A 206,869-nucleotide genomic window follows, 5' to 3' on the forward strand; every position below is an offset into this window, starting at 1 on the left:
TTAATACATGTTTGACACTGATAGAAAGGTAGGAGAGAAAATCAGTTGGGAAGTCAGATCTGTTTGCAAAGATATACTTTCTTAAATAATCTGTCAAATTCAAAGATGAAATGCATTTGTTCAAAGTGGGTTCTGAAGTGTCTGCTGATGATTGAATCAATTCTCCAGTGTAGATTAGACCGCATTGTGAACACACTGCAGGAGAAGCAATAATTGTTCTTTCACCTCTTCCCTTCTCTTCTCACTTTCCAGGTAAAGCAGTGATTCACTTGAACTTCTTCCTATGTACATTCAGTGGACACTTTATTAGGTACACTGGCACACCTGCTCATTAATTGAAATATCTAATCAGCCAATCATGTGGTAGCAATTCAATGCATAGAAGCATGCAGACATGGTCAAGAGGATCAGTTGTTCAGACCAAACATCAGAATGGGGAAGAAATGTGATCTAAGTGAGTTTGACCATGGAATGTTTGTTGGTTCTAGACAGGCTGGTTTGACCATCTCAGATTGCTGATCTCTTGGGATTTTCACACAACAGTCTCTAGAGTTTACAGAGAATGGTGCGAAAAACAAAGAAAAAATCCAATGAGTGGCAGTTCTATGGGTGAAAATACCTTGTTAATGAGGAAGGTCAGAGGAGAATGGCCAGACTGATTCAAGCTGACAGGAAGGTAACGGTAACTCAAATAATCACACATTACATCAGTGGTGACAGGACGGTATCTCTTAATGCATAAAGTATCAAACCTTGAAGTAGATGGGCTACAGCAGAAAACTACAACATTCCTCATAGGTACCTAACAAAGTGGCGACTGAGTGCAGTGTACTTCTTTAGTATTCACAGTGAGATCTCCCCTATATTGGAGAAACCAAACACAGTAGAGTGACCATTTTACAGGTCACCTGCATTCAGACTGCAGGCGTGACTTTGAGCCCATTGCCAGCCCTCAACCACTCTGATTGCAGAGTTACAGTCCAGCCGTACGTGAGCTTGAGGAAAGGCAATTCAACGTCTGTATGACATGTTACAGCCTTCCAAACTCAATATTCATCTGACTCAGTAACTGAATGATAAAAAGTTTTCAAATGAAGCGCAACTAAGTGAAATGTAAAGTCTGCACTTCGGTACATACGTAGATGTTTCTTTCATAGGAGACAAAGTTTGTATCTACATTAGTTATTAGGGCAATAAACAGAACGTTGGTCCTTATTTCAAGGGAATAGAATACAAAAGTAAATCTTGCTACAACTATAGCGAGCTTAGCCAAGATTTAAATGAGACTAACTGGATGAGTACATGCAGTTTTACTCTCATGGGTTTGCTTATTTTAGTAGATTCACCTGATTATTTCCTTGACTGGTGCAGAATGGGCCTTTACTCTGATGGGTTGTTCTCTCTGGAGTGGGGGAGGCAGAGGGGAGACCTGATGAAGGTTAAAGACTACCACAGACATAGATGAGAGTAGACAACTAGCATCCTTTTACCAGGGTTGAAGTGTTTATACTAGAGAGCCTACATTTAAGGTAAGAGGGGACAACTACTTTTTGTAAGTGAACAGAGTGGAGGTTGTCTGGATGTGCTGCCAATGGTGACTGCAAAGGCAAATATGATAGAATGTTTAACAGGTTCTTAGATAGGCATATCAATCTTATTTAGTTAGGTATTTAATCACTATCTGAATTAGTTTGGCACAACATTGTAGGCTGAAGGATTTATTCCTGTGCTATACTGTTCAGTTTCATTTGTAAAATGCAGGATAAATTTAACATAACAATTACTACCACTTCAGTCTCCTTTAAATTGTTAATAAAGTAATAGCAAAAGCAGGTAATTGCCACATCAAGCAACACCAATTCAATAATCTGCTTACCTCCTTGACTTCCCCACTGGCAGACCAGAGTCAATGCAGATTGGAAATATCATCTCGTCCTTGCTGAAAATCAATACTGGTGCACCTCAACGATGTGTGCTTAGCCCATTGTTCTACTCTCTCTACACCCATGACTGAGTAGAACATATGCCTATGAGGCATTATGCAGTTAAACCATTTTTCCCAGTATGAATCAAATTGTTCCAGTTTATGATTAACAGATGCTGTTATCTTCTCCATTTAGCATATGTCCATTGTACAAACGTTTGTAATTTCCATCCATGCATTTAAAGTTGGGCTCTCCTGTGATAACCATTTCCTAGTAAGAGTCTTTTTACCAGCCACCAACAGTATATTCATTAAATATTTATCTCTTTTCAACCATTCTTGAGGTATATATCCAAGATATATGGTCTTACTCTCCAAGGGTATTTTACATTTAAAGATGTCTTGTAGGGCATTGTGTATCCCCCTCCAATAGTCTTTGATAACAGGGCAGTCCCAAAAGATATGATAATGATTTGTATTTTGATTTCCACAATTTCTCCAGCAAACAGGGAGGTTACTATCATAATGGGATTTCTGAGAGGGTGTAATAAAATATCTTATCAATTTTTTCCATCCAAACTCCCTCCATTTCTGTGAACTGGCACATTTCCATTGGTACCTCCATATTATTGTTCATTCCTCCTCAGATATAATTATTCCTCCTTCCTTCTCCCATTTTGTTTTAATGTATGAAGTCGAATGTGTTTTATGATTTGACAACCCCTTATACATGCTTGAAATGATTCTACTACCATTATCTGAGTTATATGCTTTTCTAAATAGCTCTATCAAGCATGTACTTGCCTTGGTTACACTTTTAAGCGTCTTATTAACATATTGTCGCATCTGTAAATACTGATAAAAATCTTGTTTTTCTAATAAGTGTTTCTGTTTAAGCATTTCAAAACTAAACAGTGTTCCTTCTTTCATTATGTTGCAAAGAACTGTTATTCCTTTAGCTGTCCAGTCCTTAAATCTAGCATCCAATTTATTTGGTGTAAAATCCAAGTCATATGCACACCATTTAAGAATTGCAATATATTCTTATATATATTCCCTAGATTATATTCTTTTATAGTAGTTTTCCATATTTTAAGAGTCAATTTCACCCATGGGTTATCAATAGTATTTATGTACCTTTGCAGGTTGTTATCAGCCAAATTGCTTGTATGGGGACAGGAAGTACCCGCTCCTCAATGTTTTTCCATTGAGCGTCTTATGATGGGTTGCACCAACATATCAGTTCTCTCAATATGCTTTGAATTCTATCAGAAAAAACACTGTCAAGCTGAGCTCTGCATGAGAATAACTGTCCTAAATATTAAGATAACAGCTGACCAAATATGTTAGATAAAAGTATAGCATAAGATCAAAAGGGAAAATGTTCAGTAGCTATTAGAGGCCAAACATTAATCTCTTTTGAAATTACTCTTGTGCCCCAGTACAAAACTAGCAGCTGCAGTGATCTCTTGTGAAAAGTTAGATCCAACAATTACTCTTATATTAGCTATTCTGCACTTCTTACAATAATTGACTCCATGACAGTCAATGGGAAAACTGAAAAAAAAATCAAGGTTTGGGCAGAGAACATAATGAACTGCACTTTTCCTACTTGCATCATTTGACCATAAATATTTACAAATTCTCCCTCTCTGCTGTTGGGGTGCAACTGCACTCACCTAGCTCCTTTCGTAACTATAGCTGATGAATCACAAACAATGGCATCTCTTTTCAATCCTGTACTTTCATATCTGGAATCACCCACAGAACCAGCCTTGGACCTCTCCTATGTCTTATTTATACATGTACATTGACAATACTCTGCTTTATATCACCAATTCTCAAACCATCCAAGCGATTTCATACAAATACTAGCCATATATGTCAAACTCAAGGCCCGTGGTGGAATTATCTTTGGCCCGCGAGATATCTAATTACTATTAAAGCTGGTCCCAGTAATCGAAGCACCTATGGCGTATGATATGGCTAATGCTGAGTTTATTCAGGTACCAGGTTTTCAGGGTTTTTAGTGTTTATTCGGCAGTCTTCTTCATAAGAAATGGAATTTGTAAAGTGAAACACTTTGTAGTTATAGCAGAGACTGAGACACATGAGAGCAGGCTGAAAAAACGGAGGCAACGAAAGCTGCGTTCGCACGTGTCCGACTGATCCGGCCCGAATGAAGCTGCATTTTGCTCAATCCGGCCTGTGACCTAAAATGAGTTTGACACCCCTGTGTAACTAGACCAACACCCAAAGCTATCATCTTTGCACAGTCTGACAACTCAGTTCTTCAAGTAACTACACCATACTTCTGTAAATAGATGAAACTGAATCAAACTGTTAATAAACTTCATATGCTTGACTATGATGTTCTTTGACCACATTTTTATGCTAAAGTCTATCGATTTCCAAGCCTATTTTCTGTCCCTGCCCCAGTTCATCTGATGTTCCAATCTTGATCTTTATCTGTTATTCCTAAACTTTTGACCATCATACTCCTGTCTGGCCTTACTGATCCTGCTCTGTAAACTTCAACTCGTTGAAAAATTCAGCTGTCTGCAAATATCTATCCTTTTGCCCAACACCTTAAACTCACTAAGCTACAATGACTCTAATCTTCATTTCTGTTCATACAACCAGCCCAGACACCTGCATTACTACAATTCCAGCTCTTTTTCACCTGAATGTTACTCTCTGTAACACTGGAAGCCATTGCTTAAAGCTGTTGTGCTCCAAAATATTTTCTAATTTTGATAGCCATCCATTTTACCACGCATTGTACCTGTTATTTGATAACAATGAAATGTCTTGGATTTATTAAGTAGGAAAACAACAGCCCGAGCTTGTTATCACCTTTCAATTCATCAAATAGCAAAATATAACATTTTTCCCACTTAATGACTAACCTCTTCTAAATAGGGAGGGGTGCAAGGATTAGAGAAACTGCAGTGTGGATTTAAATACCAACTAGCAATTGTTATAACTAGTCCATTCCAGCATGTGTATGACAGCAGCTGTGTACTTTGCAATAATGACTCTCCACAGGAATATTCCGTGTGACCCCTTCAACCAATAAAGTCATGTATGAAGTAAGATGGAACATTTAGCAAAGCCAAATAGGTCCAGTCACAATAATAGACGTAGTTAACTCTTTATTCATAATATCGCTTAATAACACAAAATTTTCATTTAAGGAACAACAGCTGAATCTACAAAAGGTGAGAAAATACAGCTGGGTATATTTTTTGCAATGTAAATTTTAGAGAAATTGTGAAAAATAGTCATGAGCTGGTCCTCTAACTCAACATTTTAATCTCTAATGTAAAAAGTATTATCTTCATAAATTGATATGTGTTATGTAAAAATACAAACTTAAAATGTATTGCCACTTGGATTCAGCTTAATGATATAAATTATTCAGATTGCAGCAAATGAATTTATACTAGAGTATTTCAGTAAATATGACAACCAAGAACACACTGATTAATACATTATTTCTAAGAGGTTAATACAAGTAATTTAAATATATGTGGCCACTTCATGAGATATACCTGTATGCCTGCTCATTAATGCAAATATCTAATCATGTGGCAGCAACTCAATGCATAAAAGCATGCAGATTTGGTCAGGAGTTTCAGTTAATGTTCAGACCAAACATCAGAATAGGGAACACAAAGTGTACTGCAGATGCTGTGGTCAAATCAAGACGTACAAAAAAGCTGGATGAACTCAGCAGGTCGGGCAGCATCCGACAGAATAGGGAAATAGTGTAATCTTAGTGAGTTTGACCATGGAACGATTGTTAGTGCCAGATGGGCTGGTTTGAGCATCTTAGAAACTGATCTCCTGGGATTTTCACGCACAACTCTTCTAGAGTTTACAGAGAATGGTGTGAAAAATTAAAAAAAACATCCAGTGAGCAGCAGTTCTATGGGTGAAAATGGCTTGTTAACGAGATGTCAGAGGAGAATGGCCAGATTTGTTCAAGCAGACAGGAAGGCGACAGTAACTCAAATAACCATCTTACAATGGCAGTGTACAGAGGAACATTTCTGAACACACAACACATCAAACCTTGAAGTGATAGGCTACAGTAGCAGAAGACCACTCCTGTATCTAAATAAAGTGACCACTGAGTATTTAAGCATAGGCAAAAATTTAATAAAGTATTAAATGAGCAAGCAATCAAGTATTAACATGTCATTTTATATAAATGCAACTCATATTGCTCTGCATTATAATCTGTAAAACAAGATAACAATCTTGAGAGAATCTTTAGGAATACATTTCACTTGCAATCCGATTTCAATTTTGCTAGAGCCATCAGATGACAGTCTCTCTGCACTCTTCGCGCATTAAGGCTTTCTGGATCCGGTGGAGTTTTTTCAGACATTGCCTAGAGAGTTGAAAAAGTATTCATATCTTAAACCTCCATTTAAAATGTTAATTTTAATGCAACAAAAACATTCAAATAAATGACCTCTTACTTCTGAATTACATTTTTGATTATTGGAGGTGTTGATTTTAACAACTGTACCAAGCCATTTCTTTGAAAAAATTTTTTTTGCCATACTCAAAGTTTAACTTTAAAAAAAGTATAATCTCCCTCACACATGCATCAACATTCAACATAGCAGGAAAGTAAGTTACCTGCTCTTAATTTAATACTATTCCCGTTCAGAAGAACATCTACAAGGAATACCAAAGTGACTTGAAAACAGAATTATGTCATTACTTCCTCAGAGTATTGTTTTCTAGATTGAAAAGATTGATAGGAGGAAAATTCCATGTTACACGAATGCTAATTTTGATTTTAACTGGACCCACTGCAAAATACTTCTGAATTTTTATACAGATGCTTATAGAAAAAAATAACATTAAATGCACCAACACCCACTTAGTAATTTTGGATAAATCCCATGTCCAAGTATGGAGCAGATCTTATTTCCCAGTATTAGTTTGTGTCCTGGGTTGCAACATCATTCACGTAAAAACGGTTTAGTTTCCATTTACAAAAGGGCTTTAATAAAGAAATCATCAAAAGGAGGCATTAACAACAAAAATAAGTTACTACAACAATGTAGTCAAGGCAGCAGATATAGAAATAATGTATACAAATTGAGTTCTCCACACAGCTGATATTTTAAACTAGCAATACTAATATACTCTGGATGCACTGTGACTTGAGTGAAGCTTATGCCCTGGCATAACTTCAAATGTTAAAACCTAATATGGCCCTGTAGAACCAAATTCTACCAGTTAGTAGTATGATCTTTCAGAAACAATATTCCTTAATCACAAAATCCAAAGGACTTTCCACCTACCTTATTAATTTTCTCCATAACTTCGCCAGAAAATTCAGGAACAGGTCCAAAAGACGATAAGACACTTTTCATACCTGCCTCATACCGCTCACAGTAACACTTGAACCCTAGAAAATGAATAAACATTTATTTGTATATTTATCATTTTTATCATATGCTTCCAAGTGGAAAATAGTCACAAATGTCAAGACAAGGAATGGTACATCTGGCCTCCTTTGGAACAAGCTCCAACATGCACTGGTAACTGAACTTCTTTTAAGTGGGACAAGGGAAGGACAGAAAATAAATACTTGTGCAACTCGATTACTATTTTGCTCCAGACACAAACTAATTCTTAATAAACATATTGTCTTAAATTTTATGCAATTTTTTTCTTCTCTCCTTCTGACTGGCGATCTGCTTCTAGACATCTAAAAATAATTTTTATTTTACCCGAAGATTGACTAAGGGCAATTTCCTCTTGCCAAGCTAGTAATCTAATTTGCATGATCACCAATGTGAGCGTATCCATCCTTGGGAACAAATAAAACTGTGCTTAGTGCTACAAGTGTGGTATTGCAGCAAGTTTGGGGTCAATGTGCCTGTTCCATTTTCCTTTTTTTTTGTGCAGGGAGGAGGGATTTGGGGGTTGATGATCATGCTGCCTTGCTTTTCTTCCTTGGTTTCAAGGCTATCTGGAGAAGAAGAATTTCAAAGTTGTGTGCTTTCATAATAAATGAGCCTTTGAACTTCCAAGGCCTGGTATAAATTGCTGCAATAAATACCAATGTAGCATTTTCTTCCTGATTACATTATGCACTTAAGATATAAAGTTCAAAGTAAATTTTATTATCAAAGTACATATACATTATGTAATCATACGAGATTCATTTTCCCGTGGGCATACTCAACAAATCTACAGAATAGTGACGATAACAGGGTCAATGAAAGGTCAACCAGAGTGCAGAAGACAACAAACTGTGCAAATGCAAATATAAATAAATAGCAACAAATAACAAGAACGTGAGATAAAGAGTCCTTCAAATGAAATCATTGGTGGTGGGAAACATCTCAGTGATGGGGTGAGTGAGTGTAGTTATCCCCTTTTATTCAAGAGCCTGATGGTGGAGGGGTGTTAACTGTTCTTGGACCTGGTGATGCAAGTGCTGTGGGTGGTGGAGAACACTGATGATGGATACTGCTTTCCTATGACAGGACTTCATCTAGATGTGCTCAATGATTTGGAGGGCTGTACCCGTGATGTACTGGGCTGAATCCACTGCCTTTTGTAGGATTTTCCATTCAAAGGCATTGGTGTTTCCATACCAGGCTGTGATGCAGCCAGTCAATACACTCTCCACTACACATCTATAGAAGTTTGTCTAAAAGTTCAGCATGACATCTAAGGAAGAGAGGTAGTGACACTGCCATGCTTTCTTTGCAATTGCACTTACATGCTGGGTCCAGGACAGATCCTCTGAACCAGTAATGCCAATGAATTTAAATTTGCTAACCCTCTCCACCTCTGATGTGGACTGGCTTGTGGACCTCTGGTTTCCCTCTCTTGAAATCTACAATCAGTTCCTTGGTCTTGCTGACAGTGAGTGAGGGGATGATGTTACAGGTAGTCCCCGAGTTACGAACGTCCGACTTACAGACAACTTGCTCTTACGAACCAAGGAAGGAGAACGCCGCCCTCCATTTTAAGTCAGATCGCGATGCTGTCCGCCATTTTAAGTCATTGCCGTTGACATTGTGTTGAGTGTTTAACTTTGTATTTGGCTTAAATTTTTCTTAGTAAGATGCACCTGGTCGGCCGGTGGCGTAGTGAGATCAGCGCCGGGCTGGAGAATGGAGGTTCCTGAGTTCGATCCACTGACGGACCACTCTCGTTCTGGGTTGATGTCGATCCAGTGACTCCCGTACCATCTGTGCCGGGTTGATGTTGAGCTCGCAACTCGACCTCATTTTTAAAAAAAACCCACTGCCACCTCCAGTTTAAATTCCCACGCGGAATATTGTGGAGGATCAAATACTCAAACCCAGCATAGCCCCCACTTGTCCCATTTAGCCTGTCTCAGTGCGGTGGCCCTTATGACCCAGCGGACCTCGGGACCCGCCGCCCACAGTATTTCTGTTCCATTGATGGGAAGTGATCACGATTGAAAATAAAGTGGAAATAATAAAGCGTTTGGAAAGAGGTGAAACGCCATCGGTCACTGGAAAAGCGTTTGGCTACAGTCGGTCAACGATCCGAACAATTTTAAAGGCTAAAGGATAAAGTGAGAATAATGGAGCATGTGAAAAGCCCTGCCCCGATGAAAGCTACAATTATTACTAAGCAACGCAGTGGTTTAATTATTGGAATACGTACGTTTCTTAAGTGTTTTATATGCATAGAAAGGTAAAATATATACTATATACTAGCGTTTGACTGACTGACGCTAAATAATACTGGATGTACTTGTTCCGACTTACGTACAAATCCAACTTAAAGACAGACTCAGGAACGGAACTCGTACATAACCCGGGGACTGCCTGTATAACACTACTCAGACAAATTTTCAATCTCCCTCCTGTATGCTGATTCATCACCACCTTTGATTTGGCTCACAACAGCGTCATCAGCAAATTTGAATATGATGTTGGAACTGTGTTTGGCCTCACAGTCAAAATGTAAAGCGAGTAGAGCTGGGGGCTAAGCACACAGCCCTGTGGTACACCTCTGCTGATGGAGATCACAGAGGAGATGTTTTTCCCCAATCTGAACTGACTGGGGTCTGCAAGTGAGGAAATCCAGGATCCCATTGCACAAGAGGGCATTGAGGCCCAGGGCTTGGAGCATATTGACTAATTTTGAGAGGATGTGGTATTGAATGCTGAGCTGTAGTCAATAAAGAGCATCCTGATGTATGCACCTTTGCTGTCTAGGTGTTCTGGGATTGAGTGAAGAGTCAATGCGATTGCATCTGCAGGGAACCTGTTGTTCTGGTAGGCAAATTGGAGTGGATCCAAGTCACCTTTCAGCCTGGAGCAGATGTTTCATCACTGGCCTCTCAAAATACTTCAGCACTGTGGATTTACGTACAGCTGGGTTGTACTTACTGAGGCAGGTCACCACACTCTTCTTGGGCTCTGCTACAATTGAAGCCTGCCGAACCAAGAGGTTAGGGAACACACCAGCCAGTTGACCAGCACAGATCTTTAGTATGTGTCCAGGTACCCCATCGGTCTGGCTGCTTTCCATGGATTCACCCTCCTGAAGTCAGCTTCAGATACCGAGATAAACGGATCATTGGGAGATGTGGGGGTTTGTTATGGTTCCTCCACATTCTAATAGTCAATGCAAGCATAGGAGGCAGTGAGCTCATTTGGAAGTGAAGCCCCGCTGTTTCCCATGTTGCTTGATTTAACCTTGTAGGAGGTGAAAGCATTCAAACCCTGCCACAATGCTGAGCATCCCTTGTTGATTGCAGTTTGTTCCAGAATCTCCACTTCGTCCGTGAGATTGCTTTCCACAGATCATACCTGCAACTCTTGTAGCTTTCTTGGTCTCCAGGTTTGAATGTCTCTGATCTGGCCCCTAATAAATTTCGGATATCTTGGTTCATCCAGGGCTTCTGATTGGGGAAGATACTGAATTACTTAGTGGGGACACACTCATCCACAGCTATTTTAATAAAGTCCATTACAACTATGGTGTATTCATTCAGATCTCTAGGTGAGTGCTTGAACACGGCCCAGTCCACTGACTCAGAGCAATTCTGTAATTACTCGTCTGCCTCCTGCAACCACCTCTTAGTTGTCCTAATCTCTGGAGCCTTGCTCTTTAGGCTCTGCCTGTATGCAGGTAGGAGGAGGACAGCCAAGTGATTTGATTTACCAAAATGCAGTCTTGGCAAGGAATGGTAGGCATTCCTTATCTTGGTATACCAGTGGTCTAGTATGTTGGGACGTCTGGTGCTACAGGTTATATGCTGATGGTAATTGAGCAGGGTTTTCTTCAAACAAGCCTGGCTGAAGTCTCTGACTACATTTTGAAATGCATTGGGATGGGCTGTTTCATGTCTACGGACGTCATCATGCAGTGTTGTGAGTGCTTGCTTATAGTCAGCCGCTGGTGGTATACAAGCTGTGGTCAGGATCACAGATGAGAACAGCCAAAGTAAATAAAATAGTCTGCATTTAGGTGTTCTGGGTCGGGGGAACACGAGTTTGACAGAACTGCCACGCTGGAGCACCAAAGAGAATGGACCATAAACACACAGCTCCTCTCTTTGTGAGTCCGCTCTTCAGTCATTCTGTGAATCATGAATTCTTCTGATCTGTCCACTGCATCCAGCGTATCCGGAGAAAATCTAATTTTGATACAGCATACAATTGAGCAGAATTTCATCTGCCTCTGATACAGCAGTCTTGCCATCAGATCCTCCATTTTATTCTCCAGCGACTGCACATTCACCAACAAGATGCTGGGTAGAGGAGGCCTCATCTTTCTGTGTTTCAGTCTGGCTTGGATTCCCCCTCTCCTGCCTCACTTCTGAACATGGAGATGAGCCTTAATGGCACCCGACCGGTCCGCGTTCTTCAGTTGATGGTGAGAGTTAAAGATCATTGAGGTGATCTAAAAGTCCACTATTTACAGAGAAAAGTTACATGCTGTAGATTGCAGCAAAAGTAAATATCTTTAAGAGGAATTTTGGAACAATTTTTTGTAGTGCACAGAATGTCACCAATGATCGCTGGCGCCATCTTGTTCACTTTCATGTACTATGACTCCCAAGTAGCTATGAAAATAAACATCTTACATAAAATATTCTTAAAATGAATAATCCTATTTCTTTACATAATGCACCATCTTTGCCAACTCACATGGCCCATCTTGGCTTTCCATATCACAGCTTTTTTCCAGATGACAAGGAATGATAAAAAAAACTTCATATTTTGCTTTCTTCTCTTTCATCCGTCTTTAATAGACTTTAAACGGCTAAGGCCGTAATGAGGCTTGTTACCCTCATGAGTAACTACCACTGTAAGGTGGACTTCATCAGTTCTTACCTGGTGCATTGAGATGAGCAGTTTCAAAAGGTCCCATAAAAGTATAACGCATTCCTAAGCCAGCAGACATCACAAGGTCTACGTCTTCAGGTGAGAGCACACCATCCTAAGTTTAACAGAAGTATTGCTATTCCATTTTAGAAACTCAGAAGTCATCTACCAACTAGTCAGTCAAACTGTCAGCTGAAAGCATACATTAAAAATTTCACCATCAAAATTGAAAAAAAAAATTAACAGGGCTCATGTCCATTTTTAAACACAGTTACCTGGTAAGCCTGGCTCCTCAATGTCAAATAGCTACAAAGCAATTCTAAAGCAAAATTCATTATATTTCAGGTTGTGTGCATATCAAAAAGATTAATTATCACGGCAAATAGACCTTGACCATCAACAGAAAAAAAGATGGAATAGTACAGTGGGATAGGTGCATCTGTTCCAGAGGCCTTTTTTCAACAGATTGGCGGCCAACCTTCCCAACCTTTTGCTTGGGCAATTTACTGCCAGAGTAGTGGTAGATAGTGAACTCCTGAGTGTAATCAAGGAGAGTCTCATTAAGGAGGCTTCCTTGAAATTATGTTCAAAATGCTCCTACCAGTGGGCATGAGCCATCACACTGTCCCTAACCTTTCCTCCATTCTTGGCTTTGAGCAGGAGGGGCCTTGGGTGTTTGGGTCATAAATGCTTTTGAGCATTGAAGAATCCAAGTTTTTTGTTGTTGCTGAATCTCTGATGCTTTTCTCTCCTGCTATTTCTTCTTTGAGTTTCAAGATTATTTTTTAGGACATCCAATCCCTTTTCTTCCCAGCTTTTAGCTTGCAGCCTGAGAGCTCCTTACATTAAACATTTATTGGTTTAACAAGACTGCCAGAAGATTTGGGAACCGCTCTGAGGTTTCTGGCATGGGAATTGTAAATCTATTCGTAGATACTATTTATGAGTATCAGGGCACTTGGACATTTGGTGGTGCTTGCTGGCTGAGAGTCAAAAGATTAGCCATGGGACTTTGGCTGAGCTTTGCAGGGTCTTTCAAGTCCTATTGCTGATTCTTTTTGTGTCAACAGGACACAAGTGCTGAACAAAACAAAGACACTGGGTGTCCACCTTTCAGAAAAACAAAGTTTAGATTAAATGTCGTGCATCAGCAAGATAAAAGAAACCATTACAATCTTAAATGTTAGGAAATTTATCATATCTATACACACAATTTTCAAGGATCATTAAAGATCCTTACATTAGTAGTTTGTACCAACAACTTTCTTGCTCTAATTACAGTGAATTCCAGTTAATTGGACCATCAATTATTTGGAGCAGCTGCTTATAAGGGACAACTCTTAGAGAAAAACTAATCGAACAAAATTGCTGGTAATTCCCTTGTTTATTTGGGACACCATGTCCTTAATTTGGGCAGGAGACTGTTGCCAAACAGGATCTAACTAGAGTCAATCACATGCACTGTATGGCTGTTAGACGATACATTGTGCTTAGAGCAAACTGTTTTTACATAGCATTAGTTGTGCATGTCTCTGTTCAAAAAGCAGTGATTTTTGTCCCTGAGAGTTGCTGTGAAATAAACAGTAAGACAACTCCAAGGTGTTTTGTTTAATGTGGTTTCAAACGTACATGCTGGAGATGACAGAAACAGCCGGTAGTGAAAAAGAAATGATTTCACTACTTCAACAAATTAGAGACTATGAAGAATTTGATATTATCGACAATCATCTTGAATGTTATAATGAAAGTAAAGATTTGGAGGATGCAAATGAAGGTACCCATTAACTGCACTAGGCATTTGCACTAATTTTGTTCCTTGCATTCACATTGTATTGAAAGGACAGGCAGGTAGGCAAAGGAGGTGGCATGATTCTGTTGTTAAAAAGTAAAATCAAATCATTAGGAAGAGGTAACATAGGGTCAGAAGGTATTAAACTGTTGTGGGTCAAGCAAAGGAGCTGCAGGGGTAAAAAGAGCTTGATGGGAGTTATACACAGACCTCCAAACAGTAGTGAACATGTGGTCTACAAATTACAACAGCAGATACAAAATGCATGCCAAAAGGGCAATGTTACAATAGACACGGGGGATTTCAATAAGCAGGGGGATTGGGAAAATCAGGTTGGTGCTGGATTTCAAGAGGGGGAGTTTGTAGAATGCCTATGAGATGGCTTTTTTTTTTAAAAAAGAGCAGCTAGTGGTTGACCCCACTAGGGAATGAGCTATTCTGGACTGGCTGTTGTGCAATGAACCAGAGTTGATTAGAGAGGTCAAGGAAAGAGGTCAAGGTCAAGGTCAAGGAATCCTTAGGGGCCAATTATCATAATTCACCCTGAAATTTGAGAAGGAGAAGCTGAAGTCAGATGTATCAGTATCACAGTGGAGTAAAGGGAATTACAGAGGCATGAGAGAGGAGTTGGCCAAAATTGATTGGAAAAGAACACTGGTAGGGATGACAGCAGAGCATCAATGGTTGGAATTTCTGGGAGCAATTTGGAAGGCACAGATACATACACACGCACATTCTGAGCCTATAAAAAGCTTTCATGTTTTACTGTTTTACAACATTGAAACACAGTGGATTTAATTTGGCTTTTTTTTTTACACTGATCAACAGAGAAAGACTCTTACGTGTCAAAGTGAAAACAGATCTCTGTAAAGTAATCTAAATTAATTACAAATATATAAAATATAAAAATAATTGACCCCCTTCAAATCAGTATTTAGTAGATGCACCTCTGGCAGCAATTCCAGCCTCGAGTCTGTGTGGATAGGTCTCTATCAGCTTTGCACATCTGGACACTACAATGTTTCCTCTTTCTTTATAAAACTGCTCAAGCTGTGTCAAAGCTGCATGTGGATTGTGAGTGAACAACCGTTCTCAATCCAGCCACAAATTCTCTATTGGATTGAGGTCTGGACTCTGACTTGGGCCACTCCAGGACATTAGCCTTGTTATTTTTAAGCCACTCTGTGTAGCTTTGGCTTTATGTTTGGGGTCATTGTCTTGCTGGACAACAATTCTTCTCCCAAGTCACAGTTCTCTTGCAGACTGCAGCAGGTTTTCCTCCAGGATTTCGATGTATTTTGCTTCATTCATTTTACCCTCTACCTTCACAAGCCTTCCAGGGTCTGCTGCAGTAAGTGTCCCCACAGCATGATGCAGCCACCACCATGCTTCTCAGTAGGGATGGTGTGTTTTTGATGATGTGTGGTGTTAGGCTTACACCAAACAGCATTTAGTCTGATGACCAAAAAGCTCAATTTTGGTTTCATCAGACCACAGAACCTACTTCCAGCTGACTTCAGAGTCTCCCACATGCCTTCTGGCAAACTATAGCTGAGATTTCACGTGAATTTTTTTCATCAGTGGCTCTCCCTTTGCCACTCTCCCATAAAGCTGCGACTGGTGAAGTACCTGGGCAACAGTTGTATACACAGTCTCTCCCATCTCAGCCACTGAAGCTTGCAACTTCTCCAAAGTTGTCATAGGTCTCATGGTGGGCTCCCTCACTAATTCCCTTCTTGCATGGTCACTCAGTTTTTGAGGATGACCTGCTCTATCCAGATTTATAGCTGTGCCTTAATCTTTCCATTTCTTGATTATTGACTTAACTGTACTCTAAGGGATATTCAGTGACCTGGAAATTTTCTTGTATCCATCTCTTGATTTGTGTTTTTCAATAACCTTTTTTGCAGCAGTTCACACAACCAACATAAGTACCAAAGAGATGGCATACAATAGAGCGAAAATTAGTGGGAAGTTAGAGGATTGGGAAGATTTTAAAAACCAACAGAAGGCAACTAAAAAAGTTAAAGGAGGTAAAGATTGAATACGATGGTAAACAACCAATAATATTAAGGAGGATACCAAAAGTTTCTTCAGATAAATAAAGTGTAAAAGAGAGGTGAGAGAAGATATCAAACTGCTGGAGAGGTAGTTATGGGAGACAAGAAATGGCAGATGAACTGAATAAATATTTTGCATCAGTCTAGGGAGAAAGTTCTTGGGAAACTGAAAGGTCTGAAGATAGACAAGTCATGAAATTCAGAAGAATAAAGGGTGACCTCACTGAAACCTACTAAATGTTGAAAGGCCTCAATAGAGTCAATGTGGAGAGGATGGTTTGTACGGTGGGGAGTCTAAGACCAGTGTGCACAGCCTCAGAATAGAGGGGCATTCTTTTAGAATGAAGCCAAGGAGGAATTTCTTTAGCCAGAAAGTAGTGGATCTGTGGAATTTGTTGCCACAGGCGACTGTAGAGACCGGGTCACTGGGTGTATTTAGGGCAGAGGTTGATAGATTCTTGATTAGTCAAGGCATGAAAGGATACAGGGAGAATGTCGGACATTAGGGCTGAGAGGGAAAATGGATCAGCCATGATGAAATGATGGAACAGATTTGTTGGGCCAAATGGCTGACTTCTGCTCCTATATCTTTTGGTCTTGTGGATGAATTCCTCCATTGAGAACTATTGGGAACGAATACATAGTTTTATTGTCCTGTAGTACTATTGCTAGTATTCTAATTTGTTCTGTATTTAATTTAAATACGTAATTTGTTACTGTTTGTTTTTTTTAAAATATATACATTTTTAACTATTAACTATTTCGATAAAACTTCAGCTAATTGGGGCAGCCACTTAATTGGGCTAAAATGTACTGGTCCCAATGAGTCCTAATTAAGCAGAATCCACTTAGTCCCTTTCTAGCCATTACCATGGCTTTGCTTTAAAACTGGTAGCATTCCACTTCCAACAACCAGTTTCAGCAAGCTTTGGTAAAATTCCACACATCTGTTGTCTTCTTCATTTCAGACATAATAACACACAGAACTTAAGTTTAAGAACTTACGCAATACAATATTAACCATCAACAATTCAAGGCTTGCACAACACCCGTTTAGGTAATTTTTTAACTATAACCAATCAGTTGAATTAAGAACATAACCTAACATTATTAGAAAAACATTCCTGGATTAAGTTACTAGTGCAAGATTGTGAGCAACAAATAATTAACTAATGATATTAGAACAAGTGAGATCATCATGCCTCTGTGGCAAAGTAGATATAAAGCTACAATACCCCCATTTTCAACAATCATTTACCCTGAATTTAAAGAAGGGAAAAACATTTTCCACAGGTCTTGCTGGTCTTATTTGCTCAAGTAAATTTGAATTTCCCCATGGGGATGAATAAAGTATCTATCTATCTATCTATCTAAGTACCACATTTTTAATTGATCTTTGAAATGCAGTGTTTTTAATACCAAAGGATACTGATATTTAAAAAATGATTACATGTTAATAGATAATTTAACGGCAAACTCTCAAGTGAGTTAACTGCTGAAAATAAAAAAAAACAAAAAATGCTGGAAATACTCAATGTATGAGGCAGTATTTGTGCAAAGAGAAAAGCAAGGCCACAGCAATCATGGGAATAAGTTGCAGAAATCCTCGTGTCAAATGGGATAATCGGGACCTTTGAGATGATAATTCAAAGAAACAGAGAAAAGTCTGGTTTTTCTAACAGAAGAGAAAACCTGAGCCAGTGATGGGGAGTTAGAGTAGAGGTGTCCAGTTTTGCCAAGACAGAAATGAGCTGCCTGAGGTTAAAAGATTACCTTGAAATAAACAGTGCTAAATCAAATCGGTGAGGATTGTGCTGGGCAGTCCACAGTGCCACTACACTACCGGCGCCAACATTGCATGGCCACAGCTCGCTAAGCTTAACTGCATGTCTTTGGAACATGGGGAGGGCAGGAAAACCTCCTTACAGGCAGCGGTGGGAATTGAATCCTGGTTGGTAAAAGCTGGCGCTATAAAGCAATATGCTAACTGCAACTCCACCCTGCCACCCTGGTGTGGTTAGATAATTCAGTTCAAGTTTAAAAGATTGATGTGCCCAGGCAAAAGACGAAGAGCTTGGCTGCATTACAATGGTGCAGGAGGCCACAGACAGACAGGTCAGTGTGGGAGTGGGATGAGGAATTAAACAGCCCCTGTGGAATTAATACAGGTATTTCACAAATTAGTCAGCCAATTTGTGCTCAATTTCTCCAAAACAGAGCTAAATCACATCGTGGAGATTAATCCATCTCCTGCAGGACATGCAAAACCTGGTCCTTCATCTCCTCCTTTCCCACCATCCAGGGATCCAAACAGTTGCCCGAGGTTAGGGCAAGATCTAGATCAATTGGGAAAGTAATCTAAGGAATATCAGATGGAATTTAACTAGGACAATTATAAAGTGATACATTTTGGGGAAGTAATCTAGTGCAGGACATTCAGGAAATAACAAGGTCCTGAAAGCGTTGTAGAACAGAGTCACCTTGAGATACAAATGCCTAATTTCCCAAAAGTGCTGGCATGGGTAAACTAGGTGAAGGTGGTTTATGGCTCACTTGCCTTCATTGGATGGGGGCACTGAGTACAAGAGCTGAGATGTCATGTTACAGTGGTACAAGATGCCCGTGAGATTGCACTTGGATTATGGTGGGTGAGGGATAACTTTAGAAAGGCCTATAAAGTCATGAGGAGATAGACAAGATGCTTTGTCAATCTTTTTCCAAAGTCAGGAAGCAAATCTAAACCCAGAAGCCATAGGCTTAATGTGATGGAATAGATGTTTAAAGGGGCCCAAATGGTGGGTGTATGGAAATCCATTTTCTGAGAAACCTTTTCTCTACTTTTTACAAAGTCTTCACATCCTTCCTGTAATGGAGCAATGAGGCAGCAAGAATTGCACACAATACTCAGCCTCACCAAAGTTTTATATATTTGCAACATGATCTCCTTATTCCTATATGCAATACCCCAACCACTGAAAGTAAGCCACATGCCTTCTTTACCACGTTTACTTTCATATCACTTTCAGTGAGCTATGGACTTTGATCCTAAGATCCCTCTGCACATCAACAATGCCAAGGGTCCTGCCATTAACTATATACTTTCCCCTTGCGTTTGAACTCACAAAGTACAGCACCTCATAGCTGCTTTGATTAAGTTCCATCTGCTATTTCTACGCCCTTATGGTATATGTAACTAATCTGCATCCTTCTGAATCTTTTGAAAGCCCTCTACATTGTCCGCAGCACCACCAATCTTTGCATCATCTGCAAACTTAGTTACGCACTTAATTACATTTTCATCTAAGTCATTTATACATACGGTATCACAAGTTACAGGGATCCGTGCACCATCTCTGCAGAACACCACTGGTCAGAGATCTCCAGCCAGCATAACATCCTTCCACCACTACAACTGGCTCCACGGGGCAAGCTACCAAAACAGCATGGATGCCATGCATCTTAATCTTCTGGATGAGTCTACCACAAGAGAGCGTGTCAAATGCCTCACTAAAATTTACATAGACAACATCCACAGCTCTAACACGAGGAAATCTGCAGATGCTGGAAATTCAAGCAACACACACAAAATGCTGGTGGAACGCAGCAGGCCAGGCAGCATCTATAGGGAGAAGTACTGTCGACTTTTCGGGCCGAGACCCTTCAACAGGACTAACTGAAAGAAAAGATAGTAAGAGGTTTGAAAGTAGGAGGGGGAGGGTGAAATCTGAAATGACACACCTCTACCTTTGTCATCGCTCTTCATCAGCTCCTTGAAAAACTCAAACTAAGTTAGTAACACAATTTGCCCCATGTAAACAAGAGAAAATCTGCAGATACTGGAAATCTGAGCAACACACACAAAATGCTGGAGGAACTCAGCAGGCCAGGCAGCATCTATGGGAAAAAAGTACAGTTAACGTTTTGGGCCAAAACCCTCCAACAGGATTTGGCCCAAAACATTTTCTCCAGTTGCCTGTTGCCCCACATAAAGCTATGCTGACCGTCTCTGGTCAGGTCAAGTTTTTTTTCCAAATGCATACAAATCCTGTCCTTGCAAGTGTTCTCCAATAGATTTCCTACCACTGATGTAAGGTTCACCAGCCTACAATTTTCTGGATTATGCCCATTTCCCTTCTTGAAAATAATACTGGCTACTCTCAAAGATTGAGAGTGTGTAGAAGTATACATGCGGAGCTGTGCCTTTATTTTAATTGATGTCATTTGTGATGTGCTGTGACAAAATAGGAATACAAATTACAGTTGAATTTTGTGTGCACCAGTGATGAGCCCACTGTTGCTTGTGATAATATATAAATGATTTAGCTGAAAAAATAGGCAGGCTGAGCAGTAAATTTGTAGAAAACACAGAAATAGCAGAGTTGTGCACAGTGAGGAAAGTTGTTAAACAATTCAGAATATAGACAAGCTGTAAATATGAACAGAAAAATGACAGGTTGAGTTTATTCCACTTAAGTAAGAAGTGTTGCACTTTTGTACAGCAAATGCAAGAGGAAAGTATACAGTAAATGGCTGGATGCTTAGGAGTGCTGACAGAGAAGTGAAAATCTGTAGCTCCTGAAAGTGCCAACACAAGTAGATAAGCTGGTAAATACTTGCCTTGATTAGTTGGGGCAATTCATGTAAAAGTCAGAAGTCATGTTGCAGCTGTATGAAAATTTAGTTAGGCCTCATCTGGAGTATTGCATGCAGTTCCGGTCACCACATTAAAGGAATGATGTGGAGGCTTTGGAGAGGAGGCAGAAAATGTTCACCAGGTTATGTACACAACGCTGGAAGAATTCAGCAGGCCAGGCAGCATCCGTGAGAAAAGAGTAGCCAACGTTTCGGGCCGAGACCCTTGATGAAGGGTGGGGCAAATGTGGATGGGCAAGGGAAGACCTGACAACAGTATATATGAAATCATGAGAGGTACAGATAGAAGAGACTCAGAGCTTTACCCCCTGCACCCCGCCCCCCCCCCTATACCCAGAGTGCAAATGTCAAATACTAGAGGGCACAGCTTTAAGACAAAAGGAACAATGTTTTAAGGAGAGATGTACTTGACACATTTTTGTTTCATAAACACAGAGCGGTAGGTCTCTGGAACATACTGCCAGGGGAAGTGGTGGATGCAGATACAAGGGCAATGTTTAATAGTTATGTAGACAGAGATGAACAGGGAAGGAATGGAAGAATGTAATTCATGACTAAGCAGGTGCGCAGTTTAAATTGGCATCGTGGTCAGAACAGACATTGTAGATTAAAAATCCTGTTCCTGCGTTCAGTGCTCCCTTATCCTGGAATCCGAGGAGAGCAAAATCTTAAATTTATCTTTAACCAGTTCAGAAGGATTTTGAGACAATGATTAATTTGAAAAAAAAAGACAGCAAACAACTCAGCTAGATGTAGACTTTGGTCAGTACTAAATCTCTAATTTAGAGACTGTTTTGATGACCTTTAGCATTCCCCTCTTCAGTTGGCATTGCAAACTTATCCCTGCATAAATGTACAAAAATGTGCATGTTAAAATCCAAACATTTTGGCACATATTAACAGCACAGACCAAATCAAAATTCCAACTCAACTTCAGGGTGCATTAAGCCTGCCTTAGTTTGAAGTGGCTGCAAGTTTGGATTGATTTTTTTTAAGACCGAGGCTTAGAAACCAATTCCACAGGAAAGTGAGCACATTTTGTTATTTGCAGAGGGTCAGCATCACCTAATCAATTGCCAATCTGTAATGTAAGCCACAAAATGCTGGAGGAACTCAGCAGGATGCAAGCATTGGATTTCTGTTGGATTCAGTGGCCCCCATTACAATTGTATCAACCCTCCCCACCCTCTCCTTAATAGTTACTTTTGTATCCTTTCAATCCCTTCCAAGGAAATTTAGTTGGCTGCACCAAGCTGTTTGCAATGTCAACATCAACCCAATACATCTCAAAAGCCAACTATTTTTTCCACAGTTAACTGCTACTTGAACCTGAACCTCGACCTCAAACAATCTTAAACACTCATCCTCAATGTTTCCAAAAATTGTTTTTGCACTTTTGAAAAATTTAACTATTTAATATACATATATACTTACTGTAATTTATCTATTTTTTCTATATTTATCATGTATTGCATTGTAATGCTGCCACTATGTTAACAAATTTCACTGCATATGCTGGTGATATCAAACCCAATTCTGATTCATCAGGCAAGTTTTCCAACCTATTCACCTAATTTCTGTTACATATAATTTAAAACTACAGTATTCCCAACATGGTATATTCATACTGGTGTTTAAATTCCTTTGTGGATTTGCCCCAATTTTTGTAACAATCACCACAATCCTTTGCACTGAAAATCAAGTTATGAAAGTGCCACAGTGATATTTAATTCAAGAGCACGAATTCCACTTGTGTTTCAGGATCAAAATCCCAAAGGTGTACTTCATGAGATGTCACCTTAATACTAAGTTCTTGAATGCAAGTGGCTTACATTAAAGATTCCAAAAACACACAGATAATTATCTACCTTTAAGAAAAATAATTTATTGGGGTCAAATGTGGCAGACAATTTAAGCATGTACAGTAAATGGAATAAATGGTTTGTTTTAAATATATTAGTTGAATGATGAATATTAACCAGCAGATTAGTAAAACTTTGATAGTTCACCTGATTGTAGAAGAGCGAAGTTCTTTTTGTGAGTAATTTACTTCAGGTTGTCTGATCAGAAAATTGAATAATTATAGGCTGTCAAATACTTAGAGCACCTTGTTCTGTATGTCACCCCAAACACTGAAATGGTAAAATGTGCATTGCACTTGTGAATTTCTCAGATTAATTCACTATGTGTGGCATGTTGTCAATGACACTAAATCTCTAAATATTACAATTGACCCAGGGATTTAACAAGATTACACTCTACCATTGATGGCACTTGGTTTTCTAGGCCGCATCGAGAGCATCGGACACAATAGGTGACCCCAGCAGATTTGCAGGTGAAGTGTTGCCTCACCTGGAAGGATTGTTTGAGACCCTGAATGGAGATTAGGGAGGGGGGGTCAGGTTTAGCACTTTGGCCACTTGCAGGGATGTGCCGGGAAGGAGATTAGTGGGGAGTAACGAATGAACAAGGGAATCACGGAGGGTGTAATCCCTGTGAAAAGCGGGGGGGGGGGGGGGGGGGAGGGGGGGGAGGGGTAGGTAAAGACAGGTTTGGAGATGGCGGAAGCTGCAGAGAACGCTGTGTCAGATGTAGAAGGTCATGGGTTGGTAGACAAGGACAAGAGAAACTTTATCACTGTTAAGGCCGGTGGGGTGGGGGGTAGATCAGGTGAGAGCAGACGTCGGGGAAATGGAGGAGATGTGGGTGAGATAAGTATGAATACTCAAGGAAGGGATACCCTGTTCTTTGAAAAAGGGAGGACATCTCTTATGTCTCAAAAAGGAAAGCATCCTGGGATCAGATGTGGTGCAGCCGAAGGAACTGAGAAAAGGGAAGATAATTTTTACAGGAGACGGGGAGAGGTAAACATGGGAATCAAAAGGTTTCTAAAACATGTTTGTCTCCAGAGATTGAGAAAGAGGGTGGGGTCAGAAATGGACCAAGTGAATTTAAATTTGTATGCGTCTGTTAGAATAAAAGGTAAAGATAACAAGAGTAGTGAATCTTGGTTTTCAAAAAGGTATTGAAGCCCTTTTTAAGAAATAGAGATAGGCAATTAGGTGCTTATGGAGCACAAGAAAAGCAAGAGAACACTTAAAGAAATCAAGAAGCTAAAAGAAGGCATGAAGTTGCCCCAGCAGACAAGGTGAAGGAGAATCCCAAGGGTTTCTACAGATATGTTAAGAGCAAAAGGATTGTAAGGGGCAAAATTGGTCCCCTGGAAGACCAGAATGGTAATTCACGTGTGGAGCTGAAACAGCTGAGGGAGATTTGAAGTGCATTTGTGGCATCTGTATTTAATCGGGACAGTCTATAGAAGGAGGCAAAGTGGCATCAACATGGACCCTTGTACAGATTACAGAGGAGGTGTTTGCTACCATGAGGCAAATCAGTGTGGATAAATCTTGAATTAATGACTATTTTATACTATGTAGTGACAATACAGGTTTACAAACGCATTAAACTTAAATAGAATCAGAACAGTATAGCATGGAAACGGGCCATTTCACCTCACCTTCTCCATAGCAACCCTGATGCATATCAACACTAATCCAATTTACCCACATTTTGTCTGTATCTCTTGTGCCTTTCTGTCCAAGTACCTATCCAACGTACATCAGCCTCCTCAACTTCGTCTAGCAGCTCATTTCAAACATTCACACCTTATGTCAAACATTCATGCTGCAGAGCTCCTTTGAATTTTTCCCTCTTTGTTAACAGGCTACACAAGATAAAATACTGAAGGAGTTGCAGATCCTCACTTCAAGATGAAGTGCTTCTATAGAAGCAAGAATCAATTCAACAACCTCATGTTCTTACTTGGAATCTACAACCGCTTTCAGGACAGAAAAGCAGCATCTTTTCCCCTTATTGGCCCTGATTTTTCAGTGCAGTTTTCTACCTGCACCCCACTTCCATGAAACTTTGGCTAGTTAGATGGAGCAGCCACTTAATGGGGTCAAAATGTACTGGTCCTGATGTGTCCCAATTAACCAGAATCCACTGTACAGGATTTATGGCTAATTAATGAAATCCAAAATTAGAGAAATACCTGTTAAAAACTGAAAACACTTGAAAAGTTCAGCATGTCCAACATCTGGCAATCAGTTTTCACATTCATGGTGGGAAAGGGGAGAAAAAGTGCATCAAGCTATTGACAAGTGTTTTTTTTAAAAAAAGAGGCAAAGGTAGTTATGAGACCAGCAAATCTGGAATGACATGGTATGAAAATGGAAGAGTTTAAAAAGGAATGCAACCAAAGGAATTTCTCCTTCATATTTAGGAACTAAATAAAAAAATCAATATTTGTGTTTGAGAAATACGGTGCTCAACAAATACGGAGGCATCTCATCAAACCACAGCTAGAAACAACGCAGAGGAGTATTCCTCTAAATTCCGTAATCTGTGCCCTTTTGCCAAGTTTGTACTGTGTTCACGAAAGAAGCTTTAGAATTTTCAATGCAGTTGAAAAGTGCCATTATGAATAGTTGTAAACAATGGACAGACATTAGTTGAAACTCAAGGTAGACATGATTCCTGGCACCATCAGGGTTCTGGATTGGTTTAAGTGATTGCAAGGGACATTTGTTTCAATTTTCTGGAGGCTTCATCCATGACTGGTGAACACCGAATGTGACCACCAGCACTCCCTCCCAAAAAAAACTCCAAAGGTAATTGCCAAACAATCTATTTACAGACTTGTTTTACTTGCATTTTTGGGAACACATTTGAAGGTATTATTAAGCCATTATAAGGGGACTAGCATATCTAAAACAGCGTGATTTTAAAAGGGTGATATTTTCACTAAATTTAGATTTCTGAAGCAATGGCAAAAAAATTGTAGATGAGTGCGTTGAACAACTGGATTCGTGATTCTTAGAAATATTGGGGTACAACATGTAGGTAGGTTAAAGGATTGGTTAGTATTACATCATTACAATGTCTTTGGGATCCTGTCTATATGCCACAGATTTTTGGAAGTTCTCTTACTGTCACTCTTACTTAGAAGTCCTTGTGCAGAACACCCTGAAGGTTAAGTTGCAGGTAGAGCCGGTGGTGAGGAAGGCAAATGCAATGTTAGCATTCATTTCAAGAGGTCTAGAATACAAGAACAAGGATGTGATGCTGAGGGTTAATAAGGCACTGGTGAGGCCCCACCTTGAGTATTTGGGCTCCTCATCTAAGAAAAGATGTGCTGGCATTGGAGAAGATTCAGTGGAGGTTCACAAGGATGATTTTGGGAATAAAAGGGTTATCATATGAGGAACATTTGATGGCTCTGGGTCTGTACTTACTGGAATTTAGAAGGATGGTGGGGGGGGGGGGGATCTCATTGAAGCCTCTCGAATGTTGAAAAGCCTAGACAGAGTAGGTGTGAAAAAGATGTTTCCCATGGTGGGAGAGTCTAGGACAAGAAGGCACAGCCTCAGGATAGAGGGGCACCCTTTCAAAACAGAGATGTAGAAAAATTTATTTAACCTATGGGTGGTGAATTTGTGGAATTTGTTGCCACAGGCAGCTGTAGAGGCCAGGTCATTGGGTGGTATCTAAGGCAGAGATTGATAGGGTCTTGACTGGACACGGCACCAAAGGTTATGGGGAGAAGGCCGGGAACTGGGGTTTAGGAGGAGATTAAAAAAAGGATCAGCCATGATTGAATGGTGGAGCAGACTCGATGGGCCAGTTGGCCTAATTCTGCTCCTATGTCTTATGGTATAAAACTGCAGAGACATTGGGATAATTGCACTCTATGTTCAGTGGTCAGTTTATAAGGCATGTTCTGTCCCTAATAAAGTGGCCACTGAGTGCATGTTCATGGTCTTCTGCTCTGTAGCCCATACACTTCAGGATTCGATGTGTTGGGCATTCAGAGATTCTCTTCTGCACACTACTGTTGAAACACGTGGTAATTTGAGTTACCTTCTTGTCGGCTTGAACCAGTCTGGCCAATCTCCTCTGTTCTCTCATGAACAAGGTATTTTCACCCACAGAACTGCCGTGCAACAAAGTTTTTATTTGTTTCTCACACCATTCTCTGTAAACTCCAGAGACTGTTGTGTATGAAAATCCAGAGATCTGCTTTTTCTGAGATATTCAAACCACACTGTCTGGCACCAACAATCATTCCATTGTCAAGGTCACTTAGATCACATCTCTTCTGCATGTTGATTTTTGATCTGAACAACAACTGAATCTCTTGACCATGGCTGCAAGCTTTAATGTATTAAGTTGCTGCCACATGACTGGCTGATTAGATATTGGATTAACGAGCAGATGTATGGATGTACCTAATATAAAGTGGTCATTGAGTGTATGTTGCAATGAGATGTCATATGTTCCTGCTAATATGTTATCCTCCAGTATTTGAATCTACACTTTGCTTTGATCCTGGCATACTTTGAGCTTTAACACAGAGTTCTTCTGAATTCATTGATGAGAGGCATTGATTGTGTGGATAGTCAGAGGCCTTTTTCCCAGGGCTGAAATGGCAAACACGAGAGGGCACAGTTTTAAGGTGCTTGGAAGTAGGTACAGGGGAGATGTCAGGGGTAGTGTTTTTTTTTAAAAAAAAAAGCAGAAAGTGGTGAGTGCATGGAATGGGCTGCCAGCGACGGTGGTGCAGGTGGATACAATAAAGTCTATTAAGAGGCTCCTGGATAGGTACATTGAGCTTAGGAAGATAGAGGGCTATGGGTAACCCTAGGTAATTTCTAAAGTACATACATGTTCAGCACAGCTTTGTGAGTCAAAGAGCCTGAATTGCTCTGTAGGTTTTTCTGTGTTCTAAGAGAGATGATGTTAAGAGTCAAGGGGAACATTCTGCTTCATTCCATATTCTATACATGTTCAGTGATCTGTACTAACATATCCCAGACGTGCTCAGTTCTCTGCTCATTCTGTTTTATGGCAAAGGGCTAAACTTCATGGGTCCTTTTTTCCAATATCCTGTCAAGTCGGAGGACTTAGTACATTTAAGTTGCGGCTAAGAAATAAACTTTTTTAAAAAAAAATCTTGACTCAATATTTTTTAGAAGAGCAATAATCCACTTTTACAGTTCTACAAAACCAGAGGGTTTTACTCATTACAAAGCTTCATAAATACAGGGAGGGGAAATCTGAACTTTTTCAGGGAGCACAAGAGGGATGACTTCTACAAAAGTAGAAAAGCAACATCCGTGATTCAGAACCATCTCCAAAAACTGAAGTAAACTGTGTGTATGATAGTCAGTTTCCTATAACTCTGAGGTGACAGGTAATGATGTAGTACATCAATCATGCACATGTTCACATTACTGCAATAGCTACCTTACACGAATTTCTATGGTACAAGGCAAAGACCAGAGGACAAGCAAAGGCAACTTGAAGGATTGGAATGAATCAGAATAATTTAAGGAAAACAGCATCAAAATGAAGATTGTTTCAAAACTTTAAATTAAACAAGAGCAAAGCATTAATTTGCTTTTGTTGTTTTTGAAATCCATCACAAGTACTTTTTGATTCCTGGCAATGTTCAATACCACACAACTCTCAGAGAATACACGTTCTGAGAAACAGTCTCTGGTACATTAATGCCATATCACTAAATGATGAATGCACAAGATCCTATGGCTCTGGTTTTCCTTTATTAATTGATAAGATTCTCCTTTATCCACTTTAGGACAAACGTTGGTTTTCAGGAAATTGTAAGAGATGGAGGGTTATGGGCTGAGTGCGGGTCAGTGGGACTAGGTGAGAGTAAGCGTTCGGCACAGACTAGGAGGGCCGAGGTGGCCTGTTTCCGTGCTGTAATTGTTATATGGTTATGTGGAAATCACCCTTCTTGTACTCAATGTGGCATCAAGGCATTTCAGAATCAGGTTTAATACCACTGGCATATGTCATGAAATCTGTTGTTTTCTACGTAAATTGCAATATATTGTGATCTATGGTTTTTATTAATAAAAGTATATATAAAAAATAAGCAGTGCAAAAGAGGAAGTGTTCATGGGTTCATTGTCCATTCAGAAACCTGATGACAGAGGAGGAAGAAGCCGTTTCTGAAATGTTCAGTGTGTATCTTCATGCCCCTGTACCACCTCAATGGTAGCAATGAGAAGTGAGCATGTCCATGTTCTTTTTGTAAACATCAATACTTAAATCCTAATATGTTTATAGTTTTATAGTTCCAAATCACATACAGAGTAGGATTTTCACCTATATTTCTAACAGTTTACCAAATACCCAATTAACTCATTACAACTACCAAAAATACAAACGTCGTCAAATACATAGATATACATACCTTAACAAGTCTCCATGACTCTCCCATAATAGCATATTGAATTCGATTTAAAGCAAATCCACCAATTTCTTTGGTCAACTTGACTGGCAACTGGCCAATATCTTTCATGAGGACGTACGTTTGTTCCAGAACAGAAGGATGTGTTTCAGGATGAGGAACTAGTTCAACCAGAGGTACATAGTAGGCTGGATTCACCTAAAAACAGTAAGTTTCTTCTCTCAATTTCCTTAAAGCAATTTTGTAACATTGCGAACTACTATGGTAACAAGTAAAACTTAAGTTAGTATCATAAAACAGTCATTATGCAGTGACAATACAGGTTTACAAACACATTAAACTTAAATAGAATCAGAACAGTATAGCATGGAAATGGGCCATTTCACCTCACCTTCTCCATAGCAACCCTGATGCATATCAACACTAATCCAATTTACCTTACATTCTGTCAGTATCTCTTGTGCCTTTCTGTCCAATCACCTATCCAACTTACATCAGCCTCCTCAATCTCGTCTAGCGGCTCATTTCAAATACTGTTGGCCCTCCTTATCCGTGGGGGATTGGTTCTGAGACCCCCTGCGAAAACCAAAAACCGCGGATGCTCAAGCCCCTTATTTAACCCGAATCAGTCCAGTGGTCTTTAGGACCCAGCGGAACCCCGGACTTTATTTAACATGTTTAGAGCGGTGGACATTAGGACCCGGCGTAGTTCTGAATCTGTGGTGTTTCTGTTCACGAACATAATCACGATTGCGATTGAAAATAAGGTGGAAGTAATAAAGCGATTGGAAAGAGGTGAAACGCCATCGGTCACTGGAAAAGCGTTAGGCTACAGTCGGTCAACGATTGGAACAATTTTAATGGAGCATGCGAAAGGCCCTGCCCCGATGAAAGCTACAATTATCATTAAGCAAAGCAGTGGTTTAATTATTGAAACGGGTATGTTTGTTAAGTGTTTTATATGCATAGAAAGGTAAAATATGTACTATATACTAAGAAAAACGTTTGACTAACTGACGCTAAATAATACCGGATGTACCTGTTTTGACTTCAAATCCGACTTAAAGACGGACTCAGGAACGGAACTCATTCATAATCCGGGGACTGCATGTACTTTTAAGTTATTTCTAGATTACTTATAATACCTAATACAATGTAAATGCTATGTAAATAGTTGTTATACTGTATTGTTTAGGGAATAATAGCAAGAAAAAAGTCTGTACATGCTCAAACAACGAGTGCTGGAGAGAGAACTTCTGGGTTTTCCCGATCTGCGGTTGGTTGAATCCGCGCATGCGGAATCTGCGGATAAGGAGGGCCTGTGGCGACCCACTTTCTGCGCAGGCGAACTGGCTCACAAATAGCTAGCACGCGGGGAGAGACTTTGGTAATGCACCTCTGACGTCATTTCTGCCTGGAGAGGGCGGGCACTAGGGATTAAATGCCAGCGCCGCGAAGTTTGAATAAACTAGTCTCGAAACGACTTACCGACTGCGTGTCGTTATTTCAGCGCTGTGTGTAGCACATCGCTACATTAATGACCCCGATGGTCCAAACGGATTTGAACCAAAGATGACCAACTCTTCATCTGTTCACGCAGTTTCACTAAAACTGCCGACTTTCTGGATGCTGCGACCACGCGTGTGGTTTAGCCAAGCAGAAGCCCAGTTCCAGATTCGGCAGATATCTTCTGATTCCACACGTTACTATCATGTGGTGAGCGCCCTTGACCAGGAGACGGCCACCCAGGTTGCGGATTTCATACAGTCGCCCCCGGAAGAAGGCAAATATGAAGCATTCAAAGCGCTGCTCATTGGGACCTTTGGCCTCTCACGGCGTGAGCAGAGTGCCCGCCTGCTTCACCTGGACGGTTTGGGAGACAGGCTGCCGTCAGCATTGATGAACGAGATGCTGGCCCTGGCTGACGGACACAAGCCCTGCCTCATGTTCGAGCAAGCGTACCTAGAGCGACTGCCCGAGGACATACATCTGCTGCTGGCCGACGCAGATTTCAGCGACCCCCAGAAGGTGGCGACCCGGGCAGACGTGCTGTGGAAAGCCAAGAGGGAGGGAGAGTGTGGCGTCTGTCGGTCAGATTGCCAGGTCCAACAGCAGACCAGACCAGGCCCGGCAGGGGGGCGCACACAACACAGAGGCAGGAGTGAGGAGGACAGTGAGTGAACAGTAGAGTTTCTACCACCAGCAGTGGTGCACAGAAGCCCGCTGTTGTCACCCGCCCTGCAAGGGCCAGGGCCAGCTGCCGCTAATGGCTATGGTGGCTGGCACAGCCTCTTGTACGTCTGGGACAAACAGTCGGGACGCCACTTCTTGGTCGACACCGGAGCGGAAATCAGCGTCTTGCCCCCAACGGGGTACGACACCCGCAACAGGAAGCCAGGACCCACCGAGGGCTGCAAACGGCAGCACGATACGGACCTACGGCACCTGCACAGTGCAGCTGCAGATTGGCGCCAGCCGGTTCACGTGGGACTTCACACTGGCCGCCGTGGCCCAACCACTCCTGGGGGTGGACTTCTTGCGAGCTCACAGCCTGCTGGTCAACTTGCAAGGGAAAAGACTGGTACATGCCGAGACTTACCAGACGTTCTTCCTGGGTGAATAGACAATAGGTGCAGAAGTAGACCATTCGGCCCTTCGAGCCTGCACTGCCATTCTGAGATCATGGCTGATCATCTACTATCAATACCCGGTTCCTGCCTTGTCCCCATATCCCTTGATTCCCCTATCCATAAGATACCTATCTAGCTCCTTCTTGAAAGCATCCAGAGAATTGGCCTCCACTGCCTTCCGAGGCAGTACATTCCACACCCCCACAACTCTCTGGGAGAAGTTTTTCCTTAACTCTGTCCTAAATGACCTACCCCTTATTCTCAAACCATGCCCTCTGGTACTGGACTCTCCCAGCATCTGCAACATATTTCCTGCCTCTATCTTGTCCAATTCCTTAATAATCTTATATGTTGCAATCAGATCCCCTCTCAATCTCCTTAATTCCAGCGTGTACAAGCCCAGTCTCTCTAACCTCTCTGCGTAAGACAGTCCGGACATCCCAGGAATTAACCTTGTGAATCTATGCTGCACTTCCTCTACAGCCAGGATGTCCTTCCTTAACCCTGGAGACCAAAACTGTACACAATACTCCAGGTGTGGTCTCACCAGGGCCCTGTACAAATGCAAAAGGATTTCCTTGCTCTTGTACTCAATTCCCTTTGTAATAAAGGCCAACATTCCATTAGCCTTCTTCACTGCCTGCTGCACTTGCTCATTCACCTTCAATGACTGATGAACAAGGACTCCTAGATCTCTTTGTATTTCTCCCTTACCTAACTCTACATCGTTCAGATAATAATCTGCCTTCCTGTTCTTAATCCCAAAGTGGATAACCTCACACTTATTCATATTAAACATCATCTGCCAAGTATCTGCCCACTCACCCAGCCTATCCAAGTCACCTTGAATTCTCCTAACATCCTCATCACACAGCCACCCAGCTTAGTATCATCAGCAAACTTGCTGATGTTATTCTCAATGCCTTCATCTAAATTGTTGATGTAAATCGTAAACAGCTGTGGTCCCAATACCGAGCCCTGTGGGACCCCACTAGTCACCACCTGCCATTCCGAGAAACACCCATTCACCGCTACCCTTTGCTTTCTATCTGCCAACCAGTTTTCTATCCATGTCAATATTTTCCCCCCAATGCCATGAGCTCTGATTTTACCCACCAATCTCCTATGTGGGACCTTATCAAATGCCTTCTGAAAATCGAGGTACACTACATCCACTGGATCTCCCTTGTCTAACTTCCTGGTTACATCCTCGAAAAACTCCAATAGATTAGTCAAGCATGATTTGCCCTTGGTAAATCCATGCTGGCTCGTCCCAATCCTATCACTGCTATCTAGATATGCCACTATTTCATCTTTAATAATGGACTCTAGCCTAATCTTCCCCACTACAGATGTTAGGCTGACAGGACAATAGTTCTGTGAAGCCAAGTTGCTGGCCCCACACCTGGACTCCGTCACGCTGTCGGACAACGAATTCACAAGAATCCTGGCGGACTTTCCATCGATTCTGGCACTGCAGTTCACGGCAGCCATGCCCAGACACAGGGTACAGCACCACATCCCGACCTAGGGACCACCCCTCCACGCCCACGCACGAAGGCTCCCCCCGGAAAAGCTCCACCTGGCGAAGGAGGAGTTCAAGAGGATGGAGGAATTGGGGATCGTATGGAGGTCCGACAGCCCATGGGCCTCCCCCCTGCACATGGTGCCCAAAGCAGCCAGGGGTTGGAGACCATGCGGTGACTACCGCAGACTGAACGAGGCTACAACTCCAGACCGCTACCCCCTGCCGCACATACAGGACTTTGCAGCAAACCTGCACGGGGCAAGAATCTTTTCCCAAGTAGACCTCGTCCGGGGATACCATCAAATCCCGGTGCACCCTGAAGACATCCCCAAAACAGCACTCATCACCCCGTTCGGCCTGTTCGAGTTCCTCCGAATGCCGTTCAGCCTGAAGAATGCCGCACAGACATTCCAGCGGCTAATGGATGTGGTGGGATGCGACCTGGACTTCGCGTTCATCTATTTGGACGACATCCTTACAGCCAGCAGTAGTCGTCAGGAGCATCTGTCCCACCTCCGCCAGCTCTACTCCCGCCTGAGTGATTTCGGCCTCACCATCAACCCAGCCAAATGCCAGTTCGGACTCGACACCATTGACTTCCTGGGCCACAGGATTACCAAAGACGGGACAACACCTCTGCCCGCCAAGGTAGAAGCGATCCGCCACTTTGCCCGGCCCAACACGGTCAAAGGCCTGCAGGAGTTCGTTGGTATGGTGAACTTCTACCACCGTTTCCTCCCCTCAGTAGCCCGTATCATGCGCCCTTTGTACACCCTGATGTCGGGTAAAGGCAAGGACATTACTTGGGACGAGGAGGCTGCGGCCGCTTTTGTTAAAGCCAAGGAAGCCTTGGCAGATGCCACGATGCTGGTGCACCCCAGAACGGATGTTCCGACCGCCCTCACAGTGGACGCATCCAACACAGCAGTTGGTGGGGTGCTGGAGCAGCTCATCGAGGGGCGGTGGCAACCCCTGGCGTTCTTCAGCAAGCACCTACGACCACCCGAACTCAAGTACAGTGCTTTCGACCGGGGGCTGTTGGCACTGTATCTGGCAATCCGGCATTTCAGGTACTTCTTAGAAGGCAGGTCCTTCACTGCGTTCACGGACCACAAACCGTTGACCTTCGCGTTCACGAAAGTGTCCTATCCCTGGTCGGCTCGCCAGCAGCGACATCTGTCCTACATCTCTGAGTACACGACGGACATCCAGCATGTCTCGGGGAAGGACAACGTCGTGGCGGACGCACTCTCCAGACCAGCTGTCCAGGCCCTGTCCCTGGGGGTGGACTATGCAGCACTGGTGGAGGCGCAGCAGGCAGACGACGAGATGCCCAGCTACAGGACCGCAGTCTCGGGTTTGCAGCTGCAGGACTTTCTCGTAGGCCCAGGTGAGAGGACCCTCCTGTGCGATGTGGCTACCGGCCAACCTCGCCCCATTGTCCCGGCAGCCTGGAGGCGGCGAGTTTTCGACTCCATACAAGGTTTGGCACACCCATCTATCAGGACAACTGTCCAGCTGGTCTCCAGCAAGTTTGCGTGGCACGGACTTCGCAAGCAGGTCAGTGAATGGGCCAGAACGTGCGCGCAGTGCCAAACAGCCAAGGTGCAGCGGCACACTAAAGCCCCGCCGCAGCAGTTCGAACCCACCCACCGGAGGTTCGACCACATTCATGTGGATATTTTGTGGGCCCCCTACCAGTGTCCCGAGGAGCGCGGTACCTCCTAACTATGGTAGACCAGTTCACGAGGTGGCCAGAGGCGGTCCCGCTTACCGACACATCTGCCGATTCCTGCGCCCGAGCACTGATTGCAACCTGGGTAGCACACTTCGGGGTACCGGCCCACATTACCTCCGACAGAGGTGCCCAGTTCACCTCCAGCCTGTGGTCGGCTGTGGCCAGCCTGCTGGGAACGCAGCTACACCACACTACTGCCTACCACCCACAGTCGAACGGACTAGTGGAATGCTTCCACCGTCACTCGAAGTCGGCTCTCATGGCCTGCTTGAGAGGACCTAACTGGGTGGACGAGCTTCCCTGGGTCCTGCTTGGAATTTGCACAGCGCCCAAAGAGGATCTGCACGCCTCGTTGGCCAAGTTGGTGTACGGCGCACCCCTGGCCGTCCCGGGAGAGTTCATGCCAGCCCCAAGGGGGCAAGAGGAAGAACCCGTAGCAGTCCTGGACAGGCTACGCGAAAGGCTCGGCAACCTGGCTCCCCTACCGACTTTACAGCACGGACGGACCCCGACCCACGTACCCAAAGACCTGTAGAACTGTAAGTTTGTGTTTGTACAAAGGGGTGGACACCAGGTACCGCTACAGTGGCCGTACGAGGGGCCGTTCAAGGTGATCAACAACAACGGGTCCACGTACATTCTGGACATTGGGGGGACAGAGGAGGTTTTCACGGTGGACCGACTCAGACCAGCCCATATGGACTTGGCGCAGCCGGTCGAGGTTCAGGCACCGCGGCGCAGAGGCAGACCTCCCAAACTGAGGCTGATACAGACTGTGGACATTGGGGGATGTATCGCCGGTTCTGGGGGGGGGTTATGTGGCGACCCACTTTCTGCGCAGGCGAACCGGCTCACAAATAGCCAGCGTGCGGGGAGAGACTTTGGTAATGCACCTCTGACGTCATTTCCGCCCAGAGAGGGCGGGCACTAGGGATTAAATGCCAGCGCCGCGAAGTTTGAATAAACTAGTCTCGAAACGACTTACCGACTGCGTGTCTTGTCTCTAGCTCTGTATGTGGAGCCAGTGATCATTAATGGAGAATGTGTGGAGCAGGTTAAGACCTACAAGTATCTGGGAGTACAGTTAGACGAGAAGCTAGACTGGACTGCCAACACAGATGCCTTGTGCAGGAAGGCACAGAGTCGACTGTACTTCCTAAGAAGGTTGGCGTCATTCAATGTCTGTAGTGAGATGCTGAAGATGTTCTATAGGTCAGTTGTGGAGAGCGCCCTCTTCTTTGTGGTGGCGTGTTGGGGAGAAAGCATTAAGAAGAGGGACGCCTCACGTCTTAATAAGCTGGTAAGGAAGGCGGGCTCTGTCGTGGGCAAAGTACTGGAGAGTTTAACATCGGTAGCTGAGCGAAGGGCGCTGAGTAGGCTACGGTCAATTATGGATAACTCTGAACATCCTCTACATAGCACCATCCAGAGACAGAGAAGCAGTTTCAGCTACAGGTTACTATCGATGCAATGCTCCTCAGACAGGATGAAGAGGTCAATACTCCCCAATGCCATTAGGCTTTACAATTCAACCACCAGGACTTAGAACTTTTTAAAAGCTATTATTAATGCTTTTTGAGATAGTGATTTAGATGCATATCATATTTTTTTTTTACTGAGTTAAGTATTGTATGTAATTAGTTTTGCTACAACAAGTGTATGGGACATTGGAAAAAAAGTTGAATTTCCCCATGGGGATGAATAAAGTATCTATCTACAGGCCGACTGTATTCACACCTTATGTCAAACATTCATGCTGCAGAGCTCCTTTGAATTTTTCCCTCTTTGTTAACAGGCTACACAAGATAAAATACTGAAGGAATTGCAGATCCTCACTTCAAGATGAAGTGCTTCTATAGAAGCAAGAATCAATTCAACAACCTCATGTTCTTACTTGGAATCTACAACCGCTTTCAGGACAGAAAAGCAGCATCTTTTCCTTTTATTTGCCCTGATTTTTCAGTACATTTTTAAAGACAGGACCCTACATGGCTGCCAGAAAAAGCCATTACCCTGTTCAGTGATGAGAAGCTCTGGAAAAAAAATCATGCCCCAGCTTTGTTACCTGTCAATTTTTTTTTATGCTTCTGAATGTTTGGCATTCTTTTATCTCATACTTAGTGACATAAGAAGTAATTTGATGCATTGAGCCAATACTGGCTCTCAGAACAAGCACATTCCCCTATTAAGGAGAAGATATTTACTGACAAATTACTCAATTTCAGACTTCTGCATCAGTTAAATGAACGAAATTCTGAAATTATTGGCATTACTTAAGTGGAGCAGTTCCACATCTCTGCCTGTAGAATCTAGACCAATATATTACAATTCCTGGATCCTGTAATGTAATAAATATTGCCTCAAGATGAAAATTTGTAAAATTTAGGAGAAACCTTTCAGATGTGCTGTACTTTCACCATTAACCTGCTCAATGTCCAATACCAAAATCAACTCTATACAATCTTTAGCTGTTAAAGAAATGCACAATTATAAAATATCATGAAGCCCTCCTGTAAATATCATGAAACTTTTAAATACTGGCTCATAATCTGGTCATAGGAAGGAATGTAATGAATTAAACATAGCATATACAAGAGTACAGCACAGGAACAGCCCCTACAGCCCACAATGTTGTGCTGAACCAGCTAAAAAGTAAATTAAAAGAACTAATCCCTCCTAACTACACAACACCCATATCCCACTATCTTCCTCACATTCAGGTGCCTATATACTTAAAAGCCTGTAATGTATTAGCCTCTACTGCCATACCAGGCAGTACATTCCAGGCATCCACCACCAAGTAAAAAACTTGCTCCTCACATCCCCTTTGAACCTACCTCCTCTCACCTCCAATTCATGCCCTCTGGTTTCTATCCTGGGAAATAGACTCTCCCTTATAATCTTATAAACCTCTATCAGATCAGATCTCCCCTCAGCATCCGCTTCTCTAAAGAAAACAACCCAAGTTTGTCCAGCCTCTCATGACTGCACGTGCCCTCTAAACCAGGAAGAAGCAGCCTGGTTTAGACATTTCTGCACCCTCTCCAAAGCTCAACATCTTTCCTATAGTGGGGCGACCAGAACTGTATGCAATACTCCAGATGTGGCCTAACCAGAGATTTTATGAAGTTGCAACATAACCTCTCGACTTCTGAAAATTCTAACATTTTTGGTAAAGACCAAAGCAACCAACTATGTCAAGATTTTTAAGTGATAAGTTTATCAAGTCACATCGGGAAACTGGAGATCAACAATAAACTGGACTCCTGAATCTGTGTTAACACAATGAAATATTTTTATTGCATCATGCTTCTGTGAAGCTGGTCAAGCCATACTTCTTAAGTCATTAGAGTAAAAACCAAAGGCAACACGAGTGAATCTGCAGATGCTGGAAATAAATAAAGACACAAAATGCTGGCAGAACTCAGCAGGCCAGACAGCATCTATGGGAGGAGGTAGTGACGATGTTTTGGGCCGAAACCCTTCATCACCCTCCTGATGAAGGGTTTCGGCCTGAAACGTCGTCACTATCTCCTCCCATAGATGCTGTCTGGCCTGCTGAGTTCTGCCAGCATTTTGTGTTTTTAGAGTAAAAACCAAATTTGTCATTATTCAACTTCCTGAGAAAAGAATTCCATCTTAAACAACCTTCCTGTGTTTGCTGCTGGTAACCTCGTCCAATTGCTTCAGCTGCTCTGCTTCCTTCATTATGGAACATCACAAGTCTGTCAAGAATTTTGATTCAACACAATCCCATTAACATTTCTTCTTACCAGCACTTGACTTATTTTTATTTATCCTCTGTGACATTTTAAAATGGCCTTAGAAAAAAAAAGTAGAAAAGGATTTAGTACTCACCAATTCACTGATCTGCCTCACTAACCAAAACATTTTTTAATTAAAGAGAAGGCAGAGAGAGTAAATTGCTACCAAAAGTTAAGTAGAAAACGGGCTTAAAAATGGTAGGTAGGAAGGTAGTGGTACAAGTGACTTTTTAGTTATTGCAGTTTGGACAACAGAAATTTGCCCTTATAGAATTCAAAACCACTAAAAATTTGAAATTCATTAAAATTATGAAATTTGTTAAAAATTATAAAATTCACATTTTAAAACTTGCATTTACTGAAACATGTGCAAAAGACATATTAATATTACAGAACTCTGTGATACATAATGTGGAAGTCACACATAAATGGATTAAAATTGCCAGGCAGCACCTGTGGAGAACATTAATAGTCATTGATCTTCCAAGAGAACTGGAAAAGTTATAAATGAAAGACGTAAACACAAGAGCTTCTGCAGATGCTGGAAATCTGGAGCAACACACACAAAATGCTGGAGGACCTCAACAGGACAAGCAGCATTCATAGAAATGAATAAAACAGTCAAAGTTTCAGACCGAGACCTGTCATCGGGACTGGGAGGGGGGAAGATGCCAGAATAAAAAGTTGGGGGAAGGGGAAGGAGGGCTAGTTAGAAGGTGATGGATAAAGCCAGGTGGGTGGGAAAGATAAAGGGCTGGAGAATATGAGATACTGCTCTTCCACCCTGAGGGTGGCCTCATCATGGCAAAAGAGGAGGCCATGGACCAACATGTCGGAATGGGAACAGGAAGTAGGAATTAAAATGATTGGCTACTGGGAAATTCTGCTTTTGGCAGATGGAGTGAACGTGTTCGACAAAGTTGTCCCCCAATTTATGTCAGATCTCACCACTGTGGAGGCCGCATCGGGAGCATCGGACTCAATAGTTGACCCCTATCAGATTTAGAAATAGGTGCAGGAGTAGGCCATTTGGCCCTTCGAGCCTGCACCGCCATTCAGTATGATCGTGGCTGATCATCCAATTCAGAACCCTGTACCTGCTTTCTCTCCATACCCCCTGATCCCTTTAGCCACAAGGGCCATATCCAACTCCCTCTTAAATATAGCCAATGAACCGGCCTCAACTGTTTCCTGTGGCAGAGAATTCCACAGATTCACCACTCTCTGTGTGAAGAAGTTTTTCCTCATCTCGGTCCTTAAAGGCTTCCCCTTTATCCTTAAACTGTGACCCCTTGTTCTGGACTTCCCCAACATCGGGAACAATCTTCCTGCATCTAGCCTGTCCAATCCCTTTAGAATTTTATACATTTCAATAAGATTCCCCCTCAATCTTCTAAATTCCAGTGAGTATAAGCCTAGTCGATCCAGTCTTTCTTCATATGCAAGTCCTGCCATCCCGGGAATCAATTTGCAGGTAGAGTGTTGACTCAGCTGGAAGGACTGTCTGGGGTCCTGAATGGAGGAGGTGAATGGACAGCTGTAGCACTTCTGTCACTTTCAGGAATATATGCTAGATGGGAGATTAGTGGGGAGGGGCGAATGGACAAGGGAATCCCTGTGGAAAGTGGAGAGTGGGGGGGTGGGAAGGTAAAGATGTTTGATGGTGGGATCCCGTTAAAGATGGCATAAGTTACAGAGAATGAGGCGTTGGATGCAGACTCTCATGTGGTGGTAGGTGAGGACAAGAGGAACTCTATAACTGTTAAGGTGGTGGGAGTATGGGGCGAAGGCGGCGTCAATGGTCGAGGAAGGGAAACCCCATTCTTAGGAGGGGGAGGACATCTCTGATGTCCTGGAAAGCCTCATCGTGGGAACAGATACAGCAGAGACAAAGGAACGGAGAAAAGGGAATAGTATTTTTTTTTAAAACAGGAGACAGGATGGGTAGAGGTATCGCCAAGATAGCGATGAGAGTCAGAAGGTTTGTAAAAGATGTTGGTGGACAGCTTGTCTCCAGAGATGGAGACAGAGAGATCAAGGAGGAAGAGAGAAGTGTCAGAAATGGGCCAAGTGAATTTAAGGGCAGGGTGCAAGTTGGAGGCAAAGTTGGTGAAATTGACACAATTTCATCGGTGCAGAAAGCAAGGAAAATATACCAATGCAGTCATCAGTGTAGTGCAAGAAAAGTTTGGGAGCATTACCAGGAAAGGCTTGGAACATAGACTGTTGTACGTAGCCAATGAAATGTTGGGCATAGCTGAGGAACATGCAGGTAGACATGGTTTCACCTTGAGTTTGGAAAAAGGTGGGAGGAGTCGAAAGAGAAAATTGTTGAGGGCGAGGACCATTTCTGCTAGATGGAAGAGGGTGGTGGTGGAGGGGAACCTGTTGGGTCTTTTCTTGAGAAAGATGAATATTGGAAAGGAGGAAGAATAGTTTCCTGTCAAAGATGATACAACCTGGGTCACCGAATTAAAATATTTAATTTTTTTTTCTGCTTCATAACTTAATAATTTCTGGTGTTTCTTCATGATAAATGATTCATAAATGTTTCCCGCTTTGCTGAGAGTATACAGGAAAAACAATATAAAAGGTTTTACAACATAAAATCTGGAAACAGTGAACAGTGGTTGCAAACTTCAGGCAGACAAAGATAAGTGCACCACTGATAAACACTGTAACTTATATTTGCAATTAATTTATAGGAGGAAAATATGCAAAGAGAGGAATGACAAGGAGACTGTAAAATTAAAGGGGAGAGAGTGCATGAGTAGTGTATGCTCGTAATCCTTGGAAGAGGCAGAAAAGTTGACTCTAATGGGACCATCCTTATCTTTGCAAAGGTGTGTTACTGTGTATATTCATTGCATTATGAAATATTTGTGGGTGAAGAGACAGGAACATTGGAACGGAGTTATATATGACAAGTTGCTGGAAATCCCCAGATCAGGCAGCATCCGCAAAAGCAGAAAAAAAACAACTAAATTCATGGTACAAGCTTTCACTGTTCTCCAAGAACACCATAACCTCGCAGTGGTTTGGAGGCCTGTGTGCTGTAGGTTGTGTGCTGTATAAAACATAGGTTTTATGTTGTAAAACCTTTTATATTGTTTTTCCTGTATACTCTCAGCAAAGCGGGAAACATTTATGAATCATTTATCATGAAGAAATACCAGAAATTATGAAGTTATGAAGCAGAAGAAAAATGTGACCTATGTTGGCTGGAGTCAGGGCGTTATGCTTTTGCTCTTGGTATGGTTCCCAGTGCCAAACAGGTCAAAGGGTAGAGGATGGACAAAGGTGGCCCTGCAGTCCTCCAGGTTCGGGGGATCAGCTCATGGCTAACAACACCAACTGGGATTCAGCAATGAAGTATCTTACATTTGAGTGCAATGATATTGCTGAGTATCCAACTGGAACGTGCGAAACTGACAGTGGTGAAAACCTGAACACTGCCAGCAGCAGAGTTCATTCATTGCTGCCCAAAATGGCAGCCAGGTAGCAAGTAACCTTTCATCAAAACTGGTCAGTTCCAAACTTGAGATGCCAATTTTATGAAATTATTAAATCTTAATCCAAATGACTAGAACATACCTACCTAGAGAGAAGGTTAGATGCAGTTCCTTATGCTTGAGTTAGGCTTCATTGGAATATTGCAAACATCCAAAGGCAGATCAGATGGAAGTGGTATGGAATATAGGGGGAGAGAAAGTTCAAAACTCATACAGACGTGTTCTGCCAAGCAGTCATCTAATCTGTGTTTACTGCAAGTTCTCTATTGTAGAGGTGATCACATTACGAAAACAGTGCAATTCACGAAACTGAAGAGCACATAAACTGGTGCTTCACTTAGAAATCCTTGATCAAAAGGGGTGCTAGCTGGGAAAGAAGCAAGAACGTGTTTTGCACTTCCAGCTGTTTCATGGAAGGTGCAGGGAAGTGTCAAAGCGAGAAGATCTTTCGAATTCTAAAAGAGGGGATGATGTTGATGGTGACAGCATACTGAAGCTGACAGAAATGGAATGATCTATTTACCAGGATGCTGTCTGGACTGGAGTGCATGTCTTATGAAGATAAGTTGAGCGAGTTGGGGCTTCCCTTTGGAGTGAAGGAGAATGAGGTGTGACTCGATAGCGATGTACAAGATGAGAAGAGACTTAGATTGACTGGCCAGCTGGAGAGTTTTTCTCAGAGCAGAACTGGCTAACAATTGGGCATAATTTTAAAGTGATTGGAGGAGTATATTGGGGGGTATATCAGAGGCAAGTTTTTTTTTTAAAAAAAGAAGAGTAGTGGGTGTGTGCAACACGCTGCCAGGGATGGTGGTAGAGCAGATAAATTAGGGACATTTAAGAGACTCTTAGATAGGCCAAATGGATGAAGAAATGGTGGGCTATTTGGAGGGAAGGGCTAGACTGATCTTGGAGCAGGTCAATCTTACCTGTCCTTGCTAATATTGTGGGCCGAAGGGCCTGTACTGTGGAAGGAAGGAATGAAACACTGGGGTGGAACATGTAAATGAGTTCAATCAACAGTGGGGGGGGGGGTAAGGGGGGCATTAAGAAAAGGAAAGATTCAACTGGAGTCCATGTGGAACAAAAGAGCTATAGATATTCATTAAAGAAAAACACATGGCTGGTTTTGACCGACACTTTGAGAAACAGAGGAGTAAACAGAAACAAGATGAATAGGTAAGAGAAACAAATGGGCATCCCAGGAGGAGGAACTGCCATCAAGGTTAAAGGAAGGTGTAGTGGGTCATGAAAAGCTTTGATAGAAAGAACAAGGAAAATCTGCTTTTTTGGGGGCGGGGGGGAAATGAGATGGAAAACAGAAGCTTAGTAAAACAATTGGCAAAAAGAAAACAAATTTTTCAGGGGATTTTTAAAACCTGGAAGACACTAACTGGATGGTCAGAGTAAGAACTTCCAGAAAGGCAAACAGACACTTCTCAAAAACAGGAGAAAATCTGCAGATGCCGATTTACAAGATTGCTAAAATGTTAGCCAGTCCCCAAATACCAGAAAGGTGTTAATATCAAGAATGAATATCAACAGCACTTGAAGGACGAGTTTAAGTGGGCTCTTAGTGTTTGGAGCAATCAACAATGGAGCTGAAAAACCTGCCTATGATTGTGGCAGTTAGTGAGCACAGTAGGAGTTGCGTGACAATAGAGGCGGAATTAGTCACTGCGTGGATACGCGTGCTATTCTACTTTCAGATTACCTAGAAAACATTTGCAGTATTTTTTCTTGAGATACTCTGCTTTCCTTCCCCCCCCCCCCCCCCCGGATCTATCTCAACACTTTTTAGATGGCGACAATGGTGTGGCAAAGGGGATACGACCAGAGCAAAGGTGACTAATAACTCAAGCACCAGTACAATTCCATCAAACCCTCTGCTGTGCCCTACTGATGACAGTGGCAATATCTGGCAACACACATGAAATGCTGAAGGAACTCAGCAGGTCAGTATCAATGGAAAAGAGTGAACAGTTGACATTTCAGGACTTAACTCTTTTCTGTAGATGCTGCCTGGCCTGCTGAGTTCCTCTAGCATTTTGCGTGTGTTGCTTTGGATTTCCACCATCTGCAGATTTCCTCCTACACTATAAACTGGAAACCTGTAGCTACAAGATGACCAGCCGTAACCCAATGTAAACAGGAAACCTTGCTACTTAGTACATCTTGGTTGCTGATCACCAAAGTAAATGAGTGCAAGATTTTGCAATTCTCTCAGGCAATTAATAATTTGCATCCAGCAGCACTCATTCCCCAGTATTTTTCCCTTCCAAAGAATGTCAAAGTACGGCTGCTGTTGGATACGATTACTCCTCCATAAATAGTTCACCATTGCCCCTCTGGAAGCCAGGTCATATTAGAATACATAATCAAAAGCACTACTGTGCTTCTCCAACAAAGGTGGAGACATTCCTGCAACTTTTCCCCAAAATGGTCTACCACATTGTGTGTAAGCTTGTCAGCTAGAGACACTGCAGATGGAGAATCACGAGGAGTCAACAGTTCCTGGATTAGGGGACCTCAAGAGTGAAGGAAAAACTACAGCAGCTAACTACAGCACAAAATGGAGGAGAGTTGCTGCACATAACTGGCCAGTTTACTCCTTTGTCCCAAAGTCTTACCTCAGCTTCTCCGAACAAACATTCTTCACTAGCAATTCATCAGTTTACTGAATACCAAAACAAATCGCCTTCAGTATTAGTCATGAACTAACATTGGCAAACAATAATTCCTCTGAGATTATTGCATGCAACTAATATTTTTTGCACTTGAGAAATTTATGAACTCTTCTGCCCATACAAGACACTAACTTCACAATACATCAAGATTTAGTGTCCTTCTGATTGTTCCAGACCTCAAAGTTGTAACAGACTGCTTTATCTCATCTGCACCATTACAGATTATAAATTTTTTTGATTCAGCAGCAATCATGTCAGTTGAAATTTGGAATTTTTGGAACATCAGACATAAAGGTTTTCTTTGTCACTAGTTTACCAGTGTAAATCAAATGTTGATAAAGTAGAGCATTTTCTGTTCAAATATTAACTTGGAGAGTGATAATAACAACAGCAAGGATTAAGTGCACTGGGACAAAAACAGTTTTGGAAGTTTCACTGTATCATCTAGCATGCTTTGTATGTGAATCTTAAACAGGAGACATTTTGTAGATGCTGGAAATCCAAATCAACAACACACAAAATGCTGGAGGAACTCAGTAAGTTAGGCAACAACTATGGAAATCAATAAACAGTCCACATTTCATGCTGAGACCCTTCATTGGCACTGGAAAAGAAGGGGAAGATGCCAGAATAAAAAGGTGGGGGGGTGGAGGAAGGAGGATAACTAGAATGTGATAAATGAAGCCAGGTGGAGAGGAAGGAATCTGATAGGAGAGGAGAGGACCATAGGAGAAAGGGGAGGAGGTGACCCAGGAGAAGGCGATAGGCAGAGTGGGGAATAGAAGGGGGGAGGGGGGAAAGAATGTTCTTTAAACCAGAAGGAGAAATCAATATTCATGCCATCAGATTGGAGGCTACCAAGACAGAATACAAGGTGTTGCTCCTCCAACTTGAGGGTGGCCTCACTCAAAGAGACCAAAGACCAACATGGAATGGGAATCAGAATTGGAATGTTTGGCCACCAGGAAGTTCCACTTTTGACGGATGGTGCGGTGCTGCTCAAAGAAGTGGTCCCCCAATTTATGATAGATCTCACCAAAGTAGAGGAGGCCACATCTGGAGCACCAAACACAGCAGACGACCCCAGCAGATTCACAGGTAAAGTGTTACCTCCCTTGGAAGGACTATTTGGGGACCTGAATGGAGGTGAGGAAGAATGTGAACGGGCAGGTGTAGCATATTGGCCGCTTGCAGAGTTAAGTGCCAGGAGGGAGAATAGTGGAGAATGACGAGGGAATCATGGAGGGAATGATCCCTGAAGAAAGCTGAGTGGGGGGGGGTAAAGCTGTTTGGTGATAGGATCACTGGGGATGGCGGAAGTTGTGGAGAATGATTTGTTGGATGTAGAGGTTTCTGGGGTGGTACGTAAAGTCAAGAGGAACTCTATCCCTGTTAAGGCAGCGAGAAGATGGAGTGAGTGCAGGTGTTCAGGAAATGGAAGAAATGCGGGTGAGGACAGCATCAGTGATGGAGGAAGGAAAAACCCCTTGCTTGAAGGACGACAACATATGAATATTGCTGAATGATACTTGCACAACAGAACAAAACTCTTCGTTTTTGATGATCATGAGCCAATGTTGCTAATCTGAAAATCTAATATCTTTTGTCTTGTGGCCTTTTGCTCATTTTTATGAACTTGTTGATTCACCTCCTTTATTTTATAATGGGAAAGATTTTTCGTTTGTAGTTTTGCATCAACAGCATTAACACAAAGATTTTCAAATAAGTTTGTTTTGCAGTAGACGCTTCTATATTGCAACTTTGCAACCAATTATATACAAGACGAATGTCTGGTAATTATGCACTGTAGATAATCAGTCAATTTGAATCAAGTTAATACTTGGACAGCAGGTTTCAAATTTAAGTATCACCAGTGTTCATTACATTAGTACTTACAGGATGAGAGACAATGCACTGTTTAACGTGCTTGAGACCCGTGAATAGCTTTGAAGGTAAAAGACAAGAGGTGGAACTGCTGAGAATCACGTCATCATTCATAAGATCATCCAACTCTTGAAAAACCTTCCTCTTTAGTTCCAAGTTTTCAGGAACACATTCCTGCATAAAAATACAAAACATGATCATCTTGCATGCCAAACGTGTTTACTAGAAGAATGTTTACAAAGAAAGCCTCAAACATTTAACAACTAAAAGCATTAACAGCAAACTGGAATCTGTGCCCATGAGAAGAACTTCCTTTCTAGGGGATAAAAGGAATTAAGATATTAATTCACTAACAAAAAAAAGGTTTTATCACATGCCTGATAGTAAGTTCCAAGGAAAGAATATAGTTTGTGGAAGGTCTTGCCCAACTAAACACATTGATGGTAAAGCAGTAGATGTAGTGTATATGTATTTTAGCAAGGCATTTGATAAGCTATCCCATGCAAGGCTTACTGAGAAAGTGAGGCATGGGATCCAAGGGGACATTGCTTTGTGGATCCAGAACTGGCTTGCCCACAGAAGGCAAAGAGTGGTTGTAGACAGGTCATATTCTGCATGGAGGCCGGTGATCAGTGGTGTGCCTCAGGGATCTGTTCTGGGATCCCTACTCTTTGTGATTTTTATAAATGACCTGGATGAGGAAGTGGAGGGATGGGTTAGTAAATTTACTGATGACACAAAGGTTGGGGGTGTTGTGGATAGTATAGAGGGCTGTCAGAGGTTACAACGGGACATTGATGGGATGCAAAATTGGGCTGAGAAGTGGGAGATGGAGTTTAACCCAGATAAGTGTAAGGTGGTTCATTTTGGTAGGTCAAGTATGACGGCAGGATATAGTATTAATGGTAAGACTCTTGGCAGTGTGCAGGATCAGAGGGATCTTGGGGTTCAGGTCCATAGGACACTCAGAGCTGCTATGCAGGTTGACTCTGGTTAAGGCAACATACAGTGCATTGGCCTTCATCAATTGTGGGATTGAGTTTAAGAGCTGAGAGGTAATGTTGCAGCTATATAGCGCCCTGGTCAGACCCCAATTGGAGTACTGTGCTCAATTCTGGTTGCCTCACTACAGGAAGGACGTGGAAACCATAGAAAGGGTGCAGTGGAGATTTACAAGAATGTTGACTGAATTGGGGAGCATGCCTTATAGAGAATAGGTTGAGTGAACTTGGCCTTTTCTTCTTGGAGCAACGGAGGTGATCTGATAGAAGTGTACAAGATAATGAGAGGCACTGATTGTGTGAATAGTCAAGAGGTTTTTCCCAGGGCTGAAATGGCTAGCACAAGAGGGCATAGTTTTAAGGTGCTTGGAAGTAGGTACAGAGGAGATGTCAGAGGTAAGTTTTTTTTTAATGCAGAGAGTGGTGAGTGCGTGGAATGGGCTGCCAGCGGCGGGGGTGGAGGTGGAAATGATAGGGTCTTTTAAGAGACTCCTGGATGGCTACATGGAGCTTAGGAAAATAGAGGGCTATGGGTAAAGCCTAGGTAGTTCTAAGGTAAGGACATGTTTGGCACAGCTTTGTGGGCCGAAGGGCCTGTATTGTGCTGTATGTTTTCTATGTTTCTATGCAACTCCTTGGGTCTAAAAGGCCAAGAACTACCTCTTGTATAACTGTGATGGAACACAGGAAACAGCTATGATTCACTGGTTATATCATAAGAACACATTTTGTCAGTGTTGATTTTTAATTTTATATCGTAAACCATAAATCCCCATCTATAAGAGATGCATTACTGTTAACCCTGAGAAAATAAATACACCATCTCTCTCTCTCTCTCTCTCAGGACCAATGAGCATACTTTAGTAGTTCCAGCCACAGTCATGTTATCTGTGAATCAGGAGCAGCAGCCACAAATGCCTGTCAACATTTCATTTATAATCAATTGATATATGAAATGACATAGAAGAACTGCACAGATTTGCAGAAAGCAACAATGCTCTCATCCCAATCTGTAACGTCACCTTGCAGTTCTTAATGCAATCCGTCCTTGCATTAAGAACTGATTACTACAGAGGACAGCAATACATTTTAAAATATTCAACGGATTATAATTGTCACATATACCAAGGTAGTGTGAGAAACCGATTTGCATGCCATTCATACAGATCACTTTGTATGAAAGTCACTAATGTAGCACAAGGGAAAACAATGCAGAAAAAAATGTTATAGTTACAGAGAAAGTGCAGTGCAGGCAGATAATAACGTGCAAGGTTATAACAAGGTGGAGTGTGAGGTCAAGAGTCCATCTCATCTAAATAGAGGATAATGCAATAGTCTTAACAGCAGAATAGAAGCTGTTCTTGAGCTTCATGGTAAGTGTTCTCAATCTTCTATCTCTTAGGTGGTGGGGGGTGCGGAAAAGAGGGAAAAGAATATTTATTGTCCACCTACAGAAGTACTGTAGATGGTATTACAGGCAAGAGTCCAGCATAGATAGAGCATTGGCTGATTGGCAGGAAGCAGAGTGGGAACAAAGGGAGCTTTTTCTGATTGACTGCCAGCGAGTAGTGGTGCACTGCAAAGCTCGGTGTTGGGACTGCTTCTTTTTACATTGTATGCCAGTGATTTGGATGACAGAACTGATGGTTTTGTGGCCAAGTTTGTGAATGATATAAACACAGGTGGAGGGGCAGGTAGGTTTGAGGAAGTAGCAAGTCTGCAGAAGGACACAGACAGATTAGGAGAAAGGGCAAAGAAGTGAAAGATGGAATACAGTATTTTTCAGCCCATTTTTCCAGCTCAGATGCCTTTGCAAACCATGATAGCTTGCCTCACTTTCTACTACACCTCCAATCTTGCTGTCCATCTCTGTAAATTTGCTGATCAAGTTAACCATATTACCATTCAGATCATTGACACAGATGACAAACAACAAAGTCAGCACCAATCCCTGCAGCACAACTTCAGCCACAGGTCATCTGTTAGAGAGGCAAACATCTCCCACAAAGCCAATGTCTAATCCAATTTAATACTTCATCTTGAATGCCGAGTGACTGAACCTTCTTGACAAATTTCTCGTGTGGGACCTTGTCAAATGCCTTGCTAAACTCCATGTAGACAACATCCACTGCCTTGCCTTCATCCATTTTCTTGGTATCTTCCTCAGAAAACTTTATAGGATTGGTTAGACATGACTACCACGCATGAAGCCATGCTGACCATCTTTAATCAGTCCATGTCTATCAAAATACTTGACATCTGGTCCCTTAGAATACCTTCCAATAACTTTGCCACAATTGATTTCAGCCTTTCTTAAACAATGGAACAACACTGGCTATCCCCCAATCCTTTAGGTACCTCTCCTGTCACCAAGGATGATTTAAATATCTCTGCTAGTGATGCACCAGCAATAACTCTAGGAGACTGGAAGTGAACGATAGGCTTTTATTAACAGCAAAAAGGGAGCACGACATGTCGAAGACTGAGGGAGGAGCAGTGTCCCAATCGCCTTTATACCGGGGTCTGTGGGAGGAGCCACAGGAGCAGTCAGCAGAGGGGCGCGTCCAGACAGGTATACATAGTTTACCACAGCTAGGGCACCAAAATTTTTTTGATCAGCCTCCCCAAAGGAACATCTCTTATTCAAGTTTCTGCCCCTTCCCTTCAGGTCTTTATGAAGGGTCTCAGCCTGAAATGGCAATGATTTATTTCTCTCCATAGACTCTACCTGACTTGCTGAGTTCCTCTAACATTTTCAAGGTTTCCAGCATCTGCAGATTCTCTTCATTGATGATTACTTAGTTTGCTAAGCATCAGAAATTTAGTTTAATAAAATATACTTTAACAGCAATATAATTCAAGGCATTGGTCTGCAATTGAATAGCAGCTCTGTTTAATGGGTAAACTTCTTGCACCATATATTAAGTTTGACACTGGTACTCTACGAAAAGAGTTACTTAATATGTGTTGCAACATTCAGCTCCTAGAACAGGGTCACATGCATTGTATTTATGATTCCCTGGTCACTACTTTGAATTGCTTAAAAAAAAGACAAAAATCAAAATTGTTAGGTATACTTGACTCTTACAAATCCATGCTAGATCTCTAATATATATTCACCATTTTTTGAAGCATTAGCTCCTGCTGTTTTAATGGGAGGCTAGTTAAAATGCCCGTTTCCCCAATAAGAGGACAAGTACTGGCAATGCCTAACATACTGTAACTATATAGCCCAAGATGTTGGAATTAGTGGCTGATATGGCAGAAGAAAGCAAATGTGGATGAGCAGAAGAATGATCAACACAAAAAGAAAATAATCAAAAACAGTGGTACAGCCTGATACTCCACTTTATTTTGCAAGTGTATTCAACATATTAGGCTTTTTTCTGTTTTGAACTTTCTATTTCACTGAAACTTCCCTACTAATTATGTTGCCATATAGCAAAATGCAAAAACATAAGTATAAATTGTGCAATCAGGACTTGAGGAAAGGCACAGAACTCAAAACAAGGCATGCATTAAATAATCTTACAATTATTTAGTCCAATTTGGCACATTTAAAAATGAATTGTGAAAGCCATTCAATATTTTTAACCATATAACCATATAACAATTACAGCACGGAAACAGGCCATCTCGGCCCTTCTAGTTCGTGCCGAACGCTTACTCTCACCTAGTCCCACTGACCCGCACTCAGCCCATAACCCTCCATTCCTTTCCTGTCCATATACCTATCCAATTTTACTTTAAATGACAATATCGAACCTGCCTCTACCACTTCTACTGGAAGCTTGTTCCACATAGCTACCACTCCGAGTAAAGAAATTCCCCCTCGTGTTACCCTTAAATTTTTGCCCCCCAACTCTCAACTCATGTCCTCTTGTTTGAATCTCCCCTACTCGCAATGGAAAAAGCCTATGCACATCAACTCTATCTATCCCAATCATAATTTTAAATACTTCTATCAAGTCCCGCCTCAACCCTCTACGCTCCAAAGAATAAAGACCTAACTTGTTCAACCTTTCCCTGTAACTTAGGTGCTGAAACCCAGGTAACATTCTAGTAAATCTTCTCTGTACTCTCTCTATTTTGTTGACATCTTTCCTATAATTCGGTGACCAGAACTGTACACAATACTCCAAATTCGGCCTTACCAATGCCTTGTACAATTTTAACATTACATCCCAACTCCTATACTCAATGTTCTGATTTATAAAGGCCAGCATACCAAAAGCTTTCTTCATCACCCTATCAACATGAGATTCCACCTTCAGGGAACTATGCACCATTATTCTTAGATCACTCTATTCTACTGCATTCCTCAATGCCCTACCATTTACAATGTATGTCCTATTTTGATTAGTCCTACCAAAATGAAGCACCTCACACTTATCAGCATTAAACTCCATCTGCCATCTTTCAGCCCGCTCTTCTAACTGGCCTAAATCTCTCTGCAAGCTTTGAAAATCTACTTCATTATCCACAACATCACCTATCTCAGTATCATCTGCATACTTACTAATCCAATTTACCACCCCATCATCCAGATCATTAATGTACAGTCAACCCTCCTTATCCGCGGATTCCGCATGCGCAAATTCAACCAACCGCGACTCACGAAAACCCGGAAGTCCTCCTCCAGCACTTGTTGTTGGAACATGTACAGACTTTTTTTCTCATGTCATTAGTCAGTCCCTAAACAATGCAGTATAACAACCATTTACATTGTATTAGGTATTATAAGTAATCTAGTGATAATTTAAAGTATACGGGAGGATGTGCGTGGGTTATTGTGGATCGGGATCGAAAAAAAATCAGAAGTTCTCTTACTAAGTAAGTCGGAAAAGGTACATCTGGTATTATTTAGAGTCAGTTAGTCAAATGTTTGTCTTAGTATATAGTATATATTTTACCATTCTATGCACATAAAACACTTAAGAACGTAAGTTTCAGCGCCGGGCTCGGGAATGGAAGTTCTCGGGACTTGGGACAGACCGCTATCGAGTGCGCTCTCCACCACGCTGGGTTGATGTGGAGGATCAAAAACCCAAAACCCCAACAATTAAACCACTGTGTTGCTTAGTAATAATTGTAGCTTTCATTGGGGCAGGGCCTTTCTCACTTTATCTTTTAAAATTGTTCCGATCGTTGACCAACATAGCCTAACGCTTTTCCAATGGCTTTTCACTTCTTTCTGATCGCTTTATTATTCCCACTTTATTTTCAATTGTGATTATTTTCGTGAACAGAAACACTACGCATTCAGAGCTCTGGCGCTGGGTCTTAATGTCCACCGCATTGAGACAGGTTGAATAAGGGACTTGAGCATCTGCGAATTTTGGTATCTGCGAGAGGTCCCGGAACCAATCCCCCGCGGATAAGGAGGGCTGACTGTATATGACAAACAACATTGGACCCAGTACAGATCCCTGAGGCACACCACTAGTCACCGGCCTCCAACCTGACAAACAGTTATGCACCACTACTCTCTGGCATCTCCCATCCAGCCACTGTTGAATCCATTTTACTACTTCAATATTAATACTTAACGATTGAACCTTCCTAACTAACCTTCCGTGTGGAACCTTGTCAAAGGCCTTACTGAAGCCCATATAGACAACATCCACTGCTTTACCCTCGTCAATTTTCCTAGTAACCTCTTCAAAAAATTCAGTAAGATTTGTCAAACATGACCTTCCACGCACAAATCCATGTTGACTGTTCCTAATGACCCCAATGCCATTAGGCTTTACAATTCTACCGCCAGGACTTAAGAACTTTTTAAAAGCTATTATTAATGCTTTTTGAGATAGTGATTTAGATGCATATCATATTTTTTTACTGAGTTAAGTATTGTATGTAATTAGTTTTGCTACAACAAGTGTATGGGACATTGGAAAAAAAGTTGAATTTCCCCATGGGGATGAATAAAGTATCTATCTATCTATCTATCTATCTAATCAGACCCTGTCTATCCAGATAGTCATATATACCATCTCTAAGAATACTTTCCATTAATTTACCCACCACTGACATCAAACTTACAGGCCGATAATTGCTAGGTTTACTCTTAGAACCCTTTTTAAACAATGGAACCACATGAGCAATACTTGATTTTTGTGGGTTTTTTTTCCTAATGCTTTAAACCCCACTAAATATAAAAAAGCAATTAATGTGTAGGCCTGAGAAATGCAAAAAAAATTATGTTGGCTTACGTTGCACAAGACTTTGGTAGTAGCTTCCAAGAATCCATGACAAATTGGTACATTGCAAGAAAAGGGGTAATTCATTAAGACCACAAGATATGGGTGTAGAATTAGTCCATTCAGCCTACAGAGTCTGGTAATGACTAAAAAGTTACTCTATGTTCTGCATTTATAAATACTGCTAAGCCATTTAAAATCTTCAGACTTGAGATAAATAAAGCCTGGAGAACATGAGAACATGTTGTTTTAATAAGCACAACTATCTGAATAAATGTAGGATGTCCCCAGTTGGTACAGTATATGGCAAATCACTGCCGAATGATCCTTTCTATCAAGGAAGCCACACAAACTGCTGCATATTTTGAACAGATAACACATACTGAGGCATTGTTGATAGTTACATTTGTGAAATCCAGAACCAATTGGTTTTTCTGCTTGGATGGCCAGTCTTTGGGTAAAATACAGGCCTCACCTCAAATGTTAATGACCAACATTTCATATTCCTATCCCATAGGCCCCGAGGTCCAGTAATGACAACTTGCCAACTTTATATAATACTACAGTATAGGAACAGGAAAACAACACCAGGGACATTTCAGAATGCTTATCACTGATAATTACCTATGAACACATCTTCCCTTGTTACAATATTCAGCATAGTTACTTCTTTTGTTTGGGCACATTATAACCTGTAGAACTGCATATCAAATTCCATAACTGTAGATAATTCACTCTTTGGTGGTGAAAAGAGTCATTTTTGCCTTCCACCGCTTGTTTTACATTTGTATAGGATGGCCAGCTAAGCATGTTCCAGAGGCCAAAATGTACAATTTTCAGCACATTTTGCAACGAGGTGAAAATGTTCCTCTCACATCACTCCCAGGCTCTGCAGATCCTTCAGCTGATTTGCTCCTTTATTAATCATTCTGCTCTACAATGCTAACTCCTCCATTTGCAGAGTTCAGCAGTTTGTTGGCACTTTGTTCAAATCTCCACTTTTCAATGGATTTTCCTCTTGGCCATTTAAACTTAAAGATTAGCAGTGTCCTCAATAGAAATCTTAACTTTGCCCCCATTCTTCCTGACTTCTCTATCTTCATAATTCTTGCCCCACTCCAAATCTCCGTGCCTATAAAACCATACAGCGTTAATTTTTTGCAAATCTCTTAAACAGAATTAATATTAGCAGTAACAAAGTCTACTGCATTACAAAGGACTATACTGCTGATTCTGACATGGATTAAGTAGGCCAGCAGCAGGTAGGGTTATAACAAAACCAATTTGTGTGAGGTCCATCACACAGGAACATCAATATAGTAATCATAAACACATTTAAAACATATCCACTGCACAGTAATCAAATATTAATTCCAGAGCATGTGATAGTAGGTGAGCTGGGGACAAAGCCTGGCACTCATTAACTGAAAGCCATCCACGTGGAAGATTGAGGAAGAAGCCATGCTAGAGGAAAGGTGACTAGTGTTCTCCAATAGCTTGTTGGCTGGCAGACAAATGGAAACAAAACAGGAACATCAGAATTTGCTTAATTACTATAAGAGTGAATTATCTACATTGTAGAATTTGATATGAAGTTCTGCAGGCTACAATGTGCCCAAACAAATGGAACTACATCTGCTGAAAATTCAAACGTATTCTCATCACCGAGTACCCTGACAATGTAAAAACAGAAACTGCGGAGAAAACTCAAGTCAGGCAGTACTGATACTAAAGAAGCAGTTCATATTTCCATTATTGGACCCTTCATCAGAATTTTAAAAAAAGGTTAACTTGGGAAAGCAATGAGTGAACTAAAGGAATTTATCTGAAAGTGAAAAGAAAATTGGCTGTAAAGTTCCTTTGTCCATATAACATTGCACATTGTTGAAAAGCTGGCCATCCTATACAAATGTAAAGGAACAAGTGGTGGCAAGCAAAAATGGCTCATTTCACCGCCAAGGAGTGAATTATCTACAGTTGTGGAATTTGATATGCAGTTCTAAAGGCCCAAAGAAAACATGAGGTACTGACAAGTAACCTGAAGCCCAGGGTCCCTCCTGCCTACTGAATGAAGGTGCTCACGGAAGCAATTAGCCAGTCTGCTACTGGCTTCTACCAGCAGTGGAGACTATATTGTGAACAGCAAATGCAGAACACTAGACTGAAACAAGTGCAAGTGATTCACAGCCTTACATGAAAAGACCGTTTGGCTCTGTGGATGGTGACAAGAGAAGATGTGAAAAGACAGGTAATGCAACTCTTGTCATTGCAGAAAAAAAAGTGCCATACAAATAGCAGTTTGTGATAATAGGGCAGACAAGGAAGGTGTGAAGAGGGCAATCCCATCAAAATGCTGAAAGAGAAGAGGGGAAAGCATACCTGGTGATGGAATCTTGCTGTAGCTAGTGAGTAGGAAGGCAAGGACCCAGGTGGTGAGTGGGAAGGGAAATCTATTCTTGCTCTGCTCTGGATGTAAACAGGTGAGTGAGGAAGTGGGGGAAATTAGCAAGATGTAGTCAGTGCTTCTGTCTTCTGTGGTAGAGGACAGCCTCATCGTCAGAGCAAATGTTATGGGGACGGAGGAACTAAGAGGAACAAAATTCTTATAGCTTCCTGGAATGGGAGGGGCAGAAGGATTTGTGTGCTGGTGTCAGGCGGTGAAGTATAATCAAGGTAGCTGTAGGAGGAAGTGGCCTTGTAGTACTTGGTGGCTAGATCAACTGGTTTTTCTTTCTGGGATGAAGAAGCCCAGACCCAAAACATCAATTGTTTCTCTTTTCACAGATGCTGCCTATCCTAACAACACACACAAAATGCTGGTGAAACACAGCAGGCCAGGCAGCATCTATAGGGAGAAGCACTGTTGACGTTTCATGATCCATTCTTCTGAAATCTTCAGGTCTCCGGCAGCAAAATATCCATCAAAGGATTCTGACAGCATTTCCAAATGAGCCACAATTTCTTGACGCACAGTAGGAGTTATGGATCCAGCATCATCAACCATCTCTTCTAGTGAAGGAAAATTTCAGAGACTGCCTCTTTCCATCCTTCGACACCAAAGACGTACCTTTTCTTTGAAGGCATTCAACTTTTCACAAGCCTTCACTATGCTTATCCCTTTTCCTTGAAGAGAAACTCTCAGGTCATTCATACGAGTGAAAATGTCAGCTAAGTAAGCCAGCATTTGGGTGAATTCCTGTGATTCCATTGCCCCAACCAAATCACATTCATGCTCCTCCAAAAAACTTTGATTTCTTCTCGCAGTTCAAAGAAGCGGGTTAAAGCTTGTCCTCGTGACAACCAACGGACTTCTGTGTGGAAAAGCAAAACTGAATACTCACTTCCCAGATCCTTACAAAATGATTTGAAGATGCAATGGTTCAAAGCATGCCCCCTGATCCAGTTGATGATCTTCACACAAGTATCAAGGACTTTCTTCAAATTTGGAGGCAATGTTTTTGATGACAAAGCATGCCGATGAAGAAAACAATGGGTAACTTGCAAGTCTGGAATCTCCTTTTTCATCAATGCAGAAAAGCCAGATTTATTTCCAAGCATTGCAGGTGCCCCGCCAATGCACACAGAACTAATGACTTTGATATCTAAATCATGTTTGGCAAAGAAGTCTTTCACCAGCTGCATCACATCCTTTGCAGTTGTGTTTGTTTTCAGATCTTTACAAAACAGGAAATCTTCCTTCACAGCACCATCATTGACATACCTCACTAATGTGATGAGTTGACTACAACTGGAGACATCAGTTGACTCATCTAACTGAATAGAGATTTTAAGAGGACTAGCTCTGACATCTGAGATGACTTGGTCCAAAATATCTTCACTCAAATCACTGATTCGGTGGTGAATGACATTATTTGATAGGCGCACCTGTTCAAATTTTTTTCTTGCTTCTTTGCCCAGGATAATTGTCACCATTTCCAGTGCACATGGCTTGATGAGATCTTCTGCAATTGTATGGGGCTTCTTGGATTTGGCCACTTTATATGCCACTTGGTATGAAGCAAGAAGTAGTGGTTTTTCAACAGAAACAAAAACTAATTTTGGAAGAGTTCCTTGTGAATCAAAACGAGCTCTTTTGATTTTCAATGACCCAACATCATGTCCTTCAACGTCAGCTCCGTCATGCTTGTTCTTGAAGTGCTCTTGAAGCTTGGATGGCTTCAGATTTGAGTTGGAAAACACAACGCTACAAAGAATGCACTGGGGTTTTTGCAAGCCATCATTTCCTGTTGTGCAAGTGAAACCAAAGCACACATAGTCATCATTCCATTTCCTTCTTTTTGACATGATGAAGGGTTAATGAAGGGTAAAGAGAAAAATTTGAGCTAATATGAGAAAAACTATCTAAGTCACGGTTGACCGCTTTACTCAACCAGACACGCCTATAGCAAAGTATCGCGAGAAATATGCTTTCAAATATTATATTATGATATTATCTGCGGTTATGCCAAGATAAATCGTCAGGTGGAAATGCTACGGGGACGCGACATGACTTATTAGGCTATTCTCTACTGAATTTACACACCTATTTCCGATGATTACCAGAGATATGAACTCCCATCACACGATTCAAAGTCCTCGGTGCTATCCATGATACCTCCTCAACTAACACAATCCAAAATTATCAATGATTCAACAAAAGAACCTTTTAAGAGAAAAAAAATTTTGAAATTCAAAACTTCTTTAATGCATTGAGACAAATACAAATGAATGACCTCAGCTGCTTTTTATCAAAATGTGGCTTTTTAAAATTTTATAATTGAATAATTTACCTACTGTCTGCGGGTTTGGTTTTAATGTGAAGTCGTTACTCGATGGTTGATTCAGGATATATTAAGATTTTGGACAATATGGGATGATTTTTAACTCTGAGATGTAACTTTCTAGCTAAAACTGATGAGAATCCTCAACGCTGACTCGGGCAGCGGGAGACTGGAGTGAGTTTACGTCTCACTCGACTCAGGCAGCAGGAGACTGGAGCGTGCTTGGGACAAACGTTACTACCACTTCTCAAGGCACACTGGCAGCTGGCTGAGTGATGACTCGTGACTCGTCACTCAAGGACACAAGCCACTCTTTGTCGCACCCCCTGAAATTCCATCTCGCACCCCAGGTTGGGAAAACCCCTGATATAAACAATCCAATAGAAAGAAACACTTGACCTGGATGAGAATGGCACCCTCTACTGCCTGGGCAAGGTTAATGCAGGTACTGATCAGGAGCATTTGTTCACTTGATTTCAATGTTCCTCGAAGATTGCCATTTTTCTCAAGTTCATTCATCTGCTGCCTAAAATTAAGAAAGGGAATGGATGTTACTACTTACACACCTTTTAAATTCAAATATCTATCACAAGTATCTATAAGAGCTAACCAAGTCAGGAAAGTTTCATTAGTTTTAATTTGATAACAGCTTGGTTCTTTATTTGCAATCAATAACCAGTCAGTTAGTCGAAAAAGATTTTGAAATTGCATAGCATTGCATCTGTTAATAATACAGGATAGTGCTGTGGGGAGCCAGTTACTTCAGTTTATTATCAAACACACCAGGCACAATGAAACATCTTCCTTGTATTAAGTTCACAGAGTTAACAACATACATTGTCATAGAAAGTACCATATAGTCAAAAAGCAGAAAATGACAGAATGAGGCAAAGGTTGTAGTTCAGTCTGAAGTACACCAAAAAGAAATGCTGAAGTGATAGTAATGGAATAATATAGAGAGGTAAGAATAACGAGCCCAATAATGTGGCAGCACCACTAGGAAGGGGATATGAAAGAGGTGCAGGTCTGATAGCAATGTGGAAAAGAAAACAAATAGTTCAGAGTCATCCAGGCTTTGAAGCTCCTGCATCTTCTCCCTGAAGGCAAAGAGAAATAGTGAGAGACAAGCTTTCTTGATGATACCATTCACCTTCCTGAAGCAACACACCATGAAAATGGAGCGGATAGAAGGAAGTGCTGTGACTGGTGAACTGGGCAGAGTTTACTACTCTTGCAACTTCTGTCAGTTCAGAACAGAACAAATGTCGTACCAGGCCAAGATGCACCTCAACAGGATACTTTCTATAGCGTATCTGCAAATGTTTATGAGAATCCTTGCAAACAAACCAAATATTGTCAGATGCCCAAGATGGTATACAAGACAACATATTCTCTTGATCACAGCACGGAAGCACCAAATGAGCTTGCTGGTGATATGGACGCTTATGAACTGAAGTAGTCGACCATCTCTACAGTAGCTATGTTGGTGAGGATGCAGTTACACTCAGCAATCCCTGCCCTCTTAAGTAAATAACCAGCTCTTTTGCTTGCTTATGTTAAAGATTAGGTTTAAATCATGCTCCCAAGCAGTTCTAATTTTAGAACGCCTCAAGGTCACTAACAGCACAAATTGAAGATATTAAGCCTTTACCCAATGGATTAATACAAAGAAATAGATCCACAACATTTTTCCTCAGGCATCGCAGGAAAGTTGGGTAATAAAGGGTTAACGAAATGTCTGATTTGAAGGTATCTAAAGAAATGAGTATTAGGTAGGTTAAACTTTACAGGCAGTTGTTGCAAAACGACTATCTATGAAAAAATCTTCAAAGCGCCGCCTAATGCCCTTTTCTATACCAATCATGAAACGTTGAGTCTTGCATAGAAGGTAGGAAAAGATGATTGTGTAAGATAGGACTAGAGAGAGAGAGAAACCATGAAGGCCATTATATTGTCTAAACTGAGCCCATATTCTCAGTATGTCTAATGTAGAGTATGTCTAATAAAAGGATTAACAATTAGTCTAGGCAAGTGACAGGGAAGTGCTTCTTTATCTGATGCGGTTTGGGATTCAATTCTTAAGTCAGTTAATTCAACCTCTATGTGCTCACCACTGTCTTTTACAGTTTAAGGTTGTACATAGGGCTCACATGTCTAAAACTAAATTGTCGTGGTTTTATCCTGACATTAGTCCTGTTTGTGACAAGAGTAAAAGGGGCGAGGCTTCTTTTATTCATATGTACTGGGCTTGTCCTAGTCTAGAGAAATTCTGAAGAGAAGTCTTCTTATCTTTATCCCATATTCTTAATTGCCACTTAGAACCTAACCCTGATTGCCCTTTTTGGTACCTTGGGTGAAGCAGACATGCATTTGAGTCTGACTAAACATCAAACACTATCTTTTGCCTTTCTTTTGGCTAGACGCTTAGTTCTCCTCGGGTGGAGAGATGTTGCCCCACCCACTCATGCTCAATGGCTTAATGATATTGTCCTGTTTAGACCTTGAAAAAATTAATTATTCACTTCTCAATTCAGACATAAAATTTCATAAGGTGTGGGGACTTTTTCCTCGAATACTTTCATAACTCCTCTTTAGATTAAGTTTATTCTTTTTTTCTGTACCATATTTCCTTACTTTCAGCTTTTTTCCCCCTGTAAGTTTTATGGTTTCTTTTTGATGAGAATTACATTATAGTTTTGGTAGTAGGCAATATTTTTTTAATATATGTATGTTTACAGCTCTGTGGGACCGAATGCTCCAATTAATATTTCTTTTACATGTTGTAATGGTTGGCCTGGAGTTTTGTAGTGGGAGGGTGGGGAGGATACTAACTTTATATGATTTTAGTTTGGGTGCTATTTCCTTATTGTTATGAATTATATATTTGATATGTTTATTTTGCACTGTATTAATCTTCATTTTGTTGTTGGGTTTTTTTGTTTGTAGTTGTTTTGTAGAAATGCATAAAAGATAAATAAAAAATGATTAGGTTGGCAAGTTACAATTTCATTCTAGTGGTAATGTAAAATAGATGATCTTAAATCAGTAAACTATTCCACATCGCTCCCAATTTCACTGAGCTCCAAACAGGAAGCATAAGTGTTAATATATTGGGGGGGGGGGGGGCCAAGACAGTCCTAAGAAAAAACAATTATAGTCTTACAATACAGAAACCGGCCCTTTGGCCCAAATGGCCCATGCTGACAAGATTTCCCATCTAAGCTAATCCCATTGACCCGAGTATGGCCCATATCCCAGTCTAAACTTTCCTAGCCATGCTGCCAATGCACCTGCCTCAACAACTATTTCTTCCACAGTCTGAATAACTGTAAAAAACAAACAATAAATCACCAACTGGGATTCACAAGCAATTTTCTCTGCACGATGCAGCAGGTTCTCACTTTGGGAAACGCATTTCACTTTTCTTGTTTTCTTGAAATCAGTGCTCCACCAGCACTAGAATGGTACAATCCCCTGGAACTGCTGCTCTGGTATGCAGGTAGACACCAGGATGTGACAGGTTTCAATTCCTAATAACTGTTCACAAGTCAGAAATTAATGACAACAGTGTGGTAGGGCATCAGAGAAAAAAAACCTCCAGTGGAAGAGTAAACAGGCACAGGGAGAATGGCTGTCAGCTGGCCTTACTGATTCATTAAATGAGCAAGGGAGTCTGCTCCTCACTTCCAGTTCTGCTCAGCCTGACCCAGCCCCCAAATGTTACAGCTCCGGAGGGGGTGGGGTGGGATGAGAAGCCATGCAGCAATATTCTGTCCCATTCCTAATCGACACAAGATTCCTGCAGCTGGCAAATCCATCCCACTGGTCTCCTAAATATCCATTTGTCTGTATGGCCTGGCAGACGCTTGTAACCTGGGAAGGTCCAGCATTAATTGCAATTAGAACCTGCTTGGTAATGAAATAGCATTAAATTGTTCTAAATGTTTTCATGTGTACAGGGCAATTCCTCCATAGGCTAGAATACAAATATACTTACTTTCCACTGCAGAAGGCCATTCTAGAGTAACATCAATCCATACAGCTGCATATTTTACACTGTAAGGTCACTACCATTAATTGATTTTAATCTGTTACTACAAATGCATTGTACATGAAATGGTTGCTAAAGCTGTGATGGATATTTGTATCTTCGAGGTTTTGTTAATCTTGCTTTCTAAACAACAACTTGTAAGATCAAACAGATGTATTAAAACTTCTAACCTATATTGCTTTGTTTAGTTTCTGGTCGTCAATGGGAGTCAGTCTTCAAATCTTAAAATGTAAAAGGAAGGCAGTAATCAACTTGAAGTTAAAAACACAGCTTTGCAAACAAGCTCTGCTTACAGCAGATGGTCTGTCTGTGTGAAGTAAGAAGTAGCTCACTACACCTGTTTTATTGCTGCTTAAGAGGTCAGTATAATAAATAGGTTGTTTAATTTTGCTTTTTCAAACAGACAAGCTGACTTTAAATTGCCTAGTTCAAGGAAGCTTGCAGACTAGATGGATAATAAAATTTAGCATAATAACAGTCATGGTGGACATGCTGCAGGACAGGGTGCGAGCCAATGCAAGCTCCATTTTGCCGAGTAAAGCTCCCATTGTTTGCTGATTAAAGCGATGAAGGAGATTGAAGCATCGAAGTGAGTATGGAGGGGTGAGTGCCAGCTGTCTGTCTTTTGATCACTCTGTACTGGAGGGGAAAGTGGTCTGCCGCTAGGCCTGGAGATCATCCCCAGATATTTCTGTGTTTCAGATGTGGACTTTGGACTATAGACATTTTCCCCTCCAGTCTTATGCTTTTTATATTGTTTTTATTTCATCAAATCTTCTCAGTCTTTTTTTGTGCAGGAAGAGGGATTTGGAGGTCGATGTGCCTAATCTGTTTTGTTCTTTTTTTTTGTGCGGGAGAAGGATTTTGGGGGTTGATAATTGTGCTACCTTTCTTTGTTTCTTGGCTACCCAGAGAATTGAATAATTTCAGTTATACACTTTGCTAATAAACGAAACTTTTGTGTTAAACGGGTATCTGAGGAAATGTATACATGTGAATTCAACCAAGAGGTAATGAAACAGTACAAATGTAGAGAACAGTTCAGGCTTATTGGGAATGGAGTAAGGAACATCAAAGAAACATTGGAAAAACAGTGTGAACCAGGATCCATTCCTCTGCCTGTTTTAGAGAGCAAAGGCAATCTATTCATCTGCAACTTGGTGTCTTTTTAGTTTAAAGGAATTGTACTTGTGTTTTAGAAATGTTTAAGATATAAATTGTCTGAGTTTTAAATGTGGTTTAAGAGAGTTGTTTTGGATTTAAACATCTATCACTGAAAATAAATGACTGTTTTAAAGTATGTTGCAGGTTGGAAGTCTCTTCTCCTTGGAAGGGAGAGGGGACCCACTGCTCAAATAGTGGGTATTGGCAGCTAAACTCACTGTGAAAAAATAAACAGGGAAGTGAACCAATCTTTGAAGGTGGGGTTGTTACAGTACTTTACAGTCTTTAGAGAAAGTATTCGTGGCAATTTATATCCAAAAGGGTTTAAGGTCTTTGTTTGAGTTTAGAGTTCTGTGGTCAGCAATTCGGAACCATCACTTAACATGCTCATAATATGCTAAAAGTATTATTTAGCAGTTGTCCAAATAGGAGAGCACTCCACATCGTACTACAAAATGGTCAACATCCTGGTATCCAGTAGTTGTGCAGGCAAATGCGGGTCGATACTACAAATGTGTTAATAGTGTAGCAGAAAGATGGGACCTGCTGGACTCAGATAAATTTGTACTAGGTCCTAACAATAATTCATGCCTAAAGATAACAAAATGGCCCCTTTGTAAATGGAAACCAAACACTCAGGTGGGAACCACATGCTTATGGGATGGAATCTGGTGACCCACATCTTAATCCTGATGTATGGAGATACTGTATATTCATCCCAGGCAGCACCCACAACAGAAATACTAATGAAGTCTGGAGAACAGATGCTTGGGAGCATGCTCTAGAATTACTGGAAAGATTCTATAACCAGTAAAAGAATACAGAGACAGGTTCTTGTACAGGGAGACACTATGCTGTCTCAGTACAAACTTCTCAACAAGTTTTTGGACCTTTGAATAGTCGAAGTTTGCATGCAGCAGGTGCCACACCTCCAACTGATGCTGAAGGAATTCTGAAGTGACTGCTTTAGAATGCTGGGAGGTTACAGGCCTCTGGGCCAGTCATACTCCCCGGCATATTCAGCAATTCTTACCAACGTTATTTCCCACAGCCTCCATTCTGAGTGTGGAAATCCACATCAGATATGTGCATGGATTTATAAACAAATAAATGGGGGAGATGTATGCCAAAGACAGGGTACTATATAGAGTAAAATGCTCAAAGGCCAGGGCTTACCAACAGCTTATGAGATAAGAGAACAAATGGCAAAGGTAGACTGAGACTTAGTTCATTCAATAATACTACCCCTTTATCCTCATGGAAACCTCAGTACCATGTACAGAATAGTCCTTAATTAACACCCCATACATGAACGATTTCAGGTTGTTTAAGAGATTCTATACATCCACATGGGGATAGCAAGACTACCACTCGTTCCCACACAAAGGGTAACAAGGTGTTCAGAACAGGGTCCTCCCCTTTTCCCTCTAAAGGGAACGTAGGGTCAGTAACAAAGTCATCAAACCAACCTTGTTCCTTGGGTCAATCGCATACACGGTGTTCTCGTACACCAACCCCTCAGCAGGGAAGTCAATCAACAAACTAAACAAGCTCCCTGGAGACTGCTGCCTTAGAAAGAGGTACCCACTCACAACCTAGATGGCTAGAAACTAGGCTTAATTCAGTGACCTTTAGCTCCACCCTTCTCTTTGCTGTACGAAGTCTTAGACCAAGATGCTCCTTCTGGGACAGAGGGAACATTCAGAAGTCCCAGTGATATTATGGAAAAAAAAGAGTATGCAACTGAGCATGTCATGAGGCCCACCCCATCCTTCAGCCTCTATACAGAGAGGGCTGTATAAATCTCCACTCCCTCCTCTGCAGCTCAGGGAAAACAAAATGTAAAGAATGAGAAGGCCAACACTAATAATAGGCATCCGTTAGTCTCAAGAGACCATGGATTTGTGCCTTGGAAAGTTTCCAGGGCACAGGCCTGGGCAGTGTTGTATGGAAGACCTGCAGTTGCCCATGCTGCAAGTCTCCCCTCTCCACGCCACCGATGTTGTCCAAGGGAAGGACAAGGGCCGATACAGCTTGGCACCGGTGTCGTCCCAGAGCAATGTGTGTTAAGTGCCTTGCTCAAGGACACAACACGCTGCCTTAGCCAAGGCTTGAACTAGCGACCTTCAGATCTCTAGACCAATGCCTTAACCACTTGGCCACACACCAACACTAATGTAATGGAAACTGCACAGGAAAACTTTTGCAACAATTCTACTCAATATGCTCCATCTAACGAACAAGATACAGGCTTTCAAAGTCACACCTTTCCATGTGCCAAAGCTCATACTTTTGGTAAAATTCAACCTTGCCATTGAGATACAGCAACAGTCATTTCAAATAAATGCTGCAAGGATTGACTCGTAATGGCTTAAATCTTGTATAGATCTGACTAATGGTTTCTGGTCGCACCCAACCCTTGAAAGTGACACACAGAGGCTATGTAATTAACATTTAAAAAATTTAACTTTATTGAACAAAAGTAGATATCCAATGACCCTAAAGCTCTTACAATCAACTCTGGACCTACCAAATTATGCTAGAGCTTTCATACCTGACTATGCTCAATTGTCAAAATCAGTGTATGACACATATAAAATAAAAATTCTAAAGCCTTTTGTTTTTACCCGAAAAGATTATAAGGCACTAGAGAAACTGATGATTGCAGTTCAGCAAGCAATAGACTCTGGACAAGGAAGTGGTTATTTGCCCAGCACCAGGCCTTGACCTCTTCCACCTCCTCTCGTAGGCTACATCATCAGGATCTGCAAGCAATGATGATTCTAATTTAAATACCACTAACTGGCCCTCATTTCTTGGCCATATGTGAACTAATACACTGGAAATCTTAAATCCTTGCCTTTGCCAAAGTGATTGTTCCTGTCCACTCCTGACCACATTGCAGATGAAATAAACAGACACATGGAAAGGCAAAGAACCACTTGCAGAAATAATTAATAACACCCCAACAAAACTGAAAGATTCCAGCACAGATATTGAAGGTAAACTAATTGAGGAAATTATTGACATGGATCCCTTTACACTTGAAAAAAAGTATACACAGTTATGTCATTGAATGTTCCACTCATGGGAACATGACATTGAAATCATTGGACGACAACACTGTGGAAAACCATTTATTTTTGTTAAATGAAAGCCCGTTGGTTTCCTTGGCTGTGCAAGTCTAGGGAATACACACTCCAGTCCCACCAAACCCATAAGATTGAGATGGCTCTCCCACCCCAAACCCTGGTTTGTGTGGATGCTGTGTAATTTGCTACCCTGTTACAACTCAGTGCCAAGAAACAACAGACAGCGCACTACATATGAATTATATTTATGAATCTTAACTAAAAGGGTTAATAAAGAAAATAAAGGAAAAAAAAACAAGAAGGGCCCATTATAATTAAAGTCAAATGTGCACAAGTTGGAGCTTAGCTCTTCCCAAAATTCATATTCACCAATCCTCAGTCGATCTCAGCGCCTGGCTCCATTCAATCACAGTCCCCACCGAGTCGAATCTTACAAATGGTTCTCTCCAGTGTCTTTTCTCTTCATCTTCCGCCAAACAAAAAACCCAAGACCAACCTTCCTTTGTGTTCCTCACAAAGCCTCTCCCCCAGTGTTCTCTCGAACCTTCTCCCAGTTTCACCATCCTAATTGATGACACATTCCTCATCATTCCTTATCTTCAACAATAACCCAAAAGGCTGAAAGCAGGACAGACTGCTCTTACATTACTGCTAAAATGAAATACCTATAGCACAGCAGCAAAAATGTGAACCAGGGTGTTACATTTAAAATGACAGTGATAATGCAAGTTGCTGTAAGCTTGTTACTGTTGTCCGGTGGTGTGACAGATGACATGGGAGCTGCGTAGCCATGGTTGTAGCAAGGACTAGGCCTGCCTGCTGCTGTAGACCATGTGAGAGACGTGGAGGTGTTTACAGCATGGCATCTGAGCTCGTCTGGGGCTTGGCCTCTCCCATTGGTGCTGCCCTTCCGTGTTCAAGCGATGGAATGACAGGCTGGATTGTGTGCGTCTGCACACTGTCACAGGTTTGTACCATCGACTGCCAGACATTATCACTCAGGGTCAGGGTCCTGTTCATTTTCTTTCAGTGAATATGCTTCTTTGCTTACTATTTTGATTATGTTACTCTCCATTTTTTAATGTTTCCTTGCTACTTTGAACGCCTTGCACCTTCACTCCAGAGGAACGTCATCTCATTCTGCTGTACCCATGTATGGCTTGAATGATAATTAAACTCAATTTGATTTGATGTGATCCTTTGGTTCACTTGGAAGGCAGTAATTTCTGATGCCAAGTTGTTCAGACACACTGCTATCAGAGAATCACCCACATTTTAAGGTTTATAGAGGCAATGACTCAGAGAAATCTGATGCTTTAATCTACATTATGTTGCGCATCTCAAAACAGAAATGCAAGTCGGGTTTTAAGGAACAACTTATGATAGTTAGAACAAAGAATATTCTGGAAGAGCTTGACACTCATTAAGAATGGCTGGAAGAAATTCAGTCAAATTAAAATAATATTTCATTATGCATCAGAAGAGTATCTGAACTGACAATCAGATACAATATGAAACAATAGTTAAGACCTTTTCAGTTGCAGCAAATTTAGCTTCTGCAGTTGCAAATATTATTTCTGTGTGGATTGGCTCTACTTGGACACTGTGCCACAGTTTTTTTTTGCAGTTTTCCCAATGGATAATTCCCCCAGCCACTGGAACTGTTTTTGTAGTGTTCTTTCTTGTAGTGCAGAACTGTTGAAGTTTGCAAGGATGAAGTTTTAAGCAACACACACAAAATGCTAGAGGAACTCAGCAGGCCAGGCAGCCTCTATAAAAAAGTACAGTCGACGTTTTGGGCTGAGACCCTTCAGCAGGACTGGAGAAAAAAAGGAGTAGATTTAAAAGGTGGGGGAAGGGAGAGAGAACCACAAGGTGATAGGTCACGGGGGTGGGGGGAGGGATGAAGTAATGAGCTGGGAAATTGACTGGTGAAAGATAGAGGTGGGGGGGGGGGGGAAAGAGTCTGATAGGAGAGGACAGAAGGCCATGGAAGAAAGAAAAGGGGGAGGAGCACCGGAGGGAGGCGATGGGCAGGCAAGGGGATAAGATGAGAGAGGGAAATGACAATGGGGAATGGTGAGGGGAGGGGGCAGAAGTTCGAAAAATTGATGTTCACGTCATCAGGCTGGAGGCTACCCAGATTGGAGGTTCCCCCAACCAGAGTGTGGCCTCATCGCAACAGTAGAGGCGACCGTGGATTGCCACATCGGAATGGGAATGGAAAGTGGAATTAAAATTCGTGGCCACTGGGAGAGCCCACTTGTTCTGGTGGACCGAGTGTAGGTGCTCAATGAAGTGGTCTCCAAATCTACGTCAGCTCTCATCGCTATACAGGAGGCGACACTGGGAGCACCAGATACAGTTTATGACCCCAATAGACTCACAGGTAAAGTGTCTTCTCAGTTGGAAGACTCCAGGCAAGAGTGGAGTTTTGGAGACTGTTGCTTTTTATATAACTAATGCAGTATCATGGGTCATTTCTTGTATGTTTGCTTTGCTATATTTTGCTCATACTCATATCTTTATCTATTCCTCTGTTTTATCCTTAACCCCAGAAGAGTAAAGAACAGGGTCTGCCCTGATCAGGTTATCATTACTCCTCTCATTTTCCTATTCCAGATCACTAATGCTGTGATGGGGTGTGCCTGTTTCTTGCCTCATCTTTAGGCAGCTGGGGGGGGGGGGGGGGGGGGGAGGATGTGGGATGTATCCATCGTGAATAATTGATTAGAGAGCTCCCGTAAGGGAAAGTGATCATAATATGATCAAATTCACCCTGAACTTTGAGGAGAAGCTAAAGTCAGATGTATCAGTATTACAGTATTAAAGGGAATTACAGAGTCATGGGCGAGAGGAGTTGGCCAGAGTTGATTGGGTAATGGCAGAGGAGCAATGGCTGAAATTTCTGTAAGCAATTTGGAAGGCATATCATATATACACCCCAAAGGGGAAGAAGTATTCTAAAGGAAAGGTGACACAACCATGACTAACAAGAGAAGTCAAAGCCAACATGAAAGCCAAAGAGAGGTGATATAACAGAGCAAAAATTAGTGGGAAGTTAGAAGTTTGGGCAACTTTTAAATACCAGAAGGCAACTAAAAAAGTCATTAAGGTAAAGATGGAATATGAAAGTACGTAATCAAATATTAAAGAGGATACCAAAAGTTTCTTCAGATACAGAAACTAAAAAACTTGCGAGAGTGGAGATCAGACTACTGGAAAACGACACTAGGGGACAAGGAAATGGTGGACAAACTGAATAAGTATTTGTTTCAACTTCACTGTGGAAGACACTAGCAGTATGATGGAAGTGCCAGGTGTCAGGGGTCATGAAGTGCGTGAAGATACCATAACTAAAGAGAAGGTTCTTGGGAAACTGAAAGGTCTAAAGGTAGGCAAGTCACCTGGATCAGATGGTGTATACCCCAGGGTTCTGAAAGAGGTGGCTGAAGAGATTGTGGAGGCATTAGTACTGTAATAATCTTTCAAGAATCACTGGAGGCTGGAATACTGGAAAATTGCAAGTGTCACTCCACTCTTCAAGAAGGGACAGAGACAGAAGAAAGGAAACTATAGGCCAGTAAGTCTGACATGAGTGGTTGAGAAAATGTTGGAATCAATTATTAAGAATGAGGTCTCAGGATACTCGAAGGCACATGATAAAATAGGCCTTAGTCAGCATGGTTTCCTCAAGGGAAAATCTCGCCTGACCTATCTGTCAGAATTCTTTGACGAAATAACAAGCAGAGTGAACAAAGGAGAATCAGCTGCTGGTGTGTACTTGGATTTTCAAAAGGCCTTTGACGAGGTGCCACATGTGAGACTGCTTAACAAGCTACCAGTCCATGGTATTACGGGGAAAATTCTAGCATGGATAAAGCAGTGGCTGATTGGCAGGAAGCAAAGAGTGGGAATAAAGGGAGCCTTTTGTGGTTGGCTACTAGAGATTAGTGCTGTACCACAGGGGTGTGTGTTGGAACTGATTCTTTTTACGTTATATGTCAATGATTTGGATGACGGCATTGATGACTTTGTTGAAAAGTTTGCAGATGATATAAAGATAGGTGGAGGGGCAAATAGTTGTGAGGAAGTAGAGAGGCTGCAGAAGGACTTAGATTAGGGAGATGGGCATCAAAATGGTGGATGGAATACAGTATCAGAAGTGTACGGTCATGCACTTTGGTAGAAGAAATGGAGAGGTAAACTATTTTCTAAATGGAGAGAAAATACAAAAAAAAAGGTGCAAAGGGATTTGGGATTCCTTGTACAAATGGACAACACACACAAAATGCTGGAGGAACTCAGCAGGCCAGGTAGCATCCCTAAAGGTTAATTTGTAGGTTGAATCTGTGGTGAGGAAGGCAAGTGCAATATTAGCATTAATTTCAAGTGGACTCGAGAAAAACAAAAAACAAAGATACAATGTTGAGACTTGATAAAGTACTAGTGATGCCTTATTTGGAGTATTGTGAGCAGTTTTGGACCCCTCATCTTGGAAGGAATGTGCTGAAACTCTTCTTCTTCGGCTGTCCATCAATTTCGATGTTGACGGAGGCCTGGGCAGGGTTGTATGGAAGACCGGCAGTTGCCCAGGCTGCAAGTCCATCCTCTCAACGCCACCGATGTTGTCCAAGGGAAGGGCACTAGGCCGATACAGCTTGGCACCGGTGTCGCTGCAGAGCAACGTGTGGTTAAGTGCCTCGCTCGAGGACACAACACGCTGCCTCAGCTGAGGCTTGAACTAGTGACCTTCAGATCACTAGACCAACGCCTTAACCACTTGGCCATGCTGAACCTGGAGAGGGTTCAAAGGAGGTTCCAGGATTCCAGGATTGAATGGCTTGTCATATGAGGAGCATTTGATGGCTCTGGGCCTGGATTCAATCGAATTCAAAAGCATGAGGGGTGACCTCATTGAAATCTATCGAATGGTGAAAGGCCTTGATAGAGTGGATGTGGAGATGATATTCCCTATGGTGGGAGAGTCTATGACTAGAGGACACAGCCTCAGAATAGAGGGGCATCCTTTTAGAATTGAGATGAGGAGGAATTTCTTTAGCCAGAGAGTGGTGAACCTGTTGAATTCCTTGCCACTGGCAGCGATAGAGGCCAAGTCTTTATATACATCTAAGGCAGAGGCTGACAGATTCTTGGTTGGTCATGGCATGAAGGGATGGAGAAGACAGCAGGAGATTGGGGCTGAGAGGAAAATTGTATCAGTCATGATGAACTGGTGGAGCAGTCTTGATGGGCCAAATGGCCTAATTCTGCTCCTATATCTTATGGTTAAATAAAAACAGGCAATGCTGGAAGAGCCCAATAGGTGAGACACTGTCCCTCAGGTCAAAGACCATTTATCAGAACTTAGAAAGAGAGAAATCAAGTTAGTCTAAATAGCAGCGAAGGTGGCAATGGGTGGAACAAGGAAATGTCAATAATCAAGTGAAATAACCCAGCCATGAAATGTGCAGCTAACCTACTGCGTGTAATAGGTCATGCTAATGTTACGAAGTCTGAGTGATGTTGTATACTTTGCATATTGCACAGATGAAAGATGTTGTTCCTTGACCCTACATTGGGTCTATTGTACCGTGTAGGCCACAGATACAGAAGTCAGAGTGGAAGTGGATGGATTGTGAATTAGAAATATAGACAACCAGAAGCTCGGGGTCAGTCCAATGAACTGAATACAGTCACTCTGCAAAGCAATCAGTCACCCAACCTATGTTTAGTTTGTCCAATGTAGAGGCCACATTGAGAATAACAAATGCAGGACACCAGATTGGAAGGACTGCAAGTGGGAGTAACAGGCAGGGACTGAAGAGTGGATCGGGGATCGTGAAGAGCAATCCTTTTTTAACATTGAAAGTGGACGGGAGGGGAAAACACGTTTGTGGTGGAGTCTTGAAATGGCATGATCCATAATCCCTCTTGATAAACACCGATTCAGTTGCTATGTTAAAAACGAGCTACAAAGGCATTTGAAAGCAAAAGATCTCTAGGTTTGAGCAAGTGAGTCCAGATGAATTCTTTTGAAACAGGTGTAATTACATTGGTCAAATGGTTACCTTCTCTACTGTATGCGTGGTGGGGGCAAAGTTGATGGCTGCACTAACCCATCAAAGTGAGGTTTAATTTATTTCGTTAAATTTAAACTCTTATTTTGAAAAGACATTCAATAATAAAATGCAAATAATAACACACAAAAAGACAAAGTAATTAAAACATGAAAGTAAAAAGTGTGAAAAAGCAAGTCTCTAAGCTGATGGCAAAGAAAGGGTGAGGCAGATTACCCATCAGTGTACCTACATACAGCTCAGATAACGGAATTTCCCTCATCTCGGGAATCAACCTGGTGAACATCCTCTCCACCGCCTCCAAAGCCAGTATAGACTTCTAGTAAGGAGACCAGAACTGCACGTGGTACTCCAGGTGCAGCCTCAACATTAACCCTGTACAGATGCAGCATAACCTCCCTGCTCTTAAATTCAATCCCTCCAGCAATAAAAGCTAACATTCCATTTGCCTTGATAGCCTGCTGCACCTGCAAACTAACCCTTGCGATTCATGCATTAGCACTCCCAAGTCCTTCTGCACAGCAGCATGCTACTATCTTTTACTATTTAAATAATCTGACCTTCCATTTTTCATTCCAAAGTGGATGACCTCACATTTACCAATATTGTACTCCATCTGCCAGACCCTTGCCCACTCACTTAACCTGTCTATCTCTCTCTCTGCAGACTCCCCATATCCTCTGCACAATTTGTTTTTCCACTCAATGTAACGTCATTAGCAAACTGAGATACACTACACTCAGTGCCCTCTTCCAGATCGTTAATGTATATCGTGAACAGTTGCAGGCCCAGCACCGACCCCTGCAGCACACCACTCACCACTAATTGTGATAGAGAAACACCAATGTATTCCAACTCACTGCTTTCTATTGGTTAACCATTTCTCTATCCATGCTAATACATCACCCCAACTCTATGCATCCTAATCTTATGGATACGTCTTTTATGTGGCACATTATCAAATGCCTTCTGGAAAACCAAGTAAATAACATCCATCTGTTCCCGTCTATTCACTGCATTCGTTGTAGCCTCAAAGAACTCTAGTAAGTTTGTCAAACAGGACCTATCTTTGCTGAATCCATGCTGCGTCTGCCTGATGAATCCAATTCTTCCTAGATGTCTCGCTATTTCTTATTTTATGATAGCTTCAAGCATTTTCCCAACTACGGATGTCAAACTAAATGACCTATAATTACCTGACTTTTGTCTACATCCTTTTTTTGAATGGTGGCATGACATTCGGCTTCTTCCAGAGTCCAGAGAATTTTGGTAAAGCCTCAACTATAACCTCTGCTATTTTCTTCAGTGAACTGGGATGCATTCCATCAGGACCGGGGGCTTGTCCATTTTTAGGCCTGCACGTTTGCTCAGCACTACCTCTTTAGTGATAGTTATTGTATCAGGGTCCTTAACTCCCATTGCATCCATATCATCTCTCTTCGGCATGTTAGACACGTCCTTCATCTTGAAAACCAACACAAAATAGTCATTCAAAACCTCAGCCATTTTCTCATTACCCAATATCAAATCCCCCTCTTGTCCTCCAAGGGACCTACGTTCACTTTGGCTACCCTTTTCCTCTTTATACAATTTTTTAAAAAAGTTTTACTATCTGTTTTTATATTTTGTGCTAGTTTATTTTCATAACCCATCTTCCTTTTCTTTATTGCTCCCTTAGCGGTTCTTTGCTGCTTTTTAAAGTTTTCTCAATCTTCCAGTTTCCCACTACTCTTGGTGACTTTGTACGCAAGAGCTTTTAGTTTGATGCCTTCCTTCATTTCCTTAGTTATCTATGGCCGGCTCTCCCCACCCTAACTGTCCTTGCTTTTAACTGGAATATACTTACATTGAGCACCACGAAAAATCGCTTTGAAAGTCTTCCACTATTTCTCAACTGTCCCACCATATAGCCTGTGTTGCCAGTCTACCCTATCCAACCCTATCCTCTCTCGTCTTGTTGCAGTATCCCTTATTTAGACATAATACACTGGTTGTAGATCAAACTATTGCAACCTCCATTTGTATTTATACTGTGATCACTCTTTCCCAGAGGATCGCTAACTATAAGACAATAAGACATAGGAGCAGAATTAGGCCATCTGACCCATTAAGTCTGCTTCGCCATTCAATTATGGCTGATCCTTTTTTTTCCTCCTCCTCAATCAATTCCTGGTCTTCTCCCTGTAACCTTTGATGCCATGTCTAATCAACCTCTGCCTTAAATACAACCACCTGGCCTCCACAGTTGAATGTGGCAACAAATTCCACAAATTCACCACCCTTTGGCTAAAGAAATTTCCCAGCACCTCTGTTTTGAAAGAGTGCTAATTTTAAATTGAAAGTAGATATCCCTGGGCATGGCACACGGAGTCTTTCAAATATTTGGGCATCATTATGCCAAAAGATTTGGCAAAATTATCAGAATGTAATTATCAGCCTTTATATAAAAAAAATTAAGAAAGATATGGCAAGATGGAATCCAATTCCTTTCTTCAGTCTCAGTTCAAGGATTGAGTCTTTTAAAATAAATATACTGCCCAGACTGTTAAATCTCTTTCAGACCAATCTTTCAGTATCAATAGAGATTAATCAAAATCAATTCAATGAATGGTACAAGATGTTATCAAGGTATATTTGGCAGGGTAAAAGGCCTAGAATTCGTCTCAAAACTTTGCAATTAGCAAAGGAAAAGGGGTGATGGGGCCTACCTTCTCTTAGAGATTATTATTTTGCAGCACAGTTGAGAGCTGTGATATGTTGGTGCAACCCATCATATGACGCTCAATGGAAAAACATTGAGGAGCGGGTACTTCCTGTCCCCATACAAGCAATTTTGGCTGATAACAACCTGCAAAGGTACATAAATACTATTGATAACCCATGGGTGAAATTGACTCTTAAAATATGGAAAACCACTATAAAAGAATATAATCTAGAGGGAGACATTGCAATTCTTAAATGGTGTGCACATGACTTGGATTTTACACCAAATAAATTGGATGCTGGATTTAAGGACTGGACAGTTAAAGGAATAACAGTTCTTTGCAACATAATGAAAGAAGGAACACTGTTTAGTTTTGAAATGCTTAAAGAGAAACACTTATTAGAAAAACAAGATTTTTTTACAAATCGGTATTTACAGATGCGACAATATGTTAATAAGACGCTTAAAGTGCAAAATCTTATCAGGCAAGTACATGCTTGATAGAGCTATTTAGAAAAGCATATAATTCAGATAACGGTAGTAGAATCATTTCAAGCATGTATAAGGGATTGTCAAATCTTAAAACACATTCGACTTCATACATTAACAAAATGGGAAAAGGAAAGAGGGATAATTATATCTGAGGAAGAATGGACAATAATATGGAGGTACCAATGGAAGTGTGCCAGTTGTTCACAGAAATGGAGGGAGTTTGGATGGAAAAACTTGATAAGATATTTTATTACACCCTCTCAGAAATCCCATTATGATAGTAACCTCCCTGTTTGCTGGAGAAATTGTGGAAATCAAAATGCAAATCATTATCATATCTTTTGGGACTGCCCTGTTATCAAAGACTATTGGAGGGGGATACACAATGCCCTACAAGACATCTTTAAAAGTGAAATACCCTTGGAGAGTAAGACCATATATTTTGGATATATACCTCAAAAATGGTTGAAAAGAGATAAATATTTAATGAATATACTGTTGGTGGCTGGTAAAAAGACTCTTACTAGGAAATGGGGTATCACAGGAGAGCCCAACTTTAAATACAGGGATGGAAATTACAATGGACATTTACAAAATGGAGAAGATAACAGCATCTGTTAATCATAAACTGGAACAATTAATCATACTGGGAAAAATGGTTTAACTACATAATGCCTCATAGGCCTGATTTTATTCTTACAAATCAATGAATCTGTTGTAAAAAAGATCCCTCCCTACTTGTACATAGTTTTTTCCTTTTGCTTGTTTTTTCTGTCCACTCTTTTCTATAAGTGCATACCTCAGATAAATATTATGTGGAGATTAGTGACATATATGATTATATGATGTATATGTACAATATCTGAAATACATCTTACGGAAATGTTTGTTTGATGATGAACTTCAATAAAAAAAACTACCAAAAAAAATTGCTAATTTTACATGTCTCACTGCACAGGACCAGATCCAAGACAGCAGATTCCCTTGTAGGTTCATTAACATGCTGTTCAAGAAAGCTATTATGTATGCATTCTATGAAGTCCTCCTCAAGACTGCCTCGACCAATATGATTCATTCAATCTATATGCAAGTTAAAGTCTCCCATGATAACTGCTGTTCCATTCTTACATGCCTCAGATATTTCTGTTTATTGCATGTGCCACTGTAATGTTATTATTTGCCGATAGACAACTCCCACCAGTGATTTTTCCCTTTACTGTTCCCAATCTCTACCCAGATGTATTCAATATTCTGCTCCTTAAATCTTATACTGTCTCTATCTCCCTGATCTTATTCTTATTTAAGAGTGCTGCCCCACCTCCTTTACCTTTCTGCCTATCCTTCCATATTACCTGATATCCATGACAAATGAATCTTTCCCCTCCCACTGCAAATTTCTCTCAGTAAAGATAAAATATCCCGAACCTGGACAAGAGGCAGGCAACACAACCTTCGGGACACTCTATCCCTGCGGAGAACTCTATCTATTCCCCTGACTGTACCATCCCCAATTACCACTACATTTCTCTTCTCTCCCCCTCTTGAATGGCTCCCTGAACCACGGTGCCACAGTTAAGTTGTTCATCCTTCCTACAGCCCCCACTCTCATCCACACAGGGAGCAAAAATCTCAGGCCTGTTGGACAAGCTCAAGGGCTGAGGCTCCTCCAGCACCGTCTCTTGGATCCCACTTCCTGCCTGACTTGCAGTCACACCCTCTTTTCCCTGACTACAGACCGAATTTGAGGCAGCTAATCTAATGAGTTGCCTACCTCCTGAAACAGAGAATCCAGGTAACTCTCCCCCCCCCCCCCCCCTGATGTGCTGCAGCATTGGAAGCTCAGACTCCCAGCTATCAACTTTGAGCCCGAGTTCCTTGAGCAGCCAGCACTTGTCACCAGGAACCACAGTGAGATCCACCAGTTCCTACATCATGTAGCAACAGCTTATCACCTGATCCTGCATCTTCCTTCCTTCATTTAATTAGTTTAGTTTGGTGACTCTTTATTCAACCACCACAAAAGCTGTACCCGCTACACAAATGTGCCTCCTCACTGAAGTCTCTTCAGCCAAAGTCGGTAAACTCCACCCTCTCCGCTGGTAAACTATACCGCAAAGTGACTTTTAGTCCCACCTTGTTAGGCCTACAACAACTTCACCACTATTCTAATTATTGGTTCGCTTTTTTCTTTGAAAAACATGCCAAGTACCTCTATTACTACCAGTGAACTGCTCATGCAAAGATGAAAAACCAACTGCCCAGAACAAGGGGTAGGCCGGAAAAAAAAATCCCTTTTCAGACCTTGTAAGGCGATCAAACGCAAGTTATATAAACTGCCGCTTGTATAAAAATTCACTCTTAGGGAATATGCGTAACTATAAAATGTATACAGAGAACTAAACTAGTTTAACAAGGAGAAGAATATATTCTAGGTGGGGTACTTCAGTTTGTACATCGGGGGGTGGGGAAGAGGGTTAGTACAACAGCATTGACTGAGCATTGACCAATTCCTGAAAGATGGCTGTCATTCTGGATTTGCAACTTTTAGAGCATGAACCAACCCCTGACATTATCCTGACCGATTTTCCTGGAGTAGATGATAGTATCAGAAGTAACCTCTGTACCAGTCTTTGCAAAGACAGTTGTGTTCAAACCAAGAAGACTCCAACATGTTGTGCTAAAGGGATAGGCTCAGAACAAACCTGGCAGTGTAAAATTGGACATTCCTGAAAAGCAGAAACTCACACAAATGGAATCTGAATCTGCATGCCCCGGCATATCTACAAGGAGCACTGCCTCAAGAAAGCAACAACCACATCAAGGTGTCCCACACATCCAGGCCATGCTCTCTTCTCCATCAGGGTGGTGGTACAGGAGCCTTGAGTCCCACACTACCAGGTTCAGGAACAGGTATTACATTACAGCCATCAGGCTCGTCACACACCTCAAATCTGAACCGATTCCATAACCGACAGGCTCAGTTTCAAGGACTCTACCCATGATCTCAGTATTATTTATTTATATATAAATATGAACAGCTTTGTCTTCTCTAGCACATTGGTTCTTTGTCAGTCTTTGTGTGTAGATTTTCACTGATTGTATTGTATTTCTCCATTCTACTGTGAATACCAAGAAATCACAACTCAAAGTAGCATATATGACATACGCATACTTCTAATAATAAACTTACTTTGAACTTGAACTTTGAACCACTCCAGTACAACTACAGCACTAGCATTTATCTGACAATCTGGAAAGTTGCCCAAGTTTGACCTGTTTACAGAACACAGCACAAATCCAATCCAGTTAATTACTGTCCAATCTATTCTCAATCATCAGCATTCTGATGGGAAGCCATCAAGAACAGCATTCAAAGTTCAATCTAAAAAACACACACACGATACCCCCACCAAACAGCATCTCTGAACCCAGTCTCTTCCAAAGAGGGGAGTGTTGAGCATAAGCAAGTACAATTAACAGCAGGTTGCACACCATCTTGATTTGGAAAAAGAAATCACAGGTCCCAAATGCTGGAACTTGCTGCCCAACAGAAGTTGGGAGCACTTTCATCAGAAGGACCCTTGTACTTTCAGGCAGTGGGTCATCAGCAGACGCTGATGATGATCCAGGATCTCAGAAAAGGCTGAAATATCCTGCAGCACTGGCAAATATGCCTCTTCCTGTACAGTATCAGTAATTCAACAAAAACCGCAGCAAGCTCAAAAACACATGACCTCTATCCTTCCAGTCTACGCAAAAACAGGAACAGAGCAGCACAATTTGTATGAAAACGACAGAAATACTCTGAAGACAGGGACAGAAACAAGGAGAATATTTCTTTTTTGTAATTTATTTTTTTATTGAAGTTCATCAGACAAACATTTCCATAAGATGTATTTCAGACATTGTACATATATAATCATATATATCACAAATCTCCACAAAGTATTTATCTGAGGTATATACTTACAGAAAAGAGTGGGAAGAAAAAAACAAGCAAAAGGAAAGAACTATGTACAAGTAGGGAGGAATCTTTTTTTACAACAGATTCATTGATTTGTGAGAATAAAATCAGGCCTATGAGGCATTATGTAGTTAAACCATTTTTCCCAGTATGAATCAAATTGTTCCAGCCTATGATTAACAGATGCTGTTATCTTCTCCATTTTGTAAATGTCCATTGTAATTTCCATCCATGTATTTAAAGTTGGGCTCTCCTGTGATAACCATTTCCTAGTAAGAGTCTTTTTACCAGCCACCAGCAGTATATTCATTAAATATTTATCTCTTTTCAACCATTCTTGAGGTATATATCCAAAATATATGCTCTTACTCTCTAAGGGTATTTTACATTTAAAGATGTCTTGTAGGGCATTGTGTATCCCCTTCCAATAGTTTTTGATAACAGTGCAGTCCCAAAAAATATGATAATGATTTGCATTTTGATTTCCACAATTTCTCCAGCAAACAGGGAGGTTACTATCATAATGGGATTTCTGAGAGGGTGTAATAAAATATCTTATCAAGTTTTTCCATCCAAACTCCCTCCATTTCTGTGAATTGGTACACTTCCATTGATATCTCCATATTGTTGTCCATTCTTCCTCAGATATAATTATTCCTCCTTCCATTTTGTTTTAATGTATGAAGTTAAATATGTTTTAAGATTTGACAACCCCTTATACATGATTGAAATGATTCTACTACCGTTATCTGAATTATATGCTTTTCTAAATAGCTCTATCAAGCATGTACTTGCCTTGGTTACATTTTTAAGTGTCTTATTAACATGTCGCATCTGTAAAAACCGATAAAAATCTTGTTTTTCTAATAAGTGTTTTTCTTTAAGCAGTTCAAAACTGACCAGTGTACCTTCTTTCATTATGTTGCAAAGAACTATTATTCCTTTAGCTGTCCAGTCCTTAAATCTAGCATCCAATTTATTTGGTGTAAAATCAGAATCATATGCACACCATTTAAGAATTGCAATATCTCCCTCTAGATTATATTCTTTTATAGTGGTTTTCCATATTTTAAGAGTCAATTTCACACATGGGTTATCAATAGTATTTATGTACCTTTGCAGGTTGTTATCAGCCAAAATTGCTTGTATGGGGATGGGAAGTACCTGCTCCTCAATGTTTTTCCATTGAGCGTCATATGACGGGTTGCACCAACATATCACAGCTCTCAACTGTGCTGCAAAATAATAATCTCTAAGAGAAGGCAAGCCCCATCCCACAAGGGGAATACCTCATGTCAGAAATCAAAGTTTCTACCAAAGAATATTCATCTCCCTAACATTCTCACACTTTACTAGCACATTTAGTTTAAATGTGACTGTTCCAACAAAGTCTTGGTTAACTTCATAATTGCACCCACCTTAAAACACACCACCAGTAAAAATTAAACATGAGGAAATATGCAGATGCTAGAAATTCAAGTAACACACACGAAATGCTGGTGGAAAGCAGCAGGCCAGGCAGCATCTATAGGGAGGCCCGAAACGTTGACAGTGCTTCTCCCTATAGATGCTGCCTGGCCTGCTGTGTTCCACCAGCATTTTGTATGTGTTACCAGTAAAAACTATTGCTTTGCCTTATTTCACAGGGAGTCCCAATTATTTTTCAAATGCTCTCACGGACCCATAACCGACATCTTAACTGGCAGTTTATGTGGATATTTCAGAATCGGGTTTATTATCACTGGCATGTGACATGAAATTTGTTAACTTAGCAGCAGCAGTTTAATGCAATACATAATATAGATGAAAAAAACCAATAATAAGTAAATAAATTATGAAATATTGAATAGATTTTAAATTGTGCAAAAAACAAATAATATATATTTAAAAAGTGAGGTAGTGTCCAAGGGTTCAATGTCCATTGAGGAATTGGATGGCAGAGGGGAAGAAGCTGTTCCTGAATTGCTGAGTGTGATCCTTCAGGATTCTGTACCTCCTACCTGATGGTAACAGTGAGAAAAGGGCATGCCCTGGGAGCTGGGGATCATTAATAATGGATGTTGCCTTTCAAAATCCCACCAGAGCTTTGCCCCTTTCCCATTTCAAACTTCCATCATATAACTGCAATCCTCCATTTCTGATCTTCTGAGCATTCTTGATTTTAATTCTTCCTTTTAGTTGCTCTTTAGGTCTAATCCCCATATTCCTTAGGAATAGAATTTGATAAAGCTTTGACTCAATTGCTTTAAAATCTTATATCACAATCATTTTTATTTCCTGAGCCATATTGTTTCTTATTGTCCCAACAGCAATATTCTCAGATATAATACCTGTATCTGAAAATTATACTCCATTTCATATAACACTTTTTAGGAAAGTTAAATAAACCTTGGAGTTGGTACATTACAATTCACCAAAATTATAACAGATATTGAACTAGTCAGTTTTTCCCCTTTCACCATCAATTTGGTTTTAGTCTTGTCAGGAGGGGAATAGGCTCAGAGTAGATATTTCACATGGGTTGGTATAGTCACTTAGAGGAAAAAAAGTTAGTAATTTCATTAAATATAGCAGGCAGATAAATGCACAAGGTGAATATAGAGCAAAATTACATATTTTTTAATTCACTTTGTTTAATTAAAAAGCAAATAAACTCAAACTTTAACTTGTGGAGTTAAATACTGTTGTAAACTAGAGCAACTTTCCTTTTCCTTATATTTGACCCTATTTATAGAGTTTTACTACAATAAGCAACATATTTAGTGCTCCTCAAACTTCTAAAAGAGATACAAGACCAGCACGGAGCATTAAACCTACTAGTTCAAGATCTGTTATATTTTGGTGAATTATAATGTACCAACCCCAAAGCTTATTTCTCTTTCTCAAGAAGCATTAGATGAATCTAAGTACAATTTCCAATACAGATACTGATATTCTAGATACCAAGACTATATATAACTGAATGCAAATCTTTCAATTTTGGATTCTAAATTTATGGAAATAAATGCTATATTTTACTCAGTGTTTCATGTTAGTTCAGGTAGTTCAATGTAAATTCAAGGTATTTCCAATAAGATAAATTCTTTAGATAAATTAACTCTTGATTAAGAGAACTTCTTTGATAGCAAATGGATTGTCAGAAAGGAAACAAAGGATTAAAGTATGTTAGCTTGGGTTTTGTCTGTTGACAAGATTAGATTTCTAAAGCAAACCCAAACACAGATTATTGATTACCCCTAGAACAAATAACACTACAAAAGAGGTATATTAGGTAATCAATTAGATTCAATAGCCACTCGACAAAGCATAAAAGACATCATTGAAGACTAACACTCTCTTCATTCACCCCCTCTACCCGAGAGAAGTCAAATATAACGGATATCATCATTTTTTGAAAAATTGCTTACTACAAGAAATACTTGGGCACTTAGTTAATTTATCAGCTCTTAAGGTAATCTGATCCAAAATTAATTGCAGTCATAAACACAGAAAAGCTTGTGACTGTAAAATTATAATTAACTAAGTTGATGCTTAATCACTTTGGCATAAATTGTAACTTACCTTTGTAACGGGTTGTCAATGATTTCTTTCCACTAATTGTGACATTACTCACATAATCAAGTGTTATTAATTTTGTTTCTAAAGTTGGCATACAGTTATTCAATCATAGCTCATTTTTCTGACTTTGACAATTGGCCAGGGGACTAAATAGATTATGAAGAAGCAGGTTCAGATCCAAGATTAAAAATACATACTTAGCCAAGGCTCATACAACCAATTTAAGCATTATTAACTCCTAAGTGTTAACAACATGAAAATCTCAGGCAACAGTTCTATGTGAAAAGTGAACAGTAATGGATTTGCCTGTTTCTTTGAGTGACACTGCCTGTTAGGACACTATTCCTAGTGCCCTTCTCAGGTAGACTACATTCCTCAACTCTTTGATGCTTTGTCTAGCAAACGAGCTTTCATTAAACAATTGAAAAGCTAAATTAGCAATCATGTTTATTAAAATGCAAACCAGGGGTGTCAAACTCATTTTAGGTCACGGGCCGGATTGAGCAAAATGCAGCTTCATGCGGGCCGGATCAGTCGGACGCGTGCGAACGCAGCTTTCGTTGCCTCCGTTTTTTCAGCCTGCTCTCATGTGTCTCAGTCTCCGCTATAACTACAAAGTGTTTCACTTTACAAATTCCGTTTCTTATGAAGAAGACTGCCGAGCAAAACTGCCGAATAAACACTAAAAACCCTGAAAACCTGGTACCTGAATAAACTCAGCATTAGCCATATCATACGCCATAGGCGCTTCGATTACTGGGGCCAGCTTTAATAGTAATTAGATATTATCTCGCGGGCCAACGATAATTCCACCGCGGGCCGGATTTGGCCCGCGGGCCTTGAGTTTGACATATATGAGTTAGACTAAACAAGAGAAAATCTGTAGATGCTGGAAATCCAAACAACACACACAAAATACTGGAGGAACTCAGCAGGCCAGGCAGCATCTATGGAAAAAAGTACAGTGGACATTTTGGCTGAAACCCTTCAGCAGGACAGATGACCAAGCCTGCACTGTTCCCTTACTATTGATGGTGAGGACCTACAAATACCTGGGGATGCACCCGGATGACAGACTTGAGTGCAGCACCAATACAGAGGCTGTGTACAAGAAGGGCCAGAGTCACCTTTCTGAGGAGATTGGGGTCCTTTGGAGTATGCAGGCCTCTCCTTCATATGTTCTACCAGTCTGTTTTCACCAATCTCCTATGTGGCGGTGTGCTGCAACAATGGTATCAACACGGGTTATGCCAACAGGCTCAATAAACTGATTAGAAGGCTGTCTCTGTTATAGGAGTCAAATTGGACACACTGGAGGCTGTGGTCGAACACGGGACCCTACTTCCCTGCAATTCTGGGCCATGTTTCTCACCCTCTGCACGCCACCTTGGCTGAACAGAGGAACACTTTTAGTAATAGACTAAGACAATTGTGCTGTTCCAAACAGCGCAATATGAAGTCATTCTCACCCTCGGCCATTAGGCTGTATAATAAGTCAAGTTATATCCAGGGAAGTGATGACCCCCTCCTGTTAGACTGTTTGAGGTAACTTAGTTTTTATTCTTTCTCCTCTTCCAATATTTTGTATATCTGTGCCCCTGTAAGGGTACTGTGACCCTGCAATTTCCTTAGGGATCAACATAGTACCCATTTATCTATCTGGAATGCAAACTGCAAGCGCTAGTGACTTCCGTATGTCGCAACACACCATACCTTATACTTTCGATTGCACAGGTCACCTGCTGATGAACCGTGTCATGCAAAATTACTCGGTACCCAGCACTCGCAAACAACATGGCCCAGTTCCGTCCAACGATTCCACTGGTGAATAAAATTGCATAAAAGAAATGTATTACAAGTATTGCAACATATAACATTAAAAATATAGATCCCTGAATCTTAATGAATAGTGCATTTTCCCACAGGAGCCTCAAACAATACAATTACCTTCCTACGATTAAAATGTTACCCTTTTCACACCGGTTCATGATCACTTTTTAACGATAAGATTTTTCGACAGACCAGCAGTACGCAACTCCTGGGGCGCCCTCAAATAGCGTCAAAACCAACGTGAAAGCCCGTTGGCCAACAGCTCTTGATTGGCAGATCAAAATCGGGGCTCGCCAGTCGAGCAGGAGGTGTTACTGGGAAAGAAAAAAAATTAAAACTTGCAGTCATTGGAAACAAACCAAAATAGAAAATATTGGAGGTATTCAATATTGGCTGGATGGTAGGAAGTAGACGGTGATGATGGAAGATCGAGAGGTCCGTGATTGTGCACCAGGGTCGATGCTGGGCTCATTGCTATTTATCATCTATAATTAATGATTTGTATGAGAATATATGAGTAATAGTTGTTAAGTTTGCGATGTCACTAAAACAGGTGGTACGCAGACAGTGAAGAGGAATATCAAGAAATGATTGGCTGCGTAGGTGGGCAGATGGTAAATGGAATTTAATGGATAAGTGCGAACTGTTAAATTTTAGAAGGACAAATCAAGGTAGAATTTTTACAATGAACGGAAGGGCTCCGGATACTGCTGTAGGACAGAGTGACCTTAGAGGACAAGTGTATAGTTCTCTCAAAGTGGAGTCACAGTTAGAGAGGACAACGAGGAAGGCTTTTGGCATGTTTGCCTTTATCAGTCAGGGTATTGCATATAAAAGTTGGGAGATATGTTGCGATTGTACATGACTTCGTGAGGCCACACTTAGAATATTGTGTTTAGTTCTGATCACCTTCTAAAAGGAAAGATGTAATTAAACTGCAACAAAGTTTTATGAGGATGTTGCCAGGATTCAAGGGAAGAGGCTGGGTCTTTGCTTATTGGGTGCAGGAGACTGAAAGGTGGTCTCAAAGGGGTATGTGATATCATGAGAGACACATATAGGGTGAGTGGTCTTTCCCCCCACCCCATCGTTGGGGCATTAAAAACTAAAGGTAATTGTTTTAAGGTTAGAGGTGAAAGGTTTAATAACGACATGAGGAGCAACCCTTTTTTACATAGTGCATGGTAAATGTATGGAATCAGCTGCCAGAGAAAATGGTTGAGGCAGATTCTTCAGAATTACAGTATGCAGGATGACAGGACAATTTGCCATTAATCTACAGTCCATGCCACCCAGGGACTTGGGCTATATATTTTTTCTTTGTTGCTATGTTTCTCTGCTATCATAACCATATGTACAATGTGCATTATGTTTTGTGATGCTGGTTTATATGTTTTGCACTTTGGCCCCAGAGGTATGCTGTTTTGTTTGGCTATATGCATGGATGGTTAAATGGTAATTGAACTTCAACTTAATGAAAATAAAAATTATCAATAGGTTGAATAACTATTTGCAGTAGAAAATGAGATTGTTGGACATCCTTAGAAACAAAAATTTAACCTTATTTCAAAGTGAGCACGATTTCAATGTTTAAGAGAAATTTGGATGGGTACATGGATGGTAGGGGTATGGTGAGCAGGTCAATGAGAGTAGGCAGATTAGATAGTTTTGGCCTGGACTAGATAAGCCAAAGGGCCTGTTTCTATACTGTACTTTTCTTTGACTAAAGTAAGTTTATTATTGCACTACATACATTTGAGGATTAATTAACATTAAAACACAATGAAGATTATGGTCATAAGGAAACTAACAACACTAAGGAAGGAATTCCAAGTGTCTGAGACTAGTTTCCATCAAATTCATAGAAACTTATGGCAATTTGGAGTCCATTTCATCCATCACTTCTACAATGGACAGGACAGACTTGCTCTGAAAGTGATGTAATATAGATTCATTATACTGATTCCTGTGTTGCTTGATGAGAATTTTAGTAAGTTTGAGCTAATTTGGTCAATGCTCACTGGAGTTTAGAAGAATGGGCAATGGAGTTTAGAAGATTATTAAAAGAATTAAACTGATTAGATGTTCAAAACTGATTACTCAAATTAGAGAAGTTTGAACTAAATGCATAATCTCAGGATACGGTGTTTGGCGATTTGGATCTAAAATGAAACGACAGTCTTGATTTAAAGGGCTGAGAATTTTGAAATTCTCGATGCCGGAGGATTTTGTTTGTTCATTCGTGGAACATATTCAAGTTTGATGCTGATAGGGTATGGCGAACTAATTAAAAGGAGGGCAGGCTCAAAGAGCCGTATCCTATTACTTGTTCTTGTTTCAAAATGCTTGGTCAATTGTTAACTTAAAATCTGATACTTTATAGTTGTGTTGAGACATATGTGACGTGCCCGGTACAATGTATAACTTGGGAATCATCTTAACGTGATGTATAGATATATTCACATAAACGGATCGATTTTCTTCCTTTCTCCATCTCTTCTCCTGAAGTATCCATACGGATTCATGGTAACTCCCGTAACCATGAGATTGGATGATGTGAATGTGATCTTTCTTCCGGCTCTCAGTTCGTTTACTCGCCGGTCTCACAGCAACAGGACGTGGCCTACACCTTCTACACCCGCAGCCAATCACAGCTGTCCTTTCATCCAGAACCCCGCACCTCGTCCAATCGACTTGCTCAATTTGTCAGTTGACCTAATGGCGCTTAGCATTGTGGGAAGAGCGCCCTGATTGTCGGATCGCGACCGTTCCGCTTTGGTTTGATTTATTTTTAAAAAATCTGTTGGCGGTACGAGTGACTACAAAGGTATTTACGACGAATAGATTTATTATTTCCTATTCTTGATTGCGCAGTTTTTAAGGGGGAAGGTTTTCAAAAGTGGCACGGAGTTTGTCTGGAAGTTAGCCCATTTCATAACATTATATAATGGAAGAAATGCGTTTATTGAGTGTTATACACAACCTGGTTCGCTCTATGGCAAATAGAGTCCTATTGAACAATGAGAACATAAAGTTAAACTGAGCATCGCATGCTTCCACAAATAGTATTGTGAAAATGGAGACAGGAGAGACAGCGGGTGCCTGAAGTAGTCCAGAGGAAAGTACTCGACTATCCATTTCCGTCCGTAGATGCTGCTCGAATCGCTGAGTTCATCCAGTGGAAATGATCATTTTTATCTCTTGTGCTATATATGTTGGTTAGCATATCAGAAATAACTTACTGGTCTTCAAAACGGAATCTTTTGCACACTGTTGAATGCCATGATTTAAATGATTTCTGATGTTGCAGTTCTTACTGCGCAGGCAAGTCGACTTGAAATTTTGTACCTAGTGTTCTTGAGTGGAGGCTATGATCTTTGATACCAGCCCAGGCGAGACACAGATAATGTTTAATAAATAAAATGTGTCTTGGCCCCAATTAACGCCTATGCCCTTAATACCATACTCTTAAGAGTGGCATCAGTTTTTATATAAAACTGACCATAAGTAACATCATGGAAAATCTACTAATAAAATTTAAAAGCCTTACTTGTAACAAGTGTTCTCAGTCAGTGCACTAGCTAGTTTGTGGAACCCCAAAAACAGTTTGCAAATGACATTTTTGGGGCAATGAAATTAATTAGAATCAGTATTGGTAAAGATATTCCTGTATATATCACTGACAAAAATTAATGTAAATTATAAACTCCTTTGGTTCCAACATTGGATTTAACTCTGTTTCTGTTAGTTTCACAGGGTGAAATAATGGAACATGTGCATTTGGCAGCACTAGATGAAGATGATTTGTATTCAGGATACAATGACTACAACCCAACTTATGACACAGAGGTAAAGTCTTTTTTTGGTGCTATGATCAGTTTTCTGCATTGGATATTCCTGTGCTTTGTTGGGATGATAATATGTCAATGTGAGTAACTGAACTTGAATGGCAACCTTGATATTGACCAAAATGCAATGCAATATTTTCAATAACCATTGGCTGACAATTTGCTAATTGTGACACCACTAAGACAAGTGCTTGTGCTGCACTTATCTTAAGGATCAGTCTGATGATATCTTCCGATTTGTCTTGTTCCCTGAAGCCTAGCATGTTGCAGGGCTTGTGCTCACATGAGTAGGCCAGAACTGCATTCATGAAATGCTAAGAAAGCCTTTGTAAAGATTTTATTTTGAAAATGCTTCCAAATGTACCTAATATTCAGAAGCATTTAAAGGTTCAATAAACAATTAAAATGTTGCACCTTAAATAAAAATGTTTAAAGCAAGTTAAAACACTCTTAAGTTTTAAAACATTGCAACAAATGCAGTTAATGAGGAAAATTATTTCCTAATTCTCACTTTTCTTTCTTCTGGTTTGAAAAACTCTGTTGAAGTGGATGGGCTTGTGAATTCTGCAAAAAGTTCAACATGAAACAGGCTCCATAAGTAGATTTCTCTGTATAAATTCTGTAAAATTCCTTCAAATTTGTTTTCCACGGAATTCTTTCATGCTGAAGGCATGGGTAACTTCAATCACACTTTTCTGAACTCATTCCATGACCTACATGCATACTTTTAAGGACTCTTTGCAAATCGTGTTCTCAGGATTATTTTTTATTTGCACATTTTGTTTTCTTTCACACATAAGCAGTCTTTATTTATGCATAGTTTCTTTGTAAAGTCTATTTTATTTTTTTCTTGTAAATGTCTGCATGAAAATGAATCTCAAGGTTGCTTATGGTAATAAATTTACTTTGACTCTGAGTCCAGCTTCAGAACAGCCTACAGATTCATCAGCAAAACTCAGCTGGCAAGTTCAGGACTTTGGCATTCATGCAAGAGAATCCTTAATTTGGTGGCAGTCACAATGCTCCTATTTCCATGCAGAGCTGCCAAGATTTCTCAGTATGACTGCACCCTAAATAACATCACATTTACTATGTTTAATGGTTTTATAATTAGTTTTGGGAGACCGTTGTTGTGAATGTTTGGTTGACAGAATTAAAGATTGTTCAAATGTAAATAAATGTCATCATTTTGAAATCTTGAATTTTGTCAACAGGAGGCAAGCAGATTGAGAATTGGTTTATTATTATCATTGGTTTTAAGGTGTGGTTCAAAACTTTGTTTAGCATGCTTTCCAGACAGATCATTCCAAATATAAGTTGCAATTAGCATTTCATCTTTTTTCTAGAGTAAAATGAATGATTTAAATACAAGATTATTGCATATGCAATCTGATTTGTATTAGAAATACTTGAGTAATATTGCAATTATTTTCCATGGTACAATGCTTTTGTGTACAAGGCAAATGAATGTATTGAAAAATATGATTGTCATTTTAATGGTCTAGAACATTAAAAAGAATCTCTTTATGTTGCATATAGGAACTGGAGAATGATGCAGCTTTTCAGCAAGCTTTGAGGACTAGTCATGGAAGAAGACCACCTGTGAGTGAATTTTGGGAATAACTGTGGTTGTGTGAACAGATAAAGTTCTTTAAGTTGAGTACTAATCTCTGTCTTACTTCTCCTATCGTTTGACCAGGTTTACCAGTGAATTCTTTAAAGATTTTGTTTTTGGAGTATTAGACTAGTTCATGTGAAAATCAAAAAAACCTATATGCTAGAAACTGAAAATGTTGGAAGTAATCAGAAATGACAAAGGGACTTTGACTTGACATGTTTGCTGTTTCTCTTCCCACAAATGCAGCATAATTTGTTGAGTATCTCCAGTATTTTTGTTTTATTTTAAATGTTTACAGCTTATCAATGTTTAACTCTTCTGTACTGCAGTGATAAGCTTCAGAATTTTCTCATATAACCAAGGGTGGCACAGCTAGTAAAGCTTCAACCCACAGAGTTCTAGTCACTTGTGTTCAGTTGTGAACGTTGGTACTGTCCTTGTAGAGTTAACACATTGTACCTATAACTGAGTGGGCTTATTCCCAATGCTCAGTTTTCCTCCCAAAGACATGGTAGTAGATTAATTACCCTCTAAATTTGGTTGATGTAAGTGAGTGGTAGTATTGATGGGAATGTTGAAAGGAAAGATTTTATCTCACTCAGTGTTTTTTGTTTGGCTTATTGACAAAAGATACTTACAAGAAGTTAATGGTAACTCCATCTGTTTAGGAGCAGTGTGTTTATTTTGTTTTGGTAATTCTTATATGCTTTTCATATTGTTGAAACAACTTGTACTTGATGTATTCTATGTTCACTTTGCTGCTAACTAGCATTTATTTATTCTTCAGAGTTTAATGAAATGAACTCATCGATATGCAACTTTTGAGTCACCTTTGCAATGTTAAATGTGTTTTAAAAATTGGTTTCTAGATGACTGCAAAAGGACCAAATACTGCGGCAGGTGCACGTTCTTTTGGGAATATGGTGGTATGTGCAACATATTAAACTATCTCTGGAATAGTTTGTTATTATTGAAAATGATTTCATCAGTGGTCATTTATTGTTACTTTAAACTGCTTTCAGCTTTTATCTATATATTATAACAAAACTTTTAGAGAGACCATCTTGGGTATCATTGTCTACTTTCCCTTTGTCCATCATCACTCAACTTTGCCACACTCCAAGTGCTATATTTAACCTAAGGACATGAATAATTTCTATGCAAATCTCTACTAATACCACTGATGGATCTGAAAATGGGCTAGTGTAACTTCCCTTCTAAATCAAAGCTGGACTGTACTTGACATCTGTCTGTGAAGCATTTCTGAATTAGGGCTTGAGTGTATGAGTGAACTTGGATCCTACGTTGAGTGGACCTTGCCAGTTTATTTTTTTGGAACATTTAAGGAATGCCGTTTGGGACTTAATCTTCAAAATAGAGTGATCTGAAATATGACACCAGATTATCAGGTTGAAGTACTGATTATTTCAATTCAAATTGTATATTTATAATATAATTTTCAATATAACAAATTGAATTATTTTAAAATGGGACAAAATCATGAAATAAAATTCTCTTTTTTAGAAAACAGTAACAACATATCTTACATATAGTATTATGTACCATAAATGTCTAAGAAAATAATCCCTTTAATAGGAAGGATAGGTTGTAGGGCAGCTTACAATATACTGTATTCTCAAATCCTAAAACCATGGGCAAAAGTCATTAGGTTGATAGGTGTTGTGATGGAAATAACTGGTTCTTTGAGTCCCAACAGTAGAGGCCTGGACACACACAGTTTTAATAATAAGGAATTTATTTACAAGGGGAAGTCGGGTCAACACAAGCAACTACAATACACAGGAAGCGGTGTGGGGACAGGGTACAGTTACACATACAAAGAACAAGGGAAAAGCACTACGACAGCTATCCCCCTTGACCTTGGATAGCTGCGGCTCCCTTACCAGGACAAACGATAGACCTTTCCAAACATAAATCAATGCACTTACCTTCAATGAGGTGGTCTGTAAGAGAGACCGAGCCAGGCACATGTCTCACCTTTTATAGCATGGGGCTGGGTGCGATAATCCAATTAAGGTGACCAATAATTTAGGTGTGCGTTGATTAGTTGGGAGGGACCAAATGTTGATTGGCGTGTGGTGTGTCCTCCGACCAGCCAGGTGGCAGTGCATCTGTCATGTGGCTGGTATCTCTGGATACACTAGGTAAAATCTTGATTTGGATTTTATTCTTAAATGTGCCTTCAATGTAGGGACTTAAGAAAACATAGGATTCTTTGAATCATGTGAAGTTTCATTTAACACAGCCAGTGCGTTCATGTAGCAATTCCAGATTTCTTGAACAATTCCTCAAGCTACTGTTTGTTTATTACAGCTCAACATTCACACCATCATACCCTCAGTACTAATCAACATGCTCAAAAACCTGGGCCTCTGTACCTCCCTCTGCAACCGGATCTTTGACTTACTCACTGAGAGACCACTATCAGTGTGGATCAGAAATAATATCTCCTCCTCGCTGACAATCAACACTGATGCAGCTCAAATGCCATCTATAAATTTGCCAATGACACAACTATTCTTGGCAACTTAAGATGGTGTTGCAGAGGTGTATAGGAGTGAGACAGATCAGCTAGTTGAGTAGTGTCACAATAACAACCTTTCAGTCAATGGCAGTTAAGACCAAGGAATTGACTCTGGACTTCAGGAAGGGGAAGTCGAGGGAACACACACCAGTCCTTATTGAAGGATCAGCAGTGGAAAGAGTGAACAGTTTCAAATTACTGGATGTCAATATCGCTGAAGGTCAATGCTGGGCCCAATATTTAAATATTTAGATAACATTGCAAAGAAGGCATGATAGTAGTTATATTTCACTAGTGTTTGAGGAGATTTGATACAGAATTGTGCAAAAGCCTTAGACACATATATATAGCTAGGGTTCCTAAAAAAAATTTTAATAGCACTATAGTAATTTTATGTTTTGCACTGTACTGCTGCAAAAAAAAATAACATATCTCATGACATATGTGAGTGATGATAAACTCAATTCCAGTTTGGGAATCTGTATTAGACTGAGAGTGGGAAGGGGGCAGGGAGAAGGAAATCATGGTTGGGAAAAGGAGGGAGCAGGAAGCATGAGTGACGTTCTGTAATATTAATCAACCAATTATTTGGAATCAAATGACCTTCCCCAATGACTCAGGGCTGGGTGTGCCTGTACCTGTGCCATCCCCTGTCCCCAGCACTCCTCCTTTGTCACCTGCCCCACACCCCTCCCGCAGAGCTCTACATTGACAAATATAGTACTGTGCAAAAGTCTTAGGCACTTTTGTGAAGCTATACTATGGAGAGCCTTCTAACTGGTTGTATCATTGTCTGGTATAGAGGGGACACAGCACAGGAGCTGCAGAAAGTTGCAAGCTCAGCCAGCTCCATCATGGGTACTAGCCTCCCCAGCACTGAAGACATCTTTAAAAGGCGATGCCTCATCAAGGTGGCTTCCATCATTAATGACTCCCGTTACCCAGGACTTGTCTGCTTCTCATTGCTACCATCAAAGGGGAGGTACAGAAGCCTGAAGATACACACTCATAATTTTAGGAACTGCTTCTGCTCCTTCGTCACCAGATTTCTGAATGGGTAATGAGCCCATATACACTACACCTCTATTCTTCTTTGCTCTCTTTTTACATCACTTAATTAAAATTTTATAGATATACTTACTGTAATTTATAGATTTTTAAAATGTATTACGTATTGCAATGTACTACTGGCGCAAACAACAAATTTCACAACATATGCCAGTGATGTTAAATATGATTCTGATCAATTATTGTTAGTGGATGTGATATATACTTCACTTCTTAAATGCTTATTCATAGTAATTCAAAGTTTTTTTGAGTTTGGGTGACAAAAGAAAAAAAGAGTATTGGAAACTAGGCAGAGATTGTTCAGAACCTTCAATAGCCTCAACCAAGTAGAGGAAATTAAGAGCCATGGTATTTCTTTTTCCATTTGTCACCGTGTTTTATGCACCTTTCCTTTATCTTAATCATCCTTCTCCAAGCATCACGCTACACTTCAGGAGAGTACACGCTATAACTTGTAAACCATGTGTCCTGCTCTGCACTTCCTATTTTACTGCATGTCCTATATTTTCTTTCTTCCTCATGCATGAAAATGAAAGGATGATTCTCCCTCTAAACCAGGGGTTCCCAACCTTTTTCATGCCACAGACCCCTACCATTAACTGACAGATTTGTGAACCCCAGTTTGGGGATCCCTACTCTTAAGTTAACTGTTGTGTGTAAGTGATGGTTATGCTATAGGAACCTAAGTGCTTATTATAATATAATGATGAGGCATCCAAAATAGAATTTCTATGCCCCAGCAGTACCCTTAACTGCTTTTTTCCTTTAATTGGTAAGCTTTGGAATTGAGAGCTATCTTTGAAACCATGATTTATGTTTCCATTTTGAAATAGAAAATCTATCTTTCCGAAGGGGAATTAGACACATGGAGTCTAATGCTGAGTGGATATCAGTAAGATGTATTTTCTGCCTGATGAAAGTCAGGGAGGAGAGAATGACTGGGGTGGGTGGAGTTTTTACTTATAGTGGCTGCTTTCCCAAGGCAATGCAAAACTTAGACAGAGTCAATGGAGGGTAGGCTGGTTTTCATGACAGACTGGGCTATATTCACATCTCCTTGCAGTAGCTTCTGGTCTTGGGCAGAGCAATTGCCATACTAAACTGTGAAACATCTGGATTGGATGTTTTCTATGGTGCATCTGTGTAAATCATTGAGTGTCATTGGGACATGTTGATTCTCCTCAGCCTTCTGAGGAATTAGAGGAGCTTGTGTGCTTTCATCGGCTATAGCACATACATAGCTAGAGCAAGATAATTTATTGGTGATACCTGCACTTTTGAACTTGATTTCTCAATCATCTCCAGCATCACTGATAAAGGGGCATGCACTCCGGCCCACTTCTCGAAGTCAGTGATAAACATTTGTTTTCTGCTGATATTAAGGGAAAGGTTGTGTCTTAACACCATTTCACTAAACTCTCTTATCTCCTTTCTATATTCCATCTCATAATTTTTTGACAATGGAGGTGTCGATGCAAGGTTGTAAATGGAGTTAGAGCAGAACCTGACCAAGCATTTCTAGTAAATGGCTCTTTGTCTTCCTATTGTCAGCTGATTTTTGAAAGATAACATTGGAATATAATTTCTCTGATTTATATGTACAGTATTTTATAATGTAATGCCTCAATATAAGTGCATCAAATTTATCCAAGTATTTACTTGTGTTGATATATTGTGTATTGATGCATTTATTTTAACAAATATTTTTCAAATTGTAGGCAAGAGTGCCATTGGTTTCTTCAATGGGAAGGCCAGCAACTGGGGCTATTGTGGTAAGTTAGAATTCAGGTATTTCGTGTAATATTGGATGTAACATTTCTGGATAATCGGAAACAAATTTAATCAAAGTTCAAAGCAAATTTGTTAACAAAGTACATATATGTCACCATATACAACTCTGAGATCCATTTTCTTGTGGGCATAAAAAATAAATAATAATAATAAATAAGCAATAAGTATTGAGATCATGAGGTGAAGAGTCTTTGAAAGTGAGTCCCTTGGTTGTGGGAATATTTCAGAAATGGGACAAATGAAGTTTAGTGAAGTTATCTTCTTTAATTCAAGAGCCTGATGGTTGAAGAGTAATAACTGTTCCTGAATTTGATGGTGTGAGTCTTGAGGCTTCTTCCTGATGGCAGCCAAGAGAAGAGAGCATGATTTGACCTGGGTGGTGTGGGTCCCTGATGAAGGATATTGCTTTCCTGTGACAATGCTCTATGTAGATATGCTCAATGGTGGAGAGGGATTTACCTGTGATGGACTGGGCCATATCCACTACTCATTGTAGGATTTTCCATTTAAGATTACTGGAGTTTCCATACCAAGCTGTGATGCAACCAATCAATATACTCTCCACCACACATCTATAGAAATTTTTAGATATCGAGCAGTAATAATCACTCTTCCTGATTAACTTTATTGTGCTGTTATATGATACAGTGGATTCCAATTAATTGGGACATACCAGAATCAGTATATTTTGATCCAATTAAGTGGTTGCCCCAATTAGCTGAAGCTTCATGGAAATAGTTAAAAGGTATAAAAAAGACAAACTATCATTTAACTGAGTAACAATTTATGTATTTAAATGGAAAAAAAATAGAACTTGTTTACTTAACAAATTTTATTTGATTCTTTATGGATCTTTATTTTTTAAATTATTTTGTGTGAAAGTAAGTAAGAAGCAAAAGGATAAGTTGTCTCGATCTTTACTGTTTTACTCAATATGACCAAAATATACCTGTTCCAATTTTTTTTAAAAAGTCCTTTTTCCCTCTTTCACTGCAATGTCCTTGCTATTCAGATAATTTGCACAGTATGACTGATACCCTGGAACAGTTCTGAAGTTCAGCAGGCTAAGCATTACCAATTGAGAAATAAAGTTTCTGGCCTTTATCCAGAACTTTTGTCAGTTCACTTGAATTACCTTTTGGGTATATAGTAATTATACAGACTTCTCAGTTGTTCCTCTTTTGTTCTCAAAGTGGAAATATCTTTTGGCTATTCATAAAAAAAATCATTATTGCACATATCTATTAATCTTTTTTTTTGAGAAAACAGTTCAGCCTGTTCAATCTTTATTAACGGGCATAATATCTCAGCTCTGATGTTATTCAAATCCATGTTTTTTGCACCACTTTTCAGTGTCTCCACTTTGTTTACTGTAGTATAGTCAGTGCTACATTAGAAATCTGTGTATTTGTGTTCTAAGATTCCCCTTGTACTGATACAGGCATTTTTTTTCTAAGATTATGGCGCCCTTTGAAACAATAATGACTTGTCTGATGAAACCATAAACAATAAGAAATATCACTTGATATGTTTCAAAATTGTGGTTCCTTGTGACTTTTAAAATCGATGGATTGGCAAGATCTGCATGTGCTAGTGAAAGTCTGACATGATAATGTCATTGTAACTGGGAATCCTTATCACCTTTCATCCTGCTTTTTATAGAGTCATAGTTACCGTATACTGTGCAGAAACAGCCCACTGGCCAAGCTTGTCCATGCTGACCAAGTTGCATACCTGAGCAGGTCCAATTTGCCTGTGTTTAGGGTATATTACTCTAAACCTTTCCTATCCACGTATCTGTCTAAATGTCTTTTAAATATTGCAGTTGTACTCTCCTGTCCCACTTCTGACAATTCATTCCACAGACCCACTACACCCTATAAAAGTTGCCCTCTTAAGTCCCCTTTAAATCTTTCTTCTCTCAACTTAAACCTATGCCCTCTAATCTTGGACTCCCCTACTGAGAAAAAAGACTATGATTATTCACGTTATCTGTGCCTCTCAAAATGTTATATGCTTCTATAAGGTCACCTCTCATCTTCCTGTACTCTAGGGGGAAATAGCCCCAGCCTATTCAGTCTCTGCTTAGGTCTCTCTGCCTTGCAGGGCTCAATCCATTATGGCCCCACCAGTAACTGTGTAAGGCCTGCCCTGGATTACTTGGCAAAAGGCACTGGATTCCTGAATTAGGCCCAATTGATCTAGATCCTGTTGTAATTTTAGGTAACCTTCTTCACTATTCACTATAGTACTATTTTTGTTGTCTTCCACAAACTTACTAATCATGCTAACTACACTCTCAAACAGATTGTTAAATGATGAATAATAGTGGACCCAGCACTAATCTCTGCGGCAATCGAAAATGAAGAAGCCAAAACAACATGCTGTGTTGACCCTATTTTTCGACCTCCTTTCTGGAACATGTTCATTTTATTTCATTTTCTGCTGCCCCTTTCTATTCCTGTATTCATCCTTTGTTTTGAAACACCTTTTTCTGTGTCTAGTGTACTATTCTTTACTCCATCTGTCTTTGCTCCCTTGTACTTCATTTTTCACGTCCTTTCCATCCTCTCATTCCTCTGCTTATATACTGTCCTCTATCAACTTTTTTCATTCTGCTCTTTACCTATTGACCTTCCCCTGCCCTAACCTCATCCTGACCCTACCTTTCTAACTTGTCCTTTCCACTCTTTCTTTCTTCCCCCTTCTCCTTTCACCACCTCTCCAAGGCTCCCTTCCCATCTCTCCTCTCCTAATCTGATCCCACACATAATTCAGCTCCCTTAACCTTCATTTCATTATCTTGTTTATTTATTCAACCATTCCTTGATCTTTTAGGTTCCCCTTGAATCTTTCTTTCTGTATTATGGTTAATGAGTCAAAAAATTCTAAAGCCTGTTGTGCCAGTAGATGGCACTATGATAAGGGATTGTCAATACGAAATATTGCAAATGTCGATAATTTACCATTGCGTGGCTGAGGAATTCCATCACAAAACACTGGAAAAAGCAGTTAAAAATTAGTTTACCAAAGATTAGCAATATTTATTTTTCTAGTCTTAGCACCCAGTAGGAAATTTCTAGGCTAGTGCCTGCTTATTTCAAGAGATTGAAATAAAAATAGTAAATGCAGGAATAACTCAGCAAGTTAGATAGGATCTGCAAAAAGAGAAAGTTAACATTTTGGGTTGAAGCCATTTCATTTGAACCTGTCATATCAAATGCACTTACCCTTTGCAATATGCTTTTCACAAAAGGCTAAATGTTGAACCCAATTAAGTTTACAACTAAGGAAATTATGGCTTGTTGATTTCTTTAAAAATGGCTTATTTTTAAGAATGCTATTAATTTTCAGACATATAAATTTTGAATCAGACAATTTTTTTGGAAAAATTTATGGTTTACCTGTTTTTATAGAAAGTCATGCTAATTATTTGATTCTATTACTGGATAACATAAAAATTAGGGTATAATATTAAAGAAACTGTACCCTCAGCAGCAGAAGTTACTCTAAAAATCACAATAAGAAATGGAACGGAAAGAGGGTATTTTTGAAAGATGGACATACATATCGGAAACTATTATTCTCAATCTATGCAGTTCCCAATGAACTACAAATTTATCATTTCAGCATTTTTAATCAATTCCCTTGTGAAAGTTGTTATTAAATCTGTTTCTGTCACCCTCTTCAGGACCCGGATTCCAGATCACAAAAAAAATCACCAAAAAATCCTTGTTGATTCCATTCTTTCAGTTGCTAAAACTGGAAATAATTTACTCTATCAGATCACTTTATGAACTTTCTAATACATAGAAAATGGAACATATTACAGTACAGCATAGTACAGTCCCTTCAGCCCACAATGTTATGCCAAACTTTTAATCTACTCGGAGATGAATCTTCTGCTTCCCTCCTTCATAGCCGTTGATTTTTTTTTTACTCCACCACCAACTCTGGCCATAATTTCCGTGCACCCACCACTCTCTGTGTTTTTTAAAAAAACTCTTTGACATCCCTCCCTTACTTTCCTCCAGTCACCTTAAACTTAGGCCCTCTCATACTAGTGATTTCCATCTTTTACACTTGTATCAAGTCATTTCTCATTCTCCTTTGCTCAAAGTGAAATGCCCTAGTTCACTCAAACTTGCCTCATACAAAATGCTATCTAATGCAGGCAGCATCCTGGTAATTCTCTACTGCACCCTCTGAAGTTTCCACATCTTTTCTATTAAGAGGTAACCAAAATTGAACATGTTACTCCATTTAGAAAACATAGAAAACCTACAGCACAATACAGGCCCTTCGGCCCACAAAGTTGTGCTGAACATGTCCCACCTTAGAAATTACTAGGCTTACCTATAGCCCTCTATTTTACTAAGCTCCATGTACCTATCTAAAAGCCTCTTAAAAGACCCTATCGTATCCGCCTCCACCACTGTTGCCGGCAGCACATTCCACACACTCACCACTCTGTAAAAAACATACCCCTGACATCTCCTCTGTACCTACTCCCCAGCACCTTAAACCTGGGTCTTCTTGTGGCCACCATTTCAGCCCTGGGAAAAAGCCTCTGACTATCCACACGATCAATGCCTCTCATCATCTTGTACACCTCTGTCAGGTCACCTCTCATTCTCCTTCGCTCCAAGGAGAAAAGGCCGAGTTCACTCAACCTGTTCTCATAAGGCATGCTCCCCAATCCAGGCAACATCCTTGTAAATCTCCTCTGCACCTTTTCTATGGCTTCCACGTCCTTTCTGTAGTGAGGCGACCAGAACTGAGCACAGTATTCCAAGTAGGGTCTGACCAGGGTCCTGTATAGCTGCAACATTGCCTCTCCATTCCTAAATTCAGTTCCACGATTGATGAAGGCCAATACCCCATACGCCTTCTTAACCACAGAGTCAACCTGTACAGCTGCTTTGAGTGTCCTATGGGCTCAGACCCCAAGATCCCCCTGATTCTCCACACTGTCAAGAGTCTTACCATTAATACTATATTCTGCCATCATATTTGACCTACCAAAATGAACCACTTCACACTTATCTGGGTTGAACTCCATCTGCCACTTCTCAGTCCAGTTTTGCATCCTATCAATGTCTCGCTGTAACCTCTGACAGCCCTCCATGCTATCCACAACACCTTCAACCTTTGTGTCATCAGCAAACTTGCTAACCCATCCCTCCACTTCCTCATCCAGGACATTTATAAAAATCACGAAGAGTAAGGGTCCTAGAATAGATCCCTGAGGCACTCCACTGGTGACCGACCTCAACGCAAAATATGACCCGTCTACAACCATTCTCTGCTTTCTGTGGGCAAGCCAGTTCTGGATCCACAAAGTAATGTCCCCTTGGATCCCATGCCTCCCTACTTTTCCAGTAAGCCTTGTAAGAAGTACCTTATCAAATGTCTTGCTGAAATCCATTAGTGGTCTAACCAGAATTATGTAGCATCCAACATTAGCTTGTGGCGCTTGAACTCAATTCCCTCATCTAACGGAGGCCAACGCATACTGTTAAACACCCTATCAACCTGCATGGCAACTTCGAGGGATCTTTTGACTTGGACACCAAGATCCGCCTGCTCCTCCACCCCTCTAAGAATTCTGCCATTAATCCTCTATGCTGCCTTTAAATTCAACTTTCCAAAGTGTATGACTTCTCATTTTTATAAATTGAGCTCCATCTGTCACTTCTCTGCCCAGTTCTGCATCCTATGAATGTCCTGTTGTAACCCACAACAACCTTGTATACTATCCACAATGCTACCAATTACCAAAACACATTTACTAACCCACCCTTCACTTCTTCATCCAATTCATTTATAAAAATCACAAAGAGCAGGGGATTCCAGAACAGATCCCTGCGAAGCACCCCTGGTCACTGTTTTCCAGGTAAAATATGCTCCATCTAATATCACCATCTGACTTTCTGTATGAGCCTACTATTAAGAACCCAGTCAAATGACTTTACTAAAATCTATACACACTACATCCACCGCTCTGCCTTTGTCAAGTTGTTTTGTCACTTTCTCAAAGATTTTACAATCAGGCTTGTGAGGCATGACCTGCCCCTCACAAAGCTAAGCTAACTAACCCTAATCAGGCTATGCTTCTCCAAATGCTCATAGATCCTATCTCTAAGAATCCTGTCCAATAATTTGCCCTCCCCCCATGGATGTAATACACACTGGTCTGTAATTCCCAGGATTATCCCTATTACCTTTCTTGAACAAAGGAATAGCGTTTGCCGTCCTCCAACCTTCTAGTACTATTCATATGGCCAATGAAGATGCAAAGATCATCACCAAAGTGTAGCAGTCTCTCCCTTCAATTCCTGTAGTAACCTGGGGTATATCATGTCTGGCTCCTGGGACTGACTTATCCAAATATTTTTCAAAATTTCCAGCACGTCCTCTTTCTTAACGTCGACATGTCCCAGCATATCAGCTTCTTCTGCACTGTACTTACATTTGTAAAGTTTGTTCTCACTGGTGAATACTGAAACAAAGTGTTCATTAAAGACCTCCGTTTCTTCCTCTGACTCCAGGCATGTTTCTTCTTTTATCCCTGATTGTTCCTATCTTGACTCTAGTTATCCTCTTATTCTTCATGTAAGTGTAGAATGCCTAGGGGGTTCCTTAATCCTACTCACCAAGGCCTTTGCATGTCCCCTTCTAGCTCTCCTTCTTAAGCTCTTTCCTGGCTACCTTATAACTTTCCAGAGCCCTGTCTGATCCTTGCTTCCTAAATCCTAAGTAAGCTCCTTTCTTCTTGACTAAATGTTCCCCATCTCTTGTCAACCATGGTTCTTTCACCCTACCATCCTTTATCTGCCTCAATGTAACAAACCTATGCAGAACCTCATACAAGTAGTCCCTAAACAACCTCCACAGTTCCATTGTACATTTCCCTGAGTACTGTACACCTCCACCCAATTTGCGCTCCCAAGCTCCTATCTAATATCATTATAATTCACTCTCCCCTAATTAAATATTCTCCCATACTGCCTGCTCCTATTTCCATCCAAGACTATGGTAAAGGTCAAGGAGTTGTCATTGTCTCCGAGCTGCTCACCCACCAAGTGATCTGTCCTGATTACATTTGTTGCATAGTACTAGATCCAGTATGGACTCTCCTCCAGTCAGCTTGGCAACTTGAAATTTTCTTTTTGTCTTTCACCCCTCAAATGTGTCAATTTACTCTTCCCTCATCCCTATTTATCCCTTTACTCTGCTACCTCTTAGCTTTTCTCTGTGTGGTTTGATTCCATGCATCCTGTTTTCTTACCTCCTTTCATTCCTCCCAAATTGTAATTAGTGCATCTGTCCTGTTGTTTATCTTAGCATGGGACTCTGACTAATGACTTTTTCTTTTCATCCATGCCATGAAACTTTTAAGTACACATTTTAATCTAGGTAATTTTATCATTTATTTTTCATTTGCTTTAAATCCACCTTCAAAGTGATTGTTGTGTTTATTTGTTCTTTAAGGATGGACTCTCTGTTGCTAGACCGATGACAGCAGTGCGTGCAGCAGGCTATTCTTCTTCACTCCACAGAGGTTTGTTCAAAACGTTCCTCGGAATAATTATCAATGAGGGGATATTCAATTTATTAGCCCTTTCAGCTAAAACAATCTTAAATGTACTAACAGTGTTTACAATTAATCTTCAGCAAATTCCAGCAGGTTCACTTCTGTATGATTGGGGTATGTAATGATCCATGTTTGCGTGATTAGGAACTTTGCAATGTTGGTCTGAAGTTACCTTTTGATAATTTATAGTGACTGCATCTCCCATCCATTTTTGTGAATAAATGGATCCAGCTCAAAACTGGTATTAATTTTTAGCTTGTTTTAAGTCATGTAAGAGGAATTAGTTTTGCCGAGAATAAATATTACTATCTTAACAGTAAGTTCTTTTCAAGGTTTCATATTGTATTTACTTCAGGCTCTGCATTTGATCCTCTTGGACAATCGAGGGGACCTGCTACTCCTCTTGAAACAAAGAATGAGGACACGTAAGTTAAAATTGCAGAACTGCTTCACCATATGAATCTTAACTTAAAGTTTCACTGATTTACTATTTTCAAGGTATGGTCCTTACTATCAAGGCTAGTATTTATTACCTGTATCAAATCTTTTTACTGAATCAGCTTATTTCATGCTTGGTTATTAAATTGTTGATTAGTTTTTAAATGTTGTTAATTACTAATGATTAATAAATATTCATTGAATAATACAGAAAATGTATGTAACATTTTGGGTAGATTTTCATCATACTACTTGGGCTTAATGATCATCTGAATAAAGTGCACCAAGAAAATTAATTAGGGAGGAGTCAGCAGGAGACGCTCATGGAGTGAGCACTGTTTTCAGAATCGCTCCATAACCATTACTTTTTTTAACCTATGATCACGCTTATTTAACTTATTTTTACCTACACCAAAAGATTCTTGCTACTTTTTTGGACTTATCCTTAAGAGTTTATTGTGAATTTTTGAAGAAATGGCTCTTAGATCTAAAGCGCAAGAAACTGGGAAAAATCCTAACGGAAACGGGAAAAAGCAAATTGATCCTAAACGTACGGAATTAACTTATGAATTGTTATTGGAGGTCTTAAATGAAAAATTTGAAGAACAACGACTAATTTTTAAACAAGATATAAAGGCTTTTCAAGATTATATGGATAAGACGGATTCAGTAATTTACCAGCAGCAAGTTCTAATCGCAACTCTGCAAGAAGACGCTCGGAAGCGAGATTTGATAATTGAAAAACTGGAGCAGAACTTACTTTCGGTGATTAAACAAGTGGAAACACTTAAAGCCAAGAGTGTTGACTTTGAGAATCGGTCCAGAAGACAGAACCTACGCATACTTGGTCTCCCGGAAGGTATTGAACAAGGGGACCCCTCGAAGTACTTTGCCCAACTTTTAAAGGATATGTTCCCTTCCGTATTTCCAGATAGTCCGCCGCTACTCGACCGCGCTCACAGAATTATGCGTCGATCAACAAGTACTCCAGCTAAACCACCGGTTGTAATTGTCCGATTTCACTATGTGCATGTTAAAGAGCAACTTATTCGTGTGGCTCGGCGTGTAGGAATGGTTAAATTTCAAGATCACAATTTCCGTTTAGTAGAAGATTTTAGTCCTGAGGTAATGAAGGCAAGGCTTCTTTTTAAACCTCTGATGTCTGAATGTTATGAGAAAAATCTAAAGCCTGCGCTCTTATACCCTGCGAAGCTCAGAATATCGCCTCCTAATGCACCACGGCAGGTCTTTCTTTCAACTTCTGATGCAAGAAGATTTCTGAATGAGAACTTCCCTACTGCTACGGATCCTCATTCCTAATAAATGAGTGATTTTGATTGTGCAAGATGGTTTTTATTTCCAAAAACAGTCTTGTTTTTGGCTATTGGTGTAGGTTTACTTTATATTTTATACTCTAGTTAAAGTTTTTTTTTGACTTACTAATCTTGTTATTTTACTTACATCAACCACTGTACTTTATCTTTGGTTATTATTATTAATCCTTTGAAGGTCAATTATTTTTTTACTAAGATGGCGGTTTCTTCTCTAAAATATTTTTGGTTTTTTTTTGATTTTGCCATTTTTTTGTCTCTCGTCTTCTTCCTATAATGCACCTCTTATCACAGTTTAAATTTGTTTTGGTGTTTGGGTTTTTAACCCGATTTATAAGTTATTAGTGATTATATTCTTTTTGGGTTTTTTTTTACGATTAATTATATTAAGAAGTTTGGTTTTAGTATAGTGATTATTATTTCTTTAGAGTTTGGGTGGATCTTTTTTCTATCCTTTATATCCGGAGTTGTCTTCTACTGATATGGGGGTAGAGTTAGTTTCATTCTTCCTTTTTCTTGGCCTATCTCTGGCTGAGATTGTCTTTTTTTTCCTTCTTGGGTGGGGGGTGGGAGGTCTTTTTCTAAATCTTATGGTTTTTATTCTAGTTTTTTTTAGTTTTTTCATTTGGGCTGATTTTGAACTACAAAAATGTCCGCTATGTCGTCACTTCCAGGTCCGCACCTTATTTTTGTTCCTCTTCCGGGTACATGAGTTCATAATTTGGTTAACCCTTTATATACCAAAGGGTTGATTTCAGAAATATGGCTCAGAATATTAATTTTGTCTCTTGGAATACTAATGGTTTAAACCATCCGATTAAACGGAAAAAGATTTTCAAAGTATTCCAAAGACTTAATGCTCATTTTATTTTTGTACAAGAAACTCATGTGAGGAAAGAGGACAAATATCGCTTTTTTAGGTTTTGGAGGGGTCAACAGTATCATTCGAATTCGAATGCCAAAGTAAAGGGAGTTTCAATTTTTATTGACTCCTCTATTGCATTTGTCCAACATGATATCTTTCCGGATCCGAATGGTAGATTTTTGTTAATTACTGGCTTACTTTTCAACAAAAAGGTTGCTATGTTTAATGTTTATGCTCCAAATGTTGATTGTCACGATTTTTTTAAGTCCTTATTTACTTCCTTACCTAATTTAAATGAATATAAGTTAATAATGGGTGGTGACTTTAATTGTTGTTTAAATCCTTTGATAGACAAATCTTTATCTACTCAGACTTTACCTAATAAGTCGGCCACTTGTATTAACTCCTTTTTGACTGATAAAGGGATTTTTGATATTTGGAGATTTCGGCATTCTAAGGACAAAGAGTTTTCATTTTTCTCACATGTTTATCATTCTTACTCGAGAATTGATTATTTTTATTGACTCTTGTTTTATTCCATCGGTAATTGGTTGTAATTATGATATTATAGCCATCTCTGACCATGCTCCATTAAAACTTTCTGTTAAATTTACGGATACAGCTTCTAGTGCTAGACAATGGCGATTTGACTCTACCTTATTGCAAGATCCAGATTTTATTAAATTTATGAAGGAACAGATTGATTTCTTCTTTTCAACTAATTCCACGGATGATATTTCTTGTGGAACACTTTGGGACACTTATAAAGCATATATACGTGGACAGATTATCTCCTATTCTGTTGGTCTGAGAAAACGCATCAAGATGGAAACTCTTTTATTGGTTGATAAAATTAAAGAGATTGACAAGAAATATTCGATTACTCCTAGCAAGGAGCTTTACAAACAAAGGGTTGAACTTCAAACGGAACATAGTTTATTACTTACATCTTCGATTGAAAATCAATTAATGAAAACCAGATCTGATTTTTATATACATAGTGATAAATCGGGTAAACTGTTAGCTAGTCAATTGAAGAATGCTTTGGTTAAACATCAAATTACTAAGATCCGTCAGCAAAATGGGGATTTGACAATTAACCATGATGAGATAAATAAATCATTTCAAGATTTTTATACCTCCCTATATCATTCCGAATTCCCTAATGATCGTAATACCATGTGTGATTTTCTTGGGAAATTGAATTTTCCAAAATTATCATCAGATGATCTTTCAATATTAGAAACTCCTATTACGGATGCAGAAATTAAAGGGGTTATTTCTTCTATGTATTCTGGGAAAGCACCAGGTCCAGATGGGTATACAGTAGAATTTTTAAAATGTTTTTCCGCTACTCTTTCTCCTTGGTTATGCAGGGTTTTTGAAGAAGCAATTAGATTGGGCAATTTGCCACAATCTTTTTATAGAGCTTCCATTTCTTTAATACTGAAGAAAGATAAAGACCCTACTGACTGTGCATCCTATAGACCAATATCTTTATTGAATGTAGATTCCAAGATCTTTTCCAAGTTACTGGCATCCAGGTTGGAGAAAGTATTACCCCAAATTATTTCGGAAGATCAAACCGGTTTTATTAAAAATCGCTATTCTTTTTTTAGTGTTAGGAGATTATTGAATATTGTTTATACTCCTTCACATAGCACTTCAGAATGTGTTATTTCATTAGACGCGGAGAAAGCATTTGATAGAGTTGAATGGCCATACTTATTTTATGTGCTTGAGAAGTTTAATTTTAGTCCGACATTCATTTCCTGGATTAAACTGATATATCATACTCCAGTAGCCTCGGTGCTTACTAACAATTTAAGATCTCCCTTTTTTCATTTATTTCGGGGCACTAGACAAGGTTGTCCTCTTAGTCCATTATTATTTGATATTGCTTTAGAACCCTTGGCTATTGCTATCAGAGAATCACAGAACATTTTTGGCATTAAGCGTGGGATAGATATATATAAGTTATCTTTATATGCAGATGATTTATTATTATTTATTTCTGATCCTGAGAAATCCATTCCTGCAGTTTTATCACTGTTGGTTCAATTTAGTGATTTTTCCGGGTATAAATTAAATCTTAATAAGAGTGAATTGTTTCCTTTAAATAGACAGGTTCCAATTTATGGAAATTTACCTTTTAAATTAGTTAATAACTCTCTTATTTATTTAGGGATTAAAATCACAAAAAACTATAAAGACTTATTTAAGGTTAATTTTTTACCCTTAATTGATCAAATTAAATGTTTGTTTACTAAGTGGTCACCATTATCTTTATCTTTGATAGGTTGGATTAATGCCATTAAGATGGTTATTTTACCCAAGTTTTTATATATATTTCAAGCGGTACCAATTTTTATTCCGAAATCCTTTTTTTCTAATGTTGATTCAAAAATTTCCTCATATATATGGCAGAATAAAAACCCTAGGTTAGGTAAAATATATTTACAGAAGGCAAAGAAGGAAGGTGGATTGGCATTGCCTAATTTTAGATTTTATTATTGGGCAGTTAATATCCGATATTTGATATGTTGGTTAAAGGATTGGGATATATCTTTCAGTCCTCATTGGGTGAACTTGGAAATTAATTCTGTACAAGGATTCACATTGGGTTCTATTTTAGGGACTTCTCTTCCCTTCACTCTTTCTAAATTGCCGAAATGAATTGACAACCCGATAGTTAAACATACTTTACGTATATGGTTTCAATTTTGGAAATTTTTTGGGTTGACTCAGTTTGTTTTAAATATTCCTATTGTATCCAATTGCTTTTTTTATCCTTCTATTATAGACCAAGCTTATTCAGCTTGGAAGACTAAAGGATTATTACGTTTTTCCGATTTATTTTTAGATACCCGGTAATTGTTTTATGTCTTTTGAGCAATTATCTAATAAATATAATTTGCCTAGATTTCATTTTTTTAGATATTTACAGATTAGGAATTTCTTAAATACTGTTCTTCCTACCTTTCCAAATTTTGTGTCTTCAGGTATTTTGGAAAATTTGTTTGAACTACCGGTAAATCCTTTTCGGAAAGGGCTAATATCAAAACTTTACAATATAATTATGAAGATATGTTCAGAGCCCTTTCATAAGATTAAAAATGATTGGGAAAGAGAACTTAACCTTATTATCCCTATTGAGAATTGGGATAAAGTTCTTCAATTAGTTAATACATCATCTATATGTGCTAAACATTCATTAATACAGTTTAAAGTTGTGCTTAGGGCTCATATGTCCAAGGATAAATTGGCTCGCTTTTATTCCTATATAAATCCTATTTGTGACAGATGTCATTCTGAGATAGCGTCTTTAACTCATATGTTTTGGTCATGTCCGCTTTTGAAAAAATATTGGAAAGATATTTTTGATATTATTTCTGTGGTATTGAACATTGATTTACAACCTCATCCTATTACTGCAATCTTTGGTTTACCAATGATGGACTCACTCCATTTATCCCCTTCCGCTTGTCGAATGATTGCATTTCTTACATTAATGGCTAGAAGATCTATTTTGTTGAATTGGAAAGAAATTAATCCTCCTACCGTATTTCATTGGCTTTCTCAAACTATGTTATGTTTAAATTTAGAAAAAATTAGAAGTGTGGTATTTGATACTTCTATTAAATTTGATAAGATATGGAGACCTATTATTCAATATTTTCATATGATGTAAATGACCCTGTTCCAAGCCTATTTGTTTTTCCAGTTTCGATTGTATATATGTTGAGAGGATCGGAGTTGACGACATTGATGAATTTCTATTGTTGTGAGATATTATAAACAGCCCTTTTTTTTCTTTCCTTTTTTCTTTTTATTTTTTCTTTTTCTCTTTTTTCTTTTTTGTTTTTTTCTATTAGCTAATAGATTATTAGATTAGTTTTTTTTGCATAATTTTTTTTATTTTTTTAAATAAATATATATTATGATATACTTAGGTTTGACTTGTTTATTTGTATATTGTATTGTTTATGATTTGGGAATACTCATTTATATTGTAATCATTGCTTATGTATTCTCTTATGTTTAGTTTGAAAGTGTATGTTTGTAATCCCATTATCTATGTATTATTTGATTTTGCTGATATTAATAATAATAATAAAAAGATTGAGAAATAAGGGGGAAAAAAAAGAAAATTAATTAGAGACTGATATCATAGCTGCCGCTTTTTTACTGTTTGTGTGGAATTTGGGTATGTTTCTTTATTGGAAAGCATTTCTTCCTCTTCAGAACTTCCTCTGCATACAATTGGTATAATTCTCAGTGGCTAGGCAGTAAACAGGACAAAGCTGAGTTGATTAAACTTTTTTTACACTCTTTTGGTTAGTAGCATTTTTGCTATTGAATCCCATTCTAGAGACATGAGCTTTCAATTCCAGAACCTAATGCCTCCCTCAGGTCTAATGCCTCAAGTGTAAAGAATAATTATAAACAAAATAACTGTACCAGAGACTAATCTGGTTGAATGTGCATTATTTGATTGTTTTAATTTATTCTGTATTGTATTTTGTGTTCTGAAAAATAAGATGTGTATATATACTTTCCCAATAATGGAATCTAATATTAGGAAAGAAAATGATTTCCATTTATTAATATTATAGAATAAATGCAACATAGGTTTATATGTATATACATATACTTGCTGCTAGAAATTAGGCCAGTGCATTTGACCAGATGCCCATCCTTTTGCTTTCAATTGGTTTGTTTGCAATTTTGCAATGGGTATAATTAATAAAAAATTGCACTTATATTTCTTTCCCTTGGGTTACTTTTATTTAATGACATGGTCTTGAAGATATTTCTGAACACCTGTTTTAAAAACATGTTATAACTGTCAAATATATCAATATAGTTTTGGATGATTTGCTCAAAAAAGTAATAAAAGCAGGACATATTTATTTGTTGGAAATTAATTTCTTATCTTAAAAATTTAATTCTATATTTCTTATATAATCTTTTTCTAGGCTAGAAGAAAAAGTTAAGAATTTGGAAAGGACAGTGAATGAACTGATAGAAGAAAGTTGCATTGCTAATGGGCGTGGTGATCTACAGTTGGTAAGAATCTTGCATGTTAAAATTTTCCACCATAAACAATGTTGATTGGGAGAAAAAGACAAATTGATCATTAAGTTCATGTTTCACATTGATTAGACCTTTTGATCAGAAAAAAAATCATTCCTCTGAAACATAAGGGGAGACAAAAACAAAAAAATGAACAATTCCCCTAATACAGGATGGGACAAAATTCTATATTTCAAGCTGTGAGGTATGTTCTAAGTAATAAATAGAGCAATAGTTCTAGACATAATTTGATATGATTTAGCAGTAAAGATTTGTTTTCTTATTGGAAAGGTATTTAACTCTTTTTTTCAAAGATTCTTGGTCCAAATTCTGCTGTATGAGTTCTGGATATGGAATTGGTTAATGCAATGTATAAAATATTGTATGAGAAACAGTATGCTTTCACACAACATTTCAAACTAGGATCTCGTGTGTTCATTTGGATGTAGAATGTCAAAATTTATCCTAATCAAGATTCTTGAGAGGGCCCTGTTCTATCCCAAGTTACACACACTAAGATGGTGGAGGAACTCAGTAGGCCAGGCAGCATCTATGGAAAAGAGTAAATAGTTGATGTTTCGGGTCAAGACCCTTTATCAGGACTATCCCAAGGTACTTTTTTTCTCTTACGGTAATAGACTTGGAGAATCTCTTATGGTTCTCCTTTACTTTAAAGCTTATCCCATTTCCTCATTTTGCCCTCACTATTCCTTCTTAAGTATACCCGTATAAGACCACAAGACATAGGAGCAGAATTACACCATTCAGTCTATCGAGCCTGGTCCACTATTTGATCACGGCTGATTTATTTTACCTCTCAACATCATTCTCCAAACTTCTCCTAGTAGCCTCTGATACTCTTACTAATCAAGGACCTTCCAACCTCCATTTTGAATACACTCAGTGGCCACTTTATTAGATACCTCCTTGCCTAATAAAGTGGCCACTGGGTGTATGTTTGTGGTCTTCTGCTGTATCCCATCCACTTCAAGGTTGAGTGTCCAGAGATGGTCTTCTGCTCATTTGAATTTCTGCTATCTTCCTGTATGCTTGAACTAGCCTGCCTATTCTCCCCTGACCTCTCTCATTAACGAGGCATTTTCACCCACAGATCAACTCTCTGGATTTTTTTTTGTACTATTCTCTATAATATCTAGACTATTGTGCATAAAAATCCCAGGAGATTAGCAGTTTCTGAGAAACTCAATCCACTCCATCGGATACCAACAATCATTCCACAGTCAAAATCACTGAGATCACATTTCTTCCCCATTCTGATGTTTGGTCTGAACAACAACTGAACCTCTGGACCATGCCTGTGTACCTTTGTGCATTGAGTTGCTACCAGTTGATTGGTTGATGAATTATTTCCTGATTAATGAGCAGGAACCTAATAAACTAATACCTAAAAAAGTTGCCACAGCTTTTATATGCAATGATTTGCTCACCACACCCATCTGTGGCAGTAATTCCACAGATTCACCACCCATTGGCTGAAGAAATTCCTTATTTCTGCTTTAAAGGGACATCCTTCTATTCTGAGGATGTGCTCTCTGATCCTAGACTCCCACTATTTAAAATCTTTTGGTAGGTTTTGATGAGATTCCCCACTCTTCATTCTTATAAAGTCCAGTGAGTACAGGCCCAGAGCCATAAAGTGCTCCTCATACGCTAACCCTTTCAGTCCATGGATCATAAACCTCTGCTGGACCCTTTTCAATGCCAGCAGGTCCTTTCTTAGATCCAAAACTGGTCACAATACTTGAAATATGGTCTGACCAAAGCCTTCTAAGCCTATGCTTTTTATATTCTAGTCTCTCAAAATGAATGCTAACATTTGCCTTCCTTACTACTGATTTCATCTGCAAATTAACCTTTAGGGAATCCTGTACCGTAACTTCCAAGTCACTTTGCATCTCTGATTTCTGAATTTTCTCCCCAACTAGAAGTGTATGGTGATGCATTTTCTACCATAGTGCATCATCATACACTTTCCCAATGCTGTATTCAGCTTGCCACTTCTTTACCTATTCCTCTAATCTGTCCACTTACACACTCTTGGCTTCTACAACTCTACTTGTCCCTTCACGTATCTTTGTATCATCCATAAATTTGGCCACAAAACCATCAATTCTGATTCCAGATCATTAAAAAGTAGCAGACCCATCACTTACCCCCTGCAGAAAGCCACTAGTTACTGGCAGTCAGCCATAAAGGCTCTCGTTATTACCGTACTTTGCCTTCTGCCAGTCATCCAGTATGTTAGTGTGTTTCCTGTAATACCATCGGCTTCTATCTTGTTTAGCATCCTTATGTGAGGCTGTCAGTCATACAGATGGAGAGACTCAGGTTGTTGAGAACCTATTCAATTTAAAAATTTTCGGCTACCTGGGATCCATTTCTTGCCTACTTAGACAAGGCCAGGGGCAGATGAACAATTTCCCCCCCCCAGCTAATCTTTCATGGCCCTCATTTGAGACTTAATGTTTAGCACTTTTGAGCACTCTGTACAACAGGCATCCCTCTAATGTTATATCCTTTTTTTTGCTCATTTTATTTTCACACACGTCTGAGCTTATATGTTCTTGTTGATTTTATTGTATTTTGAAAACGAGTATTAAAAAAAAATCCATCATGAAGGACACGCACTATCCAGGCCATGTGATCTACTCACTTCAAGGTACAGGAGCTCGAAGGTGCATTTTCAACGTTTCCCTTTCCCCCACCAGATTTCTGAACGGTCCACAAACACTATTTTGCAGTCTTTTTGCACTAATTTTTATATATTCTTGTTTATAAATATTGCACTGTACTGCTGTTGCAAAACAACAAATTTCACAACAGTGATAATAAATCTGTTTCGGCCTGAAAAAAAAATACTTCTCCCTGTTGAAGGATTTCAATTGTATGCAATTTTTTCAACACTCAACTGAATTTGGGGAGGGTGGAGAGTGAATGTTTCAGATGGATAGGTAACACAACTGAGGGGATGGAATAGATGGATCAGTAAATACTTTCCTTTGCATAATAATTGGTATGTTTGAACATTTTTCCCATTTACTAGAAGTCTCTATTCTTGAACAATTTCTTTCAGTGCTTTTGCCTCTGTGACATTGAAATTTACACTTAATTATGTTTTTTTTAATGGTTTGCTTGACCCCTTATAAGGCCATTTTGGTTTCTTCCATAAGTCACACCCTCGCTAAGATGCAATGGATTTCATCCTTATGTATTTGCCAGTGTCTCTCTACCTGGTGGATTATGAGTACTTGGATCAGACTGTCCCTTTAATATTTTTTCTTCATTTTAAAAATTTCAGATAAGTCCATATTTTTATAGTACCTAATAAATCTAAACATGTACAAAATCTGTTAGATTTTCAGTTCTTTTACATGTTTGAATTCTTTTATGCAGGCCTTAGAAAAAGCAAAAGAAGCAGGGAGGAAAGAAAGGATGCTGGTGAGACAGAGAGAGCAAACAGTATCAGCAGATCACATCAATCTGGATCTTACTTATTCGGTGAGTTGGATATTGAAAGACTACTATTTTCTTAAGGTGTACTTCAAGATTAAAATCTAACTCTAATTTTAATACACATGGCTTTTTTTTTACCAGAATGAAGGTTTTCTTGTAAATACAAGCATTTAATTAAACATTTAAGAGCATCTTCAATTACTGAAGATATTGATATCTCGGTAACTTCACCCAGATACCTGGAATGTACTATCTTAGAATAGAGTTGAAACTGGGATGTTAATAGCATTTAGTAAGTGTTTAGATTAGGCATAGAGGGCTATGGACCCTTCCATATAATATTTAAATGGTTAGTGTTAGTGTTGCTGAGTTGAGCGTCAGTGTCCTGTTTCCATGCTATATGCTTGTATAATTCTGTCTTCAAAAGGAGTTAAATGAATTTATTTGGTTGTTTAGGAATATACTACTGGAGTTGTAATAAAGTAAGATGCAAAAAAGTACTTTTGAAATTATAATATTTTCACAAGGTATTAAGTTTTCCCATTATATGTGCTTGTGGATATATTTTCTATAGGTTCTTTTCAATTTAGCCAGCCAGTATGCAGCCAATGACATGTACGCAGAAGCATTAAATACCTATCAGGTGATTGTAAAAAACAAGATGTTCAATAATGCAGGTAAGATAATTAAAAAAAAAAAATGTCATTTACTGCATGTCTGTATAAAATGTACACATTAAAAGCTGTGTCATTGTCGTGATGATATGAAACCACAATAACAGTTGGAGAAACTCAATATGAAACAAAACAATCTGATTGCTGTACATCCTAGCTTTCTGGTGGGTTGGTAGGTGGATTGATAGGAGAAGCAAGAGCCAGGTGTCACGTTAGGGTAAGAACTTACAAAATAAAAGCACTCAGTGATAGTGCAATACAGAAATATAGTTAATGAGAAGAGGTGTGTAACAGGAAGAGGCAAAGCATAAATGATAAGAATACAATAATGCAGTATAAAGGGTTAAAGCAACAAGTCTAGCTGCATCACCATGGCAATTACCACTGTGAATAAAGCATGACGAGCCCCCTGTCCCTGACAGCCCGCCTCCTAGGTTCCTAAACAAAGTGGCCAAAGGAGTGGTGGATGCATTGGTTGCATTTTATTCAAAAAAACTGCAAATCTAAAATCTATGGTAAGAAAGTTTCAGAGGGATAAGATGTAAGCATTTGGAAAGATAGGGATTGATTAGAGATAGTCAGCATTGCTTTATGCATGGGCGATCATGTCTCACAAATTTGATTGAGTTATTTTGAAGAAATAACCAAGAAAGGTCGATGAAGGCAGGGTGCTAGACATTGATATGGACATCACTTAGGCCTTTGAAACTGTGCATTGTGATAGCTGCTATGGAACAATAGCTCACATATAATCTAGAGAGAGCTAGCTAATTGGATAGACAATTGACTTGATGATAGGATGCAGAAGGTGATGGTGGAAGTTTGTTTTTCCCAACTGAAAGCATGTGACTTGTAGTACTATTTGTTAACTATATCAATGATTTGGATGACAATGTACAAGGCATGGTTAGTAAGTCTACAGAAAACACTGGTGTTGTTGACAGTGAATGTCATTACAAGGATTTACAGTGGGTTCTTGATCAGCTGGCTAAGTGGGTTGAGGAAAGGCAAATGCGTTTAATTCAATAAGTTTGTGGTCTTGTATTTTTGGAAGATGATAATGGTAGGAGTTTTACTGTGAACAGTTGGGTCCTAGGGAGTATTGCAGAATAGGGGGACATTGGACTACAAGTATATGGCTCCTTGTTATAGGCATGAGGCCATTAAAGCTGGAAGGATTGCAGAGGAGATTTATGAGGAAGCTGCTAGGACTTGAGGGCTGAGTCAATGAAAGAAGATCAGCAGATTGGGAGTGTTTTCTTGGAACATAGGAGAATGACAGGTGGATTTATGGAGATACATCAAATTATGAGGTACAATGTGCAGTTTTTCCCAGTGTTAGGAAATTAAGAGCCAGAAAGTATAGGCTTAAGTTGAGAGATGGGAGATTTAATAGGAACCTGAGGGGCAAATTTTTCAACCAGAAGATGGTGAGTATATGGAATGAGCTGCTAGAGGAAGTGATTGACTCAGCACATTAACAGCCTTTGAAAAGTAGTTTGACAGGTACATAGATAAGAAACGTTTAGAGGGATTTGGACGAGCACGGGCAAAAAGAACTACTTTAAATGTGTACCCTGGTTAGCAAAGACAAGTTGAGCTGAGCAAGCTGTTTCTCTGTTGTATGACTGTATGAAGTGTAATGTGGAAATGTGAAGTTATCACTCTGGTAGGAATTGAAAACTGAAATGTATTTCAGTTATGTGAAACCAATGAACGCTGGTGTCTGGTCACCTCAGATAAAAAGTGCATGGGTTAGCATCGAAGTTCAGTAAACCATTAGTGCGGTCAATAAAACATTGGTCTTTATTACAAACGAGATGTAATACAAAACTAGGGAGATCTTGTTCCCACCAAACAGGGCTTTAAACAAACTATACTTTGGAGTCCTGCAGAAGAGAGAGGTGACTTCTATTGGAGCGAGTTATTTAGTGGGTTTGAAGGAGTAGATTCTGACAATGTTTGGGGAAATTCTAAGACCAACATTTCCTACTGAAATGTACTGCAGGCTTGGGCTAAACTGGATTATACACCAGCCAATGATTTAAAATGTCAGCAGGAAAAATAATTATCCCTGAGGCATCTATCATTGTCATCATATAGAGATGTACCTTTTAATTAAGGAGCACTTTTACCTCTTCTGTAGTCTGTTGTCATCTTTATCTATCTGAGTAATCAAATGCAGATTTTGTCTAATGAGTGAATCAAAACCAAGAATATGTCACCTTAAAATTAAACTTCTTAAAAAAATACAGAAAAGAATTCAAATGAAGAGTATGAAACATAAAGCACTTCCTAGGATATGACAGGTGTAATATTAATTTATATACAATATTTAAAGGATATTGATGAAAGCATTAATTCAAAAGAGCTGCCCTTCTTAGTAAAACTGTAATAATGAAATTGACTTCTCCTTTTATAAAAATTCAAAAGATTAAGTATTTTAGTATGTGCCAGTGGAATTTTATTATCTCTTCTAATTTATAAAATTTTCTGATAGGTCGGCTGAAGGTAAATATGGCAAATATTTACTTCAAACAAAGGAATTATCCTAAGGCAATAAAATTTTATCGAATGGCACTGGATCAGATATCAAGTTCCCACAAGGAGATGAGGTGTGTACGAGTGAAACTAAAATGTTGAAGCAGTTCTTTACCTAACTGCCTGGCAACCCATATGTAAAGATTGACTATTTGCTTTGTCCAATTTTTCCTGAACCAGGAAATGTTGACTTGATTTCTCTTTGTGGTTCACTGTCAGAATTTTGACTGATAACCCCTCTGTGAAGTATTGGATGCTGACACCCTTGTTCCTCAGCTTAACTATACTGGTCGATTTCCTACCTTTTATACCTTCTACTTTGCAAAACGTATCCCAAAACATATACAGATCTTGTTATCCTAAGACATGCTCTCACAGCACCCCAGGTTATGTTAACCTTCACTGGCTTTTCTTCCTTGAACAATTCTAATTCATTCTTCCCAGCAGTCAGAAATTTTCTTCTTAAGTACTTTTCTATTTCTCACTTCTGACCAAAGTTTAATTTGCTTTCTAATGCCTCCTCCTTAGCTCATCATCCATTTAGGAGCAATTTAGGAGGCAATACTGGAAATGTTTCTACTTCAAGTACGCTATAAGAATGCAAATTTTCATAAAATGGGAATCCTGACCTATGATTTATATAAATCATATAGTTAGGTAGCGTGGAATAGAGGTTGATACAAGAAAATAATTTATTTTATTGTCTCTCATTTTCAGCCAATGCACTTAGATGCCTATAGTGAAGTGAAATTTGTTTTTATATATGCTGACAACTGAAGTAAAGACATATAAATGCTACAATTAATGAAATATCAAGCCTTTATTTCATTATTTAATTGAATGTAGAACTTAGTTAAACAAAGTTCGAAGTAAATTTATTATCAAAGTACTTGTATGACACCATATACAACCCTGAGATTTGTTTTCTTGCGGGCATACAATGGAAATCCAAGAAAGACAGTAGAATTAATGAAAGACTACACCCAACAGGATGGACAAACAACCAAGATGCAAAAGATAACAAACTCTGCAAATGCAAAATTTAAAAAATAGTAATAATAATAAAAAATAAGCAATAAATATCGAGATCATGAGATAAATGTTCTCAAATGTTCTTGAAAATGAGCCAATAGTTTGTGCTGGGCTCAGTATGTGGTGGAACAGTTCAGTGATGGGGCAAGTGAAGTTGAGAGGAATTATCCCCTCTGGTTCAAGAGCCTGATGGTTGCGGGGTAATGACTATTTCTGAACTTGGTGGTGTGGATCCTGAGGCTCATGTACCTACTTCCTTAAGGCAACGGCGAGACGAGAGCATGGCCTAGGTGGTGTGGGTCCGTGATGGATACTGCCTTCTTGTGACAGTGCTCCATGTAGATATCCTCAATTGTGGGGAGGATTTTTAACCATGATGAAATGGGCTGTATCCACTTTTTGTAGGATTTTCCTTTCAAGAGCTATGAAAGTATATGCCAATATACTTTCCACCACTCATCTCAAAGTTCAAGTTCAAAATGAATTTTATTTATATGTCATCATATAGAACCCTGAGATTTATTTTCTTGTGGACATACTCAGCAAATCTATAAGATGTAACTATTACAGGATCGATGAAAGATCAGCCATAGTGCAGAAGACATCAAACTGCAAATGCAAATATAAATACAGTAAAGAGCAATAAATAATGCAACCATGAGATAATGAGGTAAAGAGTACTTGAAAGTGAGATTATTGGTTGTGTGAATATTTCAATGATGGGTTAATAGTTTGTGCTGGACTCAGTATGTGGTGGAACAGTTCAGTGATGGGGCAAGTGAAGTTGAGTGAAATTATCCCCTTTTGTTCAAGAGCCTGATGGTTGAGGGGTAGTAACTGTTCTTGAACCTGGCAGTGCGAGTCCTGAGGCTCTTGTGCATTCTACTTGATGGCAGCAAGAAGAGAGCATGACCTGGGTGGTGGGGATCCCTGATGATGGATGCTGCTTTCCTACAATGTTTCATGTAGGTGTGCTCAATGGTGGTGAGGGCTTTAGCCATGATGTACTGGGCCAAATCCACTGCCTTTTGTAGGATTTTCTATTCATAGGGATTGGTATTTCCATATCAGGCTATGATGCAGCCAGTCAGTACACTCTCCACTACACATCTATAGAAGTTTGTCAAAGTTTTACATGTCTTACCAAATATCTGCAAACTCCTAAGGCTCATGGACATTTTGATTTCTTCCTCCTGAAGTCAGTAATCAGCACTTTGGTTTTGCTGACATTGAGTGAGAGGTGGTTATTGTGGCACCACTTAGCCAGATTTTCAATCTCCTTCCTATATGGTGTACATATGACCTAGGATATGCAGTGGTTGCGAACAAGAGATTTTTATTTATTATGTTAATTTCAGAGTCAGAATGTATGGCTCTGTTTATAAAATTAGGATGCTAGATTTTCTGCTGGAATTGTTTGAAGTTAGTATTCAAAGGTCTTAGAATATTCAATTTGCAGATAGTACTTTTTGCAAAAACACATCGAAAACATAGAACATAGAAAACCTACATGACAATACAGGCCCTTTGGCCCACAAAGTTGTGCCAAACATGTCCCTACCTTAGAAATTACTAAGCTTACCTATAGCCCTCTATTTTTCTAAGCTCCACGTACCTATCCAAAAGTCTCTTAAAAGACCCTATCGTATCCATCTCCACCACGTTGCTGGCAGCCCATTCCACGCACTCAGCATACTCTGCGTTTAATTAAAAAAAACACTTACCCCTGACAACTCCTCTGTACCTACTCCCCAGCACCTTAAACCTGTGTCCTCTTGTGGCAATCATTTCAGCCATGGGAAAAAGCCTCTGACTACCCACACGATCAATGCCTCTCATCATCTTATACACCTCTGTCAGGTCACCTCTCATCCTCTGTCGCTCCAAGGAGAAAAGGCTGAGTTCACTCAACCTGTTCTCATAAGGCATGCTCCCCAATCCAGGCAACATCCTTGTAAATATCCTCTGCACCCTTTCTATGGCTCCCACATCCTTCCTGTAGGGAGGCGACCAGAACTGAGTACTGTACTCCTAGTGCGGTCTGACCAGGGTCTTATATAGCTGAAACATTACCTGTCGGCTCCTAAATTCAATTCCACGATTGATGAAGCCAATACACTGTACGCCTTCTTAACCACAGAGTCAACCTGCTCAGCTGCTTTGAACATTCTATGGACTCGGACCCCAAGATCCCTCTGATCCTCCACACTGCCAAGAGTCTTACCATTAATACTATAATCTGCCATCATATTTGAACTACCAAAGTGAACTACCTCACACTTATCTGGGTTGAACTCCATCTGCCATTTCTCAGCCCAGTCAATGGCTATCAATGTCCTGCTGTAACCTCCACTCTATCCACAACATTTCCAACCTTTGTGTCATCAGCAAACTTCTAACCCATCCCTCCACTTCCTCATCCAGGTCATTTATAAAAATCACGAAGAGTAAGGGTCCCAGAACAGATCCCTGAGGCACTCCACTGGTGACCGACCTCCATGCAGAATACAACCCATCTATATCCACTCTTTGCCTTCTGTGGGCAAGCCAGTTCTGGATCCACAAAGCAATGTCCCCCTGGATCCCATGCCTCCTTACTTTCTCAATAAGCCTAGCATGGGGTACCTTATCAAATGCTTTGCTGAAATCCATATACACTACATCTACTGCTCTTCCTTCATCAATGAGTTTAGTCACATCCTCAAAAAATTCAATCAGGCTCATACGGCATGACCTGCCCTTGACAAAGCCAAGCTGACTATCCTAATCATATTATACCTCTCCAAATGTTCATAAATCCTGCCTCTCAGGATCTTCTCCATCAACTTACCAACCACCAAGGTAAGACTCACTGGTCTATAGTTTCCTGGACTATCTCTACTCCCTGTCTTGAATAAGGGAACAACATCTTCAACCCTCCAATCCTCCGGAACCTCTCCTGTCCCCATTGATGATGCAAAGGTCATCACCAGAGGCTTAGCAATCTCCTTCCTCGCCTCCCACAGTAGCCTGGGGTACATCTCATCTAGTCCCGGTGACTTATCCAACTTGATGCTTTCCAAAAGCTCCAGCACATCCTCTTTCTTAAAATCTACATGCTCAAGCTTTTCAGTCTGCTGAAAGTCATCACTACAATCACCAAGATCCCTTTCCATAGTGAATACTGAAGTAAAGTATTCATTAAGTACCTCTGCTGTTTCCTCCGGTTCCATACACACTTTCCCACTGTCACACTTGATAGTTCCTATTCAAGTGCAACCCGTCCTTTTTGTACAGGTCACACCTGCCCCAAAAGAGGTTCCAATGATCCAGAAATCTGAATCCCTGCCCGCTGCTCCAATCCCTCAGCCACACATCTATCCTCCACCTCATTCTATTCCTATTCTCACTGTCGCGTGGCACAGGCAGTAATCCCAAGGTTACTACCTTTGCGGTCCTGCTTCTCCACTTCCTTCCTAACTCCCTGTAGTCTTTTTTCAGGACCTCTTCCCTTTTCTTAACTATGTCATTGGTACCAATATGTACCATGACCTCTGGCTGTTCTCCCTCCTACCGTGGGATATCTTGGACACGATCCAAAATATCCTGGACTTTGGCACCTAGGAGGCAAACTACCATCCGAGATTTTTTCCTGCGTCCACAGAATCGCCTGTCTGACTCCCTAACTATCAAGTCCCTTATCACTACTGCCATCCTTTTCCTTTCCCTACCCTTCTGAGCTACAGGGCCGGACTCTGTGCCAGAAGCACGGCCACTGTCGCTTGCCCCAGGTAGGCTGTCCCCCCTAACAGTACTCAAACAGGAGTATTTATTGTCAAGGGGTACAGCCACAGGGTTACTCTCTAGTACCTGACTCTTTCCCTTCCTTTTCCTGACCATGATCCACTTGTCTGTCTCCCATGGTCCTGGTGTGACCACCTGCCTGTAACACCTTTCTATCACCTCCTCGCTCTCCCTGACCAGACGAAGGTCATCGATCCTCATCTCCAGTTCCCTAACTCGGTCCCTCAGGAGCTGCAGCTTGACACACCGGGTGCAGATATGGCCATCCGGGAGGCTGGGAGACTCAAGGACATCCCACATCTGACACCGAGCACAGAAAACTGGTCTCTGTCTCTGACACACACACACAAAGAATTAATTCCAGCATGAACAGTCTGGTTGTTTGACTGAGTAACATCAATGCTTTTCTGGAGCCAGCATTAGACACTAAGATTCTGCAGGACTGAAGAGCTTAGGGGCTATTTCATTTCTTCTATTGCAATGCTAAATTTTCCTTGAGAAGCTACTGGCATTTTGAGCTGTTGTAGTCCGTGTATTAAAAATTTCAGGAATTTGTCCCTGCTTTTGAGAATTGAATTGTGATATACTGTATGTCCAATTTAGTATGGTGTGTGACTTGGAGGGGAGCTTGGAGGAGATATCCTATTCTCCTGTTGTCATAAGTGTTTGGGTGGTGATGTATTGAGGCCCTAATAAAGAAAAAGAAGTGCATATCAGGTATAGGCAGTTAGGATTGCTTGAAGAATATAAGAAATGAAAGAGAACATTTGAGAGAGAACTCAGGAGGACAAAAAGGACAAGAGGTTGGTTTGGCAGACAAGGTGGAAAAGAATCCCAAGGGCCACACAAAGTGGCTGCTTTGTTAGGTGCATTAACCTGTACACCAGTTTGTTAATGTAAATATCTACATAGTCAGCAGGTCATAAAAGCATGTAGACATGGTTAAGTTCATTATTGTTGAGATCAAACATCAGAATGGGGAAGGAATGTGATCTAAGTGACTTTAACTGTGGAGTGATTGTTGGTGCCAGACAGGGCAGTTTGAGTATCTCGGAAACTGCTGATCTCCAGAGATATTTATGCATAACAGTCTCTAGAGTTTACAGAGAATGGTGTGAAAAGCAAAAAACATCCAATGAGTAGCAGTTTTGCGGGCAAAGATACCTTGTCAGTCAGAGGAGAATGGCCTGACTGGTTCAAGCTGATAGGAAAGTGGGAGTAACTCAAATAACCATGGGTTACATCAGGATGGGGCAGAAGAGTATCTCTGAATGCACAACATGTTGAACCTTGAAGTGGATGAGCTACAGGAAGTACCTAATAAAGTGGCTACTGAGTGTATAGCTATATTAATAGCAAAAGGATAGCTCTTAAAGATCTGTGTAGTCATCTATGCATGGAGCTGAAAGAGATGGGGGATATTTTAAGAGTTTTTTGCATCTGTATTTACTTGAGAGATGGGCACAGAGTCTATAGAACTAAGAAAAATAGAATAGTGTGGTCATGGACCAATTCTGGATTACAGAAGAGGAAGTTGTCTTGAGACAAATTTGGGTAGATAAATCCCCATGCCTGCAAGGTGTTTCATTGGAACTTGTGAAAAGCTAGTGCAGAAATTAAAGGGACACTGTCAGAGGTATTTAATATGTCCTTAGCCACAGGTGAGGTGCTGGAAGATTGGAGGGTAGCTAATGATGTTCAGTTGTTCAAGAAAGTCTCTAAGAATAAGCTGGGAAATTCTAGACTGGTGACCTGACATCCAGAATGGGTAAATTACTGGAAATTATGCTAAGCACTGGCTTGTATAAGTATTTGGATAGAAAGAGACTGATTATTGATAGTGAATATGGCTTTGTGTGTGGTAGCTCATGTCTAACAAATCTTATGGAGTTCTAACAAGAAAATTGAAGAAGGGAAGGCATTGAATGTTGTCTAAATAGACTTCACCAAGGCCTTTGACCAAGCCCTGCATGGCAGGCTGGTGCAGAAGGTTAAATGGTTTGACATTCAGGATGAAATAGTCAATTGGATTCAATGTTGCCTTGGGGTAAGAAGGCAGAGAGTGGTAGTTGATGGTTGTCTCTCTGATTATCATCTATATTAATGATTTAGATGATAATGCAATAGACTAGATTAACAAATTTGCAGATGACACCAAGCTTGGGGGTGTAGAGGGAAACAAGGAAGGCTACCAAAGCTTGCAAAGTGATCTGGACCAGCTGGGAAAATGGGCTGAAAATAGCAAATGGAATTCATTGCCACAGACAGTTGTGGAGACCAAGTCATTGGTTATATTTAAAGTAGAGTTTGATAAGTTCTAGTTTAGTAAGAACATACAATGGAGAAGGCAGGAGCGGGTTGAGAGGGAAAGGAAACTAGTCATGATCAAATGGTGGAGCAGACTCGATGGGCTGAATGGACTAATTCTGATCCTTTGTCTTATGGCAATTATAATTTGCAGAACTAGGACCCAGTCTAAATCATTGAATGCAAGAGTGATGAGTAAATGATTCATGCTAGTTCAGGAGCAGCAATCTTTGGGCTCACTCAGTTTGGTGTATACAATGTGGAACACTGGCCAGGAGTACATTAGAATACTAAAATCTACAGAAAGGAAAGACAAGATTTTAGCAGAACACATCAGAGTTGTGCAACACACAATGGAAGTTGGTGGTTATTCTACAAATATTTTTTGGAAAGCATTCCTAGGAATCTGAAATGATACCCCAGATGCAAACAGGAGATTTGGTTCTGCTGATTGTGTGGAAAAGGATGCTTTCAGTGGCAAGAAAAGACTTCTCTGAAGGAGACCATAGGTGATTGCCTCGTTCTTCCCAATAATTGAATGAAACTTCATCTAGTGATGATGAACAGCTGAAAACTTAAAAGCAGTGATTAAGTCAAGGGAGCTTCCTTAATGCTATGTTACCTGATTGCTAGTTCAAACAACAAATATAATTTAATGTCAGGTACAAACTTTTAGCTAATTACAGTCGGCCCTCCTTATCCACGGGTTCCGCATGCGCGGATTCAACCAACCGCGTTTGGGAAAACCTGGAAGCTCTCTGTCTAGCACTTGCTGTTTGAGCACGTACAGACTTTTTTTTTCTTGTCATTATTCCCTAAACAATACAGTATAACAACTATTTACATAGTATTTACATTGTACTAGGTATAATAAGTAATCTAGTATATGGGAGGATGTGCATAGGTTAACGTGAATCAAGAATTGAAAAGAAAACCCGAAGTTCTCTAAGTCGGAACAGGTACATCCGGTATTATTTAACGTCAGTTAGTCAAATGTCTGTCTTAGTATATAGTATATATTTTACCTTTCTATGCATATAAAATGTATGTATTTAAGAAACGTATGTATTTCAATAATTAAACCATTGCATTGCTTAGTAATAATTGTAGCTTTCATCGGGGTAGGGCCTTTCATATGCTCCATTATTCTCACTTTATCCTTTAAAATTGTTCCGATCATTGACTGACTAGCCTAACGCTTTTCCAATGACCAATGATGTTTCACCTCTTTCCGATCGCTTTATTATTTCCACTTTATTTTCAATTGTGATAATTTCCCAGAACAGAAACATTGTGGGTGGCGGGTCCTGAGTTCTGCCGGGTCCTTTTTTTTAATCCACCGCACTGAGACAGGTTAAATAAGCTTCAGTGCTCCGCCAGGTCCTAAAGTCCACCGACTTGAGATGCCACGTTTTTTGGTATCCGTGGATAAGGAGGGCCGACTGTACAGGATTTTATTTTATTTAGTAACATTTTTAAGCTCCTGCAGGTTAGAATATGCAATACTGAATGGTAATTTAATATTGATTGTTACTTATTCATAATTAATATGTTTCTACGTATTACAATATTTCTTTTTGAACAGGATTAAAATAATGCAGAACATTGGTGTCGTTTTTGTCAAAATGGGACAGTACTCTGATGCAATTACGTCCTTTGAACATATTGTGAGTGAAAGCCCAAACTTAAAAACCAGCTTTAACCTGATTCTGTGCTACTTTGCCATTGGTGATCGTGAAAAGATGAAGAAAGCATTCCAGAAGCTGATAATGGTCCCACTTGGTATTGATGAAGATGACAAATACATTCCACCAAATGTAAGTACGTTAAGTATTAAGTGATAATAAGGTTTTGAATGTGTGCTGATTATCTGGATAAACTGAGCAGGATTGCATTGCAAAATATCAAAATTATTATGAATGTAAAAAATGGAAATAATGCCTTTTCATGGATTATCATTCAAGATCTGTGGGCTAAATTGGATATTTGGCCCTACTTTTAAGTAGGATTGCTGTGGTAGCAATAAATAATATTTGCTGATATCTGTAAAGCTATTAATCTGTGTATTGGAGTGAGTGAAATGTTATTGTTTCATTTTCAAAAGTTTCATTTTGCAATTTTCAATGTTTTGTAAATGTTTTGTCAAAATATTTTTGATATCACTTTAGAGAAATTACATAGGCTCTACTAATCATTTATTTGTATTTTATTCATGTTCACAGTCTACTCTGGATAACTCAATCACTTTTTAATTCAAATTCTCCAATACTTACTCTTTAGTTAGGGTTTTATAGTTATATAATAATTACTCTATAGTTAGGGAGTCAGACAGGCGGTTCTGTGGATGCAGGAAAGAAACACGGGTGGTAGTTTTCCTCCCAGGTGCCAGGGTCTGGGATGTTTCTGATCGCGTCCATGATATCCTGAAGTGTGAAGGAGAACAGCCAGAGGTCGTGGTACATATTGGTACCAACAACATAGGTTGGAAAGGGAGGAGGTCATGAAAACAGACTACAGGGAGTTAGGAAGGAAGTTGAGAAGCAGGACCTCAAAGGTAGTAATCTCAGAATTATTGCCTGTGCCACGTGACAGTGAGTATAGGAATAGAATGAGGTGGAGGATAAATGTGTGGCTGAGGGATTGGAGCGGGGGCAGGGATTCAGATTTCTGGATCATTGGGACCTCTTTAGGGGCAGGTGTGACCTGTGCAAAAAGAATGGGTTGCACTTGAATCCCAGGGGGACCAATATCCTGGCAGGGAACTTTGCTTAAGGCTACTAGGGAGTGTTTAAACTAGAATTGCTGGGGGGTGGGAACTGAACTGAAGAGACGGAGGAAGAGGCAGTTGGCTCACAAATAGAGAAAGCTCGTAGGCTTTAGATATTTCAGGAAGGACAGGGAGGGAGGCAAAAGAGGTGGGGGCGGAGCACTGCTGATCAGAGATAATGTCACGTCTGCAGAAAAGGAGGAAGTCATGGAGGGATTGTCTACGGAGTGTCTGTGGGTGGAAGTTAGGAACAGGAAGGGGTCAATAACTCTACTGGGTGTTTTTTTTTATAGACCACCCAATAGAAACAGGGACATCAAAGAGCAGATAGAAAGACATATTCTGGAAAGGTGTAATAATAAGTGTGATTGCATTGGGAGATTTTAATTTCCCAATTTTGATTGGCACTTACCAAGAGCAAGGAGCTTAGATGGGGTGGAGTTTATTAGGTGTGTTTAGGAAGGTTTCTTGACACAATATGTAGATAAGCCTACAAGAGGAGAGGCTGTACTTGATATGGTATTGGGAAATGAACCTGGTCAGGTGTCAGGTCTGTCAGTGGTAGAACATTTTGGAGATGGTGATCACAATTCTATCTCCTTTACCATAGCATTGGAGAAGGATAGGAACAGACAAGTTAGGAAAGCGTTTAATTGGAGTAAGGGGAAATATGAGGATATCAGGCAGGAACTTGGAAGCATAAATTGGGAACAGATGTTCTTAGGAAAATGTACAGCAGAAAAGTGGCAAATGTTCAGGGAATATTTGTGTGGAGTTCTGCATTGGTATATTCCAATAAGACAGGGAAAGGATGGTAGGGTACAGGAACCATGGTGTACAAAGGTTGTTGTAAATCTTGTCAAGAAGAAAAGGAAAGCTTACAAAAGGTTCAAAAAACTAGGTAATGATCAAGATCTAGAAGGCTAGGAGGAAGAAGTTTAAGAATGAAATTAGAAGAGCCAGAAGGGGCCGTGAGAAGGCCTTGGTGGGCAGGATTAAGGAAAACCCCCAGGGCATTCTACAGGTATGTGAAGAGCAAGAGGATAAGACATGAGAGAACGGGACCAATCAAGTGTGACAGTGGAAAAGTGTATATGGAACCGGAGGAGATAGCAGAGGTACTAAATGAATACTTTGCTTCAGTATTCACTATGGAAATGGATCTTAACGATTGTAGGGATGACTTACAGTGGACTTGAAAGCTTGAGCATATAGATATTAAGAAAGAGGATGTGCTGGAGCTTTTGGAAAGCATCAAGTTGGATAAGTCACCAGGACTAGATGAGATGTACTCCAGGCTACTGTGGGAGGCGAGGGAGGAGATTGCTGAGCCTCTGGTGATAATCTTTCCATCATTGGGGATGGGAGAGGTTCCGGAGTATCGGAGGGTTGTGGATGTTGTTCCCTTATTCAAGAAAGGGAGTAAAGATAACCCAGGAAATTATAGACCAGTGAGTCTTACTTCAGTGGTTGGTAAGTTGATGGAGAAGATCCTGAGAGACAGGATTTATGAACATTTGGAGAGTCATAGTATGATTAGGAATAGTCAGCATGGCTTTGTCAAAGGCAGGCCGTGCCTTATGAGCCAGATTGAATTTTTTGAGGATGTGACTAAACACATTATGAAGGTAGAGCAATAGATGTAGTGTATATAGATTTCAGCAAGGCATTTGATAAGGTGCCCCCATGCAAGGCTTATGGAGAAAGTAAGGAGGCATGGGATCCAAGGGGACATTGCTTTGTGGATCCAGAATTGGCTTGCCTACAGAAGGCAAAGAGTGGTTGTAGACAGGTCATATTCTGCATGGAGGTCGGAATAGTGGAGGGATGGGTTAGTAAATTTGCTGATGACACAAAGGTTGGGGGTGCTTTGGATAGTGTGGAGGGCTGTCAGAGGTTACAGTGGGACAGTGATAGGATACAAAACTGGGCTGAGAAGTGGCAGATGGAGTTCGACCCAGATAAGTGTGAGGTGGCTCATTTTGATAGCTCAAATATGATGGCAGAATATAGTATTAATGGTAAGACTCTTGGCAGTGTGGAGGATCAGAGGGATCTTACGGTCCGAATCCATAGAGCGCTCAAAGCAGCTGCCCAGGTTGACTGTGTGGTTAAGAAGGCATACGGTGCATTGGCCTTCATCAACCGTGGGATCGAGTTTAGGAGCTGAGAGGTAATGTTACAGCTATATAGGACCCTGCTCAGACTCCACTTGGAGTACTGTGCTCAGTTCTGGTCGCCTCACTAGAGGAAGGATGTGGAAACCATAGAAAGGGTACAGAGGAGATTTACAAGGATGTTGCCTGGATTGGGAAGCATGTCTTATGAGAATAGGTTGAGCGAACTCAGCCTTTTCTCCTTGGAGTGACGGAGGATGAGAGGTGACTTGATAGAGGTGTATAAGATGATGAGAGGCATTGATCATGTGGATAGTCAGAGCCTTTTTCCCAGAGCTGAAGTGGCTAACACGAGAGGGCACAGTTTTAAGGTGCTTAGAAATAGGTGCTGAGGAGATGTCAGGGGTCAGTTTTTTACATAGAGAGTGGTGAGTGTGTGGAACGGTGATGGAGGTGCTGGCGACGGTGGTGGAGGTGGATATGATAGGGTCTTTAAGAGATTCCCGGATAGGTACATGGAGCTTAGAAAAATAGAGGGCTATGGGTAACCGCAGGTAATTTCTAAAGTAAGGACATATTTGGCACAGCTTTATAGGCCAAAAGTCCTGTATTGTGCTGTAGGCTTTATACGTTTCTAATTAGACAAGACAAATTAACAGAGGATCACACACAAAATGCTGGAGGAGCTCAACAGACCAGGCAGCATATATGGAATAGAGTAAGTAGTCGATGTTTCAAGCAGAGACCCTTCATCAGGATATTAGTTTTTAATAATGGAGAAATAATTTAAATAAAGCAACTGCATGCATATTATTCCTAATATAAAACCAAAATGTTATAGCTTTGCTAATAACATCAGGCTGAGGTTTGCATTAGAAAGTAGCCCTCCATGCCCTATTCTACTGTGTTCAATTGGTAAAAGATCAGAACAAATCAAGAATGTTGCTCTTTCTGTTCCGCGTTCTATCTGAATTCCTCATCTACATTGTCCCTGCAAGTGGTATAGAGGGTGGGGGGAGGGGGAGGGCACAAGAGCTCTAATAGAGTAGGTTCTGTTCAAAATCGACATTGTGCTTTGTACGGTTGAATGTTCCTGTCTTTCTAAAGCAGGAAATTTGCAGCTGTGGGTGATGCAGTGGGATATTTGCTGATATTTGAGAGAGTTGGATGTACTCTGAAACTAGAGGACAAATGGTAATGAGTGATTTCAAATTGAAGTTACCGACTTTGGAAGTCAAGCTATGGAGGCTTTTGGCGTCTACATACATGATTAAATGCTGCCAAGCAGTTGTTTGGATTAATTAGGTCCCCTCTGAGACCCCATGCCTTTTCTTAAACAGCTGCTTAAGTGCATTTGTTTCATAGGTCAATTGTATTTATGTTACAGGAAAAGCCCTTACAGCACTTGCATCTTAAATTTTGAGTTCTGTGAATGCTACTAAGTTTAGAATTATTGACTGATTTTAATCTTGAACCTTTGAATGCATGCACTTTATCATTGTAGTATCAATTTATAACTTAAATAATAAAGAAAAGGGAGTGAGCATATTTATTTACCTAAATTTTTCTTTTGTTCATTGTTTACTCATGTCCCTTAGATCCAACATGAGATGACAGATCATAATGCTTATTTTCTTTTCCTAATTCAGTGCTGTTGATGCAGAACATCTAGTCATTCAATTTTCAAAACCCATATATTTTCTTAAGGTGCTTAATAAATAGGCAGTGAGATTTGGATGTATTAGAGGAAATATTAGAGAATGAGTTATTTGTCTGGTCTGATCAGTATGAAGCCTATTCTAAGACTATTTTATTAGCAGATATTTCTCCTATACCTCTCTTTTCCCTCAAGAGATGTAGTTCATTCATTTGACATTCTATCTGTTCCTATTCTTGTTTCGATTGTTCCTTCCTATTCTAGTTTGCATAGTTTCCTATGTTATTTTATTCTTCACTGTAAAAGCATTTACCCAGAAATTCATTCCCTGTCAACTAAATGCACTAACAGCTGTACATTCCACTCCAACTCCAAATTCAGTTCCTTTAACTTCAATGAAACTGAATTTTAGAAGCAGTTTAGAAAGCACGTGTGCTGCTCTATAGCCCGACATACACAAGTAAATGTATTTTTCATAACTATTGTCTGGTTTCTCTGTTAGTCGCCAATTTAGTAAATCTTGGCACATTAAAATTAACTTGATTAAAAGTACTCTCAAATCCAAATTTTTTATAAGCCATATATATGAACCAAATATTAGACTTCTTCCAATAATTGTAATGGGAAATTGAGGTAAATGGGATTTTTAGAAGTGGGCCATGCATATGTAAGTCATAATGAAACAGATATCACATTAGTACATGCAGTGCACTCCCACTGTAAATAGAGAAACCAAGCAAATCAATGTGGAGTGCTGATTTGACACAGTCGAGCATTTTGGAGCTTGGTACTCCTTTAACTTTATATGATCATGCATGTATTCATCAGCAGGAAGAACTCCCATCCCTTGACTTTACTATTTAAAGGAATCAGCAGCTGTATACAATTGATTGTTACTGATTTCTCATGCCTGTTGCTGCATTTCTACAATTGTGTGGCTCTTTCTATAGTTATTTCAAGTTGCAAGGTTGACATGGCAAAGACCTTGTGCTGCTCACATGCTTTTGCCTTTGGGAACACCTTTCAGCCAAAGTGTTGAAGGATAGGTTTTCATATCTGGGTCTCACAAGGAAAGATGAGCTGTCTATTTTACAGTAAGGACAGCCTTGTTGAAATTTATTGTGAGCTGCAGCTCCAACCATGGTGAGCCATGGACCACCCTGCTAGAGACAAGGGGATTAAGGCGTCACATTATTTCTGGAGTTGATATATTTACAATATCTCATAGCCTTCTGTCCAGTCTTGTGATTTGACTAACTACATTAAATGGTACTGAATTCAGTTAATTTTAATAGAGAAAGTAGTATTATGAAAATGGACAAGATTAATAATAGGTCACCAGGACCTAATAATCTACTTTACAGATTACTTAAACAAGTTGTCCTAAAAGTAACAGATCCATTACTGTCATTTTCCAAAGTTCTGTAGACTCTAGAATGGTTTCAGTAGAGTTGCGGGTAACATAACCACTATTCAAAAAACAAAGGAAATATGGAAAAAATAGGAAAATATAGACCAGGGAAATATATGGCTTAAATGCTAGAGACCAATATTTTTTTTAAAGTGATGGCAGCACTCTTAGAAAACAATAATAGTATTAGGCAAACTCAATGCAAATATATGTCTGACAATTTTTTAGGATATAAGTAGTAGAATAGATAAAGCAGGAGCTGTGGGTGTATTTAGAAAACACTAGTTGATTTGCTTAACATTCAACAGGAATTCCCGATTTGTCAAAACCTATGCTTCTAGTTATTTCTCAGCATTTATATATTTTAATGCAAACAGTGCAAGATCACTGTAACAATTCTGATTGTTTAAGGGAGTGAAGTATTTTTAAATACCTCTCCATTCTCCCTTACAACCACAAGCTAAATGATAAACAACCCACTAATATTCTTAAAATTTGCATCCCTGAATTTTCTCCTGACTTAATTATTTTACTCTGTGATAAGTAGCATTTTATAATGTAGCATGCATCTATTTCAAATCAAACATGTTTCTTTGAAAACTGTTTTCAAATTCTTTAGGATGATCCACATATGAATCTAGTAATTGAAGCTATCAAGAATGATCCACTCAGGCAAATGGAGCGAGAACGGTAGTGTACATCTGTTTTGAAAATTAACATATTTAAATGTGCTAACTCTGGAATAAGGGAATAATGACCAAATTCAATGAAATCACAACAAGATTGTCATTTCAGTGTATTTGTCACTTATACCATATGGTGATAACTGAATGGACAAACTGCTCACTGTTCTGTAGAAAACAGATCATAGTCCTTTGTAAATATTTATATATTAATACCACATTACTGTATGGAAGTCATGTACAAAAATTGTTTTGAAAGGAAGTCAAATGCAGGGCAGCTCACATTTTCAGAAACAGTTTTGTGGCTTCCTTTTAGAGGAGTTTGACATGAAATTTAGAAAGAAATCTTAAGGAACCCTTTTAGATTATTCTACAATGTTTAGAGATTATGTTACAGAAATGAAAGTAATTATGTTCTAAAATATGTAATTTTGCAGGAAGGCAATGGCAGAGAGATTTATTATGACTGCAGCTAAGCTGATAGCACCTGCAATTGAACCATCTTTCGCTGCTGGATATGACTGGTAGGAAAAATCAATTCAGTTTAGTACTCTAGACTGATTACTGTAAGTAAATAACTGCAAGAGATCATTATATTGAAAAACCTGAATAAGCTAAACATCAATATTTACTCTCAAATACAAGGCATTGGTCTCATTAATATAAAAGTTGCATTATTTTACAAGAGAAGAGGCACTTGCTATTTAAAGCACTTTGTAGTGCTTGATAGTTAAAAGTTGCAATATGTGGAATTTGTAATAGATGAATTGATTTTGGGTAAAATGCACTTATGTAACAGATTTTACTCTATGTGTGTAAAGCACATATTGCCAGAATGGGAATGGCAAACATTGAGTTCCTAGATTTTGATTAATGGTGTGGATTGGAGCTGTAAGTAAATCCTGATAACACACCTATTAATACTCTTGCTCAGACTGGTTAGCATTCTGAAATTCCAGCAAACCCAAGAATCTCAATCAGGGCTATGGACCATAATTGGACTGGTATTTCAGTTGCTCTTTGCACTTTAGCCATGATGAAAAATTTGACTGGCTGGGATTGCTTTCTATAGAATGGAGAAGACTGAAGTGAAATTTAGCTGAGCTGGATGAAATAATGAGGAGCCCAGCCAAAATAGATTGGAGGGGCCAGGTTCCCTTAACAACAAAACAGGGTGTTAAGGGAATACTTGATAGGGCCGAGGCAGAGCTTAGGATTTTTTTATATATTTCAGAAAGTGATGGTTTGAAACAGGCATAAATATGTGGGATGCACTTGAAATTACGTAACATGTAGTGGACCAAAAACTAGAATGATACTTTTTAGATGGTACATACATACTGGGTTATATGATGTCCTCCATGGTAAATTTCTAATACTTTATATCTAAAATTCAATAATGAAATGAAATCATTTTCTATGAACAATGATTTGAACATGTTGATAGTTAGAAAGCTGATGTCCAGTGATCATGAGCTTTAATAAATACTGGACTGTTTTCCTCAAACATGAGAAAATCTGCAGATGCTGGAAATCCAAAGCAACACACATGAAACGATGGAGGAACTTAGCAGGTCAGGCAGCAGCAATGGAAAAGAGGAAAGAGTTAATGTTTTGGGCTGAGACTGTTCTTCAGGACTGAGAAGGAAGGGGGAAGATGCCAGAATAAAAAGGCGAGGAGGGGGGGAGGAAAGAGGGTAGCTGGAAGGTGGTAAGTGAAGCCAGGTAGGTGGGATAGGTCAAGGGTTAGAGAAGAGAGAATCTGATAGGAGAGGAGAGTGGTCAGTTGGTGAAAGGGCAGGAGGAGGGGATCCAGGGGGAAGTAAGGCAGGTGGGAAGTGAAAGGTCAAAGTAGGAAATAGAGGAAGGGGGAATAGATTTGTTCACCAGGAGGAGAAATCCATATTCATGCCATCAGGTTGGCTGGTACCCAGACGGATTGACATGTCAGAATGAGAATGGGTATCAGAATTAAAATGCTTGGCTTCTGGGAAGTCCTGCTTGTGGCAGATGGTGCGGAGGTGCTTGATGAAGCAGTTTCCCAATATACGACAGGTCTCATCAATGTAGAGGACACCACATCAGGAGTACCAAACACAATAGACAACCCCTGCAGATTCACAAGTGAAGTGTAGCCTTATTTGGAAGGACTGTTTGGAACCCTGAATGGAGGTGAGGGGATGGTGCATGAGCAGGTGTAGAACTTGGCTGCTTGCAGGGATACGTGCCTGGAGGGAGATTAGTAGGGAGGGATAAGTGGACAAGAGAATCGTGGAGGGAGTGATCCCTGCAGAAAGCTGGGGGGTGGGGGGAGGTAAAGATACGTTTAGCAGTAGGATCCCTTTGAAGATGGCAGAAGTTGTGGAGGATAATGCGGGTGAAGAATCTGATGGGTCCTTACGTAGGTAAGGACAAGAGGGACTCTATCATTATTATGGCAGCGAGAAGCTGGGGTGAATGTGGATGTACAGGAAATGGAGAAGATGCAGGAGAGGGCGTCATCAATGTAGAGGGAGGGAAACCCTGTTCTTTGAAGAATGGGACATCTCTGATGTCCTGGAATGGAAAGTTGTGTCCTGGGAACAGATGCCACAGAGGAGGAGAAACTGAGAAAAGAGAGCAGTATTTTATGGGCAATATAGTGGGAAGAGGTATAGTTGAGATAACTACAGGATTCAATAGGTTTATAAAAGATGTTGGTTGACAGTTTGTCTCCAGAGATTGAGACAGAGAGATAAGGAAAGGGGAGGGATGTGTCAGAGATGGACCATGTGAATTTAAGGGCGGGGTGGAAGTTAGAGGCAAAGTTAATAAAATCAACAAGCTCAGCTGGGTGCTTGAAGCAGCACCAGTGCAGTCATCACTGTAGTGGAGGAAGAGTTGGGGAATATAACCGGGGAAGGCTTTGAACGCAGGCTGGTCTACATAGCTGATGAAGAGGCAGGTGTAGCTAGGGCCCATGCAAGTGACTTTCTTGAGATTGGAGAAAGTGTGAGAGTTCAAAGGAAAATAGTTCAGCTTGAGGACCATTTCTTCCTGATGGAGGAGGGTAGTGGGGGAGGGGGATTGGTTGGTGAAGTGAAGAGCTTTGGGGCCTTCCTGATGGTGCCAGGAAATTGAAAATTATTGAGATCAAGAAGTGTCACAGATGTAGGTGGGAAGAGACTGAACCAAGCGGGATAGAATGGAATTCAGATATGAGGACATGAGTTCTGTAGGGTAGGAGCGGTCAGAGACAATAGGTCTACTGGGACAGTCCAGTTTGTGGATCTTGGGTCGGAGTTAGAAATGCAGGGAAGTGGTACTACGAGTTTTGTGGCAGTGGATGGGAGTTCTCCAGAGTGGATGAGGCAACAATAGTGTCAGAGACAGTTTTCTGATGGTGTGGTGTGTGGGTCCTCCTCGAGGAGTAGTATGAGTAGGTGTTTGAGAGTTGTCACCTGTCTTCAGCAGGGTAGAAGTCAGTGTGCCACACCACAAATGGCTTCTGGACTGTTTTCCTCTCCTCTTGTGAAGTATACTGTATGTTCAGCTAACCAACTTTGCCATAGCCCACCTCAACACAACGTAATCATAATTTGACAATTGTTTGAAATCCTCATCCATAAGTTAATTGAATGTTTAATATGGAAAATAGAAATGATGTACATGAAAACCTCACAACACAGCATTACTTAGTGGGAAACCTAAGAATACTAACCCTGAGATGGAGTCATACCAAAATAAAAATAATCTTGTGCTCTGGTGCTGACACTTCCACAGTGATTGATATATCTTCTCCTTGTTCTTCTTCCCTTCCCTCTAAGATGAAATATATGAGAAGAATCTGGATTTGAAGTAACTCATATTTGATCACTAATTTTTGCAGGTGTGTGGAAATGGTCAAGACTTCCCAATATGTTGAGCTAGCTAATGACCTAGAAATTAATAAAGCCATCACTTACCTGAGACAGAGGGATTTTAACCAGGTATCAGTAACTTTGCTATTTCAGTTGAATTCTTGCAAACTCTTCAAAGAGATTCTTGTTTGAAATTGTTTAAAATTTAATTATTTTTGAAGAACTAAAGTTGTTAAGAATAATCAGAATGCACCACCAATTTTATGTATTGACCATTTTAATTTTGCTGGTTTGTCTATTACTCTTAAAATTTATTTGAGGATTTTACGGTAAATGTGGCAAATTATAACTGCTTATTTTCCTGTATCAGGACTGCCATTAAGTTGATAGAATTGAGTTGAGTCAGATTAATTTAAATTATTACTGCTTTATTAGGAATGATATAAACACTTTATTTTAGCGATTGATTCCAGTTTTGAATCTGAGCACATTATTTTAACATATTTGCCACTTGCGTTTCAGCAATCAATCTACCTCTGCCTTAAAAGCACTGACATACTCTGCCTCAATTGCTCTTTGAGGAAAAGAGTTCCAAAGACATTTAGCTTTATTTTCAAATGGCAAACACTGGTTTTTGATTCTTCACAAGAAGAAAAATCACTACATCCATGCTGTCAGTACCTCGCAGGATCTTGTATTTTTCAGTCAAATTGCCTTTATTCTAACCTCAGACTGATAGCAGTGTTATGAAACAAACTATGCTCTCCCATTAACAATTTAGTTATCCATCTCTATAAAATCATTGTAAAATTAAAGAATTATCAAGTCATGATGATTCTTTATTTTTAACAATGATTTTGTTTTTGTGCATTTGCAGCCTATTTGCAAAATGACTGTGCCTGAGATTTTGTTCTCATCAGACATTGGATGCTATTGTTGGTAATGCACAGATCTTAGCAGTGTAAAACCAAATGAGGGCTATTATCACACTTGAGCAATAATGTGCTTCCAATGCATTATCACTTTTGCTTAAAAAGAGAGAGAAATACTGTGCACAGTACTGCAGATGTGGTCTTGCCACTGCCCTATATAACAAAAGCATAACCTCCCTACTTAAACAAATGTTAATGTTAATTATCAACTTAATATTCTGTTAATTGTCATAATTACATGCTCTATCTGCATTCTATCATTTTAGGAATCATAGAACATCAAGTAGTTCAATATAGTACAGGCCTTTGTGCCAACCTTTTAACCTACTCCAAGATCAATCTAATCCTTCCTTCCTGCATAGCCTTCTATTTATCATGTATTAGGAAATGTTACCCTCTAAAATCTCTCACCATTTATGTAATATGTATTTTTTTAAAAATTCAGCCAAAATATAGAATTGCACATCTTCCCACATTGTTCTCTCTTACACTATCAATATCCTTTTGTAGACACTTTATAGCATTTTCACTATTTATAATTATACCATTGTTAAAACTGTTTATTGGTACATGATTCTGCATTAAAAAGCACAAGAGCACAGCTACCATAACTGACAATAAGAGACCATAAGATTTTAATGGTGCTTTTGCCAGCTATTTTTTTAGCTAGAAGAAAAGTCCTCAATAAAACTGAGCAGTTTATCTCTTTATGGCACATTAAGAGGTAAATAAGGCATTTTAATACTAAGGAATATTTTATTAGCACCTGCACAGACAAACTATTTATAAGCTTAACTCAAGACTTTTTCTCTGCACTGCACTGAAATGCATTGAACAGCTTTTTCTTCTTCCATTATCCTTTCTGGGGCATAGGCTGCCAACAGCAGCTTGTTGGAGCCCTCTGTCCTGGGTCAGTCTTCAGATTGTCCCCAGGTGTAGCCCATCTTCAAAGGCCCTTTCTCTCCCAGGGATGAGGTCTGTTAGCATTTCTGTAGCACTGGGTTTTTACAGAATAAGGTTATTAGCCCATATCCAACCCTCTTCCTTTTGCAGCGAGCTCGGGACCATACGTAGCAGAGTTATTGAATTCTTACAATAGAATTTAAATCTCTCACATAGACCCATTTGTTATGATCAAATCATGATGATTCTCTATGTCTACAATTTTGCTTTTATGCATTTGCAGCTTATTTGCAATATCTCTTTGTGTCCAAGACTTCTGTTTTCATACATATTGGAAGCTAGTGTTGGTAATGCACAAATTTTAGCGATGCATAACCATATGAAAGATTTAATCACACTTGGGCATTAATCTAATCAATTGAATCATGTGACTGATTTCCATTATATTTATTGTGATAGAAAACTGGCCTGATTTTCATCCTATAAAAAGTGCAGATTTATTCTGCAGCCTTGTGTTAGAAACAGATTTCTAGCCTTCAGTGTAAGTATAGTTACTCTAGGACTAGGTTGAGCACAAGGAAATAAGATACGTAGTGATGTTTGCCTTAGTCCAACAATAGATTTAACACTTGTGACCCCTCAGCAAATTATTCTAAGTGTGACTATCATTTTAGGATTGATGCTGTCAAATTAGCAACACTGTTGGCTTATGCTTACTGAGAGGTAAATTGAGACTATGCACAATCAGCAAGAATTTTACATTATTAGGGCCTGATTTGAATTTGTTCTGGAGCTGAAATGAAAACAGAAAATATTGAAAATATTTAACAAGTTGGATCACATCCATGGAAGCAGAGTTAACATTTCAGGTTGATTATCTTTCATCGTCCTGGAGGTGAAAGCCACCTTCTATCTACTTGTATGATTTTTCAGATTAACTTCCTACCCTATCTCATCGCTAACATCGCTACCTTTTGGATGACTGTTCAAAACTAATATCACAAATGATTAGGACCTTTTGATATATAAAAAATATTAATTATTGCTTTGATTTTAAGTATGAATGTGCTTGGTCCAGTAGTATACTTTAGATCATTATTGATTTCACAATTTCTCTTTTCCATTGAGTATGTCTGTATGTTTATTTACATTTCATATCTGTCATCAATCTTTTCTTTCATTTTCTGCAACCATTTTGGTCTTCCTTTGATTTCTTTTATTCTGTTTGACATCGCAGTATGACAAGGTGGGTGACACTATGATGATTTTGGAAAGCTACTATAGTTAGTATCTGCATATTTTAAACTGAAACTTGAAAGAATCTGAATGGAGGTTAGGAAGAATTTTATAACATTCTCAACTTGAGTACTAAATTTATTTTCACAGTATCCTAATTTTTTAAAAATCACTTTATGTCCCATTGTTTCAGTCAAGTCATTGATCCTCTTTTAATGTATGTATTACATATGTATAAAATGTTATGTTAACTAAAATCTGACATCCATTTCATAAGAAGCAGAGTGGTTTCTGATGAATTTTGTATTGTTTGGTTTTAAAACAAAATTGCTTGTAAGTTAAGGCAAGTTCATTGTATACATTCAAATTCGCTAGCCTGGCATTTTGTCATTCAGCAACTTCTGTAGTGCAGCACGCTTTGAATCTAAAGTTTAGAACCACACTAACTAACTAGAATCAGAATCAGATTTATTATCACTGATATATGACATGAAATTTGTTGTTTGGCATCAGCAGTACAGTAAATAAGATCCACTACCACACAGTTTACCAATCTGTAGCTAATTAACCTATTAGTGCAACTTTTGTGATTTCACCCAACTAGTGATTTCAGCTGGCAGGATTTACATGGATGGAAACTTTGGGTTATGGACAGTTCTCAGAACCCTTACATGACCTGAAGAGTGTCTGAACTTCAAAAGAACATTTCTCCTGCTCAGAGGGAGGTGATCAAGGAAAATCTCAGTGGTCCAGATTTTCTGGTACCTGTTAGGTGTCGTCAATGCTGGGCCAGAGTGTTTCAACCTCTATCATCAGAATTTACAAATTGTATGGTTATTGATATTGGTTCTATGAATGAACTGTTCTTGGGCTTCCAGCCAGGTTCAAGTATCAACTTTAACTGACGTTTTGTTGGCATACTTTGCCATCTTCATCAAGGATGATGCCTAGGCATGTCTAGTCTGGTGGTATATATACCCGTCATCTATTTCTCCTAATTGATTCGTCGTCATTCAATCAGCTTTCTGCTATCCCACCTTGCTTATAATCGAATTCCAGTTCTTATTCAGAGTGAAACCTTTGTCTTTTCCTCTGGTTTTATTTCAATGGCTTCTTTCACGGGGTAGTCCCAAAACCCATTGGCGTAGTTTTGTGCCGTCGAAGTCAATCCTACGGCCATTGCAAATGCAATGTTCTGCTACTGCTGATTTCTCCAGGTAACCCAAACAGATACACCTTCTGTGCTCCTTGATGTACATTTCCACCGTGGGCCTCGTCTGGCCGATAAACACTGGTTCGCATTCACAGGGAATCCTGTAAACACCAGTCGACCTGAGATCCATATCATCTTTGACCTGCACGAGCTGCAATTTGAGCTTCATTATGGGTTTGTGGATGGTATTAATCTGGTATTTCTTCAGAATCCTGGCAATCCTGCCAGAAACTAGAAACGTAGGGAAGGTAGGCGGTAGCGATGGGTTCCTCTGCATCGTTAGGATTCATTGATTCTGTGTGAAATGCTTTTAATTTCCTGACCTATGCATAGGTGTAAAAACAGAAATCCAAAACTTGTTGCCTGTGACATTTGCTGGCCTTTATTGAGTGTGCTGCCTCTGGATTGTCATGAAATCCAACACAAGAATGTGACATTCTGGAGAATCCAGCTGAACGGCCTGCATCAGGTTCGACTTGGTTGGCACGAGCATTTCTGTTCATTTTGTGGAAAAACTGAGGGAATATTATTGTATTATTTCTGAATTGATGAGTTCATCAAAATGTTTTAAAATATTACATCTAATGGTTTAAGATTGTAATTTAAAAATAACTATTTAATTTTTAATATGATATTTTAAATCTTTAAAATACTTTGGTAGTTATTTGAGCTGTGATGGCTTGATTCCCTGTCAGTGTTTTTCAGTATGGTTTTGCTCCAGCAAGCCCAGTGATGGATTTACGTTACAGAAGGCTTTGCTGCATTGCTGGGCCTTGTTGATGAGCATGGGGTGGTTCTGTACAGGTGGTAAGGTAAGCGCAAATGGCACATAGATCAGTGACAAGTCTGAGTGATTAACTGGGAATGCTAGGCAGAATTCCAAGAAATGTTGTTTAAGGTGTTGCTGAGAATATTTTATCATTTCTGAATGTACTAAAATTACCAGAAACATAACTGGATCTCTTAGGCCTTAGATGTGCTTCTGCTAAAATAAACAAACTAATTTCTACTCTTCTTTCAAAGGCTGTGGAGACTCTGAAAATGTTTGAGAAAAAGGATAGCAGGGTTAAGAGCGCAGCTGCAACAAACCTCTCTTTCCTTTACTTTTTGGTATGTATTGAAAGATGAACTCATCCTGCCATTCATAAATCAAAGTATTGAGTATAGGAGTTGGGATGTTATGGTGAAGTTGTATAAAACATTGGTGAGGCCAAATTTGTATTGTGTGCAGTTCTGGTCACCTAACTATAGGAAGGATATCAGTAAGATTGAAAGAGTGCAGAGAAGATTTACTAGGATGTTGCTGGGTCTTCAGGAGTTGAGTTAAGGAAAAGATTGAACACGTTAGGACTTTATTCCTTGGAGCATAGAAGAATGTGAAATATTTGATAGAGGTGTAAAAAATTTTGAGGGGTATAGACAGAGTAAATGCGAGTAGGCTCTTTCCACTTAGATTAGGAGAGATAAATACGAGAGGACATGGCTTTAGGCTGAAAGGGGAAAGGTTTAGGGGGAATATTAGGGGGAACTTCTTCACTCAGAGAGTGGTGGGAGTGTGGAACGAGCTGTCATCTGACATGGTAAATGTGGGCTCACTCTTAAGTTTTAAGAATAAATTGGATAGATACATGGATGGGGAGAGGTCTGGAGGGTTATGGACTGGGTGTAGGTCAATGGGACCAGTGGAATAAAGTTTCAGCACAGACTAGAAGGGATGAATGGTCTTTTCTGAGCTGTAGTGTTCTATGGTTCTATTTTAGAACTATAGTGTACTCTAATTATTAAGCAAATACACTACCACATGAAATATCAGAAACCTCACATAAAATATTTTCTCTGCTGTTCATGCATTGTATGATTTATGCTTCCTGCAATTCTGCATGTACTTAAGTGTGTAATGAAATAGATTGTGCTGAACTTGCCCCAGCAGTGTCCAAGGGCCTTACTTCTACCTTTTCTCAATGTAGAAGGCCAAACAACTGATAGTCTGTTTCCAAGAGAGGAAGCCCTATTGCAGAAGTTCTTGACAACCAGAGACTTTTAAACATGAACTAGCAAATAATTTAAAATCTTAAAGTAATGTAAAACAATTGAAATCCTTACTTCTACTTACCGTACATCTTTCGGTAGAATCAGTGACTCCATTCAAATGCATTGGAATCTGACCTCCAGATCAATTCAAAAATTTGTGTGAAGCCATAATGTACTGAGCCATGAATTATTAACTGCTAGAGGTCTCCTGGAGGATCTACCTCAAGCCATTCACTGTCAGGCAGCTCCATTTGGCCCATTTTTTTAATTGACTGGCCAAAGAAAGCTACGCATGTTTCAAATTGCCTCATTTCTCCAATTAGTTCATTGAATTTAAATCATCATTTAGAATTATATTATCTGCATAGCCACAGAAGATTACAGATTCAATTGTTGATTATTTTTGTAAATATAACATGTATTATTTTAACTGAACCACACATCCCAAACTGAAGAAGCAGATAATGTAAGTCCATTATTTTTGCATTTCCTGTCTTTGCGTTTTCATTGTTGCCATTTCCATCATCACTGGACAAAGTAACTGAAACTACCTCTGTCTTGATTATTTCTATGGTCACATTCAATGCTTTTTTGAAAATCATCTAATACAGGAAGTAAACCTTTGTAGCTACTGGAGTCTCACGTAAGTCTAGTTGAGCTGTTGGGAAGAAGTCAGAGAAGGATACTGATTTTAAATGACTGCAGAGACTTAACCTTACACATTTTCTTGAGAATCTAAAATTAAAGCTATCGATTGTTTTTTTTCACCTGTTTATTTTTGTTAATTTAATGCAAAATATTACTTTTTTTACTAATGTCCTGTTTATCATTTCTAAAGAAATTGGATAAATTATGAAATAAGTTGCTTATGTAAAATAAAGTTCAATTTCATTGGATTTGTGTAGGAAAATGATTTTGGGCTAGCAGACCGTTATGCAGACCTTGCTATGGTTGCTGATCGGTATAACCCAGCAGCGCTAACTAATAAAGGAAACTGTGTTTTTGCACGTGGTGACTTTGAGAAAGCAGCTGAATTTTATAAGGAAGCCCTGCGGAATGATTCATCTTTTACTGAGGCACTCTATAACTTGGGTGAGCTACAACTTAATTTCACTTGTAGAGAATGGGAAACCTTAAAGCTTCTAAAAGATATTTAAGATTTAATGCAACACACACAAAATGCTGGAGGAACTCAGCAGGTCAGGCAGCATTTAATATCAACCAACTTTCTATGTCATTAATGCAAGATCTTCATTGTACAATATTATATTTTTGGAATTTATGTGATTTCATGCATTCAATACTGTTGTTTCTGCTAAGCACATCAACTCAGTTCATTCAGATCTATTTACATCTTGCTGAACCCACTCTTGTCATTTGGAGTAAACTTTAAATTATGAAAGCAAATTCGATTAAAATTAAATTATATTCTCCCCAACAAAAGAACAAATCGATCTATGTTAGCAATTGATTTCATGTTACATTTTTTCATGTAGCATCTCTATTACTTGTTATGAAAAACCTTGTGAAACTACTGGCTCTGAAACATTAATGTTCTTACATTCATAAATCGCAGCTGCTCAGTAAAATATTACCCATTGATTTAATATCAACAGCCTAAGTGGCTTCTGGACTCATTAAGTGGAATTTGGCATATTATTTGATCTTGTGCATTTTTTCTTGTACAGATATCAGTCCTTAACTGGAGATTTGTCATTAATTTTAGACTGAATGGACTAAGTATTCACTATTCTATCCTTGTGCAACTTCTGTATTCATGAAGCCCATAAAATATTTAATGGAATTGAACTTTCTTTTTCTGATGAATACCCTTTAAATCTTGGTTCTGTACTGCATTAGAGCTAATCATATCATAGAGTAATAAAATAATACATCATGTTATTGATTTCTTTTATTGGTCTATTTAGATAGATAGATACTTTATTCATCCCCATAGGGAAATTCAACTTTTTTCCAATGTCCCATACACTTGTTGTAGCAAAACTAATTACATACAATAATTAACTCAGTAAAAAATATGATATGCATCTAAATCACTATCTCAAAAAGCATTAATAATAGCTTTTAAAAAGTTCTTAAGTCCTGGCGGTAGAATTGTAAAGCCTAATGGCATTGGGGAGTATTGACCTCTTCATCCTGTCTGAGGAGCATTGCATTGATAGTAACCTGTCGCTGAAACTGCTTCTCTGTCTCTGGATGGTGCTATGTAGAGGATGTTCAGAGTTATCCATAATTGACCGTAGCCTACTCAGCGCCCTTCGCTCAGCTACCGATGTTAAACTCTCGAGTACTTTGCCCACGACAGAGCCCGCCTTCCTTACCAGCTTATTAAGACGTGAGGCGTCCCTCTTCTTAATGCTTCCTCCCCAACACGCCACCACAAAGAAGAGGGCGCTCTCCACAACTGACCTATAGAACATCTTCAGCATCTCACTACAGACATTGAATGACGCCAACCTTCTTAGGAAGTACAGTCGACTCTGTGCCTTCCTGCACAAGGCATCTGTGTTGGCAGTCCAGTCTAGCTTCTCGTCTAACTGTACTCCCAGGTACTTGTAGGTCTTAACCTGCTCCACACATTCTCCATTAATGATCACTGGCTCCATATGAGGCCTAGATCTCCTAAAGTCCACCACCATCTCCTTGGTCTTGGTGATATTGAGACGCAGGTAGTTTGAGTTGCACCATATCACAAAGTCCTGTATCAGTTTCCTATACTCCTCCTCCTGTCCATTCCTGACACACCCCACTATGGCCGTGTAATCAGCGAACTTCTGCACATGGCAGGACTCCAAGTTATATTGGAAGTCTGATGTGTACAGGGTGAACAGGACCGGAGAGAGTACGGTTCCCTGCGGCGCCCCTGTGCTGCTGACCACTGTGTCAGACCTACAGTCTCCCAACCGCACATACTGAGGTCTATCTGTCAAGTAGTCCACTATCCAATCCACCATGTGAGAGTCTACTCCCATCTCCGTTAGTTTGTGCCTTAAGATCTTGGGCTGGATGGTGTTAAAGGCACTAGAGAAGTCAAGGATTGTAATCCTCACAGCACAACTGACCCCCTCTAGGTGAGAGAGTGATTTGTGCAGCAAATACGTGATAGCATCCTCCACTCCCACCTTCTCCTTATACGCAAACTGAAGAGGATCCTGGGCGTGCCTGGTTTGTGGCCTCAGATTCTGTATTATCCAAGATCCATTAACCAAAATTGCCAAATCTACAATCTGATTGAAATCTTCACTTGCAAATGTGAATAAGTATAGGTCTGCCATTAATATTGAGATTCATTTATCTTGCATTTAATATTTTATTTGTCGATTAGAAATAAATAATGTAGATATGATAAAAATCCTAGTTCAAAAATATGCATTAACAGTCCAGTTATATTGCACATTGAGTAAAAATGCTAACTGAATCCAGTTTCTTACTCCCAAACCAAAGATTCTGATGTACTATATGATAATATAGACATTCATAGTATACAAATGGGCAAAGGGAACATTGCTCCAACAGTGTATTGAGACAGAGAATATTAATGTAATACAAATCTGTCTGGTAAATGGGAGGTTAATATTTATTTGGTTGTAGTATTAACATCAAAGAAATGCAGCTATGTCAATCATTGATACATGCTGATAATAATGTTTGTAATATGAAAATGTATTCTGTCCTCCATTTTCACCAGCTGGTCCAGCTCCTCTGTCATTGCTCACCATGCCCACAAAGGGTGAGGAAGTGACGACATGCTTTTTGAATTAGTCTCAGGCACCGAGTGGATAAACTTTCGGAGACCGGTAGATAGTCCATGCATTACAGTAGTACTTTCTGCAAGATCACATTTTCTGCACTCTTTGAAAATGATATTGTTGAATTAGGATGATTATGGTATGAGTGGTTATGGGATTAAATTCCTTTTAACAATAGGAACAAGAATGCCTTTATCATGTTTTTCAGAAAGCTCAGTCTATTTTAATTATCTCAATGTTCAATGGTTGCATGGAATTTGCTATTTCCCCATGTTTCATATTCACCTCCTTTTTAAATTCAGGTCTTACATACAGGAATTTGAACAGACTAGATGAAGCTTTGGATTGTTTCTTGAAGCTCCATGCAATCATGAGGAACAATGCTCAAGTTATGTATCAGATTGCAAATTTGTATCCTTTCCAAGCTTTGAGATTGTAGGGGCATCCTTTAAAAATTTGCAAAGTGGAAACTGTATTAATAGGTTGTAGTTTGGGAGCCTTATAGTTTAAAAGTAATTTAAAATTGCTTACTGTGACATGTAAGAGTTTTTCCTTTTCACAATCTCAGAATGCCTCAGAAAGTGTGGTCACAGTTGTAGAAAATTATAATAGCCAAAATACAACATGAAGATCTCACAGACTTCCCTGAAATACTGACTAGATAGATAACCTGTTAGCTAACAACAAATTGTGGTTCTGATAGTTGCACCTTTTATCTCAGAAGCATACTTTGCTTTTTTCTGTCTTCCAACAGAAAAGCCATGTTCTAAAGAGGTTATTCAAAGAAGTAAGATAGAGGTGGAAAGATTTAGGGAGTCTACTCCAGTATCTTACTATGGAAACACTGTCAAAAGACGGTGCCCTGATAACTCCACTGCCAAGTTAAGGGCTATTCTTCTTCTCCTTCTTCACTGCAGTATGGGGTCCTGTGACTGAGAGCATAGAAAATGAAGCCGGTGATGGAGAAGAAATTTTGGGTAGTAAACCTTAGCTAATGCTTTCTCTTTCCCTGGAAAAGTAGGCACTAGCAACAAAGAATGATGTTAGCATTTTTCCCCTTGTATTGTTTTCATAATTATTTTCACAGGTTCTTAAAAACAAGATTGAACATGAAACATTAGCTATTTTTACTTTTCTCATATTGTGACTAACTTTCTGCATGTTTTCAGTATTTTTAGAATTGTGATGTTTGAAATTTTTTGTATGTTATATATTGAATGATTACTTGATTTGAGGTACTCGTCAGTTTACCTCTCCATAAACGACTCCTGTCGCTTATGTAGATTTTGCATTTCATTATTATTTTCTCAGATTGTTATCTATGAATGTAACAGTCTACTTTAAATTAACTCTGATGCAATGTACAGTATTAACTTTTACAGGACACACATCTACGTGTGATAGACATTACTTGGAAAGATAATAATCATCTTTAACTAATATTTCTTGAGATATGAAACATTGGAGGATCTACCTCAAGCCATTGAATGGCTCATGCAGTTGATTAGTGTTGCCCCCACAGATTCACAGGCACTTGCTAAATTAGGGGACCTGTATGACAGTGAGGGAGATAAATCTCAAGCTTTCCAGTATTATTATGAGGTAAGAATTCTGGTATTATTATGAGTTATTACTTAACAGTAGTAGAAATAAATACAGGCATTAGTGGTCTGGGTGTTAGTTTATAATCATCAAAGCAGTGATCGGTGAATGAACAAGTTCAAAGTGCGGGACTCAATTTTATGTATGTATCTTTAGTATCATAGTTTTCGTACAGAAGATAGTGAACTTGTTCTAAAAATGTTCATGTGTCAGAATCAACATCATTATTCTGTTCTTCTAACCTTAATCCATTTAATGCCAAAAAAACGTGTGATTTCCACATTTCCTTAGAAATTCCCACGGTTGCAGTCAGTGGTTGGCCACTGTTTTCCCAGCTGCATTAAGATGCTGGAGACCTTATAGAGTTAGACAAGGGAGCCCAAATTTCAGTAATTTTACATCGCATTTGGTGAGGAGGCTGCATAGACAAAAGTAGGTTAGGTTGATCAGGTACATACCCTGTCATTCCTTTGGAGGAAAGTAGCTGGAAGGAACTTGGGAAAATATTTTTGTTTAAACTGCTTCTTTAATTAAGTATTCAATATTTTTATTTTTTAGAATTCTAATATGTTAAAACTTTTAATGTTTTAAATAATTTACTGTCACATACTCATTAAATATCTCTGTGACAGGTGTTAAGTCTGGAAGAATAACTTAACCTGTATTTTTTTACATTTGAGGTTCCTATTGGAATGCCAATTTTTTTTGTGTGCCCTTTGAAGACTCAGCCTTAGTGAAGTCACATTTAAGACAAGGATGAAAATCAGGATATTAGTGAACCAGAAGGATTTAAAACATTTTTCTAGTTTTGTGCTTATCAGTACTGAGATGAAATTTTGTTTATAACGTATCAAATTACTTTACTTCAGCTTCCCAGAGGTGGGATTTAAGTCATCGTCCTTCAATGATATGGAAACCTGGTTGCTCTCCTAATAATTTGTGACACCATTTACATTTGGAAAGCCCCTATACTGCACTGGGCTGGGGTGGGGTAATTCTAGTGAACTTAACCCTCAGAAGGTTTAGTGAGTGGGTGACCAATGAGCTGGGATAGTTTTGTCAGCAAGATTTGGGGTATTTTTGGGTCGTATTCTACTTGTAATCCTCTTAGACATTTACAATAGATGTCAGCAATATACCATTTCCAGCGATCTCAGCCTACTCAGGCTGTCCAGAAGATAGAGAATTGATCTCTAGTTTTAGTCTAACTGTGATACATTTTGTTGTTTAAGGACTTATTGAACATATCTACAGGAAATTATGGTCAAATTCATAATATTCTAAATAATATACTATGTCTATAAGTGAAGTTAATCTCATTCCTTAGAAGAACTGTATATTCTCTTTTTTAAAACACATGAATTAAAATCGGGGGTGTTTAGTTAACACCTTTTCAGGGTAAAATGCTCACGTAAAATACATTTGGTAAATAAAAAATAAAATTTTCTGTGTATAATCTGTATACATAAAATTTGAGTTTTTATCCTTGAGGGAATTAAGTGTAAGTTTGATAGGAAAGCATGTTGGATGTAATTAAACTAAATGCTTTTGGTGTTTGTAATTAAGCTCTTGCTATGTTTGCTTTTATTTTGTTAGTCATTTAGATATTTCCCATCAAATATTGAGGGAATTGAATGGCTTGGGGCCTACTATATTGACACACAATTCTGTGAAAAAGCTATACAGTACTTTGAAAGGGCAGCACTCATCCAGTAAGTAATACTTTGAGATTTTTGTATTATTAACATAGTTTTGCAAATGGAGGTGATCAATTATGTACAGTAAATAGTGCCTTTTTTGATTATCAGTGACTAGATGGATCTTCATATTCATCTAAACAGGATATCAGCACATCCAGCAATACGGAATTTCCTAGAACTAACTGAACTTTTAGTCTAATAGAGTATATCTTACAGATTTAAACTGGAAAATGTTACATAGTTGCTGAAGATTTCATAATTAAGGCTAATTATCTCCCATGTGACCATCTAAGAGCTTCCAGATACGAGTGGAAAGAAAACTTGTACACTAAATGAGCCACATAAAATTTACAGAGATCCAGAGAATAAGCAGTTTGGCTCAGTTTAACATAGATTTTCTTAGTTTGAAGGCAGTGCCTAGCTAAGCTAATACAGCTTTACAATGACAGGTTGAAATTCAGTAAGATTTTTCTCATATAAAAATGCTATACCATGAATTTTTATGAATTGCAGGTAAATTTCAATGCTATTATTGTCCTGTTTTGCAGTCTCTGGTTTAAACGCTCATTTAGATGTCCCTGTGTATCACTGTTGAATCACAATTTATAAGTAGCTATTTGATGATGTTGCACGTGAGTTCCCACCAATATGACAAGAGTGATTGGTGAAGCTAAAGTGATGGAGGTTGTCTGCATGGATTTTAGAACATCAGTCTTGGTATTTTCATCCAGAAGATTATGATGCATTGGGTTCACAGTAACTTAGCCATTTGGAATCAGAATTAGCTTGTTCTTAGAAGACAGAGGATAGTAGCAAACGGGTCTTATTCTGACTGGAGATCTGTTACTAGTAGTGTTCTGTAAGGATGTGTAGTGGAACCTCTGATGTACAGTAAATTTCTGTTAATTGGGCCATCGGTTAATCAGGCAGCTGTTTAACTGGGACAACTCTTAAAGAACAGAACCTAAGTAAGAAAATGGCTGGGTCTCCCTCAGTTTATTCGGGACACTATGCTACTTAATTTGCACAGGAGACCTGCTGAATAGTTTCCAACTAGGATACAGCAGGACATAAATCAGTTGCAGATATAGGTGGAGAAATGTCAGATGGTGTTTAATCTGGGCAAGTGTGAAGTGTTTCATTTTGGTTACATTTGGACGCTGCCTGGGTCAGTGTGGCACAGTGGTGCAGTGGGTAACACAACACTTTACAGTACCAGCGACCCAGGTTCAATTCCTGCTGCTGCCTGTAAGGAGTTCACGTGGGTTTCCTCCAGGCTGTCTGGTTTCCACCCATAGTCCAAATGATGTACCACTTGGTTGGTTAATTGGTCCTTGTAAAGTCTAACGTGGTTAGGCTAGGGTTAAATTGGGGGATTGCTGGGCAGTCGGCTCAAAGGGCTGGAAAGGTCTATTCTGCGCTGCATCTCAATAAACAAATAAATCAGAGACCATGTTCTGTGGGTAGAGATTAGACAAACATCTGTTATTTTTTTCTGGAGTGGTGGAGGCTGAGGGGGAGGCCTGATTAAAAAAAATTATAAAATTTTGATAGGAATGGAAAGAGCAGATAGGTGGTATTTTTTTCACGGGTTCAAAATGTCTAATACCAGAGAGATGGATTTAATGTGGTGGGAATTAATTAATTAGCTTAATTAATTTGGCACAGAATTGTGACCCAAAAGGCCTGAACTTGTGCTGTTTTAATATAGGAAAATCCTGATTTTATTCCTAGAACCATCCCAGCAAAGATTGGGAAATTTAGAAATTTACAGAATTCTGATTTATTTGTTTAGAATTTCAGCAATTGTTCAAAATAATAGCATGGATAACCCCAAAGAAGGTGAAGAAATTGTTAATTATATGCAATGAGCTCTCAATAACAAGTGAAGGAATTAAGCAAAGCATTTAAGCTTCTAGGAGATGGGAAAATTAGCAGGAAATATATCTCCCCATTGTTTTTTTTTAAACCAGTCCATTCAATAAAATCAAAATTTATAGCTTTGGAGACCTAGAAAACAGTGCTCTTATATAGGAAGCCATAAACTGGGAAAATAGGGAGTCCACAGTAATTGAAGTAAAATATAAACCAATTAAAACTCTGAGCAGGTAATGGTTATAATTTAAATTTTTCAAATGTGATTAATCATAATGCCCTCTAAATATATTTTCAATACAGACCTACTCAAGTGAAATGGCGGTTAATGGTGGCAAGCTGTTACAGAAGAAGTGGTAAGATAAGGATCAGATTTTTATTCACATTGTTTGAAAGTTGTTTGGAAAAAGATGTACCAGTGATATTTTCGATGAATTTCTAGAAAAACTTACTTTTTGAATTAACTTGAATGAACCTGAGAATTAGAGGTAGTAATGAGGGACAAAGAAATAGTGCACGTACTTAGGAAGTATTTGGTATCAGTCTTCACTGGAAAACATTAGCAGTGTGCCAGAAATCTGAAAGTGTCAGGGGCAGAAGTGAATGTAGCTGTTATTACCGTAGATTCCGGACTACAGAGCGCACCTGATTATTAGCCGCAGGCTCTAATTTTAGAAATAAAATCAATTTTTTAATTGTAAAGGCCGCACCGGATTTTAGGCCGCACCGCTACTTTTAAATATACATACGTATCGGTAACACAAATTACGTTGCATATACTTTTTTACTGAACAGCACGAACAACATTCCAATATCTCCTAGCGACTGGTAAAAATATATATATTGCAGCCTACCAGGAAAAGTTATTGATCGACTTTAACTTAAAAGCAGCGTTTTCAATCGGGTCTGACGCTTGCGCAATGCGATCGGGTCTAATCGGGTCTGACACGCTTGCGCAATGCGATCGGGTCTAATCGGGTCTGACGCTTGCGCAATGCGATCGGGTCTAATCGGGTCTGACGCTTGCGCATTGCGATCGGGTCTAATCGGGTCTGACGCTTGCGCAATGCGATCGGGTCTGACGCTTGCGCATTGCGATCGGGTCTAATCGGGTCTGACACGCTTGCGCAATGCGATCGGGTCTAATCGGGTCTGACGCTTGCGCATTGCGATCGGGTCTAATCGGGTCTGACACGCTTGCGCAATGCGATCGGGTCTAATCGGGTCTGACGCGCTTGCGCAATGCGCTCGGGTCTAATCGGGTCTGACGCTTGCGCATTGCGATCGGGTCTAATCGGGTCTGACGCTTGCGCAATGCGCTCGGGTCTAATCGGGTCTGACGCTTGCGCATTGCGATCGGGTCTAATCGGGTCTGACGCGCTCGGGTCTTGCTTCGAGTATTTTCCATGTTGATGAGGGTGAGTACAAATGACTGATTTACAATAATTTAATTGTGAAAGTGCGCTTGATTTATCGTACAATTTCATTGGACCTCTGTGAACTACTCATCAATTTTATTGGTCTACTGTTACGAGGCAAAATGTTTACGAGGCGGCATGAAAAAAAAACCATGTATTAGCCGCTCTGGATTATAGGCCGCAGAGTTCAAAGCTGTTCAAAATGTGGGAAAAAAGTAGCGGCTTATAATCCGGAATCTACGGTACTAAGGATAAGGAGCTTGGGAAGGTAAAAAGTTTACAAGTAGAGAAGTCAATTGGACCAGATGGACTACACCCCATGCTTCTGAAAAAGGTAGCTGAAGAGATTCTGAAAGCTTTAGTAATGATCTTTCAAGAATCACTAGATTCCAGAATGGTTCCAGAGTACTGGAAAATTGCAAATGTCACTCCACTCTATAAGAAGGGAGGAAGGCAGAAAAAAAATGGAACAGTAGGCCAGTTAGCCTGACTTCAGTGTTTGGGAAGATGTTGGAGTCCATTATTAAAGATTAGGTTTCAGGATACTTGGAGACATATGATAAAATAGGTGAAAGTCAACATAGTTTCCTTAATTTACTATGGTATGATTTATTGTACAATGCTAATTTGCCAAGTATTGTCTTGATCCAGTTGTAATCACATCAGTAGTTTGCAATGATAGAGTACTTTTAACATAGAATATTGTCCCAAAGTAATGAGAAATTTGTCAGTAAGGTACATGAGAGATAACAGGACAGATTGACTGAAGCATGGTTTAAAGAATATCTTTAAAGGCAATAAGTAGAGCGGTGTAGGGAAGGAATTCATGGTCATCAATGGAAATTGGGAACGCATAAAATGTTTCTGAATCCTTCAATAGCTGCAGGAATGGAGCAAATTCCAGAGATGGCAAGAGAGAAGCAATGCTAAGTAAGGATTTGAAAATGAAGTAATGCTGATTGCAATTTTTATTATTTTTAGGAAAATGTTAATTCTAACATTTGTAAATTTGTCTGTACCTAAAATGGTAATTACATTGTGGTTAACTTTATTAATATAGGTAACTACCAAAAGGCATTGGAAACATACAAAGATATTCACCAGAAGTTCCCAGAAAATATTGAATGTAAGTGATTCAATTTTTTAATGGTAACTAGATTTACTTTTCACATTGACTAGTCTTTACTATGTTTGGAAAAAGTATGAATATTTATGAGATTCTCCTGTGGTTGGTTTCCCTGTGCCAGATTTAGTAATACTCTTGTTTTTGAGCCATAACTCAAGAATATAAATGCAAAAATTGTACTTCTGTGGCAACCCACTTCCCAGCACACTCGAACCGGCTCACAAAGCGGCATGCACCAGCATTGAGGCCGGTCCCAAAAAGGGTGCCAGGCCTTCTTCACCAGCAAGGGGAAAAGCCCGCGCGCGGGACAGGACTGTGAATACGCGCCCCCTATAGCATTCCCACCCAGGGAGGGCGGGAACAGGAAGGCTTTAAAGCGAGGCCGCGAAGTTTGAATAAATCTCTTTTGCAACTGCAACTCACCGACTGCGTGTCGTTATTTCAGCGCTGCGTGTAGCACACCGCTACAATTGGTGACCCTGATGGCCCAAACGATATTTGGACCGGAGATGAACAACGCCGCATCTGTTCATGCAGTTTCATTAAAACTGCCAAGCTTCTGGACGCTGCAACCTCACCTATGGTTCCAGCAAGCAGAAGCCCAATTCCACATTCGGCAGATAACCGCGGATTCCACACGTTACTACGTGGTGAGCTCCCTCGACCAGGACACAGCCGCCCAGGTTGAGGAGTTCATACAGTTGCCCCCGGAGGACGGCAAATACACAGAATTCAAAGCCTTGCTCATAAGGACTTTCGGACTCTCACGGCGCGAGCGAGCTGCCCGCTTACTGCACCTGGATGGTTTGGGAGACAGGCCGCCGTTGGCTTTGATGAACAAGATGCTGGCCCTGGCTGGAGGTCACAAGCCCTGCCTCATGTTTGAGCAGGCGTTCCTGGAGCAGCTACCTGAGGACATACGCCTGCTGCTGTCCGACGCAGATTTCAGTGACCCCTGAAAGGTTGCGGCCCGGGCAGACGTGCTGTGGAAAGCCAAGAAGGAGAGCGGGGCGTCTGTTGCACAGATCACCAAGCCATGCTCCCAGCAGCAGACCAGACCAGGCCCGGCTGCAGAGCCCACTAACCCCAGAGGCAGGGGTGAGGAGACCAACGAACAATGGTGCTTCTACCACCAGCGGTGGGGCGCAGAAGCCCGCCGCTGTAGCCCGCCCTGCAAGTTCCTGGGAAACGGCAGGGCCAGCCGCCGCTGATGGCTACGGCGGCTGGCCATCGGGATAGCCTCCTGTATGTCTGGGACAAGCAGTTGGGACGCCGCTTTTTGGTTGACACCGGAGCCGATATCAGCGTCTTACCTCCGACAAGTTACGACACCTGCAACAGAGAACCAGGTCCCACCCTAAGGGCCGCGAACGGCAGCACAGTAAGGACCTACGGCACCCGTATGGTGCGGCTACAGTTCAGCTCCAGCCGGTTCATGTGGGACTTCACACTGGCCGCCGTAGCCCAACCGCTCCTGGGGGTGGATTTTTTGCGGGTTCACAGCCTACTGGTCGACCTGCAAGGGAAGAGGCTGGTCCACGCTGAGACCTTTCAAACGTTCTCCCTGGGTGAAGCCCAGTTGCTGGCCCCACACCTAGACTCCATCACACTGTCCGACAACAACTTCACCAGAGTCCTGGCGGATTTCCCATCGGTTCTGGCACCGCAGTTCACGGCAGCCATGCCCAGACACGGAGTACAGCACCACATCCCGACACAAGGACAATCCCTCCACGCCCGTGCTCGAAGGCTTCCCCCGGACAAGCTCCAACTGGCAAAGGAGGAGTTCAAGAGGATGGAGGAATTGGGGATCATATGGCGGTCCGACAGCCCATGGGCCTCCCCCCTGCACATGGTGCCCAAAGCAACAGGGGGCTGGAGACCGTGCGGCGACTACCGCAGGCTGAACAAGGCTACAACACCGGACCGCTACCCTGTGCCACACATTCAGGACTTTGCAGCAAACCTGTACGGCGCACGGATCTTCTCCAAGGTAGACCTCGTCCGGGGATACCATCAAATCCCGATGCATCCGGAGGATGCCCCCAAAACGGCACTCATCACCCCTTTCGGCCTTTTCGAGTTCCTCTGCATGCCGTTCGGCCTAAAGAATGCCGCACAGACGTTCCAGCAGTTGATGGACGTGGTGGGACGCAACCTGGACTTCGCTTTCATCTATTTGGACGACATCCTCATAGCCACCAGTAGTCGTCAGGAGCATCTGTCCCACCTCCGTCAACTCTACGCCCGACTGAGTGAATACGGCCTAACAATCAACCCGGCCAAATGCCAGTTCGGGCTCGACACCATCGACTTCCTGGGCCACAGGATTACTAAAGACGGGGCAACCCCTCTGCCCGCCAAGGTAGACGCAGTCCGCCACTTCCCCAGACCCAACACAATCAAAGGCCTGCAGGAATTCGTGGGTATGGTGAATTTCTAGCACCTCTTCCTCCCCTCAGCAGCCCGTATCATGCGCCCCCTGTTCGCCCTGATGTCGGGTAAGGGCAAGGACATTACCTGGGACGACGAGTCCGCAGCCGCTTTCGTTAAAACCAAAGAAGCCTTGGCAAACGCCGCGATGCTAGTGCACCCCAGAACAGATATCCCTACCACCCTCACAGTGGACGCATCTAACACGGCAGTCGGTGGAGTGCTGGAACAGCTCATTGAGGGTCGCTGGCAACCCCTGGCGTTTTTCAGCAAACACCTACGACCACCCGAGCTCAAATACAGTGCTTTCGACCGGAAACTGTTGGCGCTATACCTGGCAATCCGGCATTTCGGGTACTTCTTAGAAGGTAGGCCCTTCACCGCGTTCACAGACCACAAACCGCTTACCTTTGCATTCACAAAAGCGTCCGACCCCTGGTTGTCCCGCCAGCAGCGACATCTGTCCTACATCTCCTCTCCGAATACACAACGGATGTCCAGCATGTCTCGGGAAAGGACAATGTCATGGTGGACGCTCTCTCCAGACCTGACATCCAAGCCCTGTCCCAGGGGGTAGACTATGAAGCGCTGGCGGAGGCGCAACAGGCAGATGAGGAGACCCCTAGTTACAGAAATGCAGTCTCTGGTTTGCAGCTCCAGGACCTCCCCGTAGGCCCAGGTGAGAGGACCCTACTCTGTGACGCCGCCACCGGCCAACCCCGTCCCGGCAGCCTGGCGGCGACACGTTTTCAACTCCATTCATAACTTAGCGCACCCCTCCATCAAGACAACCGTCCGGATGGTCTCCAACAGGTTCGTTTGGCACGGACTCCGCAAGCAGGTCAGTGAATGGGCCAGAACATGCATGCACTGCCAAACAGCCAAGGTACAGCGGCACACCAAAGCCCTGCCGCAGCAGTTCCACCCCACCCACCGGCGTTTCGACCACATTCATGTGGATATCATGGGCCCCCTGCCAGTGTCGCGAGGAGCGCGGCACCTCCTGACTATCGTAGACCGGTTCACAAGATGGCCAGAGGCAGTCCTGCTCACCAACACCACCTCCGAATCCTGCGCCCGGGCACTGATCGCCACCTGGGTGTCTCGCTTTGGTGTACTGGCCCACATTACCTCCGACAGAGGCGCCCAGTTCACCTCCAGCCTGTGGTCAGCTATGGCCAGCCTTTTGGGGACACAGCTGCACCACACAACTGCCTACCACCCACAGTCGAACGGACTAGTGGAGCATTTCCACCGTCACCTGAAGTCGGCTCTCATGGCCCGCCTCAAAGGGCCTAACTGGGTGGATGAGCTTCCCTGGGTCCTGTTCGGAATCCGCACGGCGCCCAAAGAGGATCTGCACACCTCGTCAGCCGAGTTGGTGTACGGCGCACCCCTGGTCGTCCCAGGAGAGTTCATACCAGCCCCAAGGGGGCAAGAGGAAGAACCTGCAGCAGTCCTGGACAGACTATGTGAAAGGCTCGGTAACCTGGCCCCTTCACAGCATGGGCAGAACCTGACCTGCGAACCCAAAGACCTGCAGAACTGTTTTTGTACGACGGGGCGGACACCAGACACTGCAACAACGGCCCTACGAGGGGCCGTTTACGGTGATCAGAAACAACGGGTCCACATTCGTGCTGGACATTGGGGGGAGAGAGGAGGTTTTCACAGTGGACTGACTCAAACCGGCCCATGTGGACTTGGTGCAGCCAGTCGAGATTCAGGCACCGCGGCGCAGAGGCCGACCTCCCAAACAGAGTTCGACCCAGACTGTGGACATTGGGGGGTGTATCGCCGGTTCTGGGGGGGGGGGTGTTATGTGGCGACCCACTTCCCAGCGCACTCGAACCGGTTCACAAAGCGGCACGCGCGGGCAGAGAGGCCAGTCCCAAAAAGGGTGCCAGGCCTTCTTCACCAGCAAGGGGAAAAGCCCGCGCGCGGGACAGGACTGTGAATACGTGCCCCCTACAGCGTTCCCGCCCGGGGAGGGCAGGAACAGGAAGGCTTTAAAGCGAGGCCGCGAAGTTTGAATAAATCTCTCTTGCAACTGCAACTCACCGACTGCGTGTTGTTATTTCAGTGCTGTGTGTAGCACACCGCTACACTACATTATTTTTGGTTTCTGTCAGCTTCTATCACACTTTTGTTATTGATTTTAATATGGAACGTTAAAAACACAGCACCACCAGGCCTTTTGGCCCTTCAAGCTTGCTCCACAATAAATATAATCTTGGTTGATACTTAATACCATATTTCTGCTCTTTTAACCTTTTATTGCTTTTTGTGTTTAGGAAACTCCCTTCTTTTGAAGTATTCTGCCTTTACAATCTTCCACTGAAGATGGTTCCACATTTTACCACCCACTGAGTGAAGATGTCTGCTCTCTGTCAGAGTCCTAAATATCTTCTCTATTTCCTGAGACTGTGACCTCTAGGTGTTGACCCTCTGTATCCTCCCTGCATCAGGCATGGTGAACCCATATGTTCCAAGAGATTTCCTCTCATTCATCTAACTCTAGTGAACACATGCTAGACAATCCTGCCAACCCAGACATCAGACAAGTGAATATTCATTGTATTCCTTTATGACACATGTATCTTTTCATACGCAAGGAAACCAAAATGCAGACAACATAACATTTGCCATCTTGGGGTTGGGGGGGGAAGAATGTGTGGGATGATGAAGATTTAAGACAGCTAAAAGGTAAAACAAAAGCTATCAGTAATGGATACTGATGAGCGATAATGAGAATCACCAAGGCAGATGGAAGAAGATGAGGAAGGAGGAGATCCTTTGGGTCGAAGGTAGCGTAGTTGGTGAATAAAACCATGAGGGTAAAGGAGATAAAATGAATGCTATGAGGTTGGAGGGGGTATGAGAAAGGTTAAAATGGGAGGTGGGAGGAAAGGGAACACGTGAGGCAATGGAGAAGGCTGAGGGCCAACAGTGTGGGAATGTGAAGGGAAGGTGAAGTGGGACGTAACTGGAAGCTCAGGCTGGTACGTTGCAGAGAATACAAGTACTCTGCAAATCAGTTGCCTAGTCTACACTTGCCCTCGCTAATGTGGAGGAGATTATATTGGGAGTACCAAATGGAGTACATGATATTGGCAGAGGTGCATATGTATCTTTTCCTCACCTGAAGGGCTGTCCGGCATCTGTAATCTCTTGTGTCTCCTGTATATTTGCTGAGAGTGATCTACAAAGTTTAGATCCTTTTGTACATCAACAGGTCATGCACTCTTCTCGCTGCTGCCATACAGGAGCCTCAGGACTCACACAACTTGGTTTAGGAACTTATTACCCCTCAACCATTAGGTTTTTGAACCAACATCACTTGCCCCATCACTGAACTGCTCCCACAACCTATGGACTCAATTTCAAGGACTCTTCATCTCATGTTCTCGATATTTATTGTCTGTCTATCTATCTATCTATCTATCTATCTATCTATCTATTTATTACTATTCTTTCTTCCTTTGAACAAAAATGAGTGGGAAGTTAGAGGACTGGGAAGCTTTTAAATACTAGCAGAAGGCAACTAAAAAGTTATTAAGAAGGTAAACATGGAATAATGAAAGTAAGCTAGCCAATAATATTAACGAGGATACTAAAAGTGAAAAGAGAGGAGAGAGTGGATATCAGATTGCTGAAAAAAATGATGCTGGAGAGGTAGTAATGGAGACAAGGAAATGGCATATGAACCAAATAAGTATTTTGCTTCATCTTCCCTGTGGAAGACACTAGCAGTATGGTGGAAGTTGCAGGTGTCAGCGGTCATGAAGTGTATGAAGTTACCATTACTTGGGAGAAAGTTCTTGGGAAACTGAAAGGTCTGAAGGTAGACATGTCACTTGGACTAAATGGTGTATTCCCCAGGTTCTGAAAGAAGTGGCTGAAGAAATTGTACAGGCATGATCTTTCAAGAAATATGAGATTCTGGAATGGTTCTGTAAGACAGGAGAATTGCAAATGTCGCTCCACTCTTCAAGAAGGGAAAGAGGCAGCATAAAGGAAATTGTAGGCCAGTTAGTCTGACCTGATGGTTGGGAAGATGTTGGAGATAATTGTTAATGATGTGGTTTCAGGGTGCTTGGAAGCACATGATAAAATAGGCCGTAGTCAGCATGGTTTCCTCAAGGGAAAATCTTGCCTGACAAATCTGTTGAAATTCTTTGAAGAAACAACAAGCAGATAGACAAAGGAGAATCGGTTATCATGTACTTGGACCTTCAGAAGGCCTTTGAAAAGGTGCCACACATGAGGCAACTCAACAAGCTACAAGCCCATGGTATTACAGGAAAGATTTGAGCATGGATAAAGCAGTGGCTGTTTGGCAAGAGGCAAGGAGTGGGAATAAAGGGAACCTTTTCTGGTTGGCTGCCAGTGATTAGTGGTGTTCCTCGGGTCTGTGTTGGAACCGATTCTTTGTATGTTATATGTCAATGATTTGGATGATGGAATTGAAGGCTTTGTTGCAAAATTTGCAGATGATACAAAGGTAGGTGGACAGGCAGGCAGTTTTGAGGAAGTAGAGAGGCTACAGAGGACTTGGACAGATTAAGAGAATGGGCAAAGAGGTAGCAAATGGCATGTAGTGCTGATAAGTGTGTGGCCATGCACCTTGGTAGAAGAAATGAAAGGGATGACTATTTTCTAAATGGAAAGAAAATATAAAAATCTGAGGTGCAAAGGGATTTTGGGGTCCTTGTGCAGGATTCCCTAAAGGTTAATTTGCAAGTTGAGTCTGGTGAGGAAGGCAAATGCGATGTTAGCATTCCTTTCAAGATGACTGGAATATAAAAGCAAGGATGTAATGTTGAGACTTTATAAAGCACTGTTGAGAGCTCACTTGGAGAATTGTGAGCAGTTTTGGGCCCCGTTTGTGAGCAGTTTTGAGCAGGGTGTGCCGAAGCTGGAGAGGGTTCAAAGCTTGTCAAAGCAGGATTAAACAGCTTGTCATATGAAGAGTGTTTTATGGCTCTGGGCCTGTATTCACTGGAATTCAGAAGAATGAGAGGTGACCTAATTGCAACCTACCAGATATTGAAAATCCTTGATAGAGTGGATGTGGAGATGTTTCCTATGATGTGAGTGTCTAAGACCAGAGGACACAGCTTCAGAATAGAGGGCTTTCCCTTTAGAATGGAGATGAGAAGGAATTTCTTTAGCCAGAGAGTAATGAATATCTGGAATTTGTTCCCACTGGCAGCTGTAGAGGCCAAGTGTTTATATATATTTAAGACAGGAAGTTGATAGATTCTTGATTGGTCAGGGCACAAAGGGATACGGGGAGAAGGCAGGAGATTGGGTCTGAAAGAAAAAAATGGATCAGCCATGATGAAATGGAGGAGCAGACTCAATGGGCCAAATGGCCTAATTCTGCTCCTAGTAGTTTATGGTCTTCTGGTCTTATTAATGTCTGGTCAGGTGAATAGATTCTGGCAGTTTACACTCATATTTTTATATACCTGGTAATGTCCCCTCTTAGCCTCTTCCACTCTGGAAAAAGCAGGCCTAGCTTCTTCCATCTCTCCTCTTGGATACTTTTCAAAATTTCCTTCTTAATTTTTTTGCTAAGAATTTTGGGAAATTCTTAATTTTGGGAAACTGAAATCTCTATTACTATAATCCTTTTTTTTTAAATTGCATTCTCTGTACTATTGGCTTCGTGCCTAATCCCTTATCTCCTTTGGACTGTTAGGTGGTCTGTAATACACCCTCAACAAAGTGACAATATCCTTTTTCTGCTTAATTTCCAACCAAATGCCTCATTTGAGGAGCTGCCTTGGACATTGAGACTGCTCAAGTGAATACCATTTTCAACGTCACATGGCTTTCCCAATATCTATAATTTTCTCCACTCCATAATTTCTGAAATATTCAATGTCTTCATTTTTTTCTTCAATGCCTTTGAGTTGAAAATCCTACAATAGGTAGTGGATTCGGTCCAGTCCATCATGGTAAAACCATCCCAACCACTGAGCACATCTACATGAAATGTTGCCATAGAAAATCAGCATCCATCATCAAAAATCCTCACCACCCAGGCCATGCTCTTTTCTCACTGCTGCCATCAGGTAGAAGGTGCAGATGCCTCAGGACTCTCACCACCAGGTTCAAGAGCAGTTACTACCCCTCAACCATCAGGCTCTTGAAAAGGAGATTGCTACACTCATTTAAGGACTCTTGTTGTACTGTTATTTCATGCTTGTTATTTATTGCTATTTATTTATATTCTCATTTGTACAGTTTGTTTACAGTTAACATTTCCGGATGTTTACATTTACTGTTCTATAGATTTGCTAAGTATTCCCCCAGCTAAAGAATCTCAGGGTTGTATGTGGTGACATGTATGTACTCTGATAATAAATTTACTTTGACTTTTAATAATTTAATTGCTTTATCATTGGTGGTTATGTTTTCAAATGTTAACATTTTTTAGCATGAAATCTGTGCAAATAATCCCTTTGATATTTTCATCCACAGCTTCTCATTTATTTGGAAACAGAACAGTATCAATCAAAAATTATGTTGATTATTTGAGAACTTAGCTTTTGATATGTTCTGACCAATTTCTTACCTGTTTGATTGTTTAGGCTTGCGCTTTCTAGTTCGACTTTGTACAGATATGGGGCTGAATGAGGTTCAGGAATATGCCACAAGACTGAAGAAAGTTGAGAAACAGAAGGAATTAAGAGAACAGGTGAGATGAGGTGCATGCAGCAAAGACATTTTTTATATTAGATTCATATCAATTATGAGTACACTATTGTCAAAATATCTAACCCATTATACTTCTAAATAAAATGCATGCAACAGTAATACCTAATGTGATATCTAGATACTTTTATTACCCCATCTAAGTTCAGAATACCATTTCCTGGATTAGTGTGATATTTTTGTTTTTCCTCAAATAATTCTTATGAGTTTGATTACTAGATTGTCACCGTGTTTATTTGATATCTGCTGGGAACTTTGTTGAAACTATCCTGAGGCTATTGCAACCTCCAGTAACAAATGCTGAGGGATACAATTATAAAGATGCTTTATAAAAAGAAGCTAATGTTACTGTCATTTTACCTCTAAACTTTAAACCTAACAGTGCATCTTTTATGTTTCAGTCTGAGAAATAAATTTAAATACTGAAATGGAATAAATTTGCTTAACAATTCCAAATGTGCCTTTCCTGTGCAATTTTTTTTCAAGATTTAGTATCTCCAGTTCACAAGTGTAAAAGAGAATGAAATAACTGTTGTTCAGTCATTTTTATTTCCAAATTTATAATTTATGACCATTTTGTCAGCTGCGTGTATATTCCATGTGCATGTGATGCTCACGTCCCTGTTACGTATTTTGAAATCTCAGCATGTGTGGAGAAGTTCCAACTGTGTTTACCTGTAATTATGTTTTCACAACAGCGCGTTAAATCTGGCAGAGATGGCAGTGCTCGTGGACGTAGAGAGGGGAGTGCTGGTAGTGGTAGGTACCCCAGAATATTTTTCAATTGAAGCTGCAAATTTAGATTGTATGATGTTTCTTTTGTCCTTTAACTTTAAATCCATGTGGTAAAGGAATTTCTTTACTTACTGCTTTCAGCAAAAAAGGTATGAAACAGGGAAGTGTTGCTACTGCCAATGAGAACCTTTCAACTAAGTTAATCCACTTCCTTATCCAAATCATTCATAAAAAGATCAGGAATCCCAGAACAGATCTCTACAGAAAACCACTGGTCATCAACTTCCAGGCAGATAATTCTCTACCTATTATAACCCTCTGCCTTATATGGGCAAGCCAGTTCAGTACCACACGGCCAGTTTTCCCTGCATCCCATGCCTTCTAACTTCCTGAATGAGCCTACCATGGAGAATTTTGTCAAATGAGTTATTAAAATCCATTTACACCACATCCACTGCTCTGCCTTAATCAATTTGTCTTGGCACTTTTCTCAAAGAATTCAGTCAGGCTTGTAAGGCATGACCTGTCACAAGATGATCACCAAAAGGCACAGCAATTTCTTGCTTCCTGTGGTAACCTGAGGTATATCCCATCCAGTCCTGGGGAACTGTCCTAATGTTTTTTGAAAGTTCCAGCACATCCTCTTTCTTAACATTGACATGTTCCAGTATATTAGCCTGTCCTACACTGCCCTCACATTCATCTTGGTCCCTTTCCCTGGTGAATACCTAAGCAAAGTATTCATTCATCTGACTCCAGGTACATTTCCTCTGTTATCACTGATTGATTATGCCCTCATGCTAGATGTTATGCTGTTCTCCACATAGTGTAGAATGCATTAGGGGTTTCCTTAATACTACTCGCCAAGGCCTTCACATCCCCTTCTAGCTCTCCATTGTCCCCTCCTGGCTACCTTATAACTCTCAAGACACCTGTCTGATTCTTGCTTCCTAAACTTTTAAGTATGCTTTCATTTATTATCAAAGAATGTGTACAGTATACATCCTGAAATACTTGATCTTTGCGGACATTGACGAAAAATAGAAGAACCCCAAAAGAATGAATGACAGAAAAATGTTTTTGTTCTTTCTTTTGGGGTTCTTCTATTTATGGTTCCTTCTTCCTCATCAACCATGGTTCCTTTACCCTACCATGCTTTCCCTGCTTCAATGGGACAAACCTATCCAGAATCCCATGCATGTGACCATAAAACATACCAGTAGAATTAGGCCATTTGGTCCATCAGGTTTGCCCCACCATTCCTTCACAGCTGATTTATTATCCCTCTCAACCTCAATCTCCTGCTTTCTCTCTGTAACCTTCGACATCTTGTCTAAGAACATGTCAACCTCTGCTTTAAATATACCCAATGACTTGGTCTCCACGGCCATTGATGTCAATGAATTCCAGATTCACCACACTCTGGCTAAAGAAATTTCTCTTCATGCCTGTTCTGCATGAATGTCCCTCTATTCTGAGGCTGTGCCCTTTGTTTCTAGACTCTCCCACTGTAGGAAACATCCTCTCCACATGCACCCTATCCAGCCTTTCAATATTTGACAGGTTTCAATAAGATCTCCCCTCATTCTTCTAAACCCCAGTGAGTACAGGCCCAAAGCCATCAACTCCTCATGTTAACTCGTTCATTCCTGGAATCATTCTCGTGAATCTCCTCTGAACCTTCTCCAATGCCAGCACATCTTTTCTTAGATAAGAGGTGTACATTTCCCTAAGTACATCTGTTCCCCTTTACACCATTCCTCCCTAATAGAATCATTGTACCGTCTACTCTTAATCCCTACCTCTTTAACCTTCCTCCCTCTTCTTTTTGAAACATCTAAACCCCACAGCATCCAGTAGCCATTTCCACCGTTGTGACAGCCAAGTCTCTATAATGGCCACAACATCCTCGTTCCATGCAGTATTAGGAACAATGGTGATGAATTTACATCACCATTGTTCCTAATACTACTTGCATTAAAATAGACACATTCCAACCCATCCAACTGACTGCAATTATCCTTTTTCCACCGCCTATCCTTCCATGCAGTGCATCTAACTTTACACCAACTGTTCCACTCTGACATCCTCCTAACAACCTAGTTTAAAAACTTCCCAACAGCTCTAGCAACCTTCCTGCAAAGACATTGGTCCCCATCGCGATCGAATGGAGTAACCTGTCCTTTTCTGTACAGACCATCCATTCTCCAGAAGAGATCCCGTTGATTTTTGTATACCTAATGAACAGAATTGTGCATCTCAAATATATTTAAATTTGTGAATTATTCTGCAGGACTATGCCAAGAGAAGATATAGTGAAAATACAAGTTTTTAACTTTATATAGATAGTTATTAATAGACTTTATGCTGAGAGATATAACTTTTATTTAGAGTCCATCGTACCAACTAACACAAACCTTATGAAAACTAATAATACATTTTTTATTACTTTCCCTACCTCTAACTTATAAAATTAATTTATTCATAAATTATGCTGAAAACTGATTACTATTTTGGTTATGTTAAGCACGAAACGAATTTAACTCAAAACACTGACTTCCTCGTATGAAGCAGGAGAGGATATTTTCTTAGATGGTGATTTTTTTTTTCCTACCATTGATACTGCCCTCACCCATATCTCCTCCATTTCATGAGCATCCACGCTCATCCCTTCTTCCTGCCGCCTTAACAGGGATAGAGATCCCCTCGTCCTCACTTACCACCTGAGCATTCGCATCCAGTACATCATTCTCCACAACTTCCGTCATCTTCATCAGGATCCTACCACCAAACTCATCTTTACCTTCTTTTGTGTATGTTACTTTTCTTAGAGATGTTTATAAAAATATTTTGAAATAGATCTTAATTAGCAGCTGATTTAAGGCTTCAAACCGGTTTGAGTTTCTGTCTTCCCAGTGCTGTACCGTTCAGAACCTTTTAAGAACAATGGCTTGACCTTTATTTGTTTACGTGATCTCCTATTATATTCTGATTTGTTCTATTGAATTTCAAAAGAACAATTTTATAAGCACTGATGAAGTTGTCTCCTAAAACTATTGTAATTCTTCAATTTTACATTAGGACCATACAATATAAGAGCAGAAATAGCCCATTTGGCCCATCAAGTCTGTTTTGCCATTCAGTCAGGACTGATTATTTTCCCTCACAGCCTCATTCTCATGCTTTATCCCCATAACCTTTGACACCTTTACTGATCAATAACCTATTAATCTCTTCCTTAAATGTACCCACTGACCCTGCCTACACAGAGCAATGAATTCCATAGATTTACTTGCCTCTGGCTGCTAAAGAAATTTCTCATCTCTGTTCTAGAGGGATGCCCATTTATTTTCTTAACTCCGCCTGTTACTTTCCTGCTTTTTTTTCTTCAGAAAATGGACAAAATAGTAGCAGTGCCAAAGGAGAAAGGTTGAGTGCAAAGTTGAGGACACTACCAGGAGTTAATGATCCTTATGAAAGCAGCACCAATAAAGATATAGGTAAGTGCATGGCTATTTTCCTTAAATCATATGCTGTCTTTTCACTTATTGATACAGAAAGATATCTTGTATTTTACCATCCAGGCGAAGTTTGTCATACATTACTGCTGTATCTGAAACAAGCAGTGAAGCACAGAAAGTACGAGTAGGTCCTGCTCCATCTTTCAACGCAATCATGGCTTATAATCCATTCCAGTAATCTCTAGCATTAAGAATTATATCCATCTTCCATTCATATACATTTAATAACGCAAACATGTATGGTAAGCTGGTCCACAAGTTTATGCTGCTTAACTGAAACAAAAATTGTAAAAGTTATTGGAGGCAGTGGTGGATGAGTATTTTTCTGATGGGAAGTCTGACTAAGCTGCATCACAGTCATCACTGCCTGGAATTTTGAAATTTGTGAATGTAAAAGTTTAAGTTTCTGGATGACTCTAAAATTAGTGCTGAGGAAGGCTGTCTAAGGCTACAGCAGAATATAGATCCGTTGGAAAGCTGGATGGAGATTAATTCTTACAAATGATGTATTTTGATAAGTCAAATGGGAGTAGATATATAGTAAATGATAGGAGAGTAAAGAATGTTGATGGAGAGATCTAGGGGTCCAAGTCCATTGTTCTCAGAAAGTAGAGCTAGGTAGGGTGGAGAAAAAACAGCATATGGCAAGCCTGCCTTCTTAATCAGGACAAAAAATAGATAAGTTAGGATGTTGTGTTGCAACTTTACAACACAACACTACAAATTATCAGAAAGATTGAATTGTACTGGAGAGAATGCAGAGGACAATCACCTGGACATCGCCTAGATTTGAGGACGTTGGTTATAGGGAGAAATTGAATAGGCTGAGCTAATCAATCTCTCCCTATAACCAAAGTCCTCCATCTTATTGGGAAAAAATATGCAGGAAAGTCTGAAGTAAACATTTTGAAAAATACAAATTTGTGCTGTTTTCAGTAGAGTTCAGGTGGCTGAGGGGTGATCTAATAGAAGATCAGATAGAAGAGTACCAAAGCTCAAAGAACATCCGTCACCATAAAACCCTGAGATTCATTTTCTTGTGGCAACCACAATAGAATCAATGAAAAACCACATCCAACAGCTCAAATAATCAATGCGCAAAAACAAAAAGAATGAATAATAACAACTATCGTGAACATGAGATGAAAAGTCCTCAGAAGTGAGTCCATAGGTTGTGGGAACAGTTCAGTGTTGGGGTGAATGAAGTTACCCTTCTGGTTCAAGAGTTTGATGGTTGAGGGATATTAACTGTTCCTGAACCTGGTGGTGTGGGTCCTGAGGCCCCTGTACCGCCTTCCTGATGGCACCCAATGACCCTCTCCACCTCTGATTCCTCCGATGAGCAGTGACTCATGGATGTTCACTTTCCTCCTCTTGCAGTCAATAATCATCTCCTTGATCTTGCTGACATAGAGAGAGGTCATTGAGGTGGCACCACTCAGCCAGATTTTCAATCTCCCTCCCATGTTAATATAAGATTATGAGAGGCATGCACAGGTTAGCTATTCAACAACTTTCCCCATGTAGGGAGTATCAAAAACAAGAGGCGGGAGGAGAGAGTTTTATGGGGGATCTGAGGAGCAATTTTTAAAAAAATACATTTTGATTGATATATGGTCTGCATGGCCAGGAAATGGTGGAATTAGAATAATTTAAGATCAGTAAATCTTACCTTAAGTAGGTAAAAAATTGGATACAGTCATATGGGTAAATGGAATAGTGTATTTGGAAAAGAATGTTAGCATGAATATTGGCAGAATATTTAGGCCTAATTGACCCAATTTCTCCTGCTGCCCCCTGTTGGTGTACTGAGGATTTGTGCTGGATCATGAGCTGCAGAAATTAAATATGAAGTTATAACATGTAATCAAGGAGGGAATCACATTGTATATTTGCCATTATCACAAAGAAGCTACAATATAAAAGTAAGTTTTTGAGATTGTGTAGGTCTTTGGTAAGATATTATGTAGTAAAAATAATTCTTCATCCACCTCCTGAGATGCCACAGTCACTGATGAAGCAGCATGGATTGACCAGTTGAAAGAAATAGTTGGACTGGGTCAGATATATTCCATCCACAAGACATGTAAACAGTGCAAAAAATAGTTGTTAGAAGCTGCATAACTCTTAACAGTGCTAGACAAAATAAATTAGGGAGAATAGTAGTAATAGCTTGAGAGTCCAGTACCTCAGGATATGGCACTTAGAACTGAGATCAGGCAAAATTTCTTCACCCACTGAATAGCATACCTACAGAAATCATAATCTTGATCTTTGCTGAATTTGGTATTTAGAGTTTCGTTGCACAGCATAGAAATGAGCCTTACCACATTTATGCTAACCTGTATCTGATTCCACTACTTCCTCTGGCATGCAATCCAGTTATCAATCAACTTACATTTTAAAAATCTTTTTCCACAGATTCCCCATGAAGCACCCACTTTCTCTTAAAATGATACCCCCTTGCTTTTGTTACCCCTACAATGGGGGAAAATGTTTGACTATTTAACCTATATATGCCTCTCATTTTAACTTCTGCACTTAAGGAAGGATATACTTGAGTAAGCAGTGTAGATTCGCCAGACACCTGAGCTGCCTCTGTGAGAGATTAAATAAGACAAGCCATTATAAACTTAATGGCTTGTACCCATTAAGCTTATAAGAGTAGGAGACAATCTGATTTTTAAGACCGTTATAAAGTATTCTGAAAGAATTGAAAGAATGGATAATTTAGATGACAAGAGGCTACTTACTTCAGTTCTCCACAACTGGGGCCAGGGCTCAATAATTATTAAAGGGTTGGTTATTCATGACAGAGAAATTTCATTAAAGGATTCTTTACCTCTGTAGATGCTCAGTTCTATATTCAGTGTTGACATCAGTAATTTATGGACATAATGGGAGTTGAGCAATGAGCTGATCAGACAGCAAAGCGAAGTCAGCAGTGACCCGATCGAATTGTAGAACTAAAAGCCCCAAGATCACCTACCATCAACTTCAAATGTTCTGCATATACTCAAATGTACTTCTGTCCTCGACTTATCCTTGATTGCTCCAAGTAAAATAATCCAATCAGTTCAATTCTCTCTTCCACCCCTCCCCCCAATCTCCCATGACTATACAACTTGATCTCTCTCACAGATTCCAAACAACTTGCCACTTCGCTACTAATTTGACAAAAGGTCAAATTACAAACACCAATATTCTATTTGTCTGTAGAACTGACATGACTCCCATAACCTTCAGTTGCTTTCTGTAATTATAGATGCATCGTACGTGGATCCACTTGGCCCACAAATTGAACGGCCCAAAACTGCAGCTCGTAAACGCATTGAAGAAGATGAATTTGCAGATGAAGAACTGGGAGATGATTTGTTACCAGAGTGATGAATGCAATCTCCAAATAGAAAACAAACTAAATTAGTCAATATTAAAATAGCTATTTCCTTTATTTGCTTAAAATGTAGTATTTATTGTATTTGTAATTAATTATAAATGTAAATATGTTTGATATTTCATATTTGTAATTTTTGTAATGGTATATAACATCTTATGGGTTCATGTATATTTAAAGATTGACTAAACTCTGTAATTGATATTATTGTTCTCGATTACCACTATTGTGTAATTATCCAATAATTCAATCCTAGATATTAAATATTTAGGATTGAAGAGATGTGACAATTTGTTTACTGTAAAAAATATACTACCACTTTGTGCATTTTTGATAATAAATGTAACTATTAAGATCAAAATTGGAAGATTGACCTGTAGCTTTATAATTATTAACTGGCTCTTTAAATTTAAAAAATATTGCTCCATTCAGATAGCTCAGAATCACTAGATACAGTGGTCTCTGTTTATGTTGTAAACTTTGATAAAGGGAGAAAATTCTGGTCAGGCAACATCCAGCAAAAGCTTTACGTAATGCTGCTTAGTTCACCATATTCAATTCATGCTGCTTTCCAGGCAAATCCTTCGCACATTTCTTCAAAATTCAAAAATCTATAGTTGCACTACGATGTGCTAAGGTTTGAAGTGAGCTGTACTTATTAGGAAGAACCACCAAGTTAAAGTCATTTACACATCTCACAGCAGGTTGAAGTTTGGAGCATAGCTTAAATACTTGTCGGGGGGCATTTAAGATTCTGTTGGGGGGGGGGAGGTGGTTTTGCAGCACCCTAACTTGAGGCACAAGACCTGAACGACCGTGCCAACTTGCTGCTGTCGTCAACATCTGACAGGCATTCCCAGTTTGTTAATTTTTTTATTTTAATTTAGCCCCACTAATGATGGATAAGTAACTATGGCATGATCTCTGAGTTTGAGGGCGGTGAAGCCTTTAATTCTAATCCTGCTATGCAAAAGAAACTGCGGAAAGTGTGTCAATACAATGTTACATACCTGCAGAATGGTTTTATTCCATTCCCATCAGATCAGCGACACCCCATGTCTTATTTGTAATATTGTACTAATGAAGCCATGAAACCATCAAGATTGTATGAACACTTCTGTAAAGGACGCCTTAAAAAAGCTACTTATGAAATTACTCAGTTCCAGAAGATGAAAGATGCATTTGAAAAGCATTGCACACTCAAGTTATTTGCCAAGATAACTAAAAATGACCTTGATAGAGGACTCATTGCTTCTTATAACATTTCCAAATTGATAGCAAAGTATGGACATCTCATACAATTGGTGAAAGATTAATAATTATTGCTATATCAGAAGTGGTCACCACCATTCTCAAAATGGATACCAGTATTTTAAAATCAATTAATCTGAGTAAAACCTCTGTAGCTCGTCGATTTGATGAAATGAGTGAACACATTGTGAATCACTATTCACAGAGCTATAAAAAAAACAATCTGGGATACAACGAAGAGTCTACTGTGTGAGACAATGTATTACTAATGGCATATGCACAGTTTATCAAAAATGGAAATAGAGATTCTCTTTTGTAAAAAGTTAAAAAACAAATATCAATGGAGAATCAATCTATGATGAGCTCAAAATGTCTATTGAGGATAAAAGTATTCCGATTAGCAACATGATTTCTTGTGTAACAGATGGAGCACCATACATGACAGGTCACCATGTTTAGTGGCATATATGAAAAAAGAAATTCCAAGTCTGTTTACAATCCATTGTGTAATTCATCAACATCTCATCTATTAAATAGAAGAATATTTCACCAATTATACCAAGATAACGATGAAGAATTTGAACGCTTCTTCACACTGAAATGGGTTGGCTGTCAAAAGGCTACTGCTTAAACTATTCCTTTGATCTTTTTGACACTCGTTGAATTTTTGCTCAAAGTCGACAAGAGCTTGGGAAACAAGACTGAACTTCTACATGGAGATGTGGCACACCTAGCTGATCTGTATGACAAAATGAACATTCTAAACATGAAACTGCAGCAGAGTGAGTTTAAATTTAAATTTAATCCAGGCAAAAAGGGCTGTGTCTACTTTTATCAGAAAATTGGAAATTTATAGGCAAACATCGGGAGAGGAATGTTCTCACAATTTCCTTGCATGAAAAGTATGGCACTCTCTTTCACAGATGGTGATTTGCAAGAGTACTGCTTATACCTGTAGTCACTGTAGAAGGATTTTCAGAATTGATTCAAGAATTTGAACGGTATGGAAGTTCTGGACTGGGTAATTATACCATCTCTTTTGCAAGGTGGAAGAACAGGAAGAGAGTTTGCAAGAAGAAATTGTCAAAATTCAGAATGATAAAGCAGCAAAATTATTTTTAAAAATGTCTATTTTAGTGGTATGTGGCTATACTGTCATAAAATTTCCTGATCTTTAGAGAAGAACCAAACTGCTCTTCATTGTATTTCCATCCTCCTACCTTGTTGAAAGAGGCTTCAGTGCAGTGAACCACATATTCACAAAAAGACAGAAACTGCTTAGACATTGCTACACGTAGCGACTTGGCTTTTCCTATCATAACTTGAACCAGATCTTTCAACTCTTGCTAAAAGCTATGGCTAATATGAGGGCACAGTTTTAAGATGCTTGGAAGTGGGTACAGAGGAGATGTCAGGGGTAAGTTTTTTTATGCAGAGAGTAGTGAGTGCATGAAATAGACTGCCAGCAATGGTGGTGGAGGTGGATACGATAGGGTCTTTTAAGAAACTCCTGGATAGGTACATAGAGCTTAGAAAAATAGAGGTAATTTCTAAAGTAAGTACATGTTCGGCACAGCATTGTGGGCTGAAGGGCCTTTATTGTGCTATAGGTTTTCCACGTTTCTAAAAACCATCAAGCTCAAGGATCACATTGATACTGAGGCTACTGTAGAGCACACAGGTGGTTAAAGACAGAAAAATTTGAAGCAGAATCATTTTTCTCAAGTTAGCATATGGTAGACATACTTTTACACTATGGGGGTGCTGGAAAGTATATTGTGCTGAAGAGAGGCGTTGGCAAGTACGAAAGTGCTTCGGGGGTGTTGGGCTGAAAAATGCTGGGAAACACCGGTTTAAATAAGACCATAAGATATAGGAGCAGAAGTAGGCCATTTGGCCCATCGAGTCTGCTCCATCATTCAATCATGGGCTGATCCAATTCTTCCAGTCATCCCCACTCCCCATACCCTTTGATGCCCTCGCTAATCAAGAACCTATCTATCGCTGCCTTAAATACACCCAACGACTTGGCCTCCACACTCGCTCGTGGCAACAAATTCCACAGATTTACCACCCTCTACCACTAAAGTAATTCTCCATTCTGAGCTCCAGGGAATACAACCCAAGAGCTGCCAGACGTTCCTCATACGGTAACCCTCTCATTTCTGGAATCATTCTCATGAATCTTCTCTGAACCCTTTCTAATGTCAGTATATCCCTTCTAAAATAAGGAGCCCAAAACTGCACACAATACTCCAAGTGTGGTCTCATGAGTGCCTTATAGAGCCTCAACATCACATCCCTGCTCTTGTATTCTATACCTCTAGAAATGAATGCCAACATTGCATTCGCTTTCTTCACCACCGACTCAACTTGGAGATTAACCTTTAGGGTATCCTGCACAAGGACTCCCAAGTCCCTTTGCATCTCTACATTTTGAATTCTCTCCCCATCTAAATAATACTCTGCCCATTTATTTCTTCCACCAAAGTGCATGACCATACACTTCCCAACATTGTATTTCATTTGCCACTTCTTTGCCCATTCCCCTAAACTATCTAAGTTTCTCTGCACGCTCTCTGTTTCCTCAACACTACCTGCTCCTCCACCTATATTTGTATCATCGGCAAACTTAGCCACGAATCCATTAATCCTATAGTCCAAATCACTGACATACTTCATAAAAAGTAGCGGTCCCAACACCGACCCCTGTGGAACTCCACTGGTAACTGGCAGCCAACCAGAATAGGATCCCTTTATTCCCACACTCTGTTTTCTGCCAATCAGTCAAAGCTCCACCTATGCTAGTAACTCCCCTGTAATTCCATGGGCTCTTATCTTGCTAAGCAGCCTCATGTGTGGCACCTTGTCAAAGGCCTTCTGAAAATCCAAGTACACCACGTCTACTGCATCTCCTTTGTCTACCTTGCTTGTAATTTCCTCAAAAAATTGCAATAGGCTTGTCAGGCAGATTTTCCTTTCAGGAAACCATGCTGGCTTTGGCCTATCTTGTCACGTGCCTCCAGGTACTCCATAATCTCATCCCTAACAATCAATTCCAACATCTTCCCAACCACTGATGTCAGGTTTACAGGTCTATAAGTTTCCTTTCTGCTGACTCCCACCCTTCTTAAATAGCAAAGTAACGTTTGCAATTTTCCTTCATCCAGAACAATGCCAGAATCTATCGATTCTTGAAATATCATCGTTCATGCCTCCGCAATCTCTCCAGCTACTTCCTTCAGAACCCGAGGTTGCATTCCATCCTCAGACCATTAAGCTTCCTGAGCACCTTCTCAGTCATAATTTTCACTGCACATACTTCCAGTGTCATTTTCTATTTGTCCTATAACCACCCTCAACTCTCTTTTACCCTTTATATACTTAAAAAAGCTTTTAGTATCTTCTTTGATATTAGTCGCCAGCTTCCTTGCATAATTCAACTTTTCCTTCCTAATGACCTTCTTAGTTTCCTTCTGCAAGTTTCTGAAAGCTTTCCAATCCTCTATCATCAGAACTACACTCTGGGATGTTCTTTTATGTTCCTATCATATTAACTTTATTATGTTCATCACATCCTTAATTAATTATATACTGTAATTAAAAGTAAGAAGCAAGGGTTATCAGAAGCCGATTCTTACTCCCACTTCTCATCTTAGGGCCACAATGCAACAAACTAATCTGCTCTTAGATAATTTTGTCTAATATTGAATTTTAACGTAGCATATATCTCTCTTTCATTAAGGAAAATAGATAAATAATTGCATTCTCTGACATGCTTCTTACAGTAGCAACATTTGTACATCAACTTGCCAATCTGCTCCCTTTACAATCTTCACAATTGATATTAAGAAATCTCTGTGAGCCAGAGTGAACTTTCTGTTCTTTTGAGAGGATTTCCTTTTACAAAAACTCAAATTCTCAAATGCAACACGTGAAAAATTGGATAATCACAGTCCAATTACTTCTTAAGATCATTTTTTGCTACTGATGATTAAAAAAAAATGTAAATACCTTTGTGGAATAAATTTATTACATGCAGCCCATGGATGAGATATCTGATTTAACAGATCACACAAGGAACTTTGTATTTATATAATGCATAACTTTCCATTCAACAGACAGAGGGTAGATCTAATCCAGACACATAGTTTGTATAGCAGCAAAATTCATTTGCTAAATTGTTATTGTGCTTTGGGAGAAATTTACACATTTTCACAGAAAGTAACTTTGCTGCCAGATCTTCCATTACTGCACCTGAAAAAGAATTGAGATATATTACTGATACTTTTCAATTAGAATTTTGGTAAACTTTAACTACCTAAACCTCATATAACATCTAAAAACAATTTTGTCCTGACTGCTATTTTCCCCTCCTTTTCCCATTGAGTGCCACTGATGTTAAATTGGAATACTCTCTTCACTATGCTAGTTAATACCTGCCAAATTGATAAACGTTTAGGGATATTGTGGATCAAATCAGGAAATGTTATTTGCATACCATTTACTTATCCTGCAATATTTATTAAAATTATATTATTTTAATACCTTTCAAATACTACAATAGTTGATGATCAAACACAAGGAAATCTGCAGATGCTGGAAATTCAAGCAACACACACAAAATGCTGGTGGAACGCAGCAGGCCAAGCAGCATTTATAGGGAGAAACACTGTCGACGTTTCGGGCCGAGACCCCTCTTCAGGACTAACTGAAAGGAAAGATAGTAAGAGATTTGAAAGTAGGAGGGGAGGGGAAAATGTGAAATGATAGGAGAAGACCGGAGGGGGTGGGGTGAAGCTGAGAGCCAGGAAGGTGATTGGTAAAAGTGATACCGAGCTGGAAAAGGGAAAGGATCATGGGACGGGAGGCCTAGGGAGAAAGAAAGAGGGAGGGGCACACCAGAGGGAGATGGAGAACAGGCAGAGTGATGGGCAGAAAGAGAGAAAAAAAAGGGGGGGGGAAACTAAATATATCAGGGATGGGTTAAGAAGGGGAGGAGGGGCATTAATGGAAGTTAGAGAAGTCAATGTTCATGCCATCAGGTTGGAGGCTACCTAGCCGGTATATAAGGTGTTGTTCCTCCAACTTGAGTGTGGTTTCATCTTGACAGTAGAGGAGGCCATGGATAGACATATCAGAATGGGAATGGGATGTGGAATTAAAATGTGTGGCCACTGGGAGATCCTGCTTTCTCTGGCAGACAAAGCGTAGGTGTTCAGTGAAACGGTCTCCCAGTCTGCGTCAGGTCTCACCAATATATAAAAGGCCACACCGGGAGCACCGGACGCAGTATATCACACCAGCCGACTCACAGGTGAAGTGTCGCCTCACCTGGAAGGACTGTCGGGGGCCCTGAATGAATGGTTGATGATTATCAGTGCCTTATAAGGCCAACCCTTATTCTGTCTGCTTTAGCAACACAGCACATCCACACGGCACAATGGAATGAAACCCTAATGGTGATCTTGATGGAAAAAGCTGCCTTAACAAAATACAGAACTGGTGACTTAACAATTATGTTGCAGACAAATGTTTCTGGGATCAGAAATATTGCCAAAATTTATGGCACAAGAAGAAAACAATTGAGCTCTAATGGTTAACCAAAGAATCTAGTCCTATGTCACTTTCCAGCTCCTGAATCCTTTGTGTAATAGGTAGGTCTAGGTGTCTGCCTTCCAACAAAATGTGAAAGATCCAGCATTAAGTAATCTATTTGGTAAAACCCACTAAAAGACATTTGAAAAGGAACTCGTAAGGGATATATCAATATTAACACAAGGCATCCTCAGAAGAAGATTAGGAATGAAAGGTTGGAGCAATGTGGACCCCTCAAAATAGCTAATGAGATTTGGCAACAGTTTACCATAAATGAAAATAAAGAAATAAAAGGCATGTTGAATGGCAATACCCAAATTAATTACAAGAGTATTATTAAAATTAAGCCGGCAGGTGGTCTAGAGGCCTAGTGGCACCCGCACCAGACCTCGAGGCAAGTAGTCCCGGGTTCAAATCCGGCTGGATCCTTCGTATGCTTTTCATCTGTGCTGGGTTGAGCATTGAGCTAGCAACTCGTAAAAAACATATAAATGCTAAAGAAACATCAAGATTGCCATCTGATGCACCAGTGAGGTGTGGAAGGATATTAATAACTAATTAAATCATTGAAATCACTGGAGAAAAATCAATAGGTTTCTGACCTTTTACTATTCAATCTTGATCAAACATTGCTAACACCACATGCTTCTCCATGCACTCAGAAAACCAAAAGGAGTCCACGTACCAGTGCAAAGAAGGATTTTTCCTTTGGTTAGATATTTGACTGTGAGTGCTATCTTGCTGAGACACTCTTCTGAGAGATAGGGTGGATCAGCTATCACCAAATCACAACTGTGAGGATGCAGATCTTCACATAGATTCAGAGGATTGTTATAGTCATAGAAATAAAATTCCTTTCCATAAATAGAAAACCGCCTGTCATATTCCAACAATATAGCAGAGAATTCTTCATTCCAAAGCTGCTTCAGTTTTTGATAGACACTTGGAACACTGATGCAAGCAATTCTGAATGGAAAACAAAGCAATGTGAAAAAGTAGTCATGCTTCACATAACCAGAGAGACTGACAAATTAAACTTCATTTCAGAAAATGCAACAGCGCAAAATCTATATTTCAGGATTCCTCCAATGACATATTGCTGTCTCCACTGAGAAAGGTAGTACAATTATGTGCCCAAGACTTTAGATTATTTAATAATTTGTACATTTTAAAGTGTTTTAAATTAAATGTCTTTTAGTAAAAGTTTCTTTATTATTTAAATCTATTTAAATAATTTTTAAATGCCTCAAATTATCAGGTATATAAAAACAATTCAATTGCTTAGAACATCATGAGCTATCAAATGTTGTCAGAGTGTTCTGGGATACACCAGGTGAGGCCTATTCACTTGGTGTACCATTGCAGGGTCTCAATCCAAAGCATAAACCATCCAATTGTCTTTATACATGCTGCTTGATCCACTGAGGTCCTTCAGAACTTTTTATTTTGTGTGGACTATTCACTTCTTGGATGCATGGGGTCTGCTCATCTGGGTTCTTCCAGAAAAATAAGTGTAGGACTGAGGATGATAGTGTTGCTCGGAAGTTTGTGAACCCTTTAGAATTTTTTTGTGTTATTTATTTAATTGGGTTCTCTTTATCTAGTTTTAGGACTTACATGAAGATCTGATCACATTTTAGGTCATATACAGAAAAAGAGAAAATTCTAAAGGGTTCATGAAGTTTCCAGCACCACTGTACATCCCAATATAAAATGGAGTCCAAGGTGCACATCCATTTCTGAGATTCACTAGCTGAAAGTGCTCCTATTTCTTGAATAGCCCAATGTAAAACTTCTGTCATGCTGGCAGAGTATTTAAAATCAAATGTGGCACATTACTAACAAGAGAAAATTTGAAGATGCTGGAAATCCAAGCAACACACACAAACTGCTGGAAAGGCTCAGCAGGCTTGCTGAGCTCCTCTAGCATTCTGAGTGGATCATTACTAGTTCATACATCTTGGCCTGGAGTGATGTGTTTGCTGACCAGAGAAACATTAACCCCACGACACCGCTGAAGGAGAATGCCTACCTGCCGCCACTTCCTGCAGCTTCAATTGCCTCCTGGGCTAGTCGATCAGCAGTTTCATCACTGTACCAAAATTGGCTCAATTGCTATTTAAGACAATAAATGTAGATGTAAGTGTAGGTCAGTGGTTAAAAGTGGCAAAATTCAGTCAAAAATAAAATGCCCAAATTCCAGTAGTGGCCTAACCAATGTTTTATACAATGTTCAACACAACTTCTCTTTTAAGCTTTTATGCATATAATATATTCAGGTCTGACTGCACACACTTTGAAATTGTGGCATTAACACTATATTGATTTTCCTAACTCTTCTTACCAAAATGTACCATTCACGCTTCTCTACAAAATGTTTTCTGCCACTTGTCTGTCCATTCTGTCAGCTGGTCTTCTCACAGTGACTGGCAGCACAGTGGCTCAACAGAACTACTGCCTCACAGTTCCAGCAATGTAGGCTCAATCCCGACCTCGTCCTGCTGAAGGGTCTCGGCCCAAAACGTCAACTATATTCTTTTCCATAGATGCTGCCTGGCCTGCTCAGTTCCTCCAGCATTTTGTGTACGTTGCTTGTGTTTGTCCCATATAGCTCTAAACCTTTCCTGTCCATGTACCTGCCTAAGTGACTTTTAAATGTTAAGGTTCTTGCTTCAACCACTTCTTCTGGCAACCTATTCCATATACTGACCACCCTCTTGGTGAAAAAGTTGCCCCTCTCTCCCTTCTCACCTTAAACCTAGGCCCTCTAATAATATTGCGCATATACACCCTATCTATATACCTCTATAAGATTATCTCTCGGTCTTCTACACTCCAATGAATAAATTCCCAATTTCTATAGTTCAGTCACTCAAGTCCTGCCAAAATTGTCATAAATTTCCTCTGCACTTTTGCAGCTAATGGCATCTTTCCTGCAGCAAGGTGACAAAAATTGAACACAATATTCCAAATGCAGCCCCATCAACATCTTGCTCAACTGCAACATAGCACCCCAACTTCTAAACTCAATACACTGAAAAATTCAGGCTTACATGCCAAAAGCCCTCAACACTACCATCGCCTGGTAGCACTCACATCTAAAGTGATAAAATGCTTTGAGAAGTTGGTCATCACGAGACTGAACTCCTGCCTTAGCAAGGACCTGGACCCATTGCAATTTATCTGTCGTCACAATAGGTCAACGGCAGATGCAATTTCAATGGCTCTTCACATGGCCTTAGACTACCTGGACAATAAACACCTACGTCAGGATGCTGTTCAACATTTAACACCATTATTCCCAAAATCCTGATTGAGAAGTTACAGAACCTGGGCCTCTGTACCTCCCTCTCAATTTCACAGTCTGTGTGGATTGGTGATAATGTCTCCTCCTCGCTGATAATCAACACTGGTGCACCTCAGGGGCATGTGCTTAGCCCACTGCTCTACTTTCTCTATACCCATGACTATGTGGCTAGGCATAGCTCAAAAGACCATCTATAAATTTGCTGATGATATAACCACTATTGGTAGAATCTCAGATGGAGCCTAGAGGGTGTACAAGAGCGAGATATATAAACTAGTGGAATGGTGTCACAGCAACAATCTTGCACTCAGTGTCAGTAAGATGAAAGAACTGATTGTGGACTTCCAAAAGGGTACGATGAAGGAACACGTACCAATCCTCGTTGAGGGATCAGAAGTGGAGAGAGTGAGCAGTTTCAAGTTCCTGGGTGTCAAGATCTCAGAGGACCTAACCTGGTCACCTGGTCCTAACAAATCAACGCAGCTATAAAGAAGGCAAGACAGTGACTACATAAGGAGTTTGAAGAGATTTGGTATGTCAACAAATACACTTTAAAAATTCTATAGATATACTGTGGAGAGCATTCTGACAGGCTGCATCACTATCTGGTATGGGGAGGGGGTGGGGGCTACTGCACAGGACCAAAAGAAGCTGCAGAGGGTTGTAAATTTAGTCCACTCCATCTTGGTTACTAGCCTACAAAGTACCCAGGACACTTTCAAGGAACGGTATCTGAGAAAGGCAGCATCCATTATTAAGGACCTCCAGCACCCAGGGCATGCCCTTTTCTCACTGTTACCATCAGGTAGGAGGTACAGAAGCCTGAAGGCACACACTCAGCGACTCAGGAACAGCTTCTTCCCCTCTGCCATCCCATTCCTAAATGGACATTGAACCCGGGGACACTAGCTCAATTGTTAATATATATTATTTCTGTTTTTACGTGATTTTTAATCTATTCAATATACATATACTGTAATTGATTGATTTGTTTGTTTGTTTTCTTCTTCTTCTATATCCTACATTGATCTGCTGCTGCTAACTTAACAAATTTCACGACACACGTTGGTGATTCTGATGTCTACTGCAACACCACTTTCAGGGTAACATGTACTTGTGTTCTTGTGTCCCTCTGTTTTACAAAACAGCCTGGTGTCCCACTTCATTCGCTTCTAAAATGCTACTCTTATTTGTCTTCCTAAGATGCAACACCTCACACTTATGTCCAAAGAATGATCAAAGACTTTGGATTTATGATCAAATGTTCAAAGAATATACAACAATATTTTGAGGAGCAGAGCGTGAATAGATTTATAACATTAAAACATCATTAGTCATCCAAAGAGTTACAATAAAAGAGGAGGCCTCTTATATGACACAAAGTAGATACAATTTGTCTCCCTCTCTCCATCACTAATAGACTGTTATTCATCTCCACTCTTCTACTCATTCCCAACAATTCTCTTCATTTGTCAACAAATATCCATTCCATTTTGAACGTGTTTCCACCACCCTTTCAGACAATGCCTCCCAAGTCACGATAACACACTGGGGGGAAACATTTCTCACCATCTGATTCCCGTTCTTTTTTTTAAATCAACTAACTTAAAACTGTGCAACTACCGGTACTACATTTAATAGTATTAATTCTACTCATTCACCTATACTAAAAGTTCTTGCCTACTTACTCCAGCAATCATCTCAAAACTTTTTAGAACTTCTGTAACCTTTCCAGTAAATGACTTAGCTTGAGGCAGAACAATCCCACCTTGTTTAGTCTCTTCACTTATATTGGTAAATCTATCACAACTTTTCATCCTCTCTAAAATTAAGTTCCTGAAATTGGGCAGGTCCTTCACAAAAAAATCTTTAAAATGCATTCCTTGATTGCCTGGAGTCAACAGACATATTCTGGGTCAAGATTAATGGGAATAAATAGTATGGCTCTCTCTCTTAAGATTATGAAATGATTTAGTATCATAAGCTTTCCCTCAACAGTGAGCCTGGTTAAGGAACCACTAGTGAAGCCATAATTCACATTTTGCAGACAGCGATTGCCTGAACTGATTCCATTGCCAAAAATATGAAGCAGATTTCCATTCCACCATTTGCACTGGATTGAAATTGATGTTGTTTTATATTACCATCACATACCAAGGAACAGTGAAAAACTTGTCTTGCATATTGTTCTTACAGATTAATGTAGTACAAGGTAAAACATTAATAAAATGTAAAATAAAGTGCAACAGCTAGAGACAGTCGGTTTCAGTGGACTACTACTACTGCACTGATGAGTTTAGATAAAATATTTTTTTGAGTATTTACACATATATCAGGCAACTAGACTAAGAGGACTGGAAAAAACAAGCTTTTAGGGTTTAAGAAAGTATGAAAAAAAAATCAGTTTCCAATCCACGATTCAATTTTAGTTAAAATAAAATTAATCATTTACTCTGAATAAAACAATACTTATTGTTACAGAAATTACAGGAAAGATTAAATTCACAATCCAACCACATTGTGCGGTAATCCTGTATAATGTGGTGCACACATAGTTTATATCTTTTTACAGATATAATCAAAGTTTGAAAGATAAAAAGCATCAAGCTGTATTCATAGATAACTTAGAAGTATAGCAATTTAGTTTCTTTTAGTTTGAAAAGAAACTTAGGTCAAGGTGAATCAAATTCTCTACAATCCATTATTAAACTTTTAATGAAGTCCTCAAATTAGAGACTACTTAGTCTTCTGCACTGAATGTTTAAATAGGGACTATGTTTCAGGAAAAGGTAGGGCACAAAATAATCGCCAGTGTTTTACCCAGTTCTCCTCTACAGATCCGACATGATAGTTATTGCCCTCTGCACACTGCCTCTTCTGCTGATCCAGATAGAACTCCTGCAGGGCAGCCAAAGCGTGGGCTGACAATTGTACTTCATCATCATCATCAGCACTCTCTTTCATGCTGAAGACAAATTATCCTGGAACAAATCAAAGGATATTCACAACACACAGATAATACATGCACTATTAACAGAAACACCCGTTGGTAAAGTGCCAATTCTTTTCCATAGATACAGTTGACTTATAATTAGGATGCTACATCAGCCTGTAGAAAAATGTTTTAAAAATTCTTGAGGGGGACAGTTGGTAGAGGGGTTTATAACTAAACAGATATCCCTTTGATCTCAAACAGTGCTGAATGTGCCGACCTCAAACAGAACTGCAGATGGTGCACTAATAAGGATTGCTTTCAGTGTACTTCAGCTATGGAGTGAAGGGAATCTGTTACTTGTCTAGTTACTAGGTGTCAGATAATGAAAGGAAAAACCTTAATTATGATGCCTCCACAAATAGAAAAGCAATACACACTATATGGTAATACACAAGACTGGAGAACTCAGTGTCAGTAGAACTGAACTTTTTAGCCAGTCATAAAGAATGTGTGGGGGAGGGAAAATAATTTTATCCCATATACAACTTGCTTTTCTCACACTTAGTCAATTATCAGTCAAACAGAATTGCACTCATCACAACACTTAATATTTGCAAGTTTAAATCATTATTAGTGATTCCTTACATTTCTCTAGTTTATTGTAGAGAGATTCTTTAAAAATTATTAAAATGAAGTTGTAAGTATTCAAAAAAATCATAGTATCTGAAAGGAGATCAATCAGGGAAGGATGGAGCTGGGTGGGTGGGAGACAGAGAGAGTAAAAGAATCTAAGTGTAGAAGAGAGGTAGACAGAGAGAGGGGGGAGACAGCCCAGGAAGAGAGACAGGTGAGGAGTGGGAAGAAGAGGCACAGGAGGGAAGGAAAAGGAGTGGGAGAGCTATAGTGATAGGGGATTCGATTGTAAGGGGAATAGATAGGCGTTTCTGCGACCGCAAACGAGACTCCAGGATGGTATGTTGCCTCCCTGCTGCAAGGGTCTAGGATGTCTCTGAGCGGCTACAGGACATTCTGGAATGGGAGGGTGAACAGCCAGTGGTCGTGGTGTACATAGGTACCAATGATATAGGTAAAAAACGGGATGAGGTCCTACAAGGTGAATTTAGGGAGTTAGGAAATAAACTAAAAAGTAGGACCACAAAGGTAATAATCTCTGGATTACTACCAGTGCCACGTGCTAGTCAGAGTAAAAATAGGAGGATATTTCAGATGAATACGTGGCTTGAAAAATGGTGCAAGGGGGAGGGATTCAAATTTCTGGGGCATTGGAACCAGTTCTGGGGGAGGTGGGACCGGTATAAACAGGACGATCTGCACCTGGGCTGGACTGGAACCAATGTCCCAGGGGGAGCGTTTGCTACTGCTGTTCAGGAGGCTTTAAACTAATGCGGCAGGGGGATGGGAACAAGTGCAGAGAGACAGAGGGGTGTAAAATGAGGGTAGAAGCAAAAAGTAGTAAGGTGAAAAGTAAAAGTGGCAGGCAGGCAAATCCAGGGCAAAAAGCAAAAAGAGCCACTTTTCAACATAATTATATAAGGGCTAAGAGTGTTGTAAAAACAAGCCTGAAGGCTTTGTGTGTCAATGCGAGGAGCATTCGTAACAAGGTGGATGAATTGAATGTGCAGATAGTTATTAATGAATATGATATAGTTGGGATCACAGAGACATGGCTCCAGGGTGACCAAGGATGGGAGCTCAACATCCAGGGATATTCAATATTCAGGAGGGAGACAGGAAAGAAAAGGAAGTGGGGTAGCATTGCTGGTTAGAGAGGAGATTAACGCAATAGAAAGGAAGGACATTAGCCTGGAGGATGAGGAATTGATATGGGTAGAGCTGCATAACACTAAGGGGCAGAAAACGCTGGTGGGAGTTGTGTGCAGGCCACCTAACAGTAGTAGTGAGGTTGGGGATGGCATTAAACAGGAAATTAGAAATGCGTGCAATAAAGTAACAGTAGTTATAATGGGTGACTTCAATCTACATATAGATTGGGTGAACCAAATTGGTAAGGGTGCTGAGGAAGAGGATTTCTTGGAATGTATGTGGAATGATTTTCTGAACCAACATGTCGAGGAACCAACTAGAGAGCAGGCCATTCTAGATTGGGTATTGAGCAATGAGGAAGGGTTAGTTAGCAATCTTGTCGTGCGAGGCCCCCTGGGTAAGAGTGACCATAATATGGTGGAATTCTTCATTAAGATGGAGAGTGACATAGTTAATTCAGAAACAAAGGTTCTGAACTTAAAGAAGGGTAACTTTGAAGGTATGAGACGTGAATTAGCTAAGATAGACTGGCAAATGATACTTAAAGGGTTGATGGTGGATATGCAATGGCAAGCATTTAAAGATCGCATGGATGAACTACAACAATTGTTCATCCCAGTTTGGCAAAAGAATAAACCAGGGAAGGTAGTGCACCCGTGACTGACAAGGGAAATTAGGGATAGTATCAAGTCCAAAGAAGAAACATATAAATTAGCAAAAAAAAGCAGCACACCTGAGGACTGGGAGAAATTCAGAGACCAGCAGAGGAGGACAAAGGGCTTAATTAGGAAAGGGAAAAAAGATTATGAGAGAAAGCTGGCAAGGAACATAAAAACTGACTGTAAAAGCTTTTATAGATATGTGAAAAGAAAAAGATTGGTCAAGACAAATGTAGGTCCTTTACAGTCAGAAACAGGTGAATTGATCATAGGGAGCAAAGACATGGCAGACCAATTGAATAACTACTTTGGTTCTGTCTTCACTAAGGAGGACATAAATAATCTTTCGGAAATAGTAAGGGACCGAGGGTTTAGTGAGATGGAGGAACTGAGGGAAATACATCTTAGTAGGGAAGTGGTGTTAGGTAAATTGAAGGGATTAAAGGCAAATAATTCCCCAGGGCCAGATGGTCTGCATCCCAGAGTGCTTAAGGAAATAGCCCAAGAAATAGTGGATGCATTAGTGATAATTTTTTAAAACTCCTTAGATTCTGGATTAGTTCCTGAGGATTGGAGGGTGGCTAATGTAACCCCACTTTTTAAAAAAGGAGGGAGAGAGAAACCGGGGAATTATAGACCGGTTAGTCTGACATTGGTGGTGGGGAAAATGCTAGAGTCGGTTATCAAAGATGTGATAACAGCACATTTGGAAAGAGGTGAAATCATTGGACAAAGTCAGCATGGATTTGTGAAAGGAAAATCATGTCTGACGAATCTTATAGAATTTTTTGAAGATGTAACTAGTAGAGTGGATGGGGGAGAGCCAGTGGATGATATATTTAGATTTTCAAAAGGCTTTTGACAAGGTCCCACATAGGAGATTAGTGTGCAAACTTAAAGCACATGGTATTGGGGGTATGGTATTGATGTGGATAGAGAATTGGTCGGCAGACAGGAAGCAGAGAGTGGGAGTAAACGGGACCTTTTCAGAATGGCAGGCAGTGACGAGTGGGTACCGCAAGGCTCAGTGCTGGGACCCCAGTTATTTACAATATATATTAATGATTTAGACGAGGGAATTAAATGCAGCATCTCCAAGTTTGCGGATGACACGAAGCTGGGCGGCAGTGTTAGCTGTGAGGAGGATGCTAAGAGGATGCGGGGTGACTTGGATAGGTTAGGTGAGTGGGCAAATTCATGGCAGATGCAATTTAATGTGGATAAATGTGAGGTTATCCACTTTGGTTGCAAGAACAGGGAAACAGATTATTATCTGAATGGTGGCTGAAAAGGGGAGATGCAACGGGACCTGGGTGTCATTGTACACCAGTCATTGAAGGTGGGCATGCAGGTACAGCAGGCGGTGAAAGAGGCAAATGGTATGTTGGCATTCATAGCAAAAGGATTCGAGTACAGGAGCAGGGAGGTTCTACTGCAGTTGTACAAGGCCTTGGTGAGACCGCACCTAGAATATTGTGTGCAGTTTTGGTCCCCTAATCTGAGGAAAGACATTCTTGCCATAGAGGGAGTACAGAGAAGGTTCACCAGATTGATTCCTGGGATGGCAGGACTTTCATATGAAGAAAGACTGGATCGACTAGGCTTATACTCACTGGAATTTAGAAGATTGAGGGGGGAATCTTATTGAAACGTATAAAATTCTAAAGGGATTGGACAGGCTAGATGCAGGAAGATTGTTTCCGATGTTGGGGAGGTCCAGAACGAGGGGTCACAGTTTAAGGATAAAGGGGAAGCCTTTTAGGACCGAGATGAGGAAAAACTTCTTCACACAGAGAGTGGTGAATCTGTGGAATTCTCTGCCACAGGAAACAGTTGAGGCCGGTTCATTGGCTATATTTAAGAGGAAGTTAGATATGGCCCTTGTGGCTAAAGGGATCAGGGGGTATGGAGAGAAAGCAGGTACAGGGTTCTGAGTTGGATGATCAGCCATGATCATACTGAATGGTGGTGCAGGCTCGAAGGGCTGAATGGCCTACACCTGCACCTATTTTCTATGTTTCTATGTTTCTAAGAGAGAGTGGGATAGAGAGAGAGAGGAGGAGAAAGACAGGATTAGCAAAAACTCTAAGTAATGGACCAAAGACAAAATGCCAAATTTTGCTAAGACTGGGGGAAGAACTCTATTTGCATCAATGAGGTTATAGTATTAGTCACATACATTTTTTGAATTTTTAGCTTAAAGGTCAGGCCTAAAACACAACCAGTTCCTAGCAACACACTCATTTATTACTGTTAGAAATATGTCTGTAGGTCACTCAATATATTAGCACTTTTAAAAAGAATAGCTGGTACCATGAAGTGCTATTACTTATGCATCAATTCTTACCTATAAATGATGAAAATATGATAGCAGAAAATGTTGAAAACACCCAGATAGTTGGCAGTAACTGTGAAAAGAGAAACAGAGTTAACATTTCAGTTCAAAGACTCAACAGGTTCTGATGAAGGATTTTCGACATGAAACATAAATTGTTTCCTTTTCAACTAATATTCTATGGTCTGCACAGTGTGTTCAGCATTTGCTGATTTTGCATGCTTATAATGCTTCATTTTATACATTTTAAGCTCCATTCCACAAACTGTGCAATGATGCCAGGAAGCTTTTTCCTCATGTATCTCTACATTAATTATTTCTTCAAAACCAATCATCACGTAACTATCCTGCTGACCCGTGCCTTGCAGTCCTTCTACCTGCTCATGCTTTTCTTATTGGAAAAGCTCTGGAACCAAGGTACTATGTCTGTGATCAGATCATCCTTCACCTTACTGCTTGAAACCTGATCATAACAAAGGACATAGTAGATTTGGCCTACTGCTTTGTTTGGTGTGATGGTTGAGGGGTAATAACTGTTCCTGAATCTGATGGTGTGAGTCCTAAGGCTCCTGTACCTTCCTCCTGATGGCGGCTACCAGAAGAGAGAATGTCCTCGGATGTGTGAGTCCCTGATGATGGATGCCGCTTTTCTGCCACACAGTGCTTTGAGTAGGTGTGCTCAGTGGTGGGGAGGGCATTACCCATGACTGACTGGGCCACATCCACTATTTCCTGTAGGATTGTCTGTTCAAAGGTATTGGTGTTTCCATACCAAGGCTGTGATCCAGCCAGTCAATATACCCTCCACCATACATCTATAGAAGTTTGTCAAAGTTTTAGATGTCATGCCAAATCTTCGCAACTTCTAAGGAAGTACTGGCACTGCTACGCTCTCTTCGTAACTGCATTTACATGCTGGGCCAAGGACAGGTCCTCAGAGCTGATAACACTGAGGAATTGAAAGTTGATGACCCTCTCCACCTGATGAGGACTGGCTCATCGACCTCTTGCTTCCTCCTCCTTGGTTCGTCGATCTTGCTGACATTGAATTAGTGGTTGTTGTGACACTGCTCATCCAGATTTTCAAACTCTCTCCAATGTGCTGATTCATCACTATCTTTAATTCGACCTATGACAATGGTTTCATCAGCAAACTTGAATATGGCATCGGAGCTCTGCTTAGTCACACAAACATACGTTTAAAGTAAGTAGAGCAGGGGGTTAAGGCTGATTTATACTTGTGCGTATGGGCTACACCACCACCTACGCTGTAACCCTGATTTTCACTTTGTGTCGCTCTAGGCTGTTAGCGAGCATGCATTGGTGTGCGCCAAAACGCTAGTTGGCGGTGGGGTTTCTATGTGTTGTGTTGAGTTTCTTCGTGAGAGACATGGATGAGGAAATACATTTCAAACATTTTCGCACGTCGGCAGGTAGATTTGGTGATTTGGTTCATCTATTTCTTGTCGGTGTACGCACAGCCTACAGACATGGCGGAGAAGAAGCAACCGGAAATGCGTAGAAGGAAATACGATGCTGCCAAGCGGACCAATCACAGATGCTGCGGTCTGCGTCGCCAAGACACACGAGTAATTTTTCTGGAGAGGCGCACGTCACCCTATAGCATAGGGTACGGCATAAGTATGGCGTAGGGGACGCGTTACCTATGGCATCGAAGTGACGCACAAGTATAAACCAGCCTTTAAGCACATTATCTTGTGGTGCACCTCTGCTGTTGGAGATCATGGAGGAGATATTGTTGCCAATTCGAACTGACTGGGATCTGTAAGTGAGGAAATCACAGATCCAATTGCACAAGGAGGTATTAAAGACAAGATATTGGAGCTTACTAATTAGCTTAGAGGGGATGATAGTATTGAATGCTGAGTTGTAGTTAATAAAAAGCATTCTGACGTATGCATCTTTGCTGTCCAGATGTTCCAGGATTGAGTGAAGACCCAATGAGATGGCATCTGTTGTGGATCTGTTGCTGCTGCAGGAAAACTAGAGCAGATCCAAGTCGCTTCTCAGGCAGGAATTGATATGTTTCATCACCAATCTCTAAAAACACTTCATCAGTGTGGGTCTAAGCACTACTGGATGAGAACTATTAAGGCAGGTTACTATGTTCTTTTTAGGCACCGGTATAACTGAAGCCTGCTTGAAGCAGGTGGGTACCTCAGACTGCCAAAGTGAGAATTTAAAGATCTCAATGAACACTACAGCTGGTTGATCAGCACAGGTCTTTAGTATTTGACCAAGTACTGGTCTGGGCCAGATGCTTTTCATGGGTTCACCTCCAGAAGATTGCTCACACTTCAGCCTCAGAGACTGAAATCACAGGCTGTGGGAGTTTGTGATGGTTCCTCCAGTTTTTAACAGCCAAAGCGAGCACAGAAAGCATTGAGCTCATCAGAATCTGAATGATTTTGTGGGGACACACTTATCTACACTATTTTAATAAAATCTGTGTGGATTCATTCAGATCCACAGACAAGTCCTTGGGCACAGCCCAGTCCACTGACTCGAAGCAATTCTGTAGCCACTCCTCTGTCTCCAGTGACCACCACTTGCTGTCCTGATCTCTAGAGCTTTGCTCTTTAGTCTCTGCCTGCATGCAGGTAGGAGAAAGACAGCCAAGCCATTAGATTTCTGGGCATGGAATGGTAGGTATTCCTTATCTTAGTATAACTCTGGTGCTACAAGTTATATGCTGATGGTAGTTGGGAAGGGTTTTCTTTAAACAAGCCTGATTGAAGTCCCTGACTATGATTTGAAATACATCGCGATGGACTGTTTCTTGTTTGAAGACAGCATCATACAGTATTTCAAGCGCTTCATTAAAGTCAGCCACTGGTGGTATGTAAACTGCAGCCAGTATTACGGAGGAGAACTCCCTTAGTAAATAGAACAGACAGTATTTGACTGTTAGTTGTTCAAAACTGGGGAACACAAGCTCGCCACATCGGAGCACCACTGACAGTTTATCTTGAAACAAACACCTCCACCATTTGCCTTTTCTAAATCATCTGTTTGGTTCATTCTGTGAATAGAGAAGCCTTCAGATGTGAATGCTGTATCTGGTATGCTGGAAGTAAGCTATGTCTCATTCGAACATAGAACAGAACAATCTCTCATTTCCCTCTGATACTGCAATTTTGCCCTCAGATCCTCAATTTTGCTTTCCAGTGACTGCACATTTGCTAACAAAATGCTGGGTAGTGCGGGTCTCCTCTCTGTGTTTCATCCTGGCTTGAAGCGTCCCCCTCCTGCCTTGCTTCCAGCCATGGTGGTGAACCTTCATCCACTTTAAGGAAATGTAGCTGTTTGCTTGAGAGTTAAGTCTGCTGAGTCCTTCATAAGACTGTGAAATCTGTACATCATTAAGTTGATTTAAAAGTATATTGCTTAAAGGGAAACTATATGCTTCAGATTTCATGGAGAGTAAATCAAAAGAGGCATGTCTAGAAATATTGTACATTGCCTACAAAATATCGCTGTGGTTCACCTGTTCTATCTTCTACATAAATTGTGATTTAAATTCATTTCTATTAATATGTTTAATGATTTATATATTTTTTCAATTAGTTCCAAAGAGTTGTGATCAACAGAAATATTTAGAAAGTCTCAAAAGAGTTTTCCCTCAACACATGGTGCCTGAAGTCAACATTGAGGCCTGTGAGCAAATTCCATCACTCAGAGTCCATACAACTCTCAGGTGATGAGACAGCTAGGGTGTTGAGGGCCTTGTGGCCACAAACGGCAAGTGCAACTGATCATCCCATGAGAGGCAAACACAAGTGCAAACAATCTAGCCAGTTGTCTTACACATGACCTCGCTGTTCTTTTAGGTAGAGACGTAAGAACCAATGGCACTATTTTGAAGTTAGCCTAATAACTTGACCAATAATTCTTTCTCTTTTAATATGACAAAAAATATATTGGTCTTTGTACAACAGTGTTCAAGAAAGCTTGATATGAATAGATTAGCAGCTATATTTCCTATATTACAATAACAATACTTCATAAGTTCATCACTGGGTGAGGTAATGAGAAGCATTTTACAAAAACCTAGGCTGTGGGAGCATAGAGAAGTTCAGCAACTATATTGACAGGTACAATCAAGTTCCGGTTTAACAGTCATTCAACCATATACATGCATACAGCTAAACGAAACATCATTCCTCCAGTGTCAGTAGTGCACACAGTCTCACTCTGCATATATAGTTACAATAGCAAATACAGCCACAAAAAGTAATAGTAATTTGGAGAGGGGGTGTTGAGCATAAAGTTTCTCTCTATGCTGATGACTTATTACTCTTTCTCTCAAATCCGTCTACATCCTTACCTCTAATGTTTTCACTTCTTGACCAGTTTAGCCAGATCTCTGGCTATAAACTCAACTTACATAAGAGTGAACTTTTCCCAATTAATAAAGAAGCACAAGAACTAATATTTCGTGATCTCCCTTTTAAAGTAGTCCATAATCAATTTACTTATCTTGGAATTACAGTCACAAGAAAGTTTAAAGATCTCTTTCGTGAAAACTTTGTCAATTTTTCATATGCTATAAAACAGAGTCTGGTACAATGGTCACCTCTATCTATGTTCCTTGGTAGGTCGTATTAATGTTGTTAAAATGTACGTTCTCCCCAAATTTTTATACTTATTTCAATCTATCCCAATTTTTATTCCTAAATCTTTCTTTGATTCCTTAGACTCTATTATTTTGTCATATCTGTGGCAGAATAAGCGCTCTAGAATTAATAAAATCCACCTCCAAAAATCTAAAAAAGAGGGTGGCATGGCTTTACCTAACTTTCGCTTATATTACTGGGCAGCTAATATACGTTGTGCTGCCTTCTGGTCTTTCTTCCACGGCCAACCCGAGTGCCCTAACTGGGTGGCAATGGAGTTGAGCTCCACTAAAGAATTATCTATATCTGCACTTCTTGGCTCTGCACTCCCTAGCAGTCTGCCCAGATCAATAGCTAATCCTCTGGTTAGACACACTTTGCGTATATGGGCTCAGTTCAGGAAATGCTATGGTTTCCAGGGGTTTTCCGTTTCTAGCCCTGTCGCACATAATCACCTTTTTTTACCTACTACGTACGATTCAGCATTCCATGTTTGGTACAGGAAGGGCATTAGACATTTTGAAGATCTCTTCATTGATAATCGCTTCGCTTCTTTTCAGCAGCTCTCCGTTAAGTTCAACCTGCCTAACGCTCACTTTTTCAGATATCTCCAAATCCGACACTTTACTGCTCCTTTAATTCCTAACTTTCCTGAAATGCCTGTGAAAAATGCTATGGACCTATTTCTTTCCATTAATCCACTAGGTAAAGGTTTAATTTCAATTATCCTAGATAAACTAGCAGCCTTACGACGGGCCCCTGTGGATAAAATTAAAATGGCCTGGGAGCAGGATTTAAATATCTCCTTATCCGAGGAGAGCTGGGACTCAGTTCTCAAATCGGTTAACTCAACCTCCCTTTGTGCTCGCCATTGCCTCTTACAGTTTAAGATTGTTCATAGAGCCCATATGTCTAAATCTAAACTATCTCGATTCTACCCTGGCATTAGTCCGCTCTGTGATAAATGCAAGAGGGGCGTGGCCTCTCTCATCCATATGTACTGGTTCTGTCCTAGCTTGGAGAAATTCTGGAAAGATGTCTTCACTACATTATCGGGTATTCTGAATCAGCACCTAGAACCTAACCCCTTAATTGCTCTGTTCGGTTTTTGGGGCAAGACAGATTTATGTCTGGGTCCGACCAAATGCCGAATACTATCCTTTGCCTCTCTCCTGGTGAGGCGCTTGATCCTCCTTAGATGGAGAGATGTTGCCCCGCCCACTCATGCGCAATGGCTTAACGACATTATGGCCTGCTTGGACCTCGAAAAAATTCATTATTCAGTTCTTAATTCAGATCTAAAGTTCCATAAGGTCTGGGGACCTTTTATCGAGTACTTTCATAACCTTCCTCTTGACTAGGGTTTTTTTTTTCTTTTTTTTTTCTCTTCTTTTCGGTCCCTTGCTTTCAGCTCCCTTTTTCCCTTTTTTTTCTGGTAGTAGGCATTATTATCCTCTGTTGCTAAGTGTATTCACAGTCTGGGAGTTTGACTGCCCGGACTTATACTCTTTATACTGTGTGGTGGTTGGACTGGAGTTGTTGCTGTTTTTTTCTTGTGTTGTGGGGCTTGGGGAGGACACTAAACTCACTTGTCTTTAATTTAGGTGCTTTTTTGTTAAATTCTCTTCCTTTGTAGCATATTGTTATTGTATGCTTAATCTTGCACTGTATTAATGCTCCTCATTGGGATTTGGGGTTTTTAATTTTGTAAAATGTTTTGAAAAACTAATTTTAAAAATTTAAATAAATAAATAAATAAATAAAGTGATAGTAGCACAAGTCCCTGAGTGGCATGGCCTGAAGATTAATCGTGCACGGAATGTTGTGCAGAGCCACATTTCTGCAAGAACAAGCACACAGCAGTTCCTCATCTCGTGCTGGGTCAGCCACCTCAGAAACTACCAACTTGTTCATCTGCTTCTGCGTGTGTCCTATCAAAACATCGTACTCTACATATGGCAAAGTATGAGGGTCTCATTTTAGTCTCACTAGATACCTTATGGTGGTGGCATCTGTCGGTCTCAAGAGACCATGGATCTGCGCCTGGATACCTTACAGCCTATGAATACAGAGTGGATGTAAGTCACCTGCATCCCTGGAGTTCACTTAAGGAGAAAACAACGATCTCCACTCTTCTGTCACCACTTGATTTTATTGACTTCCACTCACAACCACAGAAGATACAACACCTACCCTTTCACCTCTTTGCTTCAAACTATTCAGAAGCTCAAGAGTCTTTCCTGATGAAGTAGCCATTTGCACTTCCAATCTAGTGAACCACATTTAGTGCTCATAATGTGGCTTCATCGACCTTGATGAAATGAAACAAAGACTGGGTGAAGGCTTTGCAGAGCACTCACATTCAGTATGCATCCAGCTGCCTGCCTCATTAATTCCCCACACCATTTGGTCTTTTTTGTCTGTAGACTGTCAGTGTTACACAAAATTTAATGTTAATGTAATGTCAGTTCATCTTCAATCTGAACACAATATAGTCTTTAGGACTCAACAATGAACTACCCAACTTTAAATAATTTCCTCTTTCTTTCTGTGTCAGAACCTTTACCCCTGCACCCCTCCCCATCAGGTGGAAGATACAAAACCCTGAAAGCATGTCAGAACAGGCTCAAGGACAGCTTCTATTCGGCTGTAATCAGACTCTTGACCTCACAATCTACCTTGTAATGGTTTTGCACTTGCAAATGCCTGAAATGCACTTTAACACTTCATTCTTCATTGTTATTGCTTTTCCCTTGTACAACCTCAATGCACTTCAATATGATGAAACAATCTGATTGGATGTCTTTCAAATTAATGTTTTTCACTGTTTCTTGTATATGACAATAACAAACCAATTTATAAGCCACATCTCTCCCCTTTCTCCATCTCTCTGGACCCACCTCTGTGGACAAACTGTCTACCAATATCTTTTATAAACCTGCCAACTCCCACAACTATCCAGACTATACCTCATCCCAACCTTCTCCTGTAAAAAAGCCACTCCCTTCTCTCAGTTCCTTCATCTCCGCTGGATCTGTTTCCAGGATGAGATTTACTTTTCCAGAAATATCAGAGCTGTCCTTCTACTTCAAAGAATGGAGTTTTCCTTTTCCCACCACTGATGTTGTCCTCTCCCACATCTCCTCCATTTCCCAGACACCACATCTTCCACTGCCTTAACAGCGATAGAGATCCACTTGTCCTCATTTAACATCCCATGAGCCTCCGCATCCAGCACATCACTCTCCACAATCTCTGCCTTCTTCAATGCAATCCTACCACAAAACACATCTTTACTCTCCCCCCCTGCTTTCCACAGGTTTACTTCCTCCATGAGCCCTTGTCCATTCATCCCTGCCCACTAATCCCTCTCCTGGCACTGATCTGTGCAAGCGAAAGAAGTGCTACTCATGCCATTCACCTACTCCCTCACCTCCAGTCAGAGCCCCATTAGTTCTTCTAGGTGAGGCAACACTTCACTGGCGCATCTGTTGGGATCATCTGCTGTATCTGGTGCTCCTGATGTGTCTCTACATTGCTGAGACCCATTGTAGATTGAAGACTGTTTTGTTGAGTACCTTCACAACATCCAACAAAGGCAGGATTTCCCAGTGGCCAATCATTTAATTCCAAATTCCATTCCCATTCTGATGGCCTCCTCTACCGTCACAATGTGACCACTCTTAGATTGGAGGAGCCATACCTCACATTCTGTCTGGGTAACCTCCAATCTAATGGCATGAAAATCAATTTCTCTAATTTCTTGTCATTTACCCTTTCCCTATCATCATCATTCTCCTCCTCCCTCTCTCAGATTCCTTCTTTTCCAGGCTTTTATCTTTCCCACTCATCTGGCGTCACTATCACCATTCAGCTTACACCTCCCCCACCTTCTCATTCTGACTTCTTCCCCTTTCTTTCCAGACCTGATGAAGGGTCACAGCCCAAACTATCAACTCTTTACTCCCTTCCATAGGTACACTCTGACCTGCTGAATTCCTCCAGCATTTGTATGTGTTACTCTGGATTTCCAGCATCTGCAGAATCTCTTGTGCTTTCAACTTACTAGTCATTTCTACTTTCCATCAATCCAGTCCCTTTTTTTAAAGCATTATCTTACCTGCTGGGCATATCTCACAGCTTTCCTTTTAGCAAGATATTACACAAACAAAATCTAAAACGCTGCCTGGTTGACACACTGAGTCACCTGGCCTCACCAGATGTTCTACCATTCCTCCCCTGCCTTGTCTACTGCCTAACACTAAAACTCTTCTCCATTTCCGATTAACTCTCTTTCCACTGGGGATTCGTAATCAGTTGAACGTTTTCTGTTGGAAAACACACAAAATGCTCGAGGAACTCAGCAGGCCAGGTAGCATCTGTGGAACTAAATAAACAGTCGACGTTTCGGGCCGAGACCCTTCATCAGGACTGGAACGTTTTCTGTTTCTATTCCAATGGCCAGCAAACCTGTGGCCACGCCAACGCGGAGCAGGCGCGGCCCTAGTTATACAAAACAGAGATATATATATATATTTTACTTTGGTCACATAATCTGACGTTGATTGTTTCACCAGCTCAGGATAACAGAATTAAATGAAAGGCAACTTTGACCCTACTCACCGATCTGCAGACTGGTCCCCTCGGCGGCTAACCTTTGAACTCTAACCCAGGAGCGCGTCATCAGACAACGGGACAGGTGATAGGCCGAACGCTGACGGCCAATGGGCTCGGAGCTGATGGCGGCCTCCTCTCAGACCTCGCTGCAGTCTGGGCCTCCGGCTTTCCAGCATTTACTTTTATTCGCGATCTATAGCCTTTTATCGGTGCGTTTTCGAACAGCCGGGGGAAGGGAGTTACTGGCCCTGAAGTAGAAGCGAAAATAAAATAGTTTTAAATCGAAGGCTTCTCATACTGCACAGTACATCATTTCAGAATCAAGTTTATTATCACCGGCATGTGACATGAAATTTGTTAACTTAGCAGCAGCGGTTCAATGCAATACATAATCTAGCAGAGAGAAAACAATAATAAAGTAAACCAATTACGTATATTAAACAGATTTTAAAATCGTGCAAAAACTATATTTGGATTGGCATGTGTTCCTTTGTCTTACCCTTCCTGAAGTCCACAATTGGCTCTTTCATCTTACTGACGTTGAATGCCAGGTTGTTGCTGCGGCACCACTCCACTAGTTGGCATATCTCACTCCTATACGCCCTCTTGTCTCCACCTGAGATTCTACCAACAATGGTTGTATTGTCAGCAAATTTATAGATTGTATTTGAGCTATGCATCATCAGCAAGGAGGAGATGTTATCACCAATCCACATAGATTGTGGACTTACGGTTAGGAAGTCGAGGATCCATTTGCAGAGAGAGGTACAGAGGCCCAGGTTCTGCAACTTCTTAATCAGGATTGTGGGAATGATGGTATTAAATGCTGATCTATAGTCGATGAACAGCATGCTGACCTAGGTGTTTGTGTTGTTCAGGTGGTCTAAAGCCGTGAGGAAAGCCATTGAGATTGGATCTGCTGTTGACCTATCGTGGCATTAGGCAAATTGCAGTGGGTCCAGGTCCTTGCTGAGGCAGGAGTTCAGTCTAGTCATACCAACCTCTCAAAGCATTTCATCACTGTTGATGTGAGTACTACTGGGTGATAGTCACTAAGGCAGCCCACATTATTCTTCTCAGGTACTGGTATAATTGTTGCCTTTTTGAAGCAAGTGGGAACTTCTGCCCGTAGCAGTGAGAAGTTGAAAATGTCCTTGAATAATCCCACTAGTTGGTTGGCATAGGTTTTCAGAGCCTTACCAAGTACTCCATCGGGACCTTCCACCTTGTGAGGGTTCACTCTCTTTAAATTAGCATTACATTAGCAAATTTGCTGATGACACAAAGCTGGGTGGCAGTGTGAAATGTCAGGAGGATGTTATGAGAATGCAGGGTGACTTGGACAGATTGAGTGAGTGGGCAAATGTATGGCAGATGCAGTTTAATGTGGATAAATGTGAGGTTATCCACTTTGTTGGCAAGAACAGGAAGGCAGATAACTATCTAAATGGGGTCAAGTTAGGAAAAGGGGAAGTACAACGAGATCTAGGTGTTCTTGTATATCAGTCAATGAAAGCAGGCATGCAGGTACGACAGGCAGTGAAGAAAGCTAATGGCATGCTGGCCTTTATAACAAGAGGAATTGAGTATAGGAGTAAAGAGGTCCTTCTGCAGCTGTACAGGGCCCTGGTGAGACCCCACCTGGAGTATTGTGTGCAGTTTTGGTCTCCAAATTTGAAGAAGGACATCCTTGCTATTGAGGGAGTGCAGCGTAGTTTCACAAGGTTAATTCCCGGAATGGCGGGACTGTCATATGTTGAAAGATTGGAGCGACTGGGCTTGTATACACTGGAAATTAGAAGGATGAGAGGGGATCTGATTGAAACATATAAGATTATTAAGGGATTGGACACGCTGGAGGCAGGAAGCATGTTCCCGCTGATGGGTGAGTCCAGAACTAGAGGCCACAGTTTAAGAATAAGGGGTAGGCCATTTAGAACAGAGATGCGGAAAAACCTTTTCACCCAGAGAGTGGTGGATATGTGGAATGCTCTGCCCCAGAAGGCAGTGGAGGCCAAGTCTCTGGATGCATTCAAGAGAGAGTTAGATAGAGCTCTTATAGATAGTGGGGTCAAGGGATATGGGGAGAGGGCAGAAACAGGGTACTGATTGTGTATGATCAGCCATGATCACAGTGAATGGTGGTTCTGGCTAGAAGGGCCGAATGGCCTACTCCTGCACCTACTGTCTATTGTCTAAAGATAGCCTAACATCTGCCTCTGAGATGGAGATCACAGGGTCATCAGGTGCAGCAGGGATCTTCACACCTGTAGTTGGGTTCTCCCTTTCAAAGCGGGCATAGAAGGCGTTGAGTTCATCTGGTAGTGAAGCATTGCTGCCAGCATTGATTTCAATCTTGAATTAATTTCACACAGTTATGATTTGATAAATTAATCCCCTAAGAGGCTACAACTAAATGATATTTAGAGGATACTGTATTCACAAAATTCATTGATTTTATTTCAGTGTGTCGAAGGAGATTGATGAAAGGAGAGCAGTGGATGTTGTCTACATAGATTTTAGTAAGGCGTTTGACAAAGTCCCTCATGGGAGGCTAATCCAGAAGATCAGGATGCATGGGGTTCACAGCGAACTGGCTGTTTGGATTCAGAGCTGGCTTGCACATGGAAGACTGAATAATGGTGGAAGGAATTTATTCCTGCTAGAGGTCTGTAATTAGTGATGTTCCACAGGGGTCTGTGCTGGGATTTCTGCTGCTGGTGATGCATATAGATGACCTGGATAACAATGTAGGTGGGTGAGTCAGTAAGTTTGTGGTTGATACCAAAACTGGTGGAGTTGTGGATAGTGTTGTCAACTTGCAAAGAATACAGGATGATGCAGATATGGGCAGAGAAATGGCAGACAGTGTTTAACCCAGATAAATGTGAGGTTTTGCACCTTGGTAGGGAAAATCCAAGGAGACAGTATACCATCAATGCCATTCAGCTTTACAATTCAACCGCCAGGAGTAAGATATGTTAAAGTGCCGGGGTTAGGACTCAATGTATTTAAGTAAACTACTTAAGAACTTTTTAAAAGCTATTATTAATGCTTTTTGAGAGGGTGATTTTAGATGCATATCATATTTTTACTGAGTTAAGTATTGTATGTAATTAGTTTTGCTACAATAAGTGTATGGAACATTGGAAAAAATGTTGAATTTCCCCATGGGGATGAATAAAGTATCTATCTATCTATCTATCAAGGGCAAGACTCTTAACAATGTTGCTGAGCAGAGAAATCTTGGGGTCCAAGTTCATAGCTCCCTACACATCAATAGGGTGCTTAAGAAGGCCTTTTGCTTTTATTAGCTGAGGCACTGAGTTCAAAAGTTGAGGTTATGTTGCAACTTTATAGAATTCTGGTTAGGCCACACCTGGAGTACTGCATACAGTTCTGGTTTCCCCACTATAGGAAGAATGTTGAGGCTTTAGAGGGGGTGCAGAACAGGTTTACCAGAATGCTGCCTGGTTTAGGGCATGTGCTATCATGAGGCTGGACCAACTTGGGTTGTTTTCTCTGGAACAGCAGAGACTGGGGGGGGGGGGGGGGGGAGGGGAGGTCAGACAGAAGTTTATAAGATTATGTGAGGCATGGATAGAGTAGACAGAGAGTATCTTTTTCCCAGGGCGGAAATGTCTAATACCAGGCATGCATTAAAGGTGAGAAGGTTAGGTTCAAAGTTTTACTTAGAGAGTGTTGGATGCCTTGAATGTGCTGCATGGTATGGTGGCAGAGGCAAATACATTGAAGGCTTTTAAGAGTTGTTAGGTACATGAATATGAAGAAGATGGAGGGATATGGATATTGTGTAGGAAAGAGGGATTAGTTTCTGTTTTTTTGATTTTGGCACAACATTGTGGGCTGACTGGCCTGTTCCTATGCTGTACTGTTCTATGATCTAATGTAGGGAGGTACAATGTAAAAGGTCAATATTCACAGATACACTTGTTGACAATGTGAGGTGTATTATAAAACTGAGTGCTGAAAGTGACCAGCTTTAATTCCACTCACCCAGCAGAATGCCACTATAATACAATTAGTTAGCATAGTGAAAATCATATTAGTAATGACTACAAACCTATGACATACCTGGCAGAGTTCATGCAGTGGTGTTTGAATTGCCTTGTTTGCCCCATTTGGGGAATCCGTCAGAATTGAGGATATTCATGTGGATGAGGCCAGTATGGGAAGCACCAGTTTACACAATTGGGGCAGATGATTTGTGTGGTGGCCCACTCCTGCTGAACCTTTGTGTGATCCTAATACATGGCGTTGAGATAGAGATTGCACCATCACTACTTAGAGCAGTCATAGACTAGAGATTCCCAGGGACAATATGGAAATTGCACACCTTTGAGAAGGCCTTGCACATACAAAACATAAAAACATAGAAAACCTACAGCACAATATAGGCCCTTCAGCCCACAAAGCTGTGCCGAACATGTCCCTACCTTAGAACTACCTAGGCTTTACCCATAGCCCTCTATTTTTCTAAGCTCCATGTAGCCATCCAGGAGTCTCTTAAAAGACCCTATCATTTCCAACTCCACCAACGCCGCTGGCAGCCCATTCCACGCACTCACCACTCTGTGTAAAAAAGTTACCCCTGACATCTCCTCTGTACCTGCTTCCAAGATTCAAACCTTGAATCTTTTCCTCTGCCTGCCTGGTAATCATTTCTCATGACAGTTTGGAATAGAATGTTTGTTTTCGAAATTTGATTATTGCTATTGGAAAACATTTGGTATACCCTAGTGTATAATTTCAAGTCCAGGGAATATTGGCCTGGGAGATAGAAGTGACATTGGTTTACCTATTTTTCAGGAAAGCATACGATCCAGATGGGATACCTGGCCAAGCACTGAAGACCTGTGCTAATCAACTGGCTGGAATGCTCACTGATATCTTTAACCTCTCACCTCAGTAGTCTAATGCACCCACACATTTTGAGCAGGGTTCAATCATACCGGTGCCTAAGAAGAATGTGGTAACCTGCCTCAGTGACTATCATCCCATTGCAGTTACATCCACTGTGATGAAGTGCTTTGAGAGCTCCTGCCTGAAAAGCAACTTGGTTCAGCTCCAACTTGCCTATTACCAGAATAGGTCAACGACCAATGCCGTTTCATTGGGATTTCACTCAACCTGTTCAAAACTATCATTCCCTTAAAACTAATCAATAACTTCAAGACCTAGGCCTCAATACCTCCTTGACTGGACCCTCAATTTCCTTTAGTCAGTTCGCATTGACAACAACATCTCCACAATCTCCATCAGCGCAAGTACACCACAAGGATGTGTGCCTAGCCCCCTGCACTACTTGCTTTATACTTTATGATTGTGAGGCTAAGCACAGCTCCAATGCCATATAAGATTCCTGATGACAGGACTGTCATTGGCCAAATCAAAGGTGACGACAAATCAGTATAGTGGAGGGAGCTTGAAAATCTAGTTGTGTGGTGCCAGAACAACCTCTCACTCAAGTGTCAGCAAGACCAAGGAGATAACTATTTACTTCAGGAGGAGGAAAGCAGAGGTCCATGAGCCAGTCCTCACTGGGGTGGCAGTTGGGGTGTCAGAGGTGGAGAGACAAAGCAACTTTAGATTCATTGGTGTTAATGTTTCAGAAGGTCTGAACTGAGTCTAGCACACAAGTGCCAATATGAAGAAAGCATGGCAGTGCCTTTACTTTCCTAGAAGTTTGTGATGTTTTGATATGTCATCTACAGTGGTGCTGGAAAGTTTGGGAACCCTGTAGAATTTTCACTATGTCTGCATAAATAAGACCCAAAATGTGATTAGATCTTCACATAAATTCTAAAGCTAGATAAAGAGAACCCAATTAAATAACACAAAAATGTTAAATTTGTTCATTTATTTATTGAGAAAAATGATCTAGTGTTCCATGTATTTATTGGAGAAAGTATGTGAAGCTTTGCTTTCAGTAACTGGTGTGACCTCCCCCGCCCCCCGAACAGAAATATCTTCAGCCAAATGTTTCCAGTAATCATTGATCAGTTCTACACATCAGCTTGGAGGAATTTTAGGCCATTCCTCCTTACAAAACTGCTTCAACTTTGGGATGTTGGTGGGCTTCTTTGCATGAACTGCTTGCTTCTGGTCCTTCCACAACATTTCTATAGGATTAAGGTCAGGACTTTGACCTTTGACACAGCCATTCCAAAACATTAAGTTTCTTCTTTTTAAAATATTCTGTTGTTGATTTATTCTTGTCCTTCAGATCATTGTCTTATTGGATTATCCAGCTTCTATTATGCTTCAGGTGACAGACTACTACCCTGAAATTCTCCTGTAAAATGTCTTAATACAATTTTGAATTCATTGTTCCCTCAACGATTGCAAACTATTCAGGCCCTGAGGCAGCCCCACACCATGATGCTCCTTCCACCATGCTTCAGTTGGGATGAGGTTTTGGTGTTGGCATACAGTGCCCTTTTTCCTCCAAACAAAGCATTGTGCATTTCTGCTAAAAAGTTCAACTCTTGTGTCTCATCTGTCCACAGAATGTTGTCCCAGAAGTGCTGTAGAACATCCAGGTGGTCTTCTGCAAACTTGAGATGTGCAGCAATGTTTTCTTTTTGGAGTGTAGTGGTTTCCTCCGTGTCCTTCCACTAACACCATTCTTGTTCAATGTTTTTCTTATAGTGGACACATGAACAGAAACTCTAGCAAGTCCTAGAGATTTCTGCAAGTCTTTTGCTGTTACCCTTGGGTTCTTTTTCACCTCCTTCAGCATTGCATGTTGTCTTCTTGGTATGATCTTTGCAGGGTGCCCATTCTTGGAGAGTAGCAACAGTACTGAGTTTCCTCCATTTGTAGACAATTTCTCTTACTGTGGACTAATGAACACTCAGGTCTTTAGAAATGCTTTTGTAGCCTTTTCCAGCTTCATGCGAATCTTCAGTTCCCAGGTCCT

The 206,869-nt window shown here is 40.2% G+C and overlaps 3 protein-coding genes across 5 annotated transcripts; 1 reads left to right on the forward strand and 2 right to left on the reverse strand.

Moving 5' to 3' along the window:
* Positions 1–5,062: 5,062 nt before the first annotated feature.
* Positions 5,063–86,189, reverse strand: cryl1 (crystallin, lambda 1). The gene is made up of 8 exons (XM_073043696.1): positions 85,843–86,189; positions 85,609–85,716; positions 59,190–59,316; positions 46,818–46,979; positions 29,066–29,260; positions 12,289–12,394; positions 7,252–7,358; positions 5,063–6,323 (listed from the first exon to the last, which is right to left on the reverse strand). Exons 1-8 carry the CDS (start codon positions 85,881–85,883, stop codon positions 6,216–6,218), a joined length of 954 nt encoding a protein of 317 aa, XP_072899797.1. The 5' UTR covers positions 85,884–86,189; the 3' UTR covers positions 5,063–6,215.
* A 72-nt stretch (positions 86,190–86,261) lies between these two features.
* Positions 86,262–173,176, forward strand: ift88 (intraflagellar transport 88 homolog). 3 transcript variants are annotated; one of them, XM_073043694.1, is made up of 26 exons: positions 86,262–86,339; positions 89,474–89,574; positions 91,113–91,175; positions 92,061–92,117; positions 96,523–96,576; positions 104,090–104,159; positions 104,548–104,617; positions 111,806–111,896; positions 115,317–115,421; positions 115,951–116,053; positions 118,551–118,665; positions 127,299–127,530; positions 134,285–134,355; positions 134,786–134,872; positions 138,217–138,316; positions 143,495–143,581; positions 145,408–145,594; positions 148,575–148,683; positions 149,724–149,874; positions 151,471–151,586; positions 153,753–153,805; positions 155,928–155,993; positions 165,029–165,135; positions 165,851–165,911; positions 169,280–169,387; positions 172,674–173,176. In XM_073043694.1, exons 2-26 carry the CDS (start codon positions 89,491–89,493, stop codon positions 172,793–172,795), a joined length of 2,469 nt encoding a protein of 822 aa, XP_072899795.1. In that variant the 5' UTR covers positions 86,262–86,339; positions 89,474–89,490; the 3' UTR covers positions 172,796–173,176. The 3 variants fall into 3 exon arrangements, with proteins under 3 accessions (XP_072899795.1, XP_072899793.1, XP_072899796.1); XM_073043692.1 differs by lacking the exon at positions 86,262–86,339 and adding an exon at positions 88,271–88,552; XM_073043695.1 differs by lacking the exons at positions 86,262–86,339; positions 96,523–96,576 and adding an exon at positions 88,272–88,552.
* Positions 173,177–178,064: 4,888 nt separating this feature from the next.
* eef1akmt1 (EEF1A lysine methyltransferase 1) lies at positions 178,065–200,007 on the reverse strand. The gene is made up of 6 exons (XM_073043697.1): positions 199,933–200,007; positions 190,685–190,745; positions 185,779–185,939; positions 181,684–181,766; positions 180,337–180,617; positions 178,065–178,310 (listed from the first exon to the last, which is right to left on the reverse strand). Exons 3-6 carry the CDS (start codon positions 185,920–185,922, stop codon positions 178,168–178,170), a joined length of 651 nt encoding a protein of 216 aa, XP_072899798.1. The 5' UTR covers positions 185,923–185,939; positions 190,685–190,745; positions 199,933–200,007; the 3' UTR covers positions 178,065–178,167.
* Positions 200,008–206,869: the final 6,862 nt, after the last annotated feature.

The sequence above is a fragment of the Hemitrygon akajei genome, chromosome 4 (genome assembly GCF_048418815.1).
Source record: "Hemitrygon akajei chromosome 4, sHemAka1.3, whole genome shotgun sequence".
In the NCBI taxonomy this organism is placed as follows: Eukaryota; Metazoa; Chordata; class Chondrichthyes; order Myliobatiformes; family Dasyatidae; genus Hemitrygon; species Hemitrygon akajei.

What these genes read in the sequence shown, in the direction of transcription:
- cryl1 (XM_073043696.1), bottom strand. Translation starts at nt 85,883, where the DNA reads ATGAACCGGTGTGAAAAGGGTAACATTTTAATCGTAGGAAG. An exon ending in AGTCATGGAGACTTGTTAAG is followed by an intron (nt 12,395 to 29,065) that starts GTATGTATATCT and finishes TGTTAAACTTAG; the next exon opens with GATGGTGTGCTCTCACCTGA. An exon ending in TTATGGAGAAAATTAATAAG is followed by an intron (nt 6,324 to 7,251) that starts GTAGGTGGAAAG and finishes TCAACTCTCTAG; the next exon opens with GCAATGTCTGAAAAAACTCC.
- ift88 (XM_073043694.1), top strand. Translation starts at nt 89,491, where the DNA reads ATGGAACATGTGCATTTGGCAGCACTAGATGAAGATGATTTGTATTCA. An exon ending in GTTCTTTTGGGAATATGGTG is followed by an intron (nt 92,118 to 96,522) that starts GTATGTGCAACA and finishes TTCAAATTGTAG; the next exon opens with GCAAGAGTGCCATTGGTTTC. An exon ending in ATCTGGATCTTACTTATTCG is followed by an intron (nt 115,422 to 115,950) that starts GTGAGTTGGATA and finishes TATTTTCTATAG; the next exon opens with GTTCTTTTCAATTTAGCCAG.
- eef1akmt1 (XM_073043697.1), bottom strand. Translation starts at nt 185,922, where the DNA reads ATGAAAGAGAGTGCTGATGATGATGATGAAGTACAATTGTCAGCCCAC. An exon ending in GATCTGTAGAGGAGAACTGG is followed by an intron (nt 181,767 to 185,778) that starts GTAAAACACTGG and finishes TGTCTTAAATAG; the next exon opens with CAATTGAGCCAATTTTGGTA. An exon ending in AAAAATCCTTCTTTGCACTG is followed by an intron (nt 178,311 to 180,336) that starts GTACGTGGACTC and finishes ATTCTTTTTCAG; the next exon opens with GTGCAGTAATGGAAGATCTG.